At 32.8% G+C, this 217,416-nt stretch overlaps 7 protein-coding genes and 1 long non-coding RNA gene across 19 annotated transcripts; 4 read left to right on the forward strand and 4 right to left on the reverse strand.

The window, feature by feature from the left end:
* The first annotated feature begins 42,428 nt into the window (after positions 1–42,428).
* Positions 42,429–54,040, forward strand: LOC148615921 (uncharacterized). The gene is made up of 2 exons (XR_015922087.1): positions 42,429–42,855; positions 43,643–54,040. It is a non-coding gene; the product is annotated as an uncharacterized LOC148615921 (long non-coding RNA).
* LOC148615922 (uncharacterized) lies at positions 43,539–45,162 on the reverse strand. Its single transcript, XM_088582549.1, has 2 exons — positions 45,026–45,162; positions 43,539–44,589 (listed from the first exon to the last, which is right to left on the reverse strand). Exons 1-2 carry the CDS (start codon positions 45,084–45,086, stop codon positions 43,715–43,717), a joined length of 936 nt encoding a protein of 311 aa, XP_088438675.1. The 5' UTR covers positions 45,087–45,162; the 3' UTR covers positions 43,539–43,714.
* LOC148615923 (uncharacterized) lies at positions 47,742–48,918 on the reverse strand. Its single transcript, XM_088582550.1, has 2 exons — positions 48,809–48,918; positions 47,742–48,073 (listed from the first exon to the last, which is right to left on the reverse strand). The coding sequence occupies exons 1-2, from the start codon at positions 48,864–48,866 to the stop codon at positions 47,742–47,744; spliced, it is 390 nt and encodes a 129-aa protein (XP_088438676.1). The 5' UTR covers positions 48,867–48,918.
* A 9,412-nt stretch (positions 54,041–63,452) lies between the features above and the next one.
* Positions 63,453–82,998, reverse strand: LOC148615924 (dual specificity protein phosphatase 3-like). Of its 8 annotated transcripts, none has more exons than XM_088582560.1 (4): positions 82,981–82,998; positions 71,827–71,989; positions 69,824–70,047; positions 63,453–68,021 (listed from the first exon to the last, which is right to left on the reverse strand). In XM_088582560.1, the coding sequence occupies exons 2-4, from the start codon at positions 71,973–71,975 to the stop codon at positions 67,789–67,791; spliced, it is 606 nt and encodes a 201-aa protein (XP_088438686.1). In that variant the 5' UTR covers positions 71,976–71,989; positions 82,981–82,998; the 3' UTR covers positions 63,453–67,788. The 8 variants fall into 8 exon arrangements, with proteins under 8 accessions (XP_088438686.1, XP_088438682.1, XP_088438685.1 ...); XM_088582556.1 differs by lacking the exon at positions 82,981–82,998 and adding an exon at positions 82,323–82,412; XM_088582559.1 differs by lacking the exon at positions 82,981–82,998 and adding an exon at positions 82,323–82,362 and having other exon boundaries at positions 71,827–71,985.
* Positions 74,063–89,258, forward strand: LOC148615925 (uncharacterized). 2 transcript variants are annotated; one of them, XM_088582553.1, is made up of 7 exons: positions 74,063–74,217; positions 76,573–76,634; positions 77,300–77,524; positions 83,306–83,473; positions 84,874–84,939; positions 86,377–86,478; positions 87,819–89,258. In XM_088582553.1, exons 1-7 carry the CDS (start codon positions 74,097–74,099, stop codon positions 87,870–87,872), a joined length of 798 nt encoding a protein of 265 aa, XP_088438679.1. In that variant the 5' UTR covers positions 74,063–74,096; the 3' UTR covers positions 87,873–89,258. The 2 variants fall into 2 exon arrangements, with proteins under 2 accessions (XP_088438679.1, XP_088438678.1); XM_088582552.1 differs by lacking the exon at positions 87,819–89,258 and adding an exon at positions 87,109–87,180.
* Positions 89,259–91,517: 2,259 nt separating this feature from the next.
* On the forward strand, positions 91,518–109,615 carry LOC148615926 (uncharacterized). Of its 2 annotated transcripts, XM_088582563.1 has the most exons (8): positions 91,518–91,931; positions 92,294–92,366; positions 93,652–93,732; positions 101,153–101,194; positions 101,542–101,759; positions 102,258–102,299; positions 107,099–107,214; positions 108,231–109,615. In XM_088582563.1, the coding sequence occupies exons 2-8, from the start codon at positions 92,321–92,323 to the stop codon at positions 108,301–108,303; spliced, it is 618 nt and encodes a 205-aa protein (XP_088438689.1). In that variant the 5' UTR covers positions 91,518–91,931; positions 92,294–92,320; the 3' UTR covers positions 108,304–109,615. The 2 variants fall into 2 exon arrangements, with proteins under 2 accessions (XP_088438689.1, XP_088438690.1); XM_088582564.1 differs by lacking the exon at positions 102,258–102,299 and having other exon boundaries at positions 91,604–91,931.
* A 20,534-nt stretch (positions 109,616–130,149) lies between these two features.
* On the reverse strand, positions 130,150–155,550 carry LOC148615927 (meckelin-like). Its single transcript, XM_088582565.1, has 21 exons — positions 155,340–155,550; positions 153,586–153,674; positions 151,936–152,038; positions 151,583–151,670; positions 150,954–151,017; positions 149,816–149,887; positions 147,151–147,225; positions 143,887–144,020; positions 143,070–143,331; positions 142,435–142,498; positions 141,885–141,977; positions 141,096–141,161; positions 139,908–140,074; positions 138,788–139,042; positions 137,895–138,333; positions 137,320–137,528; positions 136,534–136,653; positions 134,897–135,004; positions 133,828–133,930; positions 133,119–133,261; positions 130,150–132,358 (listed from the first exon to the last, which is right to left on the reverse strand). Exons 1-21 carry the CDS (start codon positions 155,533–155,535, stop codon positions 132,278–132,280), a joined length of 2,931 nt encoding a protein of 976 aa, XP_088438691.1. The 5' UTR covers positions 155,536–155,550; the 3' UTR covers positions 130,150–132,277.
* Positions 155,551–161,657: 6,107 nt separating this feature from the next.
* On the forward strand, positions 161,658–210,796 carry LOC148615928 (uncharacterized). Of its 3 annotated transcripts, XM_088582568.1 has the most exons (6): positions 161,658–161,766; positions 174,901–174,991; positions 178,558–178,640; positions 180,493–180,594; positions 182,501–187,380; positions 210,362–210,796. In XM_088582568.1, the coding sequence occupies exon 5, from the start codon at positions 182,509–182,511 to the stop codon at positions 187,375–187,377; it is 4,869 nt and encodes a 1,622-aa protein (XP_088438694.1). In that variant the 5' UTR covers positions 161,658–161,766; positions 174,901–174,991; positions 178,558–178,640; positions 180,493–180,594; positions 182,501–182,508; the 3' UTR covers positions 187,378–187,380; positions 210,362–210,796. The 3 variants fall into 3 exon arrangements, with proteins under 3 accessions (XP_088438694.1, XP_088438692.1, XP_088438693.1); XM_088582566.1 differs by lacking the exon at positions 178,558–178,640; XM_088582567.1 differs by lacking the exon at positions 178,558–178,640 and having other exon boundaries at positions 161,674–161,805.
* Positions 210,797–217,416: the final 6,620 nt, after the last annotated feature.

Here is a 217,416-nt window from a genome sequence, read left to right on the forward strand (position 1 = left end):
ATCTTAATAGGTATTTACATCGCCTACAAGCGAAATCCTTGGGCAAAACAAGAAACGCCTATGAAAGACGTCACTGAAAAATTCACGGACTGAAATATTACGGGAGATACTGAAAATGGCATCTGAATAAGTTAAACTATGAAATACATTTGCACTACATTTGCTATTTAAGTAACAGTCTTTATAAAGTCAAACAGTTTCAAACCCACCGAACTGACTTTAATTTCTTGTTCAGAAACAGTTACTGGTTACATAACCAGTCTTAGGTTTTCATTCGTTCATGAAATTGGCACTCTAAAAGAGTTATTTTTTCTTTATTTAGTTTGATTTGGTTGACGTGGGAGAAAAATGTATGATTTTCTCAAAAGTGCAGATATGAATATGGAAAGGGCAATTATGCCACAAAAATATAGCATATTTAGGTTGAAAAATTATCGTTTGTTCGGTGGGTTGTTCATAACAATGAATCATTTTGATATGGGCAGTGTCTGAATTTTATATGGACTGGTATTTAAATATTGATGCAGGATATCCGAGATTCATTTGGATTGTAACCATTTTTTTAACATTGGATTCAATTTTTTTTCATTTTTTTCTTACAATCCAGCGATCGATAAGATCGTTTGCTAACCATGACACATGACGATTATCTCCAATAACAGTTATTCAAATGAAAAAATAGACATGAGACCAATAAACGGCTAAACCAAGCTTCACATATATACAACCAATACATTTGTAACCAGAAAAAATTATCCCCATTAGATCCTTCAGGCTAATTAGAGGAACTGATGAAGACAATTTTGTAGAAATCGGATGATCATAACCGTCCCAATAAGGACTAATTAAATCTATTATGCTCAGAGTATTATGGTTGTTATTCCAATGTAAAGCCGAATTCAATTTAATGATAAATATGTCTACTGTCTAGAATCACACTATTACTCCACAAATATGTTATTTGCGTGAAAGAACTTTTAATAGTAACTATTTTTCACACCAGTAAAATGCATTAGAACGAATGGCAAAGATAATGACGAAGATATAATGTTCGTTAAAGACGTTCACGATGCAGATAATACATATAGTAGTAAGACTACACTACTACCACGCTATCTAAGCAAATCATTGTTGGTGACCAAATGTTTTAACGTCATCAAATCCGTCTAAATAGAAAGGATTCCTGTCAATGTATTTCATTTCTAAGCTGCACAAGAATCCTTACAAAACAACGCCTTACAGACTGATCAGCAAAGTGCACAACCAAACCTGTTTTTCAAATAACCTTCATTTCTACATTTGTCCGAAATGGCCTTCAATCTAAGTTATTACTGCATAAATGACGTACCACCATTGATCCGATTTAGTGCTTTTTGCATCATATCAATCCAAAGGAACTTGAAAAACGAACATTACAGACTCTGGACTCTGGTGTCATATTCCTGAAATAAGAATTGTTTAAAGATTGATATGTCATTTATATAGCGGAAACTGAGATTAAAGTATCTAGCTAAACAATATTCTTTCTTTCGGATCAGATCAGCTATAAAGCTAGCCACATAAAAGTAAAGGAATAGGTCAGCAAGAAGAAGAGCACAATATGTTCTATTGGAATGCCGACGACCGTTTGTTGAAAAATGCGTCCACCACACTGGACAAATACGTTGTCGATTAAAAAAAATTAGCATTTTGTAAACATCTTCTGTATATCTGGTAGATGATTTGGAATAATTTCTTACACAGTATGAGAGAGTAATCAAGGGAACCAAGGTTATAGCGGTAATCAAAAGAATTTAATCCAGGGACAAAGACCAGACATGGGAAACAGACATACACAACAAAGAACATACAATGTATGAGGACTCTCTACCAAGAACTATATATTTGTATCTAGGTGTACCTTTTTGGGGGAAAAAACGATGTATAATGTTTTAAGTCGGAATTTTAACTGAGTATGGGGAATAGAAGTATACAGTGTTCAAAATCATAGGTTTTAATGCTATTATATTCTGATAATAGTCTTGAACTGATGGTCTCTAGAAGATCTTACGAATTTTTCTAGATCCACATTGAATAAATACTACTACGGGAGTAATAAGTGTTGTGGTAGAACTGCAGACCATCTTTGACAGCTGTGAGTATAGAAGTTAAGTTTCGAAAGAGCTTTGGTGGTGCATTTTGCAGATCCAGCTATGTAACGTTGTTTGTATGGATTCTTATGGAGTTTAGGAATCCAGTACATAGACAGTAAATCACAATATTGTGTTTTTCTAATCGAAAACTAATCGTTTTTACATTTTTTCTGTAAAAAAGGACACTTGATGTAATATTATTTCATACAGGAATAAACTTTGTTGTTTTGTTTACATCATAAGGGCGGATTTTGCCTCAGTAGCATAAGATATTTTACATACTGAAAACTCAACAGAAAACATCTAGTGTTTGAACTTAAAATACACGAAATTACCGGACTCCTTTTTATATATAGAAAAGGGAGGTGAATGGTAACTGAACTGATAAAATCATGGATACAGTCATCTCATAGTGAAATGGTGGATTAAATCAGATTTTATGGCTAGCAAAATCTCCCGCTTCATGGTTGTATAATTATGCTTATATTTAAGCGTGCTTTCCGATATAAGTGTTCTCAAAGAGATCCTTCCAAAGAACTTATTAGTTTTATACTCATATAAATCAGCAAGTGATATATGGTCTGGGCGACTTCTCGGGAGATTTTTTTATTCCAATAAATACAAGATGTAACATCAGAGTTAAACATATATAAAAAGGGACATTGCGTTTGTTGCAATATCCTTGCTTAATCTAACGGTGTGCCTGCTTATCATGATCAAAGCTTTTAGTGGTGGCCTGGTTGCTCATTTACTTTTGCTTATTTGTAAGTTTTATTCTGGTAATTTCTTTGTTGTTAGTGTCTCTTTCCCTCGCCTATTCGTTCTCCTAAGATTATATTTTTATTACCTTGCGAATCCTTGTTCCCTAGAGTTTCTTTGCACACAATCATGAATTTTTAAAACAAGTTGAAAAGCATGTACAGCTCATTAATATATTAACCTGTCTTGTAGAAACACAAATTATTTAAAATTAGAATGTTAAGTCACTAAAATTATGATAAATATCTTATAATAATTTATTTGCAAATACTATAAATATTCAAACTGCAGGCTTTTTACAATAGTTTTGAAAGGCATTGTAATTATATACATAATTGCATTTTCTTTTCAAAAGCCTTAAGCGTATTCTGAAATTAGTTTATTCTATGAAATGATTGCAGATGTATAATTGCCATCTTCACTATACCGGATCTTATATCATCTTACTGATCAAGAAATTGTAGTGGTGACATCAAATGACAAAAGAACGCTATTTTGAATATCAATGTCGATTAAGGTTTTTTTACAGCACTTAAGGAGAATGTTTTTAAAAGGTTTGTTTAATCCGTATATCAACATTATCCAAGGTCGTAAATGCTTTATTTTTCATAAAACAATTTTCACTTGAACACTCTCTGTGGAGGGGGTAATAAGATACTAACATCAATTGGTGGACGGAAACACGGACAAAAGAATTGTAAGGTTCGTTTTAGAAAAAAAATCAGTTCTAAAGAAATAAATAATCAGTCCTTGACGATGATTATAAAAAGTGACTGATACCTCACAGAGCAATATTAGTTTTGATTTATACATTTTAGGTTTAAAATGTATGACCGAAATAGCGATTTAAATGATGAGAGGCTTGCAATTTCAATAACAATTATTGAACAATTTGGATATGTTATGCTGATGGGAATGTGGATATATTCAACTAGGTGATGTTAATCAATGAAAAAGACAACTGATAAACTACTGTGATGGCTCAAACAGTTTTTACTTATATCATTAACGTTAGACTTTGGCACTGCGTAGTTCGAAACAAAAATACATCAGTCTTAAGAATATATCTAAGTATCAAAGTAATAAACTGTCTGAATTCCATTATGTAATAGACAGCAAGTCATCTTCACAGACATGCACATTTCGTATATTGACTATCATAGACGATTGTTGTTTTTTTTTATGATGATGATTTTGTGTTTGTAAACCTGGCTGTTTGGGTATATGAGGTACACCTCTTTTTTGATCTAATGATCGGATTGATCTAATATTAAGTTCCAACCTATTAAGTGTTCCATCCATCATTTCACGATGAAGGGCATGTATATGTATCTCATGACCCATTGAAGTTACACGTTTTTATAGTAGTATTAAAAGAAAGCATCATCATATTGGTAATAGTGATTGTTTTGACATTTGTCTCTGATTTAATCAGTTTACGAATTTCAATATTCCCAAGATCAATTTGCTTAATGCAATTTTAACGTGACTCTTCCGTGTTGGGTTATGGTGCTATTATTTACAATAGCTATATGAATTTATATTCTATCTAAGTGTTGTGAAATATGATTTTTTTATCAAAGCGTTATAAATCCTATCATTTCGATCTCGAACTAAAAACAATATTCTACTTTATAGACTTTATTTCCATAATAGGTTCTAGAAATATCAGACTGAAAATGGGATTTTTTATTTGATAAGATATGTGTCTAACACTGTCTGCATAATAACACCTACTGTCATTTAAATAGTTTGTTATCTGCGGTTAGTTATTGGAAAATGGCATTATTTATGCCAACACTAAACAGATCGGGTAATAACCTAAGTGAGTTTTTATCAGACTGGAAAGATTCTCTCTTAATGGGTTAGAAAAATATCATATCAAAACTTTTGTGACAGGTGACAGGTTGGGATATAGCATACATCCGGGCACTTTTCACAATATCAACATACAGTTAACAGTAGGAGGCAGTACAAAAAGGTTAAATCATTTGTCACACATTTAATTTTTATCTACATCACTTTTTTTGTCAAGTGATCTAAAGGACATGCGAGATTTGTTTTCAACTCATAAAATCCTTGTTCTTTAATTGCGACATTTCGTGAAATATTTTGAGTGCGTGAATAGACTTTGAAAACTGGGTAATAAAGCAATAAAGGAAACCAAGATTCTAGCAGAAATCAAAAGAATGTAATCCAGGGACCAGACAGGGCAAACAGATACACACAACAAAGAACATGAAATAACAAAAGTAAAAGGTATACCTAAAATATCACTCTATCTTCAGTAAGGTATGTCCAACTCACCCTATCTTCAGTAAGGTGTGTCCAACTCACCCTATCTTCAGTAAGGTGTGTCCAACTCACCCTATCTTCAGTAAGGTGTGTCCAACTCACACTTTTTAAATTCATTAGGAGAAAGATTATGTGAGTTAGTAGAGAATCTTATTCAAAAGTAAAAACACCGTATAGTAACAATAAACCAAGACTTTATTTATACAACTCAATATGAATAAATCTCTTTTATCGTAAATGGATCCAAATTGGAAATAATATAAAGAGATGAAGGATTAACTTTGGGACTGAAATGCCAAGGCCTAAACAACTACTAGTTTAATAGTATATGATCAAAATGAAGAAATATATTAGAAAAAAAATTGTAAATCTGTATTATTAAACATGTTTGATTTGAAAGGGGAAAATGTGAATACTAAAAGAAACACATCTACACTACTTTTTATGTATACACTAGATATTTATGTGGGTTTTTTTTTATTTGTTGATCCATTCACATAATATAAGTACTTTTGGGCAGCGTAAACTGTCCAAAAATTGATAATACAAGCATCACTTGATCAAAATTAAAAAATAAAAACACAATCTTTATATATTTGTCTTTGTTTTGTCCAAATAAAGATATGATCCTTAATCCATTCTTGATTTAGTTTGGAGTTATTTGAATTGCACACTGTTAAAGAATCAATGGCATAGAACGAAAATCATCTATGATACCCAAGCACATATACAGAAGGCAAATTTAAAATCTAAATAGTTTAATGTTATAAGCCTTTTGATTGGTTAGTTTTCTTTTAAGCAGCAGAATTTTACTAGCATGGTACTTTGACGTTACCAAACAGAAGACTTATTTTAAGTCAAAATAATTTAGTTTGATTTATTGTAAGCCTTTTTATTGGTTTTTTCTTGATAAAGTCATTATAAATATGTCTTGAACAGTTTAGGATTTAATTGCTTCATATTTTATTACAACTTTCCAGAGTTTGCCGAAACTACGCAAACTTTTTGTATCGCGCTAGACTCCTAACAAGTAGGCTTCTGTAACAGGGTTATGTTGCTACAAGATTGAAGTCATCACTACAGAAGTTTTATGGTTTCAGAAGTTTCATCATGATAGTTACGGTGTATCCATCTGCGCCATGAAAACTGATTTGTACAACGTGTCATAGTTTTTCTTTCCTCTTTTCATCTATTTATTTGAGAATGCTCTACACATTTATCTAACATCAATATTTCAACTAAGTTCCATATTTTAATTTTTACTTAATTAGACCTGATTTATATTATGGAAGAAACAGTACACCTCAATATTATTTGTTGAGTGCAACCTAAATTGGAACATGCTGCTCCACTGAAAAGTCGATTATGACGTATCATATTAAATTACGTACGAAAACTCTGTAAATACTTATATTCTGTTGAAACATAAAACCGTTATTTCCTAAATAATATTGATTGCACCAGAGAAGAGCAAACTGTGTATTTGCTTCCATGTTGTCATAATATAATTTATGATTATCTTTTAAGTCAGCAGTTCCTTGTAAAATACGATACTTTTCTTTTGATATTGGAGCTTCAAAATACCTACCCTCAATATAAAATAATAAAGAGAAAGACAGAAACACGCTGATTGAATAAATTCCATACTTTGGAATAAAACGATGAAATGATCATTTAGCCTGCCAATACAACTTCTTCTACAACTTTTTGCACTTAAAATAAAATAAATTCAAATAAGTTCTATGATTCTTTCGCATTAGTCTTGGTTCAACCTGGATCAATACAGTTCATTTGCTCCAGAATCATGATGAATATGGCAAAAATTTTGTAAAGACTGTACTTATTTTCTCCTGATTGACACAATCATAACAGGAATTTAATATTGTTCGCCAGTGGCATTTAATTATACACTGGGGTTGTAAGCTTCTTCATCATATTAACTGCACCGTTGTCATTATTTTATATCAGCATCTCGGGCAAAACATGTCATCTAGAATAATGTGATTTGATGTCTTAATCAGTGCTTGAAACATATTACAAAAGCCAAATAGTCTGTAGTTACATAAAAATTTAAATTCTTATAATTAAATATACAGTTTGTAACTACTCTTGACGAATTATTATTTAATAACATTACATTAAAATTATAAGATTTCGGAACAGCTTCAGCTTTGAAAACACTGAAGTTTCATGTTTTTGTATTGCACATGGTAGAACATCTTAGTGGAAGATTTGGTTTCCAAGTTCGATAGTTTTGATTTTGAGTAATTCTTATGTACAATTTTTTTTTATATTTAGATCTTCCTATGTATTTCATAATAAAGCTGTTGATGAGAGGTTACTCCTTGAAACACATGTACGGCGGATCGAAATTTGAAATATATATATGATTGATACTTTAGTATTTAATCCTCCTAAATGTAATACGGAAAAGGAATTATGCATAATATTAACATTACATTGCTCCATTTGGTCGACGCCAATTGTTGCTACGAGGCAACGAAAATTTCAAAATAAGTGGAAACCGTCCTGCATTTCTCTAAGTTGTTTGTTTGTTTGTTTGTTGGGATTTAACGTCCGAGCAGCAATATTTCAACTATGTTCAGGCGATAAAGTTGTAAGGGATATTAATGTGAAATAATATTTCTAATATTTTCGTGCATTGCACTTATCAAATAAATAAATAAAAAAAAGTACATGTACTGTCTTTATAAAAAGGTAGCCGACGCAGTAAAACTTTGTTCATTTTACTTATAAGTTTCTAGAAGAGCATCCTTAAGGTCAAAGGGTAAAAAGCGAAACTATACCGAACGTCGGAAAAATGTCATAAATTATACACGCTATTTTTTCCACTTATTTCGACATTCGGACTATTTATCTTAAATTTAGAAATTCAATCTCACCATGACCCTGCTTTAACTAATATATCTATGTTAACGGTTTAAGCAAGAATTCTTCCAACATATTCTATTATATTCATAAAATGTAGTCTTAATATGCACCAAACGGTCATTTTTTTAAAAATAAGACGTTACATTAAAAAAACGTACCAAGCCGAAAAACGGGTGTATTTTTCAGTTTTTTTCAATGGATCTCAACAACATTTTGCCGGGAAAATCCTCGGACCTTTAGGTTGCACTATACAAATGGGATTTAGGTGCACTGTTCGTACACAAATCTGACCCGATCTAATTTTGTAAAACTTAAAAATAAAAGGTGAAACTTGGTGGAAATACTGATTGTGGGTAGTAGAGCAAACGTACATAAAGAGTTGCAATATTTGTGAAGGTAAAGAGGTGTAAAATGCATGCTTTAAGCTATCCGGAAAGATTCAGGTCCTCACCGGATTCTCTCCCCTGCACCAACAGGCTGTTTTTTAAACATGCAAAATTTCGTACGAACTTTAAGAATTAAAATCAAGAACAAATGAACAGAAAAAGGTATACTTTTTATTTGTTTTTTTCTTACAATAATATCATGCCAACTTACTCTTTCTGGCAGTTTTTAAGTGCCTGATATTTTAGAAAACCTGTTTGTTGACAATTAATTTTGGGAAGGCACCCAAAATTTGTTATGAAAACTGATGTATATTTTATTATATTACCATGGCTACAGATTTTCATAACAAAATAGAAAAGAATATCTATCTTATTTTATGGATCTCCATAATGTAAGGTTTTGAAAAATATATACTTTTTTACAGGAAAAAAATGTTGGATTTGCTTGTTTAAATGTTTCAATATAGCTTTAATTTCACAAGTTGTCATAAAGTTTTCGACAAGATGAAGGAGCCTGCTCGACATGTAAGACAACAAAATTGTCGAAATTCTCAATGGATTGTTGAGAAACAACTTTAATTCATTAAGTTAATAAAAAAAGGTACGATTATGATATTATACATATTAGTTCAAATTCTCAAGTCGATAAAATGATGTGAAAATTGCATGTATGTTTAGAACTATAACTCATGCAATAGGGCCACAGGACGCTGCAGGGTTTTTTTAAAAAAAAACAAGCCGACATGACAATTTTGCGGGAAATCATGATCCACAACTCAAAGGAATTTTTCGATTTTGTTGACTGTAAATTGAGGTCGCCACAATCTGGAATTTACAAAAGGCGAGTCTTCCGCTATGTTTAGACCATTCCTAGAGGAGGTTTACCGGACTGTAAACCAGCACCACAAAATCGCAAAATACATCAAATTTCTTCTACAAGGTTGACGGAAAAACTAAACATTCGTTTGTTATCATGTTATGAATGAGTTATCAAGTGAACCAAGGTTATAGCGGTAATCAAAAGAATGTAATCCAGGAACAAAGTCCAGACATGGAAAACAGACATACACAACAAAGAACATAAAGTAACTAAAATCATACATACAAAGTAACAAAACCAACTGAGCAACTCGGGCTCCAATAAAAACTGGGATCATGGACCAGGTGCTCCGATACGGTAAGCGTCCTCTGCTTTTCTAGAAACACCCGCCGAGTTGAACAATGTATAAATGGAGAATTTAAAAGTGGTGTGAATGAGAGTCAAATTGGAAAAGTCGAATTAATATAAATGAAAAGGACTGACAGACGAGGTGCTACAATTGAGGATGTGGATATAGAACAATCTGAACCTGAGATTGATATGCATGGTCTACTGAAGAAAAATCGTGTTGTGGCCGCTTTCGCCGACGACCCCGAGTTTCAATACTATATTTTGAAAATTTCGGATGAACCCGTCTCTTTATCAGAGAATGTTGTTGATGATTGGGGTTGCAGTTTTCAGTGTGGTGCTAAAGTTGTAAAGGGTTATTATTATGATAGAGTAAAAAATTCACCTTATAAATACAAACTTCTAAACGAAAAAAGGCTACCGCTTATGTTGAAGCCGTGAAATTTGTCTGCGTAGAAATTAGCGCTTGTGATCGGATAACAATACCCGAGAGATTCTTGACATTTTGGATAGTCTCGATGATTTTTAATTTATGTTAATAAATCAGATAACAGTGTATTTATATGTAAATAATTATATACAGGACACTTCCATTTGTTTCCTATATATAGTATCAAAGTTTGAGGTCCGCAACTTCGTAAATAATGATTTAATCTGCATGAAATTTTGTATACTTGTTAGTCTCATGAATTTTCATTTTTTCTCTCCCAGAAATTAAAACAAAACCAAACAAGATTCGATAACTCTTACTTTTTATTGGAGATAACTACGGTATCTGAATAGAAGGAAATGCACAAATCCGATTATCAATGTTAAACCAAACAAAAACTCACACAAAAGGGGCGAATAAACATTTGATTAATCTAAAGCAAGGTATTTAAAACAAAACACCCAACAATACAAAGATCCTCATGATCAGGGACGTTGCAAAAATAATCTCTATGGTCCTCTATGATACCACCAGAAATGGTACGTTTTTGACGTTACGTAGGAAGACACCAATATCGTGCGCAAGTCTAAAGAAAAATCAGCGGCACCAGGATTCGGGCGTTACAAAAAAGAACATGATTTAAGGATGATGTCTGATAAAGAAACAAGACACAAAACAATTATGAAATAAACAAAACAAAACACACATAGAAACGTAAGTAAATTAGAAACACGGACTCCGTTGCAATCCGAAAAATATGGCCCATGTGTACCGGTAGAATAAACGTTCAGTGCTTTTCTAGAAACATCCGCCTAGGTTAGAAAAAAAATGTGACACGTTGAACACATAGGGTTTCAACGTAAAAGTAGATACACTATAAAAATTCATGGTGACTGTCATAGAACATTTTTAGTGATGACTAAAATCTTGTAGCAATAAAACCCTGTTCCAGACCCTAATCGTAAGATATCTGCCTCGGCACAAAAAGTCTACGTTGTTCCGGGAAGCTATGGCAAAACTTCTTTTTACAAGTGCTGATAGGATGCTGCCACAGATGACAGGAGATTTAGCGATACTAAAACGAGATGTTGTCGTGGGTATCGTATGGCTTAATTATGAGTTTTTCTTGTTCATCGATCTTTATGAATAGATCGAGATATGATGCTGAAATATTGTCTGTTGTAAATATTTTAAGATCTTTGCATGTCGATTCGACAAATTCAAAATTCCAGAATCTTGGATTGATTAACGACAAAACGTAATGTACATAGCGGAAACTGAGATCAAAGTATCTAGCTAATCCAATTTTTTTTTATGGGGGGTCCTTTTTGTGTATTTTCACCACATATAATTCCAGCATTTTGACAAGATTTTATTCAATATAACTAAGATATCATTTAGGATCATTTTTACGAATTATGAAGAATCTCTGCTTTGAACTACGTTCCGTGTTTAATGGTTCTATTATTCTTAACATCGAAGAATAATCCTTTCAAGCATTTCAACTGAGCATTGGGAAATGTAGTACAGAGAGCTGAATAATCATGCTCTTAATGTCATGAAATTTCTATATTATGTGAAAAATACATCTTTTTGTACGGCACTAGACTATTTACAATTAGGCCTCTAGAACATGGTTATGTTGTTACAGAGGTTTTGTGGTCGTGGATTGTTCCAGTGTATCTATCTGCATCATGAATACTTTCCTCTTTTGTCTTAACTGAAGTTAACTTTTAATGAACAACTCGGTCGATGTTTCTAGAAAAGCAGAGGACGCTTACCCTACCCTTACACCTGGTCCATGCTTCCAGTTTTTTTTGGGGGGGGGGGAGTTTGGTTTTTTTAGGAAGCTGAGTTGCTCATTTACTTTTGTTGCTTTGTTACTTTGTAAAATTTTAGTTATTTCATGTTCTTTGTTGTGTGTGTCTGTTTTCCATGTCTGGTCTTTGTCCCTGCATTACGTTATTTTGATTTCCGCTAGTATCTTGTTTTCCTTGATTACTCTTATGTAAATTAGTCTTGATATCGAAAGATTTGGTTCACATCAAGGTCCTTTACACCATAGTATGCTCAGCAAAAGGTTTGTTTTCCTTTTTTATGATAAGTGACGAATATTTGATAAAAACTTAATGATTACTGTTACAGCTTATTCTTTCGTTCCACATCTTGTTACTTGCCTTTTCTTTCTTTTAAATTACCGATTGTTAAGTTTCGTGTTGTGCAGAAAGTTATGAAAATAATCAACAGATGCATTGTACATGTCGCATTATCAAGACCTTTAGATGGTAACATTAAACACTTGTTTTGTATTTAAAAAACAAAACAAATTTCTATTGTATGATAATTTACAGATAGTTATCATGTCATATTAAAATCAGAGTTATTTGTGCTACTGTTTCAGGGACAGCTTCCATTAAATACAATCTATTTGTTAAAATTCTAAATTGCCCTGAGCAGATATGTGATTCATATAAGGTATTTAGGTTTTGTTAACTTGAAGACCTTATATTATTTAGGAATAGATGAGAGTTTTGTTTTAAGATCTAGGTCTTGTCTATTACTGTTTAACACTTTATTGTCACGATTTTACTACATGAAAATTCTCATTACGATGGAATTTGCCAAGACATCAAATTAAGGGTAATACTGTATAGCGTAAGAAAGTTACTAATTGCAACCAAAGTGTTAAATTACACCGCTTTGTCAGCACTGTTAACTCCTGGTGATCATTCGTAAAGAAAATAGACTTCGGTATTAGTCTGGTATATCCAGGAATGTATACATATATATCAATTACGTGATAATTGTTTCAAGGGTTTATATCCATTTGTCTTAGGTTTAGAAAAAACACTCATGCCATTTGTACTGCATTGTTTTGAATGTTTGTGTTGTGTTGTATTTTGATTTGTTTTGTTTTTGTTTTTTTTTTGTTTTTTGTTTGTTTTTTTTTGTTTTTGTTTTGTTTTTGTTTGTTTGTTTGTTTGTTTTTGTTTTTGTTTTTTTTTACTTAAAATATAGTTATGTTTTTTACAATTTATTTATAGTGTTGTAGTTGACAATATAACACTTACGAAAGTTCAATAAAAAGGCAAAAATTCTCAAAAAATATTGTATATACAAATAATAATACTTACAATAATTTAATCTATTCAAGTGGGTTGTAGATAAGACCTTGACCCAGTTCCTAAGGTATATAACATAGAAATTGCTAACGTAAGAACACCACTGAACAGACGGTTGCAAAGATTCCTTACTTTCGGTATACAGATTTCTAAAAGAGAGGCATAGGCCATTACAACATTTGTATGGAGAGCAGCAGTATTACCCAAAGAAAGTGCTTATGGTGTAGAAACGAACACTGCTTTTTACCTAATACGTTTTTTATTAACTAGAGACTTTGCAACAACGCAAGTAGTGCAGCTTGTCTTCTGATACATCTGGTAAAGTGAGAAAATGAACATTGTATGTGACAATGAATATTTTTGTGTGACAATGAAAATTTTTATGTGACAATGAACATTTTTATTTATTTATGTTTTATTTTATTAGTATTTTTTTTACTGTTCCCTTTCACGTTTTCAATGTGGAAACTTGTTACTCTTAATATTATTCCTTTATTATAGGGAGTTTATTTTATGCTTACGAATGGCTCAAGAATCTCTCTAATTGAAATCAATAATACATGAGGGAACTGGTAATTAATCAAGACAAGACAACTTTATTTTGCTAACTCGGGCACAATTAAGTGCTACAAGACCAAAATATAAACGAGAATTTAACAATGTGGCAAACATGCAGTTAGAAAGAAAACATGAATATCTACAGCTTAAATGAAAATCAACACATTTGTCAGAAACGTGATAACATTTTTTTCTAATTTCATTAAAAATAAAGATAACTTTACAACAATACTTTTATTACAAATAGACAATAAACCCTTCGTCTTGATGAAATAACTTGGAATGTATTTATTTCACAGTTCCACTAACTCATTGTAACTACAAAAGATAATGAAATTCAATTCCAACTTCTTTAGAATTACTCAAAGGGCATTGCCTATTCTGGTAAAGTACATTATGCCAGCGACGTACTTCAATTAGCAATTCAAAATTTGAGCATCTGAATTTGCAAAATGTTATACGATCTGCATTGTTTAGTACAGATTGGTATTTTTCTAGTTTGAAATCTGTTTTAAAAGTAAGCTAAAACCTTCCCCTAGAAGATTCTGTCATTTCAGAAACAATTCTCTGATAAAATTGATCTACTAGAAGTTTTAGTATATTTTTATAGCGCCAATATTTGGTGTTAATTGGTTTGGCCATAGATAGCTATATCCACATTCGTCTAGTATCCCTTTTACATGAGATAATACAAGAAATTTTATAATATTTGCTTAATGAGTTCTATACATTATATTTCATATAAAATGCCAGATAGTTTAGATTGACCACATTGTTACAGTTCCGAACAATGAGAGAAACATTTTATTTTAGCTACAATTACAAGGGGAAATCGTCCTGTTTCACCATAAATAATATACTTTGGTGTCGAGGATCTAACATTTAATATTTTCTTTAAAAATTTCAATGAACGTTTTCGATGATCTCCATATTCTCATAGCTCCATATCCATAAAATATGAGTGATTAAACTTCAAAAAGCTTCAGATACAGATCAATAGGTAAACTTGCATTTTTTATCTTATAACACAGTACACAACATGTACAAAAAGTGCTTCCATAGCTTGATCTACAAGTTTTTTCTTTGCAATATTAAATATGCATTTTTTGTTAAAAATAATTCCTAAATACATATTTATATGCCCTTGAGTATAATCATTATATTTTTTTCAAGACATTGGACTCCTTTTTCTATGAAAAAGTACTTTAAGTCATTAAAAAAAACAGCAGTACTACTATCTTACACAGCGGTAATCGTCTACGGAAAGTGGTGTATATTGTGATATAGTATTTTTTACGGATTTCACCAAAAGGTCTTCAACAAGTGTAAAGACACCTTTAGGTAAACTATGTCAGGCCAATGACTGCAGTTTTACCTTTAGGTAAACTATGACAGGCCAATGACTGCAGTTTTATCTTCAAGTAAGCTATAACAGACCAATGACTGCAGTTTTACTAGTTCTTGTTTTTACGTTCGCAATTCATTCAATTCTTTCAAAAACTAGTTTTATTAGTTAATTATGTGGAAATAATTTTACTGAAAATTGATACAACATGCAATAGTTTTTGAAATGCATTAAAAGAAAACATGCATAAGCGGCAATAACCTATACAAAAAGCCTAAGTACATTTTCAATATCGTGGTAAATCCAAATGAAGTCGTGTAATTTTATGACGTTATCAATACAATGTACCTAACAATAATCTAGTTTTATTATCCAACTACCCAAAATACGTTAAAATATGTCTAAAACTGAACAATTGATATGAATTCAAACCGGGCATCTATACGGGGCCAATATGAAAAAAGAGGGCCAATATGGATCAAACCAGGGCCAATACGGCATCATAACTTCCGGTCATTTGACACTGCCATTTTGAATTAGAAATTATCACTTCATTCTCCTGCTGGATTATTTATGCATATGTACCTAAACATGTAATTAACCAAAGAAATCAAAAAACTTAGAGTAAGGTAAGGAAACTTGATTTTGATTTGGCATATCATTCAAATACAATCACAAGCTCTAAAGAGCTTCAGACCAAATACAAAAACATACATTTTGTAACATAGACCAGACAAACTAGAATCAAAGGATGTGCAGATAGAAAACAAAACAAAAAGGAATCCAATATAACTATGATATGCAAACCAATAATTTATTACACCTGGCAACCCTATTGTAATGCCTAAAACAAAAGAACTGAACATAATTTCAATTGCACAAGTGTATATCTAAAATGTTCTTTCAGAAAATTGTGTTGTTTCAGGAACTTTGATCACCAGGACTAAAAGCTGCAGAAGCACAAAAAATCTTCCGTTTTATACAAAAAGGATATTTAAGACTGATTAATGCAAATAAACCTACATGTTCTTGACAAAACACGAAAACAACTGTTCTATACAAATCATCTAGTTGAGTTTGTTAATAAAATTGTCAATAAATATGTAATTTCATATTGGCCCTGTTATAGGTTTCGGTCAATCATATTGGCCTCGACAGCCGTATTGGCCCTCGGCGATGCCTCGACTAATATGAAAGACCTCAAACCTATGAGGGCCCATATGAAATTACATATTTATTAACATATATTATTGCACTGGGACCTAACAACATAATATTTAATATAATTTAATATAGCAGTAATAATGATTTTAATCGAAATTCCGTAGGCTTACTCCGATCGGTGCAGAAAAATAAATTTTATGATACAAAATCACATAAACCAAAACTCTAGATGTCTAATTTTGTTTGAAATTCTTCACAACTTTACAACCAAAATCCTTGACATTTAATATTATGGCATGTTTTGAATGCAATGTGTTAAAGCTGTCAAAAATAACCTTTACAGTGGCTCTTGTGTTTCTTGAAGGAAAGAACTTTAACGCAATTATATAACAAGGAAAAAAGCATAACAAAAATGATGATACTTCTAATTCAATTGAGTACCAACACCTTTGTCATTTGATCAAACAGAATATTGTTTGACATAAATAACTTGTAATACAACATTATAATACTGTCATCAAACTCAGTATACCTAGCTCTATCCAAATTTTACACTTGACAAACTAGTGTTTCAATATTAAGGTATCATGGCAAGCTGATTCTTCAGACAAGTTATTTCAGCGTAGTTTTACCAAGTTTTGATGAGAGATATAAAAATATAATATTTCTAATCATTGTAAAGTTGTACGTGTCGAATAAGAATGGCTACCATCGCTTCGAAAAAAGACAAAGCCGGTAAAAATGATATATTATGTTTAATTCCATTTATTTTGGACATCGTATATCTAGATCGATAATTAAAAAGTTAAATGTAGTCTATATTTACTTCAGATACTGAAATTTACAACCATGTCAAGTTGTCATCTGGATACCGCCATTTGAAATCTTAACGAACAAATGCCTCCAAAAAATAATCAATACATTTTGCTTCATCTGTTTGTGACTAGTGCATTTATTAGAATTATACGCTGTACCTTTTCTCGAATTTATTGATTTCGTGAGTGAATAGTGTTAAATCCTGTGACCATAACAAATTAAAGAAACGGAATAAAACTAAAGCAAAAAAAGCAAAGAAAGAAATAACGAATACATGATTGTTATCTGCTTTGAAAAAGATACATAACAAGTGGAAGAACATACATTACACACCTTTTTATTTTCTCTCTTCAATTGTATTTTCATGTGATGAATCGTCCGGTTTGAAAAAAAAGTCAACGAAATGCTAAACCATTGTAATTTTGTAGATTGATGATATCTTTAAAGGAAGTATCTGGTTATACTAGCTTCTCACCGACTTATTATCGTGGAAAAGATTTCCACAAAAGTACATCTTTCAGATTTTCGGGTTTTTGGACTTATATATTTCTGATTTTATTAATTTCGCCTGTCAAAAAATGCAACAACAGAGGTTATAGACGATGAACAACTAAATCAAATTGCAAGAAAAAAGCAGATACGCTTATTAAACAGGATAAACTTTCGTTGAGCCTAAGTTAATTCTCGTAATTTTGTTCTTTAAAATATTCGATGTCTTATTTGATTTACAGTCATCACGCTTTAATGTAGAGGGAGGGAAAATACGTTTGTTATCAATAGTGTATGATACCCGTATCTTGAGCTAGTCGACCATGAAGGCAGATAATCGTCTTTTCACTGTAAACTATACATTAGAATTTTAAGTTTAAAATTCTTACTGATGCCGCGGAGGAATATGCAAGAAAATATATAGAACGAGAACAAGAAGAGGTCTTTAATTTTGATACGTATGAAAGTTATGTAGGTCAATGAGTGTCAATGCTACATCAGCTTTTAAAGACCCTGTTGTAGCATAAATATACTATATATGACAAATATGTTGTCGTACCAGCAGACAAAGCCCAAAGCAACATTGTTACAAGCAAATTCCATTAATGTTTGTTATCAGATATAGTAAGCAAGGGAAACAAGATCCTAGCGGAAATCAAAAGAATGTGATCTAGTGACAAAGAACAGGCATGAAAAACAGACACACACAACAAAGAACATAAAATAACCAAAATAATACGTACAATTTTTTTTAAAAAGTAAATTAGCGACTCAGACTCCCTACCGGTGCACCTGGTCTATGTTTCCAGTCTTGAATGAAGTACGAATTGCTCATTTACTTTTGTTGCTTTGTACGTTTCATTTTGGTTGTTTTATTTTCTTTCTTGTGTGTCTGTTTTCCCTGTTTGGTGTTTGTCCCTTTTGGTTTCTGCTAGAATTTTGGTTTTCTTGATTACTCTGTATAAGACAAGACATTCAAAAGATCACTTTAGTCAGCAGTTAAACCTTGGTTTTGTTTTCTTCTTAGAATGAAATTAATTTCTATATCAGATTGATCAAAACATTGATGTGGATAATCTTTGCAAAATACTACTCTAAACCAAATATAGTTTCAATCAAGCGAAAAACCAAACAGATTTAGACATAATGTACTGATATAAATAAATACGGGGAAGGGGAAAACTTCTTTTTCCAGACATGCAGAATTCAATAGGTTCTTTTTGTTCATGTTAACATTTAAAGATCATACATAGATAAGTATCAAATGTCATGACGTGTTCCTAATTTGGGAAGAAAACAAATAGTATGTAAAAATAAGAAGTTAGTTTAAAAAGACAAAATGGCATTTGCCGTTATCATAAACTTTAAACTATAAACACCATTCCCATAGAAGATAGTTTGTTATTTGACTTTTTAACGAATTTGAAGCAGAGAGAAAATCAACCATATGACTAAATCTTAATGCAAAATATAGAAAGTTGGAGAAAAAAAGAATAGATTTCAATCTACTTAAAATGTACAACCTCGAATACAACATTAAAAAGGTTCTATTAAAAATCCCCGTATATGCAATAAATAATGACTTTTTAACGACTAGTTTACAAAAAAATGTTTTTCTTCATCTTTGTTTATCTATCCGTTAGAGAATATTATAGTTCGTTTCGATAGCAAGCATGAAAAAGAAGAACTTATACCAAAGACGTAAACGAGGAGAATTCCAAATAAACAAGACGTGATTAAGAAAATAGGCTAATTTACATGACTTTCGCAATTTATTGATCTTTCATTACATTTGATTGTACTAATATACTCTTGTATTAAACAAATATTATGTTTTACTGGTAAAGAAATGCTACACGAGCATCGGTGATACGTGAAACAACCATGTTTTCCTGTACAAAGGCTTAACAACTCATAGTTGTAAATATATGCTAAATCCTGCACTTATTGTATAAACTTCAGAACACCAACATGAGTTTGTCTTCCAACTTATTAACCATTAACGCAAGTTAATGCGCCTGATACGATTTGTTAAGTAGCACTCCACCTTAGAATCATACAATATGTGATTCATGGTTGGAAAGCCTACACATTTCTATTTTTGATGTTTTGATTAAAATGTATGAGTAAACCTGAATTAATATGGGACTTTTCATAAACCTCTGTTCATAGGAAATATAAATTATAAAGAATGTACTAAGGGAACTAAGGGAGATAACTCAGTAAATGACATTTAAATACAATGGAAACTATTGAATATTCGACATGAGTTTCTCCTAAGAACAGAGAGATTAAAATGACTGATCATATATTTCATCATATAGGCCCATAAAACAACTTAATTTCAAAAATAAAAATGTGTCGCCTCACATATGATAGAATTTGTTTCATTTTCAAAAGACTGCTACTTAAAAGTCAAGATCTCATTTCAGATTAATTCGTAACAAGGTAGTAGATAATATCAGATGTGTGATTCGCTACATCAGTCGTGTTTTATAAAACAATGTTTTACTATATACTGAGTTTTTTATTACCGTTTTCATTTTTCATTTTAAAGCCACTAAATTAAATTCGTAAATTGCGGAGAAACTGGTGATTTTTTATGCTAAAATGTATAAAAAGAGCTTGTATGAAGATTTCATAAAAAGGATAGAAAACAGCTACATTTATATAAAAAAGAAGTTTTTTTTATATATATACCCCACCCCGGTGGGCAAAGTTTTGAAATGACAACATAAACGGTACAACATAACAAAATCTATTCGTGTTTAAGCATAAACTATTTCTGTCTGTTAAAGTGCAAGTGCCCAAATGATGCCCTCATTTTCAAGACAAGTCCTACAGCACTTCCGGTTTATCGATCGATGGTGTATCCATTGGCACAATGAGAAGCAATTGTTCACCGTATTACAGCCCTTTCCTCTAGCCCGGACGGACATGAGCGATTCAGCGGGTGTTGTTAAAAAGCAGAGGGTGCTTATACTACCGTTGCATCTAGGTTATGTACCAGTTCAATGACAGTCCTCCGATAAACTCCATTTCGTAGTTAACGGGACAATTAACAAAGAAGAAGTCAAACTTAGAATATAATACCTCAAAACTAATGAAAAAAATATCTTTGTTAAATATGCTGTTTTACAACTGCATATGATATTGTCATTTAACCAAGGGAAAACAAACTCTATTATCCGCTTTAACTATATTACTCACTATAAGTCTTTTTGATTAATTTTAATCAGTGACGCTGATTTATTATATAGATTATTTTATTAAGATTTCACAATTTTATTACCTGCATTCTATTTTTCTGAAATGTGTTCAAGGAAGTAAGCCTTGATGCTGCCACATGTAGTTATTTTATATTCTTCTAGACCCTTTTACACGATAGGACGTTCGGCATTTAAAAAAAGAGTAATCAAGGGAACCAAAACTCCAGCGGAAATCCAAAGAATGCAATCAATCCAGGGACAAAGACTACACATGGAAAACACAAAAAAAAAACACAGGAAAGAACATAAAGTAACCAAAATAATACATACAAAGTAGCAAAAGTAAATGAGCAACTCAGACTCCACTAAATGCTGGGAGCATGGACCAGGTGTACCGGTAGGGTTAGCGTCCTCTGCTAGAAACACCCACCGAGTTGCTCATAAAAATGTTACGTCCTGGAAAGACGAAAGAGGAAAGGAAAACTATGACACGTTTAAACAAATCAGTTTTCATGGTTCAGATAGATACATTGTGACGATCCAAGAATTTCTGAAGACGACCATAAAACTTCTGTAGCAACATAACCCTATTCTAGAAGCCTAAGTCTAGCGCGATACAAGAAGTCTGCGGCAAGCTCTGACATAACGTATTAGTTTTGAAATGAAAACTCCATACGCAGGTGCTGAAGGGATTTTGCCACAGGTGAAAGGGAAGTTGACAATTCAAAATGAAAAGTCATCAAGTTTGTCGTAAAGTTTTGTCAAGTTTTCCTTTACCATTGATCTCTAAGATTAGGTCAAGATATGAGGCTGACTTCACAGTATCTGTAAAACGGTTGCCTTTTGAAAATTTATTCCTCGCTTTTTAAGCTGTCTGTGTTAATGCATGTATTTTTGACAATGTTTATCTTCAGTATTTGTCACATCAAAAACTTTGATCATGTTTGTTGTAATAAGTAGCAGGAAACAATTTTTTTTTGGAATTCTTTGAGATGAAAATATTCTACTTGTAAACCACCGGAAACACATATTAGCTTGAATGTTAAAAGTGATAGCAAATTTATCGAATTCTACTCTCAGCATCATTTTGAACTTTAAAACTACATAGCTCCGCCTCGATGATATTAAAAACTGTAAAAGCTACATGTCACATTTGAAACGAATTTATAAGCAGATTTTTAATCATGTGTTGGTATTTTCTCACATCATCGAATAGTTGGCTGTCTTAATTAAACATCTATAAAGAAGGTTTGTGTTAATTAAGAAAAGCGAATGGCATGGCTGTATTTGTCGGTAATATTATTCTTCAAAACAGGTTTCTTTAAATCTATGATTTTTTTTACTTGTTGATTTATATTATGAGAGTAATCAACGGAACCAAGACAGTATTTCTAAAAGATATTTGTACTGTAGAGTCGTAACATTGCATTATACATGAACTTTCTTCTCTTTCAGAGTGTTATAACATGGCCGCTGTCAGAACATTTATAAACAACGACAGTTTTGCCAAAATAATGGATTTAATGAATCATTCGTATTCAAATTTTAGTCAAAAATATGCGCTGATGGATCTTATTAGGAGAGTTCAACAAGACAAGACTTTTTATACGGACGCTTCCGATATCATTGGCAATATTATTCTATACGTATCACCAGTTTTATTGGTATTAGGTTTGGTAGGCAACATGTTTGCTTTTATCGTATTATATAAGTACTCTCGTCAATACCATGCTTACCATTTATTGTACGTGCTGTCTGTAATGGATATCATTCTCTTATTGTCTGGACTATTTAGATTATGGATTAAAGAAGTCATCGGATTAGATTTAGCAGATATTTCTCCGTATAGTTGTAAAATTCTCGTCTTTTTTGGCTTCTTCAGCAGCCACTGTAGCGTGTGGATTGTATCCTTTTTATCTATAGAACGGGCACTCATAGTCTCATTACCGCTCAAATCAATGTATCTTATCAATGAACGGAGAAGTAAGATTGTCGTTTCAATTCTTATCACTATATTTGGATTGCTGAACTTTCACCTGCTCTTTACAATGGGAATCCCAGGACAGTCCTGTGGGCCGCTACCGGCTTCAGAAAACTTCATTACTAACATTTGGCCTTGGATTGATGCACTTATTTATTCATGCTTACCTTTTCTAATAATTTTGATCTCAAACATTTCAACAGTAATTTCGCTCTCGGTTGCTAGACGTAAGAGAGACGGGATGACAGCTTTCTTGCCAAAGAAAGACGCTGGATTATTGAACAGGGAATATTTCTTGACCTTTATGTTATTATCTTTAACATTTTCATTTTTTGTCATGCTGTTGCCTGTCAATACAATGATAATTATGGTCGCTTTCTGGAACAAGGTTAATCACTCTTTAAGAGAAACAGCTATTTTTCAATTGGCAAAAATTATTGTTGAAATGTTAATGTACTCAAATCATGCCATTAACTTTCTGTTATACTTTTGGACTGGTTCAGAGTTTAGACAGCAATTCGTGAGTACTTTTTGTCGCCGTCAGTCAAAATTGCATATTTTCCGGAAAGCGTCGACGTTCAAAATGAGTACGCAAATCAGTTCACAAGATGACGCTAAAATTTGAATGATTAAATTGTTACGCAATTTAGAAAGACGTACAAAATTACATTTCAGCTATTTTCTTTACAAAGTACCTCATTTTGATAGAGCAGCACCAAATAAGTTCCTAGTGTTATTTTTAAAATCAAATAATACGAAGTAACTTCGAAGTCGAGATACAGTATAGAGAAAGTAAATATTCTACTTATCAAGTGAAAATCATCGATAACCGTCAACTAATATCAGAATCTTATAGCATTTTGATTAAGTCAACTTGTTTTTTCAAACTTAATTATAGATGTAAACGTGTGATTAGCTGAATTGTGATTTTTAAAATGTACTTGATGTAAATAATTTTTTTTCTCATATTTGTCTGTAATAACTAATATCTGCATGAAATATAAATTCACCAGATCCTGGTTTGCTTTCATATTAATCAATATAGCAAACTCTGTTCATGTTATTGGATATTATGACTAATTTGTTTTTCTACTGCAGTTTCAATGTTTGACATCCATGATAGTGAAAATGTCACTGAAATCGATATTCCAAATTTAAATATTGACTCAGAAGCATATATATAGGTTCTCCTTCAGTCGAGGGGATTACAAGATTTCTCAACACGAGATTGTTAATTTTGAATTCAAACTACGAGCAGTAGTATGTTGAGAAATGTTGTAATCTCCGAGACCATTAGAGAATAATCTGTTTCTTCCATGAAATCTATAGTGAAATCGAAAATGTAAAATGGCGGGAAAACTCTGGCAGAAATTTTATCACCACCCGGTGGTTAGAAAGTTACATGCATTTTAATCACCGGCTTAGAATGGGAGCAAATTTTTCAGACCTTTCTACACGTTTATATATCATCCCTGTATCAATTTGATCCGATGGATCAGTGTAGCAAATAGAGTCATCACATTCTAGCTGGCCGAGTGGTCTAGGGCGCTGGACTTAGTGCAGGCGGTGTTGCCATAGATGTCACAGCAGTACGAGTTCGAGTCCCGTGGAGGGAACGACCAAAAATTTGCATCGCAAATTTGACAGTTCTAACATTGTTGGGAAATTTTCAGACCTTTCTATACGTTTATATATCTTCCCTGTATCAATTTGATCCGATTCGTCACAGTCTGAGACGTTTGTAAAAATATATATATATACATCCCCAACGATGTTAGAACTGTCAAATTTGCGATGCAAAGTTTTTGTCGTTCCCTCCACGGGACTCAAACTCGTCCCGCTGTGACATCTATGGCAACACCGCCTACACAAAGTCAAGCGCCCTAGACCACTCGGCCATCTAACATCGTTGAGAATTTTTCAGACCATTCTATAAGTTTACGTTATCTTCCCTGTATCAATTTGATCCGATGGAGCAGTGTAATAGAGTCGTCACATTCTGAGACGTTTATATATATATATATCATTTCCAATAAAATTGTCGATACTTCGTAAAATTAAAATGATACGCTCAGTTGTTACTAAGGCTTTCGACGTTATCAATGAAGACTACATATTCTAGACCAACGGACAGACAGATAACATTAAACTTGCAGTCCTAACACATCTTCTAATAGTATTTGGTGAATAATATGGGGTAGGCATTGCCTAAATCAGCGAGCGCTACCATACATGTACCGACTGTGCGAGACTCGTAAAAATGATAATGGACATTACAAAGAGGGGGTCGACCCGAATGAAAATCTGTCTTTTTAATTAATGGGGGAGGTTTTTTTTTCAAGAAATGAATAACTTGAAAAATTTTTCCCCAAAATTCCAACCCCATACCCCACTTCCCCTCGCTCTCAAAATGATCAATAACTTCATAGCATTTTGCAATACTTTACATATTTTATCCTTAAGGGCATCTTTAGCAACATCCATTTCAGTTTTGGCCTGTCAGATCAATCTGTACAGATACCGGAAATATACAGTTCTCCACGGATAGTGGGAATATTTTACACATATCATGTGACGTAAACAAAATTCAAGACGACAGCTGCAAATTCCAAACAAGAAAGTGATTGCCTTTCCTATCTTAGAAAAGCTATGCTTCGATTTTGATATTATAATTGGAGTTATGTTTTTTTCCGAGGCGGGTTAGGTTCTTGACAACAGCAGCAGTGGAACAGCGGAGATACACGTACGTACATCCACGTGTTTCCCGAATTTTTTATAAACATAACATTCACTTCTTTAAAATAAGTAAAACAAATTAGAAAAAGACTGGAAAACTATTAGAAAAGATGAACCTATTTTTACTGAAACGTAATCTTTACCTATATTTTTTATTTGTTTGATTAAAGGAAATGATGAATTTTCTCCATAACGTCTAATGACAGTCACTTTTTGTTAATTCCGGGACATGACTTTTTTTTCATTACTATATTGGGGAACCTTAATGGAAATTTAGAAAGTACAAGTAGTAACGGTAGAGTGTTACAGAGTTGGCTTCAACTCGGGGAACTTTTAGAGCGAGTTAGCATTCAACGAAATACTATTTTCAACTTATCGATTTTATTTTTTATTGCGCCATCTTTTACGCACTCCAATCATCAACAACATAAATTATGTACAACACGTTCCGACATCATAAAAATACGGATTTACTAAAATGTATTTATCACGAAGCTGGACAGTCATATTCTTACTAAAAATTAAATATTATTATTCAGAAGAAAATATAGAGGAAAATGGATGAACTTACACAGAGCATGAGCAAAAATATCATATATTTTACATCCCCCGCCGAAACAAAAAAAAATATCATTTTTTTTTAACATTGAAAACAACAAAATCTGTCTTCTTCTGCAAGGTTTCTACTCCAACCATCTTACATGTATACTAGTATTCAAGAGACTATATTGCGGAAACTTATTATGTAGCAAACTATAGAATTTTAAAACAATGTAGTTAATCTTTGCAGTCATATGATGTGGCAGTCTACATAAAAAGAAATCACTAGAGTCCTACTCTGATTTTGTAGATAAACGTTCAAAGTGTTTACTCAATATTACACTTATACAGACATTCACACACACTTTCAAATCCCGGGATTATACAAATTGAGACCAGCCCAAAATGCGTCAGATTCATACAAAACATTCAAAGATGTTCAACACTAGGAGCATTACTACTTAAGGTTATTTGTGATTATCAATTTCTGACCACGGACATAGATTAAAACATATTCTGTATGCTACAAAAAAGCTTATCATTCCTATAGCTCTTCAGATGTCACTTAGAAAATATTTCTTAAAAAAAAACTTCACTACAAATATGATCTCGACAAATAGAATATAATTCCAATGGCACAGATTTAACCAATTAATCTTAAAATAGAAAAAAAAAACTTTTCATTTAGTAAGATTTTGAAAAGGTTAAACAATGCTCTGAAGCATTTGCAAGACAAGTTAAGAATATTCAAAATTGTAAATATATGTACCGTTGTTTAGAAAGTCATCGTGAAATACTTTCAACTCTTTCCAAATTAACATGAAGATATTACTTGGTGTCGAAATGTAAAGAAAAAAATATTTACAACATGTTTAAAATACGAAGCATTAAAATTAAAGTTCATAAAGCAATAGTCCACATTATCAACAGTTTACCAATCATATGACTTCTGCAATTGTCCATATATAACTATCAAAATTACACAGGCATTTTAGAAGTCTCATAGGAACGAAACCGACCACGAGATAAATCTCACAGGTATGCACAGTCCATAAGAAATTCCGATCTAAACTATGAGATAAATCTCATAGATATGCACATTCCATAAATCAAAGTACTATCTAAAGTATGAGATAAATCTCACAGGTATGCAATCCATAACAAATTACGATCTAAACAGTGAGATAAAATCTCACAAGTTTGCAGCTAATGGTGTTTTCTTTCAAATACAATACTGGATAAACATTAATTCACTGGAGAGTTGTTTAACAGTAATAATTGTAGAAAACAAAAGTACGAAAAAAAGACCATGAGATCAATCTCACATTCCAAACGGATGACCATTAAACAATCGATGGACTCGATGAACTATATGTAGTTAGATCAAGTCGGTGTAACACATTTTAAATGATCAATAAAATGTAGGCGTGTCCTAAAATAGATGATTGAGAAAAAAAATACAAACGTAGGCCATTCACTGGTAACACAGTTGAAATCGAAAATTATGTAACGGAGGGCGGTGTTCGTGATTGTAACTTGATTTTAGCTTTTGGTCTTAATTGATCGTATTGTAACCATATTGCATGCTGCGCTGGTTCACCAACTAAATGTGCTAGGTATAATTTCTTTCCGTTTTCTACTTTTTGCGCTAAAAACCGCTTAACTTTCAATTGCTGGTTTGGTTCAGAAGAAGATTCCGTGCAATTCAAATCTGATTTAATAAAATTTTCGTCACGAAATCGCAAGGGAGGTATTATTGTTCGTCGAGGACGTAATGAGCGGGGCTGTGTGAAGACAATTTCCTGATCTTGTAATGGCAACGGATTTTCATCCGTATGAATTTCATGCTGATCTTGTGTGTCTATTGAAACGGCATCAGTTTCCACTTCAGAATTAACATTTTCGGTACTTTGTGTGAAATGTTCTTCGTCAGACGAAATGTTTTCTTGTTGTTTCAAAACTTCATCCAAGAAATACTTACACGGATTTGGTTTTCTCACGTAAGCTAGTTTTAGTCTGTTTATATGTACAGATTATGGAAGAATTTTTCCATTAGACAAATCCTTCAAAATATACATATGAGGGCTTGGAACACAAAACATAACATACGGACCAATAAATCTGTTCTTAAATTTCTGTCCTTGTCCTGTTGTCTCTTTTGACAGATATACATAGTCATTTTTTATACAGGACAGTTTTGACATTTTCACTTTAGTGTTTTGTGCATTTCTCTCCACTTCCTTGCGAATTATATCCAATTTCACATGCCGCTTAACATAATTATGACAGTCCTTTGGCAATGAAGCAAAGTCTGTATCTTTAATATGCAATGAAATGGGAAATTTAGGCCTCTCACCAAAGACTATTTCGAAAGGCGAATATTTCGAACTTGCATTGGGAGTACTGTTCATTGAAAATATAATTCCGGGTAAAACGTCTTCCCAGTTAGAACCCTTCTCGATATATGGAGTAATGCGTTCTGCTAACGTTCTGTGAGGGCGCTCACATGCGCCTAGGCAGTGATGCATATTACTTGGTGTAAACTCCTTTTGAATATCTAGAAGTCTGCACTTCCTTAAAACACGCGCTAATAAACTCTGACCCTTGATCACTTATAATTGTCTCACAAACGCCGCATTGTGTTACTAATTTGAAAAGCGCATTTCCAACAGTTAAAGTGTCACTATTAGGAATTGAGTCAGCATACATGAACTTGCTAAATAGATCGACGACCGTAAAAATGTAACTATTTCCGGTCCGTGAAGTTGGTATAGGTCCGTAAAGATCGACTTCCAATACATTAAATGGAGCAGACGGCGTAGGAAAAGCCACAATTCCTGCCTTTGTTTGTAAAGATGTGTATTTTCTACTTTGACAGCCTGGGCATAAACGGACGTAATCGGATACTTTTCGACTAAGCTTCGGAAAGTAATAATGTTCTTGTATCATGTCTATGGTGTTTTGAATTCCACTATGGCCTCCTAAGGTGAGTCGTGGTGCATACTGATGGTCGTTTTCACAACAATTTCTGGTAATACCAACTTGTAATTGCTCATAATCGTAGATCTTACACATTTTGATTTGCGTACGCAAAACAACAATCCGTTTATAATATGAAAATTCGGAGCAACTAAAAGTATGTGTCGAGGTCTTTTTGTAGTTTGGGTAATTTGTCATGTTCCAGATAGTTCATGATGGGTTTACAATATGGGTCCTTCAATTACATGTTCTTAATATTTTCCATGGAAAACCCATTTTCGCAGAACAAGTTAATGGATTCCAACAATTCAGAATTCCGATTGTCTGCTCTTTCATTGGTGGTTTCTGAATCTATGTGCGTAACTTGAGTTGAAGAGTTTGTGGTTTCGACATTTTGAGTATCAGTAACGTTGTTTTGACTGTCTGTAGATGTTTTCGACGAACTATCAGAGACTGTCAATGTGCGCGTATTAGAGGTATGCACATTAGAGTATCGCTATCATCTTCCGAATTTCATTATCGCTTTTCAACACTTGAACGTCAGAAGAATGCACATTAGAGTCAATATCTCGATGCACTTCGGAAATTTCGGGATCACTTTTACTACTACAATTAAGAACTGGTGCTTCTTTATCGGACTTCCGAAAAACATAGTCTTTAATTCCTGTATGTCGCTTAGTCAAAACTTTTTTGCGTTACTTAGATAATTCGTCATATTGATCAACACACTCAGTGTCCGCATCGTATGCATTTACCGATTTGTATGATCTTGGCATAATATCGGAAAGCTTTGTAGGCACATGCTGATCAGGTATCCGAGGAATATGCATAACATTGTTTACTTTCATATCGTTTCTCTCGTTACAAGACTTGGATTCCATAAGTATTTCATTCAGTGTGTTTCCGGTTGGTGTAACTATTTTACCGACTTCTTCTATTTCATATTGAAAATACGGATCGATTTCTTCCGGACTTTCAAACTCGGACTGTTCTCGGTTTTTTACACAACGTGACAGCGCATCCGGCACTTGCATGCCTCTAGCAGGCTTGTATTTGATTTCAAAATTAAATTGTTGCAGGATAGCGATCCACCGTTCGTATATCGCTCCTTTCAGCTGATTGTTGAACAACGGCTTAAGTGCTTGATGGTCACATTCAATTATAAACGGTTGCGTTCTTAAATATGATGAACATTCCAAAATAGCTGTCACCATTCCAAGCATTTCTAATTTCGTAGGCCGTACGATCTCTGCCACTTGCTGAGAGTTTCTGAACCAAAACGGATGACTCTGACTTCGCTATCCTTACTTCCGCACTCAAGTTTTTGATATAGCATGTATCCTATCGCTTTTGATGACGTATCTGCCGCGAGATGAAATTGTTTGGAGTAGTCTGGAAAAGCAAGTACGGGAGAATTCAATAATAATAATTTCAAACGATTGAAAGCATTTTGTTGTTCGTCTTTCCATTGGAAGCGAGTATTCTTTTTCAAAAGTCTGGTGAGTGGTTCTATCTCATCGCTAAATTTCTTGATGTATTTACGGAACCAATTCAATAAACCAATCAATCGTCGCAAGTCATGTACAGATTCCGGAGCTGGATAATCCTCAAGACTAGAAACCACTAATTCCACTTCCCATAGGCTTCTATGCTAATTTCACAATATTCAATGGCTTCTCTGGACTTTACCTTAACTTTAACCTGCAGAGGACTATATATCAGCATGATTCTACATATGTCAGCTCACAATCCTCAGAATGGCATGTGGAGTTAGCAGACTTGCAGTGCAGTACTGGTCACCGGAAGTGAAGGGTCTATAAATAGCATGGGAAATCCCAGTGTTTTCACAAGATAGGGGTATATATAGAAATCAGTATGGAAATTAGACTTCACATCACAAGAAGCAAAATGCACCTATAAATTGTACAGAAATGTTTTTCCTTTCAGAAACTGTTTAATTTCTTTTAAATAAGATGAGAACTTTTTTCACAGCACTATGAGGAACAGGGGTAATTTCTGCGTAGGACTATTTTTGCGTACGTTCCAAATGCTCATTGGTTGAATTGGTGGTCTGTAACCTCAATAACTTTTACGCGGTCGGGTGGTGGTTCTATGCCATTAGCAGAAATTTTATGTCCCAAAAATATACACGAGTTTTGGGCAAAACCACACTTTTTCGGACCGAGCTTCAATCCAGTGTCCCTTAAGCGTGTGAAAACTTCCTCTAGGTCTTGAATATGCTGTTCAAACGTTTCTGGTGTTATCGAGATATCATCCAGATAGCAGAGACACGACTTAAATGTTAGACCTTTCAAAACTTTATCCATCCATAGTAGGAACGATGCTGGCTACGAACTGAGACCCATCGGTAAGTGTGAAAATTGGTAGGTGACAAAACATGTATTGAATGCCGTATATCGTTGGCTCTCCTTTGAAATTGGTAGCTGAAACAATCCTGAACTCAAATCAATTGATGTTAGATAATTTGGTTTTCGGTTCGAAATGATTCAGTTAAGTCCTGAAGATCGGGAATTGCATAATTAAATTGTTCCGTCTGAGAGTTAAGATACCTAAAGTCACAACAAAATCTGAATTTTGATAAACTACTTTCTTTCGAATTTTTTTTATATTTTGGAATTGTTTCGAACCCTTTTCGAGACTAGCACTATGGGACTGGTGATCAGAACATCGTCCGTTTCATTAACTGGCGCAATTACCCCTTGTTGTAAAAGTTCGTCCAAGTGATGACACAAAACTTCTTTTTTTTCTGGCGTTAACCTATACGACCTTTGATTTTTTGGCTTAAAATCATGTTTCAATGTTATTTTATGCTGTACTTTTTCGGTGTACCCTAATTCCGGATTTTCTGGCGTAACAAACAAACTTTTGTGACGATTAAGAAATGCTATCAATGTAGATTTTTGATCACCGGATAAATGATCATTATCATTGATAAATTATCAGCAAAATTCTGGTTTTCTGATCTAAATGTTTGACGTAATTGACGGAGATTAGGGCTTGGTGGTTGATTGGAAGGCGGCAAAGTTTGGGCTGATGAATTTGTACCCATATTTGCGATAGCTTGCGTAATTTTGTCAAATTGACCTTGAAATTCAGTCATAATGGACGATTTCATCGCTTCCAACTCTTTTGGACTAACATGTTGGTAATTGTTTTTTGAACATACCGCTGCAACTAAGGGAGCATTGTCTTCCCTATAACCGTATGCCTCGCCCATTTTGGCCGCAGAAAGGGCACTCGTACTATCGGCATGATTTCCTGCCCGAACAAAAAATGCCAATTTTTCGGGTAGACCTTTAATGAACTTAATTAAAATTTCATGATCAGATTTTCTCAACAATTGGGCTTTCTCTACTAGTTGTGCATAAAAATCATCTAGTTGTTGTCCTTTTGACAATTTTATGTTATCAAATAATTCAGATTCTAACAATAAGACAGGGTTTTGTAAATTTCCATTTATGTACTGGGCCTTAAAAGTTGTAAGAAATGTGTCCCATGAGTTTTTCTTTTCAGCAACTAATGTGTTGAACCATGTCAGTGCAGGGCCAGTCAGGTGTAAATGAAAAGCAACTAATTTTCGCGGACCATCCTCTGGGGAAATATTATGAACAACTGCAAACGATTCAAACTCAGAAATAAATTGAAGTCCGTTTTCGTGAGGGTATCCACCAAATTTTCTGCAAGTACCTATTTTTTCAATTTTGTAAACACTGTTTATTGGTAAATGAATGGGTTGGACTAAAGGTTGATGATAGTAGTTGTGTAATAATATGTTTGGGGTCTCAGAAGATAAAATGTTTTCATATGCTCCAAAACTGTCGGTGTGTTCAGGTGTTTCCAAATTTTTGAACAATAGGTTTGGTGTTTCGGGTGATGAAATGTTTTCATGACTTCCAAAAATATCGCTGAGCTCGGATGGTGTTAAATTTTCAAACAAATTGGGATACTGTCTCTGGAATTTTTAGAATTTTCGCGGAGGTTTAATGGGGAGTCAGAATAATCATGTATTGGTGATGATTGACGATTAAGCAAATAATCTATATCGTTGGCAAGTTCTGTATTAAACTCATTATATCGTATGAAACTTTCGGATAAAATTGAATCATTGTCACTATCAGCTGACATTTACTAAATCTATACAATGCAGTGAGATGAATCTCACTTACAAAAACGACAAATGAAATGAGTCAATACCTACTATTACAATGAGATTAATCTCACATGTAATATGACACGTGGTTTTCGACCCGGTGTACCTCTTGGTTTTTTTTTTTGTTTTTTTTTTTACCAGGTTTGCTATGACTTTTCTATCATCACAAACAGTTGATACTCCAAAATACATCGTTTTTCAGGTTCTCCACTGTTCTTCAATATGACTGTCGTATAAATTACGGAAACAACTTTGTGTTCGAAGGACCGAGAGGAACTGATATCTACATAGAGCATTTACCGAAATCGGCTGGGTCCTAAGTTGAGGTATAAACCCACCTCGAGTACCGAGTACTTTTTAACTTCAAGTAGCGAGTACTGCGTCATGTTAGCCTTGAGTACCTAATTCCATTTTTCCGAGTACAGACTATAAATACTTAATTTTTGAAATATTTCCGAGTTTAATCTGAAAATTGGGCTAAGCGTTGAGTTCTATTTACTGGTAACCATCCGATTATCGGAACGGAGGTATTGAAAAAAAATTGTTGGTTGGTATCTATTTCTGTGCATGGAAACAATTTAAATGTATTTAGAAATATAATTCATGTCAATTTGGGTCAGTTTCTAACTGAAATGCGTAGACAGGCTTACTTTTATAAAGAATTCCACTTAAGTGCATTATAGGGTGTTCTTGATCTGGTTTGAGGGTATATGAACTAACTGTTCATTGTTGAAGACCCTTGTACAATATCAAGATGCAGAACAGGAATAAAACCTTGTTCCTTGAGTGACAATATGATACTTTCAATATATCATGTGAAGTGTTGTCATAAGCACATTCACTCCATATCCTCTCTTTTTATATTAAAATATACATGTACATTTTAATAATATGAATATAATATATTCATTTAGTATTTACAAAGTTAATTTCATTTTTTTTTGTATCAAATTATTCATTTATAAATTATTTATGAGGGGTTGGACACAGGGACAGGAACCCAGGAATTAGGGGAGGTAGGAATGGGAGCTTATCGGAATATTACAATGGGCAGTAATGAGAGAAAACTTGTGAGGGAGGTCTGGAACCCGATAGCAAAATGGAGCAGGAACCCCTGTCTACCCCTCTAGTATACATGGACATTGGTCCACTTTCGACAACGATATTTTAAAAGGCTAGACAGTTCACGCTCAGGGAACATATACATGTAGCTCAGACATTTACACTAGTTTTATTAGACGGAAAGTCGTATTAGGCCAAAACAAAATATAAGTACGTCTGTTTCAAGTTGAAAATATAGGGTAGATAAATTATTTTATTTTTCAAAATCATTTTATAGACTTCAATAGGGCACATTTCTTGACTTTTAAAAATTAAGTTAATGGCCCTTAATCAAAATCATTATACTTATCGGAGTATCCCCCGCCAAAAGTTACCGATAATTAAAAGTTAGCGATGGTAAAATCTAGGTAAAATAGGGGAAAAAATAGGGTAAGTAGTTTGGGCTGAGGGACGGTTGGTAAAATCCAGTTATTTTTATTAGGAGAAGAAATTGATTCCTAACCTTGCAGGGAAAGGGATCTGTCCATTTGGAACACAAAATTGCTTGTTTATCAGTATCAGATATTTCACTGAGGCCTCGAAGTTTAGCCACATCTGGGTATGGTGATTGGAACTGTGTAACGGTACTAGAGCTACTTGAAGTTGGTGGCGCACTTCTGAAGGATACATGTATGTGCGAATATCATTAATACAGGCATTGGTCGCTGGCTCAGTATCTGCTAGAACATTCGCTGAAGGCTCATTTTCAATACTGCCTTCCTCTGATCTTTCATTTCTCCTTTTTCTTTTTGGTCGAATGACAAATTTGTCCATTTTGCGGAAGTCGCAAATCTACTTTAATAGAAGTTATCGGAACGTTGGAATGATTAGTAGAAAACCGATAACGGGTAATTGACGTTGAATTTCCGATTCCATGTTGCTACGTGAAGCGCAATTGATAATGTAATATCAGCCTTTACTGTACTCGTTTTATATACATCTATACATCAATCAAATATTAAAAAAGAAAAAAAAGTCAAAATTTCGTACAAGCACAAGCCTGTACGAGCCTTATGTAGCTACGCCCCTGTATATCATAGTTACGTACAAATTATGAATAGCAGTTTTAAAAATTATCACCTATTATTATTTCGTTTAACATACTTATCTTGTTTAAAAATCAACACAAAGAAATTAAAGGTTCCCATGGAAGCAAGGAGTCGTCATACAACTTAAGATATAGATATATTTGTGTATGCCTTATCGTAAAGATCATTTCATCAATTGAGAGTTCTTTTTCTATATATCATACTTTTCAAGATACTAACTAAAATGGAAATAACGTCATAATTTGTCTTTCAAGGTCAATAACTCTAACAAGAAGTCATCCCACAAATTCAGACTTTTTTACGCTTGAGCGTAAAGGTCATTTCACCAATTATAAGGTTTTTTTCCTACATATTACGGTTTTCAAGAAATTAACTAAATCTGCAAAAACAACTGACTTTTTTCGCCTTCCAATGTTTATAACTCTAACCAAGAGTCGTCCTATAAATTCGTCCAAAAAAAGAATTATGTCAGCTTTATCATAACGATCATTTCATGAATCGAAAATTGTTGTTTTTCATTTGCTATGTTTTTCAAGTATTGGCTAAAATTCAAAAAATTAAAATTGATCTAAATTATCAGTAGTATTACCTACATAAACGTACTTATGTTATATATTCGATAGGGCAAAGTAGAAAATACGGAGAAGTTACCATCGCATGCATCATGCAGAAATTGAATGAAAATGATTCATCAACTTTAACAAAACCACAGTATATATGCATGGATCAGATATAAAATCTGGGCACGTATTATTTGGTACAAATACAAATACAAAAGCTTTATTTAACGTTCATATTTTAAAACAATATAACATAAGCTTCTGGAGCTTTTAAAATCTTTGGTACCTTAGACACCCGTAGACTTTTTTCATGGTGTGGCTATCAGTACAAATTGTTTTCCAAAATAGAGGCGAGTGAGGCACGTTGCTTATCGAAAAATTGAATAATCCTGACGAATTAAAAAACTTTTTTTTCTGGTGCTTCACCTGTAACCTTTGCTCCTCTAATTACTTATTGATGGAGAAATGAAAACACCGTTTGTAGGAGAAAATGATCTTTCAACTAAATTTAGAGTTGACAGTTAGAAATGGAACTTTTGTCGATGAGGTCAATCAAGTAGTTCACGATACGAAGGAATGATTAACGATTAATCTCCAACGTTTTAAGAAACTGAATTACCCAAATTGTTTATTGTACATCATGTCAATAGAGTTCTATTAAAGAAACTAATTGTCTTTTATTATCAACGATGTGTGTAGTATTAAGTCGTTACTATATGACTCGCAGTATGAAACAGGCAATCTTTGTTCTCAAGCTAATTCATTTGTGAAAAACACAACTAGTACATTCGAAAGATATTTTATTAATGAAGTATTTTGTTTAGTTTAATTGGTATAATGTATGATGTAAATCAGACGAAATGCAATACTATGATACCATTTTTATCAAATTAACTTTAAAGCTTTGCATTCTAGGGGAAACAGGCACACACAACAAAGAACATAAATAATACGTACAAAGAAATAAACGTAAATGAGCAACTCTGACTCCAATAAAGAAAGCATGGACCAGGTGCACCGGTAGGGTTTCTTTTCTAGAAACACCCGCCGACTAGCTCATAAAAAGTAAAGTCCAGGGAAACCGAAAGAGGAAATGAAAACTGTGAACGTCGAACAAATTGGTTATCATAGTGCAGATGAACACAATGTGACTATCAACGGATGTATGATGATGGCCATAAAACATATGTAGTGATGCAACATAACCCTGTTCCAGATGCCTAATTTGGCTTTTTCATATACACAATTTCATTTATACAATAATCTAGTTTTAACTTAAAGTGTCCTTTGGAATGATTTCAATGATTTAGACATTTTTCATCCCACATTAAACTTATCTTATAGCAAATTCAAAGGTCTATATAGTTTAATGTTTCATCAATACACTTTTATAACCATCGGTTAATAGAATATATTAATAAATATGTAATTTCATATTGGCCCTGTTATAGGTTTGAGGTCTGTCATATTGGTCGAGGCGATCCTATTGGTCCCGAGGCATCGCCGAAGGCCAATACGACTGTCGAGGCCAATATGATTGATCGAAGCCTATAACAGGGCCAGTATGAAATTACATATTTATTGACAATTTTATTAACCAACTCAACTAGATGATTTGTAGAACAGTTGTTTTCGTGTTTTACCAAAAACATGTACGTTTATTTGCATTATTCAGTCTTAATATCCTTTTGGTATAAAATGGAAGATTTTTTTGTGTTTCTGCAACTTTTAGTCCTGGTAATCAAAGTTCATTAAAACCGAATTAAGGGTCTAAATTTATTTATGTCGCCATTCATTAACCTTCTATTTTAAGTGTCAAAGTTTCCAGCTACGCTATTAAATTTAGAGCAATCTATTGTTCTATAATTAGTTTGGTTACCAAATAAGTTCATTAGCCAATTAAATAGCTCTACATATATCACGTGCATAATTAGCATCATTCGCAAAAAGTTTCCACAACATCAACACGTCTTATTTATTTTTGCTTGGAAAATGCTTAAATTGATTAAGACGACTTCGTTTTCTGTTGATATGTGTTATTAATGATATTTGGAACATAAGTGTAACGTTTTGTGGACGAATGCTGAATATACCAATCCTGTTCCTTATATTACGTAAGGTGCATCGAATGTTGTACAATTACATAGTTTACCATAGTATGGACCACTTTATTGATATTTTAATACCATTTTTTCACTTAGCATTCTTATATACACTTAACAATTTTTATATGCAAGACAAATTTCGGATTATATTGTATTATTTCTGATGCGTTGCATTACGAAATCTGTTTATGGTAGTAGCTGAATTTTCACGACATTTTTAGACGGAAAGTGGCGCTATAATAGTAACCGGATATGTTGTGTCATGGTCTCTGAACTAAATGTCGCTTTATTTGGACAATTTTTTATTCGTCGTTTAGGACGCTTTGCTAATTCATGTGACAAATTTTACAATTAACGTTTAGACGCAAGAGAGTTTAAAATATCTTATCGAGCCCAGGGAGGTCTTACTTCTAAGAAACATTTGACCAAACTTTACGACAAACGTGATGACTTTTCATTCAAAGTTGTCAACTTTCCTTTCATCTGTGGCAACATCCCTTCAGCACCTGCTTATGGAGTGTTCATATCATAACTCATACGTTATGCCAGAGCTTGCCGAAACTACGCAGACTTTTTGTATCGCGCTAGAACTCTAACAAATAGGCTTCTGGAACAGGATTATGTTGCTACAAGATTGAGGTCATCACTACAGAAGTTTTATGGTCGTCATCATGAACTCGTGGATCGTTATGGTGTATCCATCTGCAGCATGAGAACTGATTTATTCAACGGGTCATAGTTTACCTTTCCTCGTTTGTCTACCCCGGACTTGACTTTTTTACTTTTTTTATTGACCGCTTACCCTACCGGTGCACCTGGTCCATGCCCCCAGTTTTTAGCGGAGTCCCAGTTGCTCATTTGCTTTTGTTACTTTGTATGTATGATTTTAGTTACTTTATGTTCTTTATTGTGTATGTCTGTTTTCCATGTCTAGTCTTTGTCCCTGGATTGAGTTCTTTTGATTACCGCTATATTCTTGGTTCCCTTGATTACTCTTTCAAAACAAAGCGGCCTCACGTCTTGTGTGTTTTGATTCCAACCCGGACATAATATTTTTACAAATTGGAGGAAACGACGCCTTCACTCAATCTAGATCAGCTCAAAAAATTGCTATTGACATTTTTCCCTAGACCCTATACTGTGTTTATGATCTTCAGATTCGCTCGGTTGTGATTGGCAACTTATACCTCGCTGTGAAGAGAGGACTTTTCCTGGTTACAACCAGAAAATAAAGGAGATCAACGATTTATTAGCAAGGAAAATTGATTAGGAGAAGAATGAAAACTTAAAACTTTGGCACCACCGTGGGTTTTGGAATTTTTGTGCCATGATGGAGTTCATTTGAACCATTTGGAGATAAGGAGTTATTTTAAAAGTGTGCGGTATGCTGTTTTATATGCAGCAACTCATTGATATCCTACTAGTAGGTATATATGTAAATTTGTATGATTTTAATTACGATAGTGCTCACAATGTGGGTATGATTGTTATAAGCTAAGGATCATGTTAATTCCTTACAGTGTGAGTCTGCTGACAGTTTAGGCTTAGAAATGTTAATAATAATTTCTCTCACAGTGTCAAATTGCTTACAGTGTAGACAGCAACTTGTTAATTAATTCTCTCAAAGTGTGAGACTGCTTACAATATAGGCATTGGCAAGCTATTTTCTGACTTTGGTTGGGGTGTGGAGGAACGGAATTCCAATCTCTTACATTGCATATATACAGTTAATATGATGTTTGGGTTTTGTGGGTTCTGAAATCGATTTTTTTTTCAAATTGTTGAATATTTTTCCAATGGAAAAATGCTCATAAAGCAGTCCAGGAGGTAGGTATAGATTCTTCAAATTGCATTTTATTAAGAACGCAAGTTGAATATGGCCCATATTTCTTCACATTTCGCTGCAGAAAAAACTTGGGTACCAAGGTTAAATAGGACATTTCTTTTACATATCTTTTAACAGTTCATCTTCCATACACGTAAGTGTATATCATGTATATGAACTTTTCGAAATTTGGTTGCAAAACACATGGCATTAAGGAAATCTGTTAAGTTGGGGTAGTCCAATTAGCTGCCCGTTATTATAACATGAAGTTTCGGGGACTCTACATTATACATATAGAGGTTATGTTCACATAAAAGTACTGTGTACATGGAAGTACATTCCGGAGGAGCTAGCTCCAACTCTTTTCAGTTTTGCTATATATGTATATGTCAGTCTGTATGTACTGACAACTCGCAATATGATTTTTAATTAAATCTTTTTTTATTTGTGCAAATAAAGTAAAGTTTGTACATGCACATAAAGATATAATTTTAATCACCTTCATACTTAAAATTGTACATGTTATTGTGTGTAAATAAATCATGAACTGTACAAGTACGACGGGTCCTTCAAGTCTACATTTGTTAAATCAAGTATGTTTTATACATGTACAAAAGTACGTTAAGTATATAATTAAATATTGGTATGGCGCTGACAGCGGCGTCACCGTCGGCGGCGTCCGTGTCGTCGTCCATATTCACTTGGTTTTCGTGCGATGACTTTATAGTTGTGGTTGATCAATTGTTATGAAATCTTGATTACATTTTACTTACTACTAAAGAAATGCTCTTATTTTATTTTGAGTTTATGACCCCCACCATTTTAAAATAATGGCCATCTATGTAACTGACAGATACAACAGGTCTCACTATCGTATTAATTTTCCCATAGACTTCTATAGTATAGTGCATATATTTAGGATTTAAAAAAAAAATATGTAAATTAATTCAATAAAACTTTCACTTATGTAGCATTTCTAAGGACATGTGAAAAATAAATGGAGAAGTTTTCTAGACAATGCTAACACGTTCAAGACAAAACGTATGGGTGTTCAAATTGCTCTTCGAGCAATACTAGTCTGCGTCCATACTTGTCCCTCGGGCAATACTAGTCTGCGTCCACACTTGTCCCTCGGGCAATACTAGTCTGCGTCCACACTTGTCCCTCGGGCAATACTAGTCTGCGTCCATACTTGTCCCTCGGGCAATACCAGTCTGTGTCCACACTTGTTTAGTAGAAATGAAAATAGTAAAATAAATCCAAGATTATTTAAATGACAAAACAAAATTTTTATTGTGATATTAAATTCCTTCGTATACTTGCATATATATTTTTTTCTTTTTAGATTTGGTTGTAGTCACCTCTTTTGTAAATAAAGGAAAAGATACGCAGGTACAAAGGTATACAATTGGTGCTTTTTGGTACACTTATTGTATGTCGAAAAAAAAACGATAAACAAAAAAATGTGTCGTATGTTGTTTTCCTTGGCTGTATTTCTGTTGTTAGATTAAGAATTGATCTTCATCAAGTTTCGTCTGTGTATATGACAAGGTACATGAATTCTTGATTTAAATGATGATCACGTTTATAACGATGTTTACGCGTCGCACGTTTTCAGACTTTGATTTAAATGACAGGTTTATCGCGATTCAAATAAAACGTTTGAAATATTCCTATGACAAATTTGTATTCTTTCTTCTGACTATACGTTTTAAGATTTCATATTTGTCAGGAAAGAATATTGAAGTTTCACTTTAAGGCATTGTTAACGGAAGATGTCACTGTACTGTATTATGTATTTAATGTCATTATACCATGTTTCACACAGGGTTTTTTTTGTCACCTAGAACGTACGACTAATTTTTTTCTTATTTTCTTCCACTATGTAACACTTGTTTTCTACTTTGACAAACTTACATGATTCAATCAAGAACCATTATTTATTGTGTTAGAAACCATCGAAGACACTCATACAAACATATCCATCTCCACAGAGGCTCCCTTAATCTGTTAAATGATCTGCAAAACTTGTACTTTTATCGGTAACCATCTTTCAATGAAGACCAGTTTTGGATTTTCACTTCGACAATTGTGATGATTTAGCCCTTCTTCTCATCAGCAGAAAATATGGCACAAAGAAAAAATTGTAATATCAATACAAAAAACCTGGCCCCTCTCTTTGGTTGTGTATTCAACAAGAAAACAACGAAATTGCTAATAAAACTTTCACTTTACAGCTTGGTAAGTAAGCTATTCCAATGTATGTATCATCATAAGCAACATTCAGTGCTACAGAGAAAGGTTCACGAAATATAAATAATCACATGAACAAGACAAAAAAGGTAGGAACTAACCTTAATGACATACCTCCTGAATGATGAAGTAGGGAGGAATGAACTTACCTTACTGAAACACATTCTAAATAATGAAGGAGGGAGGAACTTACCTTATTGAAACACATTCTAAATGTTGAAGGAGGAATGAACTTACCTTACTAAAACACTTTCTTAATGATAAAGGAGTAAGGAACTTACCTTACTGAAACATATTCTTAATGATGAAGGAGGAAGGAATTTACCTTACTGAAACACATTATTAATAATGAAAGAGGAAGGAATTTACCTTACTGAAACACATTCTTAATGATGAAGGAGGAATGAACTTACCTTAATGAAACACATTCTTAATGATAAAGGAGGTATGAACTTACCTTACTGAAACACATTCTTAATGATGAAGGAGGAAGATGGAAGGAATTTACCTTACTGAAACACATTCTTAATGGTGAAGGAGGGAGGAACTTATCTTACTGAAACACATTCTTAATGATGAAGGAAAAAGGAACTTACCTGGTTGATCTTAAAGATGAAGGAGAAAGGAACTATCTTGAATGGTACACCTCCTTAATGATAAAGGAGGAAGGAGCTAACTTGGTTGGCACACCTTCTTAATGATACAGGAGGAAAGAATTTGGATGGCACAACTTCTTAATGAGAAAGGAGAAAGGAACTAACCTGGATGACACATCTCCTTAATGATAATGGTAAACACATTTGTAATGACTTGTCCAAGTTATAATACAATAAAACCTAATTTAACTACTCGAAAAATATTTAAACAAAACTGGTCTATATCTGAGAAATACATGGGATTTTATTCTTGAATTTATTTCAATCCGATAAACGAATCACACAATAGAGAAAAACTGCGATGCTTACAATCAGGCAAGACTATGAAATCATGTAATAATGGCTCACAATTTTGTTTTTGCTGTGTGTGTGTGTGTGTGTGTGTGTGTGTGTGTGTGTGTGTGTGTGCGTTACGTTTTTTTTCTGTTTTTGCTTGATTGCCATTTCAACATAGGCATTGCAATATGAAATAAACAAATGCAGTATTCGCCATTTCGATATAGTTAATGTCGAGTATTTCTTTTGGTGTTTTGCCTGAAATTCTTGGTTCATATATAAATAAAGAGAGAGTCAATCACTCCCTAGTAATATTCCTTATTTATACTAATTTATTTATATTAATACTCTCGTTCATACTTTCCAATTAGCAGATTTTTTTGTCTATAATGATTACCTCCGAACGGTAAATTTCTGAATTTTTTTAAAGTGTTGAATTATTATCATCAATACTTTTTATTGAAAGCGTACATATATTTTTGTGTCTCGGTTTTATTTTCTAATTAGGAATGATACAATCTTTTAACAAAGAAAAAAGAACAAACGTTTCTTTTTTATTGGTTCCGGCATATCATTGTTTACATGATAAATATTCACAAATCATAATTGTAAAATATTCTGCGTTTTTTTTTTTGTGTTTTACAGCATCGTGGTAGCCAGTTCTACTAAGAGAAAGTGCTTGAAGTAAGTAAGTAGTTACTTTGTATAGTGTTAGTATTACAGATTAAGTACTTTTCGATACACTTTGTATTCTGTCTGACAGATTCCCCCTCTACACTTATCCTCCACTCTGTGGATCGAATTTATCTTACAATCCGGGCAAGCAACGTGTACTATTGATCTTGTCAAATCATCTAGGGTTTTTCCATAGAACCTTCTTTGCAGGGGGCCTCGAAACCGATAACCAAAGTTGTTAGGTGGGGGAACGAATGGAATGATATTTCTCTTAGCATTAGAAAAGTGTGAAGGAAATCTTGGTATGGATGCCGCAGGAACAACAAATGTAGGCTCAATTTTCTCCTTTTTGAGATCAAATCCTGGTGCAGTGAATTCCATTTCGGCTTCTTCTTCTGGCATAAAAAAGTAATCGCTATCCTGCTGTACTACTTCATTTTCATTTTTAGTCACTTTTTCACTTCCTTCGATTTTCTTTTTGTCGAAAGCAGGCCACCCAATTGCATCGTTATCTCCATATGGATGATGTTGCTTTAATTTATTATCCTGTTTCTGCAAGGGATTTACTTGTTTGTCAACACGGCCAATGAATCGTGTTGGTGTCGGAGTTTTCGTCTTTTTCACTTGTTTAGTGATGAAATCCCTAAGTTCTGGTTTTATTAATGAATGTCTACGTTTGGTTTTAGAAGAACCAATGAATTTAATGTTTGGTGTTGCTGAATCAGGTAAATCAAGTACGTTATGGTGATCTTTTCTTGTCATGGTAGTTTGTGCAGGAAATGGAGAAAAATCGTGGCTTTTCGATAGATCAGCATGTTTTGCAGTTGTTTTTGTTGCGGTCTTGGTAGTTGGCAACCTGTATGGAGGGTGAAATCCTTCTGGTGGAACAAAAAACTTTGTCAAAACTTTTTGTGATCCTGTAAGATATAAGAATATGATTTAAATTTTCCGAATATGAAAATGTCTTAAAAAATTAAAGAAAAGAAGAGAACTCGGAAACCATTAAAGGGTTACTTTATATAGAATTACATGCAGTCAAAATAACTTATATAAATCTTCCAGAACTTGGATTCATTGTAAGGGAAACAAACTCCGACTATTTTCAAAGTTTAGTAGAAAAATAAACATGTATTGAAAAAAGATAAACAATCCGAAATGAAATATGCTGTCTGCAATATCAAGAAAAACAATTATTTCGAAAACTTAGTTTGTCTATTCATACATAATTACCAACGAAAGTTTGAATAGAGAGAACAACATACAAACAACGATGAAAATTGTTAATTTCATGAAACATGAAAATATAATGTTAAAATCGTACAGACTTCATTTGTAGTAAATCGAATAACTTACCTGAAGGTTGATTAAAACACAACAGGATGTAGGCAATTGATATTAAGAAAAAATTTAACATTTTTCGCAATTTTTCCTTCTGTAATGTTTCTAGTTATTCCGTTCAATATACTGTGATACACCTGGAAAACAGTTCCTTGTTTGGTCATAAATCTATGAGGTTGTTCAACAAAGAGAAAAAAAAGGAAAAACGGTTTAAATTTTTGAAAAAATATGTGATATAATTTCCCTATTTGTCTCTATCTATAATAAGCGTAAATGATAAATGATTTGGGAAAAAAAGAATATTAATCCTCTAGAAATCACAGAAGCGTATCACATTGCTGGAATGTTAAATTTACATTCCAAGAATTGATACTAAAATCATCATAAGATTATTACGGTTTCGTTGTTCGATTTACTACAAATTAAATATATACTCTCACTGAACATTTTGTTTATCTAGTACATTTTTTTTATATATATTTTAAATATGAAAACGTATCAGTATTTAAGGAGGTAAACCCAAGGTAAGGGACATATTTCTTGAAATCAGTGATATGTTTGCATCATATTCAATATCACCAAAGTCTATCAAGCTTTCATTTGAAACAGAATTAAATCAGTCCAAGTTAATTAGATGCCTACATGAGACTGACGTAAAATGCTTTACACAAAAGTTCCTATGATTTGTAAGAGTTATATCCCTTACCCTAAGTCCACCTCCTTAAGTTATTCAATCCTCGATATTGATGTGACAAAGACTCGGCAAGATGGAGAAAGAAACATTCAGCAAAGCAATAGTCGTGATTACTATTGCATTTTGCTAATTGCTAAAGTATGCCCAACTCCGCCTTGAAGGAAAGAATCTTTACTCCAAGGTTTAAGTATAGTTTGGTTTTACATTTATTAAAATCTGTTTATTTTGCAAGCATTTAGCCGAAGCATGTTGATATATGTCCGTTTTGTTTCTGTATTTAAGTACGGTTTCGATACTTGAATAAAACTTTCACTCAAATTTACAAACATAACATAATATACTTCAAGATATTGTAAATTATCGAGATAACATTGCAAAATTTTTGTGAATACTAACTGGATATTCCCCTTTAGGAGATCTTTTCACAAAAATCTTGTTTAGAGTGTTACACGAAACTTATGTTTTTAAATGGGGGGATGTTTTCACTTAGTTTTAGTTCTGAAACGTTTTACATAAATTGTCTTTCTTTCATTAATATCGTCTGAATATAGCTGAAATATTGCTGCTCGGACGTTAAACCCCAACAAACAAATCTTTCATTAATCATGTTGATGTTCCAGATTTCTTTTTAGTCTACTAGTCAAGGTTGTTCATAATATTTATCCTCTGGACAAAATGTGTAAATAAGTTTGGTGCAATCTTCACAAGTAGTAAATATCTATCCAGCGGTTACAGTCTTGGTCTACTTATTTGATGTTTAAGTATTCATACTAATGCTGTAGCTTGAGAATAAAGAAAAGAAACATTTCATGATTTCTTCGAGCTAAAAATTGTCGTGATTATCAATAAATACAAAAGAAACACTTATCATTTGACTATTGATTTTTTAATAAAGGCAAAAATTTATTTGCAGTATTCAAATTTCTTATCTGGTTCGACCTATTATGCATGTACCACAAGGCGTACTTTGTTATTTTTCTAGTGTTTGCATAAATCGTTGATGTTCATTTTCAATCATTAAAACAATATTTCATAATTTGTCACAACCCACTTTGAATGTCAGGTGAAACGTCTAGCTTCTTTGAAAAATATCTAAAATTGAAAATTGATATTCTATTTAGTGAATGATTGCTTTCGTAAACCACAAGTTATGTTTATTCCATTATATATTGCTTTTTCGTGTGTTGTGTGAATTTCCAGTGATTCCATTTACTATAAATATAAGAAAAATATGTAAAGACGGTTAAATACAAGACAATTTAGGTGGGTGCTGAAGTGTCAAACGAGAAAAAAGCCATGGACAAATTACTACGTGCACATCCAATTGACAATTGACGAAAAACAATTTATACACAGAAATGAGCAGCAAAAACCATCTAAATTATTGATATAAGCAGTGCCTGCTTATTGCAAGGTGCAAGCCGTGTGTGGTAAAATGGACATTGATTCAAAATCTGACACTTTTTGAAGTGACCAACATAACTAATGAGCAAATGTTTATACAAATAACGTTTTTGTAAGATGTTTAGCCTTCCCAAGAAAACATTACAATGACAGCAAATATCAGAGGAGTTGTTTTTGTTGTATTTGTATCTTTTTGTATTAATTTGTGCTAGTAAAAGCTGTTGTTATTTCATTTCTTAAATTCTATTTTTCAATTATACCTGTACATTTTTTGCTGAATTCCAATCGTTTTACACGTCTAGGTAACACTTGTATTCGAGTTTTCGGACTAATATTTAGTTTCATTTTACTTTTTCATACCAGTATGATTTTATTTTATTACTTTAAACCTAAAATACTTGAAAGCATACTATTAAAGCGGAGTATTATATTCAATGGGAAGATTTTTTTTTCTCGTATCCCATCCGAACAAAAATACAAATATCATTCAAAATGCTCAGAAAAAGGGTCATTTTTAATGTATCACAAAATAGTTATCTTTCCACTTGCACATAGACACATCAGACTTATTCAGTGTAGTACATTTTTATTGTTGATAAACTAGATTAAAAAAAAACATGTGATCTGAAATCGTCAAACAAACATATTTTGCCAGTGAAAATCAAATAACGAATACAGCGGTTGATATGAGTCTGTTCTAAGTCTTTCAAGCTTTCGAAAGTCATCGTCAGAAAATCCTGGCGCGATATACACAGATGGTATTACAGAACTTTTTATATATTTCCTCGGTAACACCGTATATGAAGCCAAGTCTGCCTGGCTATTGCGCCCGTTAAACACTCCTACAGCATTCAATGCAGTAAAACCTGGTGCCATATACTCCTGTTTACGCGGGGGTGGTATAGCAATTGGGTGAATATACTCTTGCTTTCTGTAAACTCTTTCATCATCCTCATCTGATGTCTCTGTTGAAATCAATAGGACACCCTTATTACAAGTACAAGATAATAAAAGGATTAATTGGAAAGTGCGAACACGAGTGCCGACGAAAGTCAAGATTTAACAGATCCGCAGAACTCTTGTTCCGAATTTGGGTTAGATCTTCAAGTGTTTTTATTTTATTATTTTTTTTTGTTTAGATTTTCTCAATAATTAATTGGTATTTTTAACATGAATTTTAAATTTTGCAATTGGCGGATCGATGTTCATGTTGCGACGTCTTGTCGGAGAAAGCCCAAGAGTAAAATTTCCAAATTTATATCACATGGGAAGTTTATTACACATTAAACATGTGATCAAACACGGCTAAAATAGTTTTACACTTGATAATGTGTAACAAGATTGTTTTTTCAATAGAAATATAAGACCCTTGCCCTACTAATGTACCCTGTTATTACCCCAAATAGCGAAAGAATATTACTGTTATGTCAATATCTTGGTTCTCTATACTTGTTCAAGCAAATGCTACCACTAAAATCAATTTATTTTGTTTTATACCTGGGTTTTATTCTCTCCGATTATGCCACTTTTTAAATGTTAATGGCTTTAAAATATGATAACAATGTGGGGTTTTTTTTTTTTTTTGCCTGCTAATGATACGGTCTTGACAAACTTATGACACTTTATAAAACAAACTTCATGCACTTGTTTAATGTCAATAAGGTCAGTTTAATTTGGTTCTTTATAGATATTGTACATACCTCCATTGTTAAACGAAATGAAAAACAAAAAAATGATAGTTGTTTTCAAATAATCCATTGATATAAGATCCCTCTTTCCCGAAAGCTCTCTTTAAAAAATCACACACGTGATAAATTTATTTTGAATTTTATATATGTTGATAGATGTGCCATTGTATGTTTCAACAGTTTGTGTTTTGTGTAAAAATTGTGATGTATCATATTCCATAACAAACACTTTGGGTTTAAAACTACTAATCTAACCAATCCTTCAAACATTTTTTACTATAGCTGTAGTTTTTGTTTAAATAAATCATCAACAATTTATATTTTTAATCAATTATACTTTGTGATTGCATATTTGTACTAACAGGAACTTTTTGAGACTAAAAACATAGACGCATATTGATATTTGGCTGAATGAGTATAAATATTGAGATTAATGACGAATGTGTAATTCATCCTAATATTCCAAATTATGAATGATAATGATGGTATTTATCCACTTTAAGAAATGACCGATGATAATTCATGTAATTTATGATGTTTTTGGTATTTTTAAATCAAAACATGTTAAGTTTGTCATATCTCTACAATGTTTTATCTTGATGTTTATCTTTCGTCATTTATTATTTTTTTCAACTATGAAGCCTATGGCATCATAAGTTTATACTTAGACTAGTAAACATTAAAAAATTTGCAAACTTCAATATTTCAAGTAATAAATAATAAGTTATAAAACGGAGTCACAAACAATTAAGTTGTCTCTTTTTGGAATACTTTAGCAACTTATATGATTGTGGTTTTAATTAAGTCATTATATTTTATCAGCAGTTCTCGGGTAGTATTTTATATTCCACATTATGTAAGTTGATGAAAATAACCCTATTATAAAATTCTTGTCGGAGGCAGATATGTTAATACAAAATTACTCAAATGGACTTGTTAGTGTGAGTCCACTCATACACGAATAGGGTCTAATTTACACAACGTCTTATGCAATATCCGAATGGCAAGAGTTTAACAGATTAAACTTATGAATGTGTATACCCATCTTTGGGACGGATGATAATTTACTCATTCTTTGCAGGGGAATTAGATTGCACTCTGTCGATATGCCCATGTACATGATTTTATAGAATGTATATATTTATTAAATTCTTGAATTATGGAGACCCATGATAATATTTGTTTTCATTAAAACCTGAGCTATGATGAAATAGGGGACAAAAATTACCGTTTAATGAAAACTTTGGAAGTCTTCCAAAATTTCACTGCAAAAACAGATTTTCTGAACTATCAGGCACTTTCAAATTGTCAGGGAAAGTGGGCAGGGATTATATTGTTGTAAAAATACAATTAAATAAGTGTAACATTTTCTCCTGATTTGTTTATGGTTTTAATTCTTAAAGTTCGTGTGTAGTTATGCATTTTGTTGAAGAACCAGATAGTAAAGATAAGAGAACCAATCCAGTGAGGACCTGAGAGACCTGGTCGGGTGAGGGCATGAATCTTTCGGATAGTTTAAAACATGCATTTTACACCTTTTTATCTTTACAAGTATTTCAACTATCTATGTACAAATGATGTACTATCCACAATTGAAGATTCACTTTTCATTATATAGTTTACTTGATTATACCTGGTCAATTTAGTGTACGAAACTGTGAATCATATCTCTTCAGTATTCCCTTATGGTGACACAATCTCCTAGTGTGCGAGCTGAAAAGTCCATTGGCCAACAAATTGTATATTTGCTGATATGGATCTTACTCTCCATTTTTAAAAGCAACTGCTTAAAATCTCGTCACCGTGATGAAGCGGATCACCTTGAAGAGCTACACTAATTTATATCCCTTGGTTTGTCGTTTGTTTGTTGAAAACATGTTCACCACATTGATTAATATTCACAGTTTGGAAATATTTATTTTGAAATGTATTGAACGTGTCTTGGAGTCATATTTGTATATAAGGAAAGTGGAATAAATGTCAGCAAACAATACTGACGAAACATAACAGAAGGACATTTCAGTATCCAGTTACCTCTATACTATTAAGTATCAGTCTTTATAAAAACTGACAGGAGGTGATTCATGCAAGTCAAAAACCCACCATCTTTACTTTTATTTCCTATTCAGAATCAGTAACAGACCACATAATCAGTCTTGTTTGCACTTTTGAGATTAAATTTATATAGATTGTACATAAAATTAGTACTTTGCAAGAGTTCTCATTCCATATTTGCTTTCATTTGGTTAATTTTAGTGTGAGATGAATGTATGATTTTCTCAAAAGTGCAGATCTGAATACCAAAAAGACTAACGTTACCGTAAAATATAGCATCTGAAGACAGAAAAAAAACATTGCTTGTTCGGTGGGTCTTTCTACATCATGAATCACCTGTATCATAAGCAGTGTCTGAATATATATGTACTGCTACTTACGTTCACTAGCAAAAGATGGGATGTAATTCTTTCCTGGAAAGTAGAAGTACTATAATTCAGAGATACCATATCATCTTCACAACAGAATCATCTTTTTATCGGAAACTTAATAAATCTTAGCTTCATTAAATAAAAAACAGAGAGTAGTGCACATTTTGTTCTGAGTCTTTCAAACTCGACAAGAATATTGTCGACCAGAAATTCCAACATTTTAACATCAAACTCAGAAAATTCTTGTTAGAAGCAGTATGTTTAATAAGCATCTTCAAATTTATAGAAGCTTAGATAATAAACTGTTGTTATATATATTATGTTTTCAAAACACCTTCAGAATTTATACCTCTCCTTTATAAACAGGTTAAATGATAACTTGCAATGCACTTTGTAACAGATTTGCTATAAAACTTTTAAGTATAGTTCCTTCTTTTAACAGAAAAGCATATCATTAAAGCATGCTAAACAACACGCAAGTGAAATGTGCTTTCACGATATTTGGTTCTACAGTCTGGACTGACAATGCCTTCTCTTACAGTCTCTTTTTCGATTTATCGATCGGACTTCAGAACAGTACCTGCATAGTGTATCTGAAAGCATTGGCAACAAGGTTGACCATTTTATATTACGTTGATTAAAATGTCTCTTGGCAAAACTAACTACTTCATCATTAATGATTCGTTCAACATGACTAGAAACAGAACAAGATGATTTTTTACAGAAAGCATTGTCTGAAACACAACTTTGTCGCAGTTCTTTTACTTTGTACATTGAGCAAATCTGGCAAACTTTTCTCTCTAGCCCACATTGTAAGTCTGAATAGTCAACATCTAGAAGTTGTAGGTGGAAAAATAACTGTTCACTGGTTGTTAAGTCCGTTGCAAAATTGTGAACGTCATAAATACGTAGTATTATCGTGAAAGTACCTGCAGTATAAATATTAACTGAAATCATTACTGTAAATCTGCAAAATGTTTAGTAATTAACGGGTATTTGATAAACTGCGATCAGCTGTGACATTTTTCATACTTTTGTAATAATGGGTTAAAATCTATATTCATCAATAAGTCAAACGTATTGTTAAATCATTTTTTTTTCTTATAAGGAAAATCCAAGTCCTGAATGGCTTTATTACAAGTGTCATTGGTCGTCAGCCACTTTTTTCGTTGTTTCCGTGATTTTAAACAAAAGTCACTTCTTTATTGAATATAGTGCTTGTTATGATATGCTTTGATAGTTTCTATCAATGTTCTCTGTAGCTTTATATAGTATCCCACTACTGTTTTCAATATTAACACTTACTGAAATATATGTCAGAACTTTCATTCTTAGGTATTCATTTTGCATGCTGTATGCACACATCTAAGAATAAGCAATCGATATTTTTCAGACTTACTGGTCAATAAGACATCATAAATATTAAGTTATTGTTCCTTATCATAAACATTACGTCCTTACCTTTAGTGGTTGTGAAGAAATTCGCCAGTACTAAAAACAAAACAAATACTTTCATCATATTTTTGTTTTGTATCATTTTCACAAGAAGTTCTTAGTCGACATAAATGTATATATAAGTATGAATGACATTTTTTATGTGACGATATTTCATCGAGAAATGATCTACGGTCTTTACATAAATGATTGAACGTGTGTTTGAAATCAACCTTGGGAAAATGTTTTTACTATTGCAAGTACATTTACATGTATCATTTACTTGGTAAAAAATAGCTATTGGTACCACAAAAAAAAACACGAAAACTATCTACTGACCCTTTATTAATAATGGCATGCATAAATAATGTGTTGTCAATTCAAAACTTTTAAGCCTTTTTTATCTGTATCAGTTTTACATTCGGTTCTCCTAACAGTCAATTACTTTACATGGTACTCACAACGATAATTTGTCACTCTTGTTTCATTTCATTTCATGTAAACATCATCATTGAATCCGAACCGTAACCGTGGCCTCGAGTTATCACTCCATCATTGAAGAAGCGAAATCATTACCTTGGGCTGGAAAGGCAGTCATTGCAGCATTGACGCAAAGCCATGGCCGAATGCTCCAGTCGTAGCTTCATCATTGAAGAAGCGAAACCAAGACTTTGACCTCGAGAGGTAGTCACTCTAGCATTGACGCAAAGCCATGACCGTGGCATCGAGTTATCATTCCAACATTGAAGAAGCGAAACAATTACCTTCCGCTCGAGAGGTTATCACTCCAGCATTGACGCGAAGACATGACCATTGAAACGAAAGCATTACCATAGACTAGAGAAATTGTCACTCCAGTTTTTCCTTAAAATATTTGTGGATAAGGAAAGGTCACTTTGGGTTCTATTGCAGTAATTTTGACTTATATAAAATTGTCTCAATTGAAAATGAAGTTGTAGTGTTAAAGTAAGAACGATGGTAAGCATTTCAGTTTGGAATTTTGTGGGCGAGCTGCCCCATACGCTTTATTACCATCAGAGTTGGATCATCATCTAATGTAGTATAATCTCGAAAAAAGATAATACAACTGACTACTCTCGTTCATATTTCTTCGTTAATTCTTTTATTTTTTATTATCATTATTTTTTGTTTGTTTGTTTGCTCTTGTTTTTATTATTATTTTTTTTTTTATTTGAGGGGGTGGATTTTTTCCCTTGTTTTTTGGGGTGGTCGTGAATGTTCAATGCCACTTAAGTATTTTTTTATGATATGAATCAATTGATTTTTTTATGTAATAATGTTATTTTCATACATAATAAATAAATAATTTGTACAATACAATATTATATCGGTCATCTATTATAGATAAATAACATATACAGTATATAGCGTTTGAATTAAAAAACTGAATTGATGTCATCTATGTATTATTAAAGTATAAAATGTATCGAACACTATAAGATAAAAAGCATTTTGAAGTCGCTAATATTGTTAGGGACTTCTTGCACTCGTAATTTCAGTACTTTATATTCGCATATGATTCGCACAATTATATATTTATACTCCACGTAAAGCTACAGATATGTGCCGTGTTTACCGCCATAGCGTCATAGTTCTAACTTCATACGAAATAATAATGTACCTCTTAGATATCATACACGTGTGTTTCTACGTATGTTTCTTGCTTGTATGAGAACAGGAAGTTTACATGAAATGATCGATTAGCATTGAACATTATCCAGTTTCCGATTCATGCACAGAGGCTCGTTACAAGACTATATAGGTCATGTACATATGAATATTCATTGCCAGTTGTTGAAATCGGGTTCCTTATCTGGTTCCCTGGTAAATATCATAAGCGACCCAAAGATCGCTACAATGTACCTCTTTTTAAAATATCATACACATGTCTATGAGTGCTTTTTTTTTTCCTTGTATGAGAACGGGAAGTTTACAATTAGAGATGAATTGATCGGTTAGCATTGAATTTATGTAATATTACCCAGTTTCTGATTCAAACACAGGGCTCGTCACAATTTACCATATATAGGTCATATGTATTATCAGGACCCCGATATACATGTATACCCGTTTTAATGTAAGATGCTCTTTCTCCAATATGTTTAAACAACGAACATCAAAATTGAAGTTAAAATCCGCTCAATCTTCATGTGTAACTTCATGAAGCAAAACACCAAATGTTTGTTAATGTTGCATTCTAATATGATGCACTGTTTATAACAGAAGAAACGAGCTTGTTATTCTAAAGATATTGCATAAAGATATAAACTACACGTTATGTGGTGGGTAGTAAAATATATTTAATGACATGTTAATTAATTTAATAATTTCTATGTTCGCATCTAAGTTACATTACTTAGAATCAGTTGGTCGAATCGTCATTAAGACGTTCATAACTTTACATTTTTTATTTGGCTGTGTTAACTCTCTAAAAAGATTTCTAGCCAACTTTTTTCATCCTAAGAGCAGGGTAGAGTTTTGTTGATGAGATAGTATCAACACATTTGAATTCATTTCTTTGAAGCATATGTTACTTCCGAAAACGTAAATTAAAACTGAAAATCTAATTATGAAGAGAAAAATATGATATAATACAATATGATTAAATCAAAGATGGGACCTTACATATATGATTATATGACCTTCTATTTAATCATTCTTGACTCGGAAAATGGTTAAACTTTTGTGATCAAAAGTGATTAACCTTGCTCAAATAATTACAAACCTTCCGCATTTAATGTTTAAATGCTTTTAATCTGAATTTTAAGGCATCTAAACTGTCATTAAAATAAGACAGTTAACGATTCTATAGCATTAGATCAAAATTAGTGCCTTAATGATGCTTCAACCATGTGATGATTTATACGCACACTTATTTAAAAAAAAATATTTTAACGAAATTAACTTCGTCAGAAATAGTCCTACACAATTCTAGTGCACTTGTTTAAGTTATTTTTCAAAAAATTTTAGCAGAGAATCTTAATTTTTTTTATTTAAAATGTATACTTGGTCAAACCAGGTTTTTTCATATAAGAATAATGAATAAGTAAACAATAACGATGTTTATTTCTAAAAGACTAATAAATGAATTTGGTTTGGGGAGTGTGGTTTTTAATAACGATATTAAGCCATGTTATACACAACAAACAGCTTAAAGTCAACCAACCAATCAGAAAGCGTTTCACAAATCAAATTAAATTATTTGTACATAAAATGGTCACAGTCACTGACTTAATCTATTAATTCTGTATAATGATGTTTTTGTTAAATGTAGGGGCAATACCGATTTGTTTTAGCTCATTGACTTGAGAAATTTTAGTGTATACGTGCAGCATTTATGCTATATGTTCTTCAGGTTAAACTTAAAGAAGGCAAGAAGATCCATGAAACATCGAACATATTTAAATTTACATTGGAGCCAATTAGTTATTAGGACTAACATATTAGTGTTGTGTAGTAAAAAAGCGACGTTTTGAATTGGAGAAAAAAATCTCAAACTTTGTTTTATTCTTAAAGGATGTGAGTATTTCGTTGTATAGACAGTATGAACAAGTTTTGAGTTCTATTTATGAAACATATGCTTGTTTGGGAAAAAATGAAACCGAAAATCAAAATACGAGTTCCAAGTATAAGAAAGGACAGGCAACAAAATAATAGCCTTGTATCAATTAATAGAGGATCCAGGTCGATTTCTGGTAAGGTTGTGCATGATAAAATTATTGATCCCATCAAGCATGAAGATAGGGGTAGGGAATGTGAGTTAACTTGTGATCATAAATCAATATTCGGTGCATAATATTTTAGAAACACTAATTTACTCCACTTTCTTAATGTATAAAATTATTCATCAAATAAATTAGATTTAAAAGTCCTTGGCACTTGAACATAATTAATTTAACTAAATTAAATGATTATACAGTTGCTTTTCTCATTTCTACAGCTACTCGGAATCAGCTTGGAGACCTTGGTTTACATGTATGATTATGTAAATACCATGATCGTGTAAATACCATACTACCAATCATATAATAATGAACAAATTGATATGCTGTGAATATGTTCCAATGAGTAATCTCCTATACTTATGATTTAAATATTTGTTGACTTGGAGGATAGTTGATTTTATATGATTAAGAGTTACGATAAATTTACAATAAATAACTAAAAACCTCCCACACAAATGTTTTAATTTTAATTGTTAATGCATCTAAATTTTCATTTCAATAAAAACGTGAATGATTCTACACTTGGTCAAAATTTTAGTGTCTCAGTGATGTTTCCTCCATGTAGAACTGAACAGGTTATTTTCACTCACACTATCATATTTTTAAAAGACAATTGAAAGAAATAAAGTTCGTCAAAACATCAATATATATAGTTCGGGATCCAGGACTAGTATATATTCATAAACTAGAATGACTGAACTGATTTATCGCACACCAACATACATGTACGTATACGAATATACATTTTGCCTACGAGACACCGGACAGAATTAAATTAACCATCCCGGGGATGCATCAATACTTCAATGTCTACGCAAAAGTGTTCTGGTTGGCACCTCTAATATACCATCCATATTGTGATATTTAGGCTATATTTATTTAGGTTAGTGAGTGGGTTTTGACGGCCGACAATGTATTACAAGATTAAACAATTTTCAACAAAGCAGGTGTTTTATATGTGCGATAATCATTTAATTTCTTCATTGTGCTTTCTCTTGTGTAATGGTTTGTACAACTGGTGAGAAGTCTCTGTAACAACGATGACTGGTGAGAAATTGGAATAGTCTCTGTAACAACGATGACTGGTGAGAAGTTGGAATAGTCTCTGTAACATCGGTGACTGGTGAGAAGTTGGAATAGTCTCTGTAACAAATTCTGAAGATTCCTTCCCCTCTGATTGGAGGTTGTGCAAAACCAGTACATAGACTCGCTCATTATAAAAGCAAATCCAAAAGGCTAAATCTTTTATATTTCGAGTAAGGCTAAATCATTTATCTTTGAGTAAGGCTCAATCATTTCCCTTTAAGTAAGGCTAAATTATTTTCATTTTGAATAATGTTAACTTATTTTCCTTTTCAGCAAGGCTAAATCATTTTTCAGTCAGGCTCAATCATTTCACTTTTGATTAAGGCTAGATCGTTTCTCTTTTGATTAAGGCTAGATCGTTTCTCTTTTGAGAAAAACAATCAAAACATCTTGTGGTCTTTATAGGGACCACCTTCGTCATATAAATCTTTACCTTGTTGAAAGCATGTCGAATTAGGACTAAAGGTAGTCTTTGATTATGATCAGCTTATTGAGTCATGTATATGATACTCCTAACTCTGCAAGGCAAATCAATGAAGATTGATTTTTAAATAACCCTTAGTAAGGCGTTTCAAGACTTCTCCCATTGCGAGATGAAGAAATTTGACCCACAGGCTATATATTCCTCAAAACCTTTTTTTCAAAATTGAAGAGGCTATTGGAAATGCTTGAATCATGTGTAACCTCGTGTATAACAGACATTGTTGTAGATGATCTCATAGTCTTTCGATTTCTAAATTGCCTTAATTCCTGCCGGTGTACTTGACTAAGTTTTGTTTCAAATCCTTGTAGATGACCGGCAAAAAGACAAAAAATTAAATTAATGATGAGAAAATTTATACGAAAATTTTAAAGCTAAAGAGTTAAAGCTTCGAGGAAATTGAATCCCAAGATTAGTGTCCAGATAAATATTTAACAGGGAAATGATGTGTTACCGATTTAGGACATGCTCACATTTGCTTATACTTCTAAGCACATGCAAGCATAATATGTTTTTGGATTAAATTTAATGATCCAGGTAAGCTTACAAAGCTCTGTGGTCAAACAATGTTTATTGCTATCAAAATTGCAAATAAATCAATAAATAAAATTTGTTTGTTGGTGTTGTGGGTTATTCGAAGAAAGGTCTTATTGACTTTTTATATACTCCATGATAATAATAGTGTACTCTCATAGATAACGTTCTCTCGGTTATTTTAAAACAGCAGTAAACGGCGTAAATGATTCTTGGAAAATTACCTCAACATACAGGTCAATAAAAAAAGTAGCAATCCTGGCATGCCAACTATCACTTTTGACTAACAGACGTTTACTCAATTTCAATATTTTCTTATTTATAAAAGAGCCTTAATTGGAAGCACAGTACTCGCCTTTAGCCATTAGTTCGAAGCCTGGGGCTAGTAAACTGATTCTGGTAAGTAAAATGTTGAGTACTTTTCTTGTTTCGGGCTAGTCGAATCTTATACAGGCCTCTATTATTCGGCTTAGTCGTTGAGGATTTTGTAGGAACGGACTGGAAGCATAATGGTTTGTCTGTTACTTTCTTGTTTCTCGCAATGTCTACTACAAACAGTATGGTAGCTGTTATTTAAATAAGAATTTCCTCCTCTGAAGTTCTAGTATATTTACCAGTAAACTTAGGTTTCTCAGGGTTGGAAATCCCGTAAAGATTTTTTAAACCCTGAATTCACTCTTTCATCAGATAATGCATTTCTAGAGAGAATACCCTGTTTAGAACTACAATATTCTGTTCATCAGCAGTCTAATTAAGATAACATCTACTGCCTGACTTCACTTCTTGGTGGATCCAAAGCTTTTCTTCCATCTACGGACAGATCAGCAACCGTCACATTGGTTGATAATTAGATGAGCACTGCTTTGATTTTCTCTATACAGATCTGCTCTCATGACAGACAAAGGAAATGTGACACAACACACGAAATTAATCGGTACACACATCAACAAGAAGTTCAAACTCTACCAATATTTATGTAGCACTGTACTATTTATTTCCCATAGGCGACCATAGTGAAACTTTTGAAAAATTCACACCTTTAAAACAATGACGGAGCTATAAACTGACTTTTTTCCAGTAACGTCTTTATTTTCTTAACTAACATTGCGATCAAAGTCATAGCAAAGCCGTCTCGATTCTTTGGTATTTAAGCAGATGATGTTTGGGGTCAAAGTTCCCCCCTTTTTCTGAGAATGGCACATGAATTTTAAAAAATCATGATATTTATAAAAAAATGGTTTTCAAAAAATATAAGACAATTTTTTAAAAATATAATAATGTTAGAGCCTGGAATTAATAAAACATTTTGGGTATAAGCACAATTTGTCCAATCACAGTGTCCGGAAATATTTACTTATAATAAGTAGGGTACACAAAAGGCCAACCTAAAATAATGAGAAATAGTACCGTTCTACCTTTAGGCGAACTCCAGTGCTCCTGAAGGGTCATCAGTTCCGTTTTCCGGCAAGACACGTGATGCGTTGCTCGGTGAAACTCGTTCTAGAGAAAGAAGATGATTATCTATGTCAGATGGAGGTTTTTCGTCATATTGAAAGCGGACATTTAATGTCGGTCAATCTGTCGTTTTGACGGTTGTAGAACGTTTGGGTGAAGACCTTAATCTTAAACTTTCATATAGAGTAAATGTATAAGCTGCATTTAGACCCATTTAGTGCCGTATCTAGAATGTCATTGTAATGGTTGCAATTTACGTAAGAGTTATGAAAAAACCCATTCTCTATGTAGTTGAACAGGATAGTCGACAAGGTGCTATTGGGCTATATTTTTTCAATATTCTACTTAGATATGATTTCATGGTCTGTATATATAACCTGTGTAGCCCTAGATTAAACGAAATTATTACAAAGAATCTATTTTAAAATACAGCAAGGGTTTTTTAAAAAGCCAATGTCATTGCAATTATACTCTACCGTGGTAAATGACGTCTCTTTACGAGAAATTCAAATTCAAAAGCAAATGGGTCTACAGCATAATCTCACAACATAACTCTCAGTGGCAGAACCAGAGAGGTGCAAAGGGTTGGCATCCTCTTTTTATTGGAAAATTTGTCATTTCCATGTGCAAAATTGACCAAAAAAAATGGCAAATAATGTCCTAGCATCCCCTTTTTTCTGAGGAACCCCGGATAGCACCCCTCCTTTTCAAAGTGTCTGGATCTACTCCTGACTCTTCTCCTCTCAGTAGTATATGGGAAAATCTTGCCATGACACTTTAGTGCAGAACCACATGGCAAATATACAAACTCGTTGCTGTAGTGTTTGATATTGGCCATCATAGACTGTTTAACTAGTCGGAATACAAGCGAATCCACTTTCGGTCACAATAGTAGCCACCAATTATGGCCATGATGTTAACAATCTTGGCCAAATACTACACCACAAATCGATCATAAAAAAATTCCTCTATATTTCCAGAATAATTGTATATAAATAATTCTTCCAATATACTTTTACAATTGTAAATCTAATCTTTTGTTCGAATTGCAGGATATTAACATCTAAGAATACAAAACAATATCTATTGGACTTATATATCAATGACCGAACAAGTGAGCTCGAGGAAGAAATATTTATGAGTTGGTGGGTGAGTAATTTCCTTGACTCTATTACAAATCAGTTCTCATGACTGTCAATAGTCTCAAATACAACATCTAATTGTAATATCTGAATATTTCACAGACCCTTTACGGCGATAAGACCACAGTGAAAAACATATCATCGCCCTTGCAGATAAAGCAAATCGGTCATATCTTCCTTTACACAGGAAATTATTTTTATAAGATTTTGCCGCTGCCCTACCCAATTGTCATTCTCTGCTCAACCTCCAAAGTTCTAAGTTATGTAATCTTGGTATTCCTAGGGTGTCCATCGAAGGTCTACTTTAAACATTTTGGTGGCCTTTGTCATGTCTAATATGGACTTTGAAATTCGACGTTGCCATTCTTTTCAAAGGCATCCTACAATACGTAAACTGGACAATGCCTTTATGTTACTCAAGCAACAATTGAGGGTCAACAAATATACAACTTATTGAATTATCATGATTACTTGATGGCACATACAATCTCTCTGAAAAAGGTAAAATTGAAAATCAAATCTTTCGTTTTCGCTTTAATCGATATATTCAATGCCAGACTTTTGGGTTTTTTTTTTTTTTTTGGTTTCTTTTTTAGTTTTATTCTTTGTTTTGTTTTGTATTGGTTTATTGTTGTTTTTGTTTTTATTTTATTTCATTTTTTTTATTTTGTTGTTGTTTATTTCGGGCTGTTCTTGATTTGTTTTCTTTTTAAATCATAAACCCCTCCCCACAAAGTATTTTTCTACCTTTCTTTTTTGCCCCATCATGTAAAAAAATGAAGCTTTGTTTATCAGAGACGCATGCTTACTTTCTCGTAGTTATTTCGCTAATATCTACATTTTTTTCGAGAAAGAGAAACTGAATTGCTTGTAAAGGCTCAGAGGGCTCATTGTTCATACTCAAATCTTTGATTCCGATCCTTTACAGAAATTAATTTCTAGTGTTGGTCCATTGAATCTATTTTATTGTGGCTTGTAAACATTATTCGGTGGTTTTTTTTGTTTTTGTTTTTGTTTTTTTGTTTTTTTTTTTTTGGTTTTTTTTATTTTCAGTGTTCGTTGTTCTAATCTCATCTAGAGATTCAGTAAAAGTTTGTGTTTGTTCTGATTACCTGTGCTCTATAGGTTCTTGTGCTCTTTTAAATAAATCCCATATTTCTGAGGGTAGAAAACTATGACTGATGGATTTTTCTGTAGGTTTTTCATCTTGTTATAAATGCTAAATGATCTCTACCTACGGTCTATTACCAGACGAAAGCATTTTCTCACATTATAGTATTTAAACCAGTGTGTAACATATACCAAGCTAACATTTTATTTTTGCTACAGAGTAAGAAGGCAGACATAGATTAGTAACATAGGTGATTTTTTTACTGAGTAGTACAAGTATACTATCACCTTGAAAAATAGAGGCAATTTGCTTTTAACAATGGAGTGATATGTGTGTCTAACAACATATATGGTTTATCAAAATTTGTAATTTGTGTTCCATAATCACAGAAATACATTTGGTATGCTTATCAATCTATGTCTTTTTCCATACTAATTCCCTTTGTATTTTCTAATAATGGTGAAGGGTAATAAAATTACCGAACTGATCAGATCTAGGCAGTATTCAAAAGGAATGGTCAACAGGAAAGTCTGTATAACAAATGGCAATATCAGTGTAAATACAAGAAAATTGGAAGCCACCGCAATGTTCCTGAATTAGTAGAAGCATTTCAAAATAAAAGGTGTGTTAAACAAGGTTCAGTAGCACTAAACCAGCCATAACGGTTCATTATTTTCGGTATATTTCAACACAGATAGCTAGCATAAAATTGCCACCAATAAGGTAAAAACGGTAGTCAAAAAAGTACAGAGGATATGAACAATAGATAAGTGAAAATAAAAAGAAACTAAATATAATAAAAATTATGTACATGGAAGCCACATGTTTCAAAATAAGTCTTGAACTTAGTCAGGAAGGTGTGTAAAGTTCAAAATGAAATAATAATATACCAGTAAAAACTACAGAAAATTACTTTGTAGACATTATGAAAATCCATTATCTGTTAGAAACAAAATATTTTATCGGAAATAAAACTTTTTAGGTAGCGTATGAGAAATATTTTCGAATAACCTTGTTAAAAAACATGTTTCTATGGCAACAGTGACGTTTTAAGAAGTTAAAATATTCGCTACTAGCTCTGGCCCACCTTCCTAACAGAGAAATGTTGACATAATATGCAGAGGAAGCTGGTAAATTACTGCATGAAAAAGGGAAATTTAAAATTTTAAAATTGTTTGTCATATATTTTTGTACTGAGATGGCTACTGTCAGGGACATAACTGAAAACAATAAACATACAATATCTGAACATCACATTTATTTCAAAACAGGTAATATATAACAGGAATGAAAATAGCATCCAACCAAAAAACTCTACTTAACATCATTGAAATAATTGATCATTAAAATAAAAAAAATAATCTATGCTACCACTTAGTATACAATACTGGATGGAACTGGTATATATAATAATACTAAACATGATTCTCCAGCATAACAAAAGGCTCAATGGAGATTGAATCATTCATATAGATAATGGAGAAATTGACAACAGGGAGTATTATTATACACAAAGTCAATAAATAAGTTATTTATAAAGAGTCACATAAAGTATAACCCATAGAAATATTTTCCATAATATCTACAAAGAGCAACGTTTCATATCAACCCATAAAAAATATAAGGATTTCCATAAAATGTCAATCCACAGTACAGATCAATTGAAGTGTACACTAGACATAATATAAACTATGGTTAAAGGAGGTAGACCTAGGGTAAGGGACACAACCCTTACAAATCATTGGAACATTTGTATTCAGCATTTTACATCAATGTCATGTAACCATCAAAGTAACTTAGATTGATTTCTTTCTGTGTCAAATGAAAGCTTGACAGCATTTGGTGAAATTTAATATGATACAAACATATCAATGACTTCATGAGTGATGTCCCTTACCCTAGATCAACCTCTTTAAGAGGAGGGTGTGAATTTCTTCAATATACACTGTAAATGGCTGAATTATGATAAATGTTTTAATTTGAAAGTAATGGATACAATGATGATCCAAGTAGACAATATGACTTTCTGTCCAGATAAACAAATAAGAAACCTGTGTAGTACCAATTTGCAACTCAAAGTTATATGAAAGACTATTTTATTTAATGTAAAATAACTTATATTTATATTGACTAAAATTAAAATTAAAGTTACATCCCATATTTAATATTTGTTAAATGCATGCCTACTAAAACCAGCAGTACTTTATTCTATGTTTCTTTATTCAACAAACTGTTTTTTTCATATTTTTTTTTCATTTCATTTGAGGTAAGAATGAAGTTTGTACTCTGTCAATGAACTGTGTGACCTGTCAAAATTTCGATTCCTGTCCAAATCAGAATTATTCCTTGAAAAATACAAAATCAATATAACTACAACAGGGATCATTTATCGAAAATCACAAAAAGTATGACTGTTCATTATTAATGGTCATTTTTAATATATGGCCATGAAAACTTTACAACCTTGTAATTTTTATCGTAATTATTTTGGAGATTTTCTGTATTTATCATCAATATGTACTCATGACCCTATTCACTCTACTAAGAAATTTTAATCACATTTTATTGTTCCCTTGATACTAGTTATAACATTCCTAATACTAGAAAACAACAAAATAATGAAGTGCACATAACACAGAATTTCTATCTCCAAGATTTGGCCGAGTAATATAATACAATACAGAAATGATGATCTAAATTGAATTTTACAATTAAGTATGACTTATAACAAAAGGATAAAGAATATTTTGTAGCAAACCTACTGATACAGCAGATTGAAAAAAAATAGTAATTTTGAAACTGCCTTGTAATATACAATGATAAATCCTATACATTTGTCAGCATTCATATTACATTTCTAAATTTAAAATTTTACTCAGCAGAAGGTATAAGTATCAACTAGCATTCAGACATATTTATTTCTATACAAATATGTTTGGGGAATAACAATTTCTAAGCATATCCAGACATTTGATAGAAATTAAGTCTTGTATGCATCTTGTTGACCAGGCTATTCAAAATTATTTCAAAATCCATTAAGGTCTTATAATACTACTTCTCTATAAGACTATTATATAACACAGTCATTCTTTTAATTCAAATTTTATATTTTGGGCTACTACTATTTTGAAAACTTTGACAGGCTGTGTGGTTTTATCAAAAATTTATTTAAAGAATTACAAAAAAAAATTACAGCTTGCTTTTAAAACTTTAGAGCGGAGAGATGATTTTTGACACTTAAAACAGTATCTCTCTGAACATAGACAGAACATGCCTTCATTGGAAATTAAATTTATCACCGGTGTAATGAAGATAACTAATAAATAAACATAATTCAATTGTTACATAGTCCAGATATAATAGGTACATGAAAATAGAAATACATGTGTGTAAAGGTGTAAGCACATTAGGGTTTCTACTTTGCTAGGGGAACTTATTTTCTCGCAATTTTCATTATAAACAAAAAGCTATATTTTGACAATAAATCGGTGAAAAATACTTGTAAAATGAATCTTACAGAAGCAATTCTTTCACACAACTCAAAAATCTTACAATCAAAGGACATGCTCATTATTTTTCATACACCACAAAATCTACCATGAAAACAAATACCTGATTCTATCATTAAATCAGACCGATATTGTATCATAATCAAAATCATATTAATTAGCTCTGTTCAGCCACCTAATTTTGGAAGAAAAAAAAAGTTTTAAAAGCCAAAAAAGAGGTTGGTGAAAATGAGAACCTGGCAAATATGGTCTCTCCACTCCAATTGTTCATTGCTTGACTTTTAGAGGTTGACTGTCTCATTGGTAACCATACTACATCTTCTATGTTTATATATAGTACTTGAAAAAAAATGTAACAATAACAAAAAGAATGTGACCTTTATTGATAAGAAAATACAAGATATCAAGACAAACAAAGGGAGGTAATTGAGAGCAAAACCTACACCTTCTGCAAGAACCATTTTTTTACATGCTGAAATGTGGCCGACATGGAAAGTCTTTTATAAATTAATAAATAAACGGGAAAGACAGGCAGAAAATTTTACACAAAGTCAGTACTTAAAGAAGTAAATATAAGTGTAAAATATTGACTGTATTATAAGGCACCCACCATTTTTATACTGAGAGTGAGGGAGGGAGGGAGGGAGGGAGGGCTGGGATTACTTTGAAAGAAAAAAAATATCCCAAATTTGAGGGAAAAAAATATTTTACTCAGCCATGAACAGAAAAAAATATGATGCAATATATCCCCCATTACTTAACAATGTAGATTTTCAAATAAAATATTTTAACTCTGGCTGCTGCTGAAAAAAATAAATCATTGTCGCATTTGTTTAAAAAAATTTCCTAACTCAACATAAAATCCAGGCCCCCGCCCCCTCAAGAAGGAAATGGTCAGTGTCCAAGCTTTTCAATGTAAAGAACATGTGGACTCTGGTACAATAACAATAAACATAAAAACATACTCATCACTTTCCAAAAATAAAAAATGTACTACTAAAAAAATAAAACAGAATTATTAAATAATTGTAAATATAACATTAAAAAAGGAAAATATAAAACAAAATATTGCACTTTTATTGTGGAATGCTATTTCTTCTTGGTAATTCTTGAAAAAAAAAAACTAATTTTCCAATTTTAAATGTTGATGTCAATACTCTCTACCAAAGCATCACACTTTGTTTTCTAAGACACTGATGAATCAAACACATTGATACACTAACAGATAACATGGAACAAGGGTTGAAAAAACATAAATTGGAAGTTAAAACTAATCAGCTGTTATATCTATCACAAATAGTACCATGCACTATATTTAAAAAAAAAAAACAATGGAAAGCATTTTAATTTGTGAGTATTTTATTGTTTATTTCATTTTATTTTGTGTGTGTGTGTATGTGTGTTTTTGTAAAAATTTTAATTCATAAATTTGTTGATTTCAAATTCTTGGATTTAAGAATTTCTACTAAGTAGTGCAGACCATCGGGCAGAGCATGTTTTCTTCCAAAATCTTTAGTTTCATAGGAATTTTTTTTAATCTTCTTGTCAGCAACATCCTATGTACGGTTACACAGATCCTCTGTCAAAACATGAGTAGCTTAAAATATTTCTGTCCAAAGTGATATATTAGTTAAGGATATGATTGTTTGAACATCTTGTGCTATAGGAAGTCTTCCATACTGACATCAGTGATGTAACAACATAACCGTGCATTATCAATAGAGTTAAAAGTAATTTGAGTAAAAATAGCTCTGTTCTTTATAGGCACAGTCTAAAATCATATTTCACAAACAGTAAGTAAAGTTGAATATGTATATCAAACGAATGTAAATTATAAAATTGCGAATAAATTAAGAGCAAAGGATTAAATTTACATTTACAGCAAATGATTTTCCTAGAAAGTATCATGTAGAATCAACTACACAGACAAATATTCTGGAGCATCATACAATAAAAACACACAATACCTGTATTTTGCAACTACATCTGAAGTAGTTGCATGAGTATAAATGTACATGGAACACGATATAGGTATCAATAATACACAGACAACACACAATTACACATATCACAATATCACACATTTATGGCCATGCCTGCTTGGCAATTCTTGGACACCATGAAGTTCATGATGTAAGACACAAAGTTGAGTCATAAAACCATCATTAGGACAGATGCATCGTTTCTCTCGCACCGATTTTATAGCTTCCTTGAAGGACATTCTTCTCTTCAGCATTAAAAAGGCAATAACAATAGCAGCAGACCTACTAACACCGGAAACACAGTGGACTAATACTCTACCTTTAATAGAAATATTCACCATATGAAAACCATTTTGTGGGTATATAATATCAAACAGCAGTTTGTAGCATCATGTTTACAAAACGTACTTCATATATGGTCTTCACAGTGTTAAAAAGATGGCTAAACAAATAAATACAAAGATACCAATAAGGAGTAGATTAGGGAAATTTCATGGGGTTTTCTTAGACTTTCTTTTTAAAGAAAAAAATACAAATCTTCCCTTCCTAGTGAGTCTAAAAAGCATGCAAGGTTCCCTAGAAAGTTCAATTTTTTTTAAATATGCACTGTGAATAGTTGTGATGTTTAATTCATATCAACCACAAATAAAAGTGGTGATACATGTTAATAAAATAAAAAAAACAAAACAAAACAATTTTGTGACAGACACACAACAAAAATACATAATGTAGTATATTAATCCCAAAAACAAGAGGCTCCCAGAAGCCTGAATTGCTCACCTGGTTCAATTCTGTCTTCCAAAGTCAATAAATTTAACAAGAAGTTGTCAAACAATTCTGACGCAAGAAGACTTTGGTAGGACTTATCATAAGGATCATTTCAGCAATTAAGTTTCTTTCTATCTATCATAGTTTTTAAGATATTGGCCGAAAACTTAAAAAACATCATTTTTCCCCTTTCAAGGGCAATAACTCTTACAAGAAGTTGTCTGACAACTTTTATCCCTGAAAACTTTTGTAGTCCTAATAGTAAGGATCATTTCACCTACTGAAAAAATTTGGTTAAACCTGATGGTTTTGGAGATATATGCCAAAAACGACTGTCTGACCCCTATGTTCTCTTTTTAGTAATGGTGGCCATGTTTTTTTGATGGATCAAAAATCCCCACATCACTGTAACCTTGGTTCCCTTGATTACTCTTTCAGTTCTGTGCAGGATACTCCAAGGAACATTTAAACCAAGTTTGGTTCCAATTGGTCAAGTATTGTCAGAGGAGAAGAGTTTTGAAAAATTGTTAACAACTATTTTTGGCGACAGACGCCAAGGGATAGCAATAGCTCACATGGCCTTCGGCCAGATGAGCTAAAAAAGAGGACAAATTAAGAGTCTTGGGGAGCAAAGCATTGATAAGACCTCAGCATGTTCCCTTGAGACAAGTATGGACACAACATTATTTTTTTATTAACTCAATAGGGTCTTACAGTTCATTCTTGAGGCAAGTATGGACACAATATTATTTTTTTATTAACTCAATAGGGTCTTACAGTTCATTATGGACACAACAACTGGTTGGAAACAATACTGCAAAAAATTTGAACTTCAATTAAAGGTGAAAGAAGTTCTGCTTTTTAAAAACCCTAGCCTTTCATCCCTATGGCTAATAAATTGTTATCAAAGAGATATGTCTTGCCTGTTGCACATAGACAATGTTAATCAAAACGTGATTGATTCAGGGGCATATGCATGAAATAGATACAGGGTTTTGGTGCAACTGTATACCAAATAAGATTGACCTATAATAAGTGGTTAATATCAAACTGACCTTATAAGAAGAGCTAATATATAAATCTTATTGCGGATGCCGATGCCAGAAAAGTAATACCTTAGTCTCCCTTCAAGACAAAAATCCTTAAGAGATATTTGAAATCTGACTTGGATGTTAGAGAACAAGATAGATGACTAACTGGGTACAGTATAAACAGCAATAAATAGCAAGTGGACATGTCTGAGAACACACATAATAACTCAAATATGGAAACAAAATGATTTAATGATATTTTTTGTGATAAATAAAATTCCTGGTCCCAAGGGCCTGTGATATAAATACTATCACAACTTACCTCCCTTCTCTAATGTTGCATGTATTAAATTTGCACTAGGTCTAAAATACTTTGATAAATCAAAAGACTCTGTATCTGTAGCTTTTATGCCATAAAATTTTATTCCAATGTCTTTGTAATACTTGGCATCTGTGTTCACAAATGTTGACCTTTGACCCTGAGCACAGTTGATAACCAAAGTTATTCCCAGTTCTTTCAGACAGTCTTTGTCAGTGGCAGCTTTCCTAAATTTCAAATATGAAAATACCAATCACTTATGTAAAATACAAATTTTAAATTTACAACAATCTTATTTACTACAAAGATATAAAAAAGGAATTTCTGGAAATAAATGCTTAAAAGAAAGGGGTAGATTCACTAACACTTGTCTCAGGCCTATTCCTATTATTTAACAGAAATTTCAATTTACTTTTTTAAATTTTCTATTTGCAAATTTAAAAGCTTAAATGATATCTGAATCCCATTATACAAAAAATACCAAATATTGTTTCATAAGTGAGTCACAATGAGGTAAAAAATACTGCTTCTAAACAGTTTTCAAGAATTTTTACAAAATAAGAGGAATATGTGTAGATCAATAATCAATAATGTTTGAACAACACTATATTGCAATGATACAAAAGGTTATTTTTGTGTCAATATCCAAGAGTTCAACAAATCTGCCCAATATTTTCTATATTTTCTACTTAAAATGTCTCACAAAATAAGCTACTTTACCATAATTTTGCTAAATTTTCTAATTGTTCTTTAATTTCATCTCAATTTTAAGTGCAAAACATGCATCAACTGCAATAAAACTTTGTTTTTAATAAGGCCAATAATCAACTAGTGAATTTCATGTATGCAATTTTCAAATTTATTTGCAACAATTTTAATTTTTGAGTCTAATTTCAATACTTTTTGAATACTGTGAAAGTATTATTGTTCGTGGGATACCAATTTGCATGGTTTTCATGAGATTGGTAAACCACAAAATTTGGTTCCCAAAGAAATGAAAATTTCCCTTTGTTTACATGATATAGTTCTAAAATCCACGAAATCAAGAATCTGCGAACTGGTCATTTTCCCCTAAATAACAAAAAAATGATGATAACCACGAATAAAAGTACTTTAACAGTATACCCCTTTTCAAATCAATGATCAATAGTTTGTTACAAATAAGTGAGAAAAAAAGGAATTAATTGGATAATTCTGAATTCAAGGAAATACAGTAAGTGTAAAATTAGTGTATATGGCACTTAGTCCATCCAAGGAGGTTAGTCTTGCCGTCATGACGAAGGGGGCTAGTAAGTTTTCATTGTCTTATGTTATCAAACTACCCTTGTCCATTAGTCATGCTGGCAATACTAACCAGTTTTACAAATTAAATTCAAGTACCTTATTCATCTTGTTTAAAGTGGAATAAAATAGGACCTTGATCATAAACATATTAAAAGTAGTTATATATATATTTATATGTGTAAATATTTACATGGGTAACACAATATGCCTATCTAAGTTAAGAAGTATACTAAAGTAAAATGGATCAAAGACAGAAATGGCTGAATTTTTCATTTAACAGGAAGTAGATGACCAACAGGCCTGAAAACAGATTCCAAGATATGGGACCCATACCTGATGCTGGATACCAAATATCAAGAGACTGTGATTAATAGTTGATAAAATATGATAAAAAGTTTCTTTAGCAGAGGTAATTATGTTTGAACAATGAGCAGCAAGATATTTAAGAGTAATCAAGGGAACCAATGTTAAAGAGGTAATCAAAAGTATGTAATCCAGGGACAAAGACTAGACATGGAAAACAGACATACACAACAAAGAACATAAAATAACTAAAATCATACATACAAAGTAACAAAAGCAAATGAGCAACTCAGACTCCACTAAAAACTGGGAGCATGGACCAGGTGCACAGGTAGGGTAAGCGTCCTCTGCTTTTCTAGAAACACCAGCCGAGTAGCTCATAAGCAGTAGTTAAGTATTCTATACATGAACCAAGGTACCTGTCCCCCAGGAATAATCCTGGATATACTTCATCATAGTTATTTGCGTTTCCACCAGCAGTAGGTACAGCACAGTTAGTTCCCCTGCTCTGTGGGTCCAACACATACTGCCTTGCCCAATTCTGTAGGTTAACAATCTTATATGTCATGAAGGTGCATCTATCTACAACAATATCAAATATGATCAGCTCATAATCAGCTAGTTGATTTTTCACCACTACCATATCATTAATATCATGAACTTTCATTAAATTACATTTTAAATTATATCATCAAGGTATCTTTGGTGGGATCCATCCTTGGTGGGACCGCCATGACAGAGTGTGTCAAGGAGCTACAGTATAGTACATGTAGCTAGACTCTTACTGAATTTTCCTTTTTTTGCAATTTGATGGATGTAGCTGGTAGAGTAGGGCATGCTTACCCTTACCTACTGTCACTCCCTGATTTTTGTAGTTTATATTACTCTAGTACTTAAGCTTTTTTTTTTGGTATGATGTCTTGTTTTCCTTTTATTTAGTTTGTATGTAATTGTATTTTATTCTGTTTGCTACATTATGTCAATATTTCCTCTTTTCTTGTACTTGGACTTTGATGTATCTGAATTGTCTTATTTTTGACACTTCTGTTTTGCCAATATTTGAGAAAAGAATAAAAAAGTTCATCACTGTATTTTCCCATTCCTTACAATGTATCTTGATTTATTTTAATGCTACCAAAGAATGACATATCAGATATTTCAGGCAGCTTTTCCTCACCATGAGTTTATACCCAGACTTACAGACCAGTGTACATGTAAGATAATTTAATCTGACAAGAACCTACCTAACCTGTTTAAGAAATCACAATCATTCTATACAAATCATACTTGTACAATGTACACGTATCATAATATACCTGTATTAAAGTAATACATGAATTGCTCATTTGTTTTTTAATGGTGACAATCTTATTTGAGGGCATTCATCTGGTCTCCACTGAAAACTTTTTATTCACTATGCATGTAACAATGCCTATGTGTGCATAGGTTCATCAAAAGGATCACATTAAAAATTATTCTGGTAATTGCAGACATCCCCACATTCCAAATTATCTAACAGAAAAGAGTCATAACACCTGAACCATAATGCAATAATACAGACAATCAACCTTGATCCATATTTTTGTTTAAAATTGATTAATGTTGAAATTGCTCTTCAATAATTGTCCAAAGAGGAAAAAAGTGACCAAGGAAACAGACAAACAGATGGATAGATAGACAAACTGAAACAAACATGTGGACAGAAATATCCGATATGAAGTTCATATCAATTGGATGCTCCTAATGTGGAATGGATCACTATGTATATGTACTACAATGAACTTATCGTGTTGGCATAAAACTTTGAAAACAACTGTATTCTCTTATATATATAGTTACATTTTGTACATATGTTATTCTATGAAATACATAAAAAGTGTTAAGCAATAATAAAATCAGTAGATTTTACTTGATTCACTGGTACTCTGCAACTTGACAGGATTACATTTAATTTTCAACCATTATGCTATGGTTAGAAATAAGGTGATTCAAAGCAGCATTATGATAATAACTATTTCATTTTTTTTTTTCATTTGTACATGTACAAAAATGTATATTTATAAACTAAAATTACAGCAACTTTTAAATTTTCTTAAAAAATATATGAATATGATGTAGAAAGATAGAGTATTACAAGTCAAATAAAATATTAAATTCTACATACTGATGAAATGCAACTGGGTCTAGACCAGTCAACTTTAAAAGCCATTCTAAAGGATTCTTAGGTGTGCTGATTTTCAAAATGCATGTACATGACATGAAGTGAATATGTATACATGCATGTACAATGTATGTCTTTTTTCTTAATAAAATACATCTAAACATAGAAACCTTCAAACACTTCAACCTAAAGTAAAAATGATAACAGGAATTCAATACATTCGAAGCAAGTAAAAATCTGATTTGAAAACATGCATTATTATAATTATTGATTTTCAGGGCATATTTACTTCCCTTTGGTAAACAAACCTAAAATAATGGGTATAATGTAATATTAAATTAAAAATCAACATCTTTGTGTTACCTATATTACATCCTATTGTGAATAAAAATCATATCCAGCTTACAATAAATCGTACACACAACTAGAAATATCCTACGAGAGTTGGTCAGGATTCCATCTCATTTTGACAGGTGTTGTCCGGATTATTAGTTTTTCCGATATTGATTTCAATTTTACAGGGTGGAAATGGCTTCCGGGTTCACAGAAGATTCTGTGAAAGAATTTATCATAAAAAACGGCTGTAAAGTGACAAATCATGAACTTGTAACACGATTCAAATCATACCTTAATGACCCAGTACTGAAAGGTAAGAGGTCATTTTGAAATTAAAATTAAAATGGGTTTGTTATGTCGGTCGACTGGACTTCATATTCTTTGTTTACATTTTACTGTTGATCAGAATTCTAGTCATTATGACACCTGTATATATATGTATATAGTTAAAATGGCATCCATCATAAATGTATGTTTAATAATATAAAAATAAATCCTCTGATATATTTAGTATTCTTCCTGGTATCTTTTGGAGGTTATTTATTATGGATAGATATAAAATTAGACATGCATTAATTGTGATAAAAAAATGTTTTATAATATGACCTGAATAAATTTTATTTTGTCGTTTCATTTACAATATTTTGTTCACATATTTTATTATTTTCATTGAATCATCAGGGGGGGATTAAGGCGGGGGTGTCCAGGCATGCGCCCCTCCCTACAATTTGCAAAGCATGGGTTGTCAGGGGTAGATTTAGGCAGTTTTAGGTTGAAACTTTCATTTCTCGCTAATTTTACCATAATAGCTACATTGTATATACATTGCACTCACTCTAGAAGAATATTTAAAAAATTTACCTTCAAAAAATTTTTCGCCTCACTCAGCTCAGCGAAATTTTAGCTGTGCCCCCAAATCTACATTTATATGTACAGCATTTAATAAGATAAGCATTGTTGTGATCAGTCTTTTTTTCTTTTTTTTTGTTATGATGGACTATCTCTGAGCAGTGAATACAGCTGTCGTCTGACATTGTGGAAGAAATACTCCCATCACTTGTCCTTTATGCTTTTTGCTAAGCTTATGTTGTTTTAGTTTCTTTTACTCAACAAATGAATCAGCTTGCAGTGTGTTCACGTTTCTCCAACATTTAATTATTAAACTAAAACAACATCAATTAAGGTTAGGGATTATAGGATCCTCAAAAGTGTTTGATAGTTTAAATTTACCTGTATTTTACCTTTTTTAACTAAGTTTTTTAATATTTTCTCCTTCTCATTTTGTAATCCATGCATATCTCATACCTTGAAATTTTTAAAGATTTTATGTTAATATACAATGTACATGTACATTGTAGTTAGACATTATTTGATTATTCCATTTCTCTGATGAACTAGGACTTTTGTTTCATTATATTTACTGCATTCAATGAGGTATAGTATTTTAGGAAATGTAGCAAATGATCAGGATTGCTGCTACCAAATTTCCTAAACCATCACTATTCTATTGGAATAGCATTTTTCAAAACTACATTGTATTGCAAACACATCTTTTGGCGAATATACATGTACATGTACTGTATAGTTGAAAATAGAGAAATTTTGAAAATTGTTAAGAATGTACACAAACTGTAACTGACAGTTTGATAAACAAATTTGTAATTTTACACCTGTATACACGTGTGGTTCAAGTTGAAGAAATACTGTCAATTTCTTGTCTGGTCTGAATTGTGTTGAATCAACATTATTTAGACCTGTTAAATTGACAGTATTTTTCTTATTATGCAGGAGAAATTAATTATTGTTAGATGATTGGCTGTCCATAAAATTGTGATAGATTCAATTTGGATCCATATTCTACTTGTCCATCATTATACATGTAGAATAACCCTGAGCAGCTGATTGCTTCACAATTATTATGTACCGGTCATAAAAACTTTGCCTTACCTGTTTTGACAGCAATTCTAATATGATGTGCTACAAGGCTCTTTAGACCACAGCCATGGTAAAAAAGTGATGAACACATGACCAACATTTCATGAAACTCATACATGTAGGTTGCATCTATTCAAAAATATGAAGAAATTGTCCAGCTTTTGGTAAAACAATGATAAAATGGAGTTTCTGTGATTAATTTTTTAATTAACACCTTTTGTCACAATTTATGGCTCTTCTAATTAACAAAATGATGTTGAAACATGAAAAGGCAATAGGGAATTTCTGGTCTAGTTAAAAGGGCAGAAGGGTGCTACACCCTTCTAAATCAAGCTAATGAGACCACTGACATCTCTAATGGGATTGGCTTTCTCCAATTAATTACCATAGTAATACTTATAATGAGAATAGGTATGGTGTATACATATATGTCAAAGAGACAACATCTCCTGTAATCATGATGTTTACTGCTACTTTTTAAATACACCTGAACTTGACTTGCTCAAATTTGAATGGCTAGAAGTTCCATGATTTCTCAAACACACTAAACATCTTTCAAAGTACAAAAATTTCTCCTAGCTACATGTACATGTATAATCAATGTCAAAAAGGTGTCATTTGGACAGTGTCCAATGCAAGTCATATACATGAATTGTACATGTATGTGAGGGTTGTTTGTTTTTTGATTGTGTCATTTTGTATAGTATATTTCTTTTTTCTGTCTTTTTTATAGGAGAAAATAGGGACAAGTTTAAAGACTATGTTAATACTCTTGCAACTATCAAAGTAGATGAGGTAAAGAGATTTCACGCTTTTTTTAGTACTTTTATAGAGATTCTATTGATTTATTGATAGTATCATGAACAAGGAGAAAATGTGTGTAACACAAAATGTTCATGTTTTGTAAACAGGAGTAAAAATAAGAAAATTTGTTTGACTGGTCAACAAGGTAAGTATTGCCAAAGTGAAGTGACCTGGGTGGAAGTTTGCTTGCTCTAATGATACAAAAATTTACATATTTGTATGTTACACAGAAAAAAAAATACACATGTATCTAAAATTAGGCCAGCAGGAGGCAGGCAAGTTGTGTGACTTTGACTGGCCCATCATGAAATTTGCCTGCAGTTGGACGGCTGGAGAGTGCTTATTTCAAACCTGCGTTAATATTAGAACAGCTAGATTTTTACAGGTAATTCTCAGTCTTAAAATTCATATAATTTTGTGAGTTTTTATCAATTTTAGAGGGGGGTTGGCACATGCCCTCCCCTTTTTAAATGATCACTGGCTTGAATGTTGCATGTTATATGCTCAACAGTTCAGTGTTGTGTTCATAATTAAACACATGTACAGAAGTTACACGTAAAGCATTTGAAATATTTATTGAAATATTGCTTATTCAAGCTTTGACATTTTAAAGCAGTTTTAAAATTACACTAATATGACATAATTTTGATTTTTAGAAAAATGAAAAAGTTCTAGTTTTAAAGAAAAAATATAGACCAGCTGAAAATGAACATCCCACAGATAGAGCTACATCAGAACCACCAGATAGACCTATTGGAGATGACTTTGATGGTGGTGGGATGTCAAAAGTCAGGAGTGATGGACAGCTTAATGTCAAAGACAATTTATCTGAATCCTCATCTTTACAAGGAAGTGTTGATACATTATCTGTGGGATCTTCAGTAAGTGAATGTTATAATTAACCATGGTTTGCCATGTTTTAAAGTATAATTACATTTTGCTTGTGTAAATGTATGTATTTACATGTACATATGAATATAATCATCAGCTTTCTATACTAGTCACAATACCCAGCACAAATGTACATAAAAAGAATAAGTACATATACATATACTATGTGGATATTCATGGTTTTGCCTTTTTTGGGGTCATATGATGGTATGACACTGTCATTATCATCCATGTTTCTTGCCTGTAGACACTTGGTTTCTGTACAATAGCATGAAAGTTGAGTGATTGATCTTTATAATATCCAAACCACAAAAGAAAGGTTAGTATAAATTTAAAGGGTTACCGGTAATTGTCAGTCTCTGTAAGAATCAGGCAGTTGATGAAACATTGTTAGAAAATACCCACCATTTTAAAAGTTTAATTTGACTATTTGCACCATCAGAATCAAGGGGAAAAAGGAAGATTTTCTAGATAAGATTAAACATATTTTATTTGTCTATAAAACAAAAGGATTGAACGCAAGTTTTAACAACTTATCAATAAAGCGAGAAATGATTGTCATGTGATCAATTACCAAACCTTTGGATATCCTTGATGTATGTCTGCACAGCAAGAAAAATTCTTGTATTATGCTTATCACACAATAATTTATTATTAGAGAGTATTGTTTGAATATCTTTATTTTCAGATAATTTTGCCAATAGAATAGCCCTTGCAGTTTGATATAATTTACATTCTATTAAATAGTGAAGTAAATCTTCACAATGTCACCCACATCTATAGTTAGCATCATTTGTAAAATTGACTTGGGATAAATCCGCATTTAGGTTACTTCATATATCCCTTAATATATTGAACTTTCAATTACCTACTGAATGGTATGTCGGCAGTTTAGGGAAATTTGTTCCCTCTAAATTGTGATTTTTTAAAACCATTGATGTTGGCTATTGGCACAGTTTATATCAGGCTCGTTCCATAAACATTTCATGGATGGGAAACAAGATTTGGAATATAGTTCTTCTCTTGTAAATGGACTTGTCAAATTATTATTATTGTGGAGATTATATACCCAATTAATGTTCATATTTCTTACACAGTCGTGTAGAAAATCGGAAATTTTCGTGCTGGATATTGTACATTATGTTTTATGTCCTACATTTTCTTCTTAATTGAAGAGGTTCCCATCCGGTTTCAAAATATAATGAGTCAATAATAGCAAATTATTTGAGTTTGGTCACAATTCTCGCAGCTTCATGTTGAATTAGTTCTGTTGTATCGCTGTAAAATTGACTACAACCATCCCATACTTTATATGCATATTCTAGTCTACACAAAATGTAGGTAGAATTTAGGTGAAGTAAATTGTTGATAGATTGTCTCTACTAAGAAGAAATTTTAACTTTAAACCAAGATGTTTATGATTGTCTACAAATTTCACTTCTTCCCCTGCGAACACCAGCTTCAGAATTTGCATATTTGATATGGTTGAAAATAACATTGACTCTGTTTTAAGAGAGTTTTACACACACCATTTTTTTACCACTCATTGATTAGATTAAGATCATTATTTAGGTTAAGTTCTAAGTCTGGTAAATTGCCTGCAGAATACATAAGTGATGTATCATCTGCAAATAAGTGCAATAAGTTATGTATGTCATCTGCTATCAATATCATTTATGAATATCAAAGTAACAAAGGTCCTAAAAGGGATCCTTGTGGTACACCCACATTTATACTAGATTGTGAAGAGAGGTCTTTAACAAATACTCTGTTTTTTGGTTGCTCATTTAATCTATTAGCCAATTAAAAATGTTTCCAGATAAGCCATATGTTTTCAATGTGACTATTAACCCTTTGTGCCTGACATGGTCAAACATATGCAGTACACACTGTATACAACTTTCCATTTTTTTTTCAAAGCAAGACACACATTGTGGTAGATTTCTATTAGCTGCTATACAGTCAAGTGACCTGGTTGATACTTGTATAAAAGAAGTCTTTTATGTAAATAGTTAAATATGTATTTATAAACAACCTTTTCAAATACCTTACCCACACAGCTTAACAATGCAATTGGTCTTTAATTACTTGCTAGTGATTTGTCACCCTTTTTGTGTATTTTTTTCTATATCATTTAGGTAGACTTAGTCATGACTTCATTGAACTTCATACGTGGTTACTGTTTTAACCATCTTAATGTTAAAAATTATTATTTTTCTACAATAAATCCAAATGAATGAAAAGCCCTGTAAATGGCCTTGGCTTTGTTAATTACTTGGAAACATTTTCTGGTTATTTACATGTATTTTCTTCCCTTTCGTTTCAATTCTATTAAACCCCCTGTTTATTTATGTTGGTGAAACCCCTCCTAAATAAGGAGGTTGCACATAGCATGTAAGGTACATGTATATGATTATTGTCTGTGGACATGGAAGGGAGATAATCAATCTTAAGGGTTTTACATGTTTTATAAAAAAATACATCATAAGCACAACTTAACATATGTGTACTATAGTCACTGAGAGGATTTTTAAGAAATTTTATATGGAGGTTTGGTATCATATGAAAATGTACATTTTTTTGTTGGAGGACTTGAAAGGGACATAAGAGTTTGAAAAATTTGTACTCAATTTGAAGCAGGGGGTATTTGTTTGTAAGCTTGCTTACAGTATTTGTTATATTGTTGTTTGTTTTGTGCCTTATAATGTTAACTCTAAGCTATGAAGATACACTTGATTTTGCATGCAGAATTGCAGTCTCATAAGATTTTTATGGTGCATCTTAGAATTTACTTTTAAAATTTGTTTCATCATGTTTGTTGTCTAAAACATGTGCAAATTAAATGTAAAAAAATATGTCTGTTGTCAGCATGTGCTTAAAAATATGCAAGCTGTGAAAAACATGCACATTTTAACATATTAGTTAGCCCAAACATTTCTTTCTGTTGTTGAAAGAAACTGTCCATTTATACTATTCAGTTTACTTATAAAAAATCTGCTTTATAAAAATGCCAGTTTTCCCAGTCGGTTTATTATAGAAAACCTGATGTATAAACATGCCAGTTGATTCCAGTAATTTATTTATGGGAAAACGTACTTTGTAAACATGCCAGTTGTTCAGCTTGCTATTCATGACATGATAGTATCCACTGATTGATTAGAATCAATATTATTAGTCCCTACATGAATAATCACAATATCTTTAAAACTTGGATTAACTTTCCCAAAAGATATCAAACCAGTCAGCTTTTCAATAGTACCACCAAGAAAGGCTTGCGTCTTACACCCATCAATATTATGGACATACCTTGGAACATACACAGATGCTAAAGTAACCTTTTTCCCTAGCAAATCTTGAAAATTAAAACATCTTAGATTTATTTAAAGTCAACTTTTTAGCCACACTAACCTTATCAAATAAATTAAACTTTAGATACCGTTAAAATGCATCACCTTTCCAATCCCCATATAACTGTATTAACTCTGGGGGCAACCTCAGCAGCAAATGCCCAACTAACACCATCCTCTCTAAAACTATGAGACGAATAATTTCTCGAGTCTAGCCCTATATCTAAACTCAACCTCTTTAGAACCTTCTGAAACTGATAATACGGAACTGGGACAACCGTGGCTGCCCTAAAAATAATAATCTTGTCTGTCACCAGACGCACTTAAAAAGGACACCATATGCAAATACACATTAACTGGACACAAAAGTGAATCCGAAATCTTCACCAAAGGAATAACTATCTTTCTTCCTGGCAACTGAATAGTCTTAAACCATCTTATCGTAACTAATAAAACACCTTCTCTCTCATCTGAATAAAAATTATCTCTGCAAAGCTGATTACTCTTGTCGAAACTAGAAGAAGAATCAGGAACCAGATTAGACTTTAAACATAAGGAAAAAAACATGCGAAAACAAACACCAAAAAGTAGAATCCGAGTCACTACTCATATCTAATTTCATACAAAATATGAAGAGTAATAGGCAAAGCTTGTCTATGACAATTTGATTTAAACCTTGATACACCTTTTAGCACCAATTTTAAATAATGATATTTAACAGTATCAACAAAAACTCTTATCTAAAAGAAAATATATCATCTTAATAGCACTTTAATGTAATTTCTAATAGAATTTACAGCTTTAAATGTTCTACTCAAGAATTAGTAGCGTAAATAAACAAAATTCAGCTTTCAAAACAAAAAATCAAGAAGTGAAACCCAATAGAAACCAAGAAAAATATAGAGTACTATTACAACAAAGAACATTTAATAAACCAATGAAATCTCTAGAGTAAATAATGAGTAAAGTTTCCTTGAAATAAAAATAGTACTCCTAAGGCGGGTGTTTCTAGAAAAGCAGAGGACGCTTACCCTACCGGTGCACCTGGTCCATGCTCCCAGTTTTTAGTGGAGTCCGAGTTGCTCATTTACTTTTGTTACTTTGTATGTATGATTTTAGTTACTTAATGTTCTTTGTTGTGTATGTCTGTTTTCCATGTCTGGTCTTTGTCCCTGGATTACATTCTTTTGATTACCGCTATAACCTTGGTTCCCTTGATTACTCTTTCAGTACAAGTCAGTTATGAAAAAAAAATAAGATATAGAAACATGTCATATGTCCCAAAATAAATCAAATCATACATTATAATAATGGCATTGTTCTGTATTGATTGATTATGCATGTACATGTATGGTGGTGACAGTATTGTATAAAATAAACCTAAGTACATGTAACTTTTTTTATTTAGCTACATGTTCATAAAAATTATATTTCATCTTACCTTAACAGTATAGACAAACCTTTTCCCCTGTGCTATAACTTAAATGATTGACCCTAAATAGATCAATAGAGACCAATGAATGTTGTAGTGGTGGTATAAAGTAGGCTGAATATCCTGGATTAGTTTGAGACATCTGGTTCAAGTCGACATAAATATGTGATTACAAATAGGATTGTAACATGTGTTTATTTCTTATTTATGTGTTATAATCCACCATTAAAATGTGGCAAGTACTGGCATCTAAAGTAAAAGACTGCTTAAAAGTAAGGATTCAGATAATTTACAGTGACAGATCCCGAGATTTTGAAAAGGGGTTTCCTGGCTATAATGTGCTCATTTTTGCCAAATTTTGCATGAAATCAACAATATTTTCCAACAAAAGGCGGGTATCCAACCCCAAGAATCCTCCCCAGGATCTGCTACTGTAATTGTTCAATTCTTTATTGAATGAATTTCAATTATGATTTTAGTTTTCATTTTTGTTTAAAACCACTGGGTTCAGTTCTGTTATACCTTGGATACATATGTTTAATGTCGATGATGCTTAGCAGTGATGTATCTTATTTCCATAGAACAAACTACATGTTGTATGATAAGCCAATTATTTTGATCCAAATTTTTCTTTTGAGAATTGAATGTAAAGAAACAACACACTTACCGAGAAACACAGCCTTACAGTATCAATTTTGCATGAGTTATTTTAACCTTTTTCTATTTGTGAACGGCACAAGAGTATGTATTGTCTGTTTTATGTATAGTGCTTTAAACCAACTTTCATTTTTCACAAGTAATTGGGTTTATTGTCATATGAAACATGAGACACTTAAATAAACTACTAAAATTAAATTCTAATGTTCACTGAATTGTTACTTGAGCAATTTGTAATTGTAATAGAAATATTGGATTTGAAGTTGGTTTATAGATGTCTATAAACATGTACATGTAGCATGGTTATGTTAAGTACTAACATTTATTGGTTTCAGAACTCCCAAACATCAGTAGAACAAACCCAGCCAACACAAGGAACCAAACCAGAAGATGATGTCAATGCATCTGTGATCAGTGTAAAGGATCGTGCACGACATCTCAATAAAATGCAGTCGGAAAGTGAACTAAGCGACTCTAATCAAAGGAGAAAGGATGTCAGACATGTAATATGATTGTAGTAAAAAATAGAGCTCAGTTTCATGTGGCTTCATTCAGATTACCCAAGCTTTTTAGAACTAGGAATTATATCTTTAGTTTTCTTTATTTGCTTAGTATTTATCATTTGCTACACATTACATTGAAATTGCCAATATGTGTTATACCCTATACTGCTATACACATATAGGTGTATAAGAGGGATAGGGGGTTTAATTTTGAGACAGTTCACAACAAATATATATAAAAAAAAAAAAAGCATGCTTAAAAATATTCATTTATCCATTTTATTGACCTATGAAAATACTCTAGAAATTGTGAAACATTTAGACAAATAAATTTGTTTAAGTTTTTAAATTTCTTTCCGATGCTTACCTGTACAAAAACCAAATTGACATAAAGAATAATTATATTTTCAATTTTCCTGGAACTATACTACATGTAGTTAATTATCTTTATCCCAAACATACAAGAAGTACATGTATGTGAAGAGGTCAGGGAATGATCCAGAATTTATAAAAGGGGGTTTTCAGTGTCAGAACTGGTGGTCTCCAGACTGACATTTGCTCACTTTTGCCTACATATATATAAAAGTAGCACAAAACAGGGGATATCTTCCTTTGGAGTCAAAAGTGGAGGTTATAAGTGTCATGATAGGTAAATCCCTGTAGAGTGATTATGAAGCCTGGTGAAAAGGTCAGATTATCACATTTTTACTAGTGGTAATGTTCTGTTAATATCTTTACATCACAGTTTTCTAATACTACACTGCGTAACAGAGGAGCGTGATGAAGTAACCAAGAAGGTGCATGATTTTTTGGTTTGGAATGTCAGATTGTAAATTAACAGTTATGATATTTATTTCTATGAAGTTAAGGCAATGACATGCATTTTTCGTCTGTAAAAGATTTATTATGTGATTAAAGTGAAACCTGCAAGAGATTTGTTTTCAACAACTTATTGATGTTTTAATGAAGTGTTACAACCTAAGCTTTTTTTTAGAAAATAGTTAGATTTTACATAATAAACATTTGTTAAGAATTTTGTTACCTGGTAGTAACTTTTTGGATTTATGGAAGTTTTGTATCTATTATTTTATATCTGACATATTGTTATTGAATATTTCAAACCTACAAAGTCATAGTTTATTGATATCTAAATAAAAATAAAAGATATTGTTTTTCTTCAGAAATTTTTCAGTAAAATAAAGAATGTGTTACATGCATAAACTGACCAGTTATGTTCGTGCAAATTGTTGGAGGAAGAAAACTTTTTGTGACAAACACAATGAGGTATCACCATGCATATTTGTATTCAAACGGCTAAAGTACTTAGTTTAATATTTCTCATTATGCCTTTAACTAGAATTACAAGGGGTCAACAGAAACTATTTCTTTCCTGTTTTCAGATAAGAGATAAAGAGAATGATGCAGGAGAAGATGATTCACATTCTTCTGGCATAGGCTATACCTCGGTTTGTACAATATTAACTACTACAGTATTGCCATATGAACAACTAACATGAGAAAGGATAGAGTCTGTCCATCCTGTCTGCAACACCCTTGTGAACACTCTATAATTAACATCTTTCAATGAAATTTGACAAAACTTGGTGCATACTTAGTATTAAAGGTAGATCAAACCTATAAGAGCATTCTTCTCTGTCATCTTGCAAAATCATATGTAAGTACATATTTTCAATGAGCAAATAGTGTTTAAAATGATGGGAAAAAATTTCTAAATAATTCAAAGATTTTTTTACATTAAGCCTTTATGTGGTAAAATTACAAGTATTAATTTTATAAACCCTATTTCCAGGGAAAGTTAATTCACAGAAAAATGTTCTATAGAAATGTAATGGAAATTTAAGTTTTATTTTAGTACATGTGTATTACAATGTACAAGAAAAAGAGTTTGGAGAGCCCCATTTTTCTTTTTTGAAATATGAAATAACGACATATAAGTGTTCTTTATTCAAATTTCTAAGGACTTTTTGAAAGTGTGAAAATTCCCTACAGAATCAGTATATAATGTAAAAAATCGTCTATATTTAGGCTCAATCATCTCAAAACTAAGTTAGGTGACCCATGTATTTTATCTTAAAATTTTACAATATGTTCATTTCAGGGTCATCATTGAGAACAAATTTTAAAAACTAACCTACTAAAAGTATTAGGTGAGATCTACCTTAAAGAATCCTATTGAAATTTATAGTTTAATGTGTTCATTACTTTTATTGATCCTCAAATCACTAGAATGACATTTAGGATGCATTAACATTATCAGTAACTTAGCCAAAAACACAGACTTGTCACCCTTTGCATGGTATCCTAAACTTTTATTAGTTAAGTCTGGTTCAGTCAAGACATCAGCGCTACAAGGTTTTATCCAGTACAGTCCTAAAGGGTTTAGTCAGGATGTTAGCACTACAAGGTTTTATTCATGGTTCAGTCAGGCTATTAGCACTACAAGGCTTTATTCATGGTTCAGTCAAGATTTTAGCACTACAAGGTTTTATTCATGGTTCAGTAAGGGTATTAGCACTACAAGATTTTATTCATGGTTCAGTCAGGCTATTAGCACTACAAGTTTTTATTCATGGTTCAGTCAGGGTATTAGCACTACAAGGCTTTATTCATGGTTCAGTCAGGGTATTGACACTACAAGGTTTTATTCATGGTTCAGTCAGGGTATTAGCACTGCAAGGTTTTATCCATGGTTCAGTCAGGATGTTAGCACTACAAGATTTTATCCATGGTCCAGTCAGAAAATTAGCACTACATAGTTCAAGGTTTTATCTTACATGTAGGTCATACCTTAACATACACGTCATTAACTTATTTTTTTAAAACACCTGAAAGTGATATACACTCTAAAATTTCAATAAATTAACATTTTTCTTTGTTTTCAGTATACACCTGAACAAAAACAGTGGTTGGTTGTATGTTCATCAGGAGAGTATCATGAAATACATAGAATGTTAACAAAACATCCATTTATAGCTAAAACAAGGGTGAGTTCTTAACTAGGATCAGTTTTATGGAACATCTTAAAATGTATTTTTCCAAAATCTTTAAATAAAAAAATCAAAGATTGAAAAAACCCGTGATTTTAAAGGGAGGATAAATAAAAGCACCTACATGTACTTGGTTTTAGATTAGATCAGTTACACTGATGTATATTTTTATAGATGTTATAATAAACCACTCTGTAGAGTTAAACATATTTCTGAATGCTAAAACTTTATAATCGAAAATTTGACATGCTAAAACTGGGATTGATTTGGTGAGGAACAATGTAATAGTTTTATGACAGAGTAATTCTGTACTTGATAAACCATCAGAAGCTAGTGGTAGAGTTATATATATTGATTATAGATATTATCAGTATGATTAGTTAATTAGGTTTTATTGTATAATTTGTACCATTGGTGCTATAATTATTCACATACAAGGATAATGTTAAAGGTATATAGCTCTTGAGAAGATCTGATTTATAGCTTACAGTCAAGTTAACAATTATGGGCAGATCAAGATGCTTTGAAAAGGAGGGGGTGCCAGCTAGGGTTCCTCATAAAAGGGGATGCTAGGACATGTTTGCCATTTTTTGTCAACTTAACACATGAAAATTACAAATTTTCCAGCAAAAATTGCAGTGCCAAACCCAGGATTCGCCTCTGACAGTACAGTTTTATAAGTAGCATTCTAGGTTTTTCTTTAATAACTGTTCTATTCTTACTTTATCAACAAGATTCATGGAATACAATTTTTAAAATATACATTTTGTGGAAATCCCCCACAAAAAGTTACTCTTTTCAGGTGTGTTATGAATAAAATATATCAATGAATTCTCAGTTGCATTCTTAATACAACGTAACTACTTCAGTTGAGAGAACAGACAGATAGGCTTATAAATTTATATCTGTTTTTTGTACCAGTATAACATTTTGGGGGGAACAATACATGTACTGGTACCGGTACATACGAACTGGAATAATTTTTTCAGCATATTTTGTATGTGTTGAGATATTCTTGGTAAAATAATGTTTCAGCTTGTATTAACTATGAAATGCAACTGTTACACAACATATATATAAATGAATTACTGTTTACATGTAACATTGCACGAAGGATATTCTGTCATCTAACACATCCTCAAGTTCTTCCCAAAACTTGATTTTCTTAAAAATGAAAAAAATATGTTTATTTATTGAGAACCTAACATTTTCCTTTTGTGGGAAACCTCCCAATTTTACAAGTTTTTAACCGTAACCTAGATATAATCAGGTATACTAAGCAGGTTTATAGCATGTGTTTTCATAAATGATTGCTAATTGTATTCTTCTTATTTTAGGATTTTACTTCTGTAAGTATATGTTATGTACACATTAAGTTTGAAGTATATTGACAATTTGGAATCTTACATTTTGATGTAGGTCATAGGAAACTGTTATGAATGTAATCTCCTGTAAAATCTGGCAGTTTTTGGAAATAAGAAGTTGAATGTATCATTTTAAGGAGAATTTCAATGCATGCGAATGATTTTTTGTATCTATAATAAGTTTTAAGCACTTGTTAATAAATCTAGATACACGTATTTTACACAGTATTATTAAAAATAAATTTTTGCTCTCAAGACTGCTTATAAAGACCTTACAACATTCCTAGGTTGAGTGATAAGTATAAAGACATTTGGAATTTTTTTTAAACCTTTGCCATGTAGAATGCATTCTTGTAAATGTGTCTATCATTTTGATGATTCCATATGACTTGTCAGATATAGTAAATAATGTGAAATAATCCAAGATGGAACCTCTATTTGACTGTTTGGGGGACTTGCATAGATTTTGTTTAAAAAGTCGATATTTTTATATTCTATGATCATATTTTGGAAATATTTATACATACTATTTTTTTTTCTTTTTCATTGATTTTGCATGAAATGATGTGGATATACAGGGTGTAAGTATTAATATAAACATCAATAAATCAAATGAATAGAAGTACAAATTTTTGAAGAACCAGGCAAAATATGAAAAACCTGAAACATGCATGTTAAAAAACACTGATCAGGCAATGTACTTCCACTGAAGGAGATTCTATGCATTTGTAACGAGTTTTTGATCTTTTTATTACTGGATATGTTTTGAAATTTTTCAAAATTCAGGTTTTTAACAGAGTAGTGTTTTTTTTTTCAGTATATCTTTATGAAATTTGTACTCATTTTACAAAAATGATATTGAGTTTGATTGTAATGGTACAAATAGTTAAATTTCACTGTCAAATTGGTGGGTTATATCAACATTTTTTACTCACTGCCTGATTTCACAAAAAATCTGTCATAAGTTGTGACACCACAATACTTTGATATATTATAACATCATAACTTGGACTAATTTTACACATAAGTTTTTTTGTGAAAAGTGTTGCTGATTTTTACGGAGGCTGACACTTAAAAGTGTGAGGTTTTTAATACTTTGAAACCTGGAGAATAATCTGGCTTTGAATAAACTTTCTTAGTATTCAAGAAGTTCAAATGGTTAATATGAATTAGTGTTTCAGCCAAAACACTTATGAACACATACTTGTATAGGAATTTAACAGTCTAATGTTCTAAATATCATATTGCAATTAATCAACAACAAAAAAGACAACGCTGTGAGTTAGGACAAGTGTTTAAAAATACTACATGATTTTATAGTGAAATCAAGGGTAATCATTGTTGAAGGGAGGTAACAAATACTGCAATCCAAAGGATCAAGATGAATCAGAAAAAAGGAAATAAAATGAAAAACACATATTATATTGAATATAAGGAAAAAGCTCAAACTATACCAAACAAGCATGGACCAGGTGTCCTTGTATGGTAAGAATCCTTTGCTTTTTTGACACTTCCCACTAAGTGAGGAACATTGCTGATTAGAGTTAATATTTTTTTCTTTTTCCTGATAAATTTATATATTGAAATCTTTTTATTTTCATACCTGTTGTTCTTCATTGCTGACATGATCTGGACACTGTAGTATGTAAGTACACATGAATATTTCCCTGGTTTAGAAATAGATTTTATATGAACAGCCATGCAATGCCTTATTTCTGTAGCAGTGGTGTATTTGCCCTAAGTGTGTTAAGTCATAATAGCACCACAAAAGGTCATACCAAAGACAACAACAAATTTTGAATTTATTTTGTACACTTATTAATTCTATTTATATACTACAGCTAAATGCAGATTTTAGTTTTAGTTCATATCAAACTTTCCTTTTGTCACAGGTTATAATTCTATGGAATCTTTTTAATACATTTTTACCCTCAAATTAATTCTAAATAATTTATATTTGTATAACAGATCATTACATACTTTTGTAGACTGCACTACATTGGGCAGCTAAGCATGGTAATCCAGAGGTCTGTAAGTTACTGTTGTCTAGACCTGGTGTGGAGGTTGATAAACGATCGGTAAGTTTAAATTACTTTTTCGATTAAGGAAGTTTTTAATTCATTTTGTGCCATTTTATATTTTCTCTTATAATTTTTATTATTATCCTGTTTTAATCTTTCCCATTTTAGAACATTTAGTTACATTTTTATTTTATGACTATTTCTCCTTCATAATAAAAAGAATTGAAAATTTTTGGGATATTAAAGTCTAAGAGTAAAAAGGATCAGCAGAAAAGAAGAGATATGGTGAACCAGTGTATAACCTAAATACATAATAGTAAATATTTACAGAGATCACCCAAAGGTCTTCAATAAGTGTAAACACACCTTTAATTTAAATCTGGGAGGCCCTGACAAAACGGTAACTGAACGATGACAACTCTTCAAAATCAAACTAAAAATTAATACATTTGTATAATGACACACAGACACATTAATGACCATCATCTTAAGTGTATTTTTAACATGTTAAAAAAGAACTAGGTTTATTGCTTCACATAATCAGAAGTTTTTTTTATAAATAACACAACAACATTCAATATATGTAGTACCACACTTGTTATTACATCATTTTTTAATGAACATAATATTCTTTTTCTCTTTCATTTATCACCAAACAACAGAACGTGAGTATTCTGTATTTTGCTTAATCCATTTTATTCAGCCAAAAGTTGCTGTACTTGAGACAGTTTTCCTGAAATTTGTTTTAGCACTTATTAATGTAGATAAATGGTAAACTTTTAATCACATTTTGCAATTTCTTTATATGTAAATTGTAAGAGTAAATGACTTAAAGTGATGTTCTTGACTGTTACAGCCTTTTAATATCATCTGAGGCATTAAAAAGTAGATTGAATTTAACCATATTAAAGAGTAATCTCCCTTGCTTTAGTTTTTTGTTAAAGTTCAAAAAACCTCTTGACAATTCAGGGTTGTATACCCATCATCATATTTCTTTCCCTATTCTTGGGTTTGTTTATATGCTTGTCTGTATGTCGTAATTGTGTGTCGGTTTCTTAGATCATATTTTGGAAAAGACTCCAATTTTCTATCTTTGTCATATTGCTTTAGTGAATGGTGAAGTTTCAGATCACTACAAAAGTTTTATGGTCATCATCTTGAACTCATGGAACGCTATGGTGGTATCCATCTGCACCATGAAAACTGATTTGTTCAACGAGTCATAGTTTTCATTTCCTCTTTCATCTACCCACGAAATGACTTTTTATGAACAACTTGGCGGGTGTTTCTGGAAAACCAGAGGATGCTTACCCTACCGGTGCACCTGGTCCATGCTTCCAGTTTTTAGTGGAGTCCGAGTTGCTCATTTGCTTTTGTTTTTTGGATGTATGATTTTTGTTACTTTGTGTTCTTTGTTGTGTATGTCTGTTTTCCATGCCTGGACTTTGTCCCTGGATTACATTCTTTTGATTACCACTATAATCTTGTTTCCCTTGATTACTCTTTCAATGTAGTTTGATTATCTAACTCAGCAAGCAGTTGATCACCATCTTTTAACAATTGAGACAGTTTAATTAACTTCAAAACTAACAGCTGACTTTGATTAAAAAAATGCTATTGTGGAAATATGAAGAAATATAATAATCAAATGCTTGAAAAATGATAATCTGTTTCTGTAAATGGATTTCAGAATATCCTAGAGATAGTATTTTAATTAAGAAATTCTCTATTTTTCAAGAAACTTGTAATTGATACAAATGTACCATATATTGGGTAATTTTCACAGGGTGTTAATTATGGCATATTTTGGCAGTCGTTAAAAAATCAATTCTTTGATAATTTAACTCTAAGCTTAAGTACTTAGTGCATCACTTAGCGTTTACCAAAAATTTGGTAAAATTTTGGCAAACTACAGGTATTTTTGCCTCAAAATCGAGAAAATTTACCTGCCAAAATACTCTGCCATGTGATATGTTATACTAATTTTATGATTGCATTTTAATAACAAATCTTTTCTTCTTTTCATACTTGCTGTTATTGTATTGACATTTGGTGTTATCAGGGGGTAAGTATTAATTCATTGTTATTAATTTTCTTTATTCCTTTCAAATAAACATATTCACAGGTATATGTTAACACAGTCTTGAAAAAAATTAAATATTTTTTTTCTCATGGAATGGAAGGCTTATTTAGTTTGATTGATATTTTTTGTCGATCAGTTTATTGACTCATCATGTGGGATTATTTTACCTCCTTTTTTGATTGCATAAATTAATTGAATCTTTGAGTTGTATATGTATGGTCACATGATACAAGGACCTTTTTATAGAAGGAAACTTATAAAGAAACAAAACCTTCTGAAGTGTTTGTAGTTTGTAATTTGATATGATAACATATGATTTTAATTCATTTGAATTTTGTTTTTAGGGCTATACTCCTTTACATCTAGCTGCCATGCATGGTCATGAACACATTATAGAACTCCTCGTCCAGACTTACAGTAAGTTCTAACCAAAACTGATAGTTGGAATCCATACTTTCTTCAAACATTTAGCTGTTAAGTGGAAGTATTTGTGAGAATCAGGCAAAAAAGGAAAATTCAGAAACATGCATGTCAATCTGACCATATTGTTTCACTTAAAGATGATTTCTCTATATGAAAAGACCACTATTTTGACCTATGCATCACTGGATTTGTTCAGAAATTTTTCTGTAGAATGTTAGAAAAATGAGATTTATTGATGGACAGGGTTATCTGCCCTTGAAATGTTCATTTTGTGTGCATTATTTCTCAATTTCTAAAATGATATGGAAAGTCTTTCCTTTTTCCTTGCCTCTGATGTTCAAATTAATTACCATGTTTCATCCACTACCTGATTCTTACAGAGACTGATACTCAGAAGCTATTTTGAGGTTTTTATTGCTGCCAAAAATGTGAATGAGATGAACTTTCAAACACATATATTAACCTTATATGATGATATTTTTAATTCATCATGAAGCAAAACATATTCCAAGCTAAGATTCTAAGCTAAGATGTAGCATTAAGGTCTGAAATTTAATAAAATCTCGATAATGAATGTCCTTCATTGTTTCAAAACTTATGGTAATTTTCACAGATTTTGTAAGAAGAAATATTTGTGGGTAGAAGTTTTTGTTGGTCAAAAAAATATGGTGGTATTGATTCATTTCATAAAAAAATGAAAATTTTAAACATTCTTTTTATCATGCATTTTTGGCCAGAGATAAATACCAAAATTAGAACTTTATGATAAATATAAGTTTACTAACGTAATTAAGAGAAGATATAAAAGTGAACCAATACCTATCTAATGTAGATGTCTGGTAGGATAGCTTAATTGAATACCTAGCAGTATGCAGCAGTTGTCTTTCACATAATATTATATAAATAAAGTTAAGAAGACAACAACACTCAAGCTATCTCAAGTTGCGGTATCTTTAAATGTGTTGACTAGTTTCGCCACAGGTATGTTGTCTTCAGGGCTCTGCAGGTATCATGAAGTCTAGTGGACACATTTAAAGATACTGCAACTTGAGATAGCTTGAGTGTTGTTGTCTTTATAACTTTATTTATAATGTAATTATATCATTTTTTAAACATTTTATTTGAATGGCTACATATTTCCCGCATTTTTTTTATTGGTATTTTGTTTTTTTTTCTAAATTGATAATAAATACTGTTTAAACATTTGAAGTATATGTGTATTTGTGTAAGTATTGCTTAATTCAAGTTACTTAAAAAGTTTCTATTTTCTTTGAAACAGAAGCAGACTCCAACATAAGAGATTACAGTGGAAAAAAAGCTAAACAGTATCTTCGGAATTCAGCCTCAACAAAAGCCCAACGTAAGAACTTTGATTTGTCTTCCTCTGTCATGTCAGATTCAATTGACATGGGCAGTATTACCCTGGCTGGTCCAGAGTTACCACCTAACACTAAGGTTCAGTTACGAAGCTCTGTTAGACCTGAGCCTCCCACTTCTAGTGAGCGGAGGTCTAGAGGTTCTATTACCATACAGCATTTATGTCTTCAAGATAATAACATTGAGAGTAGTTTTTCATAAGTTGTTTCTAAACATATGTTATGCAGATAGGCCAAAGAACTTTAATTTGTAGATGCTCTCCACAAAATGCAAACATTTTTTTAGATATTGTGTGTTAAAACTCCTCTCATTACTAAAATTTGATACATATTTGGAAATTATGATTTTGCTATTTAGCAAACATCAACATGAAATGTTTTTGTGGGAAAAATATGTTTGGGTAAAAGGTGTGATGAACTGAGATAATAATCTACTAATTCAATTGCTTTGGCCTGTGAAGGATAAATATTCCTACTGGCATTCCAAACGTTTTTTAGGGCATTGTGTGCAGTTTTCCAAAATATCCTCCATAGTTCTCATAAGCCAATTGATCTAATAACACATTAGCTTAAGAATTATAGCTGCTTTGGGCTACATCAAATATACATTGTTCCTTGCTTCACTTTATTGAAGGTTCAACGAAACTGTCAAATTTCTTAAATGGATTTTCTAGAATACATTTCTTTATTGAAAAAAGTATACACTCAACTTAACTTATGCTTTTTCATTTTTATGTAAATAGAATAAAAGTTAAACTGAGTAAGAGCTAATTGATGTGGCTCACTATCTTGCTTTATTGTAGAGGTTGTACTATTATGCTATGCAGCTAAATATGTATACTTTATATATATTTTGCCAAAAAAAACTTTCAAATATATATTTACCTTGTGAAGTATTGTTTTACATACCTTTGTCATTGTATAATATTATACACATGTTCAGTGATACTTGGCTAAACTAAACCCTGTCCATTCAGAATTATGTTTAGTCAATGCTGTCACTGTGAGGCTTGTGCATGAGATACCCTTTAGAACTATATAATTATTAACAGTTTGTTCTACTAAATACTTACGGCTTTAATAACTTCATTGTCTACATGCTTTTACTTATATTTTTATTATGATTGTATTTATTTATTTTAAAGAAAGTATTTTTTTTAGTTTAAAATACTCAATGAAAAGTTTATTTTAAAGTTTCCTATTTCTACAAATGTGATTTGTCATTTATTTTAGTCAATTAATTTGTTGTTAGTGATGTTACTGTAGTTGGTAAGAAGGTTGTTATATGTGAAAATTATAACTGTTTTTAATATAATAAGCAGATGAAAAGAAATATTAAATTATTTTGAGATTAACATGTTCTAGTTTTTCTATGTCTTGCCTTCTTTCAATTCTTGTTCTGATTCAAGCTATTTCAAGCTATGTTAAGCTTTCCTGATCTGTGAATGAAATATGTGCATGTTTTGGAGCAAAATTTGAGTGTGGGCATAACTCTGAAATTAAGCTTACATAAATAGATTTTACTTTAACTAATGAACTTTCACATAATTAAAATATTTTTATTATTAAATGCTACCGAGAAGTGCAATTACAGTCGGGTAGTCTGAAGTGTTTCTGTACAATTACAGTCGGGTAGTCTGAAGTGTTTCTGTACAATTAGTCGGGTAGTCTTTGTGCATGTCTAATATATACTTAAAAGAGGAAAAATCTTTTGTTCCATTCTAAGCCCTACTTTACAGATGTATAGTCAAGCAAGCTTATCTACTACCCTGCAGTTAAGACATTGAAGTTTTTTTAGAATTAGCCATCACACTAAGTATCCTTGCATTGTGCCAGAAAGTTTGATGGGTAAATGTAGTATTTGTCTTATATTTGTACAGTATAAATGGTATGGTTATAGAACATGGCTGATGTTATAATTTTATGTCACACAGAATACGTAGACAAAAGTTCACATGAAATTATGTGAATCAAGGTTCACATAAAATTAACATGAACTGACCATGAAATTATGTGATTTTTACATCAACTTCACTGTATGTAATTATTATGTGAAAATTTGACTGAATTTTCAAGTGTAGGTTCAGTTCAAATGAATGTCATGTCGACTTTTCAAAAATGTCAAAAATTTGCTTGGTGAAAGTGAAAATTATGTAAAAGTAGTTTGCCTGTTTATTTTTTTGTTTTGTTTTTGATATTTAATCAAAATCACACAGGTAGATGTTGTGTAGGTCAATAAAAATCACATAGGTAGATGTTTTGTAGAAGGTCAATAAAAATCAGATAGGTAGATGTTTTGTTGAAGGTCAATAAAAATCAGATAGGTAGATGTTTTGTTGAAGGTCAATGAAAATCATAAATTCCATGATCATTTATTTGGTAATACTGTTTAAATAAATAAATTTAAAGAAGAATATAGAAATAATTTATCAGGTAGATTTTTTGTATTAACGTATATCTTCCTGGTGTCGAAGAGTCAAATGAAGATGAAATATCTCAAATAATTACTAAAAAACTTAAATGAACCAATGTGTATTTGTAAACAGAAGGGTATCAATATAACTGAATATATATATATATATATATATATATAACTTTTAATTTTAGGGGCTTACAAGCGAGGTTCTATCAGACATAATTCAGTCCAGAGTGAGGTCTTTCTTTATACCTTAAAACTTGGGTTGACTGAGGAACAAACTGATGATCAAGCATGATGCTTACTGTGCTTTCAATGAAAATACTTTCCACTTTAAATAGTTACCCTGTATTGCTATGCTAGCTAAAATATTATTTTATATATTTTTAATTACTAATATAATATTTTTATTCTCTAATTATAGTCTTTTATTTTAAAATTTATTTAATTGTATTATGGTATACCAGTCTCTATCTGTCCATTCCATCCCTCTGGTGTTCATGCTGCACAATAACTCAAAAATGTTGCCACCAATTTTTGTCAGACTTTGGTAAATTGGTTCTATCCATTGATGTGAGCTCCCTTTTAATTTTTACAAATTTCAGTTTTTTTTCATATTTTGATTTATGGGACCTTAAAAAAATGGGATGGTTCTGTTTTCTGACTACAACTCATAAACTCTTGCAGCAATGTTAGTGAAGCTTTGTCAAATTGTTTCTTTTTATTGATGTAAGCTCCCTTATTGATGTAACTCCCTTATTTAGAGTTATTGGACTTAATTCATAAAATGGGGATTTCACAGTTTTCAGAATACAATGCAATAGCACCTATTTTTGTGAAACCATTTACCATGATTGCATAGTTACTTCAAATTTTCAATTAAAATTTCAGTTGAATTGGGTTTTTGTTTTTTTTGTGGTTTTTTTTTTTAATTTATGAAAGCTTCTTTTAGATTATTATATATTTTATGTCAAATATTCAGTAACAATCTAAGTTTAAAGCTGTAACAAGCGTGAATACGTGTCCTTATTTGTACCAATTGTACAGGGTTCTACCTCCTGGAGCATATCTAGCATGCTCAATATACACTTCCAGGAGGAGAATTCTTTTGTTCTACCCAAGCCCTACCTTGTGGAAGTGTATATTGTGCATGCTCAACAACTTAACACAAAAGTGTCTATTTTTTTTTGCTGTCAGATGCTGTCTTTCTGGATGAATGGGGTTACATCTAGCCGGACAATGTGTGCTACTTCATGTTAGTTGTTAGCCACACACTACAAATAGTAATCTACATGTATAAGATACTGTTAATCAGGTGTAAATTTTTATTCTCTAACAAATTCTAGGAGGAGGAATAATGTATAACAGTTTTCTTCAATTTCTTCCTCAAGGCTTGCAGATATTAAGCTTTATATTGGTTGATGAGACTGCCACCATGAGTTACACTTAGCATTTGTTTTCCTCTGCTGATTTTTTCAGTAATTGTGGCCCTTGAACTTTTGACAAATTTTAAAGTCCTTTATGTGGTGTATGTCAGCCTTTTCACTAATGTTCTTTAATTTCAGTAAGACTTGCATACCTGAAAATTTTTGCAACTTTTAGAGATAACTTCATAGTATGGCAGGCCACTAGTAACCCTAGTCATGTACATAGCAAAGTTGTGTCTTTGTGTTTATTGTCCTTTACAAACAAGGTGAACATTCCTTGTTAGACTCAATTTTTGCATTGTTGACTGATTTTGCATGTAGGCAGGCACATAATGGATGATAGCATTGATGATGTAGACACACTCTATGGAAGGGTCAGTTAAGGCTGGTACACTGCACACAGTGATCAATTTAGACAGGTACTTTGATGCAGGGGTCAGTTGAAACAGTAACTCTGTATGCAGGGGTCAGTTGAGACAGACAACTTGTAGGAGGGATCAGTTTAGACATGGCTACTGTATGCAGAAGTCAGTTTAGATAGGGCCACTGTATGCAAGGGTCAGTTTAGACAGGTACACTGTGTGCAGGGGTCATTTTAGACATGGATACTGTATGTAGGTGTCAGTTTAGTTTAGACATGGACACTGTTTGTAGGGGTCAGTTTAGACAGGTACTCTGTTTTCAGGGGTCAGTTTAGATAGATACACTGTATATAGGGATCAGTTTAGACGGGGGTTATTAAGACATGTATAACAATGTTGATGTTTTATGATATAACACCCATGTGGATATCTGATGCTGCATGGCTGGACCACCAGAGTAGTAGTGTAAGTAGTTACTTAAATGTTTAGATGTGCTTTTATATCCACAGCTTGCTTATCATTTAAATCCCATTCTTTGTTTTCCCCATTGTAGATACTTTACTTCGTTGCACCTTTTCAATACATTTATGATATGAATTGTTATATTTGCAGGTATAATTTGCTTTTTTATTCCTTGATTATAAAAATTATTGAAAATATTAATATGACAATGAAAACAAGGTGTTTAATAAATGTTAAAATCTTGAATTCTTGAAAATCAAATGATTTATCTTTAACTTATGGTACTTTATATGAAATGTTGACCTTAAATTTTGTAAAAGGTATTTTTTTTACTTTCCTTTCATTATAAGAATAATCCCCACACTTTCGAGTAGATTCTAAATATTTGTAATTCAGGCTCATTTGTGATTCCATTTTTGTAGGTGCATCTTATACAAAATATATAGTTATTGTTGTACAAATTTTTATAAGAATCAGGTTGATTATCTTGTCAACACATGCATTCCCATATCTGACTTTCTGTTTTGCATAAAAGTAGTTTCCTTATTTTCATGTACAACAAAGTTCATGGTTTATCAATAGTTTGTTATTTTTGGTGTTTCATTTTTTTATAATATCCAAATAATTCCTATAGGAACTTTGATTGGTAGTTTGACTGAACCACAAAAAAAAACCATGAAAATTGTTTCCTATTATGTCTGAGTGATTCAGTAAAATTTGTGTTTTTATTATAAATTATTTGATTATACTTGTCTCATTGTGGTTTTTTTTTTTTTTTTTTTAAATTTCATCTACTGTCTGGTGTTATTTAAGGCTTAACACATACTTTGAAATCATCATCTCACCTGAATTTAATTTTTAGCAATGCAGCATGGGAACTTAGATGCATGCATCTGTCACACCTTCTAGGCATTTATGCCTACATCTCTAGGCACATTTAGATCAAATTGATACAAAATGTTGCTTCTTTTATTCTGCGCGACAATTTTAAAAATTAACAAAGATCTTCTAAGATTGTTAGAGTTATCTCACTTTGGAACTTAAATTTCTTCAAAATTTGTTTTGTTGGCATTCTCATGCCTATATTTCTCTACAGATTTGGATAAAATTTGTACTAAATGTTGCTTTTTGATGAGTTTGAAAAGACAATAATTGTTAGAGTATCTGTGGAAATTGAAAATCCTTCAAAATTTGTGTAAGTTCTTGCATGCCTACATTTCTCAGTGGATTTTGATGAAGTAGTTACCAAATGTTGCTACCATAAAGCTCTTGGATAAGTTTTTAAGAATCTTCAACTATTATTATTCAACCCATGGTGGACAGGGGACATGGATTTATGCTTTTTCATTATTTTACTTTTTTGAAAAGCATGCATATTTCTGAAGTCCCAGAATTTCTTTGTCAGCGACTTTTTGTTTTTGCACGGTTTCTTCTGTTATATTTATTTTTTTACCACTGAATTTGTCAACATGTTTTCTCGGAAACTAATGAAGGGATTGGAATGAAATGTTTTCAGAAGTTGGACCTTACCCCACAGATATGCATGCCACAAAATTTGAAAGGAGAAGCGCTTTGGCTGAAAAAAGGGAAAGGTTATGGTATAGGACATTGCATTATCTCAGAAACCTAGATAGCATGGAACTTGAAAATTAATGTGGTAGTAGAGTTTGATGAGCTTTACAATATTATGCAAAAAAAAGTAAATCAGTATTTTTCGTGTTGCCATTGTAACAAATAAACAAAAATTTTGGTCAATTTTTGTGATTTTCTTATGTTTTTTTTTCGTAAATCAAGGAAAAATTACTTGAGATATCTTTATTAAAATGATCATATATATAGAACTATCTTAGCCTAATTTACTGCGTATTTTGAAATATCAAAGATAGCTGCCATTTTAAAATGTCCACCATCCAAAGTAGGGTGCCGCAATTGAAAAAAGTGTTGAAGTCATCAAAATTTTATTAAACTTCGTATTTTAGCTGAAGATTATATGTAGATTTCAAAATTTTGAGTTCCCGATCTATTTGGGGAACATGAGGGGAATTATATGACTTCCTTGCAAGCACCAGACAATTAGCATTTCACCATAAATAACTAATAATTTTGGCTGATCACCTTACACCAGGCATATGATTAGCTTTTTACTTTATGCACCAAGAATTTCTTGTATAAATCACCAAAAGAAACATTCATTAATAAATTTAGAAGCCTTGGTCCAGGTTTCGTATTGTTTTGTTATCAGTGGTCAATGGTCAGAAGTCTTGGTTCAGGTTTTTTAGGAGGAGCTTTTTTTCATTTTTGATTGCATGTCTCTTATGTGCCTTTAGTTTTAATTTTTCTATTGATTAGACTGGACATTTTAGTATGATTTTGCATGCAAGGAAAGAACCATTATATTTAATGTATGTTAACAAATATATATACTGGACAATTGTTAATACTATACATACATGTACATCAATTTTTATATTAAAATTCACAGTGCCGTTGCAAGTAAAGAAGTCAACATTTATGTTCAGAAGAGGATTTCAAGGAATACATTAGTCATTAGTCATTTGTAATATAATATGATGTAGAAAGCTAATCTGTAATGTACTTATACAAGTTTTAACTTTATAGAATGTACTTACATATTCAATTGAAATGAGTGATAAGCCTACTAGAATTAATCATTTGCTTTGAACGACAAATTTTAAATTGATAGATACAAATAACATTGTTTTGTGTTGTATTTCAGAACTTCTAGTGAACAGAAGACTTGGGACAACATCAGCTGCTGGTAGTTTTATTTCTTATAACTTTGTTTTTCAAGTGGCTTCATCAGGTTTTTTTACTTCAACACTGTTACGTTTTTTTTTCTAGAGTTATTGCGCATGATTTTCAATATTTTTTTATTATGTCCTGTCAAAAAAAAAATTCAATAAACCAAGTTAATTTTAGTATGTTGGAATATTCTGAGGTGCAATTAAAAGGGGAAACAAATTCTAATACATGAATTTTATATACAAGAAAATTATTTTTGGTACTAAAAATTGGTTTACTGACTGTTTTAATTAAAAATGAACCATTTACAGAATGACAGGATGTTCTTTCTCGCTATTTAATAAACTAATGTTTTTATTTCAGTGTCAGGGAGATCACTGGATGATTCCTTTACAAGAACGGCATCATTTAGAAAGAGCAATAGAGCCCGGGCTATTAGTAGCTTGATTATGTCTAAAACAGCTGGAATGAAGAATGCAATGAGATCTACATGGTCTGGATCAGCTGACCATATTGAGGACTTTAGGTCACGGAGTCCAACTCCATCTAGTTCTTCCCCAAGTATAAGACGAAGACAGTCTGTAAGTAATAAAAATATTAAAGAAATTCCCTCAGATGTATTGAAGGATTCTGGTCCTGTTTGCATTCCATTTTCTCCTGTATATCAGCTATCTCAAAATCTATCAATTGAAAATTAAAATAATGGTTTGAAACAATGAGCAGAAATAGATATTCTTTACAATGATGCCATGACTGCTTATTTTCATTTAGTATTCATCTGTGTGGTATTTTAGAAAGGCTGTTGTTTTTTTTTTTGTTATTTTTTTTAATTTTAGATCTAGGAAGGAACCCAAAATTTATCGTAGAAAGTGATTAATTTACTTTACCATTATGTTACACGTACCTTGGCTTCTGATTTAAATGTTATAATTACTGTGGAGTACTGCTTTATGTTATAGTACAAGCTACCTTTATGATTCTTACTTTGTTTTTGTTTTCTGTTTTGTTTTTTGTTGTTTTTTTATGAGAGGTTAAAATATTTTACAAATATCCGACAGTTTGAATCATTTTGATTTTAGAAAGCACATAAAAAATCTCATAGTGGTGACTCTCAAAGGGAGGCAAGTATTGAGAAATGTGATATTTACAATATGGTGTAATGCTTCATGGTTTATTGGATATACTGTATAGTCAGAAATTATAGTGTGCCATTTAATAGCAGTGATTCATTGGAAATTATCATTATTGAACATTTCTCTGTTTAAAGAAAAAAATAATTTATTCTGTTATTCTTGAATTCTCACATATCTTACTAGTATAATATTAAGATATTTGTTTTCTGGCAACATTGTTTGTTAAATATCTATATATATGTCAAATATTATGAAGTAAATAACTGCAAATATATCTAACTATTATATACATGTAGATAGTAGTGAGTTATCCAATGTTCCCTGTGGAAGTAATGATGATAATTCTCTCTGAAATTAATTTAGTAATTTCACTCTCGTACTTTCTCCCACCAACATATCAATCGGCCAATCAGAAAATTAAAATTTTATGTTGAAAATTACAATGAATTATGGACAAAACCTATATAATAATCTAAAAATCTATATATAGGATAATCAGTTGTTTGTTGTGAATAATAAAAAAATAATCACTCATGCCAAGTACATTTGAAGATTTAACTCATGCCCAGAACGAAGTTCCACACACTCATTAAATCCTTCAGCGCTTATGATTATTAGTCCTTGATATTTAGCTATTTCAAAGTCTTAGGCTGATCAATTTCATAAACTGAGTTTTATACTTTTGTTGTGGAAGCCAAATGCAGACTTACAAGTGAGGGTCAGGAATATCCATCCATTTTTTGTCACACTTAAAGTCACATAGTTTGTGTAATCTTAAACTCTGATGTCACCTTTCATGTGACAGATCCAAATCTTTACATAGTTATTTTGAATTTCTTGAAGATGTTTACCCCACTTTTGGAGAGTAAGGACAAAAAACTCCAAAACTTTTATTTTTTGAGCATCATCACTTTTTTAAAATATATTTGAGTATATAGGGTACCTAGTAAGTAGATGGTGTAATCTAAAGCTAAATTTAAAACTCAACAGCTGTTAAATTTTTAAATCATAAACTTTTCAGGGTCATTCTGAATACATTGAAGTTGGTCAGCCCCTTTGGAGACTCGAACTTTTTCAAAACATTTTGGTGTAGGGTATTTAGTTTGTAATCAATTATCATAAATTCTGTCCTGGCTGGTTTGGACCCCTTATAACTCAAAAACTAATGAACTCTAAGTTCCTATGTTTAAGTGTAGCAAAAACTAAAACTTGCCTAAGTGAACAGAGTTCATCTGGCAGCAGTGGTATCATGCTGTTTAGCAAAGCTTTTTGTTATGAAAATTAGTAGATAAAATAAACACACAATAATTTCTGAATATACAGTATCTATGTGTAGCTATCATAACAAACATATAGGAGAGTTCTTCGTGATGTCATCACTTACCTGTGATTTGGTTCTGGTTGGCAAAAAATCCATTGAGTGACATTGGACATCAATTTTAAATCATTGTAACTTTTTCATTTTTTTAAGATAATTGAAAAATTTTTCTTGTTCCCAAAATTGCAAATAAAGTTCTTTTTATCCATGTAATTTTTAAAGAAATATTCAGTTGTTAGACTATATGTGCATAAGTTTTGAATTATAATTTTATAAGAAAACAGAGGTTTACATATATATATATATTACTGCAAATTTATTTTTCAAGTAAAAGTGTTATAAATTCATGAACAAAATACGAATTGTTTTATCTAAATGAAACATTTTTCAGAACCGAAATTGGATATAAAATAACAAAGTTATAAAGTTTTGAAAATTGGGGTTCTAATCATGAAATTGTCAATTATTTGTTTAGTTATTTGCTAACCAATGCAACACTTAAATATATGCAAATGAATATGACATCACTAATGAGGTTGGCAAACTCTCTTATCTGAGTGTAACCTTTGTCTGGAGAGGCATTTACATGTATATAAATATTTATACACTTACAATCGTCATGGTAACCTTGTCTGAGATTGCTTCTACTTGATGTGAGTTTTCATATGATAAATGTTATTTTTTTTAGACTATCCTAGGCTATGAATCCGGGTTGTTTCGCCCTAATTACGGTTCGCACCTGAGTGGTTTCGCCCTACTACCGGTTCACCCTGGGTGGTTTCGCCCCTATTTTTGTATATTAAAATTAGATAGTGAAATAAACTAAGTCAAATGTAAAACTGCACAACCAATTAATATCTACCAAATAATGTCTTGTTTTTTTTTGCTTTTTGTTTTTTTTTTTGCTGTTTTTTTTTTTTTTTGTTTATTTTGTCTTGAGGTCGGAATGTCTGGTTACAAGAAATACACAAGTTGTCTGCCATAAGGACATGTCAAGATGCGAATTCAAGAATGAATATGCCAGTTCGAACTTATGTCTTTTATACATTTTTGGCAATTGTTTGAAGATAAAAAAATTGCAAGCTGAGTTAAAGCTGAAAATAACATCTATTGTCAATTACTGTTTGAAGAATATTTCTGTAATAACATGTCCATTATATTAATTTTCCTAACAATTGAAAAACCAATCAAAATTTCAATAAAATACCTACATGTAATTGCTCCTTAATTAGGATTAATTACTTCTTTTCTGCAAACATGTTTTTTTAACGATTTCTTTTATTTTTCTTTAGAGTACTATATAATTAGTTTATCATGAATAACAATACCTTTTATTTAATAAAACATGAATCATTGACCTGTTAATTGGTAAGGGCGAAACAACTCAGGGAGAACATGTAACTAGGGCGAAACCACCCGATACCCTAGGCTATAGACCTGTGCAGGGGTTGTAACACCAATCTTCTTTTCAAAACATCTACAATTTCTGAGGACTTTTTAAAGAAAAATAACAGTTACTGATTTATCATTTATTTAATACACATGTCTAATATGTTAGTTAATAAGTATTTGTCAGGGCTCAGTGCCATTATAATTTATGTTAGGCTTTGAAATAGAAATTCAGGACTGAAAGACAGCTCACATGAAAGACCAGAATTAAAGTTTTTTTTTACTCTTTAGTCTTTTACTCTTTATCACTTCGAGCCATTTCCATGAAACTTAAAGGTTTTTTTTTTTTTGTCCTCCGTTACCCGTCGCGAGGGGATATGGAAATGCGGGCATCCGTCTGTCTGCATTTTCAGCTTTTTTTTGTAATTATTTTTGGTTATATAGCCTTTTTATGAAGAATTACAGATTAAGTTTGACTTTGGTTACGGTTGAATTATTTTTACTGAAGTTAGAAAATTTCAGTGAATTTACAGTTTTCCACACTTTCTTTATGTAGTCTTACTATGAGAAGTTACAGATTAAGTTGGATTTTGGTTACGGTTGAATGATTTTTACAGAAGTTATGGCCCTTGTACTTAGAAAATTTCAGTAAATTAAAGATTTCTGCACTTATTTTTTTTTACGCTGGGGACATTTGAACACTGTTCTTTTATTTTTCTTTTGATGTAATCTTCCTTTATAGAATCCATACATTTCCAACAATTGTACTTAACTCATAGAGGAATTGTCTGTTATGGGGGGAAAAAAAACTCAAAAATATTCCCAGCAAATGTCCATAAAACTTTGAGCAATGTTAATTTCTTTTGATTTAACTTCTTTCAATTTTTATAAATTTCTGAGTTGGGGACTTCATAAATACTGGGGGGGGGGGGGGGAATTTAAATATTTCGAAAATATAACTGAAAAGTAAATCTAATATTTGGGGGAGGTTAAACAAATACATGTACATTGTAAACTATTATTTTTACATTTTAATCAGGGCTCAAGGAAAATGTGGTAATGGGGATATAATCTTAGAAATACAATTACGTTGCTGAATATTAACTGGCTTAGGTCTCACTTACCACTTCTGGGTCAAATGCCCCACTCCCCCCCCCCCCCCCCATGTAGTACCAAAAACACACTGAACCTAGACATATTCATTGTACGTGCATTATTTGTGTGTATTATGATTAAAAGTAGTCAAAATAAAGCTGAGAATGTGTACTTTAAAATCATATATGTAATTAACTACAAAAGTGTATGAATATTGTTTACATGTGTGAGTAATTCGACTCCATGCTTTCAGTTAGCAGAAAAGGTAAAAAATGTGGATTTTCAGTATTATTTGTTCAAGTAAATTTTGTGAAGAATTTTTACAATCATCGTACCGTTAGCATATTGATTTTGGAAGCCTTATTTTTCAAGCTTTACAATGATATGCAACTTTAAGATGTCATTTGTCCTGGGAATTTACAGTGAAACTTAAAAAATTACTTTTTTAACATGTAAAGTAATGGAAATGTTAGAAGTGGTTAGTGAGAACTGATAACTGATCACAAGTAACTACTATATTGTTATTGCTTTTAGATTTTTAGGGAATCAGTAAGTTGAAATAATTATGAGACTTCCAGATGAATAAGATATTATAGCTGAAATAATTAGAAAGAAAAGGTGGTTAATATAAGTTTTGGCTTTACCCATGGGGTACATAGCAATTTGTTCTAAAAAAAAAAAAGAAATTGACCATGTTGAAAATGCACTAATATGCTGTTATATCACTGATCAAAGACTTTCTATAACACATCTCATGTGAGTGCATTAAAAGTTAAAAGCAATCATTTCTTACTGCTGACACTACTTTTGACCTTTGTCACTGATGAGAGAATTGTTTTTTTTTGTTTTTTAGAGCACATGTGGAGGAGGTCACTGACACTTTATCCCTATTACCAATATTTGTATATTTTGTTTCTTGATTACCATATAATATGGTTGTCATAACACAGTGGTTTTTGTCAATGTTTTTTGAATATTATTTCAGTACACGGATCGTCAAAAAATGCCCCCACCATCAAGTTTTTATAGAAAATCAAAAAAATCTAACGGTGCACACTCCAGCAAGGACAGTATAAATAGTGATGAAGGAGTATTCCACAGGTATATTTATAATAGTTTATTTTAAGGTAGGGGTGTTGATGAAGTGATAATGTTCCAATATTTAAACAAAATATTTAACTGATAAATTTCTTTATTAATATACTGTAGAATGCATTTTTTACAAGTTTATTCACAACCCTTGCTGTTTACCATCAATTTCTTTTCATGAAATTCTTTGTTTCTTATTAGCTTATTTGAATTTTATGAAATAAAGAATTTGTACAAGGCATTTTTATGTTAAGTAGCTGTCTTTGTAAGAATCATGCAAAATCTGAAAAATGAGATACACCCTAAAAAGGGCTATGTATTTTTATTTTTGTAATAAAGTTGTTTTATGGGTCTATACTATGAAATGTGTAATTATTCATTCAAATCTGCCTGCTCTTAGGAGATAATCAATATTGAAAATCCAGTAGATTCTATTGTATTTGAGCGTCATTTACAGAGTTACCTCCCTTAATTTTGAAATCTACAGTGGATTCTATACAATTTTTATCTCCTAAGAGCACGGATTATATGAAAAACCAAATGTTAATTTCTGTTTACTAATGACATTTCACACAAAATATAAAAATTTGTAGGCTTTTTACCCATGAATCACATTTTGCATGATCCTTAGCTGGAGTGCTACTTAAGTATCAAGTTTTATTAATACACTCAGTCAGTAACATACACTGTAACAAGAGGCAGACAATACAACACATTTACAAACACGACATGTAAATACATTACATACAACAAGTAATTTACATATTCAGTACATAGATACATTTACTGACAATGACTGATCAGTTTCTGGTAATAAATTGAAAGCAAGTCAACCTAGATTTGATCATACACAATCATGCTGTTAATGTCTAGTATATATATTTATATGTTTGGAGATGTTTCACTATACTGTTCTAATATACAAAAGATTTCAGTTCTAGGAATTATAAGTTTGTATTTGGAGAGGTACTGTCTTCTTATAACTATCACTTGTTTACATAATTAGGTTTTTTTGGGTCTTTTTTTAGTAACACTGTGACAAGATCTGAATCAGAGCCAAGTTTACAGAACCCGAGAGCTAGTAATCAAACTTATGTCTGATACCTGGTATAGTCATTACTATTGGTTAAAGGTTATACCAATACACTCAGAAACTCCAAGGATTAACGTAGGGTGTCGATGTTGTTTTAATTTCTCCAAATCTAGTGACCAGTTTTATTGTATTGTCATAACTATCAAACATATCTAAAGTAACCTTCCAAAGGAGAATGTAATCATGGTCATATGAAACAGGTGGTCTCTATATACAGGGTCAATTTACATCAAATGAACTACTTATAGATATATTCAAGGCTATATTATAGCAGAATACAGGTGTTTACTAGACTGGTTTGACTGTATATGGTCAGATGATGTCAGAAATGAAGACAGGTCGGCATTTATTAAGACTGAAATTTGTAAATCATCTGTTATATTTACTACATCATATACATTTGAACATTGTCTCCATATTTTATCATTACATGTATAGGTTTATATCCAATGCTTCTTTTTATATTTTGTCAATCAAAAGATTTTCCATTGATTCTGTCAAGTCTGGTGCTATCTGTTATTTCAGAGTACTACCAAGAGAGGAAACTTAGATCAAAATGATTGCGTAAATGGCTTTTACTTGTTCAAAGTGTGATACTAATTGTAAAATGATAAAGAATACTGTTATAGTCTGACTCAAAACAACTGTGTAACAAAGAGCTTTTGGTTATTTTTATTCTCCTGGTACCAAAAATTTCATCAAAGTAGACATAATCACCATGAACCAAAAACTAAAAGTACCATGAATACTAAAATGGGTTAGGGCAATAGTAAATAATTACGTAAGTAAAGTGGATGGTTGCACGACAACGCCGACTGAAATTTATTCAGGATGCATCAAACACTCATATTATAAATATATATCAAAACACATATATGTATATATGAACAAAAAATAAAATTTAACCTGTTCTGTGTAAAGTCGTTGTTCTGAATGACAAGACTTGCACAAAACCTGGAAAACTTATTCAATGAAGCGTGACCAAAAACCCTAAAAGCGTCATCTAGACTACATATGATGAAACATCCAGGAGAAAATAATTTCATTCTAATGCACTACCCGTTTAAACAAATGAAATTATATAAATATCTCATGAGTTTATAGTTCAGACATTGTCATCACGTTAACATTTTAGGTTCATTATTGTATATTACGGCCAATCCATTGATACATTGTTATCAATGTTAACATTATATGTTCATTATTGTATATTACAGCCAATCCATTCATACATTGTCATCATGTTAACATTTTAGGTTCATTATTGCATGTTATGTATTATTACACAGATTTTTGTTGCAATAAAAACAAGATATTTTTTTTATTTGTTAAAACTGTTTTAAAGTTTTACTGTCTTCTCCTTTGTTACAATATTCTAATGCCCCAACCATAAAGTGGTCTAGGGTTTACTTATGTTTGTCCTTCTGTACATCAGATAGTTCCTGTTTTCCTTACTTTTCTTTTACAGATATTTAGTTGATTTGTCATTGAAATGAACTTCTGGTTCTATATTCTAATACTATAAATAATCCCTGGAACATGTAATTATATAATACCATGTTTTTTGTTTGAGAGTGACTACTTTATTCTTTTAGTGATTGATTAAAGAATCTAATTGATTACATGATTTTCCTGCAATATCAGAATCGTTGATACCAATTTTTGCTACCGGTGCACCTGGTCCATGCTCCCAGTTTTTTAGTGGAGTCCGAGTTGCTCATTTGCTTTTGTTACTTTGTATGTATGAATTTAGTTTATGTTCTTGGTTGTGTATGTCTGTTTTCCATGTCTGGTCTTTGTCCCTGGATTACATTCTTTTGACTACCACTATAACCTTGGTTCCCTTGATAACTCTCTAACATTAATTAAATGGTATGGTGCTGTCATCTTCATTAGACGGTCATTATACGCTCGTTAAAGATGTGTCATATTAATAAAATTTTAGAAATGTCCATCCATCTGTCCATCCTTGCTAACATGTTGCACTGTAACTTGAGAACCATTGGTTCAAAAACTTCAAATTTTACTCCTTTTTGGAGAAAGTTTCAGTTTCTGAGTTATGAGACTTTATTCAAAAAAAAGGGGGAGGGTCAAATTTGAATATCTGTATACATTTTGATGAAATTTCTGTTTTTTAGCTTACCTAGCTAAAGGCCAAGTGAGGTTTTGCCATCACTTGGTGTCCGTCATCGCCATCGGGGACAAATTTTCAAAAATCTTGTCCTCTGAAACTATTAGGCCGATAGGATGTAAACTTTGCGTGATTGTTCCTTAAGTCTGAAGGCATTTTTTGCAAATAACTCAAAAATTGTTGCCTTTCGCAAAATTTTGGCAGAGGGTAATATTGTTCAGTATCAAGAGACAGACCTAAGCTGGAATATTTAAAATGATTTTTCGTCTAAAGTAGGAGTTGTGGCCCCTGAAACAGCTTTTTTGGCATTTTTCACATGTACAATTTGGAAAATCTCCTTCTCAAAAACCATTTGACAGAATTTAATGAAGGTTGGCATATTTGTTCCTTGGGTATCTCATACAAAATGACCGTTGGGATTTTGATCCATGAAAAAACATGACCCCTGTTCCTAAAAGTAGAACATAGGGGGTCAGAAGGCAATTTTTTGCAAATAACTCGAAAGTTGTTGCCTTCAGCAAAATTCTGTCTGGGTTATATTGTTGCCGAAATTTTCAAAACAATTTATCATTTGATGTAGTTGTTACGGGTCCTGAAACAGTTTTTTTTTTGCATGTAAAACTTTGAAACCCGTATTCTCAAAAACCATTGTACAGAATTCAATTAAAGTTGGCATATTTGTTCTTTAGGGTATCCCACACAAATTGACCATGGGATTTTTAATCTGTGAAAAAAACATGGCTGCCATAACTAAAAATAGAATAAATAACTCAAAAACCGTTGCCTTTAGAAAAAAATTTTGCGGGGTAATATATTGTTCAGCATTATGAGATCGACCAATGCAGAAATTTTCAAAACAATTGGAGTTAAGGCTCCTGAAACAATTCTTAGTTATTTTTTTTTCACATGTACAACTTAGAAAATCTTATTCTCTAAAACCATTTAAGATCATTTAATGATAATAGGCATATTGGTACTTTAGTGTATTGTGCTCGAAATGATCTGTGATTTTTAATCCCTGAATTGATATGGCTGCCTATAATAAATACGGAACATAGGGATCGGAGGACAGTTTTTAATATAATTCAAAACTAGCCTTTAGCAAAATTCTGGTTTAGGTCACAAAAACGCTATTAAAAGCATTTCCTGCATTTGACAATTTAGTTGATATTAACTCAGCCTGTCTCATTCCTCAAGTTTTTCAAATAAGCAAATGGTTAACCAGTTTCATATTTTTCAGAGTATTTTTTTTTCCTTACATGTTACATCGTAAGTTAAGAACCCCTTTGTACAATAAACTTCAAACTTTATACATTTGTTTGTTATAATGGGCTTAGAGTCCATTGGTATACTTTTTGGAGATAATTAGTTCTTCAGTGTCCGAGTTATGGGACTTTTTCAATATTTTTTATACACCTGTCTGTCAAAAATGCTACAACCAATTTTTGTGAAGTTTTGGTGAGTTGTTTCTTTCTGTTGATGAGAGCTCCTTTCCCATTTCTAAAAATTGCTGTGTTTTCCTTTTTGATTTACGGGACTTCATTCGTACAAAAATGTGTTGGTTTTATGTTTTCGGACTGTTATTCAAAATCTCTAAGCAATGGCATTGAAACATTGTCGAATTGTTAACTTAGAAGGGTCTGAAAAATTCCCAACGATGTTAGAACTGTCAAATTTGCGAAGCAAATTTTTGGTCGTTCACTCCGCCGGACTCGAACTCGTACCGCTGTGACATCTATGGTAACACCGCCTGCACTAAGTCCAGCGCCCTAGACCACTCGGCAGGCTAGGCTATATAAAAATATAGCTTTCGCTGGCCTGGTCATTCCTCCTCGTAGGATTAATCTAGGGCTGTAACTTAGTACACGATGTATGGTAGTACGGGACAGTTCATCTAGGTGTTATTAAGTATATAGATAGATAGATAGATAGATAGATATTCTCACAAATTAATTGACATAGAGAACATAAACAATACAATTTGAGGCACACATACACACACACACACTGAGAAATATAAAAAGCATACAAAAAATATTTACATGAAAAATACAAGAAAACAGACAAAAGAGGTGGATGCTTAGCCAGGAGTACCAATGCGGAAATTCATATCTTTTATTAAATTACAAAGTTTAAGAAGTAGATGCGGCGCTTTAGTTGATATTAAGATAAATTCGAAAACTTGAAAGTATTGCAATGATTTAGATAATATTTTGGTAAAAACTGCGTTTCTCTGAGAAGGATGAACATTCGAGAATATAATGATATTCATCATCTAGTCCTTGGTTATTGCATAATACAATACACAGCGTCTGTTTTTCTCTTTCTATACCTTGCCATCTACCAGTTTCGATTGGTAAAAATGATTTGTCGTTCTGAATCTGCAGAATTTCTTAGCTTCGAATTCAAATTTGGTTTTGAAAATTCTATAGTTTAATCCCTTTGGCAAGTCACTTACTGTTGATCCCACTTTTGAACAAATTGATCAATCAGTCTCTGTTTGATTGCACATTTTAGCCATTCATTATTTAGAAAAGTTTCTGTTTCCCAAACATTTGGAACAACACATTCGTTTAAGATTTTTCGAACATAAAGAACTAAACTAAGCGTAGTATTACCTTGATTAACCAGACTTCTCGCAAGTTTGTATAATATACATGAAATTTTGGATTGCTTACCGACAAGTTTTGCCCAATATGATATGAATCGTACTTTTATGTCAATTTCAATCGGAAGTCTACCAAGTTCACCATGTATCATGTAATTCGGAATAGACGTTTTTTAAGTTTATACGTATTTTACAAAATTTTAGATGAACCTTTTCTAAAATATCGGTTTTTCCAAAGCCCCAGATCTCGCAAACATATAATAAAACTGGTTTCACCATTAATTTTTATCAAATAAATATATTTGTACCTTTGTATTTATTTTATATTTCCTTGCTAGTTTAAGTACTTCATACATTGCCTTTGTTGTCTTGTCTGCTAAACTCTTTTTAGTATAACATCAAAATTACAAGTTTTCTTAAAAATAACTCCAAGATAATTGAATTCTTTCACTATTTCAATTAAATTGTCTTTAAAAGTGAATGTTAGGTCACGAGGGAGACTGCCCATGCCAAATACTAACACTTTTGTTTTATCTACATTAACTGTCAGTTTCAAGATATCACAGTAGTTTGAGAAGGCAATCAATTGTTTTTGTAAATCTTCTGCAGATTCAGCCATTAATACGGTATTACTTGCGTAGAGTAAAACGAACAGCTTCATGTATATACCTAGAAATGTTTCGATTTCTAAAGATACACAGTTTAGACCATTTATTTTGTGGGACTGTAAAAAGTCATTTAAAAACATGGAGATTAGAAAAGGCGACTAATTCTCACCCTGTCTCACACCAGTTTCACGGCTAAAAAAGTCGGATGTCATGTTTCTGAATGTAATACATGATTTGATATTGGAATACATATTAAATATCACGTTATACATTTTCCCATTTATGTGCTTCAAAAACAGTTTATAAAAAGCCCATTACGCCAATTTTTTTCCGCTTAGATTTTAGGATTTGGAACGAAGTATGGATCGCGAAGATATTATCTACCGTCGAATACTTTTGTCTGAAGCCGCATTGATTTTCCTTTAAAATACGACGCTTTTCGGAAAAAGTGTTCAACCTAGCATTTAATATCGCAGTATACAACTTTCCGAGACAGCTTACAATTGTGATAGGTCTATAATTTTTTGGATCATTCGGATCTCCTTTGTTTTTATATATTGGTTTAATCATCCCTATTAACCAACTACTAGGCAAAATTCCTGTGTCAAAGACAACACTGAAAAGTTTTTCATGTATATTAATGAAAATACCTGATGTATTTTTGATATACTCATTAATTATCATATCTTCTCCGCATGCCTTACTATTCTTCAGGTTGTTAATACATTTAATGATTCCTAGAAATGCAACCGTTAATATAAGCATTTGAAAATTCTATAGGAACATTTTGGACAGTCAGTACCAAATGTTGGTCATCTTCTTCAGCAGAATTCAACTGTTTAAAAAAGTCATAAAGTGTATTTATATCGATATTTGGTTGATTTTGTATTTTGTTATTACCAAGAATTTTCCCAAAATGCCTTGGATCGGTTTTAGAGAGAGTAATCAAGGGAACCAAGGTTATAGCGGTAATCAAAAGAATGTAATCTAGAGACAAAGACCAGACACAGAAAACAGACATACACAACAAAGAACATAAAGTAACAAAAATCATACATACAAAGTAACAAAAGCAAATGAGCAACTCGGACTCCACCACTAAAAACTGGGAGCATGGACCAGGTGCACCGGTAGGGTAAGCGTCCTCTGCTATTTCTAGAAACACCCGCCGAGTTGCTCATTAAAAGTCAAGTCCGGGGTAGACAAACGAGGACAGGAAAACAATGACCCGTTGAATAAATCAGTTTTCACGGTGCAGATGAATACACCATAACGAGTTCATGATGACGACCATAAAACTTCTGTAGTGATGACTTTAATCTTGTTACAATATAACCCTGTTCAAGAGGCCTATTTTTAGAGTTCTAGCGCGATACAAAAAGTCTGCGCAGTTTCGGCAAGCTCTGGCATAACGTATGAGTTGTGATATGAACGCTCCAAACGCATGTGCTGAAGGGATGTTGCCACAGATGAAAGGAAAATTTTGAATGAAAAGTCAGCACGTTTGTCGTAAGTTTGATCGATAATTTTCTTTTACCATCGATTTCTGAGTGTAGGTCAAGATATGAGGCTGACTTCACAGTGTCTGTAGTATCCTTTATCTCAAGTTCTTTGGGGTAGATGCAAAGTATCAAATCCCCGAAATTAGGATTGTTTAAAGATAATACGTCATCTATATAGCGGAAACTGAGATTAAAGGATCTAGCTAAACGATATTCTTTCTTTAGGATCAGATCAGCTATAAAGTCAGCCTCATAAGAGTGAAGGAAAAGGTCAGCAAGTAAAGGAGCACAATTTGTTCCCATTGGAATGCCGACCGTTTGTTGAAAAACACGTCCACCACACTGGACAAATATGTTGTTGATTAAAAATTCCAGCATTTTGTAAATATATTCCTTTGTATATTTGGAAGATGATTTGGAATTATTTCTTAAAAAGTATGAGGAAGATCTACCAAGAACTATATATTTGTATCTAGGTGTACCATCTGTTTTGGAAAAACAACGATGTATAACGTTTTTAAGTCGGAATTTTAACTGAGTATGACGAATAGAAGTATACAGTGTTGAAAAATCATAGGTTTTAATGCTATTTTAATTCAGATAGTAGTCTTGAACTGATTGTTTCCAAAAGACCTTTCGAATTTTTCAGGATCCAGTTTGAATTAATACCACTACGGGAGTAACGAGTATTGTGGTAGAACTGTAGACCCTCTTTGACAGTTGTGAGTATAGAAGTCAAAAGTTTAGAAAGAGGTTTGGTGGTACATTTTGCAGATCTAGCTATGAAACGTTGTTTGTATGGATTCTTGTGGAGTTTAGGGATCAAGTATATAGACGGTAAATCACAATTATCGTCCTTGCTAGAGAGACCAAAAGAGGATAGCACAGATTTAAGGCTTTTCCACAATCTCTTCTTTGAAGAGTGTGGTAGCAGTTAAGGTCTTATCACTGCTATTATTTTCTACGTCTACCTCTGATAATAAACATTGGATGTAAAACGTTTTGCATACAAAAACAATGTTGTTTTGGGCTTTGTCTGCTGGTACGACAACATATTTGTCATGTATAGTAGACAATGTTTTTGCTACATGGGGGGTCTTTGAAAACCGATGTAGCCTTGGCACTCATTGACTTTCATTCGTTTCAAAATTAAAGACCTCACGGCCTTTAACCACTCTGACAGAGGATCAATGTCTTCTTGTTCTCGTTTTATCCATTTTCTTGCATAGTCCTCGACGGCATCCATAAGAACTTTAAAGTTATAATTCCAATTTATGGAGCGTGGTTCACGGTACTTGGGACCGTTAGAAAGGATATTACGCAGAGATTCGTTTTCGATGATGGTTAAATCTCCTGTAACGACGTGACCAGAAGGACCATATTTGAACGGAGAGTTTTTGCAACAGTCAGGTGGTTTAGCCTTGAAGTCCTCAATCTCGAGGTTCTGCAATAGCCTTTTATAATTGAAAATTTTTGATGCAATGGGTGAAATATAGGAATATGAAATAATTGGTATGGATTTGTCTTTGAAATATGGGGGATTTTGGTGGTAACGTTTTTGTGATGGAGGATGTTAGCCAAATTAATTGCATCTATACTTTTGTTGACAAACGGTTTAAGTTGTCTAAAATTCTGTCTCAGAAATCTGCAATATTGATCAAACCATGGTTTTTGATTTTTGATATTATTACCATTGTTAATTTTATTACCTTTTACTTTGGTAAGTTCCAAATGTTTTTTGCCGCAGAGTTAATAAGGATGCTACCTAAATCTTCCAGGACGGAATTCATCACGTTTTCATTTAAAGTTATTTCCTGACAAACATTGTCGAGTTTTTGTTCCAAATCGCGTACTTTGTCAATATCGATATTTGAGTGGAAGTCACGAGTTTTATTGGCTTCCCATGGTTTAACCTTATTTCTATCATTAGCTATGGTTTTAATGTTTTCCTTTGACATCACATCTACGTTAAAAGCAATGTGCAATGGTGTGTGAACAGCTGAGTAGAGCTTACTTGATTCAAGTATGTCAAAATCTTTAAAAAAAATTCAACATTTTTGAACTACTTATGGCATAACCGACGACACTTGCATTTCTACATGTAAATTTACCAAGCTCTCGATTATTGCCAATTCTACCATTTACGATGAACATATCATTACCCTTACAGAAGCTAAGTAACAAACTTCCGTATCTGTTTTTGACTCTGTCCATACTCTTTCTTTTGCCGAGGATTCCTATATTTTCCAAATATTTGGTGGAGTTTTCTATGAACTCTGTAATATTATTGTCGGAGTATCTACTTTCATTAAACTCAATAAAGTCATTTTCGTCAGAAGTTCTTGTGTTAAAGTTGCCAAGAAGACAAATATAGGCTAGAAACCACTAATTCCACTTCCCATAGGCTTCTATGCAAATTTCACAATATTCAATGGCTTCTCTGGACTTTACCTTAACTTTAACCTGCAGAGGACTATATATCAGCATGATTCTACATGTCAGCTCACAATCCTCAGAATGGCATGTGGGGTTAGCAGACTTGCAGTGCAGTACTGGTCACCGGAAGTGAAGTGTCTATAAATAGCATGGGAAATTCAGTGTTTTCACAAGATAGGGGTATATTTAGAAATCATTTTGGAGATTAGGCTTCACATCACATGAAGCAAAATTCACCTATAAAATGTACAGAAATGTTTTTCCTTTCAGAAACTGTTTAATTTTTTTAAATAAGATGAGAACTTTTTTCACAGCACTATGAGGAACAGGGGTAATTTCTGCGTAGGACTATTTTTGCGTATGTTCCAAATGCTCATTGGCTGAATTGGTGGTCTGTAACCTATAATCAGAATTGTTTGAGAATATAAGAAATTCATGTTCAATATCTGAAAAGGCATCGTCAGATGAGAATTTTGTGTACTCTGGAGGAATGTAAAGGACTCCAAATATTACAGGGTCATCTGTTTTGAACAGTTCCTTGCTATATTTGAACCACACAATATATTTGCAATTGTTGTATAAAATATCTACATAACACTCCAATTCATTTCTATAACCAACTATAATTCCATCTGAATGTCTACTTGCAATTTGTTTTCTATTTTTCATAGAAAATGTATGGGAGGTCTATAGTATCTAAGTCGTCAGTTTTAGTTTCTACAAAGCAAGTTATGTCATAGTTTTCAATTTTGTTTTAATACCACAACAATTTTAACGCATGACTTTCGATTTTAGGCCTTTATCTTTAACACTTTCAGGGGAAATGGCAACATCGAGTTCTGAAGCATTATTCATAGTAGGTAATACATTTTCTGTATTGCAAGTGTCATTCATGTTATTTTGATCCATGAACAGTCTACTATTGATATTCTTGTTCTAGGATGTATTGTTTCGATATCAGTTCTGATTATTACACACTTGACTCTTTCGTATTACAGAGAAAGCTTGTGGTCATTTTGAAATTTTTATAGTATTCAAAATAGTTATCGAGATACCACTCTTCCAATTGAATGGTCAGAAGTATCAGTAGTAAGACATCTATATGTTTATAACAAACATTACATACAGATCTGTGTTGAATTATTAGTTTCATTTACGAAGTGTTTATTTACAACATGTTGATGAGAAGGGACCCCATGGCTACCCTAACGTTCTATACTAGGGATTGGCTTGAGTAATATTTCCTGAATCTTTTGTATGGTCTATCTTGTTCCTTCGGCGAAGTCGAAAGTAGTGCTTCGCGGTATCCATTTCTATTTTTCCGAATTGCTGAAGTCGTTGGGTTTTCTGAGTGGACTGATCCATTTATGAAGAGTCTATCCCTTACCAAATATGCCTTGTAACCCTTCTTTTTAGCGTCTTTTAGAGAAGGGTAAAGTTTAACTTGAGTATTGACCTGATCCAATATGTCACTAACTCCATGTAAGTTGTTTTCTACTTCAGGGACTTTACTTTTCACGTTCGCTACTTTTTCAGGGTCAAATACTCTTGATGTCACTGAAGTTTCTGACTTTAAAAGTTCACCTATTTGCTCATTCATCTTTTATTCCATTATTTCCACTCGTTTATCAGTGTTGGTAACTATTTTTAATATTAGTTTTAGCATCTTTGATAAACCTCTCATATTAAGAAATATAATTAAAACAGTTATTCGTGATATAACATTCACTGAAATTATCATTACTAACATTAAATGTAAACAATAAACAGTATTAACAAATTACACAATGAGTTTGATATAAGAGTCTATAAAAAACACTGATATTTTCCACATTTTACCTGTATAAAACGTTTTTTCCATTTAGTCAATGGCAAATTTTCTTATTCATTTTATCGTTACATATTTTTGTAAATTTGTGCCACATTCTAAAAATACCTGACCATTTGTTTGATTAAACAAGGCTTCCACCCCCTGACCACCATATAAAGAGAGATCAAGGGTGTATTTACCAACCCTATGATGAAGCGCATTCTCTATTTTTGACAGCATTGATACAATTATGAATATTCTCTGCTGTTCAACATTGAGGCACATAATTCAATGACAAATAGATTTATCAAATTATCAAAGCCACCATTTCCATCTCGAGGTTAAAAACCTTGTCAGGTGCACTGGCTGGCTACATTTATCGAATTCCTTATGCCAAAGTTCGATATTATGCGAAATAAGATACTGAACTATTGGTGCCTTAAGCCAAAAGGAAACATCATATGATTCACATTAGTTAGTGGTGACGTGGTGATACGACCACCTGGTCTAGCGGACCCCACACTGTTCGGGTTGACGTGGTGATGCGATCACCTGGTCCAGCGGGCCCCACACTGTTCTGATTGACGTGGTGACGTGGTGACGTGGTGATACGACCACCTGGTCTAGCGGACCCCACACTGTTCTGGTTGACGTGGTGACGTGGTGACGTTGTGATACGACCACCTGGTCTAGCGGACCCTACACTGTTCGGGTTGACGTGGTGATGCGATCACCTGGTCTAGCGGGCCCCACACTGTTCTGATTGACGTGGTGACGTGGTGATACGACCACCTGGTCTAGCGAACCCCACACTGTTCGGGTTGATGTGGTGACGTGGTAACGTGGTGATGCGACCACCTGGTCTAGCGGACCCCACACTGTTCGGGTTGACGTGGTGATACGATTATCTGGTCCACGATTCTCCCTCTCTTTTCATGGTGTTCTTAATGCGTAGTGGCGATATGATACACATAATATATATATAGCCCCGTGCAGGTTCGGGTGTTAAATGAATAGGCCTGCAGCAGCGCTAAGCTTGTCGTAAAAGGCGACTAAATAGTGCTCAGAACCCTAGTCGGGGGCTAGGGCGCTCTGCCCACAAAGCAACTGGGATGTGTGCTCCAGGTGGTGGAATGAGGTACCCCTGGCGTGTAACATGCTGGGGTTGTCAGGCTATAATACGGAAAACCTGACCGCAAACCATAGTGGTGCACCGTGTTGGGAAAGATGACATGTTCCTCGCACGTTAAGAACCCTACTGTGGTATTCTCCCGGAGTAGGAACCATAGGGCTCCGCCACAGGAGGCTAAATTGCCCGACCCTACCCACCTCTCCCTATTTCCAGTGGCAATCAAAATTTGTCGACCCCATTGTCCTTGTGTCCCATCCCTTTTTCATTTCAACATCATTTCATGTTCATTTTATCATCAATTTCATGTTCATCGTCTGAATATAGCTGAAATATTGCTGCTCGGACGTTAAACCCCAACAAACAAACATAATATATAACTTTATCATATGAGAAAATACAGCTTATAGGATTTACATTATTAAATAAAAGGTAGTATTACAACACATGATATCATTTTATGCAATTAATATACTATATAAAATACTATATAAAATTTGCGGAGCATGACAATGTACTTTATTTATAAATATGAACTTCGTACTTTCTTTGCCTTTTTGACATATTCTTAGTCTAATCAAAATACAAAAATATTAAAAAATTAAAAATTGTGGGCAAATAATGCTCTCTTGCCATACCCCCACCACTACCAAAAAAAACAAATAAGAGGTGCACAATTGAATTATGTAATAAAAAAATGAAAGTTTCATTAAGTTATATTCATTATATTCGGTATCAGAGGAATTGAGGAATAGAAGATGGACCCCCTAATTCATCAACCAATGACATATAGTCCCCGTTTTGCATCACGAAACACCCAAAAGGTCATTCAGATGGAAAAAACAGAAATGCAAAGTGCACAATGGCATCATGTAATTTGTAAAAGTTTGAACAAATCATATTCTACCATTTTAGGGAAGTTGGTATCAGAAGACGATCCCCTTTTGGTCAACCAACGACAATTAGTTCATGGTTTGCATTAGGAAACCCCAAACGTAATTCAGATGAAAACAAAATAATGGGTATAGAAGTGTGATAGGCATTCATTTGTACACAAAATAAAAATGTTTATTACCACAATTATGAAGTGCAATTATATATTCAACAATCCATACCGGTCTAACACCTGTGAGTACTGGTGAACCTGTTCCATTCTCCCATTTTTGTCAGAGTCCGGGTTGCTCGTTTACTGTTGTTTCTTTATATGTGTTATTTCATGTTCTTTGAACATTGTGTGTATATGTCTTTATACTTGGAATAAATTCTTGATATCCGCTCGAATCTTGGTTCCCTTGATTACTCTTTCTGATCAAAAGGAGACTGACTTAATTACTGCCAAACAAAGCAAACTTGGTTTCATGGGCCAACGTAGGTGGCTCCTTTAATAGCGCTATGTATCTGATTTTGTAAGATCTACGACACAAAGATGCAGGTTGAAAAACAAATCCTGCACTTAAAAAAATGATATCGATGAGTTTTTTTATACTTGTAGGCGAAGGTTACTGTAATAGTAGAGTATCATATGTTCATCGTATATTGTTTAAGAAAATCATTCTCATATTTGTTCAATTTACCAATTTGACCATATACTGATTATGAAGATAGACTGAAAAGGATAAATCTGTGATATAAAAGATAAAACCATATATAACTATTCCATGATGTTAAATTGCATTTATAATAAACATGGAAAAGAAAGAAAAATTGACTAAAAATATGATTGTTTGTATATACAATCAGGACAGCCCACTTAAGCCACATGGCTTGTTTCCAATAGGGTCCCTTTGTGTTTACTTCTTACTAATCAAGATAAAAAATTAAAATACCTCTAACTTAGGCAGGTTTTACATATTAAGGAAAAATATTATTTATCTTGTTCTAAAGTTATTAGATAAGTTCTCTTTCACACTAATTTTGAAAACATCAATATTTTTTTTGTATTTTTAAAACTATTTGGCAAAATTTCAATCTCTAATAGCATTATAGTAAAATGGAGATTTTTGATGAACTTTGATTGGAGGTACCCAAAAATTAAATTTACTAGATCTTGTAAAATAACGATGGCAACCCCTAACTCTTGTAAACTTTCCTTCATATATGGTGGATTTTTATTATGAAATATTTTACGTACATGTTTCAACCTGATTTGTCTCACTCTATTTTCAACATTTACCTAAAACTAGTTTTTGGATCCATATTCTTTATAAATCTAATACACTTGTTTTATATGACTTGTAGTTTATGGTGTAATATATACATATAAAACCATGCCAGGAGGAACCTGGTTAATCAAACTAGCACTAGTGTTTTTTCTAGAATTTTCTAGATAATCATAGATCATGTTTGTATTACAAGTTCAGTCGTGCATAATTTTTTAATAATATTATTGACAACTATCTCCCCCAATAGAAATTTATTATTATTAATCCCCAAATATTCCACACTATTTTGTGAAGAAATAGTGTGATCATTGCAGAAAAAGTTTTAGAAAGTTTTTTTTTAACCCAAGGAGAATACACTCTGTTTTACCCAAATGTAATGACGGTTTGTTATCAATCAGCCACTGACTGTAAGAATGCAGTTCGTTTCCCAGGCGATCGGATATAACGTCAGGATTCCTATGCGAATATAAACGTTTTGTCATCATCAGCATATGATAGTAATTTACACCTGTTGACATATCATTTACATAATATAAGAATAACAGAAGTCCTAATATACCTCCTTGCGGAACACCACAGGAAATAGTTTTAAAGCTTTAAACATTACCGCTGACTTTTTGTTTTCTGCCTTTTAAATATGATTCAAACCAATTTATTGAAGTAACACCCATAATTTATAATTTTGTCTTAATTTTGACATTTTTCTCAATTCTTAGACCAATTAAAGAATAACAATTTTTTAAGGAGGCGGTGAAGATATCTTTTTTCCCCAAAACAATATCCGATTTTATTTACAATTGATTATATCCGGAAGATAATATATTTCTTTAGGGCCTTTATTTCACGTGAATTTTGAACTATTTCGCCAAAAATCAATGATAGCTAGATCAATAACTTGTATATACGTTTGTTTTGTTTTGTTTTGTTTTGTTTTTTGTTTGTTTTTTTTTTTCAATTTAAAAATTAAACGACAAAAACTCTCAAGATGTGAATTGCGGTATTTCCGTTGAAATGAATAGTTAATTTAGAAGTCATCTCATTTAAAGGCGTTTACACTCCATATTTATGGATAGACTACATGTCACAAGTTACCCTAAAAAAGTGGTCGAGATAAAAAAAAATGAGACATACGTACAAAGATTACTGGAGAAGATCAAACTAGGATATGTTGTAATCAAGGAGCATATTACATATATTTGTATCTTTTACCACACCATGACACGATTCGGGTTTCGCAACAGACTTTTGAGATATTTGATCACTCTGTGTGTGAAATATTAATTAATTCTGCTTATGTTTAACAAATGAATATGGCAAGGTGTCGTAAAATCGTATCAAAGATACATGTCATTAATTGGGCTACGTTGTTCTTATTTCAGCGGAGAAGCGTGGGATTGACGAGAATGACCAATCAATGTTGTCTGATCTGCCATATTCCTGTAATAAAGTTCTACATGTACTCGATCCAGTCTTTTGGTATGACACATGCTGTTGTTTTCGTTGCGATTTTATTTCAACAAAGAAAACAAAAAACATTGACCAACCTACACAAGTTAAAGGTAAGTTTTAGGTTATTCAAATCTTAAGATAAAAGACATTAATTTAGTATATTCCTTATAAATTCTGTAAATCAAAGCGCTTTGTTAGTTTATGCACATTAAATCATTTAAATGTCTACACTAAAAAAGCCTGTATGATGATGAAATTATTTTTAACCATTTACGACTCAATACTCAATACTCTTTAGACAGACTTTATGTTTACATTAATATTAATAAATTAACTAAGTTTTCAAGGAACGAGTAAAGCTATTAATAATGTATGTTTCAAAAACTTCAGATTCAATGACATTCTGTTTAATTATAATCTAATAATTTTGTTGCATAAGAGGACCACTTGCAGTTTGAATAGGAAAAACTATTTAATCTATGTTTTAGATTCGACGGGGGCAATGAAATCGAAATTTGATCAAGGGATGGTGGATAGTGTTAATACTTGGAGTTCAGAGCTAAGCCGCAAATCCAACCATTCCGGAGGAAATTTGCCAGAAGGGGTAAATTTCTATTTCATCTATATACAGCCATTCATTTTATTATTGTTTGTCGTTTGGCAAATAGTTCTTATTCATTTACTTCGGGGAAAAAACTTTTGGTCTAGGTATGGTCTGTTGTTTGCATGTACAATAGTCGATATCGTCGGTTTACTCGTACAGGAATCATGTTTTGTTGTGTTCATACTCATCTTTCCGTCGGCACTACCCGGTCGTTTGTGTGTACCGTACGATGTATTCTCTACAGGAATTCCACTGTTTATGTCAACTTTGTCACAGTGGCTTAAAATTGGGTATATTGCGTTTGTCTTTCTACTTATTCAGAAGCCATTCACGGTGAAAATCATAGCTAGCAGGAGAAACATTGGTATCTTCGTACTGGTTTCTGTGTTCGTGTCCCTATTTGTAACAATACCAATGACTTATTCAGAGTCGAAACACAAGTTCTTCACAATAACCAGGAACAATGTCACTACACATTATTGTCATCACAAGAACTTTGTGAAGCGACCTTTTCTCCCTGAAGGTCAAGGTAGTTTGACACATGCGTTTCTCCTCGTAAGCCAATGTCTAAGGTGGCTTGTTCCTTTACCTTTGTTGCTGATCTTCACCGTTAAGATATCGATGGCGATCAGTAAAATCGTTCAGGTACGACAGACGATGACTGCCGACCTGACCAAAGCAATGGAAACCAAGAAAATTGCAAAAGTAACCGTAATCGTAGCAATATTCTACACGATCGTTACTCTTGTTGCTATTCCGTCTAGCTCATGGGACATTTTGAGAAGGTTGTCGTTTGAAGATGAGGGATTTAGAGTTTTTACAGGTATCATGTCTATTTTGAGCACAGTATTATACATTTGTAACATACCTTTTACCTTCTTCATGTTTACCTTATTGTCTCCAAGATTTAAAACGCTTTACAGATTTCTCTGTAGGGGATAAACTGTTCTAGGGAACACAGTGTAGTTTTGTTGATGCGTTCTATTCACAGTTGTCGTAAAACTGTTTTGTAAAATGGGATGTTATGAAAGTATTTTGTTTTCTTATAGTTGTTTAATCTTATGGTCAATAATTCATCACCTTGTCAGACTCGACTGGTTCAATTTACAACATAGATAATTTACCGAAATTTAATTATTATAAAGTTCAAAAGCTATAAAATACCGAGGCTTCATTCCCTATATTGCACTTGGTAGAACTTTGTCTTCTTATACAAATACAAAAAATACCAGTTTTATATATTGTAAATTTCGATATGCTGTACACCTGTTTCAAGGAATAACCTTTCATCAGCAGCATTAAAATCAAATATGTAGGAAGGTCATGATCAAAATATTAGTTGTATACAAGAAGTACTTATAACCAAATCTATCGAAATAGGAAGCCAAATCCATCACCGAGGGTTCTACCATATGCAATGCAAGGAATGAAGCCTCGGTGTTTTACGTATTTGAAAAAAGATATTTCTTGTATACAATTAATTTATGGAGTCAGATCTTTCTGTGTTTTGTTCCAGTGCTGATCAGAGGTTTTTCCTCGAAACAAAGGTACACTATTGATAAGTGATATTTTTGTATTACGGAAAAAACCCACGTTTTTTTTTCATTCAACATAAGAAGTGAGATGCATATTTAATTTGACTTCCATGCATACAATTAATATTTGTAAAGTAATACCAAGACAGTGGCTGGACACCTTGTTGATATATATTAACTACAATCAAAAAAATTAGAGAACCTTATATTTACATGGATATAGACCAAAATCAACGTAAAAGTCAATGACAACAACTAGTATGTCAATTGTTTGTTAAATAATTGAAAGGTCTTTCCCTTCAAAGTTTTCACTTTGTAATGTACACTTTAAGACCTTTTGTTTGTTATAAAACAAGCTATTCTTCACAACCATTTCCTTTTTGCACTTGGTGACCTTGTCAGTTGAAGTTGTCGAGGTTTCTTGGTGATTTTGTAATGTACACTTGATGACTTTTCATTTGATATGCAACAACCCTACTTTTAATGAACTTAAGCATTTTGCACTTATTTACCCCAATCAGATTCTTTTTTTTATATTTGTGAAGTACACGTTACAACCTTGCATTTGATATTGATGAAATATTTTAGTCTCTGCAATCATTGACCCCACCGAGCGTATTTTTTTAGTTTTATTTATTTTTTTTTTTTTTTTTTTGGGGGGGGGGGGTATAAAACATCGATATTTCGGATGAACGCTTGAAGACCTTTCATTTGACATCTAACATTCTTACCTGCAAAGAACTTTTAATATTTAAACTTAATGAGTTATATATACCCTTCGACCATTTATAAAATATCGAGTTTGAAACTTCAATTTTTTAAATGTGCTCATTTAAACATCTAAAACGATATATATCATATGACCCTCTTCGACGAAGTTGAAGAAAAATGATGCAATGTCAATTCTATAGATATGTACTGATGAAATATACAAAACCATTGTAAAATATGAAAATTTAAAGTTGTTTTGTTATGTTGATTTTTATACATAAAATATTATTTGTGTGTCTAATGTGAAATTTGAAATATATACCCTCGCTCTTAAATATTAAAATTTCAATTGACCAAAAGCAAGACAAGATAACTCAAATATGAATAACATAAACAACAGGTTGACAAAACTTTAGCAATTTCAGAGCTCATTTTGTGCATAGTGAATAATTGAAATATGATGCAATACCAAACTCCAGAACCGGAGGGTCGTAGAGACATGGGACTACCACCATGCACCTAATGATTACTTAACCTTGAAAAAAACTTACAAGGTCATTGTCATACAATCATGTCAAGGTCACAAACCTGACCATGTGAAATAATTAAATTGTCTTAACTTTTGAACAGACGGTCGGACTGATGTACAACAAGGCTCAAAATGTAGAGCTTAGCAAAAGGGTCATTTCATACGCTGCATATATGCACTTGTCTCTTATCATTTTCTTAGTATTAAGGCTAGAAATTTGCAGTGAGAAAAGCTTTTTAGCACTCTGTGACCTTTGATCTTGAGTGCAAATGAAAGGTCACATGTACCAAAGATCTTGGTTCAGGTGCCATGTCTCTACGATTTCAGGTTCTCGAAATATAATTTTTTCAAACTAAAGTATGATATTTCAAGGGATGTAACTCCCGTAAAGTTTGATAAACAAATTAATTCATTACGTGATCTGTTTGTGTACTTGTAACCGTTTTCAGATTGATTCTATTTCAAATGGTTGAAGAAATGAGATATTGAAGGAAATTATTTTAAAGGGACAAAATTTCTTAAAATGATGATGAAATCTCAGTATAGTACATGAAGACTATTTTTGTTTGTTTTTCCCCTTTTTTTTCTTATAAATTTCATATTTTGTAATGGTACATTGATCAACGTTAACACATGTTTCTGCACAAATACTGTATCATTATTTGTATGTATTCTTTTATTTTATAAATTGTATTATGCACATGTGGGTCTTATTCAGTTATTGTAATTGTGTTTGTACCAATAAATATCTAATATTTAGTATTTAGTGTATTTTATAATATCCTTAAAAAAGAATACACAACTTTCACATTCACTTCAGTTCCGTAAAAGTTCTTCAATCATATCGAGGTCAACTGAGGATCGGGTGACATTGCAATGGTAGCCAAGGGAACAGAAACTTTATTCGATGAATACAAAGAATTTTTAAATGATACACAAATTATCGAAATGTTTCAGATATTTTATGTTCGGAGAAGTATTTCCACATTACTATTACTGGTCATGCAGCCTTCAAACCCGATATCTGTCTAGTATAAAACCGTATACCAGTTTCCACCAAATTTTTATTCGCATATTAAGGGAGGGGGGGGCATGTCATTGAAGAGAGAGATAAGGAAATCCATCATAGGGTCACCCTCTTAAAGCCCTGAATGAGGTCTATCGATAGTCCAGATTTTATCATATCTTGAAAAAAGACAAAAGATGGCCAAATTAAGGACTTAGGTAAATGCTGGATGAGAAAAAACATACGAAAAACAATAAGGGTCATTCCATTGTAGGGAAAGACCTTAAATATATAACATTATATATAGTAATCATACATTACTATGGTGACAGTTACCTTTTCAAAATGTCCATTCTAATTTAAGTGTGTTGTCAACCGGTCTCCCCAATCACAGGCCCTTGGGACCAGGATTTTTATTTTATTTTATTTTTATCTAAAAAATATCATTAAATCATTTTGTTTCCAGATTTGAGTTATGTGTGTTCTCTGACATGTCCGCTTGATATTTAATGCTGTTTATATTATGCCCAGTTTTCATCTATAGAAGTATATAGATGAAAACTGGGCATAATATAAACATGCGTCACCACACAAGTAAACACAAAGCAAATAAGTAAAAACAAACTGTACAAAGTTTCAGTAATATAGGGTAAAAGTAGGTATTCTCCACAACATAAAGTGATGAAAAATGGCTAAGTTTATCATGCTAAAAATGTAAGAAAACATTTGTCAACTCAAATTTCTCATCATAGGAGGTGCACCTCTTCAAAATGTATATAATTAAACACTGTGCAAAGTTTAAATATTGTTCAAGTTAAAACTTTCTGTAACAGATAACACGAAAAACTTCTAAGTTTTTTGGTCACTGTGACCTCGACCTTAAACGAAATTTTCCCCAAGTCAATAGGGATTTCACTTACCTGAAATGTAACAATATCCCAAAGTTTCATTTAAATTGGGTATGAACTTTTCCAGTAATCATCCATAAACCAATGTTGACGCATGTTTGAACCAGCACCAAACCAATAAGCAGATTTTTTGGAGGTGTGGCCACTTTGACCACTTATAACTTAAAAGCCATAAGATATATCTGAAATCTGATTGAAAAAATCAGGCAGGAATTTCCATGAGGAATCAAATAAAAAAATGAAATTAGACCAAAAGTTAAAGTAAAATTTTTTGGAGGTGAGACCCCTTTTGATCCCTTATAACTCAAAAAACAGTGCAAAACACATCAAATCTATTGATACAATTGTTTACCAGAATTAAATAAAAAACACAATAAAAAAGAATTATCAAAATCGGAAGAAAAACAAACATTCTACATAGGTTTTAATTAAACACCTATTTTTACCTTTTTCGGCACCTACTTCTAAAATGGTAGCCACAAACTCCAAATTAATTAGGAACCTTCCATTAGTGGTAAAATAAACCATATCCAAATGTCATAATAATTGGTCAACAACAACTAAATTTTTCGTACGAAAACCAAGTGTCTACGGAAAACGACATCTCTGTATATTATGTGTTCATGTGTATGTTTGTAGCCTAATGTTTAAATATTATGCTAATCTAACTTGTTTGAAAGGACAATTTGGTTGAAAATTAATTAGTTAAGATAAAAGAAAACACAATTACCATAAAACAATTTACTAAGAATATAAACATTTTAAATTTTGTATACAAATTAATACATTTTTATTCACAGAATTCAAAATTCTTGAGAAACAACATCTCCCTTATTAATTCTACATAAATATTAACTAATAATTTACTCATTCAGGACAAAAAATATAAATATAATTTAAGCAAAGTAAACAAATATGTGATTAACTCGGTAAACCAGATGAATTCAACAAAGTGATTTTTAAAGGCACTCTTTTATTTAGTAATACTTAACATTTCTGTTCAGTATACATAGTCTTACTATCAATAATCACTGGCTCTTTTCATATGATGAAATTCATATAAAAACTCAAGAAGTAAATATAAGGAAGAAAAAGTTAATGCTAACATGACAACTACTATGCTCATGTCTTCATGAAAGAATGCTTCAAATAAAAACCAAATAGTAGTATACAGGAAACTTTTTTTCAAGTCACATTCATGCATATCAAAAACACATCTAACTCAATTTTAATTCTTATTCAGAAACAGTTTCAGACAACAAAATTGGTATTAGTTTGCTAATTGGTTGTTCCACTTTTGAGATACAGTATCAGACATTCTTAATAAAATATGCACTCATCATTCTAAATTTGGTTGATTTAAGTAGAAAATAAATGAGTTGTGTAAAAATCTAGAATAATAAAGATCAAAAAAGCATTCTTTGTACACTGGGTTTTGAATAACTTCTACCATTGGCTGTCTGAATTTTTATCTGCATTGTTACTTAATGTCCTTATAATCACTGATGAAACACTTTAACAAGTATAATAATATTGTATAACAAATATATCAAAAACAAAATTGAATTGTTTAAAACATAGAAAAATACAACATAATTGAATATTGGACGGAATTCTCATAAAATTTCTTTCTGATAACCACACTGACACTTTGCTATAACAAAATTGTAATACTGTGAAAGTATTACTGTTTGTGGGATACCAATTTTCGTGGTTTTTGTGGGTAGGCCAAACCACAAAATTTGGTTACCAACTAAAAGGAGATTACCATTGGTGTAATAACTGAAAACCACCAATTCAAGTATCCATGAACTTGTGTTTCTTCCCTAATCCAAGAAAATTGGTATCCACAAATTAAAGTACTTTCACAGTACCTTTATAAACCATCAAAACTAATATTAACATTCACACATGACGTGATATCATGATTATAATGAGTATTACACACAGATACACAATGATAAAAAGGGAAATTTTAAAAAAATAATATTTTCATCCAGCAAACTTTCCTGAAAATTGAATTGCTAGCTTAATTTAGACCTAAACCTGATTTTTTTTCTCAATTTTTTTTATATTTCAATAATCTGTTTAATATTTGTTGAATTTAATATACCATGCAAATTAAAAAGAACTGTCTCCAAGTGAAAGTTGAAAATTATTGAAAATAGATAATCCTCAATACCGTTAAATAAAAAATTTGATACAATGATTAAAATTCTCATATATAGTTATTATCAATCAACCAATGCTGTTAAGATATTAAGTTTTGTGGTTGACTATTTTCTCAAATGCTGTCAATTAAATATACTCTTGGTATCAATGTTCATAGCTTAAGTGATGATGAGATGATTTATTGTAGAAGAAATGGTTTTAGCAGGTGTTTTTTGCCCCAAATGAAAATAGCAGAAATAGTACGCTCAGAGTAATGTAACTCAAAAAAACAAAACAGCCACAATATTCAGGATGTAATTATACAATAGATTATGTCATTACCAACTTACAACCTGATTCCGAACCTCTATGTATGGTATAGCTTTATGTAACAAATCTACTTCTATCAACATATTATAATAATCTACTGCATGACATCAAAGGATGTTTATTTTTATTTCTTTAATTAATTACTGTAATGAATCCATGAGGATCAGAAAAGACAATCAATAACATGTTTTATATGATATCAAATGATGCTTATTTGTCAAGATACCTGTAATTATTTGACCTTAATTCATTTATGTAATGAATAGTTTACTAGCATACAAGTATAACCACATGACAAAACAACTGATGGCACTATGTCTAGCTCATTGTTGAGATCCAGCCTTGTGGAATGTGTTATCAGCACTATTACTCCTCATATCAAGAAACGTTTGTCTACTAATGTTTTCCTTGCCAGATTCATTCTTCCTCCACTATCTCTGCCCATTGATATCAGCTACAAACAAATGAAGTGGAAAATGGCTTCATATGATGAAGAACAAAGTTTCAGAGTAATTGAGGATTAGAAGACCACTCTGGCTAACCAATAGCTAAGTCTATGTTCTGCATCAGAACGAACAGATGAACAGTTGAACAAGGGGCCAACTTTTCAAGTGGGGATTATAAAAAGCAAAAAATATTGTGTTTGAGCAGTATTTCATTGTTATTAAAAATGAGTTTGGAAAAAATATTAAATGGATCAGTGTTGGAAAAATATTTTTAGCCAAACTTAAAAACAGACAAAAATACAAAAACTGGCATCCTGTCAAGCCAGGGATGTTTGTATTTCCTGTAATAAGATTGAAAATATTTAAACTACACCAGAATGCCTTTATTCTCTTTAATGACCATCAAATCAAGATTGAACTAGAACTTTCTTTCAAGAGATGCAGGCAAAACACTGGAGCATGTGTGATGCCTAAGTCCATAGCCATGCTCCTTTAAAAAAACATGAACAGACCGAAAGTTCTGCAAATATGCACTGTATAGTGATAACAATAGATGACAAGAGACAAAAAAAAATGTATGTACCTCAATACTTTGTTTGTTGGGGCATAAAAATACAAATTAAGGTAATGGAGATTTTCTTTAGTTTCTGAGTATTTTCTGTCAATAAAAACAGTAAGTAAGTGGTAAGTATTTGAGTTAAGTATGAAGTAAAACACAATGAAAGATTACAGATGTTGGATAAAATTCACTAATATTTACACACATACCTCTATGATGACAAATGTAATAACTCCTGCCAGTACAAAATTCTGGAAAATCAAATCTACTATACAAAATAACAGGGTGTCAAATATCAACAGGGCTGACTCATTTCCATAAAACAGTGAACGATCAAAGGAATGTCCATCATCTGTAAGCATAATACAAGAATAAAACCATGTAGGTTAAAAAAAATGTTTGTCATTTGTTAATATAATTTTTACAAGAATAAAAAAACTGTGGACAGACATATACACAGCATGATTACCAATACACTTCCTGCTACTCAAAAGCAGATGGTATAATAACAACAAAAGTATATTTTGGCAGTTTTTTAGAACAGGTCATATAAGATGGCCTGCTTTTCACGACAGATAAAGTATACAACTACAGTCAAACTTTTAAAGGTTATCCAGTGGATAAAAAGCTACTGGGAGTTATTACAAAGTGGGGAGGTTATCTACTGGATAAAAAAAAAACTATTGGAAATTACAATTGGTGGAAGAACACTATGACCCGAGGATACAGGGTTTTTGCTGAAAAGTGGTGACTTAAAAAACAGATTTAACAATTTGATTGTGAATACCAGTAATATTGAAATTTTCAGTCAATCTTTGTCTAACACCAAAGAATCAAAGCAATTCTCAATATTTCTTAAATCACTTGTTTTAAGGTTAAGGAGATCAATCTTTTATTCATAGTAAAATAACATCTTACCATTGTAAAATATTCCTTTTTCTGAAGCATCAAGAAATTCTGTATCCATGATACTTTCCAGTAAAGTTTTGTCCTTTACAACATAGTCTATATCTTTCAATGACTGAAAAAAAATTAAAACAAATATCCCATACAAATATATATCAGTAAATAACAGTTGCCTTGTGTGGCCTTGGATAAAACCATTGTTGTATAAATTTCATCTAAGTTAAAACTCAGTTATTAGCCATTTGTTACATTGACGGAGAAAAAAATATTAAGTTTGGAATATAAAGCACTTCAATTATTCATCAGGTCAGGAAATAATATCTTAACAGTATTTAGACACTCTTATTTCTAGACTGATACTGAAAAACAAGAGTTTGATGCAGTTGCTATTTAAGTACATAAGGATTAGAAGCATGGGAAAATACGAGTCTTGGCAGAGTTTTTTTCAACATATAAAGCCAAATTCATAAGGTTTCTAAGCCAAAATAACACACCTAAAGTTTAAGAAAGTCAGTGCATTGTACAGTCTTGAAACAATATCTAAAAATTTGTAATAAAGCTTTTTGTCAAGAGAGGGTGTACAAATTTTACTGTCAAATTATTTAAATAATAGAAAAGAAATCAAAATAGAGTAGTTACCATGGTATAAACTAGAAAAACTTGATACCCCCTACTCCCCCATTAGATTTACCTCCATATTGATTTGAATCTAAAGCTTAAATAGGAGGTGCACAATATGACTATATAATAAAGATTCTGTGAAAGTTTTATTCAATTCCATACAGTGGTATAGGAGGAGTAAGGGATAACAGATGGGTCCCTTCATGTCCCCATATTCACAAATGACAAAGTCTTATTTTTTGTATGTGAAACCCTAAACTGATTCACATCAAAATCTAAAATAGTAGGTGCACATGGGAACATGTAATAAAAATTCTGTGAAAGTTTCATTCAATTCTATTCTGTGGTAGAGGAAACGGATAAGAGATAGGCGGACAGAAAAGGATGGACACCCCCTATCATTACATACCACCCACTTTGAAAGTGGAGTGTATAATAACTTTGATCTTATATCCCTTACATGATCAATAAATCCTGCTAAAAATTTATTGATGACTCCATATGCATTAGTTTTGGTGGCATTCACGGCATCTTTTGATTTGCCTGCTGCTCCTATGGCGCCAGCCCCCTGAAATGGAAGAAAAATTCATCACATTAATTTCATTAATAAAGTGGGGTTCCAAATAACAATGATAAGTACAGCAAACCCTGTATAAACCAAAACCCTGAATAATAAAAAAAAAACAAACTTAAATAGACACTTTTTAAGTAGCAGTCTATAAAAATCAGACAGGAGGTGATTCATGTATGTCAAAAACCCACTGAATTATTTTTTTTCTTGTTCAGAAACCATTATAGATCACATAACCAGTCTTAGTTTTTAATTTGCAGGTTGCACCTTTGAGATAAAATTTATATAGATTGTTCATGACATTAGCACTTTGCAAGAGTTATCGTTCTTGATTTGGTAGGTTTATGTGGGAGATTAAAGTGTTCTCAAGTTTTCTCAAAAGTACAGATCTAAATACAGAAAGTACTCTCACATAAAAATACAGTATATGAAGACCAAAAAAAGCATCCTTGGTTCCATGGGTTATTCTACACCATGAATCATATTACCATATGGAGGGTCTGAATTTTCAAAAGAAATTCAGTTTAGAAAGGTTTTGTTATAACTGAGAAAAAAATCCAAGCAGTCAAAATGTCAGACTTTCAAGCGGGCCCTTATTTTCCTAAGTTTCCTTATTTTTCAAAAGCAGCCCTAATTTTCCTAATAAAAGCAGAAGAATCCTAAAAAAGCCCTATTTTTGTTGAGAAATTCCTTATTTTTCGAATTTTGAAATTTTTAAATAGTAATTTCCCATTATATTGTTTGTATTAATGGAATCTAGCTTAGTATAATTTCAGAAAATAAATAACATGATCAAATAAACACCTCAGAAGACATTTTGGTGGTCATTAGCAGTTCACAGCATTCTTTGGACCCATACTAGTTCAACTTCTAATGGTCGAACTGGAATGCTCAATACAACTGTTGATGGCCACTGACATGATCTTCTGGGTTGATCAATAGCTTTTATATTGTTGTCTTTAGCCAGAGGTAAGTAAATTGTGTTTCTTTTAGTATTATAATCACTGATAATTGAAAAAGAAAGTCATCCGTTGTTTTTGTGTTAAAAGCCCAAAAAAATCCTAAATTTAGCCCTTATTTTTTTTAGAATCTGGCCCTAAAAATAGCCCTTATATTTTACAAAAAGTCACTTGAAAGCCTGAAATGTGCAACACATCTCTTGGCAATTATTGAAACCCAAATATACAAGTGTGATATCACGGTGTTGTATAAAAAGGAAATTACTTTCCCATTTCAGATGACCAAAACAATCAACATGTTCCATCAGTAAACACAACTCCTAAAATGATATTCATCCCTCCATACCTTCAACCTATGACTTACGTAGAGGTCATATTTTTCATTGTCTACCTTTAAAAGGTACATGCTTTACAAAGGACTTCAGCAAACTCAGGTACAACCAATTATAAGAAATTTTCTGTTACAGCATAGCTGTAGACCTCAATTATTCCTAATTTATTTATTTCTAACTAATCTCCTCGTGTGACATTCTGACAAAATTACTGTGTTATAATCTAGGTTCTTACCTCTAAAGCTACAGGTAACATGACAGTTTCATACTTAATTCTGAGTTTTCTTGGTAAAGCCATCAAGAATGTTTGTTGTTCTGTATCTGGTAGTAGACCACGTTTACCACAGAGATCATCCTACAACACATACAAAATACTTTAATTAATAAGATCATAAAAAAAATATTTTAAACACCTAGAGGCTTTTATGAGTGTGAATTGGCCTGATAAACTACATTTTAATTTTTGTAAAAGAGGCCAAGTTGTTTTCATGGATCAAAAATTAAGGATTCAACTTTCTTTAGGATACCCTATTGACATACCATCGTAACTTAGACCATCAAATCACAGATCTCATCATGCTAAACACTTTAACCCATTCAGACTATGGCTAAACCTGACAATTCTGAAGAATTATGCAAAAAATCTGCCATCTGACTTCAATGTTCTATGTTCAGTAATCAGGCTGCCATACTTTTTGACAGATCAAAAACAGAAACAAAAATTTGTACAGGATACCCTAAGATGTAATCATACAAAGTTTCTTTGAATTCTGTCCAGCAGTTCCAGAAGAAATATTAATGTTGACGAAAATGATGGTCACCAAGTGACAGCAATAGCTCACATGACCTATTGCCAGATCTGCTAAAATAACTCAAACATAATTCATGTATATGTACATCAAAGATTTCACACTAATTTTAACTTAATTTTGGCAAGCTTCATTACTGACTTTCCAAACCCTAATAAATATAGCTAGCAAAAATTCTTGTATATCCTACTCAAACTTTGTATAAAACTCACCTCTTCTCTCTTCATCATATCAAACATATCTCCCATATTTGTATCAGCTTTACCGTGGACAGATTTCCCATGGATGTAATAACCAAACTGGGCATGAGCCATCACAAACACACTAATGTTACTCATGGAGCACAAATCTACAAACTGTCGAACTTTATCTTCTATGAATCTCTCATAAATCAATGTAAAGAACAGCCACTGAACTATAGCTGAATAATAAAAATGAAACAAATTAAAAAAAAATGTTTGACATTGACCTATAATTCATAAAAAAAGGCCATATTAGGTAAGTTTTGTGCTATTATAAGGATGCTTAGCAATTATATCATCTGGAAGGTGCTTAGCAACTATCTGATTGCCTGGAAGGTGCTTAGCAACTATATGATTGTCTGGAAGTTTGATCAAGTTAATTACATTTGTAATTTATGTTTTTTAATGTATCATAATCAGTACAAGATATTTGCATAGAAAAATAACATTCATTTTTTATTCAGAATCTAACACAGCTGAGAATGCAAGACAGAAAAATCTCAGAAATCTTACCCAAGGGTATATATATATATGTATCAACCTACCAACTACTATGTAAACTGAAGCACCAATAGCATATCTAAACATAGTACTGTCAGGGGCTCGATAAGAATCACTGTCTTTAATTATTCTACCATCAGGGTCTTTCGTAACCACATTTTCGAAGCCAACAACATTCAGGAAGAAAACAACAGCAAAGATCTGAAATACTTGATTGATCTTTCTTAGGGTCTGAATTTCATTCCATTCATTAGCTACAAAGTATGTCCTCCATATTGACACATTACTGCCAGTTTTCTTCTCTGAGTTAGAGTTGACATGTTTTGGTCTTTCCCAATCAATAAGAAAGACATCAGCTGTACACTGCATCACTATCATATGAGCAATCTGCAAACATTTCAGGGCAAAGGCACATCCAAACAAGGCAAGCCATTCCCTTTCTGGTAGATCTTTTATGTGGAATAAGAAAACTGTGTTCTGACCCTGCAAAAAGTGATCAATTAAGCAGATTGTGGCCATTGTTTCCATATTGAATTCACCACTGTAACTATTGATAGCCAACTGCATTTTAGTAGAAGGTAATAATGTTATACTGAAGTTCAAGGAATGTAATTACAAAGAATACGTTACATATATACTTATGGGTCATAGGCTCTATTTTCATAAAAAAAATAACAATATACTGTAAATGGTAATACATAGCCAAAGAGTCACACTTGATAAACCTATTTTGTTGTTTTTTTTTACAATTATATGGTAATGTTATAATTAATGCATGATTTTTGACTTATTTATATATGATTATTAAATAATGAGAAAAGCACTATCAAAAACCCAAGTCTAAAAACACTAAAACTTGTTCACTGTATGTATCAAATAATACAATCAAGTCAAAAGTTAAAATCCTTTCTTTCATTTTTAACTCAGTTTTATTTACCTTGAAAAAAGTCAGGAAATAAAATGCAATGCCAAATGTTACGACAAAGAAGACATTAGCTAGTGACCCAGCTGAAAAGAACAGGAAACTAATAATGGTTCCAAAGTCTATGGCTGGTTTTCCTGCCCTTTTAGACCACACCCATGTTCTGTAACCAGCATAGATAATTCCAAGTGTAGACAAAGTTCCTACAGCTATCTGGAAATCTCTTCTATATTTTGTTGTGACATATGAGTAGTCAACAGAAAAAGAAGTCTGGAAAAGAAATTCAAGTAAATTCCTTATATATAATATTTTGGGGCAAAAAATCAAAAAGCGGTTGCAAAAATAGCATTCTCGCATAATATTTTGGGGCAAAAAATCAAAAAGCGGTTGCACAATAGCATTCTCGCATAATATTTTCCTTAAGTTCAATAAATTTATTGATTAAAAATTCAGACATCACATAGTTAAAGCAAGCATCTTAATATCTGACTACTTTTAAACATTCTATAAAGCTATTAAATCGTTTGGTGATAAATTGATATTTAATACATAAAAATAACATACATCTTGATTAAGTACAGCTCTGCCTTAAAACAAGGCAGAAGCTTATGATTAGTGATTCATGCATTTTTTAATCCCACATATTTTTTATTGGAAATCCTTCAGTAGGCCTCATGGAAACTGGACTCAAAAATAAAAAGTGAAAATGAAAGTTCAACAATTCACAAACTAGTGTTTCTTCCCTAATCCACGAAAAGTGGTACATGTATCCATGAATTTAAATATTTTTACAGTAAACTGTCAAAAAATATTTCACGATATATAGCAGATCCAAGGAAATTAACATAGGTAGAGTTGTTTTTAGGACCTGACAAGTATTTGAACAGTTTCATTGATTATCTTGAGATATAATGAATCACCCCTACCTAGTTTTTAGGCAGTACCATACATAAAATATTACCTATAATATGTTCTACAGACATTTACTTAATGAGAAACTTCCTGAATATCAGTAAATGATACTGAGCCATACAGTCAGTGAAATGTGATGTGTGGCCGCCTGAGCATCAGTGACTAAAACAGATCTATGGCTCAGTATAGAGTATGTAGTATGGAGATCAATTTTTCTACTTACTGAGATACTTCCACCCCCCTGAGCATCAGTGAGTGAAACTGATCCATACTCTATGGTGAGGTATGGAGGAAAGATCTGACCTGTCGTTGTACCCTCTATCAACTGGATATTTATATTAACAGACTTAACATATCGGACATATTCTGGTAAAGATCCTGTAGCTGCTCCTACAACATGTATTTGAAATATAAAAAATACTTTGATTAAAAGTTTCAATTCCAACTTCACCTTCATAATCAACTTGCAACATGTAGTACCATTCCTATGAGTTTTCAAATTAGTTCCAATTTTTTTGCCTTTACATAATTTTCACTTGCCATAGAGAAATGCTGCCATAAAGTTATAATGGCCTCCATCTGGTTTAGGTCATTCTATTTAAAGTCAGGGAGTGCTTTCCATATTCTTCATTGCCAGAAAAAAATGATGAAAGACATAAATTTCTGTTTTTATCAGATTTGATATGACAATAAAAATGGTTTTGAGGCACCCTTAAAAGATATTAGGGAGGTCCCAAGAACCAAGACATTCTTTTTAGTTGACCTCATTGGTCAATAAGCTTTCAAGTCAGACAAATTTAATAAGAAATTTCCAACAATGTTAATTCTTAGGATATAAAAAGGGGGTTTTGGGTAAGAGATGGTGAAAATGTTTTTTGAAGAAGTTATTTATAGAGTGCTTCAAAACAATAAAATACATTAAGGACATAGTGTCTATCGGTACTTGTCTTGTTTCTCTATAAATACAAATAAAGCTAGATTTTTATCATGAACTGTAAAAATCATAACTTGAGTAACCCATTTTTTTTTTGTTTAAAAATATAAATTAGAAATAAAGATCTATTCTAAATTAACTAAAATGAAATTGTTCACATTGTCCATAAGAGACTCTCATTTATAGTAAATCTTGTCTAAACCAAACCCTAAAAATCTGAACACCTATCTAAACCAGACACTTTCATAAGTCATTTATATCAATTTAAAAGTACTTTGAACCTTGGTAAACCAAACACATGTTTAAACCAAACACCTGTTTTAACTAAACACCTGTCTAAACTTAACCAACTGAAAAGTTGAAAATGGGTTCCATTTAGGCATGTTCACTATATATTTTAAATATCTGAACCTCAACAGTTTAAAAATTATTCTCATCATAACTGAGACACTAGTAAATGTATTAACCAATACCAACCTGTAGTAGCAACATTGTCAACTAAGAAAAATCTTTTCATTAAATGCCAGTTTTTAGTATCATCCTCTACAAAATGTAAATATTAAAATTCAATGTATGAGGAATAGATGCTTAGTTCAGAGTTTTAGACTACATTAACAACATTTTGTACACAAATAAACTTTCATCAGACAATAAAAAGAATATACCTCGTATCAAAATAAGTGTGATATGTCATGGCTGAATATGTTCTAGTTTCAAATTACTGAAATCAAGTGAATTATCATTAGATTGTAGACAATCCTGGTAAAATTGCAGTCCGATTTATTTAAGGAATGCTTCTTATTTTTGAATAGGTCATACAAAACAACCTGATAGCAACAGTTGTAGAACTCAAACAGGATGGCTTATTAAAGCCCTCTTTAAGCAACTTTGACCCCTTATATCTTGAAAACAGTAAAAGCAGCCTGAAATCTGATTCAAAGACCCAGACAGGGATTTTCATAAGTAATTCAATAAAAAAAATTTGAAATCTGACCAAATATAAAAAAAAGTTAGGGTGTGGCCCCTTTGATCCCTTGTAACTCCAAAATGGTAAATGATATCTGATATTTTAATGAACAATGCAGGCAAGGATTTATCCAATTTTCCATTCAGTCACTTCACGTAGGATCTAACAACAGTCCATTCTACTTTTTGTTATTACCTTTCTGGTTAGCCAATCTGATTTCATCAGTTTCTAATATAACTACTACATCAAATAATTCAGTAAATCCCGATAATCAACCCTTGTTATTCAGTCCTAAATACCTTGATTGACAGGTTGTCGATTGTATTGGTAATCATGCAGCCTAATTGGTATTGGAAAAATCTGCCGTCCACCATCACGTTCAAAATCCAGGTCTTACTGTGGTCAAGGAAACTTATGTCATTAAAATATTTGCATAAAGAGCATTACAGGATTGATAGGAAATCAAACTTTTGTTCAGTTTACATAAATCTGCATAAACAACCAATAAAAATATTGAAACACAAAAACACAAAATAATTAGGTCATGTAAAATTAATTTGTCAGGTCTCAGATACCTCTGCCCCTGCAAGAATAGAATGCTGGAATAAGTTTATTACTACCTCTAAAATTGGCACTGTTCCATGTTTAATTTGTAGAAATGAAAATTTCAAATTTAGTCAAACAGGATGGCTTATTAAAGCCTTCTTAAACAATTAAGGTGTCTGATGTAATTCTTGGTGAAAAGATCAAAATGTATTTAAAGTGGAAATGACCAGAAAATCTGAACACTTGAACATTACACAGAACATACGTGAAAGCCTTATAACAAAAACATGCATAAAAGGATACATAAATCATAAAATTCTGGCTTGTATTTGGTCTGGTCCCAAAGGTCAATGGCTGGTATAGTACACTGAAAAATAAATTTAAACCATTTGTATTACATATCAGAAATAAAAAAAGGATAACGCAAAGAGAGATATCAAAATTCCATCTTGTGACCTTGACTAACCTTGGAAATCAAAATGGCTCTAGATTTCTTAAGGACTAAGTAAATTTTATGTTGTGTTTTTTAAAATCCATTAAGGATCTTGATTCTAGCCTGTTCACACATGGACATTATGAAAGGCCCATTTTGTTGTAAGAGACATGATTTTAAAGAATAATCAAGGGAACCAAACCAAGGTTATAGCGGTAAATAAAAGAATGCAATCCAGGGACAAAGACTAGACATGGAAAACAGACACACACAAAATGAACATAAAGCAACAAAAGCATGAATGAGCAACTCAGACTCCAATAAAAACTGGCAGCATGGACCAACTGCTTATTGATAACATATGATTAATATGTAAACAGAAGAAAATGACATATTTCATTACATATGTGAATAAAAAGTCATATCACTTCAAATATTTGTAAGTGTAATAAAAATGAAAAGAAAAAAATATAAATTTTTTGTAAAGGACTTAATAAAATCTTACTGAATGTGAGTAATAGGTCCCAAAGACATATGCAGCGTTGAGTCGAGTGGTTGTATCAGAACAAAGTTGTATCAAACCTCCCAGAACAGATGATATGCCTAAGAATTTGCCATCCAATGAGTAACGAGCTGCTAGAAAATTGAGGTACATCTTAGGTTCAAATGTATAGGTAGTTGTTATAAACTCATCATCCAATACTCTATCACCATCCTGGGCATCAACACCATTAGTAGTAAAATATAAATCTGGCAGATATGTTTTCCTATAAAATAATAGATAGGCTTATACTTATATATCTAGTGGCAAAAATAATATAAATTGTACTATAAATTCTGGCCTGGGTTTCATCAAAATCCTCAAAAAGAGATTTTCTTCATATCCTAGAGTTTTTCATAAAATATTCAAGTTAAACCAACCTGATTGGTCAAAATATGAGTAGAAGATGGATTTGAGATCTTATTTATGAAACTGGGCCTTTCAGTTATAACAAATGTATCATTATATATTACAATGGGTTATAATTATAATACAGTGGAAGTATTTTTATTTGTTGGTATCATTTTCTATACAGATTGAAAAAATTGGATAGTTTGTGGATTTTGAAATTTGTTAATTGCATCAAAGAATTACAGTTCTAATGTAAAATGTTCAGTATTGAGTTTGTTGTCTACTTACGTAAACCATTCAAATTGGTACTCTAGGTAGAACCTTTGTATCAAAACCTCTATAAATAATGGTTCTACCTTTGTATCAAACCAAACAAAATTTTTCACAATTACAGTCTATGGTATGCACTTATGAATTCTATTAAACTCACCATAAGTTGATGTTGTCTCTAATGATATTTTTATACAAGTTACATGCTGATGTTTTAGGTATTGTAGAATCATACTCAAAGAAGGTCAGAGCACACATGTTACCGAGAGTCTGGCAGGCAGTTGTATTGTGGTACTATAACAAAACAATATTTCTATGTACCCTATAAAGTTAACATGGTTATATTTTTACCAATTATTTGTTAAGACTATATAATAGTACATGTAATATAATTTAAAAACTACAAACAAGGTGGTTGGAATTGTTGCTAGATATAATAGTCACAAAAGAAACTAATTAAAGCTGTAATACAATATATCATATAGGTAGTACAATACAGTTAGGTAATTTCTGAAAATTTGGTCTCATTTTGTTGAACTAAAGCTGTTTTGAGGCAGTCTGTACAGAAATTTCTATTGTTTAGTCAAAAAAAGTGCATATTTTTGAAGTCCTTGGTATGTGGAGGTTCAAGTCATTTATAAGTAATTTAGTGATTGTCATAAAATCCAGTAGCCATGGTAACATACTGAAAAAAATATTACTGAGTTTTAGTACAAATCAGGGGTGCCTTTCCAAAAGTGACAGCCAATACTATGTTTTATAAAATATCAGGCACTTAGACACTATCAAAGGATGAAAGCATGCATGGAGTAGGTGGAAAAAGGGTAAAAATAATAAGACCCTTTTCGATTCATTCTCTCACAATTTTAGATCCAAAAGTGCGTGCAAAATAAGGTATTTTGAAAATCAGCCATCTAATGCTGAGGAGAGAACCTAATACGGCAAGGGACTGAAACATTCCGGATACCATTCTTCCTTTAAATTACACCTGTTTACCATAACATATATTACATATGTCTATGTATAAATGCTTATCTACATGTAATCAATATATCCTCCAAATTTCAACTTTTCATTTTAAGTTTTACAAAATTTGACCGGGGTAACTTGGTGTTCGAAACAGTGCACCTTAATGTAACTGTATAGTGCACCCATATTATAATAAAAATATACCTTATTTTTGTATATGCATTATATGTGTATTTGTAAACCCCACATCAAATACCCTTTATCACATAACTTGACCTAAACCACATACCCTATACCACACACCTAGACCAAAAAGGCATATTCTTTATCGCACCCCTATTTGGAACACACTTGAACAGTGCCCTAGCTAGGGCGTTCCCTATCACGCCTGTGCCCCTCTGCCCCTATTGAGAACCCCTTTAGTGCCCATTTACAATTATCTGAATGGCCCTTTAAGATTTCCACTTTTGTTAATAAATTACCCCAAGCCAATTGAGAAGTGTCACCTTCATTAATTACATCTTGTTGTAATTAACCCTCAGGTAAACCTCAGGTAATTATCGGTTATCAATCAGCTGACTAGGGTTATCCAATAATGATTGACAATTAGAAAATGAATCCTGATTGGATTTATAACAATTTTATGGACAGCCAATCATTGGTTAATGATTAATTTCTACTGCACAACTAATTTTACAAATATTTTTAAGTTAACAGGTCTAAATTTTGTAGAACTACCGGTGTAAACAATTGCATGTTGCACATGTTTGTTTATTCAAGATGTCAGTTACCTCCCTTATAATTTCAATATTTTATAAATTTTCTATATCTTCTACTGTAAAGGACATTTTCCATAAGTTGTAATTGCAATAGTTATAGGAAATAATATTTCTTTTACTTACTTAAGATTTTGATACCTAATTGGAGCAATATTGAATATTTGTAACATTTCATGCAACATTTCTCCTCATAGTATGTCATAAATATAAAGAATCACCTGCCGTTATCGATTTGTTACCCCACTACAAGAGTAATGACAATTCTTGTTCACACATCAATTGATCAAATTAAAATTGATTTCCTAACTCCTTCATTGGGGTCTGAAGGCAACAGTAATACATTTTCAGCTCAATCACCTCTATATATATGTGATAAATTTCTAAAAGCACTTGGTCGTCTGAGAAAGGTCTTTCAATACAACAATGGTGTCATGTATAAATTAATCATGCAGTCAAATTTACTCAGTTAGCAAATTATGACGTGACCTTCATTTTCGAAAGTTGGCAGGTAAGCAATAAGAATACAAATTAGTGACTTAACACAAACATACAAAATCAATGTCCCTTTTTTGTTGAAAAAAAAACATGCTACACGTTAAAGTGCCCTCTTCCCTGCTCCCCTCTATTTTCAAATCCTAGCTAGAACACTGTTGAAGTATATTTGAAACATAATATAGTGCACAAGACATGTAAAAATCTGCATCACATACTGTATCAACCCTCAACCTACATCACTCAAAGGGCAAGTGGCCCTTGGTATGATATAGAAGCTGAACTTGCAAAGTTGCAATTTTGACAAAAAAATATTCAGTATATAATAAAATGCTTTGCAGAATGTAGCTAGATACACCTGCAGAGGTCAAACCCTGAATAAATGAGGCATATAGGGATCCAAAATGAAAACTTGATACAGCTATCAATTTTAACACAGAATGGAAGTGGTCAAACAATTTAAATACTTGAAGTAAGACTTCAAAAGATAACATGAACAGACAAACAGATGGAAGGACAAAGTGGAATAAATCTCAGAAGCTTGTTTCTGTATGCTATATTAAATAACAATCACAAGCCTAGATCAAAAGAAATAAACATTTCATGATGCCATGGCATTTTGAGTTAAAAAAATGGGGAATTGTCCAATATTTGTACGAATTAAGTCTCGTTACTCAAAACATAAAATCTGAAATATACAAAAATCAAGAGAGCTTACACTATTAGAAATAAATTATTCAACAAAGGTTCATGAAAATTGCTGGTAGCATTTTCAATTCATTGCACGTATATGGTAAATTCCACTTTTTCTTAATAAAGTACCACAACTCAAAAATAATCAAATGGCCACCACCATATATAGAAGCAAAAACACAATGAACCTAGATCTGTGCATTGTATTAATATAATATGTGTGTATGTTGATCAATAGTAGCCAAAATAAAGCTGAGAATGTGTACTTTAAAATTATATTTGTAATTTACTCCAAAAGTGTATGAGTATTGTTTACATGTGTAAATAATCTGTTTATGCTTTCAGTAAGCTCATATCAATTAAACAAAACAATACACCAAAGTTTCATGAAAAAAAGTGCATCCACTATTGAGTTATAGTATGAAAACTGCAAAATTCCTCCCATATTTTGAAACAACAGAAAGGGAGCTTAATACACCATTGACACTTACTGCTTCAATACACATCATGTAAGATGCCTTCAGATGAGTTTCAAGATACTGGGACTTTTGAGCGGCAAAACCATCCTGTAACACAGAAAAAGCAGTTCATTTAATATTTATACCACTCAACAAGATATAATGCTATCCCAGTTACTGGGTATAAAACCAACTGATTCTAGATTTTAGAATTATAGTGTGTTTTTTCCACTAGTGGGCGTCTAACTTTAATTTAGAAGTACCTATCTACATCTCAAACTGTTGATGTCATTTCAATTTATCAATTTTCCTCACTCCTTGAAATATAGATTTAGGTCAAAAGTCATCTCGGAATTGCTCATTTACTTTTATAATAATAATAATAATAGACTTTAATTTGAGAGGGTAACATGGTTAGTTTACAAGAACTAATCTTCCCCGAGACCCTCATGCAACACAAATGGAGACAGAAATTATATACACTTAAGTCGGTTTACAAACATGACAAAATATTACAAGAAAACAAACAAACAAAACAAAAGTAACTAATACAAATATGTATTATTACTATAAAATAGACACAGCTGTATGCTTTAATACACAGATCACTTGCTACTCAAATACAGCTTGATTTTATGTTTAAAGCAATTTGTCTTTGAAATATTACATAATGTACTGGGTAATTCTATCCATAAAATTGAACCGAAATATTCAAAAGCTTTTCTGTAAAATTTAATTATGGGGTTTGAGAATACTAACTTTTTGTGTTTTTTTTACTTTCACTTAAGTCAATGTGATTTGTAGAAGCATAATTGAACTTATCTGTAAAATATTTTGGAGCAGACCTTTATCTATTTTATGCTTATAAAGCAAATATTTATGATATTCAATCATATGGTCAACATTCATAATACCGAGTTGTCTGAATAATGGGGTAGAGAGTCACATATGATCGGCATCTAGTATCAATCAAGCTGCTCTCTTCTGTAGTTTTAGTATTCTATTCAGATTCTCATTATTACATCCACCCAATACAATACAACAATAATCTATCAGAGGTAGTATATTAAAACCATTACGAAAAGTTGTCCTCACTTTTATACTAAAAAAGTACTTAATTTTTGACAGTAAATAAACTCTAGAAGACATTTTTTATATATCATGTCTATTTGTTCTCTCAATGTCAGACAATTGTAAATTTTTACACCAAGTAATGTCTAGCACAATGACTTTTTTATAATTTCTGATAAAACTGTCAGTTCTGATTGACAAGTTTGTGATAACAATCTTTGTCTTGTCCCAATTAATACAAGTTAAGTTTTGTTTGTATTAATGTACATTTTATACTTCTTACACCACTTTTCTATATTAAATAACTCATTTTGCATTTCTCTCTGCAAGTCATTGATATTTCTCCCTGATAAATGCAAAGTAGTATCATCTGCATATAAGTCAGTTTTACATCTATTAACACATAGGGGTAAGTCTTTGATGAATTATACAAACAGCAGAGGCCCAAGAACTGAACCATGTGGAACACTGTATGTGTCTTTTCTCAGATAAGGCATTGTGAATGTTACTTGTTGAGTACTTCCACTTAGGAAATTTACAGACTTGTCACGAAATTGATACACTTCAAGTTTTCTACATATTATATCATGATCCAATACATCAAAGGCCTTTTTAAAATCTACGAATACAGCTAGGTTAATACTACTATCTCTTGTAACCATTGATCAGTAATATTTATAAGTGCCGATTTTTGACAGGACAGGAATTGTTTGGTTGGAACACAGACTGTAAAGGATGCAACAGTTCAAATTTAAATAAAGAGTAATCAAGAGAACAAAGATTATCACGGTAATCAAAAGAATGTAATCAAAAGCATGTAATCAACAGAAAGTAATCCAAAAACTTGTAAATGTGATCAGATACATGCCTTTCTAAGAGTTTAGATAGAGTATGCAAGACTGATATTGGCCTGCAATTATTAGCTGATGTCCTTTCACCAGCTTTGAAGATAGGAGTCACTTTTGCATTTTTCAGTGACTGTGGGTATAAACCAGTATCAATCATTCTATTAAAAACATATGTAAGAGGAGTTGCAAAATGAGGTGCAAATACTTTTAAGATTTTTGGACTAATATTATCACTACCAGAGGACTTACTTGTATCTATCTGTGCTATGCATTATAGATTTCATCAAGTTTCACTGGTGGTATTGTAAATTGTTCATGAGTACTGATTTTCTCTTTCAAAAAGTTATGAAGATTTTCAAAATTGCCAGGGGTGTGATTTATTTCCTCTCTGATTTTGTCAACACAAGAAGCAAAGAAATTCATTAAAATGCATTGGCCAGTACTTATGTCAGTAATAATTTTATCATTATCTGTTTTAAGTTCAAAAAGTGTCCTGTTTGACTTGGGATTTAAACTATGCTTTGTACATACTATTTTGGTTATTTTATGTTCTTTGTTGTGCATGTCTGTTTTTCCTGTCTGGTCTTCGTCAACTGGATTACCTTATTTTGATTTTCGCTAGAATCTTTGTTCCCTTGATTACTCTTAGACCCAGGAACCCTAAGGTATGAATAAGAGTTTTTATTATGTGTTTCTTCTATCATGCCTGAAATACAGAAAGGCATCCTCTTATAAATTTACAAAATAGAGCCATTATATAGATAAGGTTTTATACTAACCGTTAGTGGAACTGTTGTAATTACATTGTCTGGCAGTTCATTGCTTATGTCTGGGAAACACAAACCACCTACCTACAAATTAAAAACAACTTTCATTATATTGCATTCTAAATAAATTTATAACTGAGCCTTAAAATTCATTTCCTAGTATGATATTTTAATAATTTTCAAATCCAACCAGCCCTTCAATGTTATATAGATAAATTACAGAATTTAATGCCAGAAACTTTGAAATTGTATGGGTAAAACAGTTTTCTAAGTCAGACATGGGTGATAGAGGATTAATCCATGTTGAGTGTGTGTGTGTAAAACAGTATCTTACAAAAATCCATGTTGAGCGTGTGTGTAAAAAAACAGTATCTAACCAAAATCAGACAAGGGTAATAGAGCATTAATCCATGTCGAGTGTGTGTGTGTTTAATTGTGTATTATTTTATCCACAGTGGCCAGATTTTAAAGAGGAAGGATTGTAATCAGGCAAAAGTACTTTAACCCCGCCAAATTTTTTGCACCTGTCTTAGGTCAGGAATTACTGGCTTCTGTACGTCTTGTTTCATTTTCACCTTAAGTTTTTTTTTATGTTACTTTAGTATATAGGGGCAACTCTATTGCAGTACATGTGTTTAATGATATTTTGGAGCATTTGCAGGCTGCCCTGAGGTATGAGGATTTCCTTGTTCACTGATGACCAATCGGTGGCCTTGGGCTGACATTTTAATCCTGGCAGGGTTTTTCTCTTTGACATACACATCATACCTAATCTTATTATATTACATAAGGAATCTAAAATATCAGGATTAAAATTACAATTTTGAGAACAATTGCAGATCTTTTAAACAACTGCCGTTGACAGCCTATATTCACAAGCAGTTTCTTGGTAACAAACACTCTATGGACAGGTTTTCTAGTACAATACATTGTAATAATTTAAATTATTATTTTATTATATTTTATATCAGGGATAATTTTGTGAGGTCAACAAACAAAATGGAAAATGGCAAAATCGGAAGTAAATATGCAGTTAAAAAAAAATCATATCAGTATAATCTGGATTTGAAATAGCAAAATTCTGCTAAAAAGCGGAAAAAAATCACCCCTGTTATATTATTATTATTATTATTTATATTGATTCAAATACCAATTGTGTATTACTGCAGGTACAGCTACTGGAAGTTTTCAGGAAGTCGGTACATCGTACACATCTACAAAAAGAAACACAGTTAATTACAAATAATATCAATTCTACCAAGTATACAAATAAATACATTATTACAGGATTATAACACTGCATTATTCTGAGAAGTTTATACAGAAATAAAAACAAAATTTCCTGACATAACATATTTGTAATTAAATTTTGAGTCTTCCTCCTTCCATCTGTAATAGTAAGTAAACATGAGTCAGATCTTGAAATGTCTGCATGTCCTTTATCTTAAGTTCTTCCGGATAGATGCTTTGTAAAAATTCATTACCTTGCATAAAAAAATTATATGTCATTTGTACAAAGGAAACTGAAATTAAAGGGCCTAGGCCAAGTGCCATTTTGTTTTCAACCAGATCTATATGAAGTCTGCTTAATAAGAGTGAAGGAATGGATCAGCAAACAGATAGGCACAATCAGTTCCCATTGGTAAACCAACTATCTGCTGAAAAGCATGTCCATTGGTAAACTAACTATCTGCAGAAAGGCATGTCCACAACAAATCTCTTGTTGATAGCAAATTCCAAGATTGAATCTACATACTCTAAGGTTGGTAGATATTATACCTGTTTCCATTAGAATTCAGCCAGGTTAATGGCTGACAAGCTCTACATACTCTAGGGTTAACAGGTGCTCCATTCAATTCTCTTTCAACTGAAAAAAGTTACATTTATGAATTTGATCCATGTTGGTATGAAATATAAAGAAAGCTGTTTGATTAAGCTAGTATAAGTTTTTTCCTGAGTTGTTCTTTTCACTTACAATAGAAAAAATATGTTTCAAAAATTCATCAGTAATTTCCACACAATCCTAATTTTTTAAAATCTAAAAATGAAGTACCACTTGTATTACTGAGTAAGTTTGATTTTGACATGGACCTGCAAATAATTAAAAAAACATATTCAAGTACTGATCATACCTGGGGTAGTTGTGCTTGGATTGTTACAACTATTACACCAACCAGTTGTAGTGTCAATTCCAAGTGGGCAGACTATACAACTCCATCCATCCTCAGATCGCACCTAAAATATTCAATTTAATTAATTTTTTTATATATTTATTTGTAACAAATCAAGTTCAAAATGTTGACATCTTTATTCTTACTCAGTAAACTAAATTTGAAGACTTGTAATGCTGTATATTGCACTTCAAGTTTTTCAATAACAAAATGTATACCATTTAATGACGTATTACAGTCAAACCTCGATGTGTCGAACTTGAATTTGTCTACTCAGATAATTCAAACTAATTACAAAGTCCCAGCAAAACTCCCCTTACTCCAATACAATTTTAGGTAATCAATCAGTCCCCTTGATAAGACTTCAAGGTTAATTAACCCTGATGTCTCGAAGTCAAATAATTAGTCGGAACAGTGATTGCTTTATTACAAACCACAATCGAAGTGTGTTTTAACAACGATTAGCATGGCTTTTAAAATTAATTTGTGGACACTCTTTATGGCTTGATTTGTGTATTTAAGTAGCAGTCTTTATAAAAATCATACAGGAGGTGATCCATGCATGTCGAAAACCCACCGAATTCAGTTTAATATCTTATTCAGAATCAGTTACAGACCACATAACAGTGATAGTTTTTCATGTGGGTGTTGCACTTTTGAGATAAAATTTATATAGATTGTAAATGAAATTGGCACTCAGAGAGTTATCTTTCTTCATTTGGTTCAATTTTTTGGTTGATTTCAGTGGGAGATGAATGTATGATTTTCTAAAAAGTGCTGATCTGAATGGAGAAATGATTATGATTATGTGAAAGTACAACATATGTAGACTGAAAAAGCATCATTTGTTTGGTGGGTTCCTCTTAACCATGAATCACTTTACCATTAGCAGTGTCTGAACTTTATGTGGACTGGTAAATAATTTAAAATTGCGCATATAGTGAAAAGAAACAAATTCTATTAATTACACATCAGAATTTACACTAACAGTGACATCGGATATTTTGATATTTTGATAATTTTTTTTTTAAATACAGACAATTGTAATGGTATTTGACATTTTAATGAAACATCAAACAGACGATAGTAAGTGTATTTCTACAACTACATTCATTTGGCTAGTGAATTTGAAATTTTATCGTAATAATGTAGAGCACACAGTTTGACGATACTCCTGATTGTGAGTCAAACAAAGCAGCATGTTATGAAGTATGTTTTCGATGTAGAAAAAATTAAAAGGACTCGGTGCCGTTCAATATTTCAAACATGATATACAACATACAAAAAAAAAATATCCTCCCATATGAAATGCATGACATTATGAAGTACATGTACATGCAAAACAAATGATGTAAATCATTAACCAAACTACTAGTTTTTTCAGTTCATCCTCGACCTCAGATTACTTGAATCTCGGATGACTTGAGCATTATTGCATGATCCCTTCAACTTAACGAGGTTAACTTTCTATTTTCAAAGCTTTCTTTAAACCTTTTAAAATGTTTGAATGATTATTATATATTACTACAGTGCTTGTGTTTTCAAAAACGAGTTTTGAATCATTGAACAATACAAGTAGAGGTATACTATTACATTTTGAATAAAACTAACCTCATTATCAGCACACTTTGTACAATTGACTGCTCCACCACCAAAGTCTATGTTATAACGATATCCAGGCCTGCATTCACAATTCAATCCTATAATAGAAATGGATAAAAAAGTATTGTAAGTTCGCAATCAGACAAAAAATTACATAAAATCCTACTTAATTTACCATAATATTAACAAAGTAAAAATTCTTTCATTGATGTCAACAGCAAAGGCTTCAAGAGCCTTTGAAACTGAAATTCTGCACAACATGTCAACTTAGTAATGCTTACCTCAAGTTAAGAAAGCTATATATATAAACATCTACATAATATTTGATTCATAAATACTTCAGAAGTTCTGCACACATTAACATAGTAACAATAATTTGAAACAAACTAATATTGGTTGCCAGTTTTAAGAGTTGATGTTTTGAAGCAGTCAAATTAACAAAGCATGATCTCCTGCAGAAACAAGTCACAATTTAATGTTGTAACTATGACCAGGTGTTCAGGCAAGTTATTCTAGGATTAAAATTACCAAATTTATCACAATGACTTTCTTTACATTAAAATAATATTCTGATACAGAATACAAATAACATCTGCAAAAAGATTTTCTACTGTTGTTTTTACATTTGTGTTCAAATTCTGACAGTGAGTTCACATTGTGTTTTTCTATAAGAATAGAAACACAATAATCTTGCTAATTTGAAGTTGTTTTTCCATTAAAATGACAATAAAATAGGTAATCAAGAAGATCAACATGTATTATAGAGGCGTAAGGATTCCACTCAGTCACAATCTGACACATCACGATTTTTAGCTGACAATCTGATTCATATCATGATTTTTAGAGATAAGTCACATTTGTGTTATTTCTTTCAAATTTCAATGATTTATATAAAATGACAAAAAGTGTCTTCATATTGTATATTAAACTGTTTCAGATTGAAAATTCTAGGATGTCATTGCTACATTTTCGAGGAATCAGATCAGAATATACAAAAAATGGGTCTGGTGTTGATTTCTGGATCATAACTGAAAAGATTGTGATGCACCTTTGCACCAATGGATCATTACTCCCTGGTCCTCTACTAGTAAAATGTTTCATTGACCATTTTGTTCAACCGTATATTTTTCTCATGAAGCATAAAAGAAACATCAAGTGTGAAAACATCTGACATCAGTATGATCACAAAAAATGTAGTTCAGACTATAGTACATTTCACGTAGATACGTGTACATGTATCTTACATGTAAATCGCCAAAATTTTATTGAAATTGCAAAAAAGTTTATATTTCACAGATTTTGACAAAATAAAGATTAACTTTCAGTTAAAAATAGTTTTTAATAGTTAAAATTAAAATGAATTAAAATGTTATTAAACATTCATATAGAATGAAGTCTGTTTCTGACAGCCTGATTTATCATAGTCTAATCTTACTTGGATATTACATCAGAGTCAAGTCTACTTTTTTTGGTCTTTTCATCTAGCAAGCGTTTTCACATTTGGACTTATAAGCACTGGTTTTTAATTGTGGCAGGTTACATTATCAGTATGAATATAATCATGGATATGGTAACTGGTCATAGATGGAAACAAGTGCCTGTTATAAAGCTTTTAAGGCTACATTACACACATATTTAAATTGTTTATCTATGGTACAGAAAGAAGTCGACCAACAGTAATTTTGGTAATTACTGCTGGTCTTCGTTATGATATGAAAAAAACATTTCCATGAATGTGGTCCTGTCCGGGCATGAATATTTACCATCTGAACTGACGGTCATGACAGTCTTGTTTTGAAGACAATTCGTACAGGTTAAATTTGCTATATTGTAATATTGAAAATGAGTTGCTGTTTCTTTGCATTCTGTTATGTTAACAAAGGGTTTATACTGCGCACTGGCTCGTGATAATAGCAAAAATTTGATGATAACAAATAGTACGGCGCTTTTAGCGTCCATGTTTGTTGACAGGTCGTTAACAGAAATACGAGACAACTCGTCCCATTGACAACTCGGTCCATATATAATCCAAACAACAGAAGGAATTACAGACAACTGGGACCAAGAAAAAATCGGAACAGACTATGTTGGAATATTCTTTATTGTTATTTAAGAGTTCTAAAGGGCTTCAAAGATCAGCTTTTTGGCTGATCCGACTGCTGAGGACTCCAAGTGACGATGCTTAATAAAAGACGAAAGAGTAATCAAGGGAACCAAGGCTATAGCGGTAATCAAAAGAATGCAACCCAGGCACAAAGACCAGACATGGAAAACAAACATACACAACAAAGAACATAAAGTAACTAAAATCATACATACAAAGCAACAAAAGCAAATGAGAAACTCGGACTCCACTAAAAACTGGGAGCATGGACCAGGTGCACCGGTAGGGTATGCGTCCTCTGCTTTTCTAGAAACACCCGCCGAGTTGCTCATAAAAGGTCAAGTCCGAGGAAGACAAACGAGGAAAGGAAAACTATGACCCGTTGAATAAATCAGTTTTCATGGTGCAGATGGATACACCATAACGATCCACAAGTTCATGATGACGACCATGAAACTTCCGTAGTGATGACTTCAATCTTGTTACAGCATAACCCTGTTCCAGAAGCCTATTTTTTAGAGTTCTAGCGCGATACAAAAAGTGCGTAGTTTCGGCAAGCTCTGGCTTAACGTATGAGTTTGATATGAACACTCCATACGCGGTGCTGAAGGGATGTTGCCGCAGATGAAAGAAAAGTTGACAATTTTGAATGAAAAGTCATCACGTTTGTCGTAAAGTTTGGTCAATAGTTTTCCTTTACCATCTATTTCTAAGTGTAGGTCAAGATATGAGGCTGACTTTACAGTGTCTGTAGTATCCTTTATCTAAGTTCTTTGGGGTAGGTGCGATGTATCAAATCCCCGAAATTAGGATTGTTTAAAGATAATACGTCATCTATATAGCGGAAACTGAGATTAAAGGATCTAGCCAAACGATATTCTTTCTTTCAGATCAGATCAGCTATAAAATCAGCCTCATAAGAGTGAAGGAAAAGGTCATAAAAGAAGCACAATTTGTTCCCATTTGAATGCGACCGTTTGTTGAAAAACACGTCCATCACACTGGACAAATATGTTGTCGATTGAAAATTCCAGCATTTTGTAAACATCAACCTCTGTATATTTGGAAGATGATTTGGAATTATTTCTTACAAAGTATGAGGAATCTCTACCAAGAATTGTGAATTCATTGGATGATTCAGGGACTTTATTTTCAGGGACTAGTCACTCATAACACAGTCTATATAATGAACAAAAATAACTGTGCCTCCCGGTCTTTATACTGGGTAAAATTAATTATATTACATTTATATCTGACATATGCATATATTGGAGAAAAGAGAAATTATTCAGGATTTTAGTTATATGAGTTAAAAATATACAAAATAATTATGATAAAGTTATGATGAAAACACTTGGGAAGGATGTGTTCTCAAAACGCTAATATATAATTAAAATGTCAACATTTACATGTAAAAACCAATTAACACCTATTAGTTATCAGTAATTGCCAGGGAGAAATTAATGAAATTGCCAACTTATAACTGTTAATCAGTGTTAAGTATTTCAAACTCATTATTGTGCAATAAACATTATATCATTTTAAAGAGGTTTCTTTAATATTTTAGTTGGTGATAAATTCAGAAGGTTAATCAAGTAAAACAAGCAGACACACAGATATAGTGATTAACAGCTTACTAGAGAATAGTTTTTGAAATTGAAAATTAGATATTTCTTTCTCAAGACATAGGTACATTCGTTTAGTCATCATTTTATTGTTACAAAGCTCATTTATCAAAAATGGCCATTGCCATCCTGCAGAGATTTCTCTTTCATTTGATATTAATTTTATTTTAATGGATGCAATAGTTTTGACAAACATTCAATGACAAATCGTCTGAAAAGACCTAATTTTGAACTGGAAAATATTTACATTCCTCTTATTTCAAGTAAATAAAACATATGTTGCCATTCTATAATCTCATATCATATCTTTAATTTAGTACATCACTCATCAAAATCCATCAAATAGTTTTTACAAACATTCCCAAAACTTAGCGCCAGGAGTAAAACTTGAAGCAGGACTCAGAAATCGCCGTGACAATATTCATCAACAACAAACGTTGAGTCAATAAAAACACAAGTTTCATGAATGTACATCCTTTTGGAAAGAAAAGGAAAAATGGCGATCGAGTAAACATTACGGTCAGGGAACAATTTCCAGCTAAGACGGAAAACAAAAGAAAAAAATATAACTTTATCCAATACTAAAAAAGTGCGAAGAAAGACAAAAAGAGGGCTACACTGGTTCATGATTAGCTGTTTACAGAGGGGAAACTTTACAATTCCGATTGTGACAATGGTATTGAACTTACGTATCAGAAAAAAAAATGAACGCTATGAAGATTTTTGATCAGAAGTCAATATGTCTTCTTTCAAAACCAATACCAGTTCAAACAGAGAACTTTACATTTAGGAAAAAGTCCAAAATGACAAAGATTTAATTCCGACGAACCTGATCTAACATGACAACTGACTGATTCTACGGTTTATGTCGTAATTGTCTAACTTCTTTCTTGACCAAACCATCTTCAATGCGAAATCCATTACATTAACATATTAACTACATTTCAAATCTAAGTCGAAACCAGAACTACCCGGAACCTTTTTTAAACAAATCTGTAAAATTTCTTAACAGAGGGCTGCAACTTGAATTTCTATGAATGTTGAATTGATATTTGTACCATTCTATTGCTCTTGTTGCATAAACAATTGCCTTAGCATTTTCCATTAAATTTGCCTTGTCTTGTCTCGCCTAGCAGAGTTACCCTATTTTTCACTCATTCATATTGGAAATGTGTTTGCGCAAATAAATATTGTCTATTGTCTATTGTCTGTTTTCTATATTCTTTAATATAAAAAGAGTGACATGTAGCAAGTCTAGTTGCACCATAGGCACATAAGTTCCTACGTTTGCTCCTCAAGATGAAACTCAAAGTTGACTGAAGTCAAAATACATGTACTTTAAATTGTATGGTTTTGCATGTGTTTTCGATCGGCATGTGAAGTCGATCACAAAAACAAAAACAAAAACAAAAACAAAAACAAAACTGAATAAAAACATGTTAGATCGTGTATTTTAATCAGATTGGGAGAAAAAAAACATGCAAGTACAGCGCACTGAATAGCTTCCGCTAATTTGCTTACGGTTGAAAACACCGTAATGCAGCAGAGTTACTTTATGTCCATATCTGACTTAACTGTTTATCATAAAGCTGTTTTGTTTTCATATTTCATTTTTAACGAATTTATTTTTGTTTAAAAGATTTTTTTGATAAATAAATTTTCAACTTTTCAGACATCAATATACAAAATTTAAATTTCGGCAGGAAGAGTATATTAGAGGGAGAAGTCACTTGTAATAATCTGTATAGAACACTGCCGTTGCTATTTGACTGTTTATTGATCAATTTTCTCAAATTTCTCTGTTGAAAATAGGGTAGACTAACTTTGCTAAGGGTGTTTGTAAAAACCACTGGATGGACTTAGATGAGTGATGTCCCAAATTAAAAATAAATATATTAGTTGCTAACGTGAAAAAATCCTCACAGTAGCGGATCCGGGGCGTGGGGGTTGCCCCCACTTTTTATTTAAGGAGGTAGACCTAAGTTAGTTTAAACATATTTATTAACTAACTTGCACATTTTAACATCAAACCAAAACGGTAGAATGAATCGAACAATAGCAAATTAATCACAGGATTCAGAAATAAGACTTAAAGTCTTATATCAATCCGTCTCCTGAAATCATGAATAATAATTATATCATATAGCATTGCTCAAGGAAGTAGTGCTTAAGTGTTTATAACGTGCATGTGGTGAGTTTGGTGCAAAGCGGAGAGGTCGATATTTAATGCCCTATGTATTTACTCTGGTCGTAAGGAATTCTTAAAATTATTCAAACTAGTAACTGTGTAATTTAGGTTGTTGATTTGAAGCGTTTGCTCTGTAGCAAAAAGTTTTGAACCTTGGTAAACATTTCAACATTATACTCATCAGACATCTCATCTGATCCAAATAGGAGAAGATTTGAAGTCAGTTGATCAGGAAGTTGAAGTGCTGAAATATGTTGTCTTCTCAGCGATTGATATAATGGACAAAAGAGTAAGAAATGGTTCACAGATTCTATTTCGCCGCATTGACATAATGGGGATGGAATAATGTTTTTTGTCGAATAGATCTTTATTTAGCTCGCTACACTGAAGACGAAGTCTGGCATGTAGGATTTGACCTTTGCGTGATCCGCAATAGTAATATATTGTTTTTTTTACTACCTCATTTTGGAGATGAGTTTTGAAAACTTTTACTGATGGCGAGGTCTTGATATCATTTGGTAATGTGTTCCATAATTGAATAGTGGAAGGTAGAAAATAATTTGAATATTGGTATGTTCTACAATAAACTGATTGGATTAGGTCAGAATTCCGAGTTGGGTAGTTATGGATTTGGTTTATTCTGTTAGGAATCAGAGTTTGAAGATAAGCCAGTGTCATATTGTTCAAAATCTTGTACACTAGTGTTAATTTGTGATTTTCTCGCCGAACACATAATTTCTGCCATCCAGTTTCTATATATAAATTGTTAATTGATGTTAATCTAGTACCCCTTGTAACTATTCTTGCTGCATCAATTTGAATCTTTTCAACTTTGAGTTTTAGAATAGCAGTGTTTGTATCCCATATTACATCGGCCTATTCAAGAATCGGTCTAATAAAAGTTAAGGGACATAACTCTTGAAATCAGTGATATGTTTGTATCATATTCAATTTCACTAAAACATATCAAGCTTTCATTTAAAACAGATTGAAATCAGTCCAAGTTAATTTGATGCTTACATGAGATTGATGTAAAATGCTGAATACGTTTCAATGATTTTTAAGAGTTACATCCCTTACCTTAGGTCTACCTCCTTAAGTGCAATTCACGCATTCAGAGAAAACTCTTCCCCAACACGGGCCAATGTATTTGTGCCTCCTTCATATGCACATTAGTCAGGTTTGTTTTGTTTTAGCTTTTATACACATGCGGAATAATACGTGGATCGTTATGATGTATCCATCTGCACCATGAAAACTGATTTATTCAACGGGTCATAGTTTTCCTTTCTTCATTTGTCTACCCCGGACTTGACTTTTTATGAGCAACTCGGGGGTGTTCCTAGAAAAGCAGAAGACGCTTACCCTACCGGTGCACCTGGTCCATGCTCCCAGGTTTTAGTGGAGTCCGAGTTGCTCATTTGCTTTTGTTACTTTGTATGTATGATTTTAGTTACTTTATGTTCTTTGTTGTGTATGTTTGTTTTCCATGTCTGGTCTTTGTCCCTGGATTACATTCTTTTGATTGCTTGGTTCCTTTGATTACTCTTTGAAAGACGATTTTTAAGGACTATAGGTGCTCATTCAAATGTCACACGTTTCGTTTTTTACTAGGGGTTTTGTATTGCGAGTGAAAAAAAGCTTTTGCTCGAATTTGATTTTTTTTTCAAAATAATTCAATCCAGCTCCCCCCTCCAACCTCAGTATAAAATGGGCGTTGCCTGAAGAAACAGAGGTAAAATATATTTGAGATTTAGATTTTCAGTTTGAGGTTTAATTTTCTCCTAGAGTGGGTGCAATGTAGATATATTTTCTGGTAAATTTAGCGAAAAATTAGAGTTTCAACCTGAAACCGCCTAAACGTACCTCTGACAACCATGCTTAGCAAATTTTAGGGGGCGCACGCCCGCCACGCCCCTGCCTGAATCCGCCCCTGGTTTGTGTTTTTTTTTCATTTTGTTTTTGTGTGGGGTGTGGCTTGCACGTGTGACTGATAAAGACCACGATCCAACCATAGACCCCTCCCCATAAAAGGTATTTAATATCATACAAATTCAAAGAATGGAAAAGAACATTTTACGACATAGCGAAGTCACCACGTACATTTTTTGCTTCCATCGGGACTACTCGGACTTTCTCGTTACTATTTTTCCTTCTTTTGTGAAGCGGAAATAGCCGAGGATTACCGATTGGGCAAGCACTATATCGACGCCATATTGGACATATTCACACACAGACAATGTTTCACAAGAAAGATGCTCTTGATGCATAGGGTTTGTGTCATTTTGCAGAAGATTGTTAAATCAGTAATGGTACTTATAACAAGCTAGGTTAAACAAAGCATTAGATTGCGAAGATCACTACATCAGATCCCGCGATTCGGATGAGCTGCTTTTCACAAACTTGTTCCAAATGATTTTCAACGACTAAAGTTGCAGACAGCAGAGACAGTTGTTATTTATCAAGATAACATAAACACAAGATATGTTATTTTATAAACGAAGACGTTATATGTTTTCACTGTAGTTAGATCATTCGAATGCTATGTCATTGGGGCTTGTTTATGAATGAGTACGGCTTTATCCTATGTATACATGTAACTAGTCCTGGTGTATAGACCGTAGACCCTTTTGTGCTAACGTTGGGGTAGTCGTTCAGCATGCATAGAGCATGCTCAATATACACTTCCGCGAGGAAAATTCTTTTTGTTCTACCCAAGCTCAACCTCACGGAAGTGTATTTTGAGCATGCTCATCAACTTACCACAAAGGGGTCTATTATTAATATCCCTTTTTGTATGGAACAGATTGCACATGCTTGGGTCAGAAGTTGCAGACACTGAAACCTGCTTGATTCATCAAAACAATAACAAAGGCTAAACTGCTGGCATTCTATGAAATTTTAAACTTTTAAGCTCAACATAGAATATTTCCAACAATTCCAAAACCTCTGTATGCCATATTATTCAAGACCCTTTTAGAAATGTAGAGAACACACATGGAATCTATCTATCGATATTGGTTTATTGTCTGCCATTTGCAAACCTTCCTGAACAACAATCATGTGACCAAAATATGTCGTATCATAAGAAAAGACTGGAAAGCACAACTTACTAAACATGAACATATTTAAAATAAAAAATTAAAATATCAAACATTTCTTCATCTTTAAAATATTTTACTTGGAAAAGTTCAGTGGAAATGAATAGATAATTAGATAGGCAATATTTAACGATATGAAAGTTCATAATGGACAAAATTAAGCTAATCTGGGTTATTCAATTATTTACAGATATCTCCAAAGTGAAGGAAATGACAATATGACCCTGATGCATTGAAATCTGCCTTCATGTATAATTTTGTGAATAATATTTCCATTGTTTGACAAATAATTTAAAAATTGAAAATTTTAGATATATTTTTTTTGTTCAACAGTTTTTTTATTTTGTTGAGTTTATTAAAGTTTTTCAAATGTATAAATGATTTAATTTTCAAAGTTAGAATTGATTCAAGTGAAAAGTAAGTTGTACAATAAATAGTATATTTAATATTTGAAAATTTATCATTTAGAAATTAGCAAGTTTTGATAATCTAATTGTAGCGATCACCCTACAGTACACCAATTTTTAGTGATCTTAAACAAAATTCTACATAATTTCATTTCTTAATCAATTTTAAACAAATAATTATTTGAATAGGAATTGAAATCAGATAAACATCTTTTGAAATAATTTGCCTTTGAAAGCAAAGTGTTAAAATTCTGACATATAAATTTTTGTCTTCTAGAAAATAGATTCGATATGGTCTTTTTTGTCCAATACTACATTTTCATCAGTAAATCAAATACTTGCATATATCTATTTATTTAGTGGAATTGTATTGTATCCCATATGGCTCCCCATACTTGTTTAATCTCTGCACCAGAAGTACAACCATGTAGGTTACAACAACTATAATCACGACGGATCGTTGACATTTGATTTTTATTCACTGGTTTAATAAAAAATAATGCATGAATATGATGTAATATCCAGAAGTGGAAAGTGAAGTGTCCGAAGTTTATGTATATAAATAGTGTGGGAAATATTTTTTTCCCAACTTGCCATTCTGGCTAGTAGAATATTGATCTTGCTAGCCAATTAGAAATTCAACTAGCCAAATCTTTGGGTTTTTTTTTCTGTACTATCATCTGTTTTCTCTTGGATTTGACTATCTTCTGCCTTTCTTTTTCTTTCTTCAACTATCTTTTCATTTGTTTTTAAATTTATCAAAAACACTTCCATTTTCAAATATTCCCTCCCACTGAAGTTTTTCATGTACTTTACAGTAACAAAATAAGTACTCCATTTCTGAACTCATATTTAAAAAATGAAATTATATTTCAACACATTCATCATTATGAAACAAGAAAATGTTTGTAATTTGCTTCTTGTTCATTTTTATTTTGACAGTAAACAAGTAATTACAAGGTAACATATCTTAAATTACAAAGATAATTTCGTTTGATTACTGATACGAGATTAGGACTGTCGCATAGGTTTTGGCACATCCTGTTAAACAGAATTTAAAATGGCAGATGATTGTAAACAATGCTTTACAAGTCAATAAAATTATGCAAATTCACCTGACATATTCAAGTTAAACTTCTTAAAATATAGGAAACATATTTTTAAAATATGATGTTAACGGATGTTTTATTAAATAACCTGTTGGCTGGTTAACTTTCCTTAGAACTCACCAATCAAATGACGGTCACCAAATTGCTGAGTGTAAGCTATTGAGAACTTGCCAAATTACACATCTACTCATATATGGTGAGCTGTCGAGTGGTGGTTTCCACTGTGATAAATAACATTAGTGTTGTCTGACCAGTTTGGTAACTCGTACGGACCAATAAGGTTTTTAAGTCTCGTTCTATTTTCAGTTTCCCTTCTGGAAATTCCAGTGTGAAATGTATTGAAATCTGATGACTAATATGCATTTTATTGTTTACTTTCGGGAAATGGAAACACTGCATCACCATGCAAAGTTTTCTATTTTATGCTTTTCTTAACATATCTATCCTGTCAGGCTAGATATTTTATCAGTATTTTTACACCAAAAGATATTTTGCTTTTAATATTTAACCCAATGATATATTAATGACAAATCTCCATTCATTTGAATGGTTGACAAGGACCCATTCTCATGAAACCATGGAGTCACTCAAGACGACTTACATATCCTATAACATTTTGACTACTGGAATGGGATAACCCAGTATGGTGATTGTTCAAGAGTCTGATAGTCAGACACACCCTCATACAAGGGAGGAAATACATTGCTACCATCACCACTTCGATTGTAATTAAATTTTAAAAAAAAGTCAATAGACAATCTTCCTGTCATAGGCTAATTGATTAATTTGACTTTTACCTCGAATCTGGTGGAAACGGGTTAGTGTATTAAGCTAACTAAAGAAGGGATATTGGTTTTGAAGTTTACAAGAACAGTAATACTCGTGTGGACATAAGTATTTGACATTAAAATATCTGAAATGCTTCTTTAATTTATCTACCATTTAAATATTCTTTGTTATACTCGAATCGTTTCTCTTCCCTCGGCTCCCATCGCTTATTATCTCTCCCAATCTTATCCCTATTCAACTCAAAATACTTGAAAAACTTTTCCAGAACAAAAGTGAATGTGAAAGTGGTCTATATTTTCTCCTAAAGTAAACACTTGCTGAATCATCTTTTAAAATCTCAAATAAACCCTCTCTATAATTGATTATCTGGTTAATACACATAATATACTACTTGCAGTAACTTGGCTTTTTAAGAATGAAAATTATCCACCTGACAGTCCCAGCCAAACTGCACCGCACCGACAGACATGACTTGTGAAAAAAAAAAAGATTTGAGGTTCTGTAAAATTGCCCAGCATACAGGACCTTCTGAGTGGTCAAATATTTTCATGAGCTCAAAAATAGTTTAGTAATAATACTAATAACTTTTGGTAAACGAATATTTTTCCATCGAGTATGAAAAAAATGGTCCTTCAAAAATTAAATTTGCTTATAAATAATAGGTCAATCAAAGTATTGATAGCACATGCTTCAATAATGGTCCGAATTGGAACACCCCATGCCATTCTGTGAGAATTGAAGTTAATGTTCGAGGTGTTCCGAATGAAATCTTTGATTGTATTTTAGAAATGAGACATATTTAATGAAAAGAAACCTCCATTAACGGAAAATTTAAAGACACATATATATGTTTTCGAGGACAGATATGAGATATTTTGATTCAAATAAAAACAAACTGTGTGCATAACCGTCTGATTTAGTTAAGAAAATTTATTATAATAGTTATCATTTATGCTTTTTACCGATTATTTCATTTCATTATATGATGTGTATTTTTTGTATTTGTAACTACATTTTGAACTCCTGAGTTTCTAGCTATTCTACTAAGAACTTAAAAAGGGTCTGTCCATTGAAAAGAAAAAAAAGACTGCCCCTTCTGCAGTACAAACACACCAAATAAAATCCAAATACATGTGTATGGAAGGCTTACCAGAAAAAAAAGGGGGGCAGCGACAATTAAATGACAAGTGGAAAGTGGGTTGTACCAAAAATTGATGGAATTTGCTAAAGAAAAAGAAATTTTTTTCAGTGACTTAAGTAGCTGTCTTTGTAAGAATTATGCAAAATATGAAAAATGTGATACACCCCAAAAAAGGGTACATATTTTTATTTTTGTAATTTCCCCGTGCAGGTCTGGGTGTTTAAAAGAATAGGCCTGCAGCAGCGCTAAGCTTGTCGTAAAAGGCGACTAAATAGTGCTCAGAAACCTAGCCGGGGGTTAGGCGCTCTGCCCACAGAGCAACTGGGATGTGTGCCCCAGGTGGTGGAATGGGGTACCCCTGGCATGTTACATGCTGGGGTTGTCAGGCTATAATACGGAAAACCTGTCCGCAAACCATAGTGGTGCACCATGTTGGGAAAGATGCCACGTTCCTCGCACGTTAAAGAACCCAGCTGTGGTATTCGATGGGAGTAGGAACCTTTGCGCTCCGCCACAGGAGACTAAATTGCCCGACCTTACCCATCCCCCCTTTTTGTAGTGGCAATCAAAATTTGTCGACCCTTTTGTCCTTGTGACCCATCCTTTTTTTTATCATTTCATGTTCATTTTATCATCCATTTCATGTTCATTGTCTGAATATAGCTGAAATATTGCTGCTCGGACGTTAAACCCCAACAAACAAACAAACAAATTTTTGTAATTAAATTGTTTTATGGGTCTGTATTATGAAATGTGTAATTATTCATTCAAATCTGCCTGCTCTTAGGAAATAATCAACATTGAAAATCCAATAGATTCTATTGTATTTTATTGTCATTTACAGAATTATATCCCTTACTTTTAAATTTTACAGTGCATTCTATACAATTTTTATCTCCTGTGAGCATGAGTTATATGAAAAACCAAATTGTTAATTTCTGTTTACTAAAGCATTTTGAATAAGATATCAAAAATAAAAACATGTAGGCTTTCCAACCATGTATCACATTTTGCATGATTCTTAGCTGGAGTGCTACTTAGTAGTTGATTTTCTTATTCTGTATAGTCAAAACCTGATGTATTTTATGTTTCTCTTTATTTTTTTTTTAACAGAAACAAGTTGCATTATGATGGCTCTGACTTCATTTTACCAACAGTTTTTAACCAAGTTTTGGATGGGGTTCCACTAATTCTCTTATCTGTGCTCAACACATTAGGTCATGCAGGTTAAAGGGTTTCATGCTTATACCATACATTACAATACAGTAGTTTTATTTCCTAATCAGAGACTTTGCAAGGGTAATGAATGACAACAATGAGCATGAATACAACAAATTTATAACCCCACAACTATTCATTTCAGTCAATTCAACACATTAAGAGATATCATAATATGCTTATAGTTGCCTTGGTATTCTTGTCCTCTCTGAAATCTAGTAATAGTTCTGTCCTGTTCAAAAATTTTTGACTTTGGCTGACTTGACTTTCATGATATTTGATTACTCTCAGACTTCATTGATCGCTATGAATGCTAGATACATCTGTTCCATCAGATCAAGATTTCTGACCCAATGTCCGTAAGATTTGAGACCATTCTTCTTTGCACAAATAGGAAAGGTCCAACAGTTCAAAGTTTGCCAATAGTCCTTTTTCATAATTACCGAATGCAAGCCATTTAAGCAAAGTTTTCATAGGGATGTCACCCACTTGCACATGACAACCTGGATGTTGGTCTGATTGGGGAAAGGGAAAACGGTAAACATTTTTCTTGGAAACCTACATTATTTTCACTTTTGTAAGTACCATAATGGTTTGAAATACATTATTTAAAAGTATCCAAGTACTTCCCGCAGGTCAAATAAATTAGATTTTTGAATTTTCAGTCTATTGCTGTGCATTGCTCCAATTCGACAGTAAACCGGTCTGTCGGATTACAAAAATGTAGAAAGTTACTTTCCTTTGCTTAAAATCTTTCAAAAACAGTCAAAGGTCAGGAATATGAAAAAGAACTACATGTATATAGGTCAGACAAATTTAAAAAAAATGTCTTACTAAATGTCTAGCTGGTCCAAAGAAGTTTTGATGGGTCTGTCTTCTGTGTGTCTGATTAGTAAAAATATATGTATATCTGCAGTGGTAAGCCATTAGGTCTCTTAAATTTTTTGAAAAATTCCTATTTTTTGATTTCGGGTTACAGAAAATTATTCAAATCAAAGGTGGGAACAAATACATTTTTGCACAATAACTTGAAAACACTTGCACCAATTAAAATGAAACTTCGGGAAAGTGTAGTTTATATCTGAAGTGGGAAAATTCAGATATTTCATTTAAAAACACTTGCACAAATTGTGTGACGTTGGTGTTAGATCCAAATCAGGATAGTGAAACCAATTCTATTTCTAGCTCTCCTGGGCTAAGGCCTAGTGAGCTTATGCCATCACTTGGCGTCTGTCTTCGTTGTCGTGGAGATTACATAAGTCGTCTTCTCTGAAACTACTAGACCGACAGGATGTAAACTTAGCATATTTGTTCCGTAGAGTATTGTGCACAAAATGACCATTGGGATTTTAGATCCATGAAAAACATAGCCCTTGTTAATAAAAATAAAACATAGGAGAGTCTGAAGGCATTTTTTGGCAGATAACTCAAAAACTGTTGCCTGTAGCAAAATTTTGGCAGGAGGTAATATTGTTCAGCATCATGAGATGGACCTATGCCAATCAATTCTTCCACTTATGTAGGAGTTACTGCCTCTGAAACAGTTTTTTTTTTGGGCATTTTTTGCATGTGCAACTTTGAAAATCTTCTTTAAACCATTGAATTCAATGAAAGTTGGCCTATTTGTTCCTTAGGGTATCCCACACAAATGACCATTGGGATTTTCAATCTGTGAAAAACTTAGCTGTCGTTACTAAAAGTAGAACATACAGGTCAGAAGGCAGTTTTTGCAAATAAATCAAAAACTGTTCATTAGCAACATTTTTGCGGGGGTAGTATTGTTCAGCATCATAAGATTGACCAATGCTGAAATTTTCAAAATGATTTGTCTACTGATGAAGGAGTTACAGCTCTTGAAACAATTCTTAAAAAAAAATACAATTTTGTAAATCTTCTCTAAAACCTTTTAAGATCATTTAGTGAAAATAAGCTTATTGTTTCTTTAGTGTATTTTGCTCGAAACGACTTGTGATTTTTAATCTATGAATAGATATGACTTCCTATACTAAAAACGGAAGATAGTTTTTTGAAAATAATTCAAAAACTGTTGCCTTTTGCAAGATTCTGGTTCAGGTCTTAAAAATGCTAATAAAAGCATTTCCTGCATCTGACAATTCAGTTAATTTTTACATAGCCTGTTTCATTCCTCAAGTTTTTCAAATAAGCCAATGGTTAACCAGGTGAATGAGTCAGGCTCTCTTGAGCCTCTTGTTTCAGTATAAACCCTTTAAAAATATTTTTATCTGTAATTCTGAATGTGTTCTTCTAGGTGCACATGCAGATGTTTTGGGAGAATTGAAAGAAAATATACTTACATGTAGCAGCTCAGTGAAAAGTTGTTAATTAATTGCATTGCACAAGTGTCAATAGTGAGGGGACATCATCTGTGTCTACCAGGTAGTTATCATCTATGTCATTGAGGATTTTAGACATTTAGGCACAGGAGCTTGCTTCCACGATCAGATATGGAACCTGAAAAATATGTTAACGGGAAAAGAGTGATCCCAAATTTTGGAGTGCGTGGTTTCAACTCAGTTGTTTTGAAATAGAATCTAACATAAATAGTTATTGATCTGAAATCACTGAACAAAGGAAGAAACTCATAAATATACACAAGTTGGACTGTTTTCATCAAATACTTCTAATTAAATCAATACAAGGATTTTTACATTCAAACTAAATATTTCTACAATTGCTTAGACTGAAAGTGAAACTACATATACCACAAACTTGATATCATTAGACATACCTGGTTTGCTCCAATGCTACTGTAGGGAGATAATCTCTTGTAAACTATTTTAAAGGATTCTCTAAGTCCACCAATTGCACAAATAATACATGTACACTTGTAGTCTAAGAAAAACTTTCACAAGTCAATTATAGTTAAAACATTTTTTAGTGCAATGTCCAGTTACTTTAAAATCTTTGTACAGCTAAATTCTATTGTTTGTCTAATTTTGTAACAATTCAAAGGATGGTAAAGAGAAGGGACAATGAAGGCTCATACAAGTATACAAATGTAAGCCTTAAATACAACTGAAAATTAATCAGTGAAAGATTTAATTGTGAAGTGAGAAAACAAAAAGGCTTCAGATAATTCGTGCATTTAAAGGACAAAAGAAAAGATTGAAGTTGAAGCATTCAAATATAGGCTCACAAAAAAAAAGCAGCAGATTTTTAGAAATTAAAGAAATCATACTTAGTACATGAATCTTATAACTTAATGAGAGAAGATTTATAACACGACAGTGCAGTGATTAAAAAAAAATCAATTACTAATTTAGTCACTATAAATACATTTCAACTCTATATTTGCATATTCTTCACTCTCATAAACTGTTGTAGAAAGATGGTATACAGACGATAACATAGAAACTCCAATATAATCAAATATATCTTTAATCTGCAGTCTATTGTACTTACGTATCATAACTTACAAGAAATTGTTTAAGAGGTTAAGATAAGCAGAAGTGAAAATTGTCATATGCAAAGGAGACATTGATAATTGAAAGAAGTACTATCTTTAAAAAAGATAGCCGATGCAGTAAAATTTTGTTATTTTCTGCATTGACACATAACACATAATTTTCTATATCTTTTTTTTTCTAACGCCACTAAGTTATCAGTATTTGGGCAATCGGGAAACAGAATGGTGATCAGGTGACTGGAGTTTCCATAGAAGAGGGTCTTTAAGGTCAGAGGGTAAAAAGCAAAACTATACCGTGTCGAAAAAAACGTACTGTAGAAGTGACCCTAAAAAGAGATGTCCTATCAACAGGAGATATTCTTTTATTATTATAATTTAAATACTACAATAAATGGAGTCTACACAAATTTATGTAAAAAGCATTTTACAATTCCCTATTATACTTATGTGAACTATTGATACTTCAATTTTGAAAACATCATAAGTTGACTAAATTAATCATTATCATGATGCAATATAAGATATGTAACAGTTTATTTTAATTTACTAGAATGCTGAATTAAGTACAACTTTTGTGAACTGATTTAAAAATTTGGTAAAGTTGTTGTTTGATATTGTTTCCCAGCTACTATGAACTGGGAATAAAATATACATTTTCATTGTGCATAAGTTATGGTCAGGAAATTGACACTGAAACTGCTTAAACAACTGAAAACTGCAGGATAGCAACTGTTTTACATGTTGCTCTACCAGAAGAACTGACGTTGGTAGAGTAAATAGTTCTGAAGAAAATTATTAATACCTAAGGTTTGATTGTGGAGCTTAAAATGCAAATGTACATACAAAGGTATGAATAACAACAAATGTGACCTGTATCCATGAAAATTGTGATGCAAATCTGATCATAAAAAAGAATCACTGTAATAACTTAATGTTATTGATAACCAGTTAATGTTATCATTACATCACCACAATGCTTTGGTATTTCTTAATGAGATTATAATAAGCAATTGCAAACCATTCATTAGCATTCTTTGTAAAAATTTCTGATTTTTATGGGACATTTCCTGCAGGAAAAAGATAATAAGCACACAGTCCCTCTATAATCCCAATCACTGGGTGTATTACATTAAAAATAAAAAAAGAATCATTACCTTGCTTATGAGATGGTAACACTATATGTAAGACTACAAAGAGATGGTCTATGTAAAAATCAGACAGATCCAGAGATATGGGTGGCACTGGGTAAATTTTCTCCCAGTAATTTTTTTTGTTCCAATGTAATGGATAAACCATTTGTACATCAAAATGTTTAAAGTTTGTTTTAAATCGACAATGGATGGCTCAGAAAATGATTTGAAAGTTTTCTATCAAAGCAATAAAATTTTGCCCAAATTAAAGAGTTATCTCCCTTTTTCGACGAATTTCAATGCTTTCTATGTTATTTTTTTTTCTATTTTATTGTTACAGTTAATCCTAAACCAACATTCAACTTTGAGAAAGGATGCATTTGTGATATGAAATGGGTGGAAGTTTTTTTAAAAACAAAATTTATCACGTGCCAACCACTGCCTGGTTTTGCATGGACACCCTTTTTAACATTTAGGCTGAATATGGCTGAAATATTGCTGCTCGGGCGTTAAACCCAAACAAACAAACCAACAAAACATTTAGGCAAATTCATATAGATATCAGTAGGAAGAAATTAGAATTGTTCATTGGTAATTCAACTGAATAGAACTTTCTCCAGAAAGTCAGTACAAAAAAAACCACCCAAACAAAAACAAAAAAACAAACAGGATTTTTATTAAGTTATTGTTGATCAGTATAGAAAATTTGCATAATAAATGACTTATCATGCTAGGTTGGAATTTAAATTTGTCTGAACTTACTTCATCCTTCCAGATTTCTTTAAAGCATAGAATCAACAAAGAAATAGTCACATGCTATCAGTACAAGATTTGTTAATTGTCACACTCTTTAATAGTTCATGTATATAGTACATGTAGATTATTTGGATCTTTAGTAAGTTTCTTTTGTCTACACAACTGAAATAATCTAGATGTCAATTTTTGTCTTAATAACCTGTTAAAAAAATTTGTCCCTGACAAAGTAGGAGAAGTGGGCACAGAGAACAAGAAGGTTTTGCTCAATATTCTCTCTCTAGATATAGCCCAGGTCTTTAATATTGGCTCTGGTATTTACAACGACTCAAAACTTGTGTCTGCTGAGAAAACACTCAAAATTTTTCAAGTGTTAGTGTAACATAAAAACTACCAATAAAAACAATGGACTGTATAATTTGCCATACATGTACACGTTCATGAGATAGGCTCATCCTACAGCCTTGCCCAATATACAGCTACATTTGTAGTTTCAAAAATGAATATTCTATATTACTATCACCATTTCAGCTATAACATTGCAGGGAAGGATATTCCTATTGACAATATCTGGTAGACTCGTCTGAGCTAAAGCCAGAAAGAGAATGATAACACTGACAAAACTCTTTTGCTCACAGTAAAATACTTGTATGATTACAGACAATTTCCTCTAGCAAAATTCCAAGTCTCATTGTACCAGTCAAATTCTTTTCAGTACATAGAACACACAAAATCAAACTCGATGTAGGTATTGTTGTAGTTCACCATACTTCTTGGGTTTTTGATCCTTCAGGATCAAAATACCCTTGCCTGGAACTTTCCTACTACATGTATATCTGAACTCTACATAAAACATAGTGCAGATGTGATTTCTTTTATATCATATTACCAGTAAATATGCTTCTGGCAATTATTCAGCTCAATAATATTCTATTATTTCAACAAAATAAAATTAAAATTGAGTCATCAAGTCAACTAAACATTTGAGGGACTAATTTTTTGCATTGAAGGATATTTAGTAATAAAATTCATTGAAGGCATTTAGTACTTGCAGAAATGTGTCGAGCTACATTAAATGTGTTAAGCATGTTCTGAGCAACATGCTAATTAGTCAAATCTTCATCTTATCATTATAATTTATGAGTAATAAATGGGAAGTAAAGAGTAGTGATTTTAACCAAGTAAAATTGGCAGCAAAATTCAAATTGATAAAATGTGTCTAGTATTGGAATATCTGATGTTCATCATGAACATTATTTTTAAGGGAAAATTGAGTTTATTTGAGTATAATTATAGTGTAGGATTAGCATTTACTGCAAATAGTTTCTGAATGTAAATGCAAATTAACTTTTGTACAGATTAAAAAAAAATTTGGGAAAAAGTTGAAATGGAACAAATTTTGTAAATTTGTGTGAATTTAAAATACTGTTTAATAGTAACAAAAAAAAAATCAGTACTGCTGTAGTAAAGATTAACATTCAATTTCTACAGTAAGAGGAATAAACAATATTGGAATACAAATGTATGAATACAGTTTTATTTTATATCATGTAATCCAAAGTTTTTTCATGCTACAATTTTTGCTAGAATCAAAAACCTCTAGTGCTAACATGTGCTAATAGCACTTTGATTGAGTTGATGCATTGCTCTTTGTCAGACATATAAAGTTCTAAAACTATCTTGTAAACATGGGATTGCAACCTTGCAAATTCAACATATTAAAGACTAAAATAAGGACAAAGAGATAATCTTTATACATGTACCTCCAGAAAAAAGAATTATACATATTAAAAAAAAAATGAACTTAATCTGTATGCATTGCAAATGTACATGTAAGAGGAGAGACTATTGATAATAATGGGTCTCAGACTAGTTCAGAATTTCACAAACTTCTGATAATTTTATTTGAGCAATGCTAATTAATGCAAGTCAAACTGCACATCCAAATGTATAATGAAAAATGCTTTTTAGTGTAACATAACCATATGGCAGGCCACTTTTCATATTTATTCCGTAATTTAGATATATTTCAAATATCTTATATAAGATATCTTATATAATATTCAAGACATCTTATATTCAAATGTATATAAAATATATTTATGTATAAGATAACTAATACGATATATGGGATATCTTACATGAAAATAAATGTGTTGTTAGACATTCACATTTGTTTTATAAATTCAGTATAAATTTTTACTTGAACTTATTACTCATGACATGCCATACATTTTGATTATCCACAGTGTGTGTAAGATTCCAAAGACTTGTGTTTTGTTGGAAAGTTGTTGTTCAGTATAGTATGCTTAATAATATAGTTTCTTTTCAGTTATTGCCAGATTCCTTGCAAGGAAGTCAGAAAACTAAGAAAACTACAGAAGCAACAGAGTGAATAAGGAAAAGAACATTTAAGATATCCGGTAATGTCAAGTTTTCACATTAGCTGTACATCTTTACATATTACACTTATTTTTCACATATCTCTGTAATAAGATGGTTACCTGAACAAAACATCCTCACTATAAAAAACCTTAATACTCTTAGTTAAAAAGATTCCTTGTATCCTGATGTGCAAACACCAAGAACAATATAAGATAAGATTTATATGGCAAAAGTTCAAGTGGTCTGAGAAGAGGCGAAGTGGAGAGTAGTAGAGTTACTAAGTTGTGCTGTAGACTGGCTTTGTGGACAATCACTGTAGATGTCAATAGACATTATTTATTTGTGCAAACTCATTTACAATAAATGGTTATGGCATGAATACAAATGTTAAAACCATGTAAATATTAGCTGTAAGAAAAGGTTCTGGATTTTTTTAAGTTACGCAAAGCATCCCCACAACCTTAAAATTCTTGATCTACCTCTCTATTACTATTGACTACAAGAAAAAAGTTGGATGGGATGGGAGCTAATTTTGTGCCCTAGATTTGACCAGTTGTTCAGCATCTTCCTGCCTTTTTACTGCGAATTTGATCCTTGCACACTCCACCCCACCCCCCTAAAAAATCATGACATACCCTAAGGGGACGGACAACCACTTGATTCTCAGGGGAGGGTCTGGCAGTTTTTGTAAATAAATAATCTGACCCATAAAAGTAAATACTTATTTAGGCCTTCACCTCCTAGAAAATAAATAATTTATGACCCTTGTGCAAATAACACATGCAGTGAATTCTTATTTTCTGACCCGCAATATCAAAACCCCACAAAATTTACCACCCCCCCTTAGAATAAAATGGTTGTCCCCTAAATTAAAATAATCATGGTAAGTTAAAGTATAAAAAAACTGTCTAATTTCTTGTTAAACCTGTGCCAGTACTTCATATTGACATAGAGTATCCTTTGTAATTAAAAAAAACCCAATTATTTAGGCCTAGATTTTATAGTACATACAATGATAGTAGAGGACAAAGTCCTCATAATGGTAATTAATACAAATTAAACCTTTGTACTTAAAAGCACTAGAAGCCAGATTTCAGTCTGACTTAGTAATGATATTTACTAGTTTCGTACCTTAACAAAAACAAAAAAGTTACTTACATCTGAGAGCTTAGTTAAACTATGGGGAACAATAAATCCTATTTGGTGTAAAATAGTACAAAATACCAATATATATATTCAACTTCACATGCCTCATATAATTCAAGGTATAGTGTTGATCTTTCCTTGATCATGTTCTTTGGATGAACTGCCTTCGGTAGTGACAGTTCAATAGAAGATATAAAAATTTCTATTGACTTAGATGTAAATACCCATTGAATATAATTGAAGGTCTAAATCTAAAGTCTACCTAAAGAATTTGATTAATTGGTTGTCATTTAGTCAAGGGAAGTGTAAGGTTGTTAACAGAGACATAGAATTCATTGTTCTGGTATGCCAAGCCATCTACAGGTTTTTGTGAAGGAGGGCTAGGGAGGTACAAACCCTGCCAGATGTAAGATGTGGAGGACACACTGTAGTAACCAGTCTGTCTGCAAGAAAAAAATTGTGTCAGGGCTGTAACTTAGTTGTCTCTTGGTGTAGGCTTTTAATATTTGGCATGAGGGTAGATCTGCTGGCCCAATACCTCTAATGAACTTTGAACTGAGTCAAGACAAAAAGTAGTATTACACAGTCACAATTTGGTAACTGCTTATTGGAATTAGTGCACAAATATCTTCACCTAGACTGAAGTGTATCAGACTTCACAATGACAGGAAGTACTTGAATTAAAGATATACTTATATCTTTGGAAAGTGAAAACTGCCAGTTTCTTGGTTATTTGTTTGCTTGGCTTGTTAAACCTTTCTCAGGGTTACAAAAATACCAAAATAATGGAATCACATATACTACCTTGATGTATTAACTGGAATGCTGGAAGTCTATCACTGTCGATTTGAGTGGTGCCTTCCATCCAGATGAATTATATGGTCCTAGTTACAACCAAAAATGTATAGAACCTTGTGGGATCAATAATTAAAGGGCTGGGGCCAGATAAAGTTTTAAAACCACTAATTTAAGTCCCATTACTTTGCATGTTGAATTGAGCATTTTTCAAGATCTGAATCTTGTGTTTTTACAAAATGCTGGAATGTTTAATCGACAACATGTTTGTCCAGTGTGGTGGACATGTTTTTCAACAAATGGTCAGCATTCCAGTGAGAACAAATTGTGCCCCTTTACTTGCTGACCTATTCCTTCACTCTGATGAGGCTGACTTTATAGCTGATCTGATCCGAAAGAAAGAATGTCGTTTGGCTAGATCCTTTAATCTCAGTTTCCGCTATATAGATGACATGTTATCTTTAAATAATCCTAATTTCAGGGATTTGATCACATCTACCCCAAAGAACTTGAGATAAAGGATACTACAGACACTGTGAAGTCAGCCTCATATCTTGACCTACACCTAGAAATCGATGGTAAAGGAAAACTATTGACCAAACTTTTCAACAAACGTGACGCCTTTTCTTTCAAAATTGTCAACTTTCCTTTCATCTGTGGCAACATCTCTTCAGCACCTGCCTATGGAATGTTCATATCACAACTCAAATGTTATGCCAGAGCTTGCCGAAACTACACAGACTTTTTGTATCATGCTAGATCTCTAACAAATAGTTTTCTGGAACAGGGTTATGTTGCTACAAGATTGAAGTCATCACTACAGAAGTTTTATGGTTGTCATCATGAACTTGTGGATCGTTATGGTGTATCCATCTGAACCATGAAAACTGATTTATTCAACAGGTCATCGTTTGTCTACCCCGGACTTGATTTTTTATTAGCAACTCCGCAGGTGTTTCTAGAAAAGCAGAGGACGCTTACCCTACCGGTGCACCTGGTCCATGCTCCATGTCTTCAGTGGAGTCCGAGTTGCTCGTCTGCTTTTGTTACATTGTATGTATGATTTTAGTTACTTTATGTTCTTTGTTGTGTATGTCTGTTTTCCATGTCTGGTCTTTGACCCTGGATTACATTCTTTTGATTACCACTATAACATTAGTTCCCTTGATTACTCTTTTAAAAGTTTGTTAAAATGAACTTTAACAGGTTTTATCATAGAGGGCACCTTTTAAAGACTCTCTCCTAAAAATTGCAGCATACCTTTAATGTCTTCTACGAAAAGAATGATGAAGTGAAAGTAGACAGGAACTGAAAAATAATACTTTTGTTTTTGGAAATTTGACAAATCAATTGGCTTAAGATCTAGACTCAATTTTTCCCCCTATATATCTGAGTTAAAAACTTGTATTGAGTGTGTACCTGGCATGATAAGCTTTGCATATAGTGGCTAAATCACAAAAATATACAATGCATCGTAGGAACTAATTTGTTTATTATGGACTACTTTCTGGTATGTGCAGAGGACTGGTTCCCCTTAATAGTGGTATTATGCCTAAAGATGATGTGCCACATGCCATGGTTGATGACCTTTGATCTCAAGGTCAAATTATGACTGCAATACAGATTCATGTCTGGGGTATAACATTGTTTTCTTTTGGTCTAGGTATTTGATATTTGGCATGAGGGTACATCAGTTCAAGACAATGTGTCGCATACCATGGTTGATGGATGAACTTTGACCTCAAGGTCAGACTAATGAGTTGTGCATACAAATTCATGTCTGGGCTGTAACTATTTGTCTTATCAGAAAAGGTGATATGTTGCATGGCAGTAGTTACTAAAAATAGAACATAGGGTCAAAAAACATTTTTTCATGTATATCTCTGAAACCATTAGGTTTAGACAAATTTTAACTTGGGGTTAATCTATCTGGTCAAATTTTCATGAAAATATGAATATTGAGTCGTTGGAATAATTGCCCATTTTGGACTTTTTTGCTATTTTTAGGCTTTTATTTTAAAAAATCTCAGGAACTACTAGACAGAATTCAATGAAAGTTTGAATGATTCTGGATTTCCTGCAAAGTTTATGTTGATTTTTAATACTTGAAAAAAATATGTGTATTGAAATGAAGCCTAGATGATCAGTACATTTTCATCCTGGGGCTATGAAAACTTGCATGTCACACCCAAGTTTGAAATTCAAGAAGATTTAAATTCACAAAAGATGATGGGATATTCAAACTTGGCTAGTAGTCAGTAATCTCTCTTCAGAATGCATTATATCTTGCATGGCATTAGCATTCACATACCTGATTCTTATTTTGTATTCAACAGTGTTTTAGAAGAATCCCCATAAAATGAAAAACAATGCCCTCTCTAAAATGTTTGATTCCTTAAAACATTAAGTAGCAAGGAGACTTTGTGATCAAATCATCCTGACACAAAATTCCTGGGGAAAAAGATACTACAATCTTATAACTAGAATTACTAATTGTTCCCATGGGTCACTGCATGTTGGACAGAATGGAACAACAATGGCATTGTTAATTTTAATAAATATTATTTTGCATAATGAGGTAGGAGGGTATTGTACTGAGCAAGAATCAGAGACATTAAAGCTTTTAAAAACAAAAAATAATATCACTGCAAAAGAGAATGAAGATGATGATTGCATATTTAAGACAGTACTTAGGAAAATTTACCCTTGAAAAAATCAATATTTGAAAAATTTTGCTTGGTTCTTAAAAAAATGAAGTTTTATTTGCAAGGGAGGCATTGGATCTTTTTTTTTTTAATATGGGCTAAATAAAATATATGAAAAAAATGTTTCCTCCATTACTGCAGGCACCAATCATTTTTATCCTGGAAAGGGTGGGGGGACAGAGTAAATAGTTAAATGAAATTTGCTGTTGGATACACAAATATTTTTTCAGCACAAGCACAGAATTTTATGTTTCAGCAGCAACTGAAATGAAATGTGTTTTAAACCATGAACTTTGCAAAAAATACTCACCAAAGGAGTAATATGTTCTGTTTACATCAGAGTCCCCCCTAGAAAATAAACTTAAATGAACATGGAAATTGGATAATATACATGTGAATGTCTGCATACCTCACCAACAAATCCCTTTTTCATAATATGGAAACCTTAGTGCAAAATACAGCCAAAATGTGGTAAATCTGCCAAATTTGTGGATAAAAATACCTGATTTCATTACATTTTTCTTTGTAGGAGAACATTAAAAATCCAACCATGAAAGTGTTGTGTATCAAGACAACTTTCAACAAAATATTTTGGTTTTTGAAGCTATTAGCCAATATGTCCAGAACAAAAAAAATACCCTCCAAACTCAAATTTCTCAAGAATAACCCTTGAATTAAAAATTGTAAAAAACAATACAATGTACTCAGTGATGTATTTGATTGTAAATCCTTCTTGTCAAGCTTCAATCATCATATTAGCATAAAAATATGGCAATAAGTCTTTTTAATCAGTAAGCTAAAATTTTTACTAACTGATATATTAAATGTACCCCTTTAAGGCTTAGTCTTGTACAAAATACATGTAGTAATTTTTTCGTTGCATTTATTTCCAGCAAAGCAGTGGGAATCATAAAGGAAGTATTTATAAATCTAGCACCCAGTATTCAACAAGGTTAAAAAGAAAGCAAAGTACAGATACAGAAGTAACAATACTGGTAAGGAATGTATGGTAAAATTATGGCTGCTGTGCTGCATAGAAATGTATATTTACCTAACTAAGTATGTGAAAAGATATAATGCTGGACAATAACTTGATAAAATGTGAACTGATTTGGTTTCACGAGGTGTAATACCACAAAAGGAAGACTGGGTTTTGACTTAAACCATTTAGAAAATCGGGGCCAGAAACAGGCATCTTCTTTATGTCTTGACAATTAATTGACTGAAAGATGAATGTTCCTCTTTGAAGTCGTACCATAATGTGTCATGTATACTACCAAAGTAAGGCTGGGATTGATTGGGAGGAGGGTTATTACTTGAACCTTTAATTAAGTTTAGACATAAAGGGACCAGAAACAAACATTCTCATTATGTTGGGACAATAAGTTGAGTACAAATATATTAATTTCTTTGAAATTGTACAAAATGCCATACCTCAAAATGATTGCTGGGATTGATTTTGATTGTTATGACGAACTGATAAGGAATGAGGGGCCCCAAAAAGAGCCTCAAACAAGTATTTTCCAGATGTACAGATAATAAAAGTAGAAGTGAATGAATCCCCTTAAAATCCTTACCGCAAAAGGAAGACAATTTTTGGGTTTTGATCCTTCAGGATGAAAATACCCTAAGCCACTGGTTCATCCCTACTATTTCAGTATACTACACAAAAAAGTAGTTCAAATCTAATTCCATTTGATATCTCTTTGATAACAAGTAAATAATTTTTTCGGCACTTATTCATTTAAAAAATATTTTATTATGTCTGCAAATAAAACTAAGATCTAATTATCAAAGAGGGACTTCTTTTTAGCTTTTAAAGATGTTCAGTTATAAATTTACATTTAATTCTTGCAGTAATGTGTCAAGAAACATTAAATGTGTTAAGCATTGTCCATTTAACACACTTATCAGTCGAAACTTCCTATAACTAATATTTTATGGTAAATAAACAGGAGTTGAAGAGCAGTGTTTTAACCAAGTAAAATTGGCAGAAAAATTCTAATTGATAAAAAGTGTCTTGTTTTCGAAAATCAAGGAAATTGTCTTCTTCAGCTGAAGTTAATTATTTTTTAGTGTAATTACAGTATAGGATAAGTACTATGTTGGAATAGTTTTTTAATGTAACTTTCACAGAATCTTTATTTCATGTTCCCATTGTGCACCTAATTTAAATTTGATCAGAATCAATTTTTGGGTTTCACATAGCAAAACATGGAAATTGTCATTTGTAAATATTGGGGCCTGGGATGGGAAATATCTCTTATCCATTATTCCTCCTACACCACTGAATGGATTTGAATGAAACTTTCAATGAATCTTTATTAGTACTAATTACCATTGTGCACCTCTTATTTTAGATTTTGATCCAAATCAATATGGAAGTTAAAAGGTACATGTTAGCAAATGGGAGATGGGTATCAAGTTATTGAACATTGCTCACATTTTTTTCTTCTTTTAACATGTTAAATAGTGTAAATTTTTATTGAAGTATTTAGTGAGACCTAAACATGATTTAATATTCCATTGATTAATATGATTTGGGAGAATTTTATTTATGATCTTGTTCTCTGTTTACATCCTATTTTCAATTTTGTCTACATATGGGTCCAAAGGGTTCAGATTGTTAAAAATTTAATTGATTTCAACAAATTTTAATTCTAAAGAGTCCTTTGACGTGCTAAATCTTACTTTGTACATATATCTAAATTTTCAATCTGGACCATAATATGTGATTTTTAGCTATATTTAAAAAATAATTATACATGAAGCCTTATTCGTTCTATATTTAAAAAATGTAGAGACTTCCTTGAAGTGAAAACTTAACGTACTATATTATGAACTCATAATGCTATGCATACTGATGAGTCAAAACTTACACCAGTAATGTTAACATTACAGGGATCAAAATGTCAGTGATCATTAGACTTCAAGGATTACCATGGTCTGCAAGTGCAATGGACATAAGACAGTTCTTTAAGGGCCTGAATATCCCTCCTGGAGGTGTTCATATAATTGGTGGAGAGAAAGGAGATGCTTTCATTGCTTTTGTAAGTGATGAAGATGCAAGAAAAGCCATGATGCTTAATAATGGATATATAGATACTAATGCTGTACAATTATATCTCAGCAGCAAGACAGAAATGCAGAATGTTATAGGAGAGGCTAGAAATCAGAGTGTTCAGCCACCTGCTGAGCAGCAGCCTCCTTCACAGCCACAAAATACACCCTCACAGCCTTATGCTACAAATGAGTATTCTAGACATGATCAACAAGGTTATCCAACACAAGAAAGAAGTGGAGAGTTCAATAGAGAATATAGTAGACCACCAGAAGAATATGGCAAACCACCTACTCAGCAAGTTAACATAACACCTAGTCAGGAAAATGACAGACAACAACTAACTCAGGCTCCTGGTTATCCAGAAACTGGTCAACAGCAACAAATGCCACTACATAATCAATCCCCTTTTCAAAGAGACGACATGCCAAAAGCAGGGTATTGGCCACTTGATGACAGACGAAATCCTCCCAGAGAACCTGTCAATCCATCACATAATGGTGACTTTGATCGATATAGCTCACATTCCCAGGAATCACAGTCAAGCTTCATGACTGATCGAATTCGGCCAAGGGATACTTACGATAGACCTCCTCTACAAAGAGATGGACCGTTTGATACATATCCACCTCCAGAAAACATTCAACCAGATAGACCACCAAGAGAGAGATATCCTGAAAGACTCCCTCCTGATTCCAGACACCCAAGAGAAATTTATCCTGACAACTTTCCACCAACGTCTTCAGATCCTAGACATCAGAATAATAGCAGCCAACTATGGGATCCTCAAAGAAATCTGCACCAGCCTCCAGTTGATCCCCAGCTAAAAGGAGCATGGGAATCAGGGCCTCCTTCAGGACAACGTCCTAATGAACGACCTCCTTGGGATGCTGTAGCATCTAGACCAGGTGGACCTCCAGCTGATCAGGGAAGATATGTGCCACCTAGACACATTCCACCTGGAGGCCATGAAGACAAAAGTTATGATGGTAGACCACCTGCAGCTGAAAGTAGATCAGGGTTTGATGAACAGGAAAGATATCCTCCTCCTCATGGGAATTTGCCCTATACTGATAGAAACAGACCCTATGACCAGTTTGATACTAGATCAACGTCTTTGCCAAGAAATGGCCCACCACCAAGACCTGGGCAAGGTCCTCCGCCAGATTGGAATCCAAGGCCTTCAGGATTATTAGCCACTCCCAGTGAAAGCATGAAAATGCCAGATGAGAATTTAGGTGTTGATAAAAGATATCCAGGAGCCGATATGGATAATCGCATACAAGCACATGATCCTTATCAACCAGCACCAAATTTGAATAGACCTCCTATGCAAGATCTGAGGGCACCACCACATCATGAAAGAGATACCAAAGAGACGGCATCACAGTTTGAGCCACATGATAGGCCATCACAAGATCAGTATGATAGAAACCCAAATCGTGGACAATATGGCCAACCTGGAGTACCTGATGAACAGTTAAGTAAGAGAAGTGGTTTAGATCAGTTGGAAAGACCCCCTCCAGAGTTGTATGAGAGGCAAACTCAACATGATCTACCAAATAGACGAGATCCTTTTGACAGACCTCCTCCACAGCACTATGAAAGACAACCAACCCAAGATCAGTTCGAGAGACCACCATTGCATGATCAGTATGATAGGCCACCACCCCATGTGTATGAGAGGCCACCTTCCAAAGACAGAATTGACAGGGATTTACATGAATTTCCAGAAAGGCCATCAAATCTTGAGGATAGAGTACCTTTTTTTGGTGAAAGACCCCTCCCACAAGGAAGACCATATGAACGTCCTCCATTCAGCAGGCCTCAACCTGGAGGGTTTCCTCCTGGCAGACCACCAATAAGTTATGGGGACCGAACACGTGAGCAGCATGACAATAGAGGAGGGAGGCCACCATTCCCTCCTTCTGAAGGTTTGACAAGCGAAGCTCCTATGGATTTAGAAAAAGACCATTACTTTCTACCTAGAAGCATGCATGGTCCACCTATGCGTCCTCAAGGTCCCCATGGCTTTGATCATAGGTTTCCTAGTAGACCACCATTAGCCAGACCTCCTTTAGATGGGAGGCATCCTCCACCGGGACAACATGGGTTTCAGAGACCATCTCATAGAGAAGATAATCAATCGTCATCAGGAGCTACTCCGAGAATGAATTCACCCTTTCATTCAAGTGGTCCAACTGCAACAGTGCCTCAACCATTGCTGCCAGGGCTAGTTGGTGATCCTGATATGCGAAATCGATTACAGAAAGAAGAAATCAAGACAGAGGATGCCAGTAAAACCAAAAAGCCACTAGAACTTGAGAAAAAAGATGATCGAGCTCCTACTACAAGGATAGACAAACCTGTAGATATTGATTCTCGAAGTCAAAAAAGCAACGAAAAAGATATTAAACAAGATGTAGATAGTCGTAGAGGCCGTGAAGACGATTCGAAATCTAGAGATGACGATCGACGTGACAGAGACAGTCGGGAAAGGAGGCGAGATTCTGATCGCTTCAGCCGTGACGACAGAAGTAGATCAGATCTAGATAGAAGACGTTCAGACTACGATAGAAGAGATGACCGACGAGATCGGGATTACAACAGGTCAAGGGATTATGATAGTAGATCTAGAGATTATGAGCGATCCAGGGATTATGATCGTTTGAGAGATTATGATAGATCAAGGAATGACAGAGATAGAGACCGAGATCGGTATAGAGATGATAGAGATAGTCGTCGCTCACCCAGAGATAGTAGAGACCGAGAAAGGAAAGATGAATTTGGTAGGGATAAAAGACCGGACGAAAGGGATTCTAGAAGAGATTCAGATTCGAAAAGCAGTAAAAGTCCTGCAAAAACAAGTAGTACAACAAGCACAGCAAAATCTGCTTCTCATCAGTCCATCCCAATTTCTTCGCAAGCAGTCACTACGTCTGTAAAAACCCTTGCTGTTACTACTTCCACAAAGTCTAATTGGAAACCAGTTACCAACTTAGCATCCTCAGCACCACCGTCAACTACATCGTCATCGCAAGAAAGGCCAATAAGGACTCCTCTGGAAACAAGTAGGGCTCAAAATAATGTTCAGGGTCCTAACACATATGTGTCCACACAACAAATGAATGTGTCAGCTGGACCAACATCCGTTCAACCAAGACCTCTTATGGCCACTTCAATTACAAATGTAAGACCTCCGCCGAGCGGAGGAATGGATCTTCTGAAACAACCGGGAATATTAGGTGCCGCTCCTCCAGGCATGTCGCCTTTGCAAGTACAGGGAATGAATATGCAAAACTCCCCGATACCACGTAGAGCTGCAAATGATTGGGAACCAAGAACCAAAATTCCTCTCATAGAGACCCCTCCTCTTGCAGGACCAAACCCTACTTTAAGTCCAGCCGGTAAAATAGACGCAGCCGACCCTAAAGGACTAAAGAGACAATACAGACAGTCAACCCCTTCACTATGTATTATTGTAAAAAATCTTGTGCCGAATTCTGGATATCGAGATGTTAGAAAATTCTTTCAAGGCTGTGAGATACCTTGGGATGGATTGAAAATGATAAATGATAATGAAGGAAGACGCGCCGGGATAGCTTACGTTAACTTTTGCAGTTCACAAGCGTACTTCGACTCCTTAGAACGAGACGGAAGGAAAATGAATGATAATGTTGTAGAAGTCAAACCATGTTCTCAAGAAGAATATGATAAAGCTATTGATTCGTTCGTTCCTAAAAAAGATGATGCTAAGAAACCTCGGTTAGAAGGACAAACCAATACTAAAGTATCTCCACCAAAGCCAACACCAAAAGACAATATAGTGCAGGTGAAAGGATGGGCGAACTCTGTTACGATGGATGAATTGAAAAAATTTTTCAAAGACTATAAAATTTCTGAAGATGGCAATGCTATGTATTTGGAACATGATCAACAGAAAAGACCTACAGGGATGGCCATGATTAAATTTGACAGTGTTACTGATTATAATCGAGCTTTGGCGATGGACATGAAACAATTGGCTGGTAAGACTGTTCATATTAAACCAGCGTCTCAACAAGAATTAACTAATCTCATACAAGAGCAAAGTAAATTTGGTACTGTCGGTGATAAAAATGGTACAAGTGGAGGTGGCGATGCCCCAAAATGCGACTACACATGTGTTCATTTACGGGGACTACCGCCATATACGACAGTACAGGATCTTCAGTACACGTTCTTTTCTGGATTGGAATTTGGCAACCGTGGGATGCATCTAGTTCTAGACTCCAACGGGAAATCACTAGGAGAAGCTTTTGCAGAATTTAGCTCGGAATCAGTTTGCGCTAGGGCCTTACAGAAAGATGGTGAAGTGTTTATGGGGAAAGCTATAGGAGTAAAACCGATTTTGAAAAATGAAATGGTCGACATGTTGAGAATGATAAAACAGCCATCAGGTCGACTTAACAGTGGACCCCAATTTGGAAGGAGAAGTACCTTCTACGTAAAAACTGATAATTGGCCATTTACAATATCCATACGAGAAGTGCTCAGCTTTTTTCAAGGATTCAACCCTATCCAAGAAACGGTAAGGGTTCAGATAGGAAACGATATGCAAGGTTCAGCTGCGATGGTTGGGTTCCGAAGTCAAGAGGATGCCGATAGAGCTGTTTCCACCCTCAACAATCAATTTTATAGACAGAGGCCAATCAGGATGGAACCAGCGCTTATGTGACAAGTAAGAAATATTTTATTAAGGATTTTTTTTATAACAAAATATAATCGAAAGAAAATACTTTTATCAAGTTGAAGCTGTTGATAATTGCTTTTGAGTTAAGTTAATTGGTACAGTTTCGTCAGTCATTCTAGTTTTTACAGTTGCTGAAAATTTCATTCTTTTCGATAAACGACGTATTTTAAAGATTTAAAGTTCTGGTGTGTGATTAGATCAACTACACGTTTTTAGCAATTTTACAGTGAATCACATTGAAACCGAAACTAGACTCTCTTTGAAGTCCTTTATATCAGTAAAACCGAAACTAGGCTCTCTTTGATGTCCTTCGTATCTGATAGTTAAATTGTTTTTTAAGCCTGGTTAACCTTAACAAATATCTTATGGAATTGGTTTAGATAGGTTTGACTGTCATTATAAGTTCTGTTATTGGACGAACTAGTAAATGTCGTAAATTGTAAGTCGTATTTTTATTTCGCTTTGAGTTAAAAAAATCTGTAAACTTGTTTAAAATTTTTTTCGAAATATTAATTTGTCGATAAGCAATTGTAAAGTTTAAAGTTTTAAATGCATTTGGAGGAAATTCTCATTATGTTTAAGGGAAAAAAACTGTATTCAAATAACATTTCAATTTTACATGACTACAAAAAAGTTATTCAAGAGAAATGAATTCGTTCTGCAATTTTTGTTTCACCAAACAGAAAAAAAGAGAAACAAAATAAAAGATCGAAATACAATGGTGATCGAGGAAACCCACTATGTATAGTGAACATCCTGACAAATTGTCTATGGGGCACGATATAGTACATCTAAGAAGAATATCTAGTAGTGCAGGGACTTCTATTTCCATTACTAGTCTTCATTTACAAGATAAAGATAAAAAGACTTCAGTTTAATTAGAACACTTAAGCAACAAAAACCTTATTGCTTATAATACAAATCTTCATTTGACATGATTAGGGAAAAAGTCTTATTTAAATTAACTGTTTTGATTCCATAATATGTAAGTTCAGGCTGATGTTGCAGTTAGTTTGTAGACACAAGAAGGCGCACACTTGTACAAGATTCTAAGTTACTTAAGATTAACTGCCGAAAAATTCTAAAACAAACTACATGTACCTCTGAAGTCATTCAGAAATTCTGACAATTGCTTTACCATTGTAAAAGGTTAACATACATTTTTTGGACTATCCTATAAAAAGAACTGAACTGCGCAACTACTGGGCAACAGTCATATTCCATGCTGAAAAAAAAACTGAAATAAATTGGTCAGAATTATAACTACTCCAGCAGAAACTTTCTGGTCATACAATTAGTAATAGGGGTAATGTTTTGTTACAACATTTAACTTCTCGATTTATCTATCTACTAGTGTTAAACCAACTTTTTACTAATTTCATCATGACTTGCTTGTCGTCTGTAGTCATTTCGACACAAACAGCATGGTCGTAATTTCTTGATTAGCTCTATATAAATTTATATTCAACCTTAGATAAAATGTAACTGCCTTTCATCTTGTGATCTCTGTAAACGTTCATGGTTCTTCGACGAAGAGTTACTGCCTTTGATGACACATCTTGGCGATATAACTGCTTTTTTTGTCTTTTCTATCTGGTGCAAAAAGGTTTAGATTTTTCGCACCATTATATTTCTTAAATTTAAGGTGTTCGTACAAATGTTGATGGTCCATGCTTTAACTTGAGTGCCGACTGCGTATAAAATAAATGTTAAAACATATAAAACTATAAACTTTCGGGAAGAAAAGAAAAATCCAATTCCTAAATACACAAATTATTAACACGGGTACACAAAGATTTTGGATGTATATCCTATGCAACTGGCGGATTATTGGATATATGGTTCACAACAGTGCAGTTAAATGTATTAAGGCAAAATATAAAAAAAAATGTTAAGTAGAAGTATTTTTTTGGTCTTTAATTAAACAACTATTTAAATGCGTGTAATGAAAAACTACTCAATTAATACTGCGAATACTCGAAATAACTGTAACTGATCATCGTTCACTGATCAGTATCTTATCGATTGATGAGTCATATTAAACACTTACCGAACAAAATCTCTTGATTTTTAATTTTTAAAAAGTGATCGATCTTTATGGATAAGTGATCGGCTACCACATTTCCTTTTTTAAGGTCATGAATAATTCAAGATATCTGAATAAAATTTACTACTAGTCCATTTGGAAGCATTATAATAGACAAAATAAATTTGTTCCTAACAATTTTTTCTTCAAACCTATCACTAATCAAAATCATTCATAAAACTGGAAGTTAGATCGACAAGTGTTCAATTTGTTCCTAACATTTTTTTCTTCAAACCTATCACTAATCAAAATCATTCATAAAACTGGAAGTTAGATCGACAAGTGTTCAATTTGTTCCTAACATTTTTTTCTTCAAACCTATCACTAATCAAAATCATTCATAAAACTGGAAGTTAGATCGACAAGTGTTTCGTCTGAATATAGTTGAAATATTGCTGCTCGGACGTTAAACCCCAACAAACAAACAAACATCAATTTACAGAGGAAATCCATCAATTCCTTTTTTTTATTTATGTGACTGATTAGCGGTCGATGATTAGTTGTAGCGATTACTTACATGTCGGGGTATTGCTCATCATAATTAATTTTGAAAAATTCGGGACCATTGGTTCAGAAGAGATGCAAGAAAAAAGCAAGCGGAAGGTTTGTGAACTATCGAGGTACCGCAGAAAGTAAAAGCGAGGGCGAGGCTTAAGCATGACCGAAGATGAAACGATATTATTCCGTTATTTGCTGGGTTTATTTATTTGTCACCTATTTTGTGTTTTCCTTATGATTACTATGGAACCGGTAAAAGGTTATTATTTGAACCTTATGCATTTGTTAAGGAATCGGGGTAAAATACAGGTTAAGTTTTCTGCACAATTTCAGATGTAGTTGCGGAGTAGTATGGAAATGCCATGTTATTCAGTCTTCGGGCGTGTTTAATTTCTGTTAATATATATCAACAGACGCCGTAATTGTCAGTATATTTTGGATAACTATAAAGTATTTTATTTCTATTGAAAAAGATTTTTAAAGATAATTCGAATAAAAAGAAACAGAGAAGAGGAAAATTTTGATTAAATTTACAGATTTCAGATTTTAAAGTGTCTCAAGTCACTCCTTCTGAGACAGATTATTGTTGTCGTGAATGCATGGATTTATGAATTAGTTGTACTTGACCATTGCAGTATATATGGTGAAAAAATATCTCTGCTCCTCATTATCTAGAAATATGTGATATTTCAGATTTTTACTATTCTCTGAGATATTTAATGGGTTTTAATTGCAATAACAACCTACATATTTATAGCATAATGTATTATGATGAAAATTAAACCGTCACTAGAATTGTACCTTAGCTGTCTAAGACACTTTTACATTCGGCACTTTGACGATTTTTTCTTGATAACGTGCATCATGCCTTTAAAATGTTCCGAATGCGTTTTAGATATTCGTTAAACATTGTACTACCGGTTATTCTAGTAATATTACACTTATTTAAAAATTCTAAGAAACTATAGTGGCTAAGGTAACAGATGTGAAATGTAAAAAAAATTGTTATAATTCAAGTAGGACACAAGTGGAAAAGTTGTAATTTTGGAGAAAGAACTTCTTGTTGTAACTGCATTTACAATTACATTAAGGTCCGAGGTAATACCGGTATTGAGTTTGAAAGGTACGAATAGTTCATACAGCCTGTAACTTGGGTTAATCTCTCACTATAAAATGCAGTTAAACATACAATGAAGTATGGGTATAATATATTGTCACTTGTTTCTTCTACCATGAGATTATATACACTGGCAACCATGCTTAAAGATCGTATCCAGCTAAACTCATGAGAAACAAAAGTTTTTAGTTAATTATCATGTTATAAAGTAGCTGCTATGGAGAAGAAGTATGAATTCCGGAGTTTTGTGAATATTTCAGCTCTCATACGTGAGCCCTCTGTCATTTCCAAGAAAAAAAATCGTTCGTGTATATTTGTATTTGGAAAAGTTTATTTGGATTATGTAGTAAAAATTCCTCCTTATACCTCAGCTATGTCAGTTTAAATGACTTGTAGACCACGAATAGTCTTTTTTTCACGAAAGCAGATTCTTTACACAAAGACCTAAAGAACGGGCAACAATTTTAGTTAATACGAAAACTGATTTTGTCTCTGTGCACTACACAATATCGCATTATTACCAGCCATAGTGGTCATTGTTATAGGAGAAATCCAGAATTGTATTTTGGTTGTAGACACACTAAATCCAGTGTCTTAAATGATAAGTTGGATAAAAATATGGAGACTGTTAAGTAGGGAGTAACGCAGGTGCGTCTGGGGAAAATATCACGTTTAAGTATTAACTATACTAGTAGTTGTAACTAAAATGCGGTTTTCTTAAGTTAATAATTTATTACAAATCGAGACTTCATAATATGTTTCACTGTGTAAAGTGCGAGATTTAAACAGTTTGATGCAAATAGAAACAAAAATAATCTGGATAGTTTGGTAAGTTGATTAAGACTGAGGTTCTTCAAAACAGACTCGACTATTTTGATTTGATTCAGGAATAATCCAAAATGGAATGGATAACAGGTTATGCCTGTACATATCCTCTTCATTCACGTAACATACAACATACAAACTCAGTACACAATAGTTCAAACGCAGATACCCAACTATACTTTAGAATACTTAGTACATAAATATTAAATATCAGTAATTTCAATAATTCAATGCAATCCTGATCTATGAAAGGAAAATTAAGTTTTGCTGACGATTATATTTGAACAGTCAATATTGATTTCTTATAACACCCCAAAAAAGTAAAGTAATTTAAAAGAATTCGGAGGCAAAATAATTTCTGGAAGATTATTGTATTTCTGTACACTTGACCCTGTTCTGTTGGTGTCCCTTGTAACTGAAACAAAGGAACGGATGAAAACGACACAAAGATTTTAGATATAAACCATCGCTTTGGTCAGCAAAGCAACCTACGTAACTGCTGCCGAGAAACTTTCTCAGGATGAAGTTGTGCAATCAACCTGTTTATGAACAATTATCCTTCTGATGCTACTGTAGGTCCTACAAATATGATTGTGAAAAGAAATTAAGCATAATTTTGTCGTAACGGTACATGTCTGCATTTGCGCTCCGAGACGTTTAAATGTGCCGATTTCATTTTTTTAACAGAGCTTCATTTGACCTACACTCGTGCTAACGTTGTTTTTGTCCGCTAAGTTCGTTCACTATGCAGTGGTTATGTTGTACATAAAAAGTATCGAAAGCTATTATAATAACAGCCCTTCACGGAAAAAGGTTAAATATTTTTGAACCATGAGTTTCGTTTGAGAGTAACCGCCCTTGAAAGTTTCAGAATTTAGAAAATAGTGCTTTTGTTAAGAAAAAAATAATTCTTTTAAAGAATAACGTTAAAAAGTTATGAATATAGAAACAAAAATGAAAATGACGAACGGTTAAACTTAATCCTTTGTATTAAGGAAATGTTCCGTTAATGTATAATTCCAATATGATTCAGTATTTCATTGACTGTAAACCACTGAAATGAATACAATTCCTACTACTTCCATTTCTCTGACGTGTGATCCAACACAATTCAGTTGCATACATTTAATTATTTTCCTATTCTGGGGACAGAAAAACAACAACAAAAACCCAAATAAAACACTTTACACAGTGGTTATTGTCTTCAAATTCATGCTATCTTTTAATATGTCAAAGAAAAAAAATATAAAATGATTAATGCACACATGTATATGAAGAAGCTACAAGTAAGCGGGTACCACGGGAGGAATTATCCGGATTAAAAAGTGCACGTCTCACTAATTGGCCTTAAATGGGACCACTAATATACATTTATCGCCATCGATTAAACTTTACTTACACTCTTTATGAAAGATCTGCACAATTTATTCATTGAATGTCAATTCTTATACTTTTGTATTTAAATGACTTTATTATGTCAGTTTTGTTTCAAAGCAAATTAAAAATCGAATGGTGATGTATAAAATCTCACTCACCGTAATGCATTAAGTGAGAAACATTTGAAACTAATGACTTCTTTTGATGTTTCCGATGTGCCTGTTGTCTGTCTTTTTAAAGCACTATGGTCAGCTTTCCAGTGGTTTTATTCATAGAAAAATATTCACTCTTTTTAAATAATATATCTTTGACCGTTTGGGGAATCGGTGTTTAAACATGAAGTCAGTGGAGAAAATAGTTACCGAAATTTATAAACGCCATAATGAAATTTGGACCAAAAACACAAAAAGAAAATAATAAGCCTGATTAGGGGTCGAACAAAAAAATACGGAAGCGTTGTAGTACGGCTATCAGATCAATTGGGCTCCAGTAAGCTATTTAAGGTGCAGTGTTAATGAGTTTGGTGTTTTCAACAAAAAAGTTACACTTTCATACAAAATTACATCAACCATCCTATACTAAAAGAATATGTGCTCTAGTTGATTATCACAGAACGCAAATGAAACCTTGCGCTGTATTGGTTGAAAAAAGTGCTATTTTGGAGCTCCAATTAAGAGCAAATATGTGGAAAATGCATTACCTTTCAACCATATGATTTTTACAGATTTGCATTGCTTACAAAGTCTTTTTAATTTTTTTTTCTAAATATCTCCATGAAAATTTTGGCCATTGAATAAGTTTTTAGTGGTCATAATCTTAGTGAAAGTGACCTATGTCCTTTAAAGGGCAATCTTGATGTAGCGGATCCAGTGTATGGTGGTATCAGGGTCAAAAATACGTATTTATGCATATGCTTAAATTGAAATCGTATAAGCTAAATTATTTAAGCATATGCTTTATTCGAATTAAGGATATTTTAGCATATGCAAAATTCTAATTATGCCTATTCGTAAACGATTTAGCACATTCATAAGTTTAAATTTTAGCATATCTACAAATATAATTTTAGCATATCTATAAATATCCATTCACAGTATGTTTTCCCTGATACCGCGCCATGCTAGTGGAAGGTTTCCGGGTGTGGACATTTCTGGATTTGCCGCTATTTCTCAGTCTATTTTAGTTCGGTTATCGCGGTTTGAATGATATATGGAGCTGTTTTGTTAGGTTTATTAACTAGCATTCAGATGGATATGAGGATTAGATAGTACTAAGAAAGAGCGACGACTAAAATAAGTGAACAGATTCAAATTCATACACAGTAACTCCTGGACATTCTTCTGCATTACCAACTGATGTGATAAAACATATAATACAAACTAATGAAAGCATGACTCCGACACAAGACTATGGAAACAACTTCTCGAATGACCACATACAACTCCTCTTGGTTATGACTCTTACAGCTGCTTTAGCTGCCAAATTTGTTCAGTTTTGATTCAGTTACGCAAGTTAGTAGTAATGCTATTGAAACAGTGAATGTCGATAATGCATATAAGATATTGTGAAAACAACGTTTTTTTTTTTGTTGTTTTTTTTTCTTTAAAGAAGATCGATAGCTCTAATCTAATTATTTTTCGCCATTACTTCCGAAGATAGCCGACAGGACATTCGCCTGATTTAAAAAAAAACTTGCACTTTTGTTAAAAATAGAAATGACGTATGCTGTTTTCATTACACTTCATCAATTTCTTGATTAGTTTTCAAATTGATAAAGACAATTAATGACCACATTTGTGCCATATTAAGTCACTATATGTAAATTACTAAAGGATCCTTGCGTTGTATTCGAACTTTTACGGCGTGAGTCCGTCAAAGAAACGGGTCTTCCTTGACTTTGATAAACCACTTTCGCTTTGCAATCAGATTTTTTTTTCAGAATCGATCCTTACAGCACATATGCGGGTTAAGGTCACCAGAAGTTTCATAAGAATTGTATCTCGGTCGACTTTTTGTCTTCCAAGACAATATATGTATCGACACTTATTTCATGTATTTAATGCATTTTATTTGGGGCTATCAAATGAAATTAACCAGGAAAAGTACAGTTCAAAGTTAAGGCATATTTCAACAGAAACAAAAATTTACAAAAAATGACAGCTAAAGCAGCTTTAGCATTTAAAAAATCTAAACTATTTCTGGTGTTCTTTGCTTTTGACAATAAAAAAAAGCGTGGAGTATATGTCTGCGCGAGAGAGAAAAACGCTGAACATGATGTTTACTTGATCTAAGTTCATTTGTGGTACATTATAATTGGATAATTACAAGATTATTGTAAAATTTACATGTGAAAAACTTCAACAATTTTTATTGTTTAGTCTGTGGATACACACATTGTCACCCAAAGAAAATATGCACATTCGATTCTGTTAAAGATTTAGAGTAAAATATAGATATTAGCAGCGGACGCAGATAGTCTATAATGTGCTGTTGTCTGGAAGTCTGATGACTCCTTGTTAGATTCAAAAGCTACCCAATGCGGCTTATGCATTTTGATATAATAAATTATGATTATTTCTTTTCAATCATGCGTATTTGTTAAGTCAAAATGCATTGTCTGCGAAATTAACTTTCGACAGCAGAAGTAATTTTCACGGTTTGTTGTACAGAAAACTTCAGGAAAAATACATTTATAACTATAGATCCACGTGAAAGATTCAGGCAGGTCTTGTAATAACAGTTCTACACAAAACTTCAATGCACCTCAAAACTGTGTACAATTTAAGTCTTGACAGAATGAAATGCACTTGGAGAATTTTTTCGTATCACCAGGTATTTTCAGTACAGTAGTTTGTGACACACACGATGTTGAATACATTTTAGCAGTGAACAGTTCTACAAGAAATTTGAAATGTACATATACACGCTGGAAGCTAAAACTAGCGGTTTACCTCAACCCCTCCCCCAAGTTGCTCTCTTCGAGTTGGTTGTATATTAAAGTCATGGTTTTCGGTACGTTTGTCTGTCTATTTTCTCGTAATTTTCTCGACTGTTTGTGTGGCTTCCATTTTCATATGGGAAAAAATCTAATGGTCGTTTTTCGTATTTACGGAATACAAGCCTATTTAGTTGTTTTGTCGAAGGGACATAACCCACCTACACACGAGTCTGGTTGGCGGTTTCATTGGGTAAAAGAAAAATAGTTAATATTTTTCTGGGAAACTTCGGTAAGTACCTGAATATCCAAGTACTTACTGCGGCTCTAATAAATTAAATGTTTTAATTTGAAGTCTTCTGCTATACATTTCACCGTTTGACTGTTAACCACTCCGTCGGATTACAAAAATGTAGAAAGTAACTTCCCTTTGCTTAAAATGTTTAAAAACGAAGTCAAAGTCTGGAGGGCCATTATTTTTCTGAATGACTTAAAATTTCATTGGTACACCGGGCATAACGGTTATGTAGAGAGACAATATAAGGTCCACTTCATGACACATTCAGTACAAGAGATGAAAAAGCTTTAAACGACCACTGACACATTGACATTGACAACTTGCACCAATTTGACAGTACGAAAAACGTGTCTAGCAAGTCGTCAGAGCGATTTAAATGTAAAATAAAAAATGGTTAAAATATCAACATAAACACAAGACGACCTCGCAAAGAAAAAGTAACAGCTGAGGATCGTGCAAACAAAAATCCAACATACATATACAAAAAAAATACGCTGTACAAAGAAAGGAGGAAAAAACGCGAAGAACCAACACTGACATTTAGTCGCGGACACTGGATGGATATTATTAGCATGAACTTCAATTCTATTCACTGGAAATGTGTATGATTTAAAAATACTGCGGAAATAATAATTTCCGACAAAGTAAGTTGACGCGATTTTATCTCCTCGGTGTCGATTACGTTTTTTTTTCATGAAAATAACTTTAAATGATTACTAGAAATCTGTTCTTTATTTGCAATACTTAGGATAATTATGCTTCAAGTTGCGATGGAATAATTTGCAGTATCAGCTAATAACCCAAAATAATAGATCTGGTACACTTAAGGGTACCCCTATTCAATACTTCATTTCCAAATAAAATACTTGATTTATATTATCATGTGAATTTGTTTGTAACTTGACGTAGAATAGTAATAAAGTACCATAATACAACGCATCTATAATTTGAGACTGCAAAAAGTTAAATGTAAGAAACATTAAATTTAATGATTTATTTCTAATAATGATTTCCGTACCAACATTCACATGATGCACCCGCACGCGAATAATTATCAAAATATGAAGTACACAAAATCCTTAAGAACAAAATTTTACAGGGGTCTAGGGATTGGCACAGATACCTTATATTTCATCTTACCATAAGAAAATATTCTTCCTGGTTTTGCAATTATGGCCCAATCGTGCTGTTCAGACAATATTATAGCAATAGAAAAAAATTGTTTGAGGTATGAGTATTTTGTTACGCAAATTAAACTTTACTTGGACTCCCACATCTTTTTTTAACTGCATTTTATACGGCCGTCAAAGACGGGACGTATTATGGTATATCGTTGTCTGTCCGTTGTCCACATTTCGGACAACTCAAAAACACTTTTACCTACTTTTTCAAAAACTTTGGTGCATTGTTTATATCTATTGATGTAAGATCCCTTTCGATTTTTATAAATTTCAGATTTTTCGTTCCGTCTTACGATTTTTTATACTTAAAAAAGGGAGATTTTCAAGTTTTCGCACAATTACTCAAAAACGCTTTCACTAACTTTTATGAAACTTGGATGAATTATCCATTTCTATTGAAGTAAGCACCCTTCCGAATTGTATACATGTCAAATTTTTACGTTTCCATGTTATGAAGTTTTAATCTTTAAAAAAAGCTGGAAACAGACAAGGAAATTTTATTCGTTGAAAAAACGTTTAAAACAGACCATTTGTTATGATGATCGACTAAAAAATATATAAGGTACTTGGTAACCTTGTCAGAAAAGTGTGTTTTAAACAAGATAGAAATGTACGGGTGAAAAATCAAGACAGGAAACTTTGTTAAACTTGTGATAGTGCCAAATGTTTTGTGCATTTTTTATTTAGTTTTTTTTTGGGAGGTGGGGGTATTTGACAGGGCTCACAGTATTTCTAGTTGATCATATAAATTCATTTAAAGCATAAGGACGAGTTAAAAGGGCAACGAGTGTATCATGTGCTTAAAGTGCAGTTCTATATTAGTTCCTTATTTACTCTGCATCAGAGTTATCAATGTGAAATATTTCAGTTCTCATATACCAGAAGTTGTATTGAAGCTGTTCACCGCCCTTGAACATTCAGCAATGAGATTTGACCAAGAACATCATATTAGAAAACAATACACTCTATACTCGACTGAACATTACAAAGTAGCATTCATCTTCAGCAATATATATTGTACCATGTTTTCTTTAATCAAAATGAAGACAATCAACTTAAGTTGCCTAATACTGCAGAGATGATAGATCTAGACAGCTCTGAGGTTGTTATACCCACTTTCATCTTTTCGGTCTCGTTACTTTTCACAAACAGGTAAAGCTCATTTTCAAAATTGGTGGTGTTGTGTTGTTACAGCACACTGGAGCGTTAAGTAGTGGTCTTTGTTAGAATCTAGCGAATTCTGTAAAATGTGATACACGAAAAAAAATGCTACACATTTATATTTTTGTTTTTAAGTGGTAGTCTTTGTAAGAATCATGCAAAATCTGAAAACTTCGATACACCCCAAAAAAAGGCTACATATTTTTATTTTTGTAATTAACTTGTTTTATGGGTCTATACTATGAATGTGTAATTATTCATTCAGATCAGATGATCAACATTGGAAGTCCGATAGATTCTTTTGTATTTGAGTGTCATTTACAGAGTTTTCTCCCTTAATTTTGGAATCTACAGTGCATTCTATTAAATTTTTATCTCCTAAGAACACGGGTTATATGAAAAAAACTTAATGTTCATTTCTTTTTACTATGGCAATTTAAACAAAATACAAAAAAATAAAAACATATATGCTCGGCGTCACATAAATAACATACTGTTAAAATTTGAATAAAAATATTTTCTACGACTTTATTGACACCTACCGTCGTTTAAATTGTCTTAAATGACTTGCTCATTCGTTTAGCCAAACGGCTTCTCCCTAAACATTGAATCGTTAAATTCCGGTCAGATTTTAATTCTAGGTGCCAATATTTACATTGTAAAAAGTCGGCCATGTTTACAGTGATCGGGTTGCTAGAAGTTAATCAAGCAGACGATTGTCACCGGAGTTCGACGGGAACTTACGAACTTCGTTTGTAAACAAATCGTCCCGTAGAAACCAACATGGCGGATATTAGTATGGGATTTTCCCGTAAGGATTTGTTACGCATGATTTAAGCTAAAAGCGACTTGTTCAGGGAGAAGCCGTTTGGCTAAACGAATGAGCAAGTCATTTAAGACAATTTAAACGACGGTAGGTGTCAATAAAGTCGTAGAAAATATTTTTATTCAAATTTTAACAGTATGTTATTTATGTGACGCCGAGTATAGGCTTTTTGCCCATGAATCACATTTGCATGATTCATAGCAGGAGTGCTACTTAAGTTGCTTTAAAGGTCTGTATGATGACATTCCAATCATTCTGCTCATAGGAGATAATCCACATTGAAAATCCAACAGTTTCTGATTGATTGATTGTTGGGGTTTAACGCCCGAGCAGCAATATTTCAGCTATATTCAGATATATATATATATTTCCCGACACGGTGCACCACTGTGGTTTGCGGTCAGGTTTTTTGCCTGACGACCACAGAATGTAACACGCCAGGGGTACCCCATTCCACCACCTGGGGCACACATCCCAGTTGCTCTGTGCAGAGCGCCTAGCCCCCGGCTAGGTTTCTGAGCGCTATATAGTCGCCTTTTACGACAAGCTTAGCGCTGCTCCAGGCCTATTCTTTTGACACCCGGACCTGCACGGGACTACAACAGTTCCTATTATATTTTAGTGTCATTTACAGAGATATATTCCTCAGTTTTGAATTCAACAAAACATTCTATATAATTTTTATCTCCTAAGATGAAAAGCCACATGCTTATTTCTGTTTACTATAACATTTTAAACAAAATGTCCAAAATAAAAATATATAGGCTTTCCAACCATAAATCGCATTTTGCATGATTCTTATCTGGAGTGCCACTTAAGTCGTCGTTCATTGTGGTGTTTCATTATTGTGCTAACATTGGGTACACATTTACCTTTAGTTTGACTTGTTTAAAGTGATACAGTTTATTTTAAATTTTCATTATTTATCACTTTCAGTTGATGCAATAGTTGACTATTACCGAGCAGGACACCTTTTTCTAGTTAAATTTTAAGTATGTAACACTTTCATACACAATTATTGTTGAAGAGTTTTAATAATAAGTAAAATCACTTAAGCAATAAAATTGAAAGATTTATTATTGCCAGAACAGAATAGTGAAATACATGTAAGTACACCTGTTATTCCCTTAGATTTCCTTAGAGTAATAAAACATAGGAAAATAATTCTCCGATTATGCAATATCATGCAATAGGAGGCAATGACAGAAGACCTTGCTCTTTACGCTGAAACTTTAAAATAATACACTCCAAAAAATAATATGAAGAATTCTCTATTTTAAGTTTCTTGTATTTAAAATGGTGCTCTGTTTCTTATAAATACCAGTGTTGCAAACAGTTGTAAAACTCCACTGATTAATAGAATAAGACGGTAGCACCAGTAAAGAAAATGAAATCCGACATTCATTGTGGAAAAAATATGATATTAAAAACATCATTGATAAAAAGTAGATGTGTTATGGGAAAATACTTTTGTAACACGGAAGAAAGTTGTCAAGCGCATCTATACTACTACCGGAGTCGATTTCTTCATTATGAAGTACCTTATTTCACCGGTTTATGTCAGGAACTTCCGTACTGATTCTGAATGAATACAGAAAATACTCCATATATAATTCCTTTTATATCAATCTCTCTTTCAAAAGCCGTAAATATGGCTTGGGCACTTATTAAGCTTAATAATATTCTATCGTTGGGTGTGTCAATATCGTCAGGTGATTTCACGAGAACCATTCAAATGCATGGAGATGTGTCATTTATAAAGCTTTGAGATAAGTTTTAAAAGCAAACATTTTTTTCGTATAATAAATACCAGTAAAAAGTTCTGCATGATAAACATGTTACAAGAAAAGCATAAATTAGATTTTGCATTGTAATGCAGCGTTTCGAGTTCCCGGAAGTAAAAAAAACATGTATTTTTTCAAATGTATGCATATCTGTGAAGCTATTTTCTCAAGCAGAGTTTTTGAATATAATTGCAAATTGTGTAAAAGGTGAAATGGAACAAAATGTGAAAATGAGTGAAGTTGGATGATTTACAAATCATATCCATACCTGTTGACCCTTCACATTAGGGGGAGACTCCCACTAAATCAATTTAGTATATCCCACATATAAATGTAAAATTTCTGGGGAATGATTAAAATTACTATATTTTCTGTGGGAAAAAAATGCGAAATAATTGAATTTTTACAAAATTTACTTTTATGTAAATTATTCCCACATGAGACAGTGTCAATTAGGGATTAACTGTTCAAAAGGTAAACAGGTATGCACATCTCTGAAATCGATATTAAAGATTATCATTTAGGAAAAAAAAACAGCTCCAAATTAAATATGGATGCAATTTTATGATTTTAGTTTTGTTTTACATCATATAATCTTTGAAATTGGCTGTTTATGCTGCTATTTTTACAACAATGAAAAACTGTCAGTGCTAACAGCACTTTGATTTTTTTAGATGTTTCTTTGTTATATTTACAATGAATGGGCAAAACGGACAAAAATGTGAATTTTAATCAAATTAGCGAATCGAAATATTGGTTCACAAGGAAAAGGAGGTGGTAGAAACGTGCATGAGCTGTAGATCACATACTTAAAAAACACAGAGCCTTGAATGGCTCACAATTCATTAAAATAAGTCTAGAAATGGATTTTTTAGCATGTTATTTTGACTTACAGCAACGCCTATTCAAATAGGCAGACTATTGAAGCGTTCTCTATTACCCATATGATCACGACGCCTTTCGAAGTCATTATTAATTTTCATATTTCATCAAAGGCCTTATAAGATTTTATGTTATTGTCACTAAAGAGTTAAGTCATGAACTATTTTTCTTTTACGAAACATGGAAAATGACCCATTACCGATTAGCATAACAATGCCCCTTTCTGTTTAGCATTTAGTCAAAAAGCAACATATAGCTGTTATGTCTATAAGCAAAATGCATTGTCTGCGAAAGAGCTCGGTCGAACACAGCATGACATTATCGCAACGAGTTGAACGCACTCGTTCATTTTGGACATTGTGAACACACTTAGTTTTTGACACAGTTAAACACAAGACTGCACAATTAATTATAGACACAACTGGTTTTTTAAATTCTATAGCTCAAAATTAGAAATTAAAGTTTAAGGAATTTCTAAGTTTAGCTTTATTAGTGCTCATCAAACACCTTAGATTCGCCAACTCGAAAATAAATCTGATTGGAAAACGCACAGTGATATGGAATCTCCCCCCCCCCAAAAAAAAAAAAAATCGAAGTGGGGGGATATCGAAAGTTAATTACTTTAAGCGTAGTCTACTTTTGTGTCCCATACTACTCAAAAACCGCAAGAGAGACGAGGATTTTCAAAATAGGACAATTTTGTTTTAAAAGTTAACTGCTTTTCTAGGCGTGGCTTAAATTTGTACCCCCACAACAAGGAAACGGTTAAAGATAAGTCTTCTGTTAGAAAAACCTCTTATACCAGATTTTCAAAAGGAACACACTGAAAAATAAATCATTAAAAACAGATTTACTATCGTGTAATAACATCCATATTAAACACCACGGAGCCCTTAATTATTGTCGAAGGGTTTGGATCAAAATCTAAAACAGGAGGGTCATCCGCCTTTCCCCAAGGAACAGTGTGTTAATGTTTCAGAAAGACTTGAGTTCTTTTTTGTCGTATTAAACATAATTTATATGATAAATCGCACCATGTGTACCGGGCCACGACGACAACGAGGACAGCATGATGCGGTCGTACAAAAATTAAAAACTACTGACAGTAGAAATGAAGTAACGCACGACTACCTAGTGACACTGACCGTCTCTGGTGATGAGGTTATTTAGAAGTAGGAAATTGACCATAACAACTGACTACACTGTGTCCTGAAGGAACCATTGTATCAGCAGTCATCTAGACCTGTAATCTTGATTACTTGGAAATAACACATCACATCTATAAGAATTTAAGTGGACTATTTATTGCCATTCTTAACTGTTCATGAAATCCAAAACATAGGGAGACCAATGAACGTATATATACTGCGTAATTATTTTATAACAACGTAAAAAAACTTGAAAGTCAGCCGCAAAAGATTCATGTGTTTTGTTCACAGGAAAATACTGTGTGTTCATACTGCAATATATAGCCATTTGTACATTTGTATTTGACCAATTGGGGATCCCCGGAACATAACGTATTACAACATGATAATATTGATCAGGCGCGGATCCAAGGACTGGCGTACCGGGCGTACCCCACCCCCCTAAATTGGTAAGAAAAAAAAATTTCACCACTAGTTTCACCCCAAAAATATGTTTTGCATTGCTTTGCACGGCATTCAATTCAATTAACGCCCACCCCTGAACTCAAATCCTGGATCTGCCCCTGATGATGATAATAAAAAACTGTCCATGAAAAAAAAACCAAGACCAATTACATATCTGGACGTGCGTCACTGTAATATTTGACTTAGCATAAAAAATCAATACATATAAACAATACAGAAAATCATTTACTAAAGATAGCGGATTGCAGATACACTGGACCAGGAAGTTTGTTTATTTGTTTGTTTGTTGGGGTTTAACGTCCGAGCAGCAATATTTCAGCTATATTCAGACGATGAACATGAAATGATGAATGGAAAAAGGGGTGGGACGCAAGGACAATGGGGTCGGCAAATTTTGATTGCCACTGGAAATGGGGAGAGGTGGGTAGGGTTGGGCAATTTAGCCTCCTGTGGCGGAGCCCTATGGTTCCTACTCCGGGAAAATACCACAATAGGGTTCTTTAACGTGCGAGGAACGTGGCATCTTTCCCAACACGGTGCTCCACTATGGTTTGCGGTCAGGTTTTCCGTATTATAGCCTGACAACTCCAGCATGTAACACGCCAGGGGTACCCCATTCCACCACCTGGGGCACATATCCCAGTTGCTCTGTGGGCAGAGCGCCCTAGCCCCCGGCTAAGGTTCTGAGCACTGTTAGTCGCCTTTTACGACGACAAGCTTAGCACTGCTGCAGGCCTATTCTTTTGACACCCGGACCTGCACGGGGTTGGACCAGGAAGTACGATCTTGTTATTTTGAATTTTCTAGCTGAGTGATTCATGCACTTTCGGAGCTTTGCATTGAAATCTTGTGGGGAGACCAGTTTTACATCCTATGTTCTCCTTGCGTTTAAATTTTGGTACCGTTTAATATTCAATAATTTGCTACCTATACGCGTCCGATAAGCCGTGTATGCTTAATGTCTTTATAGAAATGCCCTAGTAACTAATGGTAGAGTTGCCACACCCTATGCATTAGACTTCGTACAGGGCTTCTTTGTGATAGGGATAACTCCCCAAGCACAAACGAATTTAATCTATTAACTGCATTAAATATATCGCTTAAAATAGTGTTATTTCCATGAACCGATTTACCGTCAGTCCATTATTTAGTTAATAAGTATTAGTAGACAGCATGTGCCTCCATAGAAAATGTAGTAATTGTCATGTAATTACTTGGACATAGTATCCTTACGGCGATATCAAATTTGTACATTTCCTTTATGTGAGGATGGAATCGATAGAATGTCACATAAACCCAGTATGTTTTTTTTTTATGAAAACGCAACCGAAAACTAAAGAGAGTTTTATTAACTCACCTGGCCGTACTATTGCCATTACTTGGCGCCCGCCGTCGTCGTTACGAATTGTTAAAACATCTTCAATTCTGCAACTACTGAATGGATTTGGATGAAACTTAGCATGATTGTTCCTTAGGGTATCCTGAACATAGTGTATACTTAGATTTTTGGCCGCTATGTGTAAAAATATAACAGAGGTCGGACAGCAGTTTTCCGCATATATCTCCAAAACCGTTAGGTTTAACCTAAGTCTAACAAGGGGGTAAAAGTGTTTATCATGATGAAATCTGTCTGTGGTCAAATTTTGGTGAAAATCTGTTGACCCTGTTATTGTGTTATTGCCCTTTTTGACGTTTTTTTCCCCTATTTTTGATGTTACTACTTTCAGATATCTCCTTACTAACCACTGTCATGAGCGTAGCTTGCTACGTTCTTTAACCGAGGCAGGGGGGGTCAGACGCTAAGGACAATTTTGCACCCAAAAATGTAAATTCTTAGTTTCAAATATTAAATTTAGTTCAGTAGTTTTGCAAGTTTTTAATGCAGGAACAAGAAGTTTAATAACAAATTCTAGGGAGTGAATGTCAAAAGTGTAAAGCTCCAATTCGTCCGTTTCCGCTTGCATCAAATGCATCGACTACACGCTCTCTATCAACGTCAACGTTCTTGTGGATGTGAAGCAACGCCAACCCATTGAGACGATCTTCGGTCATGGTTGTTCTGTAATAAGTATATGCAATATACGTGTAATGTTGGGGTAGTAATCCGGATCTGCATGGACGTACGTCTCGGACAAGGAGCTCAGTTCTAGAGATTTTTCGCATAGCTTTTTCCATCTCAAAATTTCTGAATGAAAGGGTTCCGGCAAGTCTGGGCTGTACCATTAAAAAAAATTTCGCCATGTCGGCCTCGCTCAATCCGTCTACTTGGCATAAGTTGAGACGCGAGATACATCCCAGATTTGTCCTCGGAGAAGCGTTCCTCTAGTTGAGCCAAACAATGATCGATGAATGGGAAGTAGACGTTCAACATAAAATTCAATAAGTAATTTTTAAATTTTGTCCACGGAATTATTGTCGAATTCCAAGACAAATAGAATCAAATGCATACGTTTGGGAATCTAATGTTGACAAATTGAAGACGTCGTGATTGGGACTTGATCTTGACGATCATCGACTTGTTGCTTTTCTTTAGACGATTCGGATGGTTTTGAAATCTCACTCATTTTGTTAAACCGGTCTCGGTCAAACTGGCCTGAGTCGACCGTTTCATTTTCACTTTCCAGTTTTTTCTCCGCGAATCAAACGATGGCGGGACATAACTTATACATTCTAAATCATAACCAATAACGGATTAAACATATTTTCCGAAAAGAAGACGAAAACCATAATAAACAACGGGACATACCATCTTTCGTCCTTTCTTTAACAATCCCGTTTTTTTTTCGTTTTTTTTCTTTTCTTTTTTTTTTTACCGAGGCAACTGCCTCGGCTGCCTCAATGCAAGCTACGCCTATGAAGTTTGTACAGAATTCTTGGTATGATTATTGTTCCTTAGGATATTCTGCACAAGTGACTGTTTGGAAATTTATGCATGAAAAAATTATGAAAGCTTTTAGCTTTTACAAGAAATTTAATGTAAATTATCAAACCAGGTGAGCCTTTCAGGCTCTCTAGAGCCTCTAGTTTAAAAATTTACACGTGTTCAATTGTCAATACAGAAGTAATTGAAGTGAACACGTGAATGGGGGCCGTTTAACTGATTCCTAAACTGGTTCCCTGTTCAATATCATAAGTGACCCAAAGATCGCTACAACGTACCGGTTCCTTTTTAAAAACTTGTCAAACACATGTCTATGCGTGTTTTTTTGCTTGTATTAGAACGGGGAGTTTATATTAAAAGATGAAATGATCGGTTAGCATTTAATTTATTAAATATTACCCAGTTTCCGATTAAAACACAGGCGTTCGTTACAATTGATTACAATTGATTACATATGTGTCATATATTATCAGGACACCAATATTTATAAATAGCCATTGCCAGTTGTTTAATCTTGTTCCAAATGATTAAAAACATTCGGGTCATAACGGTTACAAAAGAGTACGCAATAATGTCAAGGGAACCCAGATTTTAGCGGAAGTCACCCGATTTTAGAGCATATCGCATTTTAAGGTGTTAAATATAAAATATTTAACTCCTTGCGCATTTGTACCATTTCAGATGTTGTGAGTAAGTAAAAATCAGTGACAGTGAATATTTGACGATTAGCGACTTTGAAGACCAGTCTTTGATTTAACTAAAACTTCAAGTTAAGCCAATTTTTACTGTAAATTGTTTATTCCGACAAAGTCGGTATAGTTAGTTTCGCTTTTTACCATTTGACCTTAAAGACGCTCTTCTATGGAAACTCAGTCACCTGATCGCTTTTCTGTTTACCGATTGGCCAAATACTGATAACTCCGTGGTGTTTGAAAAAAAAAACTATCGAAAATTGAAATTGCGTGCCATTGAAATATATAAGTAATAAGAACAAGATTTTACTGGTTAGCGCCTCTTCGTTTAAATTCAATAATGACTCGTTTTAATTAATACAGCGATTACAACACTAAAGATAAGTACAAAACATACAAAACCTTTTTCCGACGCAGTCGGTATAGTCGCATTTTACCCTTCGACCTTCAGTGGAAACGCAAGTCACCTTACTGCAGTTCTGTTTCCCGATTGGCCAAATACTGATGACTCAGTGGAGTTTGAAAAAACTGTATCGAAAATTAAAATTGAGTGCCATTTGTTATTTTCTTCACAGGCCCTTGGGACCAGGATTTTTTTTTAAATTTGTTTTATCTAAAAATATCATTAAATCATTTAGTATGTTTCTCTGTTAGAGAAGTATATAGATGAAAACTGCGCATAGTATAGACAGCATTAAATAGCTAGCGGGCATGTCGGAGAACACACATAATTACTCAAATATAGAAACAAAATGATTTAATGATATTTTTAGATAATTTTTTTTTAAATCCTGGTCCCAAGAGCCTGTGATTTTCTTGAATGAAATATAGAAAATTGCAAGTAAAAACAACAAAATTTTACTGCGTCGGCTATCTTTTTTTTCCAAGGTAGAACTTGTTTTTCATGCAGTCAAGTTTTTGGTAGATTACAAACAATGTAAAATCTAGAATTTTGATAGAGTAATCAAGGGAACCAAGGTTATGGCGGTAATCAAAAGAATGTAATCCAGGGACAAAGACCAGACATGGAAAACAGACATACACAACAAAGAACATAAAGTAACTAAAATCATACAAAGTGACGAAAGTAAATGAGCAACTCGGACTCCACTAAAAACTGGGAGCATGGACCAGGTGCACCGGTAGGGTAAGCGTCCTCTGCTTTTCTAGAAACACCCGCATGAAAAGTCAAGTCCGGTGTAGCGGGGTAGACAAACGAGGAAAGGAAAACCATGACCCGTTGAATAAATCAGTTTTCATGGTGCTGATGTATACACCATAACGATCCACGAGTTCATGATGACGACCATAAACCTTCTGTAGTGATGATTTCAATCTTGTAGCAACGTAACCCTGTTCAAGAAGCCTATTTGTTAGAGTTCTAGCGCGATACAAAAAGTCTGCGTAGTTTCGGCAAGCTCTGGCATAACGTATGAGTTGTGATATGAACACTCCATACGCAGGAGTCGAAGGGATGTTGCCACAGATGAAAGGAAAGTTAACAATTCTGAATGAAAAGTCATCACGTTTGTCGTTAAGTTTGGTCAGTAGTTTTCCTTTACCATCGATTTCTAAGTGTAGGTCAAGGTATGAGGCTGACTTCACAGTATCTGTAGTATCCTTTATCTCAAGTTCTTTTGGGTAGATGCGATGTATCAAATCTCCGAAATTAGGATTAAAGATAATACGTCATCTATATAGCGGAAACTGAGATTGATACTGTTACATTCTGATACCGTTACTTTTTATTATACCCCACTCAACGAAGTTGCGGAGGATATAATGTTTTGATCGTCCATTCGTCATTCCACCATTAGTTTACAGGACTTTTTTCTAAATGCTTGCTAATATTGAGCTAATTTTTGGCATGTGAGTCTACTATGATGAGTTGCAGATCATATTTATGTTATGTTCGGCTTCTCTGATTATTACGGAAATTACATGCCTTGAACTTAGCAAGTTTTACAAAAATAAGTTTTCCGGACTATTTTCTAAAGGCTTGCTAATATTGAGATGATTTTTAGTATGCGAGTCTACCATTATGAGTTACAGATCAAGTTTCAGTTTTGCTCGGCTTCGTGATTTTTACAGAAATAACAGGCCTTGGACTCGACAAACAGCACACTAATAATTTTGAGCTGATTGTTGGTATGTAAGTCTACAACGTACCATGTTGATTTACAAATCAAGTTTATGTTTTGTTGATATTTTATATGAAATATGGCCCTTTTTCAAGACTTTTTTATTTTGAGAGTCCAATGTGTAGACGCGTGGCGTATGTGAGCGCTCTCCAAGGTTCTTTATTCTTTATTTGAGTTTGTCTAGACTGGGTTAGAAACGGTTATCATATTTGAATATACCAAACTAGAGGACCCAAGTATCAAGCCTTGAAACTCGAACTCAATTTATTCTGCTTTATTCAGTTACGTTTAATTTCGTCTCGGTCGAGTACGGGTGGGGCATGATTTTAAATAGTTAACAGGGAAAGCATCTGACATGCATATCTATTTAATTGCGCAAACTAACTGCATTTGTCTAGGTCGGTCTCCGCTTGTAATGTGTATAAGTAAGTAGTGTTCAGGCAAGACCTGTTACTCTAATCATGCCAAATGAAGAACATAAATATATATTAATACAGAAGAAGTCTATCCACGACTTGTCCAAATGAACATATGACTTTCTATGAAGGTGGTTAATGTATATGGGGTATTTCAAAATGCCGCTTATTAGTTAACGCTACTCACTACAAATGTATCATCAAAGTTTGTGAATATAAAATATTGTCAGTGTCTTTTTAAACTGTCCATTTTTAGGCCACGTCAATTGCTTAATAAGTCACCAGATAACAGATGAAGACAAAACTGGTTTGGATGAACCTTAGAGGCAAAGAAGACCATTGAAGATCACAGTTCAACATGCATCCCTCCGATCAGTCCTTAAATGTATTAAATGTTTAATGAACTAGGTCGAAAACTCATTTACTGTAAATTACACTACATTACTTCTTGATGTACTACATTATTTAAATATGTCACACCGGATAGATAGAACTACACGATAGAGGGGTTTGCTGTGGTAACGCCAATGGTAAATAGCGCATAAAAGAAAAATTGCTGCAAATCTTGCAATGCATCATGATTTGACTGATTCATTATGATTTTGTTTTATTGTTTTGTTTTGTGAATATTGTAAAGTACACATTGCATACAAATGGTAAAATAAAAGAAATAATTCACCCAAATGAATAAGAATTCAAATTAACTTAATTCGTTCATCCAGGTCCCAGAATACTACTCGTGTTAAAAGTACAACAGCTTCCATTCACTACACGAACAACACATTTCTTTCCAGAATTTAACTTAAAAGACTCTTTTTTGCTTGGAAGGGAGGCAACAATTTGAAGGAAAAAAAACACGCACTTAAATTTTACACCGGGACAGACAATCTTTCAAAGCATCAAGGGAAATTAGACAACGAATATTAAAGACAATATTTCTAGATGATAACTAGGAAGATACGATGGATCCTTTCCAAGTTACTGAGTATTATATTACAAAGATCCAGTTCGAATTTCAGTTTTATCAGATTATTAACAGTTTTTACAGCTTTTGCCAGACAGTTCATCAAATTGAGATATGTATATATTAACTGATGAATACGGAAAGTTTGCTGTGTAGAACCCTTTTCTTTTGGGTTTCGTTTCAAAGAATCCGCCTTCAGCCAATTGTGCAAAAACACTTTTTGTTCTAAAATCGCAGGGATAATTTTTGAAAACTCGGTGTGTTCTATATAAATTTTACATGGGGACAATTTCGGAATATGTTCATCATTATATACCCCCGTGCGGGTCCGGGTGCCAAAAGAATAGGCCCACAACAGCGAAAGCTTGTAAAAGGCGACTAAATAGTGCTCAGAATACTGGCCGGGGGCTAGGACGCTATGCCCACAGAACAACTGGGTTGTATACCATAGGTGATGGAATTGGGTACCCCTGGTATGTTGCACGATGAGGTCGTCAGTCCACAATACGGAAAACCTGACCACAAACCATAGTTTTGCAACGTGTTGAGAAAGATGCCACGTTCATCGCACGTTAAGGAACCCTGCTGTGCTATTCTATCGTAGTAGGAACTTTGTGCTCCGCCACGTGAGTCTTTAATTGCACAACCCTATAACCAGTGGCAATCAAAATTTGTCGACCCTATTACCCTTATGTCCCATCCCATATTTGTCCGCCGCGACGCATCGCGAGGGGACATGGAAATGCCGGGCGTCCGTCCCTCCGCGTTTTCCGCACTTTTTTATGCTTTTACCAAATAAATTTGTTTTTGGTATGTGGCCTTATTATGAAGTTCGACTTTGGTTACGGTTGAATGACTTTTACGGAAGTTATGGCCCTTGTACTTAGGAAATTTCAATGAATTTACAGTTTTCCGCACTTTTTTTTGTAATGCTTTCAGCATTTGATTTTAAATTTTGTACGTAGTCTTTAATATGAGAAGTTACAGATTGAGTTCGACTTTGGTTAGGATGGATTGATTTTATGTAAGTTATGACCCTTGGACTTGGAAAATTTCAGTGAATTTAAAGTTTTCCTCACTTTTTTTTAGCGGGGGACTTTGGAACGCTGTTCTTTTATTCATTTCATCATCATTTCATGTTCATTTTATCATTCATTTTATGTTCATCGCCTGGATAAGCTGAAATTTTACTGACCGAGCGTTGAACAACAACACTCAATCAATCATCACTATATATGTGGCGTTGAAATTTCGGATTTTCGAGTACGTATGGGTGCTATCTAGTTTAAGTTGATATATTCAATCCATCTTAAAATTCAGAGTTATTATCAACGCCAAAGGCAAACTTGTCATTTCAAAAGTGAGGCATTTGCCTCATAATTTAAACAAAAAATTTTTCTTAACTGTGACCCCATTGGTTAATAAGGACAATTACGGCACTTTTTTTTACATTATCGTGACCTATTTTGGTAACCTTGTATCCGCCATATTTGTCTATTTGGCTGTTCACTTTCAGCAATGTCTGTTCAAATGGTCGCTAGTGAAACTTTGCTTAATGAAGGAAAGGGCGACTCAAGTAAAATGATTTTAGATATGGCAATAGTTGTTTGCATAATAAGGTAGCAGTGTTCACACATGGACAGGTACAATGTTTCATTCATTGACGATTGTTATCGTTTGTTTTCATGCAGGATGGCGCACGTGGCGAGTGCTACCGTGTACGTGTGCAAGTGATTGTTACGGAATATAATATAACCTCAAACATAAGGTTAAAAATATAAATATGAATTTGATGTTCATTCACGCTACTGAAATCAATGAAAATAGCTGATACACAGCGGAATGTTATGTGTGTTTGTTTACATAATTAAAGTGGGGATTAATTCACACACAAACAAAAGCCACGCTCCAAAAGTCGCGTGCAGCTCATATAGCAATCGAAAATCTAACACAGTTGTGGTCTCATAGCCTTTTAAGGATGTCATATTAGAACCAGTATTATCTATTAAGTTATCACTTCCAACCTGCTCACATGGTATTCCCTGTTTCTATTCCTATTGGAGTATGAAAGAAACGGCTTTCAAACTTCTATATCTTTCTTTAATTGATGTTGACAGAAATGAATAGCTCGACAAGGATCGTTTGTAAATTATATAACGAGACGATACTAAGTGATTCACCTTTCATACTCCACAACTGTATAACGGCGTCTGGCAAGCTATTTTCTGACTTCGTGCCATCCTGGGGTATGGGGGAACTAGTACGTGGGCTGAGATAACCCCCGTGCACCTCCACTCATCAACCAAAATATGATTTTCAGGTACCCTTATACTTCCTATTAATGAATCTTTTTGGGGCCAAATGGTAAACTGAAGCAATTTTGTATTTTTTGACTACCCCTTGTGGCAAAAATCAATTTTTTAACGTGGTTTTTATTCTTCGAACTTCTCCTTTCTATAAAATGTAGTAAACTGACATATATATGTATCTCCATCTAGCCCAATGTCTTAGCCTTACAGTAGTATCAAGAAAGTTGCGGTAACTCTTGCGGTTTTTGGGTAAAATGAAAAAATGTACCCCTACTCCACCGAAAAATCGCTTAAATTGACATTTTTTCCATGTCAAAACCCCTAGAGTACTTATGCTTCAGTAAATAATGTTTAATTTGGTATTTTCTGTTTAGTATTATCAAAATTAATACTTCTAGGGTTCTTGGATGAATTTTTGCGATTTTCTTGGTCAGAATTTATCAAACGGCAAAAACTGAAATTTTCTATGTTCCATAAAAAGTCCCATAAATTTGACTCTACAAATTGATTGATTGATTGGTGGGGTTTAATGCCCGAGCAGTAATATTTCAGCTATATTCAGGCGATGAACATGAAATGGATGATAAAATGAAAATGGGATGAGACACAAGGATAATGGGGTCGACTAATCTTGATTGCCACTGGAAATGGGTAGGGTCGGGCAAAGTAGCCTTCTATGACGGAACCAAAAGGTTCATACTCCGAGAGAATACCACAGAAGGGCTCTTTAACGTGGAATCTTTCCCAAAGAAGTTGCACCACTATGGTTTGCGGTCAGGTTTTCCGTATTATGGCCTGACGATCCCAGCATGCAACATGCCAGGGTTACCCCATTCCACCCCCTGGGGCACACAACCCAGTTGCTCTGTGGGCAGAGCGCCCTAGCCCCCGGCTAAGGTTCTGAGCACTCTTTAGGCGGCCTTTACGACAAGCTTAGCGCTGCTGCGAGCCTATTCTTTTGACACCCGGACCCGCACGGGGCGACTCTACAAGTTATTGCTTAACTAAAACGTCTCAAATTTGGTATTATTCCATAGATAATTTATTTTTCTACATAAGTGAACCACGAAAAACTAATTTTCAAGAATGAATTTTCAAAATATGTTAAAAATATTACCCCTACCCCTAGAAAACTGGTCTCGGTATCAAACAGAATTTTCATTCACAGCATACTGACAGTGCAGAACTCGTATGTTAGGCGTTCATAACCAAGATAATGATGTACCTAACATATCCGATCAATTCAGGCGCTAAGATTTTCTTGATCCATGACAAACATGGCCGTCGTAGCTAAAAAAAAAAGAAAATAGGGGTCAAATTGCAGAATTATGGAACTCAAAAACAGTTGGGTTTAGCTAAAATCTGACTGGAGTAAAATAGTTCGGCATGTTGAGTTGGACATAAGCCGAAAGTTTTGTAGACAGATGAATGAGTTAGTGGTCGAGAATTTGATTTTTTCCCCAAATTGTATATTTCCAACTTCGAAAGAAAATCTCTGAAACTACTAGTAGGGTGCATTGTAACCAAATATGACATGGATGTTTGTTAGGATATTCTTAAGGCAGCAACCATTTGATTCTCGGTGGGGTGGGGGGGGGGGGCTAAATCCATAGATGTCACCTTACTGCTGCATAGCACCTTTCACACATCATGATTTATTATTATTATTATTATTTCATTTTTTTTAAAGCAAACTTTTTCCTCTCAAGTGATTAATTAAATTATTTGTTTCCACATTTGCCAGTAACATTTTTTTTCAAAAAAAAAATCCATAGCTCCCCACCCCCACCCCGAAAATCAACCATTACTACAGCATGGTGACACGGGCCAATGCCGAAATTGACAGAATATCTTTTAATAGATGTTGGAGTTATTGCCCTTGAGGACTCAAAAATGATTTTATATTTTATGATATGAAAAACCAGGTAGGTAACTGAAATGCTTTCAATTGATTAAATGGTTCTTGTGGCAATAGTACAGGAAGATCATGTCCAGCTTTATAAAGCTAAAGAGACTATTTTGGTTTGACCAGATGGGCGATTCATGCTCGATTAAAGCCTCTACTTCGTTTACACTCCAGAAAGTAAGTTTCGTAATTTTTTTTTCAGAATTTCAGGCATTCTTCTATTTTTACTCGTTAATGTCAATCTTTACATTTTTAAGATACAATATATTTATTTAGCTCCTTAGGTTTCAAATTAGCCAAAGTAACAGATATTTGAACTATTTCGAGTACAGATGGGAAAAAATAACACCCCAATCGGTAAAAAGTTGACTCAATTTAATGGAAAATGCTAATTTTAATCTTTAAGGACACAAAATTGACCTTAACGTGAAAAAGAGAACTTCTCGGATTTCCAAAGTTTCTTCAATTTTAAGGTGTAATTGGCAGTGCTATTTTATCAATTTAGATCGAAGATCAGAATTGATGTGTAGTATTCGCCAGACCCTGTAGATAAGCAAAGCCTGTAAGCATCTGCGACTATCTCTCTCTTACACCGCAGCAGGAAAATAGTTCCATTGGCAGACCCCGTTAAGGTTCAAATGTCCCCTTTACAGTTATTTTTAAAATATCAAGTTCAATTCCATACGTTTACGCCAATAAACTAACTTAAAAACAAAAGAGTGACTCAAACCCGAAATCAACCTGATGCATCGTCATTGTTTTAAATATTTCAGGATAGCAACATTTACGAAAATCGAGCCTTTATTTGTAGTATACCGTTTTGCTTAGATGTAACCTTATACCATACCCCTCTGTACGAAAAACAAAAACAACAAAACAAAACAAGAAAAAAACAAAACAAAAAAACACCGAATTAGATGAACTATAAGAACTGACAGGAAAGTTTCGATATGGAGTTGGCTAAATTAAATTTAGATACCGGAAAAGTTTGTTTGTTGGGTTTTAACGCCCGAGCAGCAATATTTCGGCTATATTCAGGCGATTAACATAAAGTTGATGATAAAATGAACATGAAATGAAAAATGGGATGGGACACAAGAATAATGGGGTCGACAAATTTTGATTGAAACCGGAAATAGGGAGAGGTGGGTAGGGTCGGGCAAATTAGCCTCCTGTGGCGGAGCCCTACTCCGGAAGAATACCACAATAGTGTTTTTTAACGTGAGAGGAACGTGGCATCTTTCCCAACACGGTGCAAAACTATGGTTTGCGGTCAGGTTTTCCGTATTATAGCCTGACAACCCCAGCATGTAACACACCAGGGGTACCCCATTCCACCACCTGGGGCACACAACCCATTTGCTTGTGGGCAGAGCACCCTAGCCCCCGGCTAAGGTTCTGAGCACTATTTAGTCGCCTTTTACGACAAGCTTAGCGCCGCTGCAGGTCTATTTTTTGACACCCCGACCTGGACGGATCTAGATACCGGAAAAGGCTATAACTGTTAGTAAGTAGTTAAATAATGTAGGATGTCGGAGAGATTTGTGTACATTCATCTTGATGTTTCATGTAAGCCTAATATCCGATTTTAGATATGATCTTTGAGAAAAAAAGTTCATGTTTAGCATTTTTATGCCCCTTCCCCCCCCCCCGACAAACTGACGGAGGGGCATATTATTTTAACCTGTCCGTCCGGATTACACATGATCAAGGCTTGTCCGGCTATCACCTACAGTTTTTGAACTACATCTAAAACATTTTACAGGATATTTCTACACATGATGGTGTGCAAGGCCAAAGGATTTTGATTTTCGTGAAATATTACAGAAATCGGTGATAGTTACACTTAGTCATTTTACTCTGAAATATATGGATCATGCTTGTCCGGCTATCTCCTCGTACAGTTTTTGAACTACATCTAAAATATTTTACATGATATTGATTACAGGATTTTGACTTTCATGAAATATTACGGAAATTGGTGATAGTTAGACTTAGTAATTTTCATCAGAAATAGGGCTATATGGCTTGTCCGGCTATCTCCTGTAGATTTTGAGCTACATCTAAGGTGTGCAAGGTAATAGAATCTTGATTTTCATGAAATATTACGGAATTGGATGATAGTTGGACTT

The sequence above is a fragment of the Perna viridis genome, chromosome 5, assembly GCF_037379345.1.
Source record: "Perna viridis isolate PV_CMFRI_1.1 ecotype Kerala chromosome 5, ASM3737934v1, whole genome shotgun sequence".
Classification (NCBI taxonomy): domain Eukaryota; kingdom Metazoa; phylum Mollusca; class Bivalvia; order Mytilida; family Mytilidae; genus Perna; species Perna viridis.

What these genes read in the sequence shown, in the direction of transcription:
- LOC148615922 (XM_088582549.1), bottom strand. Translation starts at nt 45,086, where the DNA reads ATGTTAAATTTTTTCTTAATATCAATTGCCTACATCCTGTTGTGTTTT. An exon ending in GTGTTTTAATCAACCTTCAG is followed by an intron (nt 44,590 to 45,025) that starts GTAAGTTATTCG and finishes TATATCTTACAG; the next exon opens with GATCACAAAAAGTTTTGACA.
- LOC148615923 (XM_088582550.1), bottom strand. Translation starts at nt 48,866, where the DNA reads ATGGATTATTTGAAAACAACTATCATTTTTTTGTTTTTCATTTCGTTT. An exon ending in CATTTCGTTTAACAATGGAG is followed by an intron (nt 48,074 to 48,808) that starts GTATGTACAATA and finishes TGATTTCAACAG; the next exon opens with AGACATCAGATGAGGATGAT.
- LOC148615924 (XM_088582560.1), bottom strand. Translation starts at nt 71,975, where the DNA reads ATGACATATAAGATTGTTAACCTACAGAATTGGGCAAGGCAGTATGTG. An exon ending in GGATTATTCCTGGGGGACAG is followed by an intron (nt 70,048 to 71,826) that starts GTACCTTGGTTC and finishes TTTGAAATTTAG; the next exon opens with GAAAGCTGCCACTGACAAAG. An exon ending in TGCAACATTAGAGAAGGGAG is followed by an intron (nt 68,022 to 69,823) that starts GTAAGTTGTGAT and finishes TTTCTATTAAAG; the next exon opens with GTAGAGTATTAGTCCACTGT.
- LOC148615925 (XM_088582552.1), top strand. Translation starts at nt 74,097, where the DNA reads ATGGCTTCCGGGTTCACAGAAGATTCTGTGAAAGAATTTATCATAAAA. An exon ending in CATTATCTGTGGGATCTTCA is followed by an intron (nt 77,525 to 83,305) that starts GTAAGTGAATGT and finishes TATTGGTTTCAG; the next exon opens with AACTCCCAAACATCAGTAGA. An exon ending in CATTTATAGCTAAAACAAGG is followed by an intron (nt 86,479 to 87,108) that starts GTGAGTTCTTAA and finishes CAAATTTTCCAG; the next exon opens with CAAAAATTGCAGTGCCAAAC.
- LOC148615926 (XM_088582563.1), top strand. Translation starts at nt 92,321, where the DNA reads ATGCATGGTCATGAACACATTATAGAACTCCTCGTCCAGACTTACA. An exon ending in TGGGACAACATCAGCTGCTG is followed by an intron (nt 101,195 to 101,541) that starts GTAGTTTTATTT and finishes TTTTTATTTCAG; the next exon opens with TGTCAGGGAGATCACTGGAT. An exon ending in GATGAAGGAGTATTCCACAG is followed by an intron (nt 107,215 to 108,230) that starts GTATATTTATAA and finishes GTCTTTTTTTAG; the next exon opens with TAACACTGTGACAAGATCTG.
- LOC148615927 (XM_088582565.1), bottom strand. Translation starts at nt 155,535, where the DNA reads ATGGACGCTAAAAGCGCCGTACTATTTGTTATCATCAAATTTTTGCTA. An exon ending in TGTTACCTGTAGCTTTAGAG is followed by an intron (nt 135,005 to 136,533) that starts GTAAGAACCTAG and finishes CTTCCATTTCAG; the next exon opens with GGGGCTGGCGCCATAGGAGC. An exon ending in TAGCAGGATTTATTGATCAT is followed by an intron (nt 133,931 to 134,896) that starts GTAAGGGATATA and finishes ATTTTTTTTCAG; the next exon opens with TCATTGAAAGATATAGACTA.
- LOC148615928 (XM_088582568.1), top strand. Translation starts at nt 182,509, where the DNA reads ATGTCAGTGATCATTAGACTTCAAGGATTACCATGGTCTGCAAGTGCA.